General features: G+C 41.0%; 7 protein-coding genes across 18 annotated transcripts; 2 read left to right on the top strand and 5 right to left on the bottom strand.

The window, feature by feature from the left end:
• Positions 1-6298: 6298 nt before the first annotated feature.
• On the bottom strand, positions 6299-49127 carry ARFGAP3 (ARF GTPase activating protein 3). 4 transcript variants are annotated; one of them, XM_083366297.1, is made up of 17 exons: positions 48911-49127; positions 44212-44330; positions 39831-39903; positions 32182-32313; positions 30522-30605; positions 27661-27742; positions 27162-27221; positions 26046-26090; positions 23257-23303; positions 21885-22015; positions 17801-17926; positions 15439-15561; positions 13778-13918; positions 12073-12196; positions 11416-11506; positions 8201-8322; positions 6299-7695 (listed from the first exon to the last, which is right to left on the bottom strand). In XM_083366297.1, the coding sequence occupies exons 1-17, from the start codon at positions 48977-48979 to the stop codon at positions 7678-7680; spliced, it is 1587 nt and encodes a 528-aa protein (XP_083222423.1). In that variant the 5' UTR covers positions 48980-49127; the 3' UTR covers positions 6299-7677. The 4 variants fall into 4 exon arrangements, with proteins under 4 accessions (XP_083222423.1, XP_083222424.1, XP_083222425.1 ...); XM_083366298.1 differs by lacking the exon at positions 26046-26090; XM_083366299.1 differs by lacking the exon at positions 30522-30605.
• Positions 49128-59661: 10534 nt separating this feature from the next.
• PACSIN2 (protein kinase C and casein kinase substrate in neurons 2) lies at positions 59662-113444 on the bottom strand. 3 transcript variants are annotated; one of them, XM_083366309.1, is made up of 12 exons: positions 113107-113444; positions 92290-92360; positions 89794-89899; positions 83289-83445; positions 76401-76636; positions 75269-75424; positions 73006-73181; positions 70698-70818; positions 67835-67959; positions 64861-64977; positions 64122-64318; positions 59662-62040 (listed from the first exon to the last, which is right to left on the bottom strand). In XM_083366309.1, the coding sequence occupies exons 3-12, from the start codon at positions 89845-89847 to the stop codon at positions 61928-61930; spliced, it is 1452 nt and encodes a 483-aa protein (XP_083222435.1). In that variant the 5' UTR covers positions 89848-89899; positions 92290-92360; positions 113107-113444; the 3' UTR covers positions 59662-61927. The 3 variants fall into 3 exon arrangements, with proteins under 3 accessions (XP_083222435.1, XP_083222436.1, XP_083222437.1); XM_083366310.1 differs by lacking the exon at positions 64861-64977; XM_083366311.1 differs by lacking the exons at positions 89794-89899; positions 92290-92360; positions 113107-113444 and adding an exon at positions 80027-80193.
• Positions 113445-118645: 5201 nt separating this feature from the next.
• TTLL1 (TTL family tubulin polyglutamylase complex subunit L1) lies at positions 118646-145997 on the bottom strand. Of its 5 annotated transcripts, XM_083366640.1 has the most exons (12): positions 145916-145986; positions 138313-138415; positions 135924-136040; positions 133284-133492; positions 130575-130755; positions 127348-127482; positions 125331-125439; positions 124479-124622; positions 123346-123432; positions 121513-121676; positions 119439-119582; positions 118646-119239 (listed from the first exon to the last, which is right to left on the bottom strand). In XM_083366640.1, the coding sequence occupies exons 3-11, from the start codon at positions 136034-136036 to the stop codon at positions 119453-119455; spliced, it is 1272 nt and encodes a 423-aa protein (XP_083222766.1). In that variant the 5' UTR covers positions 136037-136040; positions 138313-138415; positions 145916-145986; the 3' UTR covers positions 118646-119239; positions 119439-119452. The 5 variants fall into 5 exon arrangements, with proteins under 5 accessions (XP_083222766.1, XP_083222763.1, XP_083222765.1 ...); XM_083366637.1 differs by having other exon boundaries at positions 118646-119582; XM_083366639.1 differs by lacking the exon at positions 138313-138415 and adding an exon at positions 137450-137565 and having other exon boundaries at positions 118646-119582; positions 145916-145933.
• Positions 145998-148749: 2752 nt separating this feature from the next.
• On the top strand, positions 148750-162492 carry LOC310642560 (uncharacterized protein). 2 transcript variants are annotated; one of them, XR_014492920.1, is made up of 5 exons: positions 148750-149069; positions 151447-151600; positions 154590-154691; positions 157129-157247; positions 161985-162492. XR_014492920.1 is itself a non-coding variant. In XM_083366373.1 (5 exons), exons 2-5 carry the CDS (start codon positions 151464-151466, stop codon positions 162078-162080), a joined length of 459 nt encoding a protein of 152 aa, XP_083222499.1. In that variant the 5' UTR covers positions 148754-149069; positions 151447-151463; the 3' UTR covers positions 162081-162492. The 2 variants fall into 2 exon arrangements, 1 of the variants encoding a protein (XP_083222499.1); XM_083366373.1 differs by having other exon boundaries at positions 148754-149069; positions 157124-157247.
• A 2294-nt stretch (positions 162493-164786) lies between these two features.
• Positions 164787-174769, bottom strand: MCAT (malonyl-CoA-acyl carrier protein transacylase). Its single transcript, XM_083366333.1, has 4 exons — positions 174096-174769; positions 172284-172371; positions 168752-168969; positions 164787-167145 (listed from the first exon to the last, which is right to left on the bottom strand). Exons 1-4 carry the CDS (start codon positions 174519-174521, stop codon positions 166723-166725), a joined length of 1155 nt encoding a protein of 384 aa, XP_083222459.1. The 5' UTR covers positions 174522-174769; the 3' UTR covers positions 164787-166722.
• Positions 173063-187379, top strand: TSPO (translocator protein). Of its 2 annotated transcripts, none has more exons than XM_083366371.1 (4): positions 173063-173238; positions 181839-182054; positions 184509-184647; positions 187076-187379. In XM_083366371.1, the coding sequence occupies exons 2-4, from the start codon at positions 181870-181872 to the stop codon at positions 187244-187246; spliced, it is 495 nt and encodes a 164-aa protein (XP_083222497.1). In that variant the 5' UTR covers positions 173063-173238; positions 181839-181869; the 3' UTR covers positions 187247-187379. The 2 variants fall into 2 exon arrangements, with proteins under 2 accessions (XP_083222497.1, XP_083222498.1); XM_083366372.1 differs by lacking the exon at positions 173063-173238 and adding an exon at positions 178999-179418.
• Positions 187380-191469: 4090 nt separating this feature from the next.
• On the bottom strand, positions 191470-214888 carry TTLL12 (tubulin tyrosine ligase like 12). The gene is made up of 14 exons (XM_083365554.1): positions 214428-214888; positions 209876-210048; positions 207581-207779; positions 205806-205965; positions 204818-204951; positions 202899-202975; positions 201523-201639; positions 201224-201418; positions 200292-200403; positions 198998-199149; positions 198816-198897; positions 197913-197981; positions 196662-196800; positions 191470-194044 (listed from the first exon to the last, which is right to left on the bottom strand). Exons 1-14 carry the CDS (start codon positions 214545-214547, stop codon positions 193893-193895), a joined length of 1881 nt encoding a protein of 626 aa, XP_083221680.1. The 5' UTR covers positions 214548-214888; the 3' UTR covers positions 191470-193892.
• Positions 214889-223389: the final 8501 nt, after the last annotated feature.

The raw sequence follows: 223389 nt of genomic DNA, 5'->3' as shown, positions 1-223389 counted from the left end.
AAGTTCTATATTAAGTTGGAAAAAGAAAAAAGAAAAAAGGAAAAAAAACTTCTTACATTGCATGTTATGTTATTGATGACATCTTGTGGCGAAACCTTGTACAGCAAGTAAATTTCTTTTTTCTGTTGTGAAAGCTCTCTGAATAACAGCTGTCCTTGAAGATAAGTGTGGGAACACCTGGCACTGAATATAACTCTTCAGGAGGTGGAAAATCTTTGACTTTTATTAAAACAGCCTCCATGGAAGATTTAACTGTAAACAACAACGAAATGGATGAATACATCCCTCCACTTGATTATAAACTGATACTGGACACGATGTTGGCAATGACAGAGCAAATTATAGCCAAGCTGCAAGAAAAATCTGACAATTCATAGCCACCAAATCAAACTCTGATCTTAAATGAGGAAAGATAACCCAAAACCAAATAGAAGAAGTGGAAATTAACACTAAAGCAGGAGATTTCAAAGAACAACAAAAGCAACCTACAAAAAACCTTAAAAGTCCAAACTTTAATAGCAACTACAAAACTTACAAGCCAAAAAGCAACAGCACCTGAAGAAAACAACACCAAGAAGACACTAAAGGCCTTCAAATACACTATACTGAGAATTCAATTAATCAAATGGCAAACACAATACCAGCTACTACTTTCTACCTAACCCAGATAGAACTGGAAGAACAAAAAGATTTGACTGATTTAATGACAATTATATCAACCACCAAAAACTGAATTACCAAAGCAAAAATACAATGGCTGCAAAGGGGACATCTTCCTTGTAAAACTGACATTTGGATACGCTCCCTGGATTCAAATAAAGGGTATAGGAAGAAAGGAAGATACATTTGAGAATTTAAAGATACCAAGAGCAAAGATGATTGGCACAAAAAGAAGGCAAGAGTTAGATTTAAAAGACTGAACCTATTTCTCTTTTGGGATTCCTAAAGAGAGACTATAAAAATATCGCTGGATTAAGGGGAATCTCTAAAAAAAAATACCACTGATGTTATATTTAGCTTTTAGATTTGTAAAGGAAATGTAACTCTGAACTATATTATAGAATTTGGAATGATATATTAAAAGATAATATTTTAATAATTGATGCATGGTTAAGATGCCTTATAGAATATTCAGTGGCTATTTTTGAACTATAGTATAGAATCTAGAATTTTATATATAAAAGATAGCATTTTAATAATTGTTGAATGGTTAAGGCAAAAAATATATTTCTAATAACTGGTGACTTGCTAAGATGAAAATTAGACTTTAATGGTAAAACATATGAATGTTTTGTAATGAACAATATAAGTTTTGTAGACGAATTATTCTCTATTGAAATAGGGAATTGTGGGTCACCCAAAACTAGACCTACTTAGCTCCCTCAACTGTTCATCATATGACTTAGCTTTCAGACCTTTTATCATCTTTGTTGCTCTTCTCTGCACACTTTCTAAGGTCTCAGTCTTTTTTGTATTTGGCACTTCTCGTATTATTGATGTTATCACTATTTATGTAGTGGTCCATTAGGATACCTAGATCTCTCCCGCAGTTAATACTTTTGAGCCAAGTTTTAATTTTTAATGTTCTACCAATCAACTTCATTGACTGTCTCTTTTCAGATACAAAAACATCTTTTGTTTCTGGGTAGTTCCAGTGATCAGCTATTCATTAAATGCTTCGATCTGCAAAGACGGGGAACCACAATTCAAGAAAAGATAATTCGGGCCAAATGCACTTGAAATCGAAACTTTATTAAATTGCTTTAAAATTATGCACATTTAGTTGGAAGTCTAGTAGTCCTCCGTTAGGTCATCCCTACAAGAACCACTCTTAAGCGGCTACTTTCAATTAATGGAGATGGTCCAGGAGAATACGATGGATGATAGTATCAAAACACATTGAAATGTCGAGGAACAATAGTGGCACACTCACTCTGCCTCCCTTTATTGAAGTTATCTACCAGTATGACTGATTTGTCTCCCAACAGGAGACAAAAGCAATTTCACTAATCTGACTTTGCTAATTTGCTACAGATTTTAAATCTCTTTGAGCCAATAATGGTTTTGTGGTGTTCAGGTCTAAAAGGATTATATTGAGTCACTGAATGTTAATGGTTAATATGACTAATTTACATGCTATAACTAACGAGCAGCACAGATATTGTTTGACTCCTTTGTTATTTTGATCCTCTTCTGTTCTTTCCACTGTAATAATTCCATATCCATTCTCAAAGATTTCCTCAAATTGAAAGTATGCCAAAGGATCCTCCTGACAAAGTGATTTTAAATATTCTGGCAAATTGAACTAGAGAATCTATCTACCACAGCCTCCCTGTAACCTGTATAAACAGATTTCACAAGTAGCATTCATGAGAATGTATCATGTAATAGCTTACATCAATCTTGCTGAATTTGGTGTCCTCCAGATATTTTGGAATTACAACTCGGGGTTGGGAGTGGGGGGCACTGTTTTATGGTGGTTCTCCTACCTCCTGGGCCGTTCGCAGTCGGTGTTGACGGGAGGGCAGAGGTCCACCCCGAGGCCTCTCGTTTGTGGAGTTCCTCAGGGTCGGTCCTCTCTCCCCTCCTGTTCAACATCTATATGAAGCTGCTGGGTGAGATCATTCATGGTTTCGGGGTGGGGTATCATCAGTACGCTGATGATACCCAACTTTTTCTTTCCACCCCGAACCAACTCAGTGATGCACTCGACGTGATGTCCCATTGCCTGGAGGTGGTTCGGGTTTGGACCGGGATGCCCTGCGTACAGACACTCATGCGCTCGTGACCTCCCGGTTAGACTACTGCAACGCTCTCTACATGGGACTGCTCTTGAGGACCACTTGGAGGCTTCAGCTGATGCAGAATGCAGCCGCGCGAGTAGTAATGGGAGTGTCCCGATACTCTCATGTAACACCTCTTCTCCGCGAGCTGCATTGGCTTCCAGTTGCCCTCCGGGTGAGATTCAAGGTGCTGGTGATGACCTATAAAGCCCTAAATGGCATGGGTCCGGATTACCTTAGGGAGCACCTGCTACCAGCATTAGCTTCCCATCGTCCTGTGCACGCCCACAGGGAGGGCCTCCTTAGGGTTCCACCGGTTAGAGATTGCCGGCGGGTGATTCCCAGGGGGAGGGCGTTCTCTGTGAGTGCACCCACCCTTTGGAACGAACTGCCGATGGAGCTTCGGACTGCCCCCGACCTTCGCTCGTTTCGCCGGGACTTAAAAACCTGGTTGTTCAAACTGTCTGGCCTGGACTGAAGGATTTTAAATTTTAAAGTATTTTAATTAAATTATACTAAATTATATAAATTATTTTTAAAATTTTAATTTTATTGTTATGAATTGTGGGCTTGTACTAATTTAATTCCATTTTATTCTTTTTTTGTACTGTTTTAACTGCCCTGTGAACCGCCCTGAGTCCTTCGGGAATAGGGCGGTATATAAATTCAACTAATAAATAAATAAATAAATAACTCCCAAGTTCATAACTGTAAAACAAACAAGTCCAGGTGTGGATCTCCTGCAACTACATTTAGTTGTTTCTGAGAAAAAGCAAAAAGCCCCTTGCCCTTTGCAAGAAAAGCAGTAACACACCTACCTCAGCAATATTCTACAAATAGAAATTAAAAGCTTTGAGAGAAGCTTGGCACAATGAAATGCTTGGCACAATCTCTGCCATGAAAAAGTAAGTATAAACTGCATCTGGAAAGCAGCTTAAATTTGCAAACTGGTTTGAAATCACATTTTCTGCTTTTTAAAAACAAGGCATCATAATAAATTGCCAGTGCCTCAGTCCTTCTCACTCAAGTGGTAGAAACTAGTAAGATAAATTTTAAAGGTGCTCAAAAGAAGTAAAGTTGTTAACAATCAGTGGAGCCTATATAAGGTATGGGTGCTTTATCACAGGTTTTCAAGAAGAGATTGGACAGCTATTTGTCCAAAATAATATAAGGTCCTCTACTCGAGCAAGGGATTGGACTAGAGGACCTCCAAGGTCCCTTCCAATCCTGTTGTTCTGTTTTAAAGACCTCTTCCTTTAATTGGAGTGAGTTAGTGAGTGCATGCGTGCACTGGTGTGAATACACAACCTCATTGGGAATTGTAGTCAAGGTCCTGGATTCCTGTTTTACAATGAATAAGATGATGAAGCATCAGTAAGTAATATTGCAGCACTAGTGGGATACATCAAATCAGTTCAGTGTGCGTTGTTTTTTTTGATGAACCACATCAAATTTATACTTTATTAACTTTTAGAAAACAAAACGAATGGCTTTCAAAAAAAATGGAAGTTGTGTCCCTCAATAGAAATCCCTCCCCAAAGATGCCTGATTACATTATAGTCTTATAAAATCAAGAATTTATTTTTTTCAGGCATATTAAGATCCATTATGGTTTAGGATGGTACTGTTTTGTTGCTGGTTTAGTGTCATGGGGCTGCCCTGGAGGACCACTTGGAGGCTTCAACTGGTGCAGAATGCAGCCGCGAGAGTTGTGTTGGGGGTCTCCCGATACTCCCATGTTACACCTCTGCTCCGTGAGCTGCATTGGCTTCCAGTTGCCTTCCGGGTGAGATTCAAGGTGCTGGTAATGACCTTTAAAGCCCTACATGGCATGGGTCCGGAGTACCTTATGGAGCACCTGCTGCCAGCATCAACTTCCCTCCGCCCAGTGCACTCCCACAGAGAGGGCCTCCTCAGGGTGCCACCGGTCAGAAAGTGCTGACTGGTGACTCCCAGGAGGAGGGCGTTCTCTGTGGGTGTGCCGGATCTGTGGAACCGTTTACCGGTTGAGCTCCAGATGGCCCCCGACCGTCGCTCCTTCCGACGTGATCTAAAGACCTATTTCTTTGAACAAGCCGGCCTGGTCTGATGGGTTTTGGGATTTTATCACTGTTTTTATGTAATTTATTTGTTTTATTGGGCATTATGGTTTAATCTTTTCTTAATTTTTGTATTTTCTGTATTTTAGTATTTATTGCCCTGTTCACCGCCCTGAGTCCTTCGGGAGAAGGGCGGTATACAAATTAAATTAAATAAAATAAATAAAATAAAATTTTATGCTTTTATTTATTGCCATTATTATTACTGGTTCTGATTTTTATTTCACATATTGAACTATTCCCTATGATTGCTCTTGGATTACATTCTTTATTTACTTTCTAGTCATACAGTAGATCCAGAATGTGCTATGTATTCGTTATATGTCTACATATTCCCCCTCCTGTATTTGTCCTGACCAGGAAATTGTAAAGATCAAGATGATTCCAACAGCAAAAGAAAATTGGGTATCCAATCAGAAGAACTTAAAAGGATTGGCAGACCCAAACACATGTATACATGTTTTCATCTGAAACATTTTAAGCAGATTGCCTCCGATTCCAGACACTGCAAATTGTAAGATGCCCAGAGATTTCTGTCCATCCACAGATTGCTCAAAGTCCTCTTTCTTTGCAAGGAGCTTTTTGTACATCCCTAACACAGAATATAAAGTATATGAACAGCTTTTTTTTTTTAGCAATTCTGTTGCAATTCAAGTAATTAATGATTAAATGGAGCTTCATATGCAACAACTTTGACCTTGAAAATCCTGTTTTAATTTATATTTTAATTACTTATAATTTATTAAATTATACTGTAAATCAAAAATGAGAGAATGAAAATTCATCTAGTCTCTGAAGATTTACTCAAGAAGGTCAGAGGGATAAATCTGGAAACTATAATTCTCAAAATATGTCAAATTATATCACATGATGACTGTGGCAGCATTTTTTTCCCTAAAGGCAAATGAGTGCATTGGGCAGAGGGCTAAAACATTATTACTTTCATAGGGAAGTTCAGTTTTCAATGTTGAAAAAGTGCAGATTGCCATAATTTCGATTTTTAAGCATACATGTGAGAACTATCAGTAGCTGGAAGGCTAGTTAAAAGTTTTGAATAATTTTGTGAGAAAGGATGAATAAAAAATGAAAAGAATAAAGTTCTCATCTAGGATATTAGTTGAATGGACTAAAGATCAAGATTATTAAAATAAAAGGAAAGAATATAAAGTTGGTTGAGGAATATAAATAGAAATATGTGGATTTCTAGTAATCTAATGGACTTTTGCTGATCAGGATTGAAACAATGTTTTAAAGATTTGTTTATAGATAAGAGATGAGCTGTGGATAGAGATCATTTGTTGTATTTTTTTAAAAAGTGATAAGTTATTAAAATTGTTTGTACTTGTGATGAAGATGTGCCAAATTCATGAAAATCTATATAATGTCAAATTTAAGAATTGATTAAAATCCAAGATACAAGTTGCAAAATCAAAATTTATTCTGATTATATTAAAATGCCTGCTGTTCAAAGAAAAAATAAAAATTTCTGACTTCATATTAAACATTTTAAATTCATTGTTTTAAATAACTGAGGTTTCTGGTTGTCTAAAACACAGCCACAGCCAGCCAGCTTTTTTATGCACAGATGCAAGGAAAGAACTGTTTGTTATTTAAACATTCTATCAGTCTATGTGGTTAGATTCAGAGAGCATCTCTCCTTATTACTTTATATATACCCACAATTTATTCTTTATTTCAGAAGCCATATTGATTGCAGATAAGCACTTAAGGAATCAAATTAAATGTGATGAATAAATAGGTCACACTTATGCTATTTTAAATAAAGAACACATGTGTCTCATCTTCATGAAACAAACTTAAATGGAAAATTAATGCAACAAAAACTATTACAATTTTCCATTGCACCTAATAATTTTCAGTTATGTTATGTGCACATCTATTACTGTTTATTCTTTACTGAACACAATCTGACACAAAATTATATACCTTAAATTTTTGCTGAACGGACCCCACCATTATCTCTCACATAAGAATTTGAACATTTTATAGGCGTTTGCATTTCTTTAACCTTCTTATTCTTATGTATTTTTATCTTTGAACAATTACCCGAATCCCCATAGAGTGAAAAGTCTTGGTAGGGTTAATGTCCTCCTCCCCCCCCAAAATAGGCACTTTTCAAAACAGAAAAGGCAAGGAATTAATTTCCACCCTCTTTTTCAGAGAGACAGTGAAAAGTATATTTACGAGCAGGTCCCAATCATAATTTTAAATAATCACTTATCCCTCAGATTTATAAAATTGAATTAATTCTTAGCCTAGCACAGGGGTAGGCAACGTTGGCTCTTTTATGACTCGTGGACTTCAACTCCCAGAATTCCTGAGCCAGCCATGCTGAGGGGAAAGGGAGAGGTTTCCAAGCTGAGCCATGGTGGCTCAGGAATTCTGGGAGTTGAAGTCTACGAGTCATAAAAGAGCCAAGGTTGCCTACCCCTGGCCTAGTACTATTCTGGGAAAGAGAATGGGATCCCATATTGCTTCATGCTGTGTGTTAGAAGCAGATTCAATGTAACCAATTAACTTTTAGTACAATAAGGCAGCAAAAAAGAAACAAAAAAAAACAAATGAACACCAGAATAAGAACAGAAATAATAAATGAATATTGTGAGGATCCAAAAAAGACTCCCATTAAAAATACACAAGTGCCAGAAATTAGGACTACATATTTTACAGTCTAAAGGGAACCTTCGTGTTAGTCTGCAATATAATTATTGGTAGACACAGAAATGCTTTTTTAAAAAAATCTTCTAGATATCCAGTCACCTGAAACATAATGGTTAAGAACCATAGCGGTCCTAGGGAAAGATAAAAAGAAATGAACAGGTTACATTTCTCATAAGCAAAATTGCCCTTATTTACATACAGCGTTTTCATTTTCACTTTGCCACAAAATACTGATGTTATTTTGTATCCATAAGTTCATAATAATTTGGCATTTACAAAACAATTCCTCCTTCCTTGGAAAATTAAGGTATATTTGTTACTGAAAACTCTGCAGGCAAAACTACTGGTTAACTAGCTGCGTTCATAGGCAACTTAATAAAGCAACCTGGAAAACGTGTAAGGACTTTTTGCGCTCTTTACTTCATTTATTTCACAACAGATATTGACTGCCCTAACAAAAAGGGGCTTTCCTTGTTTTAGCTACAAAACAATCCCTCTGTGGCTATGCATATATTCTCATTGGCAGGTTCACAGTTCTTCCACCTTTCATACCAAACGACAGGACTAAACTGTGAGGAAGATTGCATATGGGACCATTTCATTTTGGAAAGATTCCAAATTTGTAAGTTTATTAACCTGAATAGAAGTCATGACTCCATTTGCCAGGACAGAAAGCCTTCCAGCAACAGACTTCACTCCTTGTTTAAACTGAGTCATATCAGGAGCAGCAGGCAAGACATTTGAAATATTGTAATTGCCTAAAGACAGAAAGAGAGGGGAAAAAAGAAAGATTTTAGCACGTAGCTCCATAAAACCAAGAGCCTTGGTGGAGCAGTGGGCTAATGCCTCCTTAAGTAACAGCAGCTGCCTGCAATTAGTGCAGGTTCGCATCCCACCAGGCTCAAGGTTGACTCAGCCTTCCATCCTTCCAAGGTAGGTAAAATGAGGACCCAGATTGTTGGGGGCAATTAAGCTGACTTTGTAATAATGCCGCTCGGGTGTGTGTGAAAAGCCCTAATAAGCAGGCATATACATAGAATGGCTACTGCTAAGCTTGTAAGCCGCCCTGAGTCTTCGGAGAAGGGTGGGATATAAATGGAATTAAAATAAAAAAGAATAAAAAATAAAACCATTTGAAGGGAATAAACTCAACATAATAAATAAAGTTGATTTGTATTGAAAACATCGTTTGATCCTTGAACAAATAGTCAGCTTCTACGTAGATTTTTGTTCAGTACTCCTTCCACACAATAAAGTTTTTCCTTTTAAACAACCGAAGACAAGATTAAACCAGAGAAATAAAGATTGTAGTAACCCACACAAACTTAAAATGAAGAATGAAACATGGAGAGTAGGAGACCCTTCGCCTGCATCGTTCCCAGGGTACAGGATGCATTCCTTCAAAGTGTTCACTTTTCTCTATCTTTAGGAAACCTATAAAGCTACACCTTATTTGCTGGGCTTTTAATGGTTAAAGCTTTCATTATTTGTGTTCCAATTAATTTGTTATTGCTTTTTCTTTTTTTAAAATCTTGCTTATCTGTGCTTTAAATTGAAAGCCAACTTGAACATCCTTATTAAATGGAAAGGTTACGTGGAGCGAGCCAGGTAGTTTTCTTTGCAAAAATGGGGAACTGGTATGACATTGCTTTGTTCAAAGATACCGTAATGTTCTTGATTTCTCAGTGCAACTTGCAGTGGCCCTTGTGTTATGCCAACTCAGTCAGCAACTGTTCAAAACTACAATTGTGCTAAACAAAAGGGATTTAAGACCACTCCAGTTCATGACTGCGACTGTGCGATCCAGGCACTTGGGTGCTTGTGATTATGATGTAATGAACCATGGTCATGTGGTTACCATTTACAACATTTCCTGCTGGCCTCCACAAGCAAAGCCAACGAGGAATCCAGTACAATGTTAGAAATCAGCCCAGCGACTTTTTCGTCTGTCTATGCTCCATAGCACTAACTGACCTCCACACACTTACCTATGTTCTCTAGTGCCTGCCTACAGCAATCTCTTCCACATGCAGCATGCCTGCATTCCCTACTTGCACACTCATTCCTGCTTTCTTGTGCCTGCCTACGGCATCTAACCCTGCCTACGGCATCTAACCCTGCTCTATATAGCACCTGCCCATAGTACTCACACATTTACCTGCTTGCCTGGGACTTCCCTATCTTTCTGCTTTATGATCTGTGAGGTCCTGGGGTTACTACAGCCACCAAGACTGCCAGGATTGCCTTTGCTGAGCAGCGCAGTCACATGATATCACTCTTTAAGGACCACATCGCTTAGTGATCGTAATTCCAGTCCCAATTGCTGTTGTAACCCAGGGACTATCTGTACAGCCCTGAAATGCCCAGATGGTTTCCCCATTCAAGTATTAATCACAAAAGGAGGGACAAGCCACTTCTCTTTTGCAGAAAAGCAGGATATAAATAATATTAAATTATTAAAATTGTTACAAATAATAAATTATTAAAAGTGAATTATTACTATTAATAATAGCAATAGCGCTTAGACTTATATACCACTCCATAGTGCTTCACAGCACTCTCTGAGCAGTTTGCAAATATCAGCCTATTGGCCCCAACAATCTGGCTCCTCATTTTACCAACCTGGGGAAGATGGAAGGCTGAGTCAACCTTGAGACTGTGGACAGAGTTAGCCTGCAATGCTGCATTTTAGCCACTATGCCACCACAGCTCATAAGGTACACCCTTATGGTAAAAAGCTAATTATATACTGTGGCATAAACATTCAAACAAAAAACAGTAACTATATGGATATGCACACATACAATATATAAAATAAGTCTTGATGTGAAAGAATAGCTCATAGCCACTATGTTCAGAATCCTACTTTCCGAGCAGATGAAGCAATATATTGATTCCTTTTTCGCATAACAGCTGTCAGCAAGCAAGTTACAATGCAACATTGACGAGAGAGCTTTCTAAATTTAGTAGCCTATCAAGGTAAAACAAATTAGACTTCAAAACATTAATACAATGGTCTAAGAAACTGAGAATTGTCATTTCTTCACACACTTATTATCTCCCATTTATTTACATTGTAAAGGGCTAGCGTAAGATTTTGACATTCATTAGATGTAAAGGTAGTGCATGGCTTATAACAGGTTGCCAATTTACAACCTAGTTTCAAAGTTATGGCCACTGCAACACCTGAAATGGTGGTTTGGGAGAGAAAGAAATAGAATGCAACCTGATCATAGGCAAGAAAGAATGAGTGGGGTGGCAGCCCAAAGAGCCCGCAAATAAAGGGACAGCAAGGTAGCGTGAGCAAAGCAAAGAAAAATCTCCATTTTACACGTTACCTTGCCATCCCACCCCTTCTTTCCTAGCTGGCAGCCTAAAGAGCTTTTATCTGGCATTTTATTCAGTCAAATGGTAAACACTGGAGTCCCTCTTCCCACATTCCCCACATCTAGAATCTTGTGAGGTGGTTGGGATGGGTTTGGTTGAGAGTGTGTGAGCTTTGTGGTTGAGGTTGGACATGAACCTGAATCTTCTCAGCGCCAGTTCAACACCTTAATTGTAACCTCACGTTGGCTCTCATGTATATGACGCTACTAATTTATATTTTTTTTAAGAAAATGAAATAACTAGCGGTGGCAATGGTGGAATGATAGGGCCAATTGCCCTGTGCTCTACTTGTGGGTAGCCACAAAAGTCTTCAAAAGAATTAAGACTCTTGAACAAATTTATCCAGAGATGCACTGTGCCTTATTTATTTTCCAAAGTCTTAATTAGTATATTGTATTTAATAAGCATAGCAGGTTGTTTTATGAAACTGGCAATATCTGAAACTCAGCTTTTTCCTTCCATACCTGATGGCTGTTTCTTTTGCTCTTCAAACAAATCAGCTGAACTTATGGCAGCATTTCCGGAAAGCCTCTCTAATCGAACTCTGGCTTCATACTATAGAGAGTGAAGGAAATTTCAGTAAGAAAGAATGTGTCCATCTTTCCCATCTAGACAATGATTTTCAAAATGTCAAGCATGCAGACATAGCTAATTCTCCAAAGTTCATATAAAACTAGAAAAATACAGTCCATTATAATAGCCTATAAAATTAATCTATATATTGCAAAATTCAGATAACCTCAAAACAGATGTAAAATAGAATCCTACTCCTCTGAGCAGACTTTTTTTGTTCTATATCTAATGAAACAATATTTACATGGACTGTATTGAAATATTTATAGCAGTGAACTTTTTCCCTGAATAAATGAATCCTTCCAAATACAGTTTATATTCCATATTCTGACAAGTTGACACTGAAACCATTTTTCCCCCTGTATCCTTCCTCCTGATTTTTCTTACTGATTTTCCCCTTGAAAAAATTTAGATAGTAATTGAAAATAATATAAAACATATAAATGTTTTGGTAATTCCATGGTATTCAACATCTTTTCGTATTGTGATGGGATAATATTGTGAAACCATAACCAGTGAAAAATTTCAAAATGTTTGACTACACTTACTTCAGTATGGTCTTGCTTTCCAAAATACATATCTGATGAAATAGCTTTTGCATTGCCAAATTTCTTCTGTGCTTCATCTGTGTTTGCAGAGTTTTCATGCTCTAGTTTCCTACGAGACGATGGCCTAAGAAATGTTTTAACATGGTTATATCTCAAGAGGTCCCACTTCAACAATGAAATTTATATTTTACAAATATCCTTAATAGTCTTCAACTTACAATGAGTCATTTAGCAACTGTTTGAAGTTATGATGGACTCCCTAAAATGGACTATGATCTGCTTCTGAAATTCTGAGGGCCACCCCCTGCAGTCATGAGACTGCATTTTGGGTGCTTAGCAACTGGCCTGAATTTATGGCTGTCTGCAGTGTTCCTTAATCACATGACTCTGATTTATATTTTGGCTGAAAACTTCCGGTTTTTGGCAAAAACTACCCACAGCAAACAATGGAGTCACTTAATGAGCATGGCAAAAAAAAAAAGGTTATAAAGTTAGGTGAGTCACGTGGGCGACCTGTTTTACAACCGTCATGACTTAGGAGTTATGGTTGTTAAGTTGAGGATTACCTGCATTGTGAACACTATCTTAGTATGACAGATTTATAAAGACAACTACTTATAATCTGCTTTTTATGTTACTAATGATTATACACAACAGTTACAATTGTAAAAATTCTATTTTCAGTTTGTCGTCCTTATTATGGAATCATTTGTGACCAATACTGAAAACTACCTGGAAATCTTTTAAAAAGCATAAAAATAAGACTACAAGCACAGAAAATGTATTGTTTTTAAAAGAATAAGTGTGCAGTATTTATTATTTATGGGACGCGGTGGCTCAGTGGGTTAGGACGCTGAGCTTGTCGATCAGAAGATCGGCAGTTTGGCGGGTCGAATCCCGAGTGCCGCGTAGCAGAGTGAGCGCCTGTTACTCGTCCCAGCTTCTGCCAACCTAGCAGTTCGAAAGCACGTAAAAATGCAAGTAGAAAAATAGGGACCACTACGGTGGGAAGGTAACAATGTTCCGTGTGCCTTTGGTGTCTAGTCATGCCGGCCACATGACCATGGAGATGTCCTTGGACAAACGCTGGCTCTTCGGCTTTGAAACGGAGATGAGCACCGGCCCCTAGAGTTGGAAACGACTAGCACACATGTGCGGGGGAACCTTTACGTTATTTATTATTTATGACTTTAATCCAAAGGAATTTGGAGCTTTATACTCCCTTGATGTACCTCCTTTTTTCACAACCATGTATATAATCTGGCAAAACTGAAAAGTAAGGCATCCTGTCTATACAGTTCAATTCTACTTATAAAATCTACACTCTGGATTGTGCAGACATTCCACTGGCCACATCTTCATTAGAATGTTTTCCAGAATCCTAACTGTTTTGTCAAAGTATTTTCTCATATACTCATGCAATATGCCAAATCAACCAAAAAAGCAAAATAGTGTTTTTAGAGTCTTAACTCTAAATGCTTCGCACACACCCCACTCCAGTTTGCAGCGATGTTGTTAATATAACATTCAGATTTCAAATACGTAAATTTTTTTTGTTATGTAAATTTTCATTCCAGTACTGAAATTTGAATGTTCAAGTTTACCCTATTTTGCAAAGATGATTGAATATCGGCAGGTCAGCAAGCAAAGTAATTGACTTCGTGTTTATGTCTTATGAGTGTTGATATTTTGTAAAGAAAGTTACCTCTCTGAATAGCTCGTAGGCTTGGAAGACAAAATCATATCAATATCTCTGCTGCTGCTGCTTTCTTTCTTCCAGAATGAATCAGAATTGTCATCCCATTTAGAAAAAGCACCACTTCTCAAGTCGGATGAATCAAAATATCTGAACAATTAGGGAAAACATTTCATTGATATTTGAAGTCTAAGAGAATTAAAATATGTTAACTTTGGATCCATTCCTCTACAATGGCAAGGACTGCTGTTCTGCCAGAAAGCATTGTGCTCTTAATTAGCATGGGCAAGCTAGTTTTCTCCTATTTGCTTACCCCAATTAGCTAATTATTTCCTGTTTTTCCTTAAATACTTGCCCAATGGCTGGTAGATATTCAACAATGTAGCTAATTCTCATTTCATATGTAACTTTACTGTAAGCCGCTCAGTCACTGGTTGAGATGGCGGAAATGGAATAAATGGAATAAACGGAATGAATGAATGAATGAACGAACGAATGAATGAAAACTTTCCCTGTACAACTATTTCTTGACCTTAGATTCCCAAAGCAATCTAAGCACCCCAGAAGGGAGAGGTTGAAGGGCTATAAAACTTGGCTAACAACAGCAGTCTTCTTTGGGTGATTTGCCATGTTAAGTCCTTCTTACTGCTCTCCATACCCACTACAGTAGGTAAAGAAGGGAAATCTGCTATGTAAGGATCCAAAATTATTCAATATTTTTTTAAAATTACTTTTATTCCGGCTTTTATCATCCAGTACTCGACTGCAGCCACTTCAGCTGACAATACATACCCATTTGATGCAATGCATGCTTAAAATTTAATTCAATTTATACTTTGTTCACGGTTTAATAAAAAAAAATAAACATAACAAAAAAGACCAAAAAAAAATCTGCACATTTAGGACTTCATAGTGCTACTTGGTATAAATGGGCAACCCACATCCCATACCTAGCAGTCTTTTTGCTACCTACTGCAGCCACAAGTAGACGTATTCAAAATGTTATCCTTTCTGCAGGTATTTTTTGGGGAAAATTTAAGAGACAAAATGCTTAAAATAAAACAAAACGCTAATTTTCCTGCTTGGGCATATTTAAGTGGACATCTTAAAAGTTGCAGAACTTAAAACATCCCTTTTGCCCTTTAGCATTCACCCGGTGGCATGAGAAAAAATTGCCATCACTTACTTCAATGATATTGATGCCCAGAACTCCCCTAAATTCTCCAATCTGACATTAAGGGAAAACAAATCTACTCTAATGAACATGGACAGCAAAAAGAGCCAGGACCATTTCAGTGATTTTATACCCAGGTGCTGAGTAACAGATCAGCAAGTGTCAAATGCACTAAGCATTTCCAGAACACACGGAAAAAGGAAACACAACTTTGAGTCAAGCTTGAATCTGGGTGCTATCCTGTTGCTGTTTTTCCTAGAAGTGTTCATTTTCCCAATCTAAGCTAAAATCTGAAGATTTCCTGGTGGTCTTCCATCCCAGCTCTTAAACAGGTTTGATTTTTTTCTTAATATTAGAGTCCAGGCAGTATTGCTGTTACTTGCTGAAACTCTGTGTCATTAGAAAAGAAAAGCTTTATTTATCTACCTTAAAATGAGGTCATGGACGCCCATGTATGTTAACAATTATTTTCAAGTTTTTAAAAGTAAACAATTACCTTGAATTGGGGCAAGAAAAATACAAATCATCTTCATCGTTATACTTTTTTCTTGGCTTTGCGCTTGTTGGTGTTTCTTGTTGTATGATCTGCATATCTGAACTTATCGAATGGGAAATACCACTGGGGGGGAGGGAAATTGAAATTTAAAATGTTATCTTTAAAAAGAGGGGGAAAAACAAAATCATATTGAAGTCAGAGATGCTTGATGCACTGTTACTGCAGCCAACACAGTCCAGAATAACAAAGGAATTTTGTAGCCCAAAACTGTTTGATTGTTTATTTAACATATGGCAATGCCACATTAGCCAGGAGACTACAATGTTAATACAGAGTAGTAGTCTGGCTGTCTAAGACTACTAGCCTGTTTGGACCATACTCGCGAGCTAGCTCCACACCAGAGAGGAGCAGCTTTCCTGCAGCAGCATCTGAGCACTTCTCCCTCTGCCAAAAGAGCCTTGAAAACAGGTGTCACAACCAGGAAGGTCTAGCCCAGGGACCTTCAAACCCGGCCCTTTTATGACTCATGCACTTCAACTCCCAGAAATCCTGAAGCCAGGCAAACTGGCTGAGGAATTCTGGGAGGTGAAGTCCATGAGTCATTAAAGGGCCGAGTTTGAAGAGCCCAGGTCTAGCCCTAGCAGAATTCTAACCGTTGAAACAACCCCAAAGTCTTCCCAGTGAAGTGATACCCATTTATCTACTCGTATAGAACATGGTCTTCCCAGTTGCAACGTATGGCTGTGAAAGCTGGACCACAAGAAAGGCTGAGCACCAACGAATTGAGGGCTTTGAACTATGGTGCTGGAGAAGACTCCTGCGAGTCCCTTGGACTGCAAGGCGATCAAACCGGTCAGTCCTAGAGGAGATCAACCCTGACTGCTCTTTAGAAGGCCAGATCCTGAAGTTGAAACTCAAATACTTTGGCCACTTAATGAGAAGGAAGGATTCACTGGAGAAGAGCCTAATGCTGGGAAAGATTGAGGGCAAGAGAAGAAGGGGACGACAGAGAATGAGGTGGCTGGATGGAGTCACTGAAGCAGTAGGCGTGAGCCTAAATGGACTATAGAAGATGGTAGAGGACAGGAAGGCCTGGAGGAACATTGTCCATGGGGTTGCGATGGGTCGGACACGACTTCGCAGCTAACAACAACAACACAGAACATGCTTTTGAACTGTTAGGTGGGCAGAAACTGAGACAAGTGACAGGAGCTCACTGCTGGAGCAAACACCATCTCCAGTGTCATTAAGCCACTGAGCCACCATGCCTCTCTAGAGAAGTCCTGAAGAGGTTGGGAGGAATGAGACAAAGGATCTAGATTCCTAGGCTAATCACTTTCTCTGCCCAATGTGCCTCCAAGGATTGCTTTGGGAAAAAGAATCTAGAGTGAAAGGCAAGATATACATCTATTAGGTAAAGGTAAAGGTTCCCCCGCACATGCATGCTAGTCGTTTCCGACTCTAGGGGCTGGTGCTCATCTCCGTTTCAAAGCCGAAGACGTCTCCGTGGTCATGTGGCCGGCATGACTAGATGCCAAAGGCGCACAGAATGCTGTTACCTTCCCACCGTAGTGGTTCCTATTTTTCTACTTGCATTTTTTACGTGCTTTCGAACTGCTAGGTTGGCAGAAGCTGGGACAAGTAACAGGCGCTCACTCTGTTACGCGGCACTTGGGATTCGACCCGCCAAACTGCCGACCTTCTGATCAACAAGCTCAGCGTCCTAACCCACTGAGCCACCGCGTCCCTTCATACATCTATTAAGTTCAACTAAAATAAAACATATTTGAACAATTGAACTATTTGGCTAGCTGTCTCTGGATTCAAAACTTGTCATGCAGCAATTCTGAATATGCATAATAAAATGTCTGAATGATTGATATCAAGCAGCTTCTGTCAGGACAGAACCAACACAGGTAGTCATTGACTTACAACAGTTCATTTAGTGACTGAAGTTACAACGGCACTGGAAAAAAAATGACTTATGACTGTTTTTCAAACTTACAACCATTGCAGCATCCCCATGGCGACGTAATCAAAATTAAGACACTTGGAAACTGACTCACATTTATGACCGTTGCAGTGTCCTGCTGTCCCAGGGTCATGTGATCCCCTTTTGCAACCTTCTGACAAGCAAAGTCAATGGTGAAGCCAGATTCACTTAACAACCAGGTTACCAACTTATCAACTGCAGTGATTCACTTTAACAACTGTGGCCAGAAAGGTTGTAAAATGGGGCAAAATTCACTTAGCAAATGTCTCACTTAGCAACAAAAATTTTGGGCTCAATTGTGATAAGTTGAGGACTCCCTGTATTAGGAGATGTCGAATGAAAAGTGGATGCTCTGAATCAAATACATACCTTCTACTGTTGCTGAATCCCATGCCAAGTCTTTCTATCTCTGTTTTCTTTTTACCAGCCACATTTAATTTTTCATCCCTCATCTGAATGTCAAGATCTTTGTAGGCCAGTCGTAAAGAGGATACCCTAAAAAGAAAAGCCCACATATAACTGATATATCTTGAGCGAATGCCAGAAAATTTTCCTCAGAGTAGTATAAATGAAGTAATATTTTTCAGTGCATAAACCAGAAGTATATGACTTAACTGAGTAAAATACTTTTTCTTATATTGCTAAAATCAAAGAGTTCTACCTTTATAGGAGGATTCAAATTTATACAGACTTGGGCATTGTATATTATTTTGTTTCTAAATCAGGGGTGTCAAACTGCCAGCCCGCAAGCCGGACGCGTCACATGGAAGCCACGCACACCCCTTTGCTGGCAATGGCAAAACTGTCCTGATATGTTGCGCAACATCACGTGACGAGTTTGACATGTCTGTTCTAAAGGATTAGCGGTAAAGGAATAATGAGGAGCACAACAATGGAAAAACGTAATTGAAAAGTGCCACAGGATCAAGAAGAAACAAGAGTTACGGTGAAAAGCAGAATTTGAGATTTAAAGCTGCCATAAGAAAAAAGAGTTTCTGGACTGAAACTGCAGGAAATAGGACACATCTAGAATACAAAAGTCAATCAGGAAAGGTTGTGGCTATTGTTGTAATATTGCACAACAAAAGCAGTTTTACTTGAAGTGGTATTCCTGTTATGGCTGCCAATTCTCTTTTCTCAAATAGAAGAGACGTATTTAGGAAGCACTGTGGAATCCTTGGTGCTCTTTAAGCTTGGCGTTAGTTAACCCTTGCTTATCTGGGTGCTGGTTGCTGAGAAGGATGTATTTTTTTGTTTCCTTCTTGGTTTTTATTGTCTCTTTTGAATGGTGTGTACCTTTTATCTCAATAAACCTAGAAGACAAGCCACATTTTTATCTCTATAAACCTAAAAAAGATAAATCACATCTACACATTTAAATATATATAGGGAGATATATTTTTTATTTTTATTCATTTGTATCCTGCCTTTACTATATTTACACACAACTCAAGGCAATAAACATATCCAAGACACCTTCCTCCTCCTATTTTCCCCACAACAATCATGTAAGGTGGGTTGGACTGAGGGAGAGTGATTTGCACAGTCATCCAGCCGGCTTTCATGGTTAAGGCCGGACTTGAACTCACTTGTCTCCTTCTTTCTAGTCCAGTGCCTTAACCATCTGACCAAACTGTCTCTTACACAGAGATAAATGTGTGTATGTATCTATCTATGTATGTGTATGTATCTCTCTGTGTGTATGTTTGGGTGGATAGATAGATAGATAGATAGATAGATAGATAGATAGATAGATAGATAGATAGATAGAGATAGACAGACAGACAGACAGACAGACAGACAGACACAGAGATAGAGAAGTACAGAAATAGAGAGATATAAAGATACCAGACAAACAATAAAGCAGTAAACGACAGTTTAATCAAGGAAGTACCAAAGAGTGAACCATACCTCCTTCAACACTGGCAGAGCAAGCTTCTGTATATAAACCCCACCCTCACCAGCACTGATATTATCTAGTTGGGTAATGAAGCATATGCAAGCAAACAACCAAGCTCAGAGAGCATCGTCACCCACAAATCTCTTTTCTTTTTGGCAATGCTGGTCAGGGATAGTGAAAAGTGTATTTGAGAAAGACTGGCCCTACCAGATCATTTACAAATCGGACAGCTACTGCAAAAACAAACGGAGAGAAATGATTTACTCACAGACCTACAAATATGGATATAGGTGTTAACTGCAAGCAACATTCCTCTTAGAGAATAATGTTTATCTGGCTTTTCACCCTCCTGCAAAGCACACTGCAGGACCCAGTGACAGGACACCGATCTGCTGATGATCAAAATGCATGACACTATAATAGCGAAAGATGGGCATGACTTGCCACCCCCATGCACTGTTTATGATACAAGTCCTACCTTTTCCAGGAGGACTGTGAAGAAAAAACTGGAAACAACTGTTTCAGATGTCAGTCGTTAGAGTTTACTGTGCCTGCATCTAAGGTTAGTTGAAACAAGCTAAATTTTTATAAACTAGTTTTACACTTGCTTGCTTCTACTAATTATAGTTAAGAGTAATAGTTTACCCTAATTTAGATATGCTCTAAATTTGGATAGTCTAAAATGGAGACTAACTGCTTTTTCTTAACTGTTCAAGTAGAAGGAATATACATGGTGGACTTAAGGGTCATCTAGATTAATCTCTACTAACAACCCCTCCCCCCATATTATTGCCCCTCTCAATAAGTAAAATAAACTGTCAATTTAGAAGACACATTGGGTAAAAAAAATCCTGAATATTTCTTAGTATTGGAGCATCTTCAAACTGAGGATAGCTGCTGCAATTTATAAATGCTACACAAGTAGAACTCTACCATAATAGGATAGTGCAGTATATGAACACACATATTAGGAAATTAATATGAAGCAATTATTCTATTTGATTTTCATAACAAAATACTAGTTTTGCATTTACTCCTGGTATATTTAATGGATCCTTTGTAATGGTGTGGAATAGAAACGAAGATGTACAAAAATGGTCTAATAGGAAAGTATCTTAGTTTACCAGATACTTTATTAAACAGAGATTAAAGAGATAACAAGTAAATGGAAACTAATGGATTACAGTTAGACAAATGAACAGCTACCTGAAGAAATCAATTATGAAGTTCTGTGGTACTGATTCCCATCTTGAAAGCCATGCAAATATGCTGCAAAAGCTTTCAATAAATATCTTTGAGTTTTCATTTACAAGACAAAAATCACACTTACTGTTATTTCTGTCTGACAGCATTAACAAAATCAAAAATATCAGAACATAGTTCTTCAAAGAAAGATGCAATAATTTTTTTAACCTACTTTTAGAAGAATTTCAGTGAACTGCAACACAAGCATTTAATCAATGTAATAAAGAAGAAAAGTGAAGTCATTAAGAATAGTTTGGCATCCCATTTTGACAGCTTGGTAAATTTTTGTAGCCATTAAACCTGGATAAACATTTCCATAATTGATCAAGAAATGTGTGTGCTATTTAGAGTTATATTTCCAAATGGCAGCTCTATTTATTTAAATACAATGCCTATTATATCCATGAAAGTAGTGGAAAAGTATATCTAGGAGGATAATAGCATAACATTGAATTTATTGAAACAAGCAATACACAATGTAAACATTTTCTCCATTTTCTCCTTGAAATCTAAAATAGTTAAAGCATATTCATGTTTTTAATGGCATTTTACTATAATCCTCTTCAGTCTCAACTGATTATGAAGTGAATTCAGATTTATTCAGAAATACACACTTATGTGGCATGTGGTAAAAACAGCCTATTAAGTTCTAAGCCGTGTTGGATCAGTTTATGAAAATAATGACATACTATTATTTAGTCCCAGGAATTTTATTTTGGATTTTATTCCGCTAGTCGTTGCCGACTATAGAGGGCGACATTCATCTCTGCTTTGAGGCCACGAGCCAGCACTGTCCAAAGACATTTCCGTGGCCCTGTGGCCAGCATGATGTCGTGGAGCACCATTTCCTCCCCACCAAAGTAGTACCTATTTATCTACTCGCATTTGTATGCTTTCGAACTGCTAGGTGGGCAGGAGCTAGGTGGAAATGGGTGTTCACACACACACACACACACACGCACGACACTTGGGTCTTGAACCCGGGCTGCTGGCTTTCCAACCTAAAGTCCATCATCTTAAGCGCTGAGCTGCCTTAGTTCCAGGGCCTATACCAGGGGTAGGCAACCTCAGCTCTTTTATGACTCATAGACTTCAACTCCCAGAATTCTGGCTCAGGAATTCTGGCACTTGAAGTCCATGAGTCATAAAAGAGCCAAGGTTGCCTACCCCTGGCCTATACCAAAGTAAAATAGATATCATCCCTAAAGTTCCTCATATCAGAGGGCTTTCAAACATTTGCCACTTCAAATACCCAGATGTAAGTCTGTAAAGAGAGAATCGAACAGGTGCCAAACAAACTCTACTTACAGCGGTTCTTCCTTCTCTGTTGTTTTGCTAGCTTCCTTCATTTTATCTACGGCCAGTGCTTGTTGTTCTATCTCGTTAAAACTCTTGCTGCTCAGTTTCTGGGCCCCCAAACCACATTTCTTAGCTCCAATCTTTAATTTGGACGTGAAAGGAAAAAAAATATGAAAAAGCTATCACAATCTTAGAATGCAAGTTATTTTAGGTTTTCTTTCTTTAAGAACAAAATGCAAAGGAAACAGTAAAGGCAAGGGAAGCCAAACAAGCGGGGCCCTAGCTTCTGCATTCATGATGCTTTGCAGTTCCTAGGGCAGCCTTACAGCTTCTTATTTGTGAGCTGTAATTTGTGAGCAATTTGCCACTATTATATTTTGATTGCTGGATGAGTGAGGCAAATCTACGATTAGTAGTTACCACCAGTATAAAAAAAAGGTTCTGATTCTCCTTTGAAAGCAGTTAATGAACAATTCAGATGTCAAATTTGGTAAAACAATTTTATACAATGAATACAAAAATGCGTTCTAACTGCACTTTCTTATGTGACTAGATATACTGTACATCATGTGAAATATAGCTTACCGTACGTCTAAGTTATCGTATAGAAAAGCAGACTAGGCATGCATGGAATAAAGAAAATAGCTCATCAAATTACTACTATAGTATGGAAATAAGATTGGCAAATATATTTCTAAATGGATGCATAACCCAGTCCACTAGCATCTGCAGCAAGCCACAATGAGTCCAATGCAACAAAAGGTGCATGGTGCCCTCCCTCATTACTTGTTTAACAGCTGTTTCCTGATACCTGACTGATGTAAGTTGTTGCATTTGCGTTATGCCATCATCACTCACTTTTCATAATTTCTCTCCATACTGTTGTAATGGAGGCTCTACGGGCCAGTTTTAAGAGCTGTGGGTATGAATCCCACAAGGAAGATTCAATTGTCTTTCCTCCCTCCCCACCCACCCCAATCTCTTCAACCAATTAATAACTGGATGTCACTTTTTAGGAGAGGATGATCTGCATATAGAGCTGGCTACTGAAGACTAATTTGATTAATTCAGAGCTATACAACTTATACTAACTTTCACAATTACATAAAAAGGAGCATGAATCTTTTATTTTTTATTTTTTTATTTTATTAATATTTCTATACCGCCCTTCTCCCGAAGGACTCAGGGCGGTTCACAGGGCAAGAATAAAATACAAAGTTACAAATATTAAAAGGAGATTAAATAATTGCCCGATTTTAAAACAATTAATATGCTACATTTATAAAACCCCAAAGATACAACAATAAAAATACAAAAATAAAAACCCCACCCCACCAGCCCATTAAAAGCGAGACTTGAAAATATCAGTCTAAACACTTACTCCTTTTTTTACTTGATTTGGTTTCTTCTTCATCATATAACCGACTTCTGTAAGAACAATAGACAACTTATGAATTATATACATTGTAACATGATGAAATTAGCATTAACTGTAATATTGGCAAAAGTATAAAAAACCCGAATTGCCCATTTAACTTAAAAGAATTAGGAAAAGCAATACAATATACTATGAATTTGTTTTCAACATTTAGAAATAAAATACAGTCAAATGGAGAAAGGGAATCGTAGGCACCTGCTTATAATTCAATGCATTTACAAAGTTCTCTATTTTCCAAGAAAACAATTTAATCTAAAAAGGGATATATGTTTCTCAAGAACGTCTACATAACAGTTTTTCTTAGGGGAAAATAAGATGACATTTTAAGTTGAATAAAATAACTGAATATTTGTATAACAAGTAAATCAATTAAGTTCCTCAACAGTTTACCAACTGACGCATTAAATAAAAATGCAGTTTTTCAGAATTAGAAATCCGTCCCAACAGCCTTTCTTCCAGGATGGTAAATCTCACCAACAACCTATCTTGATAAGGCCAACATGGATTAATTATCATAAACCTTGGAGGTGAGTCTTATGATAATGGTGCTTCGAAAGATGGCAATGCCTAGCCCAGGGGTAGGCAACCTCGGCTCTTTTATGACTCATGGACTTCAACTCCCAGAATTCCTGAGCCAGCCAAGCTGGCTGGCTCAAGAATTCTGGGAATTGAAGTCCATGAGTCATAAAAGAGCCGAGGTTGCCTACTCCTGGCCTAGCCAGTCCTTAGTGATTTCAGAAGCCAAGAAGGAGTGGCCTGACACCAAGAAACCCCAGGAATATGGATGAGACTCAGAATCCCCCATTTCAAATGAACAAAAAAAGTCTGGAAGGAGGCAAGCTGAGTTGGTAGCCTTGCCAAGAAAATTAAATAGATGCCGTCGCCAGGCACTGAGCTTGATTAGGAAATGTCAGCCTTTATAAGTAATTCCTGTACCACATAGCAGTGAGGGCAGCAGGGTTATTAACTTTTAGGTAACTACGCTGGCTAAAATGGAAACCTCTTGTTTTTCAAAGGAAATTTTATGAACAATGGCGTTAAGAATAAAGGGTACATAATATATTAATTAATATTACAGCAAGCAAAATATGTATTTAGCAAATACTAGAATGAAGTATTACTACCAGATCACCATTTGTGGCTGATCATCATTTTATTGAGGATGATAAGTAGAAATGATAATAGAACAGTTGGGGGGAAGATGTGTGATAAAAAGAATGGATTGCTGAACTAGTAGAATGCAACTCTAGAGTAACCAGTTAATTTCATATGAGAAACTGGGGGGAGGGGGTAGCTGTTGATAAAAAGTAAAAGGAGTGGGAAGGAAAAGAAGAGCAGATAATTAATACATAGGTAAAGGTTCCCCCGCACATGCGTGCTAGTCGTTTCCGACTCTAGGGGCCGGTGCTCATCTCCGTTTCAAAGCTGAAGACCCAGCGCTTGTCCGAGGACGTCTCTGTGGTCATGTGGTCGGCATGACTAGACGCCAAAGGTGCACGGAACGCTGTTACCTTCCCACTGTAGTGGTCCCTATTTTTCTACTTGCATTTTTACATGCTTTCGAACTGCTAGGTTGGCAGAAGCTGGGATGAATAACAGGTGCTCACTCTGTTACGCGGCACTTGGGATTCGACCCGCCAAACTGCCGACCATCTGATCGACAAGCTCAGCGGCCTAACCCACTGAACAACTGTGTCCCTTAATTAATACATAGAAAAGATAAAAACCTTGTAGAAAACCAGGTCGTGATTCTATAAATAATCGTGAAGTGTTGTACCTCTAAAGAGGACCAACTTAGTATAATACAGTTTTAACTGTTTATGAACAGACCTCCAAATAAATGAAAGCAGAACATAATACTTCCCTATATCTAATACTGTACCCAACTCTTATCAGGGAAACATCTCACAAAAGAGAACTACGTGAATCTCAATAAGGGAACCTTGAATATTTTGAGGTAGCTGCCAAAAGCTTTAACAGTGTACACATCTATTGCCAAAATAAACTGAAATGAAATGAAATGCCATTTCTCACCAAATAAACCCACTCTTGCTAGAAGATTTAACTATTAATATTATCCACAACTACTACTGCTGACCGAGTAAATGGATCAGATTAAGGAGCAGATTCTGCATGCCACTCTTAAGCTGCTGAAAGCCAAAAAAAAATAAAAAAGCACTGAACATGCAGTGCTTTGTTCTATGTAAACAGAGTGAGAAAAAATTATGGCGTCGCTTCTAGCTCCTAGTAACTTCCTTCAGGGGCAGGAGACATATAACAGAATAGATTAGAATTCTTTCTTAAGGTCAAAGGCCAGCAACCTGAATGGCCTACAAGCAATAAATTGTTCAGGAAATGTAACAAACAGATATCAACACAATAAAACAGATAATAGAGCATTCCTTATCTGTTGCCAGTTCTCTTGTCTAATCACCTGCACGCAAACTGGTTTTTTGATCTCCATATGAAAACCACCTCAAAGGTGTAACATGTTAAACACGGGGCTACCAAATAAATTTCATTGCTTTTTAGTTACATCAAGCAAAACAGGAAAAATGTAGGTTCAGAAGCAAGAGAAAATAAAAATAAATAAAAAGAAGTTAGAAACATGCAGATATATTTGCTGGAACTGATGATACAAACTAAGGAAATTAATATAATATAATGCTCTATTCCACAGAAGTACGTGGAAATGGAAGCAGCAAAACAGGACAACTAAAATATCCAGTCACCTTTGTTAGGTGCCGTGCCTGAAGTATTAACCTTCTCCATGTTGGCTAAAATAAGAGATAAAAAATATGTATCACTAACTAAACAAACATATGCATTTATACAAGAATGCAGCTGCATTGATTCTAAGAGCCAATTATCATTTATTCTAAGAGCCAATTATCAACCCCCTCACCCACACTCCAAGAAATAGCATATGGTTCCAAATGTTTGGGAGTTGTACCATTTCAAAATGAAGGAAGAAACCATTTAAATTTCTCCATGTTGCCGAAACATGCCTATAACAAGTTAGCATATTTCTACTTCCAAAAGGAGGTTTTATTCTGTTTGTTCCTTTAAATTTTATATAGCTTAAGCATGGATGCAGCATGTCAGCTGAAAAACAAACATCAGGAATGAAGATCCAGAATACTCTTAAATGGAAAGATATTTCTGGCTGAACTGCAAAAATGCTAAGAGTATATCCAGAAATGTGGCTCTATTATATGGTGCTAATGATTACATCCTCAAATAAAAACAGCTACAAGTAAGCCAGATGATATTGGAAGAAACCTGTGCTCTAAAGCAGCGTTTCCCAACCTTAGGAACTTGAAGATGCGTGGACTTCAACTCCCCGAATTCCCCAGCCAGCTATGCTGGCTGGGGAATTCTGGGAGTTGAAGTCCACGCATCTTCAAGTTCCTAAGGTTGGGAAACGCTGCTCTAAAACATGTCTCAGTAATGTATGTGTAGTAATAATGTGCAAATCTGACTCATGATATCTTCCAAATTCTAGTCATAGTTAGCTGTTGAGGGCTAGGATAATTTTTATTATGAAATAGCTGACAAGTTAGCAAACACAATGTAAAATCTGTACTGTTTTGTTCATCCTACTATATAGTCAACTTATGACAGCTCATTATTTGTGTAAATTATTCAAATTGCTAATAAAGAATTTGGGAGGCTGAGATGATCATTCATCCTACTATATATATCAGGGGTGTCAAACTGCCGGCCCACAGGCCGGATGCATCATAGCAAAACCGTGCCCACCCCATTGCCGGTAATGGCAAAACAGATGCAATATGACACCCCTGTACTACATCTTTAGACATTCAGAGATCTTCTGTGTTGTTTACCTAAATTAGCTTGAGGTGATACACTAAGGTAATCAATGCTTGGTCCATCTTCTGGATCTTCTAGAAATATAAAAAAACAACAAACATATAAATGTCAAGGATTAGTACATTTCTAGATCCTCGATCCACACTCAGAAACAGGAACTTGTCTTCCTGTTTTTCCAGTCAATCAATTTAAGTTCTTACCTATTTGAATTAAAGGCAGTCACAGTATGCTGAAAATTTATCTGGATCTAAATTGATTACAATAGTCAAATTTAAAGTATATTTTTATCCGATTCAGTCGTATTTGTAGTTTGTGACAATAACCGGCATGGGTTATGAAGTAGCAAGTTTTGTGTAAGTAGTTGTGTATAGGTTTTTAAAAGCACTACAGTTGATAAAAGCTATTTATCAAACAATCTTATAAAAGCAAAGGACAGTCAACAGGAGTTAGGAATTTTCACATATTTGCTCCATTTTGTTGCACATTTTATAAATGAAGTTGATAAAACTATACCATCTTTGCTTTCTGAATTGTTTTCTGAAGAATTCTGCTGCGGATTAATTGTTTCCTGCTGTGATGATTCCCAATCAATAACCTATAAAGAAGAAAAAAAAACACACAAGATATTAGCAGTATTCCAAAGAATTAGAATGAAGCTCATCAGAATTCATTTAGGTAAGACTAATTTTCATGTACCGTATATAAAATATTATGATATTATATGTTAAGAAGTTTTTCTGACATCTCATTCAGGAATACAGCTGAAAAATAATATTGGATGTGAATAATGAGGAAGCTTTAGTTTCAAGTCCCAGGTAATGATAGGAGTGAAATATTTTACTGTCAGTTTGCTTGTACAAAAATACATCTTCTAGTCTGTAAGATTACTCCCAATCCAAATTAAATAGATTTGTATTTGATCCGAATTATTTTGGCTTTAGCGAGCACGTGAGGGGAGAGAGATCGAGCAGGGCTTGACAGGAATCCAAAGGAGGACAAGGAGAGAGGAGACAGCAGAATTGTTGGGAAGGTGGAAGGGCTGCTGACTGTTCCTGGAGTCATGCTCACTGCTCATTGTGTGACAGATATTTCTTGTTGCTGAACCAGTTTTAGGATAACTTCAGGAGACAAATAAAAGCCACCAACCTTCAGCGAGCAAGCTTACAAAGCGAACAAAAGGATCTTTTTTTTTGCAGTTCATCTAAAGAACTTGAGGACAAGCAGAATTTCTTTTATGACCTGCAGAGAAACGTGTCATGTTTGCTTGCCTTCCACAGACAGAATTTATACACGCTATCAGGGAAGGCTGATTGCTCTCCTGGAAGAGGACAAATGAGGCAACAATTCTGAGGCAAAGCTGTTGGTCTTCCATTTTATCAGGGAAAACGATGAACTCTTGGATCAGATACAGTAAGGCCTTGAAGAGGGAAAACGGCATCAAGGAACTTTCCAGAAGGTAGTCAAGATGAAAAGAGTGGAGAGGAGGAAGAAAGGGATTGATATATAGGGTGCTGTCTTCCTGGGCACTAATTCAGGAAGAGACAGAATGTGTCTGTGTAGATCTTTAAACCCATCGGGAAGTATCTCTATCTTCAATCTATTGAAACACGAAGGAACAAATAGCACAGCCAAGGTAGCACCATAAACATACTACAGGGGACTAAGATGCAATAAGACAGTGATGGCGAACCTTTTAGAGACCAAGTGCCCAAACGGCAACCCAAAACCCACTTGTGTATTGTCAGGTGCCAGGTGGGCGCGGCCCATTGGCCAATTGGATGGGTGTGGCCAATTGGGTAAGCGTGGCTGCGGTGGTAATCGCAGACTGGGTGGGACTAAAAAGTTCAATCAATCAATTCCAACTTTGCGAGATCTTTTTTTTTTCCCCGTGAGAAGTTGAAATTGATTGATTGATTGAACCTTTTTTTTTATTTTGCACATGGTGGCGGAGGCCTAAAGCGAAAAGGTTTTATAAAACCCAGCTGAAGGCCTAGGACTGGGGCAACGGTGCATGTGCCCACAGAGAGGGCTCTGCGTGCCACCTGTGGCACGCGTGCCATAGGTTCGCCACAACGGCAATAAGAGGTTGAAGATCTAGGAGCAAGTGATCCTTCTTGTGTGAACATATGGCCTAAGAAGAGAATAAATACTGAAGGTGGACAACTGGCTCTACAGATGTGGTCAATGAGAATAGTTTGGATTTTTGAATAACAGGACGTTTTTCGAATGAGAGACTACTGGTAAGAAATGGACTGTATCTTACAAGACCTGAAAAGAGTGTGCTTGGAAGGCAGCTTTGCACTGAATCCGATGTGGAAGGGAGGAGAGAAAGCCCAGAAAATGGTACATCAAGCACTGGGATTGGGAAAGGATCCGGGTGGTGGACAAACAGAATAATAAACACATAAATTCAGAAAAGAAATTATCAAATTAGAATATTAGGGTGTGAAAGGATCACAAAAATCATCTAGTCCAAACCTGTGTGTCAAGCCTATCCCAGCTTGGGCATTTAGGAAAGAGAGACCCTCGACTCCATTTGTAGTGAAAGATATTCTTTTACTAAAAGCCAAGTGGTTACAGCACAAGCAAAGTCAGATCTGAAGATTCCCATGTAAACCTCATAATTTCCCCTTCTCCCAGGCCTTCCTCCCTCCCGGTCATTCTGTTAGTATCCAACAAGGTTCAAATTAGGTGTTTTGGTAACAGTCCTAAGGGTTGGCGCCTCTTTGGTGGGCGTTCGCATTCTGTTCTCATGCCTATGTCCTTGGATATTTCAACCGTTGTTGAACACTTCTGGTTCCTGTCATCCCCCCTCCCTCTGTCCCCCCCATTCCCCCTCCCCATGCTTTATGGCAGGCTGCCATTAAAGCAGTGCTGAAGTGGTGTGATGGCAGATCTGCAGGATCCACTGAGTGGCAGGTGCACACATGAGCGGACAGCTCCACTTGCCCACCATTCATGCAAGTAGAGCTTCACATGCTTGCCCAGCACTCACGTGAGTGGAGCTTCGTGCACGCACGCGCTTGCTTATCACTCACACGGCCCGGTTTCAAACAAGCCGTGGCCCAATAGTAGCCTAGGGTTTGGGGACTCCTGCACTAGACCATCTCTGACAAGTGACCACTCAGCTTCTACCTGAAGATTCCTGGTGAAGATTTTTCATGGCTTTATTTGACAGCTTGAATTTTTATACAGCCAGAAAGTTGCCCCTGACATCTAGTTTGAACCTTCTACTTTGGAGTCTTAATTCACTAGTTCTAGTCTTGTATTAGAAAATCGGACAATAGAAAATAACTCCATGCTAGCTTACCTCCTATCATTCACATATAGGTAAAATCCCATGAAATTAAAAAAACGTTTTATTCATTTTATACCAGAGTAGAGCCATGAGATGCAAAGAAGTCTTCTTCTTTCTCTTGAGGTGATAAAGGAGGGGCTCCGCAGCCATCTATCCATAACTAAAATACCCAATAATATAAGCACAAGTGAGAGTTTGCCAAGATTCTTTGCTTCATGTTTGCTTAAAATGCTTACACTACATTTTCCATCTGTTTCCTAAATGTAGAAAAAACCAACAAACTGTACCACCAGTTTTCTGAAACCATTACACAATAGTGGACAAACTGGCTGTGAACAGGATGAAATTGGTCATGCTTGTAATTATAAAGCTTTAAGCTTTTTGGATCAAATTCAGAAAAGGTGTTCTGGAGAGCACCTGTTACAGGTAAATCCTTGACTTACCCCCATTCATTTTAGTGATTGTTCAAAGTTACAACAGCAGTAAAAAGAAAGAAAAGAAAAGACTTATGGCTATTTTTCACACTTATGACTATTGCAGCATCTCCATGTTCACACGGTCAAAATTTGGACTTTGCAACTGACATGTATTTATGACGGTCGGAGTGTCCAGCTTTACGTGATCACCTTTTGTGGCTTTCTGACAAGACAAGCACAGTCAGTGGGCTAGCCAGATGCACTTAACAACCGTTATACAGTGTTCCACTTTTAACAACTGTGGCAAGAAAGGCTGTAAAATGGGGCAAGACTCATTTAACTATCTTGCTTAGCCAAAGAAATTTTAGGCTTAATTGTGGTTGCACATCAAGGACTATCAGTTCTTTAAAGCAGCTGGACTTCTCCCCAGGATCTCAACCGCAGCAGTTAGGCTCAATCATTTCAGTCAAGTGCAACATTTTTTGCAAATTAATTGTAGGGATCCAGCCAGGTGTATGAACATGGACACACAACAAGAACAGCTCGGTACATTTTATCTACATACAGTATGAACTGCTTATATAAGCAGAAAAGCAAAGCTTGAAGAGAATAGTATTGATACTAAAAATGCAACATGCTCTCTTCAAAGTACCTGCAACATTTTTTGCAAATTAATTGTAGGGATCCAGCCAGGTGTATGAACATGGACATACAACAAGAACAGCTTGGTATATTTTATCTACATACAGTATGAACTGCTTATATAAGCAGAAAAGCAAAGCTTGAAGAGAATAGTATTGATACTAAAAATGCAACATGCTCTCTTCAAAGTACCTGCAACATTTTTTGCAAATTAATTGTAGGGATCCAGCCAGGTGTATGAACATGGACATACAACAAGAACAGCTTGGTATATTTTATCTACATACAGTATGAACTGCTTATATAAGCAGAAAAGCAAAGCTTGAAGAGAATAGTATTGATACTAAAAATGCAACATGCTCTCTTCAAATTACCTGCAACATTTTTGCAAATTAATTGTAGGGATCCAGCCAGGTGTATGAACATGGACATACAACAAGAACAGCTTGGTATATTTTATCTACATACAGTATGAACTGCTTATATAAGCAGAAAAGCAAAGCTTGAAGAGAATAGTATTGATACTAAAAATGCAACATGCTCTCTTCAAAGTACCTGCAACATTTTAACATATATGAATACTATGATGCCATTACCATATCACTTTAGCTTTACAAACATTAAGGTGACTGAACAACACAAAACCAGCAAGCACTGTAAAATATGTACATTACTCACATCTCTGCCATATTTCCGTGTTGCCTGAGCTGCAAGAGATCTAATCTTGTCTCGGTAGAGCTGCGCAGTACGACTGTTGTACTTGGCATTGGAGTCATTGGTGACACAACCATGCTGATGAAAGAACGCAGACTAAAAAGAAAATACCGAGAAAATGTGTTTTTTTAAAAAAAAATCCTCAATGTCATTGCTGACTAGTTCATTTTCAGAAGATTGAAGAATACAGAATAGCAGAGTTGGGAGGGACCTTGGAGGTCTTCTAGTCCAGCCCCCTGCTCCCTCTCACAGTTACTGCTGTTAAACCAGGTACCACCTATTCTATACCTGTGCATTTGGTTTTTTCTTGCCTAAGTGCAAAGTCTTACTTTTCCCAGCACAACTGCAGTTTGTTGGACAGAGCCCAGTGTTCAAGTCTGTCAAGATCCTTTTGGATCTTGAGCTCATCGTCTAAAGCAGGAGTCTTCAAACTTGGCCCTTTTATGACTTGTGGACTTCAACTCCCAGAATTCCTCAGCCAGCCTGCGTGCCTGAGGAATTCTGGGAGTTGAAGCCCAGAAGTCCTAAAAGGGCCAAGTTTGAAGAGCCCTGTTCTGAAGTGTTGGCTATTCCCCTCAGCTTGGTGTCAAAATTTGATGAGTTCCCATTTTATCCCTTCACCTCAGCCGATGATGAAAATGGGCCTAAGACAAAGCCCCACTGCATCCTTCCCTCCATGTCGATGTAGTTCCATTGAGGACTACATGTTGAATGGGACTGGTCAGCCAGTTACAAATCCAGCTGGTGGTGATGCTATCTATACCACGTTTTTCTATCTTACCAAGAAGAAGCCTGTGGTCAAATGCTTTACTGAAGTCCAAGTATACTATAAAGGTAAAAGGTAAGGTAAAGTTTCCCCCACACATGCGTGTTAGTCATTTCTGACTCTAGGGGCCGGTACTCATCTCCGTTTCAAAGCCGAAGAGCCAGCGCTTGTCCGTAGTCATGTGGCCGGCATGACTAGACGCCAAAGGCGCACGGAACGCTGTTCCCTTCCCACCAGAGTGGTCCCTATTTTTCTACTTGCATTTTTACGTGCTTTCGAACTGTTAGGTTGGCAGAAGCTGGGACAAGTAACAGGCGTTCACTCATCTACGCGGCACTCGGGATTTGACCCGCCAAATTGCCGACCATCTGATCGACAAGCTCAGCGTCCTAACCCAATGAGCCACCGCATTCCTAAGTATACTATATCCAACACATTTCCTTGGTTTGTTAATTTAGTCACTTTATTAAACAATAAAGTTTGTTTGGCATGACCTGCTTTTAACAACCTCTGCTGACTTCTCTTAATTGCCTTTTTCACGTCTAGGTGCTCACAAATCAGCTATCTTTCCCAGGATGTCCCCAGGTATTGAGATCAGGCTGATTGGCTTCTAGTTTCCTGGGTCCATTTTTCCCTTTATAGAAGACTGGAACCACATCAGCTCTTTTCCAGTCCTCTGATAATTCTCTGGTGATCTAGGATTTTTGAAATATGTGGTTAAATGGTTCCGAAATCATGTCTGCCAGTTCCTTTTAACATTTTAAGATTTTTTTGTTATCTTTTCCAGTTCCTTCTTTTCTGCTGCCATGGTCCACTTTCCAGACCTCTTTTGTTTTTCTTATAGACAGCAATGAAGTCTGGCGTGTTCTCTGGTTGGTGTCTTGTCTGTTTGAAGAGTAAAGTCCCAGAGCGCTTGAGCGCCTTCATTTTCTATTATTTTCTCTATTATTTTTTTTAATCCCATTTATATCCCGCCCTTCTCCGAAGACTCAGGGCGGCTTACAATCTAAGAAGCACAAATCAATGTGCTTAGCAATAGCCTTCATTCTATGTATATGCCTGCTTATTAGGGCTTTCGCCCCCCCCCCAGCGGCATTATTACAAAGTCAGCTTAATTGCCCCCAACAATCTGGGTCCTCATTTTACCTACCTCGGAAGGATGGAAGGCTGAGTCAACCTTGAGCCTGGTGGGACTCGAACCTGCACTAATTGCAGGCAGCTGGTGTTACTTAAGGAGGCATTAGCCCACTGCTCCACCAAGGCTCCACCAAGCTATGCTGACTCAGGAATTCTGGGAGTTGAAGTCCATGAGTCGTAAAAGAGCAGAGGTTGCCTCCCCCTGGGCGAGGGGAAGACAGACGGCGAAGGGGGGGGAGTTGTCGGTTTGTCTAAAAGAGGTGGCTTGGCTTATCTTGAGTGTTGGGACCGTGGTTAGGTCGATTGATGTTGGGGAAGAGTGGCAGAAACCCCCCCCCGGGGCGGTAGCTGACCTCGACAAGTTCAGGAAAGGGGGCTTTTTCCTGCTTATTAGGGCTTTCGGGGTCCCCCCCAAGCGGCATTATTACAAAGTCAGCTTAATTGCCCCCAACAATCTGGGTCCTCATTTTACCTACCTCGGAAGGATGGAAGGCTGAGTCAACCTTGAGCCTGGTGGGACGCGAACCTGCACTAATTGCAGGCAGCTGGTGTTACTTAAGGAGGCATTAGCCCACAGCTCCACCAAGGCTTTTTTATGATCCTACCAGTTTTTGCTTGCAGGCAAGTTGTGATTTCTGGCAGATCTTCCACTGCATCGCTGTTGCTATTTTATCGTACCATTTTTGCGGTCAGTCTGTGCAGTCTTCTTGCAACAGCTAAGTAGGTGGCCCATGGTTTCTTCGGCTTTTCTGCAGAGGCGGCAGTTGCTGTTGCTGCTGTTTTCTCTATTCTGGCTTTGTAGGCGTTTGTTCTTAAGGCTTGATCTTGTGCACGCCAGAATTAGGCTCTCTTTTACTTTCTTCAACTTTCCTGCTCTTGGCCGCTGCCAGGTCTTGTTATTATCTGCTTTGCCTGTTATTTACCTGTATTTCGCGCACTAGCCCTGTAACACTTTACCTTCCCACATCCTCTTCTGTTCTTCATTTGTTTGGTCCTTTTGGTCGCTCCAGTATTCGGCAAACCTTCCTGGTGTCCTAGTGCATCTTCTTCGCTGTCCTTCAGGCATTCTTCCAAGGCACTTTTTTTCAACCATCTGATTGATGGACTTGTAACGTTCCATGCTTACCCACTTTCTTTGGTGAGAGTTTGTTTACGTTGCTCTGAAGATGAAGGCCAAGATTCACTGTCTTTATTTTTCTAGTCTTCCTATGCATTTTTATTATGATGATGGGATAGCTATTTATTTCTATCAACCAGAAAATCTTGCCATGTCCCTTCCACGGAAGTTTGACTATGGGCTTATTTACTGGTAACAGAAATGCAGGTAGTATCCCATTATTTGGCTGAAGGAATGAAAGCCATATAAGCCTGAAACCCCAGTGTTGGAGCACCCACCCACGAGGAAAGTTCTTAAAATTCAGCATCTCAATCAAAATAGAGATGGAAGGGACTTTGGAGGTCTTCTAGTTCAATCCCCGATCGAAGCAAGAACTCTAGAATGGTAAGCTGAATCCAAGCTGACCTGTAAGCACATGCCAATAAATCTCAGTGGGTTAGGACGCTGAGCTTGTCGATCAGAAGGTCGGCAGTTTGGCGGGTCAAATCCCGAGTGCCGCGTAACAGAGTGAGCGCCTGTTACTCGTCCCAGCTTCTGCCAACCTAGCACTTCGAAAGCACGTAAAACTGCAAGTAGAAAAATAGGGACCACTCCGGTGGGAAGGGAACAGCGTTCCGTGCGCCTTTGGCGTCTAGTCATGCCGGCCACATGACCACGGAGACGTCCTTGGACAAGCGCTGGCTCTTTGGCTTTGAAACGGAGATGAGCACCGGCCCCTAGAGTCGGAAATGACTAGCACGCATGTGCGGGGGAACCTTTACCTTTACCTTATCTTCCTGCCTTTGAAAAAGTAACCATTTCCCTCTTATTATCCATTATGTACCATAGGAATAGGAATACAGAGGAACTCTTTGTCTTTTTTTAACAAATGTGTCTTACTTTCAGCACGACCATAGGGAAAACAGGAGAAAAATACAATAAATACATCAGCTCCAGTAACAATAATACTAATAGTCCTCTGTTAACAATGGTAATTGGGACCAAGAACTCCATCACTAAGCAATTTTTGTCAAGTGCAATAGCACTTGATCACACTGGAGTAACAGAATAACAGAGTTGGAAGGGACCTCAGAGGTCTTCTAGTCTAACCCCCTGCTCAAGCAGGAGATCCTATACCACTTCAGACAAATGATTTTCCAATCTCTTCTTAAAAGCCTCTAGTGCTAGAGCACCCACCCACAAGGAAAGTTCTTAAATTCAGCATCTCAATCAGGATAGAGCTGGAAGGGACCTTGGAGGTCTTCTAGTCCAACCCCCTGCTCACGCAGAAGACCCTATACAGTTTGAGAGAAGCGACTGTCCAATGTCTTTTTAAAAACCTCCAGTGATGAAGCACCCACAACTTCTGAAGGCAAGCTGTTCCACTGATTGTTTTCACTATTAGGAAATTTCTCCTTAATTCCAGGTTGCTTCTCTCCTTGATTAGTTCCCATCGTTTCTTGACTTGCATTCTGGTGCTTTGGAAAATACGTTGACCACCTCTTCTTTATGACAACCCTTCAAATACCGGAATGTTATCATGTCACCCCTAGTCCGTCTTTTCTCTAGACTAGTCATACCCAAATTCTGCAACTGTTCTTCATGTTTTAGTCTCCAGGTCTTTAATCATCCTGGTTGCTCTTCTCTGCACTTTTTCTAATGTCTGAACATGTTTTTTATATTATAGTGACCAAAAGTGGATGCAATATTCCAGGTGTCGCCTTACTAAGGATTTATAAAGCGTACTAATGCTTCGCGTGATTTTGATTCTATTTGTATAAATCCTGTTTATACAACCAAGGATTGCATTAGCTTTTTTGGCTGATGCAGCACACCCCTGACTCATGTTTAAGTGTTCGTCCCCTAGGACTCCAAGGTCCCTCTCACAGTTACTGTTTTGTCATGTAATCTGTACTTGGACCTTTGGTTTTTCCTGCCTAAATGTAAAATCTGGCTTTTCTTGCAACACTTGCTTTTCTTAGCTGACTTACAACAGTAGTTCTAATTGCAATTGTTAGGTAAGTGGTGCATGCTTATTAGACACATCATCATATGATTGCCATTTGTGATCTGCCAGTTTCTCTATTGACTTTGCTTATCAAAAGCCAGCAGTGAAGGTTGCAAATGGCAATTAGGTCACCAAAGAAGGATGACTGCAATTGAAAGCCTGATTGCCAAGTGCCCAACCTGCAATAATGTGACCACAGGGATGCTGTGATGGCTGCAGTGATAAGAGTCTCTTCATTCACCATCACCGTAATTTCAGTTGCTAAATGAATGGTGGTTCACCAAGGACCACTTGTCATCAAAGCTTATTCCTTGATAGAATTGTGTACATCAAGAGAATGGATTATGTGCCGTGAAGTTGATTATCGATTCTTAATGACCAAATAAATGGGCTTTTCCAGGACGATCTGCCCTCGACTGGTCTCTTTAGCTGTTCCAATGGTGCACAGTTTCCTGCTGAAATTGAGCCCATTCATTTTCCTGCTAGATGTAGGAAAGAAGGCGGCTGACCCTGAGGGCAGGGTCAAAGGCATCATAAGTTTGGAGTCACTATGCTCCCACGAGAGACCTAGGTCCACCCACTCCCCATGAATTATGTTGACTCTTATCCAGCACCAGTTTGCCCTTTCCATTAGTAGATCAGATTCTTGTATATAGGTAGCATTAAAATAACCTTGTACTCCTTCTGAACTCTGTCCCAGTTCCAAGTTTCTTGGGTCTGATGTGAGTTGTTCTCTTTTTTATTCCGTATTTCCCAACACGATAAACTTCTCAATAAAGCTGGGCATTTGCATAATGTATCCAAAGTATGATACAGGGAGTCCTCGACGCAGGACTACAATTGAGCCCCATATTTATGTTACTGAGATATTTATTGAGTGAGTTTTGCCCCATTTTACAACTTTTCTTGGCCCAGTTGTTCAGTGGATCACTGCAGTTCAAGTTAGTAATACAGATGTTAAGTAAATCTGGCTTTCCCATTGTCTTTGCTTGTCAGAAGGTCACAAAAGGTGACCGTATGGCCCCAGGACACTGCAATCGTCATAAATATGAGTCAGTTGCCCAGCATCTGAATTTTGATCACGACCGTGGAAATGCAACAATGGCCTTAAGTGTGAAAAATGGTCATAACTCACTTTCTTCCACTGCCGTTGCAACTTCAAATGATCACTAAACAAACTGTTGTAAGTCAAGGACTACCTGTAATTTTGAGCGTGGTCATTGGTGTCTCAAGCAAGAATCCTGGGTTGATTTATTCTGTAATCCAATTCTTTATTTTCTTGGCTATCCTTGGTAGCTCAGGAGTCTACCTCCTCAAGACCATTTCAAAGAATCAATACTCTTTTTTACTTTTTCTTCAGAATCCAACTTTTGCTCCCATGGAATGTCACAGGGAAAACTAATGCCTCGATGATTGTGAACTTTGTAGGTACAGATGCAACTCAGCGTCTGAGTATCTTTTCCAGGGCATTCATTGCTACCATTCTAAATGACGGCCTGCAGAAACACGCTGGCAATTACTTCCTTTAATGTTGATAGCTGATCCAAATGGCAGGAGTTATCCATTATTTCAGCATCTTCACTATCAATTCTGTTCCTAATCTGTTGTCTTTAATTTGATCTTCTTTATATTTCATTTTAGTTCTATTTTTTACTGTGCTCCTTTACGTTCAATACTGTGGCTTCCTGCCCAGTGTATAGGTTCCACTTGAGGAGAATGAGATCTCCATTTTATTAAGTCCATTCCACAGCTGGATATTATCAACACAAATAAAGGTCTTTCCATAATCAATGAAGTACATATTTGTTTCAGGATTTTATAGTTTCTCAATTATCCAGTGTGCTTCAGCAATAATGTCTGTTTTTCCTGTTTTTTTGCTAAAACCAGCATTAATATCTGGCATCTCCCTTTCCACACATGGTCTTAATCTACAGTGGACAATCCTATGCATTTGTTTGGCTAGCAGGTGAAATTGGAAATATTGTACAATAGTTTACACACCCTGTTAAGATTCTTTTTTGAATATTGATATGCAGACTGACTTTTTCCAGTGTTTGAGCCATTGTCTTTTTCTCCACTTTTTCTGGCGTAATTTGGTTCAAACCCTTATTAATTCTTCATTCATTGTTTGCCAGTAAACACTGTGTTTCAATAATATTGGGGGAAAAATCAGTAACTGAAAATATCTCAGGTTTCACTTGACTTAATGCTAAATTTCTAACCCAGAGATTTAATCATGATCAACTTAACTCCCATTGTTTTCTAAAATGTCTATTCATGCATACTAAGATTTTTATGAGTTACATTTTGTCTATTTTCTATCCTTTCATATATATGCAACAGATGCTTAGAGCAGCTAGTAACAGGGAACTGTGTAGCAATCTTAAAAGTCAAAGAAACAAATGAATAAGAAGCCAGAACTATTTTATTCATTTATTTCTTGGTTTTCAAGATTGTGAAGGCATATGTGGTAATTATATTAAAGGATAGCAAATACATGAAATGTAACTCATAATATGCACAGAACTCTGATAAATCAGTTAATAATTACTGGTTACTAGAAACCAAGGTGGGGAGGGGGGAACAAGCAAGTTTTATGTACTTACAGCATTTGCATTGCCTCCAACTTGCATGCACCTCAGTTGAAACCATGACCAGTTTGAGTCTAATTCTGTAGATCTAAAACCAAAAAATAGAAATAGTTTCTGAAGTACCTTTTTAATAGCAATAATACTTCGATTTATATACCACTTCACAGTGCTTTACAAACCTCTCTAAGCGGTTTAGAGTCAGCATGTGGCCCCCAACAATCTGGGTCCTCATTTTACCAACCTTGGAAGGATGGAAGGCTGAGTCAACCTTGAGCCTGGTGGGACTCAAACTGCCCAACTGCTGACAGTCAGCAGAATGAGCCTTCAATAGTGCACTCTAACCACTGCACCATCACGGCTCCTTTTTTAAAAAAACAACAACAAAGCAACATATCTTTTGAAATGCACCAAAAACAAGGGGACTTTGGAGGGGGGGGGGTATGTTAGAAATAAAACCAAAGCCAAAGAGGATGTATACCCACTGAAAACAGAAGGTAGTTGATTGTAATGAGCCATGGTGAGAAGACAGAACTTTTTAACTTTTCAATTTTCAACTGTCCTCGCACAGAAAGAAAATGGAGGGCTAGCTAATAGGGAGAAGGAGAAGGACCTAGGAAACTCTCAGCTTGAGATCTACACAGGACAAGTTCCTCACACAGATGATCAAATATTAGCGAGTACTTGGATAGGCATGCTACAATTAACCGGAATCAACAATTCATGCCAGACCAACTTCTCTTTCTTTGGTAGAATTACTACGGTAGTTCAGTAGATTAGGAGAATATCAAAGGCAATACATATGGAGTATAACAAAGTTTCCAAGATAATGCCTCATGATATTTTTCTTCATAAAATGGTAAAGCATGGGCCAAGTGCCCTACTTGGTATTAAACATACTCAAAACTAAGTGAATGATCACACCTACAGTAAGAATACTCTTCCATCTAAAAGGAATTCAGTGTTGAGTGTTTTAGGTCGACATTTTTTAGCAATGATTTGGGTGTGAAGGTTAAGGAGGATGGATGATAGAAAATTAGGAAGGGAAATTATATAGATGATTATAATGAAATATGGCTATGGTCTTCCTAGTTGCAATGTATGGCAGTGAAATTTGGACCATAAAAAAGGCTGAGCGCCAAAGAATTGAGGCCTTTGAACTGTGGTACTGGAGAAGACTCCTGCGAGTCCCTTGGACTGCAAGGCCATCAAACCGGTCAGTCCTAGAGGAGATCAACCCTGACTGTTTTTTAGAAGGCCAGATCCTGAAGCTAAAACTCAAATACTTTGGCCACCTAATGAGAAGGAAGGACTCACTGGAGAAGAGCCTAATGCTGGGAAAGATTGAGGGCAAGAGAAGAAGGGGACGACAGAGAATGAGGTGGCTGGATGGAGTCACTGAAGCAGTAGGCGTGAGCTGAAATGGACTCCAGAAGATGGTAGAGGACAGGAAGGCCTGGAGGAATGTTGTCCATAGGGTCGCGATGGGTCAGACACAACTTCGCAGCTAACAACAACAACAAATGAAATATGGTTTTTCTTTATTGAAACTGTTGTAGAGATGCAATATAGATGTTTGAAGAGAGCCCAGAGACACTTAAGTGAGATGGGAGGTATAATAAATAAATAAATAAACAAAGCAAATGAACATTATATAATCATATACACAAATAAATTTATATCGTGGTTATTTTGTTCTCTGTTTTTCTTTCTTTTTTATCATCTTTTTCCTCATTCCATTTTGTTAAATAAATAAAAGCCATCAAACAAGATCCAAAAAGATCTAGAGTGGCTTGAGATATGGAGTGAAATGAGTAGAATGGAATTTGACATAAAGAATTTAAAGTTCTGTATCTTTGATAGGAAAAATGTAAGGCTCTGGGTGTTTTATCAACACAAATTTAACATTAAATCAGAAGCGTGATGCTTTTGCTAAAAACAATTGCTCTCTTGGAATGTATTAATAGAAATATAACTCCACATCATAGGGGGGAAAAATGGTTCCACTCCATTTTGCTTTGGCCAGATTTTACCTGGAATATGGTGTCCAGTACTGAACATCATAGTTGAAAAAGGACAGTTACAGATTAGGACAAGTTCAGAAGTGGATTGCCCACATGGTGAACAGCCTGGAAATCAAGCTCTGCGTAGAATGGTCAAGGATTTGGGAAGGAAGCTATAATACTGGTAGACTTCGACTTATGATCACAGTTGAGCCCAAAATTTCTGTTGCTAAGTGAGCTAAGTGGTTAAGTGAATTTTGTCCCATTTAACGAACTGTTTCTTGCCACAGTTGTTAAGTGAATCACAGCAGTGAAATTAGTAAGACTGTTAAGTGAATCTGGCCTCCCCACTGACTTTTCTTATCAGAAGGCCATGAAAGCTGATCACATGACACTATGACTGTCATAAATATGACTCAGTCGCCAAGTGTCCGAATTTGGATACCATGACCATGGGGATGTAGCCACGGTCATAAGTGTGAAAAACTGTCACAAGTCACTTTTTCCAGTGCTGTTGTAACTTTGAATGGTTGTAAGTCGAGGTCTTTTTTTACTACCCCAGATGCAAGAGAAGAAGAGGATCTTTTCATCACAATTTAATTAATTAATTAAATGGAACTGAGCAGGAGAACAGGTTGGTTATACCTTTAATACTTAATACTGAAAAGGTTTAAAAGGAATCAAGCATCTCCTTCTGAATGCTGGCTGCATGATTTTTGAAAATACTTCTTGGGCCAGCACAAGAAGAGACAGGAAAGAGATAAGATATGCAGAAAGCATTATTGGCATGTTTTCTGGAAAGAAATGAAAGAAATGAAGTAATATTCATCCTGATGCAGAGCCAATAAATTACTGAAAATATAGAATTATAAATTACTGCTAAATAGAATTAATGCCCAATGAGTGAGTGAGCATTCAACTTTACAGGAATTGGATTGTCAAACAAAAATAGCCAATCTTGGGAAAGCTACTGCTACATTTGATACATAAACTTCACCCATTGTACTTGGAAACAATGAGTAAAGGATTGTTCTTTATCAGATCGGCAGAACAACACTAAAGTTGAAGATATTGTAATTTATGAAGAGAGCTGCAACTTACTACTCAAAGGAGCTAAGGCATAAAGCCCTAAGATAAAATTGAAGAGCTGCGATATTAGATACTAGTAGAGTTAACAAATCATGCAAGTATTTTAAGAACAAACAAAAACTATGGGAACAGGTATGTCAGGGTGACCAAAATCAGTTTAAATATTAACTAAACTTTAGCTTGAAAATCACATCATGAGAAAGGCAGGGCTAGATGAATCAAAAATTGGAATTAAGATTGCCGGAAGAAATATCAACAACCTAAGATATGCAGATGATACCACTCTAATGGCAGAAAGTGAAGAAGAACTAAAGAGCCTCTTGTTGCAGGTGAAGAAGGAGAGTGCAAAACCTGGGTTGAAACTTAACATTAAGAAAACCAAGATCATGGCATCCGACCCTCTCAATTCCTGGCAAATAGATGGGGAAGAAATGGAGGTAGTGACAGATTTTATTTTCCTGGGCTCCAAGATCACTGCAGATGGGGACTGTAGCCAAGAAATTAAAAGACGCTTGCTCCTAGGGAGGAAAGCCATAGCAAATCTAGACAGCACACTAAAAAGCAGATATATCACCCTGTCAACAAAAGTGCGTTATAGTCAAGGCTATGGTCTTCCCAGGTGCAATGTATGGCAGTGAAAGCTGGACCATAAAAAAGGCTGAGCGCCAAAGAATTGAGGCCTTTGAACTGTGGTGCTGGAGAAGACTCCTGCAAGTCCCTTGGACTGCAAGGCGATCAAACCGGTCAGTCCTAGAGGAGATCAACCCTGACTGCTCTTTAGAAGGCCAGATCCTGAAGCTAAAACTCAAATACTTTGGCCACCTAATGAGAAGGAAGGACTCACTGGAGAAGAGCCTAATGCTGGGAAAGGTTGAGGGCAAGAGAAGAAGGGGACGACAGAGAATGAGGTCGCTGGATGGAGTCACTGAAGCAACAGGCGTGAGCTTAAATGGACTCCAGAAGATGGTAGAGGACAGGAAGGCCTGGAGCAACGTTGTCCATAGGGTCGCGATGGGTCGGACACGACTTCGCAGCTAACAACAACAAGCTTGAAAATGAGACTGTCATATGATATTCTATATTTTGAAATTCATGTAAGGTGTACATTCATGAAAGATGTGCCAGATTATTTCTATTTGTTTAATATTGGTGCTCGATAAAGATAGTTAACAGGAACAAGAGACAGTTTCAAACCAATAAGCTTCTTTTCTACAAGATAAGGAAACATATATGTACATATAGATACAAAAACTCGGGAAAATATCCCCAAACAATGAACCACATACATTACTAAACAAATTGCTTACCGAACGAAACTCAAGTGAACTCCAAGTGAGCGATGAGTCCCAGAGCAGTCAATGCAGAGGAAAACGCCATATGTTATGCTTGCCCAGCTTGGATTTTTTGCTCCACAGTCAAAACATAACTAGAAAACAGCCACAATTTAACTGTTATTACCCAGCATACTTTTGTCTCCTAAATAAGTCTGATCTGGAAAATGCACATAGAATACAAATATCACTCATCAATTTGGTTGCTACTTAGGTACAACATTCATGAAATGTTACTTTTAAGAATTCAAATCAAATAAATGGAATTTAGGTCCAACTGAAAGTTATTTATTTATTTATTCATTCATTCATTCAATTTCTATAATGGTAATAGTAACTAAGCTCTAGTTAAGTCCAACTAAAATCAAGGATAAGAAAGTTTAACAAACTGGATGTAGACCACTGTAGGAAAGCCATGTTTGTTTATGGTGACATAAAATCAGGAGTCTGGGGACACCTTTTCCAACTAACAAGTTATTTTAAAATACTAGAAGCTTTTGAGTGTTGGGAAAGATGCTACAAGACTCTTGGTGCACCAAGATTTTTTAAACAACATTAAACACTTACTGTAGTAAGTGAACCAACTAATTAACCTACCTACAAGGTTGCTTCTGTGTACGACGAGGTAAGGGAAGTAACAAATAATAAAATCTGACATTTACAATATTGACAATATTTTTAACCCATACAGGTAGCCCTTGTGTAGTGATTGCCTTGTTTAGTGACCATTTGCAGCTATGATAGTGATGAAACAGTAACATTAAGACCAATCTTTAAATTTACAACTATCTGTAAAGGTCTGCAAAGGAAAGGAAAGCTGAAATCAGAAGTTAAAGCATAGTTGCGGTTTCGCTTAATGAAACAAGGGTTTTCTATAAAATCCAAGTGGCCTGTATTTCTGTTGTTGTACCTCTTGGACATTCCTAAGAGGTGCACAGAAAGATGAATGGATGGATACAGACACAGACATAAATGTTTGCAAAACCTAACATACCAGTATGTTGTCTGCAAGAGAAATAATTCTAAACTATTCAAACAATGATTTGAAACTGCAGGGATGGCAAGAAGTTAAGTAACCACCCTGATTAACTGCAAGATTTCTCCAATACAGTAAATTATGTATTTCTCTAAAATTAGGCTGCAGGTCAGAAAAATGAAAACTATGCCCAAAATGATTTGAGCAGCATTCAATTCCTGCTAACCTGTAATGGATATAATGACTATAGCAGTACTTTCCTAACAAACATACACAAAATAGGATTTATTTATTTATTTATTTATTAGATTTATATACTGCCCTTCTCCCGAGGGACTCAGGGCGGTGTACAGGGCAATTAAAATATAACATACAAAAGTTAAAAATAGACTAAATTAAATTTAGCCCCAAGCAAAATAAATTAAATTGTGAAATTTAAAACCCCAATCCCTCAGTCCAGGCCGGCAAGCTCGAATAACCAGGTTTTCAGATCACGGCGGAAAGAGCGAAGGTTAGGAGCCATCCGGAGCTCAACCGGTAATTGATTCCAAAGGGCTGGCGCGCCCACAGAGAATGCTCTCCTCCTGGGGGCCGCCAGCTGGCACTCCCTGACCGACGGCACCCTGAGGAGACCCTCTCTGTGGGAGCGCACGAGGCAATGGGAAGTTGATGCCGGCAGCAGGTGCTCCCGTAAATAATCTGGACCCATGCCATTTAGGTCTTTATAAGTCATCACCAGCAAAAACATATTGACTTAGATTTGTTTAATTTATTTATTTATTTATAAAATTTATTGGCCGCGCCGCCCTGAGTCTTCGGAGAAGGGCGGGATATAAATGGGATTAAAAAAAAAACTCTGGGCAGCTTGCATCTTAAAACATAAAATGTTAAAAACAAGCATTACAGCCAAGGACACATGGGAGAATGAAGGGAGGGGGGGAATCTGTTAGCACTCATTTCCATTGCACTGATCACCTACTGAGGTCCCGAGCTGACTGGCACAGCCACTCTTTAGAGCCATGTCAAACTCGTGATGTCACATGATGTTGCACAACGTATCGGGACAGTTTTGCCATTGCCGGCAATGGGGTGGGTGCGGCTTCCGGATGACGCATCCTGCCCGCAGGCCAGCAGTTTGACACCCCTGCGAGGCCAAACTTATATCAGGGGAGGCAAGATGTTGCAGAGGGCAGGAGCAACAGCAGAGAAGGCCCTCCTCCTGGACCCCACCAACTGGAATAATTGGGCTGAAGGGACTCGCAGCATGCCTCCTCTGCTGGCACAAGTGGTACAGGCCAATCCCAGTGGGATGAGAGGTCCCTCAAGTAGACGTCCCTCAAGATACACTGCTGCATCGTGCTAAGCTGTTCTTACTTTCCAGCAATTGCATATGAACATATGTTTCAACCAACATTAAAATGGCACAGAATAGGAAGACTTTACAGTCTTGGATTATTGCAAAAAGCAAAGCAGGGTAAGCCTGATTAGCCCTGGATGCAAGACCATCAGAGATCAAAAGGCTATAAGCTAGTGGGAAGTTAAAATAATTCTTGAAACAGTGCCAGATCATTTTTGTACTTGACCCAGATAACCACGTTATAGAATCACTAGGAACTGCATCTGATTTTAAGAAGACACTACTTATATATAATATACTATTTAAAGAACCTAATCAAAGTATCTCCCATAACAAGCATGTTTTCCAATTTCTCAGCTCTCCATAGGCAGCTGATTGATCACTGTGAACTTAGAAGACAAAGAATGTCAGAGACTTCTGGTTTGATCCTGCACACTTCACCAGTCTTCAAGACAACTTGCTGGCAGTTCTTTGAGAGCAACAATGCACATGTGAATCCCAAATATTCCCTATTATTGTACCCTATTAATATATCCACATTATGGACACAAAAATGGCATTACAATTCTCTTCAATGCTTAATTAAATTGTCTTAAAGACTTTATATTTTTGTAAACTTGATTTACTCTATATACAGCATTAAGCTCACTTAATTAGTGGAAAAAAATCTGAAACACGCTCAAAATGAGTTTCAAAGTTTCAAAGTTATTTTCATATAATACAAGGGGATGGAATACTTGTTACTTTAATAACCTAATAAAAATAATTTATATCTAAATATTGAGAAGCAAACAGAAATACCTTAAGATAAACTGGCATTGAAGCTTGCATTGCAAAAGCAGTTATTTCTTTTGACATGCATACACTGAAAAACCATTTTCAGGCAACTCATCAAATTCCTGCTTAAAATTAAAGAGTACATTCCACACAGTGATTTAAACATATGCTACTAGAATTGACTAAGAAAGGAACTTTGAACTTGGGTTCCAACATGGAGCAAGTGAAATTTAACATTAGTCAGAAATGATATGGCTAGTAAAGATTTAAATATGCTGTAAAGCATTCTCCCATAGTACCACCACAAACAAAAATCATTACAGTATTTTTGCCTTGAATTAATGTTATTATATCTTCAAGCCAGAGAAAGATGAGAAAAGCAGCATGTTCTCATGAGTATATTATTATATTAAGTAATTCCTTGCAAATGAATACTCAACAGAATGTGAGACAGTTAAATGATGGAAGCATCCCACAATACACACTGGGCCCAGGAATTAACAGGATAGAAGTTTAAGTACAACAGTCCTGAGTGAGAAAATAAAAGACATCTACGCCAGGAAGTCTCTGGTTTTTTTTAATTAAATAATGTTGGTGTGTAAATCTGGTCTGGAAGATTTAGTAATTGTGGGGAAACCACTGTGACCCAAAAGTCAAGTCTTCTAGAAGTAGAGATCTGGGTTCAAATCCACTCTCGTGCAGAAGCTGACTTAGGCCACTTTGCTACTGCGATTTTATTGAAATATTTTTTTCCATATAGCTGAATATTTTTTTTTCATATAGATGCAGCTGAAACAACAGGCACGATCCGAGTCTCAGTATTATTATACAATGCGCTTTTCTCTTGGAGGATATGAGTGGGGCTGGCACTAATGTCTTCATACAGCCACCTTGAAAGGTGCGGAGACGTGGACTGGCTTAAAGTCTTCTGGAAGACCTACCTGAACGGGGACTTGCCTCTCCCAAAGTCAACCTGTATCATTATTTGCAGAAAGTAATCTAAAGATACTGATGGCTTTGTGGATACATCCCTATCGTTCTCGTTATAGTGCTAGAGAAGTGGTTAGCCCAGGGGTAGGCAACCTCGGCTCTTTTATGACTCATGGACTTCAACTCCCAGAATTCCTGAGCCAGCCAAGCTGGCTCAGGAATTCTGGGAGTTGAAGTCCATGAGTCATAAAAGAGCCGAGGTTGCCTACCCCTGGGTTAGCCACTGTCTTCCCAGATGGCTTTCTTTTTTTTTCACGATTTCCAAGTCCAGAATTCCCTACAGCCCCATCCAAATAGTAACAACTCTTTATTTATAAACTTTTATCCCCCCCCAGTAAATTTGCCAGGAATCCGGTAAACTGATGAATCCACCCAGGCAATCGATCCTCTGGGAACAATCTGCCTCCTTCAAGGGACGCCTCTCTCAGCAACCTCCAACCTGCAGGTTTCCTGGAGGTCTCCCATCCTCCCTCCTCTCTCAGGGTGAAAACACGCTCGGCTTGCACTCGCACGAGCTCCGCCTCTCGCCGCCTTGCAACGTGTCACTCGGAAGCCTGCGCTGGCTTCCTACGTACCTTGTTCGTGGGAATGGCGCGGAGCCGCTTGAAAACAGTCACCAAATCTTGCTTGCTAGGGTCGCACATCCCTCCGCGCCCCTAGTTTTGGGTCTCCGCGGGGCTGGCTGCCCTTCCAAACGATACTCCTCCTCCCGCTGCCGCTGCTGCTGTTGCTTTCGCCGCCGCCGCCACTGCCAGACCGGCGGAAACAAGAGACGGCCACGCAAGCGCTCTTAGCACCAGGAACAAGACAAGATTTCGCCCCGCCCGCCCCGGGGAGGGGCGGAGGAGGGGGCGGAGCCCTGGCGCGTGGCGTCACGTCGCGGGGAATAACCAGCCAGCCAGGCGCGCGCTGACGCGCCCGGGCTCCTGCAGCTGATTTGTCCGCTACGGATTGGAGGGCGTCCCTCGGACTTACCCACCGCCGCCCCCCCTCCCCGCGCGCGCGTGTGATGCAAGAACCGTCCCGTTGCTAGGAGAGCCTGGAGGACGCAGGAGGAACGCTTGGAGGCGTGGCGGGTGACGTCAGCTGCGCTGCGCTGGCTTGAGAGCAATGATTTGTGGCGGGGGGGGAGGGGGGCCGCGAAGGGGCAGGGGTAGGCAACCTCGGCTCTTTTATGACTCATGGACTTCAACTCCCAGAATTCCTGAGTCAGCAGGGAGTTTTTTGTTTTTTTTTTAAATCCCATTTATATCCCGCCCTTCTCCGAAGCTTACAAGCTTAGCAGTAGCCTTCATTCTATGTATATGCCTGCTTATTAGGGCTTTCACACACACCCCAGCGGCGTTATTACAAAGTCAGCTTAATTGCCTCCAATAATCTGGGTCCTCATTTTACCTACCTCGGAAGGATGGAAGGCTGAGTCATCCTTGAGCCTGGTGGGATGCGAACCTGCACTAATTGCAGGCAGCTGGTGTTACTTAAGGAGGCATTAGCCCACTGCTCCACCAAGGCTCCACCAAGCTATGCTGACTCAGGAATTCTGGGAGTTGAAGTCCATGAGTCGTAAAAGAGCAGAGGTTGCCTCCCCCTGGGCGAGGGGAAGACAGACGGCAAAGGGGGGAGGGAGTTGTCGGTTTGTATAAAAGCGGTGGCTTGGCTTATCTTGAGTGTTGGCATCGTGGTTAGGTCGATTGATGTTGGGGAAGAGTGGCAGAAACCCCCCCCCCAAGGCGGTAGCTGACCTTGACAAGTTCAGGAAAGGGGGCAACAGCTGGTCGTTCTCAGGTGAAGGTCGAGCTCAGCTTGGGAGAACGAAATGGGACAACTCGCCACAGGACAACTCACTGCGGGACGATTCAATAATTAAATGAAATTATGTAAAATAGTTACATTACTTTAATTTTTGGTCATTCGCATTTCATTTTGTCATTCCTTCGGCATCCTTTCTTCCACGATGCGATTCCACTGCAGGTAGTCCTCGACTTATGACCACAATTGAACCCAAGATTTCTGTGGCTAAAGTGAGACGTTTGTTAAAAGTGAGGTTTGCCCTATTTTATACGACTTTTCTTGCCCCAGTTTGTTAAGTGAATCGGTGCGGTGGATAAAGCAGTAACACGGTTGTTCAAGTGAATCTTGGCTTTCCCCACCCATTTTGCTTCTCGAAAGGTTGCAAAAGGGGATCGCATGACCCCGGGATGCTACAACCGTCATAAATGGGAGTCGGTTGTGAAGCATCTGAATGTAAACCGTGTGACAGTGGGGAGGCTGCAACAGTCGTAAGGGTGAAAAATGGTCATAAGTGCCTTTTTGCACTGCCACTGAAACTTTAAATGAACTGTTGTAAGTCGAGGACTACCTGTATTTCTTCGATATTAGTGTAACTCTTGTCCCATGGTGAGTTGGCCTTGGCGAATTGTCACAGACCCTTGGGAGAGGGCTTCAGTGTGCCACTTTGCGTACTTTCCACCCCTCCTCTGACAAGAATGCCAGCAGACAAAAAAGTCAGATAGGTAGGCCTGAGGGCCTCTTGGCTAACCTTGAAATTCCTCTGCCCTGAAGGGAACCTGGGGCTGAACCTTTGCAGGATTAGAACTTAAGATAAGTCATTATTGTTTGTGATATTATCATAGGCTGGAAGACGACAGTACCGAACGACTTCTGGATTGTTGTCAAGAGAAGGTTCCTGAAATCACTGGGACTTAAACTAAGTACAGGTAGTCCACAACTTACTACAGTAGGTTTAGTGACCATTGAGAGTTACAACAGCACTGAAAAATGTGATTTATAACCGTTATTCTAAGTTATGGCCTTTGCAGCATTCCCATGATCATGTGATCGAAATTCAGATGCTTGGCAACTGGTTAATATTTTTGACCGTTGCTGTGTCCCAAGATCATGTGATTATCGTTTGCGACTTTCTGACGAGCAAAGTCAATGGGAAAGCCAGATTCACTTAACAACCAGGTTACTAACTTATCAACTGCATTGATTCACTTAACAACTATGGCAAGAAAGCTTGTAAAATGGGGCAAAATTCACTTAACAAATGTCTCACTTAACAGAAATTTTGGGCTCAATTGTGGTCGTACGTTGAGGACTACCTGTACTTTTGCACTGATGTCAGTTGGCTGTATTGAGCCAGGCGTGTTCCTGGACAGTTAGCATATTTGGGATGGCACAGAAGATACCTTGATTCAGTTCTTGTGGGCGAAAATTTAGCACCGCCTCTATTTAGCTTTTTGCTATTGAACCTCCTAACAAGATCTCTTACTTTTTTCAACTAGTCCACTTTCACTCCAATCTGTTAACAGTACAGTAGTTCCTTTCCTGCCAATTTTCTCCCAAGATTTCCCTTGCCATTCATCCCTGGTTTTCCAAATAGCCTAGTTCTGCGCTCTTACTATTTCCATTTGTATCACTTAAGATACGCTAATTGAATCGTAGGGGTGGGAGGGACCGTGGAAGGGACCTTAGAGGTCTTCTAGTCCAGCCCTTTGCCCAAGACAGGAGACCTTGAACAAATGGTTGTCCACTTTTTTCTTGAAAACCTCCAGCTATGCAGCACCCACAGCTGTGGGAACCAAAATGTTCCACTGTTTAATAGCTTCCACACACACACAAATATATATAGTTGAGGGAGGAGAAATTACAGGGCATTGGGGAAGAGCGATCATGTCATGGTTGAATTCATCATAATGCAACTACGGGTAACTGAACCAATCGGACTAGTGTTTTAAACTTTTAAGAGTGCTGATTTGAACAAATTCATGGATGGAAATCCTAAAAGGAAAAACAGTTCAAGTTGAGGACCGCTTGCATTGCTAACTAAAATGAAGGAACTTTCTAAACAGTGTTTTAATTACTGCTCTTCTGAACAGAATAGAAATCAAATCATGGAATGATAAAATAAACAACTATCATCTTTGGTTGCCAACAAACATCCATTATTTATTTATATTTAGAGACTGCTACTCTCCCTCATAGAACGACTTTATATCCCACCTTTATTATTTTCATGCACAGCTCAAGGCTTTACTCCTGCCAGTGAGTTGTAGAGGAATGAATATACTTTTTTTACTTGAAAGTAAGTAAACAGTTACAAGTTTCAGTTATTCTTTAGATCCCCAACTTTGCCTGTTTAATGAAATATTGTAACTTACACACAAGCAATATACAATAAAGCTTTTCCTAGGTTTTGTAACAAGGATTGTTTTCTTTAAAAACACCCCCTCCTTATCAGATAAGTGTAGAGACAAATATTTCTGTACTTTGATATTTCCTTCCAGAGCTGCCCAGAACAACCTATGACCTGTCTATATACTACTAGACCTTTCATGTCTGTAATCTTTAACTGGGCAAAACAGTGCATCATAGGATCACACTTTTTGAACCAAGATGCCTCAAATTGACTAACAGATGTGTCCAAAATCCAAACTTACGACTTCTGTGGGATTAAACTTGCCAAATTTCTATCACTTTAGTGTTGCTATGCTACCACCCAGAAGTTCAGTAGACCGATCCCATCCTAGCCTTCTGGAAGCCAGGTAGACCAATCTTACCATCTGTTGTGACTCAGGGCCAGCCTGTGGGTCCGACAGCCGGGTCCGATGTATCGGAGGACTCAGATGTGGGGGAGGAGGGAAACGAACCGGCTGATGATGATTTGGAGACTTTGCAGAGTCCTCAGCCGGGAACCTCTTCTCAGCTGTGTGAGCCCGAGAGTGCGGAGGATGATGACCCACAGCTGGCCCTGTTCAAGGACGCCCGACGCAGGAGGCAGACGAGCAGGGACAAACAAAGGAAGGCTATGGGACTCCTCGGGAGGAGGCACAGGGAGACCACGCCCTGAGCTCTCTATAAAAGAAGTGTTTGGGGAGGGGCTAGTTGCTGAAAGCAACTTTTTCGTTTGAGAAGTCAAGCTCTTGTATTTTTGTAACAGTGTAATTAAAACTTGGCAGAAGCCTTTTGATCTTGGACGCTTTCCAGACTCTTCCTTTGATTAGGGGTGCGAGAAGAGGGCTGGTTCAGAACAGTTTGCTTTCAGCCACCCACCCCTTAATACTACGATGGAGCAGCTTCTTGCCGAGAATGTCCAGCTCAACCAGCAACTCACCTTGCTGGCCACTCAGGTGGCACAACTGCAGGCTCAGGTACATGCTGCCCCCCCACCCAGGAGGAAATGTCAGATAGCTATGCCGGATAAATTCGCTGGTAATCCAGAACTGTTTCCTGCCTTCCTGGGACAATGCCAGCTTTATATCAGCGTGAGAGCAGCTGATTTCCCCACTGACCGAGATAAGGTGGGATTCGTGTTGAGCCTTCTGTCGGGAGATGCAGCTCGTTGGGGCACGCCTCTGTTGGCACAGCCTAGCCCTTTGTTGGATAACTTTGGGGGGTTTTGTGACCATATGCGCCTCATGTACGAGGACCCGATTAAGGCACAGACGGCCACCCGACGCCTGAAAGCTTTGAGGCAGGGTCAGCGCCCTCTACAGGCCTATATCAGCGATTTCCGGCTGCTTAGCCAGGATTCCGCCTGGAATGAGGCTGCGCTCGTGGATGCCTTTCAGGATGGCTTGTCAGAGGAGATGTTGGATGAGCTGGCCCGCGTGGACATTCCCTCAGACCTGAATGGGCTGATCCATCTTTGTCTGCGGATCGATGCCCGGCTGCAGCAGCGTAAGAGTCGCCGTGCCACCCCACAGACCCCTGCCGCCCCTGTTGTGCGTGAGCCCCCGGTCCAGAGGGAGGAGCCAATGGAGCTGGGTGCCGCCAGGTCCCGTCTATCGGTGACGGAAATGGACAGACGACGATCGGAGGGGTTGTGTTTTTACTGTGGGGACCCTGGACATTTGGCTGCTTCTTGCCCGAAGAAGCGTCAGCGGGCGTCAGTGACCAAGCCTGCCCCGAGAAAGTCCCCTGCTTTGTTATCGGGAAACGGCCCGAGCCCGATCTAGACGGTGTGAAAGATCGGGCGACCCACAACATCCACACCGAGCGACGCCGTTCCGACGGTGCCTGTGAACCTCCACGGCATTTGATTTTGGAGGCACGTCTGATCCTCCCTGGCAAGTCAGAGGGGATTCCAGTCCATGCCTTAATTGACTCTGGGGCTACCACTAACTTTATGGATTCGGCCTTTGTGGCCAAATGGGCTGTTCCCCAGTGTCCAGTGGATCCGCCCATGCTTGTGGAGACCATCGATGGTCGAGTGCTCCTGTCCGGGCCTATCACGGCCGCCACGCAACCCGTGTGTATGGCCATCAGTACCCATGTGGAGGCCATTCAGTTCTACGTCACTTCGGATCTGCACTTCCCCGTGGTCTTGGGACTGGCGTGGCTCCGGGCGCATGATCCACAGATCTATTGGTCTCAGAACTTGGTCACCTTCCCAAGTTTGCAGTGCGTGGACCACACCCGCCATATCTGTGCCGGCCAGGTGGAGGGTTCCTCAGGGGTTTCCTTGCCTCCCGAACTGTCCGACTTTGCTGACGTGTTCAGCGAGTCAGAGGCGGACCAATTACCCCCGCACAGGCCCTACGACTGCTCCATTGACCTAGTCCCTGATGCGCCTCTCCCAGTGGGGCGTTTGTACTCCATGTCGGAGCCCGAGTTGGCTGCATTGCGGGACTTCCTGACGAAGAACTTGGCTCGTGGTTTCATCCGGCCCTCGTCCTCGCCAGTGTCTGCGCCCGTGCTCTTCGTCAAAAAGAAGTCGGGCGAGTTACGGCTTTGCTGTGACTACCGGAAACTCAACGCTATCACGGTGCGTAACCGCTACCCGCTGCCCCTCATCCCCGAGCTCTTGGACCGACTCCGGGAGGCTAAGATCTTCACGAAACTGGACCTGCGTGGAGCTTACAACCTTGTCAGGGTTCGGCCGGGTGATGAGTGGAAGACGGCGTTTGGTACTCGCTATGGACATTTCGAGTACACGGTGATGCCGTTTGGCCTGACCAACGCCCCCGCTGTGTTTCAGCATTTTATGAATGACGTCTTTCGGGATCTGTTGGACCAGTTTGTTGTGATTTACCTGGACGACATCCTGATTTACTCCCCGTCGCGTGAAGCGCATCATCAGCATCTCCGTCAGGTCCTGCAGCGCCTCCGGAATCATCGGCTGTTTGCCAAGTTGGAGAAGTGCCAGTTCTACCAGGTGACCATTGATTTCTTGGGTCACCGCATTTCTCCTGAGGGCATCGCCATGGAACCGAGTAAAGTTGAGTCGTTGCAGAGTTGGCAACCCCCGCGTCGCGTGAAGGATATTCAGCGACTTCTTGGATTTGCCAACTACTATCGGACATTCATCCCTGGCTTTGCTGCCTTGACAGCCCCCCTCACCCGGCTCCTGCAGAAGAAGACTCGGTTCCAGTGGAACGCCCCCGAACAACAGGCGTTCCAAGCTCTGAAGGACGCCTTCATGAAGGAGCCCATCTTGAAGCATCCTGACCCGCAACGGCCGTTTGTCGTGGAGGCGGACGCCTCCGACATTGCCATTGGGGCCGTGTTACTTCAGGCAGCGACGCCCAACGGTACCCTTTTCCCTTGCGCGTATCACTCACGGAAATTGAATCCCTCGGAGCGCAACTATACCATCTGGGAGAAGGAGCTGCTGGCCATCAAGGCGGCGTTCGAGGCTTGGAGGCATCATCTGGAGGGGGCGCGGCATCAAATCGAGGTCCGGACGGACCACAAGAATCTGGAAAGCCTGCAGACCGCTCGGAATTTGAACCAACGCCAGATCCGGTGGTCCCTCTTCTTTGCGAGGTTTGACTTCCGGGTGCGGTACATACCAAGCGGGCACAACCAGAGAGCGGATGCTCTGTCCAGGAAGCCCGAGTACACCCGAGTGGAAGACAAGCTTCCGCCCAGGACCGTGATCCCCGTCGAGTCTTTTGCTGCGGTGCGGGAGCCGGTGGATATACGGGCTCGGATCCGGGAGGCGCAGCAGCAGGAGGCGTGGGTGGCTCAGCGGAAGGAAGAGGTGGGGCCAGATTCGCCTTGGTCGGTCACGGATGGACTCCTGTATTATCGTGACCGGCTCTATGTTCCAGGAGGGCCACTCAGGGGACTCGTCCTCAGCCAATGTCATGATAACCCGGCTGCGGGGCATTTTGGCCTGTTCAAGACTCTGAACCTGGTCTCCCGTACATTCTGGTGGCCCCGAGTCCGACACGATGTCCAGTCTTATGTCACCTCCTGCGTCCCATGCAGGCAGGCCAAGTCAGCGACAGGGGCCCCGCCTGGTTTACTGCAGCCTTTGCCAACGCCCAAGAGACCCTGGGGGGCTGTGTCCATGGACTTTCTGACGGATCTACCCCCATCCTCCGGCTTCACGACAGTGTTTGTGGTGGTGGACATGTTGACCAAGATGGCGCACTTCATCCCCTGTCGCGGCTTACCGTCAGCTCGCGCCACTAGTCGCATGTTCATCCAACAGGTGTTCCGGCTGCACGGCCTTCCCGATAGAGTCGTCTCCGATAGGGGGGCCCAGTTTACAGCCCGCTTCTGGCAGGAGTTGATGCGGGCGTTGGACATTAAGGTTTGCCTCTCGTCCGCGCATCATCCTCAGACCGACGGGGGTACCGAGAAGGTCATCGGCATTTTGGAGCAGTATCTGCGCTGCTACGTTAACCTGCAGCAGGACAATTGGGTGGACTATTTGGCCATAGCCGAGTTTGCCTTTAACAACTCGCAGCACACCTCCACGCAGATGACACCGTTCTTGGCCAATGTGGGTTATCACCCTCGGTTTTTCCCCCTTTCTCCCGTGGACTCACCGGAGCCGGCAGCGAACGAATTCATGGCGGAGTTACAGGCGATCCATCGGTTGGTGCGACGGCAGCTGGAGAAGGCCAAGGCCGACTACAAGAGGTTCGCCGATCGGTCGAGAAGGGATACGCCTCCATTATCGGTGGGGGATCGGGTCTGGCTGTCCACCAGGAACCTACCATCCACTCGGCCGGCGAGGAAGCTGGACCACCGTTACCTTGGACCGTTCCCAGTCGAGGCCGTCATCAACCCGGTCGCCTATCGTTTAACTCTGCCACGTTCCCTGCGCGTGCACCCCGTCTTCCATCGGTCCTTGTTGGTCCCCGAACAACCGGCTTGTCCACTTCGCCAAGCGGAACCTCCCCCATCAGGACCTCGTGATGGCGACAGCACCCCCGAGTACGAGGTCGCCAGCATCAGGGATTCCCGCTGGCTGAAAGGTCGCTTCCAGTACCTGATCGAGTGGAAAGGGTACGGGCCGGAGGACTTCACATGGGAAGACGCGACCGCCGTTCATGCCCCTGCGTTGGTGACTGCTTTTCACGAACAGTTCCCATCCCGACCGCATCCGGATCGGCAGACCCGGGGGAAGGGCCCTGCGGTGCGGGATAGTGTTGTGACTCAGGGCCAGCCTGTGGGTCCGACAGCCGGGTCCGATGTATCGGAGGACTCAGATGTGGGGGAGGAGGGAAACGAACCGGCTGATGATGATTTGGAGACTTTGCAGAGTCCTCAGCCGGGAACCTCTTCTCAGCTGTGTGAGCCCGAGAGTGCGGAGGATGATGACCCACAGCTGGCCCTGTTCAAGGACGCCCGACGCAGGAGGCAGACGAGCAGGGACAAACAAAGGAAGGCTATGGGACTCCTCGGGAGGAGGCACAGGGAGACCACGCCCTGAGCTCTCTATAAAAGAAGTGTTTGGGGAGGGGCTAGTTGCTGAAAGCAACTTTTTCGTTTGAGAAGTCAAGCTCTTGTATTTTTGTAACAGTGTAATTAAAACTTGGCAGAAGCCTTTTGATCTTGGACGCTTTCCAGACTCTTCCTTTGATTAGGGGTGCGAGAAGAGGGCTGGTTCAGAACACCATCAGTTGCTGGAGTGCAACTGCTCATGGTCAAGCCAACGGGAAGATGCTTCCATTCCCTTTGCTTTTTTGCCCTGGGTCATTCTGTTTAGATGAGGAAATATCTCCGAAATGACCCAACAGGTCATGGTTATCTAGTATACTAGGAAAACATGTCTGAATGAAATGGTGCATCATAGGGCAAAACATTTTCAATCAAGGTACCTGAAATGGGCTAATTTACAGAATGTGCCCAAAATCCAGGATCCATGATTTCTGTGGAGTTGAAATCTGGCAAATTGTATAGAACATGACAAAAATCATAAAGCATTTTATGACAATATAAAATGTAATAAAACATGTCCTGTGGTCAAATCCTGCTTTACTGTGCTATACAATTCAACATTAGCTACTTTCGACGCAGATGCATTTCTGAATATTACTCTGGATTTTAAAGAACTTTTCAAGTACACTAGAAACTCTTCCAATGTTGAATTAAACCTGATCAAAATTGGTAAGATCATGAAAGTGGGATTCGGCTGATGGAAGACTGAGCCTGAAACGTTATTTGGTCTAGACCAGGGGTTTGCAACCTTGACAACTATGCTGGCTGAGGAATTCTGGAAGCTGAAGTCCACAAAAGTTGTCAAGGTTGCAGATCCCTGGTCTAGATAGATGACTAGAGAGTGTAACTGGAACTGGGTGACTAATTTAAGAAGAGGAGGGGAAAAAAGTAAAAGAAATCTGGGTGGAAAAATGGACAGGAAAGATCATGGGGGGGGCAAGCTGTTACTAGATTCAGGCTTATTAGCTAGTTTGGGGGCTAGGAAGGAAGAGGGCTCATTGGGAAAATTGTGGGCCTGCAACTGCAGTACCAAGAGCAATGACCCTATTGTCTAGACTAGCCCCTTTAGTGCTGGACAAAGGTGACTCGGGAATTCTGGGAGTTGAAGTCCATGAGTCATAAAAGAGCCGAGTTTGCCTACCCCTGCTCTAGAAGAAAGCATGAGACACCTAGAAGAGAGGCATCATCAAGTCCAGCTATGCTGGACCTAATTCTTACTAATGGAGAAGAAGTGATAGAGGGGGTAGAAATTGCCAGAACCTTGGACAAGAATCACCATGTCACATTAGAATTCAGTATAATGCAAACACAAGGAACAGAACATAATCCAACCAGTGTTTTTAAACGTTTTTTTAAAAGCTGATTTTAACAAACCGAGAGCTTCAGAAGGATCCCATGGATGAAAGAATTGTCTTCTTCATTTAGAATAAAAGTATTTAGTTCATTCTTACCAAGTAGAAATATTAAGGATAGCCTTCAATCACCATATGTGATGGGCGCACCATATGTGAACAGAGGTCAATGCTTTTCCATTAGAGTGTGAATCACCCCAAATGGTGGCACTTGGAATGGTGGAAAAGATAGGCCAGTTTCACCGAGCTTTTAGCCTGTGATTTTAACTGGGAAGTTGCCTCAGATTGTCAGGAAAAGTGGAACGTTGTTAGATTTCATATGCTGCGTTGGTTCATTATTTTACTGGTTATATGGTAACCAGCAGTTTACAAAAATCAATAAATTGGCATAAAAATGCAAAAGTCTCATTTCAGGATATTTATATTTTAACATGCCACATTAGCAGTACCCCATATATATTCTATGGGGATTTGTATTTAAGTGAAGGCACCTTTTCTTTTACCTCATTAGTGTTTGATGCTTTACTCAGACTAGTCATTCTGCATCTAGTAGCTTGAAGAAACAGATTTAATCTCTCAAGATATAATCCAGAGTAAATAAAAATACAGTGCTTATGATTAAAAAAAATATAGACCTTATGTGGTACTAAAATTTTGTTCATTTTTTTATTTTTAAAATAGTGTACTGTCAAAAATATTCTGGACTAATTCTTGACCATTTATTCAAACTTTCCATTTCTGAACAATTATGCTGGAATACCAACATGACAGAGATCGAATACCCACTTAATATAATTAATCTTCAATATTAATAAATATGTAAATTTCCACAGACAAATGGAATAGTCAGGAAGCATTTACAGTATTTTCACTTTCAACTGTCATTTCAATTACAGTGTGATTCCCTAAAACATCATTTCTACTTATCTGATAAGTTCTAAATTTTCTATAGAGCAACCTTTTAAACAAGTTCACAATTTTGCTGCTTAAATTGTCTGACATTTCTACAGCTGATCCGCAAATCAAGATTTTACAGTGTTTTACTACAATAATCTACATTGAGTTAATGTTAACTTTGCATTTGGAATCACATTTTAATTAACAATTACAGATCTTGAGAATAAAACCCCAACATTATCATTTAAGGACTTAGATCACAGCATGCTTTTGTTTTACTTTAGTGTGCTTTGGATGAATTTTCTGTCAAAAAATTCCAAAGGTACACAATGAACTCTAATCCCTCTGGTCCCAGTGCCATTACAAAGAGGAGTCCTACTGTAACAAAGGGAGATCAAACTCACATTCCTGCAAGAGTGGATGTGAGAGAGTTCATGCAGATACTTGGGTCTGGGGACAAATGGAATGATAACTACAGTTGATTACAATATATAATGTGTAAAGGGAAACTGAGTTGTTATCCCTTAAGAGGAAGGCTACGTTCACAGTAGACAGGTTGGGACACAGCTACGTCTTCTATCTTATACCTAAATGTGTATGTATGAAACAACAAATTTAAATAGGCCTGCACTTTAAGTTGCTTTGCTTACTTGAAAAGCTGCTGTGAACTTTCCATTGAAGTTAATAAAACTCAACATTGATATTCTGGTGTCAGATTCAATCTGAAATCTAAGGCATATACAACAGATTTTCTAATTAACACATGCTCCTTAATTTTAATATCAAATTATATATACATATAGATAACTTAAAGAGCATATCAGTAAAAATGCAGTACATTTTAGTCTGGCATGAAAAAATAAACTTCACGTATAACTTTCCAAATCACATAAAATCATTAACTTGCAGGATGTAAATCTTATAATTTTATATAGTTTATACTGACATTCTTGAAATATAGGGAAATCTTTAAAATATACATGATGTTGTCCTTTAGGAAACATAGATTTCAAGTGTCAAAATAATATTCAGGAAAAACTAATTCTTAATATTTGCAGATAATTCTATTGGAATCTTTGCAATAGACACTGTAGTATATATGGCATTTTACACTATTAAGCCATGCTGACAGCATGAAAAAAATAGAGTACAGGATTGAGAGGGCAATACTTCTGAGTCATTATTTATGTAACAGCTAATGAAGTAGATCATGCATGAAAAATGAAGTGCTACATAACGAAGTTTTAAAAATCCATTTTTCACAGATTGCTAACAAATGCAATGTTGCAGTTAAAAAATTAAATTTCGAATTATGAAGATCAAGTCATTACTAATTGAACAAAAGTGGACATAAGCTAACATCCAAAATATAGGAAATGAGGCACTGATTTAGCAAATTTTTGGAACAAAATAAAGTCATCATAAAATATGATAAAAATGAATGCTGTCACTTTCTTGCTGACTTTGAGCTAACAAGATGCCAACCTTTTCCTAAGGTTTCAGCCTGAAGCATTGGAGATTGCTGAAGGAACATAGGAATCAATCATTTCATTGCATTAAAAGATATATAGATAGATCAATAGATATATTTCAGTTCCTCTTATAATGAACCACAGGCATCACGTTGACTGCTTGTTATTATATCATGTTCAGAATTATTTGTCACTGGATTGGTTCTACATAATTTGCAGGATAGAGCCCAACTTGTCCGTTGTCCAGACGACCCTTGCACCATCCTTGTTCATCTTCATCTTCTATTTTAGTTAGCTCTTCTCCTATGGGAGAGAAAAAAGTAAACTGACAAGTCATATATACCAGAATGTGAATAAATGCTGTCTTTCTATAGCAGTTACAGTATTCACTATTTCTACTAGTAAACTATAAGAAAATTACATTGATCCCCAAGCTCTATTCAAGAAGTAGATTAACAACTTGAACCAAACTTGGTCTAAATCACATAAGCATCTCAGTCTCGGTTTGCTAATGCCACAGCATTTGCCTCCAAAGGGCACTTCAGCCTAATCTCACTGTGTAGTATAAAAAAATCAATTACTGTTTTTAAATAATAGCAGTAGAGGAAAAGTATAGTTCTGTTTAGAAGCGATAAAAAAATATCCTGCTTCATTTGATGAGCATAAACCACTCGCAATGCATATTTGATAATAAGAGAGTATTATAAAAATAGTGTTAATGTTGGAAGGAGAGCCAGTTTTGGTATAATAGTTTAAATCACCAGACTAGAAACCAGGAGATTGTGAGTTCTAGTCCTGTCTTAGGCATGAAGCCAGCTGAGTGACTTTGGACTAGTCCCACTTTTCCTGTAAAAAAAGGCCAGGGCAAACCATTTCTGAAAATGTTATCAAGAAAACTGTAGAGATTTATTCAGACAATTGCCAGGGGTCAATAATGGCTTAAAGGCACAATCCCTTAATAGCATATTGGGTCAAAAGAGAGATATAACATCTTTATTATTCCACTTTGTTCCACCTGAAAAAAAAGTTGGTTGAGTGCCATCTTTTTCCAAAACAAAACTATGAAAATAACGAGCTATCACCATTTTATGTCTTATAGCACATTTCCAGAATGTGCAGAATCTGTCTGTTAACAATCATTCCTCATTTTAATTATTAAAGAGAAAAAATAAATAGGCTCATAGATTTTTGAAATATCCCTTATTTTCTCAAAAAAGAAATTGGGATTCCTTTTCTACTTCAGTTAGAAAGAGAAAAATGGACAGGTGCCTGACAAAGCAAATAGTAGTTATTTTACCTTCCCATGTAATAAACAAATGCCTGATTCTAAAGAGAATCAATCAGTAGGTAGTCTTAATTTTAAAGTAATGAGTTATTATTTTATTTTACTAAGACAACCAAAAGCTTTAAAAAAGATAAGGGCAAATTATTCCTTAAAATCTTGCCAAGAAAATGTCAGTGAGTAGTTCAGGCAGCCCCCAGGAGTCAAGGCTGGCTCAAAGCCAATAGTAATAGTAGTAGTAAAAAGTAATTATTCATATTCATTTTTACAAATGGTATTGCCATATTCATTTTTACAACCACAGCAATATATGACAAATGTATACACTGCTACTTCTTACAAATGAAGAAATTTTAATGGGAAGAGGGGTTAATTTCTCTCCCAATTTCTAAAAGAACCTCAAAAAATTCTAAAATGCAAACAGACAAGCATTTGCCACATAACACACCCCAGACTTAACAACTGTTGATAAGAAAAGACAAAAAAAGTCTGGATAGTGTATCTTGAAGTACCTGAAAGACAGCAGAATATGAGAGAAGGAACTCGAAAAAGATAGCAAAGTACAATGACCTGGAAATAGAAGTCGATTTACTGTGGCAAAAGAAAGCAAAGACAGTACCGAGTGACACCTTGGGTGCGATTTTAAAACTTCTGGAGATCCATTTGAAAGTCATCAGCATTGACAAAATCCCCATCAGTCGCTTACAAATGTCAGCTTTACTTGGATCAATTTACACCCTGCAACGATACCTTTAACACCATCAAACAACACTGCCTACTCCAGGTTGTTAGGAAGGACTCTATAAGTGAATAAAAATGCCAAATTCAGTCTAAATATTTGGCTTACTGTGCAACCAACCATCATGACAATACTGCCATATTTATTTTTACAGATACAGGAATTCTCATATGACGTGTGTATACATTAGCACTTTGTACACACAAACTTCCTACAAATTTGAGTGGGAAGGCTACTTTCTCTTTACCAGTTGATTTCTAAAAGCACCACAAATGTTCCAAAATGCCAACACATCATAGATCTCTTAATTTCTTGCCATTCCCTAGGGGAGAAAAATAATTAATATGAAGGAATAGGACGTACCAATCTTAAAGCTCAATTCATCATGCTCTTGGCCTTCATAATCATAGAGGGCTCGTACTCTCACTTCCATTGCAGGGGAAACCTCTTCATCGAATGGATTAGATTCTCCTTGGGCATCACTGGATGAAAACGGATTGTTTATTTCTTCATCAGACCACTCAGATGTCAAACTCTGGTTTTTCTCATAGCTGCTAACACTAAACACAAAAGAGTAAATTATTTTAGCTTGATTCAGCTGAAGTATTGGGCAAGAGGTGTAAATAGGCCACTATTGCAGCCAAAGAGGGCTCCTATTTAATCGTGATATGTTTTGTTATGTCAAACAACCAGAGCAAAGTCAGTATTAACAGCACACTGAGAAGCATAAAGAGTGTGTGTATAAGCTATTAACCAGCACTTCAACATCAACACTAGAAAGATAATTCATTTAAAGAAAAATGTTATGTGGCAAGAGAGATTCCTAAGGGAACATATCCAAATGAATAGAGCCAGTGGAAAAATTCCAGCAGTGGTTTCAAAGCACATTACCAGAGATCACGTCTGTGGAATCAGTGAAGAAAAACCAATCCGAAAATAAAACAGTAGGAGAGCACCGGTAGGTTAGTCAAGTCTGCAAAAGGTATGTAACCTCTGAGCGAGGACTTCATGCACACAATGGCTTTGAAGAAACCCAGAGTTGGAAACCCTGGATAGAGAAGTGTAAGCAAGAAAAACAAGTTGAGAGCAGTCTTTCACCAACTTTTTGATTTTATTCTCCTCCTTCTCACTGACAGTACTTCCAGAATCTTCTTCATCTTCAAAGGGATTGTAACTTGGCTGTACTGACTGCACTGTGTTACTCGGGACACTAACGTTGCTATTTGGGAGAAAAAAAGGATTAAGGTGACCCTATCATTTCAGGGAACCAACATATACAAACAGGTAGTAGCAGAAATGTTAAGTTTGTTTATTTCTTCTATTATATTATTTTTTAAAAAATCTTTCATTTAAAGATAAAGGCTAATGCTTCCAAGTCAGCACGTCTCTTCCTCAATCTTCCTTCTAAGATGGATGTTTTTAATTCAGTTCTCTTCAGAAACAGTTCTGTTCAGTTACAATAGTTCATTAAAAAGTAAATCCAATCCAATTTAGACATTGGTAAAGTAAATCTGGTAAGCAATAAAAATAGAGACCTGCTTCAGAGTTTTGTGGGTATAAGAACAATTACCAGCCACCAGAAAAGGCCCATTCCCCAGGCCTTATCATTTATAATGTAAATGGAGCCACCTACTTGGCTAATTTCATGCCAAGAAGGACAGTTACTAAATTTAGCATTGTTAAAATTTTGGATCTTTTGAAAAGAAGCATTTGAAAACATTTCAAAGTAGCATCTTAATGCGGTACTCATTTTGCAAAGTTCCTATTGATTTAACAAGTCTTAACTCCCTAGGACAGGGGTAGGCAACCTCGGCTCTTTTATGACTCATGGACATCAACTCCCAGAATTCCTGAGCCAGCTCAGGAATTCTGGGAGTTGAAGTCCATGAGTCATAAAAGAGCTGAGGTTGCCTACCCCTGCCTTAGGAAAACAGTGTATCTCCAAGGAAGTTAAGAGGGAAAAGCACTTGATATTCAACACCTATCATAATACAATTAGAATCAGAGGTCTTCTAGTCCACTCCTGCATTGCTATTCCATTGGTTCTCTCCCTGTCAGGAAATTTCACCTAAGTTACAGGAAGGATCTCTCTTTAACGAGCTTCCAACCGTTGCTTCTTGTCACAAGAGAATAAAATGAAACCGAAGAAACCAGATTTAAATGAGACTTTTATATTGAAGAAGCACTGCTTGTTAAATACATTGTTCACGTGTTAGAGGAGGGTTTTCAACATATGCTGAGGTACTAAAGACAGCACAAAATCCCAAGTCATTTAAGAGCACAAGCAAAGCTTTGAGGCCCTGTATTCTATAAGGCACCTATATCAGAAACACATTGTTATGAAAAGCTAAGCAAGCACCTCAACTTTAATGGGCCACACATTAATTGGAAACAACTTAGTCATCAGAGATATAGGTAAATTACGTTTCGCCAGCCCCCTAAACCCTGGGGAAAATTCTATATATTGGCAACATCTGGAATTAATGTCAGGTGTGACAGAAATTTAGGTGGTTGCCCCTACGACTGCAGGGCATCCCTTCATAGGTAAGTGATTTAAGTCACATGGTCCCATTCCTAAGTACAAGAGATGGCAATTGTTCCTTAATGTTAACCCAACACAGGCAGTCCTTGACTTACGGCCACAATTCAGCCCAAAATTTCTGTGGTTAAGTGAGACATTTCTTCAGTGAGTTCCGCCCCATTTTACGACATTTCTTGCCATAGTTATTAAGTGAATCCCTACAGTTGTTAAGTTAGTAACATGGTTGTTGAGTGAATCTGGCTTCCCCATTGACTTTGCTTGTCAGAAGGTCCCAGAAGGGGATCACGTGATCCCGGGACACCGCAACCGTCATAAATATGAACCAGCTGCCAAGCCTCTGAATTCTGATCATGAGACCGTGGGGATGCTGCAACGGTCATAAGTGTGAAAAACAGTCATAAGTCACTTTTTCCAGTGCCGCTGTAACTTTTGAACAGCCACTAAACGAACTGTTGTAAGTCGAGGACTACCTGTATTAAATCCTCACTTCTATTTATTATATACATAGGCATTGACTAATAGTCCTTTCTAATTCATGAAATAGGTAATTGAAAATGAAAACAGGTCCATACCTTGTTTATGTTAATAAAAGGAATCCAAAAACACCTTGAAAAAGAATCCCCCCCCCACAAAACTACAGTGCTGAGCAATATTTTTGGCCTAGAGGCTTACAGTTTGCATGTGCATTATTGCCCAGGGGCCACGGGCAGGTTAATGATAGAGCACCAGAAAACGGGGGGTTGGGGGTGTCATGATTTTGGGGGAAGGTGAAATTTTAAGATGTTATAATGTTTGCAACATTTGGGGAATTCATTTCACCTTTCAAAATCCCTTCTTCTACCAGGGTCATCAGAGTTATGTTACTTTGGTAACTTTGCTGCTACCTCCTCCTAACCACAATTGTAATTTTTTTAAAAAAATATTTAATTGGGAATTAAATTGGGAATTACCAAAAGTCCCAAACTGACTTTACAGTAAAGAGACTTACAGGCTCTTTGACCTTTTCTTTTTTTTTCTTTCTTTTTTTTTGGGGGGGGGGTGTTGGGCATACAGTGGTACATGAGAATGATGGCCCCTGAATTTCCCCTACACAAGTCTATCATTTTGCACAGATGGACATAACATTAGAAGATATAATAATTAATTAATTAAGGTAGAAAACTCATGCATTCCCCCAAAAATTGAATCTGGGGCTATAAAGCCTAGGTAAAAGCTATGTTTGGCAAGATGTAGTGTACCACTGTTCATCCACCACTAATCTGGCAGAGTATAGAAACAATTCTCCTTTGTCTACAGTTAGACCCCTATTACAGCAGTTGTCTCTTTCGTGCATTCTTGGCTACAAATCATACTTATAATATTGCCACAAAGTTTTAACACATGTCCATGTAATCTTAAGATTATTTCCCATTTTTCCTTGAGATAGTGGGACTTAAAATCCAAATTCTTCCAACTGATCTATTTCTAAAATATTCCAAATATTTGCACGCCCCGATTTGAAACTTGAGTAAATAAAATTATAAAAATAATCTACCTGCTACTTTTGTTATGCGGCAACTGCTGATCTCCTGTTTGGTTAATACTGGTCAAAGTCACACCATCTGTTGCCTTTTTTTTCTCCCTTCTGCTTAGAGTACGGTTCAGATCAGCTGACCAGTCCTATTTACAAAGAACCACAAAAATGTTTGAAGAAATTTGTTATCAGAGAACATCAGCCCACATTGGTTTGGAGATCTCCATTATATCTAAACACATGATAAGATCTACAAAGCTAGGACAAAATCCCTTCATAATTCCGGTCCTGTTTTTAACTAAAGATGAATGTCCTCTATTGTGAAAGCTCCTAAAGAGAAGTAACTTACTAACATTACAATGCAACAAAACGAGTTTGAAATATTTCGCTTGGCTCAAAATCACATCCACCCAGTAGGAAAGATCCTCTTGGTTAAGATTATCATAGACAAGAGAGGTAACATATTTTGCCTCTTTAAGCAGAAGTTCAATTTAAGTACTCAATCCTAATTGTGCCTAGTACAATGCAATCTTTGTTTCCAAATTTCTAGCCTACTGAAATTCATGGTTCTTCAATTGAGACACATTATACTAAGGATCCATGTCTATGGTTTGGAATAACAAATAAAAGCACTAGTTTGATCGTACCCCAATTCTTTTCTACATTTCTTTCATATTATCTTAAGCCCCATCTGGTATTTCAAATTTTCTCATATAAAACATATATACAGAACATGAAAGAATTCCCATAACATAATTGGTATGCACTGAACTATATAAGCAAAACCAAGGACTCAAGGTTCAAAATGATCTCTGGCATTTAGTATAATTTAAGATTAGGCATATAAAATCTTTATTTGTGCACCCTTTGACCTAACATGCCTGTCTCAAAAGAGCTTTTTCGAAGGATAGTGGCAGAAGAGTTAGTTCCTGTCTGTTTTTTTTAGGGGCAGATGGCTGATTTTGGTTCTTAATGTCTTAATCATAATCCAATCTTACGATTTGGGAAGCCTGCATCTAAACTTAAGTAGGTAAGTGTATATGAAATAAACAATAATAAAAGGAAATTGAAAAAGTATATCTAAAATGGAGTATGATGCAAAGAGATTTCATGGTGTTTTATGAAGTTTAAATAAGAAAATTAAAATATTGTTCTACGTAAAGTTAACACTTACTTCATCCTTGTTGCATGAAAAGCAAATAAAATGAAGTTAGGAAAAATGATATTTTATATTGTAACTCATTTTAAAACTTTTATCTGTTTTTACAAAAGCTTGCTGTTTACGACATTTGAAATAAATGGCAAAATGCAAACATTAAAAAGTACAACACATGGGATTAAAAGTTATCACACTTGTAGCAAATGCAATAGTATATTAATACTTCACAATTAGATGAAACACAAAACACATTTATTTATTTACAATGTATCATATGCCTACTAATTAGATGCTGGATTTTTGAACTTGCCGGCCTGGACTGAGGGACTGGGATTTTAGATTTTAGATTTTAAATTTTAGAACGAGTTTTATTGTTTAGGGCTACTTGGTTTAATTTATTTTAATTTTTGTATATTATGTGTTGTATATAGTATTTTAATTGCCCTGTACACCGCCCCGAGTCCTTCGGGAGAGGGGCGGTATATAAATCCAAATAATAATAATAATAATAATAATAATAATAATAATAATAATAATAATAATAATAATAATAACAACAACAACAACAACAACAACAACAATTAATATTATACCCAATTTATTTTGCATATCATTTTACTAATATTCTCTGCTCCAGTGTATCTCCTCAATCAAATTCTATATAATTTCACAGCAAATTTAAGACTGTGGCCTAATTTTGCTGATGTCACCAAGCAGACTGCACTAGGAAAAACACTGTCAAAATGCTCCAGGATTTAACACAATCTTCTCACCTCCAAAAGCAGCATCAGACAAACAAACCTTTAAATATATACAAATATCTTGCATACTGTCCAGCTTTTGTGATTCTTTCTTCCCCCCACAAATAAACATGTGCTTATAGTATATAAAATAGTAGTGTGACGTATCATTCCTATCAACCTTGAATCCCGGAAACTTCAAGGCTGTGTTTTGTTTTATGTATTTATGTATTTTAGATTTGTTGGGGCCACTCAATTCCAAAAAGAATCTGGGCAGCTTACTGTGCATTGTATCTAGTACAGGTATGTAGTCCTCTGCTTATGACAGCAAAAGGAACAGGAATTGCTGTCACTAAGCAACACTGTCACAAAGCGCAACAACACGTGACTGCATTGCTCATAGTGATGGGTCTTTTCCAGTTCTATGATTCTGCCTCCACTGCCGCCTGCTGTGATATTTTTTGAGTTCAAAAACCTATACCATGAAGTTTCATAAATGTCTCCCTTCCTAGAATTGACCAGGACCAATCCTGCTGATATTTTCAAGATCAATTTTTTATTTTTATTTTTTTTATTTTAATCCCATTTATATCCCGCCCTTTTCCGAAGACTCAGGGCGGCTTACAATTTAAGCACAAACCAATGTGCTTAGCAGTAGCCTTCATTCTATGAATATGCCTGCTTATTAGGGCTTTCGGGGGCCCCCAAGCGGCATTATTACAAAGTCAGCTTATTGCCCCCAACAATCTGGGTCCAATCAAATCAATCAAATTGCATTTACCAAAGCTTTAATTAAAAGCAGTCTCCCTATTTTGCTTCCTGTATTTATAGTACTGGGGAAGAAAGAATATGTATTCTTCCTTCAGTCAGGTACATCTATGCTAATCTTTCAAGAACCAAAAGAAGCTATTTTTTCTCTTACAAGCTTTACAAAAGAAGCGTCAATCAACTGCAAGGAGGACCACAAGCCAAGTGAAGCCTTTACCTCAAACTGGGGCCAGTTCATAGACATGCCAGGTCCATGATTAGCTCTGAACCACCTCAGATCTTCAACAACATCCGCTGCTTTAATGTTCTGCTCCATGTCACGATAAATATTTTTATAGCTGCAAGGAGAGTATTTTTTACAAATCATTACTGATACAGTTAGAATAGGGCAATCATTAGTTTGCTTAAGGATCATTTTAGAATATTCATATGAACACGTATATGCAAATACAAATACAAATAAAATTGTATTTATTTGGTATTCGAAAAAGTAGCGAGATTTTCTTATTCATAGATACTCATATGTATAAGGACATTCGCTACTTTTTCTAATGCCAAATAAATGCCAAATAAATACAATTTATATGAAAAAAAAATTGAACAAACATGCCAAGCCAAAAATAAAATACATCTAATTAAAATGTTGTGGGGAAGTCAGGCCCCCCCCCTCAGAGAAGGAAATATTAAAAGGGCAGAAAAATATATTTCCTCAAAGGATCTTAAAGAGGCAGAAAAGCATGCCCGATTTTTCTTAATAGCCCCAAGTCTCCCTTCCTAAGCAGAAACCAGCTCTGTAGAAATGCAGATGTGATAATCCATTCAGGAAGGTTGAAGCTAGGAGATTAAGAAGACAAAGACACCTAAAATGTACATACCCCACCCAAACTCCAATAGGATTAACCCACAGATGCCATAGGGGCACACTCAGACTCAGCTCAAAATACATGACATAGGAAATGCAAAGCCTCAAACAGGAAACAACCTCAAGAACCCCAGAGGGCATAAAAACCCACTCCCTACATGTGCTCTCTCTCTTTTCTTCCAGAGCCATATTTCTGTCTGGCTCTCCTCTTCAATAAAACTGCAACCTTCTTTCTAAAGCAGTCACCATGTTGTTTATTCCCGGCTCGGACCGAACCATGATGAAGACTTTTCCCTCAACAGTTGGAAGCATCAGAAAAAGTACATTATTGGTTCACTTTTATGTAGCAAATAGTGACTAAAGTACACAGATCATTCCTAGGTATCGACAATACGATTACGCAAATTTATACAGCCACTGGCAAGAGGGGTGTCCAAGTGAATCTGATTCAGCAGCCCTTTTTCAGTACCTGTCCTTCAGTTACTCTGCAACCTCAAATGATGTTGTTCACTTTTATATTCAATACAGAAAGCTAAACAGAACTTCTTTAAAGTAGACCTCGCAATGACATTCAAGGACATTAGATATATAGAATACACTACCCAGGACTCTCAAATCTCAATTGTCTATGTTGTGCTAAAGGATATCTGATATCGCTTACAATGCATGACCGTAAAGGCTTCCATTTTGTGACATTCTGGACTAATCCATGTTTGAAAGTTAGAGTAATGGACCATTTCCAGATTCTTGTTACTGAGACCTTTTCAGTTTTTTAATCTTTTACCTCTCTTCAGGAGAATGACTATAAGTCAGCAAACTTATGCAAACTTAGGCCTTTATTTCTTTAGAATAGGTGACAGTTCCAATTGTTATGCATTGGTAATTTTATAAATCACTTTTAATTGCAGTATTTAAAAAAAAATTAGAAAGCAAAAACAGTAGGGTTTGTTAAAGATTAGAACTGACTGCTAAGTCAGTCTTATAAGTATTTTCTTAGAAGGTTAATTACAGCAATGTAGGTTTTAAAATACATTTATGCTGACTTATGTTTATGAAGTAAAATGGTAAGCAGCACTATACAAATATTCTATTACTAATATACAGCAGCTCTAGAAGAGGGCACTTCTTTAAAATTCTCTTTTAAATTTTTAAGACCCATCAAAATAAAATCAGCAGACATTCTGGGTAGGTGACCATCACCTGGATTTTCTCAACGGGTGCACGAACAAAAGGCCCTTGGATCTTATTTTAGAAGCCCTACCATTTTATAGCGCACTGTTAAGTTATCTAGCAAAACTACAATTTAGGGCAGGGGTAGGCAACCTTGGCTCTTTTATGACTCGTGGACTTCAACTCCCAGAATTCCTGAGCCAGCCATGCTGAGGGGAAATGGAGAGGTTTCCAAGCTGAGCCATGCTGGCTCAGGAATTCTGGGAGTTGAAGTCCATGAGTCATAAAAGAGCCAAGGTTGCCTATCCCTGGTTTAGGGCTTTAAAAAGAAAGTGCTGCCGAGAAACACATCAGGCACAAAATATACAATGTATTCTTGACAAGCAAAGGTGCAGCTGCATTTTGGGGGACAAAAAAAAGCCCTGGTGCTTCAAAACCATTTTTAAAAGGTGTGCTACTTTTATCGTGCAGCACCTTCCACCTTAATTCTTACCTTGAAACAGTAGACAAGTCAAGATGTTTCTGGACTTCCAGCAACACTTCTCGGAAGAAATGGAGACGTTTTTCCTCAAACTGCTGACACTGTTCAAAAACCTGTTCCATGTTTTCCATATACTGAGGTGTAGCAGCGTCCAGCTCTTTAAGAGACTTTTCATACTTTTCTTTTGTCTTTAAAAGTAAGATTATCAAATGATCAATATGAGTATATCATTTGACGATGGTCAGGGTACTTGTATTTTTCATTATTCAAATCGTGTTACTCTCTGTTAGGAAACTTTCCTTTTAAGCGGGACCATTTCAACTCGTTTGGAAATAAAAAAAATGACTTTTGGCTCTTAGAAAATGAAATGACAAAAATGAATATTAAACTCAATTACAGGCAGTCCTCCACTGAGAACAGTTCACTTAGCGACCGTTTGTAGCTACAACAGCACTGGAAAAAGTGACTTACGGCTGTTTTTCACACTTACAACAGTTGTAGCATCCCCATGGTCACATGATCAAAATTCAGATGCTTAGGAACTGACTCACATTTAGGACCGTTGCTGCAGTGTCTCGGATTCATGTGATCGCCTTTCTGACAAGCCAAGTCAAATGGGAAAACCAGATCCACTTAACAACAACTGCATTACTAATTTAACAGCAGCAGTGATTCACTTAACAACTGTGGCCAGAAAGGTCATAAAATGGGGCAAAACTTTGGGCTCAACTGTGGTCGTAAGTCGAGGACTACCTGTATATAACACTTCACTGCCTCTTAAAGTTGTAACAGGTTTGCAATCTGTTTGCAACGATTAACTGTTTCATAATGTTCAGGTAAAAACATAAAAATGCAAGTAGAAAAATAGGGACCACTACAGTGGGAAGGTAACAGTGTTCCGTGTGCCTTTGGCGTCCTGTCATGCTGGCCACATGACCACGGAGACATCCTCAGACAAGCGCTGGCTCTTCGGCTTTGAAAAGGAGATGAGCACCGGCCCCTAGAGTCGGAAACGACTAGCACGCATGTGCGGGGGAACCTTTACCTTTGCTTTACCTTTTTAATGTTCAGGTTAAGTCATCTAGTGTTCTCTCTCTCTTTCTCCTCACATGTCTGTGTGCACACAGCCATCAAGAATATAATAACTGAACATGCAACAGCATTAAGGTAGATGAAATATGGTCCTTTTTCTTTCTCTAGGATCCCTTGGACTGCAAGGCGATAAAACCTTACAGAGCCTTGGTGGAGCAAGGAGGCTAATGCCTCCTTAAGTAACACCAGCTGCCTGCAATTAGTGCAGGTTCAAGTCCCACCAGGCTCAAGGTTGACTCAGCCTTCCATCCTTCCGAGGTAGGTAAAATGAGGACCCAGATTGATGGGGGCAATTAAGCTGACTTTGTAATAATGCCGCTTGGGGTGTGTGTGAAAGCCCTAATAAGCAGGCATATACATAGAATGAAGGCTACTGCTAAGCTTGTAAGCCGCCCTGAGTCTTCGGAGAAGGGCAGGATATAAATGGAATTTAAAAAAACAAAAACCAGTCAGTCCTAGAGATCATCAACCCTGACTGCTCTTTAGAAGGCCAGATCCTGAAGTTGAAACTCAAATACTTTGGCCACCTAATGAGAAGGAAGGACTCACTGGAGAAAAGCCTAATGCTGGGAAAGGTTGAGGGCAAGAGAAGAAAGGGACGACAGAGAATGAGGTGGCTGGATGGAGTCACTGAAGCAGTAGGCATGAGCCTAAATAGACTCCAGAAGATGGTAGAGGACAGGAAGGCCTGGAGGAACGTTGTCCATGGGGTCGCGATGGATCGGACATGACTTCACAACTAAAAACAAGAACAACAAGGATCCATTCATCTTTATTTATGAATCGAATAAACTAGTCGAGGAGAGAAGCAACCTAGAAGTAAGGAGAAACTTCCTGACAGAACAATTAACCAGTGGAACAACCTGCCTCCAGAAGCTGTGAATGCTCCAACACTGGAAGTTTCTAAGAAGAGACTGGACAGCCATTTATCTGAAATGGTATAGGGTTTCTTGCCTGGGCAGGGGGTTGTACTAGATGACTTCCAAGGTCCCTTCCAACTTTTTTATTATTATTGTTATTGTTATTATTATTACTATTATTACTATTACTACTACTACTACTATTATTATTATTATTATTAAGCACATTTCCTATAAAAGGCTTACAAGTTCAGCATGAGAGAAGTAATAGACAGTTTTCATTAGCAACAATTGAGATGTTTAGAAGAATGCATAGAGTTTACCTTAAGCACATCCTGTTTACTTTTATCGATTTTGTCTTGCAATTTCTTTAGTTGTTCTGGATTCAATGCTGGGTCAGCTTTGCTATTAGCCTCTCTGGATATGGCCGTTTTTTCTTCCTTGCATGCTGTATGATGTGCTTTTTTAGAAGCTTCCACCTAGGAGATGTGTTTTCACAAACGTAAAAATCACAGTTATCCCCCCCACCTCCCATAGCAAGTTTCAAGATTAAGACCATTACGATTAGAGGAAATCCATCTTGAAAACAATTACAGAGTTTCAGAACCTCTTGATCATAAAATGATAGCCTTGAGAAAATGACGTTTGTAAGGAAATTTAGAATTAACAGAACTTCTGTCTGACTCAGATCACTTCTTCTCACTCAGAAACGATGCTTTTCATGCAACCTGTGCAAGACTCTTCCCCCAAACCATGATTTGCTGCATTGGTTATCTTAAGACTCTGCAGAGGAATAATTTCTATAACATAACTTGATTGGTGTCACCGACTTTATATTAACGTACAAATTTGAACCTTCCGTGGTTTATTAATCCTGATTTTATTACCTTGTTTCCCCCAAAATAAGACCCAACCAGAAAATAAGCCCTAGCATGATTTTTTTCAAGACGCTCATAATACAAGCCCTACCCCTAAAATAAGCCCCAGTTAAGATCATCAGCCAGATGGATGCATTTAAGTGCCGTATTTCCCTGAATATGAGCCCTAACCAGAAAATAAGCCCTAATGCGTCTTTTGGAGCAAAAATTAATATAAGACCCCATCTTATTTTCAGGGGAAAATGGTAGTATATTGTATGGTGAGATGCCACATATCTTGTCTATGGAGATTTTCAGTCATCCAGGTCTCAAAAGGTGTTTTTTTTTCCTTCAAAAAGGCAACCGGACTATTTTTTTTTTTTTTTTGAGGAAGAAAACCAAGTTTTGCTATTTCTTTAATAAATAGGTTCTGTCCAGAAACAGACCAACGGCTTCTACATTGGAATCAGTTCAGCCCTGCTGGTTTGTGTAGAAAGCCAACAAACTGTACTTGGAGGCAACCCAGGCAGACGAAAAGCAGAAAAACAAGGACACCGTTGATTAAGGCGATTGGGAAATGCAGCTTTACATTACTTACCTCTTTTAGTTTTTTAGCCCATGGTTTCTGAGCTTTCCTAAACCCATCTTCCGCTTCCTTAGTTTCCTTAAATCCACCAATCATTTGCTTGTGAAAGGAGTCCTTCTGCCAGTTCTTTATCTTTTCAAAATCTTCATTCATGAGAGCACTTTTTACTTCTAGGTGTAATTCGCTGACTTTTTCCGCTTCAGACATAAAGGCGTGCCAAGCCCTTTCAACAGTCCCATACTGTGGCCCTGAATGCAATGGGGGAAAAAAAATGATACATCTGCAAAATGCACACGCATGTACACATTAGAAAAGCATGTTACTTTTCTTACTTTCCCCAAATTACTTTAAGCTGAACAGGAAGGGGAATGGCCAGGTTGATCCAGAAATGATTTAAGTGTTTTGTTCTTTTGACTGAGAGAGGGTGGGGAAGTAGTGGCCCAATGTACAAAATTCCCTTGAAAGTGGAGGATTGTTTAATGATTATGACCAACTGTAATTATCCTGCCCTCAAAGTGAGGCATTGCTGTGCAATTTTAGACATCTTAGATGAAACCGTATCTGAATCCATTTCCTTCTGGCTTCCACATGTAACTTGCTTTGTTTCCATTGAGCGGTGAACCCAAAAACAGTATGATTCAGAAGACTACAATCTTCTTAATGTGCTGAGTTGATGGCATATTGCAACAGTACTATGCTTATCATAAAATTCTGAGCTAGATCAGACAGCAAAATATGGAAGTCTCAGTTTGCTCAAGATGACTCTATCTCACAGAGAACTTACTGGACAGAAGGTGGCCAAACATCAAACAGTGGAAAAGTACACGCTAACTATGATTTGTTGAACAAGGCGCAGATAAATTAGAAGGAATGCACTGGAGAGTCAGCTGTACTACAGGGACAGCTATATTGGACTTGATACTTCCTAATAAGGATGAAGTAGTTGAGGAAATAGAAGTTGTAGAAACCTTGAGAGACAGTGACCATAATGCAGGTATGGGTAACTGAACAAAGTCAGATTACTATTCTAGATTTTAAGAAACCCAATTTCAACAAATTAATAGAAAGAAAAGGAAGGATTCCTTGGATAGAAATCTTAGAGAGGAAAACAATTTAGGAATGGTTAGAAAACTCTGAAAAATAAAGATAATAAAAACCCAAACAAAACAGCACTATACAGAACATTCTAGAACAGACATGTCAAACACAAGGCCCGGGGGGCCAGATCCGGCCCGCAAAGTGGTTTCATGCGGCCCACGAAGCCATCCTGGAAACAGTGAGGGAACGGCCCCCACTGCCTTGGCCCTGGCCCAGAGATCCTCCTTCTGCCAGAGACCCTCAGATCTGTCCCACTCCTGCCCAGGCCCCCATAGGCACCCTTGATGCTAACGGTGTAGAGCTGGCCACGCCCACCCAGTAGGCCATAAGCACTCTAGCCACGCCCACCCAGTAGGCCATGCCCACCCAGCCCCCTGAGGGCAACCGCAATGCTGACGCAGCCCTCAATGAAATTGAGTTTGACACCCCTGTTCTAGAACATAGAATCATAGGGCTAGAAGGTGGGGGTCTTCTAGTCTAAATCCCTACCCAAGGCAGGAGTCCTTATACCATCCTGTTCAAATGACTGTCCAGTCTATTTTAAAAACCTCCAGTGATGGAGAACCCACAATTCTGGGAGGCAAGCTATTCCATTAATTAATTGTTCTCACTGTCTGAAAAAAATCTTTTTACTTGCAGGTTGGAACTCTCTTTAACAAGCTTCTACTTATTACTTCTTGTCCTGCTCTCTGGTGCTTTGGAGAATAAGTCAATTCCTCTTCTCTATGGCAGCCCCTCAAGTAATGGAAGACAACTATCCTGTCCTCACAATCCTTCTCTTCAAAAGGCTAGACCAGGGGTAGGCAAGCTTGGCTCTTTTATGACTCATGGACTTCAACTCCCAGAATTCCTGAGCCAGCCATGCTGAGGGGAAAGGGAGAGGTTTCCAAGCTGAGCCATGCTGCCTCAGGAATTCTGGGAGTTGAAGTCCACGAGTCATAAAAGAGCCAAGGTTGCCTACCCCTGGGCTAGACATACCTAGCTCCTTCAACTGTTCATCATATAATTTAGCCTCCAGATCCTTGTATCATCTTTGTTGCTCTTCTCTGCACACTTCCTACATCTCAGCATCTTTTTTGTACTGTGGTGACCAGAATTGTACACAGTACTCCAAGTGTGGACTCACAAGGGTGATATAAAGTAGTATTATCACTTCTTGTGATCTTCACGGTATCCCTCTGTTGATGCAGCCCAGGACTGCATTGGCTGCACTGGCTTAAGTGGTGGTCGACTAGGACCCTAGAGCTCTCTCAGTTACTACTGTTGAATGGGGTGCTGCTTATTCTGTATCTGTGCATTTCTCCTGCCTAAGTGCAAGGCCTTACTTTTTTCCCCACTGAACTGCATCTTGTTGAATAGGCCCAGTGCTGAAGTCTGTCTTTCTGAATTTTGAGTCTATCTTCCAAAGTGTTAACAATTCCCCTCAGCTTGATGACATTGCCTGAGCAGGAAGTTGGACTAGAAGACCTCCAACGTCCCTTGCAACCCTGTTATTCCTATTCTATTCTATTCTATTCTATTCTATTCTATTCTATTCTATTCTATTCTATTCTATTCTATTCTATTCTACTCTACTGTTCTGTTCTGCTCTGCTCTGTTCTGCTCTGTTCTATTCTATTCTATTGCATTACATTACATTACATTCTTATTCTATTCTATTCTATTCTATTCTATTCTATTCTATTCTATTCTAATTTGTTTTGTTCTGTTCTGTTCTATTCCATCCCTCTATTCTATTCTATTCTATTCTATTCTATTCTATTCTATTCTATTCTATTCTATTCTATTCTACTCTACTGTTCTGTTCTGTTCTGTTCTGTTCTATTCTGCTCTGCTCTGTTCTGCTCTGTTCTATTCTATTCTATTCTATTCTATTCTATTCTATTCTGCTCTGTTCTGTTCTATTCTATTCTATTGCATTACATTACATTACATTCTTATTCTTACTCTTATTCTATTCTATTCTATTCTATTCTATTCTATTCTATTCTATTCTATTCATTCTATTCTATTCTATTCTAATTTGTTTTGTTCTGTTCTGTTCTATTCCATCCCTCTATTCTATTCTATTCTATTCTATTCTATTCTATTCTATTCTATTCTATTCTATTCTATTCTATTCTATTCTATTCTATTCTACTCTACTCTACCTTATTTTAAACCTGCAATTTTGATGAGTTCCTCTTCTATTCCCTCCTTAATCATTTAGGAATATGTTGAAGAGTACTGGGCCCAAGACAGAACCTTGAGGCACCTCATTTCAAACTTCCTTCCATGTTGATGTAAGTTCTATTGAGAACTACACGTTGGATGCAGTTGATCAGCCAATTGCAAACACATCTGGTGCTTGTGATTACCTATCCCTCATTTTTCTATCTTACCAAGAAATACTGTAGGTTATAGTCTACTTTCTCAAATGCATTACTGAAGTCCACAGCATTTCACCGGTCCACTAATTTAGTCACTTTATCAAAAATGACAACAAGGTTTGTCTGGCATCATCTGTTTTCGACAAACCCACGCTGACTTCTAGTAATCACCTTGTTCGTTTCTAGGTGCTCACAAATCCTTTGCTTGATTATCTTTTCCAGGATTTTCCCAAGGATTCATTGTCAAGCAGATTAGCCTATAATTTGCTGGATCCATTTCCCCCCCTTTCTGTAGATTGGAACCACATCAGCTGTTTTCCAGTCCTCTGGTAGTTCCCCTGAAAGAGTTTTGAAAAATTACATTCAATGGCTCCGAGATTACATCTGACAACTACTTCAGAACCCTGGGGTGAAAACATCTGGTCTAAGTGATTTGTACTTGTCCAGGGTAGATTGGCATTCTCTTACTAATTTTCCTTGCCTATTTTGACTTGCATGCCTGTTGTATCCCCCTTGGCGCTGCTTTTAATAGGCTGGGCTATTTCTTCCTTGGGCGTTGTCTTACCTGAACGCCTTTTCTCAGCATGATGATGAAGAATAAGCAGTTCCTTCTTTTTTTCCCTTGCTACCCACCACCTTCCTGCCATCTTTTCCCATTAGTGGACCTATAGCTTCCTTGACTTTCTTCTTGTTCCTTGCATATTTAAAGTGAGCCTTTTTTTTTAATTATTTTTGGCATTCATTGCCAGTCTTAGTTCATTCTGGGCCTTACTCTTCCTGTCTCTCTCCTTGCAGATTCAAGCTATTTGCTGGTATTCTGATTCAGTTAAGTGCGTCTTTTCCATTTTTTATATTTGACCTTTTTCTCCTTGGTGGAGCAGTGGGCTAATGCCTCCTTAAGTAACACCAGCTGCCTGCAATTAGTGCAGGTTCGCATCCCACCAGGCTCAAGGTTGACTCAGCCTTCCATCCTTCCGAGGTAGGTAAAATGAGGACCCAGATTGTTGGGGGCAATTAAGCTGACTTTGTAATAATGCCGCTTGTGGTGTGTGTGAAAGCCCTAATAAGCAGGCATATACATAGAATGAAGGCTACTGCTAAGCTTGTAAGCCGCCCTGAGTCTTCGGAGAAGGGCGGGATATAAATGGAATTTTAAAAAAAAAAATTGTCAGAGTGTGTTTTGTGCAACCATGCTGTCTCTCTGGTGCCTTTTGTTTTTCTTTCTCTGTAGTATTTTTTTTTGGGGGGGGGGGGCTTGGCCCTTCATTATCTCATTTTTTTCAGGGTTTCCCAAGCATCTTGAACTGTTTTTCCTTTTAGGATTTCCATCCATGAAATCCTTCCTAGTCTTGCTCTTCATTTGTTCAAATCAGCACTCTTAAAGTTTTAAACACTAGTCCGATTGGTTCAGTTACCCGTAGTTGCATTATGATGAATTCAACCATGACATGATCGTTCTTCCCCAATGCCCTGTAACTTCTACTCCCTCAACCATGTGTGTGTGTGTGTGTGTGTGTGTGTGTGTGTGTGTGTGTGTAAGCTATTAAGCAGTGGAACACTTTGGTTCCCACAGCATATACATAGAATGAAGGCTACTGCTAAGCTTGTTAGCCACCCTGAGTCTTCAGAGAAGGGCGGGATATAAATGGAATTAAAATAAAATAAATAAAATAAAAAGCTGTGGGTGCTGCATAGCTGGAGGTTTTCAAGAAAAAAAGTGGACAACCATTTGTTCAAGGTCTCCTGTCTTGGGCAAAGGGTTGGACTAGAAGACCTCTAAGGTCCCTTCCACGGTCCCTCACAGCCCTATGATTCAATTAGCGTATCTTAAGTGATACAAATGGAAATAATAAGAGCGCAGAACTAGGCTATTTGGAAAACCAGTGATGAATGGCAAGGGAAATCTTGGGAGAAAATTGGCAGGAAAGGAACTACTGTACTGTTAACAGATTGGAGTGAAAGTGGACTAGTTGAAAAAAGTAAGAGATCTTGTTAGGAGGTTCAATAGCAAAAAGCTAAATAGAGGCGGTGCTAAACTTTCGCCCACAAGAACTGAATCAAGGTATCTTCTGTGCCATCCCAAATATGCTAACTGTCCAGGAACACGCCTGGCTCAATACAGCCAACTGACATCAGTGCAAAAGTACAGGTAGTCCTCAACGTACGACCACAATTGAGCCGATTCCTGTTGCTAAGTGAGACATTTGTTAAGTGAATTTTGCCCTGTTTTACGACTTTTCCTAACACAGGTTGCCAAAGGTTGTTAAGTGAATCACTGCAGTTGTTAAGTTAGTAAGCTGGTTGTTAAGTGAATCTGGCTTTCCCACTGATTTTGCTTGTCAGAAAGGTCGCAAAAGGGGATCATGGGAGCCTGGGACACTGCAACAATCATAAATATGAGTCAGTTGCCAAGCGTCCAAATTCTGATCACGTGACCGTGGGGATGCTGCAAAGGTCATAAGTGTGAAAAATGGTCATGTCACTTTTTTTTAGTCCCATTGTAACTTCGGTCACTAAATGAAAGTCAAGGACTACCTGTAGATGCTCTCCAATATGTAAACTCTGTTATGAAACTATATTTCTTAACATAATTAAAAAGACAGATATTGGGCATAAATATGTATTCCAATGATGGTTTCTCCAAAGTATTAACAAGATGTAGTTTGCATTCCTTTGTCATTTATTACCTCCACAAATGCAGTAGAAGGATCTAAAAGGATTAAGGATTGAAATGATTAAGTAGCCATTTGCAAAACTTTACATTTTTATTGATTTTTTTTAATGCCTTCATACAAATCAGCTTCCAGGTCACTTAATAAAAATATGTCCTGAAGCTTGATTCTTGCAAATGTCACTGATGAAGATTTTTTTGGAAATGGAAATGAAAGTGGTTTGCCTGTACCTTCTTTTGGGATGGGTTTTCCAATTCTGAGTCTAATCTAAGTCCTGATATTTATTTTTTATATATCCGATCCTCCCACTTGAATGCTGTTGAACCTTATCTAGTCTGGCCCAGGTGTAAACCGCAAGTCTGAGAAGATTCCTGTGAAATACGAATGAGAAATAAAGTAGCTACTTGAACTGTTCCCATTTGGATCTGTTTGTTCACACCTGATACATACCAAAAACACATCTACATTCCTGTATTCCATGGAAATCTCCACTCCAGTATTAACCCTGCACTGGTCAGCTTCCAAGCCCAAAGCAGGTTGGTTAAATACTGTCACAAGAACTATGCAAAATGTTTGAATTTGAAGCTAGACATTGTGGTCTAAGAAGGAAGTGTTCGCGTGTGGTACTTTGGTAGTTCCAAAGTAAAAAACTAACTGGTTAAAATTTAAAATACTCCCAGTTTGATAAAACAGTGTTGGAACACCTATTTCTATAATCAAAATAGGCACCAAAATATATGTACAAGTATGATCACGTTTACCTTTTTCTATGAGTTGTTTCCATCGTTTTGCCCACTCGGTTAACTGTTGAGCGTAACCTTTCTCTATTCTTGCACGCTCGTGAATACAGTTCATAAGATCACCACAAAGCCTATATCCATCATCGATGCGTCTCACTGTCCGCTTGTAATTTCCAACCTATCCAAGAAGAAAACATTTACAAATACATCTTGCCATGTCAAAACTGGTTTCCAGTTTTGTGAAAACTGACTGAAGGCACTTAAGATGCGTTACTGAACTTCCAGTAACGCAACTAACCTTGTTAAGCTTGATTACCGATTTCTTGTTATCTGAATACCTGCTTCGACTGCAGTCAAGCCCGTTTCTGATCAAAAACGTTATCCAATGTTAGTCAGTTTGGTCTAGTGATTAAGCCATCAGGCTAGAAACCAGGAGGCTTGTGAGTTCAAATCCTGCCTTTAGGCACGAAAGCCGGCAGGGTAAAAACTGGCTGGGTGACTTTGGGCCAATCACTCTCAGCCCAACTCATCTTACAAAGTAGTAGTTGTGGGGAAAGCAGGAGGAGAGAGAAGTATTAGGTACAGTCTCCCTTATATTCTGCACTGTTGTAATAATCCGACTCATTTAAAAATTATTTTCATGGGATTTCTTGAGAGGTAGCGGGTTGGGTGAGAGGCCGGTCCTATCAGATCACTCTGCTTCATTCAACTGATGGACCTTGCTGAAACCTTCACTAGGTTCTAGAGGAAGCTTGGGGTTGTTCCTCAAGATCTGGAGCAGGGGTCCTCAATGGTGGCAACTTTAAGACTTGTGGACTTCAACTCCCAGAATTCCTCAGCCAGCTTTGCTGGCTGAGTAATTCTGGGAGTTGAAGTCCACAAGTCTTAAATTTGCCAAGGTTGAGGACCCCTGGTCTGGAGCATATCTAGCTGAAGCCTTGGCTGCTGCCTCAAATAAAAAGACAGTAGGGATTTGGATCAGACTGCACCCTTGTGTCCTGTTGCCTCTTATGGATCCCCGAAGAATGGAAATGAAATGAGTGAAGAGATACCAAAAGCACTGCTGGAGAGCAATGAGGAGTGAATCCAACTGGGCAGAAGCTAGAATCATCACAGAGGCCTATTTCATGGCAGAGTTTCTTTGCCCTTATTGTACCAATGGATAGCACTGGTCACAAACCGGTGCAATAAGCAGTAGGGTACCCCAAGGTTCCATTTTAGGCCCAATATTCTTCAACCGAATTCTTCAATAGCCTTTCCAAAAGAGCTCTTTTGTACATCTCCTTACATTACGTAAGAATTCCTGAATCATTACAGTTTTCATGCTTATTCTGGAGTTTCTCCTCAACCCATCTACTTACTGAGATGCATGGGAAAAAGCCCTAGATGGTTCTCACATATCTTCCAACATATTGTGGGTGTGGGCTCTGAAGGACAGACTATCACCCATGAAAGCCTAAGGCGAAGAAGAATGAACCTTTGATTTGTTCAAGCCTGTTATGGTTAAATGATGGAGACACAACCTACTTCTTGGAAAGGCTATCAAAATGTGGGATAGACAGCACCACAACCAGATAAGATTTGTAATTGGTTGACAAACCGTATTCAACATGTAGTCCTTAATGGAACTAAATCCACATGATGGGAGGTGGGCCGTGGGGTAACCCAAGGTTTCATTTTAGGATCAGTACTCTTCAATATTTTCATAAATGATTTACATGAGGGGATAGAAGGGGAACTCATCAACTTTGCAAAGAACACTAAACTGACACGAATAGCCAACACTCCAAAAGAAAGGCTCAAAATCCAGATGGACCTCAACGGACTTGAGCACTGGGCCCTATCTAGCAAAATGAAATTCAGTGTAGAGAGAAGTAAGGTTTTACACACACAAAAAAAACCCTACAGATTAGATGAAACCTCGCTTAAGAGCAGTAACTTTGAGAGGAATCTTGGAGTCCTACTGGACAATCTCTCAAATATGAGCTAGCAATGTGTGGCAACAGCCAAAAAAGCCAAACACAATCCTAGATTGCAGTAACAGATGGATAAAATCAAGATCACCTGAAGTATTAGTAGTGCTTTATAAATCCTTAAGTAAGACCACACTTAGAATATTGCATCCAGCTTTGGTCATCATATTATAAAAAATAAATAAATGTTGAGACACTGGAAAGAGTACAGAAAAGAGGAACAAAGATGATTAGGGGGCTGCAAGCTAAAACATGAAGAACGGGAGCAGGAATTCAGTGGGTTAGGACGCTGAACTTGTCGATCAGAAGGTCGGCAGTTTGGCGGGTCGAATCCCGAGTGCTGCGTAACAGAGTGAGCGCCTGTTACTCGTCCCAGCTTCTGCCCACCTAGCAGTTCGAAAGCACGTCAAAATGCAAGTAGAAAAATAGGGACCACTACAGTGGGAAGGTAACAGCGTTCCGTGCGCCTTTGGCGTCTAGTCATGCCGGCCACATGACCACGGAGACGTCCTCAGACAAGCGCTGGCTCTTCGGCTATGAAACGGAGATGAGCACCGGCCCCTAGAGTCGGAAACGACTAGCACGCATGTGCGGGGGAACCTTTACCTTTACCTTTAGTCAAAAGAAGGACTAAGGGTGACATGACAGCAGTGTTCCGATATTTGCGGAGCTGCCATAAAGAAGAGGGGATCAACCTTGTTAGGCATATGGCGATAGCCTACAAATTTGGGTTCAAAATATATAAACTATGATGTTGTGACTTTAAGATGTTAATTGGCCAATGGGTGTGTAAGTGTTCTCATGGCCATAAGAGGAAGCTAGGAACGTAGCTTCTCTCTCTCTCTGAGTTCACTGCTCTCTACTCTTACTGTTTTTGCTCGGTTTTGCTGTACTGTTGGTTTACTACTGTGATAAACCTGTACAACTATGTATTGACCTCTGGACCGGTAAGAAGACTTTGTATTTTGGATTACTCCTTGGACTGTTACTATTGTGTATGACCTGGACTGTTTATTTTTGACCGTGCATTTTTGTTCTTTACACCACCTCAAAAGTAAAGTAGTTTTTGCTTTCACAACTCAGTGTACTCTTGTGGTTACTGTGTGACTCTTACTGCTCTCAGTACCCTCTCAGTACTCCTTGTCTGTGCAACTCTTTGGTAGCACAAGGAGACCTCTGCACATCAATCCTTAACAAACCTATTTTCCAAAGCACCAGAAGGCAAGACAGGAAACAATGAATGGAAACTAATCGAGGAGAGAATCAATCTAGAACTAAGACAAAATATCCTGACAGCGAGAACAATTAACCAGTGGAACTGCTTGCCTTCAGAAGCTGTGGGTGCTCGCATCACTGGAGGCTTTTGAGACTGGATAGCCACTTGTCTGGAATGGTATAGAATCTCCTGCTTGAGCAGGTGGTTGGACTAGAACAGGGGTAGGCAACCTTGGCTCTTTTATTTATTTGTTTGTTTGTTTGTTTGTTTGTTTGTTTTATATCCCGCCCTTCTCCCGGAGGACTCAGGGCGGTGTACAGAGCAAAGTAAGTATATAATAAAACAATAATAAAACAAATAAAACCCCAAATCTATCAGGCCAGGCCGGCTTGCTGGAATAGATAGGTTTTTAAATCACGCCAGAAGGTGCGAAGGTCGGGGGCCATCTGGATTTCGGCTGGCAAGCAGTTCCAAAGGATTGGCGCACCCACCGAGAACGCTCTCCCCCTGGGGGTCACCAGCCGGCATTCTCTGACCGGTGGCACCCTGAGAAGGCCCTCTCTGTGGGAGCGCACAGGACGGAGGGGTGTTGACGCTGGCAGTAGGTGCTCCCGTAGGTAATCCGGACCCATGCCATGTAGGGCTTTGTATGTCATCACTAGTATCTTGAATTTCACCCGGAAGGCAACTGGAAGCCAGTGCAGCTCAGAGCCATGCTGAGGGGAAAGGGAAAGGTTTCCAAGCTGAGCCGTGTTGGCTCAGAAATTCTGGGTGTTGAAGTCCACGAGTCATAAAAGAGCCAAGGTTGCCTACCCCTGGCCTAGAAGACCTCTAAGGTCCCTTCCAACTCTTTTTCTTTCAGAAGGACCTAGCTTTAGTGATACATGCCCTAATCACCACCTGATTAGATTATGGCAGTGTGCTTTACCCAGGGATGCCCCTAAACCAAATCAGAAACTACTAGTCCAGAATGCCATGGCATGTATTTGCCAACTCCCAATAATGAGACCATATCACATCAATTCTCTGGACCCTGCACTAACGACTGGTAAGTTTCCATCTACAATTTAAGGTGTTAGTGCTATCTTATAATGTCTTGGTGTTTAATTTTCTACAAGAACTATCTTCTCCCAACTGCAATAGCTTGATTTAGATCTTATAGGGAACAACTACTCATGGTTCCATACTTCCAGAAGGTGAGAGTAGCTAAAGCTAAGGGAGCATTTTTTTCTATATAATGGTACTATTCCTTCTGGAACTTATTAAGCTTAAGTATAAATATGTAAGTACTGTATGTAAATAGGTAAGTAAGTATATACATATACATATACATATGTATGTATGTATGTAGGTAGGTAGGTAGGTCTAATTGCTATTGCTATTAAATATCATATTATTCCATGACTTTGCTGACTTGGTTTATTGTTTCATGTTATTATTTTATTATTTTGTTGTTATTTATGTTCATGTTTTACCTATATTATAATTTCATTGTATAATTTCATGGCAAATCTAGACAGCATACTAAAAAGCAACAAAAGTGCGTATAGTCAAGGCCCTCGTTTTCCCAGTTGCAATGTATGGCTGTGAAAGTTGGACCATAAGAAAAGCTGAGCGCCAAAGAATTGAGGATTTTGAACTATGGTGCTGGAGAAGACTCCTGCGAGTCCCTTGGACTGCAAGGCGTTCAAACCAGTCAGTCCTAGAGATCAACCCTGACTGCTCTTTAGAAGGCCAGATCCTGAAGTTGAAACTCAAAATACTTTGGCCACCTAATGAGAAGGAAGGACTCACTGGAGAAGAGCCTAATGCTGGGAAAGATTGAGGGCAAGAGAAGAAGGGGATGACAGAGAATGAGGTGGCTGGATGGAGTCACTGAAGCAGTAGGCATGAGCTTAAATGGACTCCAGAAGATGGTAGAGACAGGAAGGCCTGGAGGAACATTGTCCATGGGATTGTGATGGGTCCGACACGACTTTGCAACTAACAACAAATTTCATTGTGCTCAAAGTCGATTGGTTACAGTAGGTAATGAAATAGCCAGAGGCCAAGATCACCAGTAACGTGGACAGCAGAAGACAGAATTGAGGGCCACTGGGCCAGAAGAGGGGATTGAACTTCCTTGTCCTGGAACTGACCTACCCAGTGTCCCCCATCTCTTTTAGCCCATAATATTGAGGATCCAGCAGAGCTTCTTCAATGTATGGAAATCATCCCTCAGCAGACTTCTAGGCAAGGAAAAGCAGGAAACCAGATGTATCCAAAAGAGCAGAGATGATAACACAATGACAACCGACAGTCTGGCACTAAGCTTGGTCCGGTGGAACTCATCCAGATAAGGAAAGGATGAGAGTTTGCCCAGCTGCACTCTGAACAGCTGCTCCTCATGAGGAGACTGCAGGATACCTATCATCAAATGGATGTGAGGGCTGGAAAGAGAGGGCAGCCATTAAGTTCTCAATCATGGCGGAGTCTTAAGGACACCGGGGTCGACCATCTCACCAGAAATCTTTCTAACCTTCAAAAACAATGGCATTCACCAGCTTTACAGACTTCCTAGGACTGGAAAACTAGGGAACACCATTGCTCTGTAGGGTAGAATTATTTTTTAGCCTTCAAAACAATGGCGTATACTAGCTTTCCAATACTGCTCCATGTGTAGAAGAGAACGCTTCAGGCAGGCTTCGGAAACAGTGCTCGGATCTTCAGGATGCAAGCCCTATTTCTGCAACTCGGCAGAGGTGCTACGTTTCCCTCCATCTCTACACCCCCGATACATTTCTGGCGGGTTGCAGAAATGGAGCTTCAAATCCTGTTTTTGCAACCTGTTGGGAGGGGCTGAACTCGCTCCATTTGGGAGGCAGCTCCTTCAGCCAGACCCCAGAGATGAGAGGAAGTCATTTTTGGCAGATGGGATCACCTTGCAACCTTCCCCACCAGCTTCCCCAATGACTTTCCAACGTCTCATAGGTGCAAAGAAGTTGCCAAGCCTCCAAAATATGGTCCTGTCCACAGAGAGAGCACACGGTGTGACATTTAAAATGGCCGGAACTGCTTTATGAGCTGTGAAACACTCTTTCTGAGGTGGTTGTAACTTAAATACATCATTCAATGACTGGTCATAAGCCAGGGACTATCTATAGTAGCAGTTAATTTTCTGTCACATTTCTGGTAAGACCCCACCCCCCCACCCCCGCCATGGAATTTGTCTTATATTATACAACTGTGATCCTGTTTCAGGTTCAGAACAGTGAAATCATTTTGAGCTCATAATATTTTACACAACCCACCAATCAACATTCTGTTTCAAGACATTCTTACGCAAAATTATAATTACCTCCCAAAAGCTATCACTAAAAACCTCAACAGAATCCTCATAAGAGCCAGACATCTCAAGCCACCTTGCTTCAATCCAGTGTCCGTAAATCCTGGTTCTTCAAATTCTGCAAATTAAAAACAAAACATGGTTTAATAAGAAGCAAATTTTCTTTTTTTAAAAAAAAAACACCAAAACAAAACAAAATACGATTTGCTATCTCCTTTACCCTGCTAAACATGGCATGAATTCCTGGTGATTGCTAACACCAGGGGTAGGCAACCTTGGCTGTTTTATGACTCGTGGACTTCAACTCCCAGAATTCCTGAGCCAGCATGGCTCAGCTTGGAAACCTCTCCCTTTCCCCTCAGCATGGCTGGCTCAGGAATTCTGGGAGTTGAAGTCCACGAGTCCTAAAAGAACCAAGGTTGACTACCCCTGGCTAACACCAATAAAATATTAAAGGCAACCATATATTTAAATGTTAAAACTGAAAAACGTTATGTCAACGTTATGTTATATCAGAACAGTAGAGCACTTGAGGAGACCTTACAGTATAGCAGCTAAATTTGGCTAGTCAGAAAAACTAGAAATGACTTTTTTTTTCAGATACAGCCCCTCTGGTTTCTCTTAATGGCAGTAGCTATGGCAAAGCCTGTGCACAACTGGCCCTTTCCTGAATATTCTTCAGTGGACATTAATTGTGACACTCTGCCTCAACAATCCATTCCAACAGCTTCATTCTTGAGAAATGACGAGAGACTAATTGAAACAACAATTATGTCTGATAAACTGCAGAGGAATCAGAGCTGCAATATGTACGTGTTTCTTCCACTACATAAAATTGCACTCTGAAACATGCTGATACATACAAATGTCTACTTAGCTTCCAAATTACCATAAAGCTGACTAATCAGTCCAGAGCATCAGCAGGATATTTTTTTAAAAAAAAGCTTAATCTTGAAGTTTAACTTGCAAAATAAACAATCTGAGCACTTCTGAGTCACTTTTTCGACTCTTAGTACTTATTTCTGCCTTGAAATACAGCTTTTGTTGATCAAATATAAAAATCCCATCGCTAAGATTCATCAGGAATTTCTTGCCCATTCCAACCATCATACTATTAATTTATGTCCAATACTGAATATAGTCCTTAGTAATCTTGTTTTAAGATATATAGTAGTACCTATAGGTATGAATTGCATTTTTTTGTATCTCGATTACCTAAGCATATTTGTGGAATACCTGGCTAAAATAACTGGGATTGATTTGGGCTTCAAGATTATTGCATATTATCCTTCTCTAGCACTATATTTCTTCTACAATAGTGCCTATCCTACATTCCTTTTCTTGACCCACCTTTCATTTGCCTCAAAAGATCTATTGATTTTGTATATTGTGACATTCAAGAGGCCATGCCTCTCCTGAATCTATCCTGGAGGTACAAAGGCAAACCAAATACCCTCATTTTGTTCTAGGTAGAAATTAAGAATAGGGGAAAGAAAGTGGGGCTGCTGAGTTGGCAGAGATAGAGTCTAAACCTAATAGGGGAGGTGTGCTGGCGGGCAAACCTAAGATGGATTTAGGCAACACTAGTGGCTGAAAATTTGTGGTTTAAGACAGAGTCCCTAACCTTTCCAGCTTGACAGCCTGTCCCAGCATGGGTGTGTGACTGAGTGTCAGGCAAGCATACAAAACTCCATTGGGGGATGCTTACATTTGCGCTTGAAGCTCCACCTGAGTGGAGGGCGCTTGTGCTCATGCACAAAGCTCCACTTCCACCAGCAGAGGGAGCTCAAAGCTCCATTTCCTCAAATGGAGCTTCACGCTCAAGCGCCCTCCTCTCACGCAGGCTTCACGCTCAAGCACAAGCACCCTCCACTCAAGCACCCTCTGCTCGTGCACGTGGAGCCTCGCGTGCTAGCGCAAGTGCCCTCCACTGTGAGCAGAGCTTCATGAGTGCGCGCTTGCCTGCTGCTCACGCGACTGCAGCTTCACGCGTGCGCACTTGCCATCTCTCCCACGGCCTGGTTTCGAAAAGGCCAGGGCCTCTGGGTTGGAAACCCCTAGTCCAGGGGTCTTCAGACTTGGCAACTTTAAGACTTGTGACTTCAACTCCCAGAATTCCTGAGGAATTCTGGGAGTTGAAGTCCAGAAGTCTTAAAGTTGCCAAGTTTGAAGACCCCTGCCCTAGTTTAAGGGACCGGCAATTTTGCCTCCTGGGATGAAATGAATATTGTGATTGTTGCTTTGAGAGCAGCTTGGAAGGCTCTTGAGGAAGAGCAGCATTCACTAAGATGTTCATTGAATATTTTTTCTCTTCTTACAGAAAGCTTTGTCAAGAGCAGGGGTAGGCAACCTCGGCTCTTTTATGACACATGGACTTCAACTCCCAGAATTCCTGAACCAGCTTGGCTGGCTCAGGAAGTCTGGGAGTTGAAGTCCATGAGTCATAAGGCAGGCAATCCAGAGAATTGTTCTGAAAAAAGATGAGGCCAAGTGTGGAACAAAATCTACCTGGTAGAGGGTTCTGGGGGAATCAGAAGACCAAGACAGGAGATAAGAAGTTCAATCTGCCAGGGATTGGCCTGAAAGAGAAAATACTTGTTAGTATTTTTAGCCCTTTTTCTTAACCCTATTCAGGTTTATAGTTAGTTTCTTCAGAAACAAAGCAGTGTCTGTGCATGTTACATCAACTTTTGCATTATATAACTTCAATATAAGAAAAAGTTCCCTTTCTGGTACGTTATCAAGCTATGATTCAATTCCTTCCCACCATGTGGCAAAGGAGCTATCAAAATGTTTAAATATACTTTATTATGCTGCCTGTTTTATGGTAGCACAATCAGATTTGATAATCCCACATTTAAGCAAATTTCCCAGACAAGCTTTAATCAATTTTACTTACAATTTTTAAAGTTATGATGGTGATGAAAGGTCATGGTTATGGCTCCTCCTCGGAGTTCCAGATAGCACAGCACCCAGTGTCACATAATCACAATCTGGGCACTTGACAAACAGTTTGCATTTACTAGTGATTGCAATCCCTTAAGATTACATGATCATCACTTTTTGCAACCTTCCCTGATGGTTTCCCCAGAAAGTCAATGGGGAAGCCAGAAGGAAAGACTGCACATCAGTGGGTTAAGATTCCCCCCCACGCATACCCTCCTCCAGCCCTTCTGTGCTCTTCATCCTCATTGATTCAAATTGCACTGCTGTTCCATTTTCCTTGATCCATGCCCCTCACTCTCTCCTTGACCTGTGCCGCACCCACTCACACACCCATCACCATGTTTCCTAATTGATGACTTTTACACACAGAGATATAATCAAGGGCTTTTTTTCCTCATAGAACGCTCAGAACAGAGTTCCAGCACCTTTTTTGGATGGAACCTTGTAGGGTAGGCAAGGCGGGTTGTATGACATGTGTGAGTTCCGGCACCTTTTTCTTTTACAAAAAAGCACTGATATAATCTATAGATGATGTATCATCCATCCATCCATCCATCCATCTATCTATCTATCTATCTATCTATCTATCTATCTATCTATCTATCTATCTCTAAAATTCTTCTATCTTTAACCTCTAACTGAGCAAAACAATATATCACAGGTTAAAACTTTTTCAACCAAGATACTGGTAAGGAAATCTCACTGAAATGTTGACCCATGGGAATGGAGTTTGGGGTTGCCAAGAAAGCTCTGGGGACTTGTTCAGGCAGTCACCAGAAGTCAACACTGACCTGAAGGCGCTCATGTACACACACACACACACACACACACACACACACACACACACACACGATAAAACAGAAAATAAGTACTTGGAAGAGGTCGTACTGAAATTCTAATAACTCACAAAAAGTCTATACAGCTGGTATATCCTGTTCTGCAACACCAACAGAGAGAAAAGTAATCATGGTCTCTACTGTGGCAGAAAACAAAAGTTAGAAAAGCAGAAAAAGGCAGGCTAGGAGTAAGGAAAGAAGGGAAACATTTTCTGAAATTTTACCTTCCCATCCTAATTTATTAGTCTGGGAAAGGAGCAGGGTGGCGGCGGCGGAGGAGGAGGAGGGGGGGAAGAGACGGAGACAGTTCAACAATCTGATAAGAGCTGAGGTCAGCAAAAATGGTAGATATATATTGGATCTTTCCAAGACAAGGGCTATTCTTTAACAAATCGCACAAACATAGTGTGAGTACACATGTGGATTCTGTGAAAAAAGATTCCTATACAGAGTTAGAAGAAATTTCAGCTTGGGAAGGGGGAAAAAAAGCATATCGTGCATGGATTTGCAAAGTTTCAGAATAAATTTACCAAAGTTTGCCCACTAAAATCACTTTTTAGGTCACAGAGAGAAGGACACAATTCTAATGAGGCTGAAAGACAGATTTTTTTTATTTTTTTTTATTTTGGGGCCAGGAATAACTAAAGATACGTACAGTCATCTGGGTAAATCCTGCCCAGAAAGTCAATATGCGAAACTCAAAGGAAAACAGGAACAGTCTCCCATGGAAATAATTTCTTTGGACCACATTCTATTTTCCAGAATAGGCATGGACATAACTGGCCTCTTGCCAAAATTAGCAACAACAAAAAAAAGGAGCCAGTTTAACAGCCATCTTATTGTGATATTTTTTAAAAAAAATTTATATGATTTTTATAATTTCCCAATTTTAAAATTTTATATAATTTTTATCGATTTTTAATTTTTTAAAAAAGAGGAATATGAAAAGAAATATTTTAGAATTTTTAATTGCAGTTTTAAAAATACATGAAAAACAATCAATTTCATAACCTCTCCTTGGAAGAAGAAAGCAAGCAGTCATCTAGAGAAGGGACATCATCAAGTGTGCCAATTGTAGGGGGGGAAAAGATCAGACAATTTAAAGGGGGGGGAAGGTATGTGTTGGCGATAGGAGACTCGCTACTCGGAGGAAGTGAACCAGCAATTTGTACATCAGGCAATCTAACTAGTGAGGTTTGCTGTCTCTTATGAGCAAAGATTAATGAGGTAACTGAGAACCTTACTAAAATAATTAAACCCACAGATTGTCATAGCAATAGCAATAGCATTTATACTTATATACTACCCCGTAGCGCTTTATAGCTTCTCTGGGCGGTTTACAAGGTCAGCATTATTTGCATATTGCCCCCAACAATCTGTGTCCTCATTTTACCAACCTCAGATATATGGAAGGCTGAGTCAACCTTGAGCCCCATCAGGATCAAAATCCAGGCTGAAGGTGATATAAGACAAATGAAATCACTAGTGTGATATTAAGGCCAAGAATAAATCCCAGCAGGATTTTCAATCCATTATTTAAATAAGCTGGAAGTGGCAAAGGTCAGATGGAAAATTGCAAACAAAATGGTTAAAAACCGAAATAAATTGAAGAATCCAAAAGATTGTGAGAGTTTTAATTCTATATGTATTTAAACCATCATACAGTAAAAATATGTAAATTATATTTGTACAAATCATTTAAAGCTTTTCGGTTTACTTGTACAGTAACAATAAAAACATAGACACTTCAAACAGAGAAGTCAAAGCATTTCTATTAATAAAGCACTTTCTCATGGACTAAGATTAAATTAATGCCAAAACCTGTTCCCAGGACTAATGCTATGCAATGACAAAATAAAAATAAGCATATTTAGGAAAATATTATGAAGTCATGGCAACACTATTCCACAAGAATCTCTGCCTTATAAAGCAGATTTTAACAAGCAGATACTGAAGCATCAACATTAATGAGTAATGAGTCATTTTAGCGTCTTCAAACATGGTGACTGATTAAAAGAAAACCTGTATTTTAACCAGGAGTTCACTTCATGTTCCCCCCCCCCAGCAAAATACAATGTATTGCATTTGTGATACAATATAAAGGTAATATTAAAGAACACAATGTCAAGATTTTAAAAGTACCACTTCTACAAAATAAGATGCACAAAACTGAGATTCAGCTTTTAGCAAAACTATTTAATTAAAAATGTGCATCATTACAAATACAAGTCAGATTACTTTTGAGAATTATACATTTAGTAACTGCTCTGAATACTGAAGAATAGTTCTAAGGAAATGGATCAAGTAAAAATTAGAATAGATGGGTCCATTCATGTAGTTTTGGGAACTATATAGAAATAGTTTGCTATATAGTTTCTGAAAAGTTTTTGCAAACTTCAGAAATCATCTTATACTGCTGGGATCTTCTGATCTGCGAAAACGCAGCTCAGATTCCAAAGATCCAAGCTCCATTGCCGCAGTCCATCAAATAGCTCCTTTCCATGCATGGACGGGATGCAGAAATGGAACTCAGATCCCAAAGTTCTCCATTCCTGGACCCCATTGGAAGAATTCCTGTCCACAACACAATGGAGCTGAACTCTTCCATTGGGATGCAAAGGGCAGAATTCAGATCCCAAAGATCCAAGCTCCATTTCTGCAGCCTGCTGGAGCACATTCCTGCCATACAGATCTTTCCATAAATAGAAGGAAACTGAACTCTGTTTGCCTACAGAAGTTGTGGGTGGTCCATCACTGGAGGCTTTTAAGAAGAGACTGGACAGCCACTTGTCTGGAATAGTATAGAACAGGGGTCGGCAACCTTACAAACACTCAAAGAGCCACTTGGACCCATTTCCCAGAGGGGGGAAAAACATTGGGAGCCGCAAAACTCTTTCTCGCGCGTGCATGCGCGCACACACCCAAGGAGGGGAACTTGATTGAAGAGTTTAATTAAAAAGAAATAGAGGCTGCTGTGCATGAGTTCTCTCTCTCTCTCCCTCTTTCTCTCCCTCCCTCCCTCTCTCCCTCCTCTCTCTCCTTCTCTCCGATCTTCTGCTCAACAGGCAAGCTGGCTTCATGCTGTTCTCGGAGAAGCTGACACACATTCCTATTGGGCTGGTTCTCCTGCCCTGCTTTCTGCTGCTTCCTGCTTCCTGTGGAGACGCAGCAAAGGCAGGAGCCCCGCCTAGTAAGCTTGTCAGCTTCTCGGAGAACAGAGTGAGTCACACACACACACACACACACACACACACACACAGAGAGAGAGAGAGAGAGAGAGAGAGAGAGAGAGAGAGGGGAAGCGCAAGTGCCTCTCTCTGTCTCTGGCGGAGGACAACTGGGAGCCACAGGAGACGGCTGAAAGAGCCGCATGCGGCTCCAGAGCCGTGGGCTGCCGACCCGTTGTATAGAGCAAGGGTCCTCAAGCTTGACAACTTTAAGCTTTGTTGGCTGAGGAATTCTGGGAATTGAAGTTCACCAGTCTTAAGGTTGCCAAGGTTGAGGACCCCTTGGCATATAGAGCCTCCTGTTTGAGCAAGGGATTGGACTTTGAAGACCTCCAAGGTCCCTTCCAACTGTTATTCTGTCATTTCTACCAATGCCAGATACATCACCGTGATGTTTCTAATGAGTCTTATTTATTTATTTATTTATTTATAAATAAATTTAGCCATTCCTCAATGTTCCAACGGTGGTGAAGCCAACCCACATTCTTCCCCAACTCTCATCCAGTTGGGGTGGGGGTCAAAGGAAACAAGGCCATTTCCCCCATTCCACAGATGTATAAAACGTGAGCTTTTGAAAGAATTACAAATATTTTGGTTCCTCGAATAATCAGAAAGTATTTTAAGCTGATTAGTGGCCATATGAGCCTCAGAGTCCTGTTGGCCTGCTGACTCCTATGGCTAGCAACTTGCTTGATTTGTGGCCTGCATTTAATTTGTACGTAATGGCCCCCTCCTCCTATTTTTCCCCCACAATAACTCTGTGAGGTGGGGTGGTTCAAGGAGTGCATTCTATAAACGGCAGACATCACAAAGAAACCATTTTAAAGGCATAACAAATGATTAATACTCCCACTGGAAAGCAAGCATCCGCATCTTTTTTAATTGGAGGCATGAGAGGTTGTCCTTGACTTATGAACACAAACTGAGCCCAACCTTTCTGTTGCTAAGTGAGGTAGCTGTTAAGTGAGTTTTGGCCCATTTTACGTCTCTTTTTGCCACAGCAAAATCATGCACCCGTTAAGAAAATGGCTTCCCTCATTGACTTTGGTTGCCAGAAACTGGCTGGGAAGGTTACAAGCGGTGATCACATGACCCCAGGTGCCAACAAGTGCCTGAAGTTTGATCACGTGACCTGCTGCAACAGTTGTAAGGGAGAAGACTGGTTCTGTCAGTTTTTTCAGTGCTGCTGTAAATTTGAATGGTCACTAAACAAATGGCGGCAAATCAAGGGCTACCTGTATTTCACTTTTGTAAATGATTCGTAACTGAATTCTCTTTGCATATTTGGCCATTTCTTGCTGACTGCTTAAAATCCCCATGGCTCAAGATGAAGTCATTGTTTCTGCAGTACGCAATCATTTTTCCCCCTCCTCTGTTGTGATTCAGGGTCAGCCTGTGGGTTCGGCAGTTGGGTCGGACGACTCAGAGGAGGAGGGGGGTGTTGAAGACCTTGCGAGGGGGTTGAAGATCTTGCTGATGATAGCCCTCAGCCAGGCCCCTCCCACTTGGTCACCATGGAGACCCAGCTGTGTGAGCCTGACAGCGTGGATGAAGATGACCCACAGCTGGCCCTGTTCAAGGACGCCCGACGCAGGAGGCAGTCAATTAGGAGTAAACAGAGGAAGGCAATGGGGCTTCTCGGAAGGAGGCAGAGAGAAGCCACGCCCTGAACTCTATATAAGGGGGATGTCTGGGAGGGCTGGTTTGCTGAAGGCAACCGCTCGGATGGTTCATGTTTCTTAAAGCTCCTGTTTCTTGGTTCGTGTCTTGTTTGTTTTTGTAGCTATAAATTTGGCAGGCGTAATTCCAGCCTCTTGCCGGTTGTAAAGGGGTTGTCCCTGCCTTTTCTGCAGGGCTGGTTGCAGGCTGGTACAGAACATCCTCTTAGCTATTTTTAACGCTTATTTCAGGCCTTTCTATGGTATACCTGTGACTGCTACAATTCTCTTTTCCTTCCAAGATTTATAGTATGATAAATAAACTGAGAAGATCCTGAGATGGAGAAAGTTGCTTAAGGTACCTTAAGGGAAGGCCAGCCTCAAGAGCAGTCTAGCAATTATGCACCTGTGGCTGAAATAGCCAAGGAACATTCAAGATACTTGAAAGCAGCAGAAAATGAGGGGCTGGATCTAGGGCCTCTTCCCAGCCCTAGAGTGCTTGGTTCCCCCTGTTCTATTCTGTGATTTTTATTTCTACTGATTTCCTGCCCTGACAAGAGACTTTATAGCATGTTTGCAGAGTGTCTGGAAATCAAGACAGAGGCAGTCACAACAGTAATAGAACGTGGAGCTGTAACACTGATCAGAGAAGTTTTCAACACCTATACTAAGCCAGCCTGGTACCTAATGAACTTTTGTCATTTTTTCTAATTTCTATGTGTTGATAAAAAAGATTCCACTGTTTTCCTGTTCCCACTGTTCCCAGTTTGAGAGGAAAATAACCAAGATACAATGGACTTGCAAGTTTAACAATGACCCTTTTCCAAGAAAAATTAATGGGCTGCTTTTTGTATAAGGAGAACAATTAGATTATGAACAATTTAACAATCATAGACAATTTCTTATAGGCTTTTAAATTCTGAATGGCACTTATCCTCTTTATGTGAATGTATCTGCTTTTTTGTTGAAAGTTTCAGCTACAAAATCATCACTGGCCATTGAAATATCTTAGTGGTCTCCAACCTTTTTCATTATATAGGCCATTGAATGTTCAGCAAAGGGACGCGGTGGCTCAGTGGGTTAGGACGCTGAGCTTGTCGATCAGAAGGTCGGCAGTTTGGCGGGTCGAATCCCGAGTGCCACGTAACAGAGTGAGCGCCTGTTACTCATCCCAGCTTCTGCCAACCTAGCAGTTCGAAAGCACGTAAAAATGCAAGTAGAAAAATAGGGACCACTACGGTGGGAAGGTAACAGCGTTCCGTGCGCCTTTGGCATCTAGTCATGCCGGCCACATGACCACGGAGATGTCCTCGGACAAGCGCTGGCTCTTCGGCTTTGAAACGGAGATGAGCACCGGCCCCTAGAGTCGGAAACGACTAGCACACATGTGCGGGGGAACCTTTACCTTTACCTTTTACTTATATATCTTAATGTCTATGAAGCGTCTCAGTCATCCAGGTCATAGATATCCCAAAGGTGCTTTTTCACCAGGCAACTGGACTTTCTTGTTTTTTCTTTGAAGACTGCAAAGAATGCAAATGACCAGCTGTCTGTAAGGAGTATAAATCCTTCCATTTCCCCACCCTCCAGTCAGCGCTGAAGAAGCTTCTTGGATGAAAAGCAAAACGTCTTCAAATAAAAAAACAAGAAAATCCAGTTGCCTCCTGAAAAAGCACCTTTGGGATTATAGATCTTAACCTTCCTTTTCTAAATATTTTAGTGAAATATTTCTAGAAATAGACGCCTTAGCCTTTGATCAAAGATCAATCATTGCATTTGCTGCTTGTTACCTCTTTCTCCCAAAAAATAAAATACGCCCACTTTGGAAAGATGGCTCAAATCCCTGACCGCTGTTTTTCATAGAGACTTGATTTGTTTACTGAACATAAAAATGACATTCGCCTGGCTTATAGTCTATTGAGAACTGAAATTAGAGCAGATTGTGTCCACTCATTAACAACTGATAAGATTTAAAATTATGTGAGCAACTGGAGTAATTAGGTAATTAAAAATAGTATTTCACTAAAACAAATATCCTACAGCATTGCCCTGAGAAAACAAAGTAAGCACTATCTCAAGGTTATGCAAACATTGCAAAGATAACTTTGCAGCTCCACTGGCTCAAATCCATCAGAATTAAGAGAAATGACTCACCAATCAAATATATCTTAAAATATGCCAAAGGACATTTTTCCTCCTCAGGTATGAAATATTCATGACTGTGTGGTTACAAGCATCTCCACTGCTTGTCAGAAGCCAGTTCTGAAAAGTGCAAATGGAGATCATGCAACCACAGGATGCGGCAACAGACATAAACGCCCAATGATTGGAAGTGAGTCTCTGTCACATGACCACAGGAATTCTTCAGTTGTAAATGTGAGGACTGATCATACATTTACACATAAATATGCATAACTGACGCAACAGAAATATATAGAGAGGTAATCCTCAATTTACAATCATTCATTCAGCGACCACTCAAACTTATAACAGCACTTATGACCACTTATGACCACCCACAGCCACATGATAGAAATTTGGACACACAGTAAGGGGCATATATACATGATGAATGTAGCGTCCCAGGGTCATGTGATCATCATTTGAGACCTTCCCAGCTAACATCCAACAAGCAAAGTCACTTGAGCAAGCAGATTCGCTTAACAACTGCATAATTCACTTAACAAATGCAGATATTTGCTTAACAAGCATGGCAAAAAAAGGTTGTAGCATGAGATGTGACTCCCAACAACTATCTTGCTTAGCAATGGAAATTCTGGTCCAATTGTGGTCATAAGTTGAGAACTACCTATGTAGAAGTCTTGCCAACCAACGAACCTCACTTTCTCACATTCAGATTGACCTAGTATAATGAAATATTTACAGTCGAAAAACTTAACTTAGAGAACTTTATCCACACAACACAATTCCTACATTTCCTGCTCTAATCAAATACTTTGAAAACATTTCAGATATTTAAAAATATTTTAAATCAAATTCTGGAGCACATAAAAGCTTCAATAAAGTAGCAGAACATCTAGTGGCATTTACAATATTTAAAAAAACCCAACTACTGCTTGTCAAAAAAAAGAGTACTCTACCTTGAAGCTTTTTGGCAATTTTAAGATAATTTGCTTTTCCCTTTGTCTTAAAAAAACTACTAAAGCAGATGTCTAAGCAGTGACATGTAGACTAACAAAGCCTTCCTAAAGATTTTGACAAAGAAAATTCAGAATGCTTGTAAACACTTTAAGGAGAATCAGACGAGATCTGCAGAGCCAGCCAGAAATGTAATGTTGTAATTATATGCATCTCATTTAATCCACGTCAGAAATTTTGTTTAGTCAGTCTGAAGAAGTAAGCCAAACAGAAGGGACTAGAGATGAAATTATGGCTCCTCCTAACCAATTAAAAACAACAAAGTGCAGACAACATTTGAAGCCATTAAGAACACAGGCAACATCTAATGGAGGGGTCTTCAAGCTTGGCCCTTTTATGACTTGTGGACTGAAGTCCACAAGTCATAAAAGGGCCAAGTTTGAAGACCCCTGATCTAATGGACAGTACAGAATCATAGGGCTAGAAGGGACCTTGGAGGTCTTCTAGTTCAAACTCTTCCTCAAGGCAGGACCTTATACCATCTCAGGCAAATTGTTGTCCAGTCTATTTTTTAAAACCTCCAATGAAAGAGCACTTACAAATCCAGGAGGCAACCTATTTCATTGATTATTCTCACTATCAGAAAATTTCTCCTTAGTTTTAGGTTGGATTTCTATTTAACACGCTTCCACCATTACCTGTCCTGCCCTCTGGTGCTCTGGAGAACGTTAATCCCTTAATCCCCTTTTCTCTGTGACAGGCCTCAAATAATGGGAGACAGTCATCATGTCCCCCGTAATCCTTCTCTTCAATAGGCTAGCTAGACATACCTACTTCCCTCAACAGCTCATCAATTTATGATCTAGCCTCCAGATCCTTTATCATCTTTCTTGCTCCTCTCTGCACATTTCCCAGGGTCTCAACATTTTTTTTTGTATCATGGTGACCAGAACTGAGTCCAAGTATAATATGTCCACAGCATTTCACTGATCCACTAACTTAGTCACTTTATAAAAAAAAAAGGAAATAAAGTTTGTCTGGCATGATTTGTTTTTAACAAACCCACGCTGGTTTCTAGTATCACCTTGTTCATTTCTAGGTACTCACAAATCTTCTGCTTCATCATCTTGTCCAGGATTTTCTCAGGTGTTGATGTCAAACTTATTGACCTATACCCGTGGTGGCAAACCTATGGCACAGGTGCCACAGGTGGCACACAGAGCCCTCTCTGTGGGCACGCTTGCCGTCGCCCCAAGTCCTAGGCCTTCGGCTGGGTTTTATAAAACATTTTCGCTTTAGGCCTCTGCCGCCCGTGTACAAAAGAAAAAAGGTTCAATCAATCAATCAATTTCAACTTCTCACGGGGAAAAAAAAAAGTTCTCACAAGGTTGGAATTGATTGATTGAACTTTTTAGTCCCACCCAGTCTGCCTTTACCACTGCAGCCACGCCCACCCTTGGCCACACCCACCCAAAGGGTCACGCCCACCTGGCACCCAACGATACATAAGTGGGTTTTGGGTTGCAGTTTGGGCACTCGGTCTCTAAAAGGTTCGCCATCACTGACCTATACTCTCCTGGATCCCTTTTTGTAGACTGGAACCACATTAACTGTTTTCCAGTTCTCTGGTAGTTCCTGTGTGCTACATAAGCTGCAAAAGATTACATTCACTGGCTCCTTCAGAACCCTAGGAAGTAAACCATCTGGGCCAGATGACTTGTATTCAGCCAGGGTGGATAGGTATTCTCTTACTAATTCCTTGCCTAATTTGATTTGTATACCTTTTCTATCTCCCTCGGTGCTGCGTTTGATAGATTGGGCTGTTTTTTAATTTTTATTTTTCAATAAAAACAGATGCAAAGGACAAATTAAGCAGTTCTGCTTCTTCCCTGCTGCCTGCCACCTTCTTGCCATCTGCTCCCATTAGTGGACTGATCACTTCCTTGACTTATTGAAATAAGCTTTTATTAATTTTGGCACTTTTAGCTCATTCTGGGCATGACTCCCTCCGTGTAAATTCGGACTACTTGTTAGCATTCTGTTTTAGTTATGTGTGCCCCTCTTTGCATTTATATATAAATCATATTATATTGGAAGGAAGATAGATAGATAGATAGATAGATAGATAGATAGATAGATAGATAGATAGATAGATAGGTAGGTAGGTAAGGTAAAGGTTCCCCCACACATGCGTGCTAGTTGTTTCCGACTCTAAGGGCCGGTGCTCATCTCCGTTTCAAAGCCGAGGAGCCAGCGCTTGTCCGAGGACGTCTTCGCGGTCATGTGGCTGGCATGACTAGACGCCAAAGGTGCATGGAACGCTGTTACCTTCCCACCGTAGTGGTGCCTATTTTTCTACTTGCATTTTTACGTGCTTTCAAACTGCTAGGTTGGCAGAAGCTGGGATGAGTAACAGGCGCTCACTCTGTTACGTGGCACTTGGGATTCGACCTGCCAAACTGCCGACCTTCTGATCGACAAGCTCAGCGTCCTAACCCACTGAGCCACCACGTTCCTCTTGATAGATAGATAGAAAGATGGGTGAGTGGGTGGGTGGGTAGATAGATAGATTAGATAGATAGATATCCATGGAATCCTTCCTCGTCTCTCTCTTAGCTTGTTGAAGTCAGCTCTCTTAAAGACTAAAACACTACTCTGACTTGGTTTAGTTACCTGTGGTTGCATTATGATGAATCCAAGTATGACAAGTCACTCTCCCTCAGAGTTCCTATAACTTCTTCTCCCTCAACCATTTCTTCCCTATTAGGTAAAAGGTAAGGTAAAGGTTCCCCCGCACATTCGTGCTAGTCGTTTCCGACTCTAGGGGCCGGTGCTCATCTCCGTTTCAAAGCCGAAGAGCCAGCGCTTGTCCGAGGACGTCTCCGTGGTCATGTGGCCGGCATGACTAGACGCCAAAGGCGCACGGAACGCTGTTACCTTCCCACCGGAGTGGTCCCTATTTTTCTACTTGCATTTTTACGTGCTTTCGAACTGCTAGGTTGGCAGAAGCTGGGACGAGTAACAGGCGCTCACTCTGCTACGCGGCACTCGGGATTCGACCCGCCAAACTGCCGACCTTCCGATCGACAAGCTCCTATTAGTAGGATTTAATTCAGTGTAGCCGTCCTTCTTGTTCCCTCCTCTACCTTTTGTATGACAAAGTTGTCAGCTAAGCGTGTCAGGAACCTGTTTGGTTTCCCGCTCCTTGCAGTTTGTTTCCCAACTGATAACAGTAATTTACTGATTTAGTTACGTATATTCTCCGAAGTCTGAGCACTTAAAAATCAGCAGTTTTTACTAGTCTCAACATCCCATGAAGCAACCAATCAGCAAACACTCTCTCGGTGGTTTGATCCCTCAGTGTGGAGATGCAAATATCAAAGTATGCCAGTGCTGGATTTGGAGTACACAGCCTGACTACCATCTCAGAGATATAAACTCAAGTGATGCTTAGAAAAAACTTACTGAAATCCACAAGGGATCAGTCAAAACTAAGTTAGAAAATGTAAACGGAGCCATTCCACCTTGTTATGTTTTGTTGCAAGCTCCACTTATTTTTCCTATTTATATGTATATGTGCAATCTTGATTTACAACAGTCTTACAAACAATCTTTTTTCCCTTCTGCCTTCATTTTATTCATATTCTATGTCTGGAAGTTGGCTTAGGTTGAGTGATTTATAAATCCATATTGACTACCAGCTCATTTTATTTCCAGGAGGTCCAAGTAAATTAATTTCAATGCTACTCGTTACGTTAATGTAATGTAAGGCTATGAATTATTACTTAAGCCGCTCTTAATATTTAGATGACACATATTTTTATTTCACTATTTCAATTTCATATTACTGATACATTGTTAGGTTGCATAATTTTTCAGATTAAAAAAACATGCTATGCATTATTTCCATATGACATTTTAACTATTAGTGTTTTCACATAGACTATAGCAGAATTATTGCAGGATCTACGAGAACAGTTGGAAATAAGTTTTAACTCAATTCACCATTAAGGTCATAGGCTCTAAATCTCAAAGATACAGGAAATGCTAACCTGCAATTCCAGTTGGACTGCAAACTGTTCTTACACAAGATTGAGGTATTTTCCTAGACATTCTCTAGTTCATAGATTGGTATTAATGACAGTCTTTCTGAGGAACATAATAGATCTGCTTGCTTCTCTTCTGATAATGGTACAAACCTTTTTTTTAATAATACCTTGATCTTAAAACAAGATTTTATAAGTGCCAAAAGTAATTGCTTGTATTCAGAGTAAAGCACAATATCATGTAAATCACTTGGTAGATTAGTTACAACTCCTTAAAAATTCTACAGTCCGTCAAACCATTGAACTGTAATGTACCCCTGGACTTTCAACCTAATTATGAAATAGAGTTTCATCACACATTAAGATGCTACAGTTATGACCCAGGTCGCCTAGCCAGAGGCAAGCATCAACAGAGTCCTTTATACAGATAATCCTCAACTTACGACCACAATTGAACCTAGAACAGTGATGGCAAACCTTTTAGAGACCAAGTGCCCAAAGTGCAACCCCAAACCCACTTATGTATCGTCGGGTGCCGGGTGGGTGTGGCCCATTGGGTGGGCATGGCTGCGGTGGTAACGGCAGACTGGGTGTGACTAAAAAGTTCAAGCAATCAATTCCAACTTTACGAGATCTTTTTTCCCCCACAAAAAGTTGAAATTAATTGATTGATTGAACCTTTTTTTGTTTTTTGCACATGGCGGCGGAGGCCTATAGCGAAAAGGTTTTATAAAACCCAGCTGAAGGCCTAGGACTGGGGCGACACCGCGTGTGCCCAGAGAGAGGACTCTGCGTGCCACCTGTGGCATACGTGGCATAGGTTCGCCACCACGGGCCTAGAATTTATGTTGATAAGTGAGAAATTTGCTAAGTGAGTTTTGCCCCATTTTGCGACTTTTTGCCACGTTAGTTAAGCGAATCATGGCAGTTGTTAAGTTAGTAACATGTTGTTAAGTGAATCTGGTTTCTCCATTGACTTTTCTGGTCAGAAGGTTGCAAAAGGAGATCACATGATCTTGGGACATAGCAACGGCCATAAATATGAACCAGTTGCCAAGCCTCTCAATTCTGATCACAGGTTCATGGGGATGCTGCAAAGGTCGTAATTTGAAAAAACGGTCATGTCCATTTTTACGGTGCAGTTGTAACTCTGAACGGTCACTAAATGAACCGTTGTAAGTCGAGGACTACCTGCACTACACTGATTAAAGGCTACAACATAGGGTTCTACAATGGCCAGAAAGGCTGCACCCCACACTACCCTGAAGGCAGCCACCTCCGGTCCCCCAAACAACAGCCAGTAAACAATAAAGGAAGTCCAAAGAAAAGGTGCAAGTTCAAGGGGCAAGGTTCAGAGTCAAGGTCCAAAGGGCAAGGCAAGTCCACGAGGCCAAAGGCAAGGCAGAGGCATGAGTCAAAACCGGGGAATGTAAGCCAAAGCAAACAATCCTTCCTGAAAAAGACAGACAGACACACATACACACACACACACACACATGCTTCTCCTTAAGTCAACCCACACCAGGTGTTCCTTGTCAGGAGGGGCAGGGTGACCTTGCAGGCTTCCTTTGAGTTTGTCTCCACTCTACTCTCCGTGCCCTTGGATCGAGTGGGGGAGGCAGCTGTTCATCCTCAGAGGGGATCTGCTGCCTAACGGCACCGCTGCCCGTCTGCAGCCGAATCCTTCCCTGTGTGTCTGTGAGGGCAGGCAACTCTCTGTCCGGTCAACCACCTTCCCCAATGACTGAGGGGCCTGGGACAACATCGTCCTCAGCTCCTGGCTTCTCCGAACGTTCCCAGGGAGATGTGTCATCCCCGTTGGACAGTCCCGGTTCCAACTCTTCCTACTCTGAACCGGGCTCCGATGGGGCCATGACAACTGCAGTCTTTTTAGGGATGTTGTTACCAAAAGCTCTGTAGGTCATTTCTAAAGATTCTAACGTTAAGGATGTACGGAATTCAGTTAGAAAGTAAAATCCTCCATGACATCTTCCAGTCAGACCACACACTAACCTTGTCCAAGTCTGACACTTTGGATAGGAACTGATAGGAAGTCGGCAGAGATCAGTAGCTCCATAAGAACCATAGGAAATCACACACACACACACACACACACACACACACACACACACACACACACATGCCCCAAACATGGACCCATCACCCAAGGTCAACACAAAGGCACACAAAGGTGATAAAACTGGACAAGCGTGACTGCCATTCAGGTAAACATTTCTTTCAGAATATTAGAGATTACAATTAATAAATGAAAGATCCCTTCCTCTGACAGCCATCTCCAGCCTCAATTTTAATTAAACAGGAAGCCAGTTCATACGGTAAAACGCACAAGCTCAGCAAGGTGCTTGACCACTGAACACCTGTTTCTGGCCATCCAGTTAATTACAGTTTCCAGTAATTCCTAATTGGCAAGCTTGGAGGAAAGAAGAAAAGATATAAAGGTAAACACTTGAGAAATGTAACTCCAGTAGCCTAGCTTTCAATCCCTAGACTGCACATTACGCTGTTGAAATCAACTCTACTCCAAATAATCCATGGATGCTAGGTCGAGATTCGAACTCATGAATTTTCTTCTAATACTAACCTATGTTTCCAGTTCCTTATAAATGCACTGTTTGAAATCCTACCATTTTGTGCAAGGCCTTTAGAAAGAAAATGTTATGTGCAATAATAATAGATAACATGTCTGGTCTTTCTTCTGAGCACAGTTGCCCAATACATTCATGACTGAGATTTCCTGTAAAAAAATTCAGTGTTCCAATTACACAATAGGATAAGAAACTCAGTGCAAATATGGTGTGTATACACACACACACACACACACATACACACACATATTTCCAGTGCAAAATGAAAATGTAAAGGTAGCATCACTAAATTTAGACTATGCAATGTCATTCATTATAGCTCTCCATATCTGTCCCTGCAAATACTGTATATACCAATAAAAACTGCCACCTCTCTCATCAAATCGATCACGTCTTTTTATATCTTCAACCATCTTTAAGCATACTGCTTAATATATATGTAATTTACTGACTGATGCTCTTCATTTAATCAATCTACGAACCTCCTTTCTCCCCAAAATGAAAATTATCCAACGCCTGTGAAATTTTGCTAGTGTCACCTTGTTCATGAAATGCCTTTCCCAGAGATTGTTTAGACTGGATGTTTTTTTCTTTTTTTGGAAATTTTAAGACTGGATCAAGAGCTTATAATAATCAACATTGTTCTTAGACATTACTATTGTCCTTTAACTTTTACTGTACATTCATTCATAGATCATACAGTTTCCTTTTTTGGGCTAAACAATATTGTGAAAAGCACAGAAAAGGAGCAAAAATAACAAGCTAAAGAAAGTAAAGACATGAGATAAGAAATAGTAAAGGAAATACCACTAAATCTAAACCTTCCTTACAAAGTTTGCATGCAAAAAACAAACATAAGAAAAAAAATCAATAATACAATAAATACAATTTAAAAACTGCAAGAAAATCTTGACACAATTAATAATTAATACAATTTAAAAACTGCAAGAAAATCTTGACACAATTAATAATTAATACCATAAGGGAGGAACCAGATTACTTCTAGGAGCTATAGTTAGTGATACATTTTTTGTGACTTTCTTAGATGTTTCTGAAGTGGTCATCTAAAAAGAAGGGTAATGGTCTCCTGGTCACAATGGCCATTAAAGATGCTAACAATTACACCTCTTCATATATTGTAAACTGTTTCCCCCAAGTTGCTTCATATATCAACTTTTTTTTTTCTGTTAAACTCATCAATTCCATCTAATTGCTGTTTTTTTTTATTTCTCAACCTATTCACTCATTTAATCCCCATTCATTCTCTTTATTCATTTGACAGTTAATTGTGATTTGACAATGAAGATATCAAAGTGATGATTAGCTTCTGCCTTTTAGGCTGAACCATCAACAATAAGCGAAAAGGCAACCAAGAAACATGCACAAGCCAACACTGGATAGAATAGCCATAAAGTTATGCAAATGCTATGGTCATGTCTATACCAGAATCATGCATGCTGCGGAATTCTCAGTAATTATTGTGGAAGTGAAAGTTGGACTTTGGCCAGCCAAGGAAACAATCCGATGGATTATCGAACAAATCAAGCCAGAGTTTTCGCGCAAGGCACAAATCACCAGGGTCAAATTATCCTACCTTGGACACATCATGCAAAGCCCCAACTCTCTATAAAAGATCAAAGGGAAGAAGGGGATAACCAGCAGCAAGGCGGATGTATTCAGTTACAATGGCAATGAGTGTATCATGGGGAGGCCTGAAAGAACAGGTTAGGGATGCATCAACATGGAGAAGATCTATCTCTGCAGTTGCCAGGAGTCGAAAATGACTTAATGGCATATACAAAATCAATCAATATGAGGGGGAAAAAATCCACGGTTTTGTGTGTTGCCTGCATCTTGCAGATGGGGCTTTGCTTATTTGTGTGGCCCAGTAGGTGGCATGTCGTGACCCGGTACTGATCCACTGACTGGGTGTTGGGGACCCCTGCATTAGATTGCTTTACTTTATTAACTAGTTACCAGCTGATTTCTGGGACCAATTCAAGGTGCTACAGGTCATCTTATATATATATAGCCGTTCAGGACCCAGGCCTGTATATTTAGGGATTGCTTATCTCCAATTGTTTCTGTGCACCTTAGACGATCAAACAGGATTGGTGTGCTCTGTGTTCTATAAAGAAAATAGTGCCATTTTTATGAGAGCTCAGGGACGTGCCTTATCTATTGCTATACCTGTTCTCCGGTATTCTCCCTGGCCTGTTGCTCTCTGACCCTGCTGACCTTCAAGAAAACTGTATAAGCCTGCTTATTCCAAGAGGCCCAGGGCTATGATGATTTGTAATATGACTACGTTATTTTTCATTTCTGTATTCCTTGCTGTGATGCTATTATATTACAGTGCTTATTCCTGTACGGTTTTTTTTTACCTTGCTCCTGATTTTATGCAAAAGTCAAAATTTATTTCTCTAGCTGAGGGGATTCCATAGCAGAGCCTCACACATTGAAAAGGAGCAATATATTGGATATTCTGACCAAAAGTAATTTAGGAAAAAGCAAGTACAGCGAACTGTAGTCAAAACAGCACAGAAGCCCTTGCAAGGTTCTATGCATGAGAGATAGTAATTTGGCAAAAGCACTCATACTTCCAAACACTGCGAGGAAGCGTAAGAGTCACATGTTACATTTAACTATAATGTAATTTAATCCAATTTTGTTTTAGCAGAATGTGAGAAGAGAGTCAACTGTGATGTTTTTAAGAAACAGTAGTTAAACAAACAATGCCTTAAATCAGATCGTTGTGTGCAATTTCACCTTCCGAAATGTCTGCTGCTAGAAGCATCATCTCATCATCTGGGGGGGGGGAGGAGTGGGGAGAGACAGTGAATTTAAGAGAACCTTTCTATTTCCAATTTGATCCATTTGCTGTTCAGCAGGATCTTCAGCTAATCAGGATGAAGCCTCAGTTTATTCATACATATTTAGTCCTTCACTGAGTTCCTTTAACACTTCATAGTATACGTCTAGATATAAAAAGCATGAAAGACAACAGAACTTTTAGGATTTCAAATAGCTATTGAATATGAGTTTGAAAAAAACCTTCAATATCACTACCTATAGGTAACAGTGCAAGAAGCTGTCTCCACATCAGTCAAATCTCCCAGATGGATCCCATGGTTGATGGCACAAAATATAGAGGGTTCAATAGGAACTCACTCCCTTTACCTTTCTTAGTAACCCTAACAAGAATTTGAAGACAGATAGTTCCTGTGTTAATATAAAATGAACAATTATGGTCAGCAAAATCAAGATAGCTTACTGTTCTGTTTCTTCATAGGTCTGTGTTTTTTTTAACTTTTACCCTACATGCCATACCTTGAATAATATTATACTTTTTTTCTTTTCCATCATTTGGCTCTCATCAAAACAAGCATGTTTTTCCATCAAATATCTAAACATTACTTGGTAACCTGGACCTGTAGGATTTATTTTGGATCTAGGTGGTGTTTCTTCTAAGACTGCCAATGTGCCTCATCCCAGATATACAATTACTACAGTATTTATCTCCACATCTATAACTTTGACTGGCAAACTTTTTTTCTGTTCAATCATGCCCAGTTCTCAGACTGCCTGGGCAAGTTTCTGCATTTTCCTTGGCAAGGTTCTTCAGAAGTGGTTTGCCATTGCCTCCTTCCTGGGGTTGAGACAAAGTGACTGGCTCAAGAACACCCAGGTGGCTTTGTGCCTAAGCCAAGACTAGAACTTGTAGTCTCCTGTTCTAGCATAATGCTTTCATAATGAAAAGCCAAATCCAACACAAAGCAAGGTTTACAAGGAATAGGTGAGAGATATGTCAACTAAAGAACTTGTCATTTAACTGACTGCCAATCCACGTTGACAGCTTCAGTTTTAACACATTACTCCAATGTTCAAGCTATGTGGATTACATTCTAACCTACAAGCTGTATGCATGCAGCCTCTTTGCATGCAGCCTCTGGTTTGTTTAAATTTGGTCTGTCATGCAAACCCAGATTTTATAATTCAATGAACCATGGTTAAGGTAACCAGAGATGTGAGTAAAGAATGAGCAGTGAATAGTGCTTAAATTACAGGCCAACCACCTCACAACAGGGTAGGGCATTTGTCCAATGTATTCCAAGTAAGAAGGAAAATATTATGAAATTGATGAATAATAATTTGTAATCCTTTCTAATCAAGCCAGACTACTGCTATTGTTTATTATTATGCTCTCATTAGTTTTTACTGATAACCATTTTTAAAAGGAGACTTGACCAAAGTTAACATGCAGGATAGCATTTGTCTCTTAGATGCCAGAAGACTCCTGTGTTTATAACTTTATCATTTTCATCCTTCATTACTACCCATCACCTGAAAACCGAAGGGCTTGCCCTTCAATTTTAAGCAACTCTGTGAGAAATGAGTTTTGACTCAAAGTCATCCAGGCAATTTGCATGGCTTGAAGGTGCAGCCCTCTACATACATACATACATACATACATACATACATACATACATACATACACACACACACACACAGGGGCGGGCCAGCCGCCACTCCCGCTCCTCCAGACGGGAAGGTGGGCTTCGAAATCCCACCCACGAGGTAAAAGTTGGATCCTGGATCCTCCCTCACCAGCCTTGGGCGAGGCTGACTGGCCGATGACCTTGAACCAATCGCCGTCTTCTTCGACCTACCCAGAGTGACTGGGGCAGTCAGTCATTCGTTTACCGGAGAAAATGAGACCCAAAGGTGATCCCAGGAGGATGGAGGATGGGAAGAGTCCACTTCCATACCTTCCGCAGGACCAGCTGAGCAGTCTCCACACCCCAGATCCCCCGGGACCCCGAGCCCACTAGCTGCCACCCATCTTCCCCCAAGGGCTGAATGGAAAAAAACTCTCTCGGCAGGGAAACCGATCTCTTCTCGCTCACCTCGCTGTCTCCCGGGGTCTCTTCCGCAGCCCCGGCTCCAAGCGGCGAAGAGCAGGTCCGCCTCAGCCCCTCACCGGCGCCTCCCCCGGGGCAGCTCGAACGGCCAGGCAACTCCAACCCGAGCCCGTCGCCCGCTCCCTTCGGACGCAGAGGACTCCCTGCGCGGCCTCCGCCGTTCTCTTCCGGGCTCTCATTGGCCGCCGCCTCAGAAGCGCCCCCTCCCGATTGGATAGCCGCAAAACCTGCAGGATATCCGCATCCGCCTCATTTAGCTGCTTCCTCGGCTTCTATTTTATATATATATATATATTTTTAAACGAAGGGACCCATCCCGTTGCTTTTCCTCGCCGCTCGCCAATCAGCTTCAACTTCCTCTTTTTTACGGAGAAGAGAGAGAAAGAAGAGGACGCATGCGTGCAGCGAAACCGGGTGGGTCAGCTTTCCAGGCTGGCGCGTCGCGTTCAGCTTCTTGGGATGGATCCTTCAGATGGGGATCCTGGTGAGCTCTGAACTTGGCTTGGACTTGTTTTGTGACCCGGCTAGGTAACGAAACCAAAGGCAACGGGTAACGACACGCCTGCAAGCAAACTTCCAAACTAGACATCGCCAAGGGCTCCAGAGCAATTTGCTTCTATTGGATCCCTTTTCCAAGCTTGTAACGATCCGGCCTCCCATTTCCTGTTTCAGCCTAACCCAAGGCCATGCACAGGTTGTAGTCACAACAGTGACAGCTCATATTTGTCTAAATTTTTTTGGGGGGGGGATTGCTAACAAAGAGTTAAAGGGAGACTAATAAATTTGAAATGGCCATATCAGTCTCCCTTTAACTCTTTGTTAGCAATCAAAAAAATTTTTTTACACGCACACACACATATAGGATCTTTCTCTCTATATCTATATCTATATCTATCTATCTATCTATAGGTAAGGTAAAGGTTCCCCCGCACATGCGTGCTAGTCGTTTCCGACTCTAGGGGCCGGTGCTCATCACCGTTTCAAAGCCGAAGAGCCAGCGCTTGTCCGAGGACGTCTCCGTGGTCATGTGGCCGGCATGACTAGACGCCAAAGGCACACGGAACGCTGTTACCTTCCCACCGGAGTGGTCCCTATTTTTCTACTTGCATTTTTACATGCTTTCGAGCTGCTAGGTGGGCAGAAGCTGGGACGAGTAACAGGCGCTCACTCTGCTACGCAGCACTCGGGATTCGACCCGCCAAACTGCCGACCTTCCGATCGACAAGCTCAGCGTCCTAACCCACTGAGCCACCGCGTCCCTTATCTATCTATCTATCTATATATATGTGTGTGTGTAAAAAATTTTTTGGATTGCTAACAGCACACACACATATATATATATATTGAATCTCTCTCTCTCTCTCTCTCTCTCTCTATATATATATATATATATATATATATATATATGATATATATGTGTGTGTGTGTGTGTGTGTAAAAATTTATATATATGTGTGTGTGTGTGTTAAGTGTAGAATATCTTGCTAGGCCCCAAATGCGGGATAAATCTTGTATGTATGTATATGTATATGTGTATATGTATATGTACACACACACACATATATAAATCCACCCTTGCTTTCACTCAAATAAGAGTGGCGAAAAACAATCCCTCCTCTTCATTCGGGATGAAGCTCAGCCGTTGGGAGCACCAGACTTGACCAGGGCTTGGCAGCTAAGCATGGGCCACTCCTGATTTCGATGAGACGCTCAATCAAGCCCTTCCAGAAAGCTACAGAAAAGCTTTAATTTCAGGACAAAATGAAACATTCTACTCAGGCTTACATTTCAGGAGGCATCCCTACCCAGAAAGCAAGCCAAAGAAGTTGGCATGGTACAGATAATACCTAACCAATTGCACACTTTCTGAGATATTATTAACGAACACAGTCACACAAGATTTGGTTACCTCCTGAGTGGATTACTGGAATACACTTTATATGGGAACCCTTAAAGGACATCCAGAACCTGCAGTTAGTCCAGAAGCATCTTAAGCTTTTATCCAGTTGCGAGTCTCTTTAAGTCTGTCAGCATCCTATGTAGGAAATTATGTAGATAGGTTATTACAATATGTGTCGTCATTTTCCTTGCTGTTCTCAAAATACATTGCTTCTGAGTTTCCCAAAGGGATGTGAAGCTTGGCTGAACTATACTGTGGTGCTCTCTTATGTACCGAGAGGGCAGTAGTGACAGGGAATACTGTATTACAAGATTGTTTCTCCTTGAAATGGCAATCTCTTTGGTTGCCATTGTTATAGTGCCAGAACTCTGATTTTAGGAAAATTTGAATATATAAATTATTTGATATATGCTATATGTACGATACGTATATAATAGTACCACCACCAGATGAATTCACAATTGGTTGACCAACCGCACCCAGTGTGTAGTCCTCAGTGAAACTACATCCACAGGGAGGGAAGTATGAAGTGGGGTACCTTAAGGTTCTGTCTTGCGCCTAGTGCTCTTCAACATTTTCATAAATGTTCTAAATGAAGGAATAGGAGGGGAACTCATAAAATTTGCAGATGACACCAAGCTGGGGGGAAATGCTAACACACTGGAAGATAGATTCAAGATTCAGAAGGTTGTTGACAGACTTGAGCATTGGACCCTATCCAACAAGATGCAATTCAGTAGTGAAAAAAGTTTAAATCCTTCACTTAGGCTAGAAAAATGAAATGTAAAGGTACAGAATATGCGGTACTTGGCTCAACAGTAGTAACTATGAGAGAGATCTAGGTGTCCTGGTGGACTACCACTTGAATATGAGCCAGTGGTGTGTTGCAGCTAAAAAGCCAATGCAGTCCTAGGCTATATTAACAGAGGGATAGCATCAAGATCACGAGATGTGATAATTCCTATTTATTTGTTTATTTATTTAGCTGCCCATTTCATCATGGGGCTACTCTGGGCTGCTTACAATAGTAGAATGTAAAATTATTAAAAAAAATGTAAATGTAACAATAGTACAATAAAAATAATGAACATAGCGCAATATGAATTAAAAGATGGATGGGGAGAGAGCAAGATGCGCAGGGGGGAAGTGGGTCTGCCATTAGTCTAATAGTTTTTACATCACACTGGTGAGGCCACATTTCGAATATTGCATCTAGTTCTGGTTACCGCAATGCAAAAAACATGTTGAGACCCTGGAAAGCATGCAGAGAAGAGCTACAAAGATGATAAAAGATTTGAAGGCTAAATTGTATAAAAAAAGTTTGAGGGAGCTAGGAATGTCTAGCCTATCGAAGAAAAAGATGATGGGGCATGATAACTGTCTTCCAGTGCTTGAGGGTTGTCACAGAAAAGAGGGGATTGACTTATTCTCCAGAGCACCAGAGGGCAGGACAAGAAGAAATGGGTGGAAGCTTGTTAAAGAGAGATACAACTTAGAACTAAGGAGAAATTTCCTGATAATAAGAACAGTCAGTGTAGCTTGCCAACTTTAATTCTGGGTGCTCCTTTGCTGGAGGTTTTCAAAAATAGACTGGACATTTGTCTGGGATGGTGTAAGGACTCTTGTCTTGAGGGGGTTGAACTGGGAGACTTCCGAAGTCCTATGTTTCTATATGCCTACACAGGTGACTCTTAAGAGGATGGAATAATGAAAATACCTTGCCATCTAACATTATTATCAATGGAAATTTGGTATCTTCCTTAATTATTTATTTGTTTATTTATTTATTAATGGGATTTATATCCCGCCCTATCTCCCGAAGGACTCTGGGCGGCTAACAACCAAACATATAATAAGTACAGAAATTAAGATAAAAATAAAATTAAAATCATCTGCAATAAATTAAAATTAAAAACTAAAAATAAATTAAAAATTGTAAATATAATTAATTAAAATGCCTGTCAGTCCAGGTCAGCCTGGTGGAATAGGAGTGTTTTGAGGCCGTGGCGAAAGGATTGGAGATTTTGGGCCATCCGAAGCTCAGGGGGGAGCTGATTCCATAGGAATTAATGGGTTTCAGTCTTCTTTGGCATCTATCTTGTTTTACAACCGCTATCGCTGTTTTCGATAGGTTCGGCTGTGTTTTGTTTTTTTTCATTTTCAATAAAAACAGATAGGAAAGAATGAAGCTGTTCTGCTTCCTCCCTATGGCCGGTCACCTTTTTGCCGTCTGTTTCCATCAGTGGACTGATCATTTCCTGGACTTATTGAAAACTTTTATTAGTCTTGGCATTACAAGTAGTCTTCTTCTTACAACCACAACTGAGCCCCAAATGGCTAAATGAGAGATAAGTGAATTTTGTCTCATTTTACGAACTTTCTTGCTACAGTTGTTAAGTGAATCACTACAGTCGTTAAGTTAGTAACACAGTCATTAAGTGTTCCTTAATGCCTTCCCCATTGACTTTGCCTGTCAGAAGGTTGTATGTCCCCAGGACACTGCAACCATCATTAATACGAGCCAGTTGCCAAGCGTCTGAATTTTGATCACGTGGGGATGTTGCAGCGGTTGTGTGAAAAACAGTCATCAGTCACTTTTTCAGTGCCATTGTAAGTTCGAATGGTCACTAAACGAATTGTGGTAAGTCAAGGATTATCTTTAGTTGCTAGTTTTAGCTCATTCTGTGAGCTTACTCTTCCTGATTCCCTCCTTGCAGATTGGGGCTATTTGTTGGTATTCTCTCTTAGTTATGTACCCTCCTTTCCATTTTTTATATTTGACTTTTTTTTAATTGCTCAATTTGCCAGAGAGCTTTTTCTGCATCCATGCTGGTTTAGTGTGGTGTCTTTTGTTTTTCTTTTTCTGAGGTATTGTTCTTGCTTAGGCCTTCATTATCTCATTTTTCAGTGTTTCCCAAGTATCTTGAACCATTTTTCCTTTTCGGATTTCCATCCATGGAATCCTTCCTAATCCCTCTATTACCTTATGAAAATCAGCTCTCTTAAAGCCTAAAATACTAGTCTGACTAGTTACCTGTGGTTGCATTAAGGTGAATTCAAGTATAATATGGTCACTCTTCTCCAAAGTTCTTATAACTTTTTCTTCCTCAATCATATCATCCCTATTAGTAAGATTAAGTCCAGTATAGCGGTCCCTCTTGCTCCCTCATCTACTTTTTCTATGACAAAGCTGTCAGCTAGACATGTCAGGAACTTGCAGGACCCAGTCTGGGTCAGTTACCTCGACCAGAGGTTTATTCTTCTGAGCTTTTAGACTTGTGCTGGAGCCCATCCTCGGAGAACTTGAATTCAAGTCCAAAAGCTCAGATGACTAAAGCTCTGGTCCTGGTGACTGACCCAGACTGGATCCTGCAACATTATCCCGGGATATGTATTTTCCTTCATTCACGTTAGGAATTTGTTTGATCTCGCATAAACTGCAGAGTTAATGTCAGAGTATTTGAAGTCCCCCATTACTACAGTGGTGTTTTTCCTGCACATCTCAGCTAATTGATTAGCAAACAGCTCATCTATTTCCTCCGACTGGACTCCAGTGAGAGGACAGTTCCTAAAAGACAAAGACGATACGTACTTCTAAATAAAAATAATAGTGTGACTAAAATCCATGTTTTAAGAGGTACAATATTTATTTGTCAAATCTACTGCAACATTTCAGCATTTTAGTGTAACCTGCCAGGTTAGCCATTGAAGAATTAAACTTTAGTCTTTCACCAGTAGAAGTAATGCAACAAATTGTGGGAAAAGAGGTTTCTGTTTGAGGCAGAATTTGTCACAATTAACCTCTCGTAGCATTCCCAATTGAAAATTTAAGATACCTTTTCACCCAGACATATTTGTTATTTTTATTTTATTTATATTTAATTTTGAAGAGAACAACAGTATGCATTATAAAGAAATAGAATTTCTAATATCTTAACATTAGTTTGCAATAGGGAAATACGCTTTGAACAGTTTGCTTTAGAATTCTAGAACAATTCAGTGGGGGGGGGAAATAAATATACTAATCTTGGAATGCATATTTCTGTTGCAGTGCTTGAGATAGCAGTTATTACTTCAAAGAAAGTGGTGTGACTTGGAAATGAGTTCTTTTATTAAAATGCTACTTTGTTTGCATTAACTCATTACATTTTTCTGCTATAACGTGCAGCGTAATAATCTTGCATGATTATTTCCTTCGGGAAAGGGCGGTATATAAATCTAAATAAATAAAATAAATAAATAAAATAAGTATGCCGTTAAAACTGCAATAGATCTAATGATCCACTTGAAATATATGCACATGCCTCTATCCTCTCATCTTTGATCAATATTCTTTTCTCTGGACTAGTATTAAGCAAATAAAATACAATAAACGACATCCGCACAGAATTTATAAAAACAAAAACAAAAACCACACCTCCGTTTATTCTACTACTTCCAGGTAAGGAATCCTGCTTTTCCAGGATCTCTGGCTCGGTTTCCTTTACATCCAGCAGGCTGTCCAGTGCGACTTCGCAAATCTCGATCTGGCATTTCACTTTGGGCCACCTCTTCATCATACCTAAGGGAAGAGACAGAAACATCAATGGCTGATTTGGATCCAAAGGGTGAAAATTTTCTTGAGTTGAATTGCAACAGTTGCCGGTCGAAGAAATTGTAGACATGAGTGCTCTACCATTTAAAAGAAAACTCCTCAATACAGAACCCCGGATGAGGGAAACAGCTAGTTCTTTTCTTTTATTTGTATGTAAAGTATGCTGGCTGAGGAATTCTGGGAGTTGAAGTCCACAAGTCATAAAAGGGCCAAGTTTGAAGACCCCTGGTTCAAAGTGTATCCACTTGAGGATATTTTTTTAAAAACCAAATTACAGCATACAGGGCGGAGGTACAAAAACTATCCATATGGTGTAGTAACAACAACTTGCACCTGAACATCGGCAAGACGAAACAGATGGTGCTAGACTTCCAGAGAAAAAAGGAGGAACCTGCCCCACTTTACATTCGGGAGGACCGTGTGGAGAGAGTTTCCACCTTTAAATTTCTGGGAGTCTACCTCTGTGAAGATCTGAACTGGAAAGTTAACACAACCCAGGTGGCCAGAAAGGCCCAACAGATGCTTCATTTTCTCAGGGTCTTGCGGAAGAACAGGGTAGAACAACGGCTAATGACCCTCTTTTACTGGTCTACTATAGAGAGCGTCCTCTCGTATGGTATTGTGGTTTGGTATGCTGGTCTGACAGCCGCGGATAGAGAAGTATTACAGAGGGTAGTGAGCACAGCACAAGACATTGTGGGCTGTCCCGACACCACTGGATGACATCGCCAGGGCTCGTTGCCTTGGAAGAGTGAGGAAAATTCTCAGGGATGACACACCCTGGACGGTATCTCTTTACTCTCCTACCATCGGGTAGGAGATATAGGAGTATAGCCAGCTGCACCAACAGGCTGAAAAACAGCTTTTATCGATGGGTTGTCAGGTTCTTGAATGGGAAATAATTTTATAATTTTATGTATGATTGACCTGCGAGGCTGGTGCATTGTTCAATTAGCTCACATGGTGTAATAAGATGGAGGTTTATTGTCACTGTGAGTTGGGGGGTGGGAGCATGAAGGGAGGCTCAGCTAATCTCAATGTATACATGGTTGTACTTTGACCATAAAGGTTCATTCATACTGCTCTTTCCTGTCCATAATTAATCCATATGATATAATCAATAAACTTTAACTTTGGAGAAAACACTGGCCCGTTCACAAAGTTTAGTGATAAATCTATATGCATGCCTGTGACTCTTAGTATACAGCTAGATCTTGACTTACAACCATTTGTTTAGTGACCATTCCAAGTTAAAACAGCACTGAAAAATCATTGCAGCTTCCCCCATGGTCACGTAGTCAAAATCTGGGTGGTTGGAACTGGCCTATATTTACGACAGTTGCATTCGCCTGGGAACATGTGATCACCAGCCGGCTTCCAACAAGCAGAGCAATGACAGAAGCCAAATTCACTTAACAACTGCACAAATTCACTTAACAACTGAAGTGATTCCTTAATAACTGGGAAAAGGTTTTAAAATGAGACACAACTCGCTTAACAACCACCTTGCTTAGCAACAAAAAAATTGGTTGTTGTCATAAGTCGAGGACTACCTGTACACGCAAACACACAAACATCCAAGCAAAATTATTTCCTTCCTTAAAATAGTGCCTTGGCCCTGGTGAACAAAATACTGTTCTCTGAATCTATGCCCTTGCGATATCACTTCCGTCATTAAAAATGAAGAATCTGATGGTATTTCCCATAACTATTTTTCCTCCAATAAAATGGATTCAGTATGCATTCGAATAGCAAGGCAGTAATGGTTAATGCATCGTGACCTGATGCCTTGACTTAACAATTAATGTGGATTCATTGTGAAACCTTCATAGAGTAAGATCTTGGCCAAATAGAACTACCAGCAAATCCATTTGTATATCTGTTCTTAAACACTTACAAAATTTCATAATTCCCAAGAGCTTCTTTGGGGGGCGGCTTATTCCATTTACAATCAGGAATTTCTCCATTGGGCACAGCAATATTCAGCGTGTCATTGATGAGATTGTACTTGAGTATACGGTCATTTGCAGTGCTGGAAGTAAGAGATGGAGAAGCATTAACCTATGGAGAATGCAGGAAAGAGAAAACAGGTAATTCATGGTCATCATTTGCTCAATAAATAACAGCTAATGAAATTAGAGGAGAGGAGAGAGTAGAGTAGAAAACTTTATTGTCACTTTAAATGTACACTAAAATACAGACATTAAAATGAAATTTTACTGCAAACAAGCATGCATCAAAATTTCTATATCAGATAAAATAACGAGTAATCTGGTAGCACTTTTCTGATTTAACAGATCTGCAGCTTACCTAATCTACTACCTTCTAATAAAACCTTTTGTTGGAAAAAGTCCTGCCAGGAGTCTTCTGCACTCTCTTCCTACTAAGTATACAGTTCTAAAGTTTTGTTCCTTAAGGATATTATCTATTATGTTTCTTTAGACCGTTACATTTAAAGAGAAATTGTTGCAACAAGAAAGGAAATTGAGTTATTTATATATTTTATATAGTGATAAATTACATACATTATTATATATTGAAAATGTAAGACAAAGCTTCGTTCTATGGAAAGCGTCTCAGTTGCACAATTTACAATATCTTTTTTAACCTTTCTGTTCAATGTTCAACGTAACATGGGCCAGTGCAGGAAACCAGGATTAAATGATATGTGTGATAACTCATGTCACAAACTTCATCATTATGTATTTACAGATAATCCTCGATTTACAACCGATTGCTTAACGTTCACTTGAAATTATGACAAATCACCCAAGATTACTTGTGATCCAGATTCGAGATTCTGATGGTTGTTTCCCCCCCAAAAATAATCACATTATGGCATTTTGGGTGCTTAGCATATGGCCTGCATTTATGGCCAATTGCATAACCCACAGTTATGTGATGTTTACTTCTGGTTTCCAATAAAAAGTGCCCATTGAAGACAGTGGATTCACTTAATGACTGCCGCATTTGCTTTACAACTGGCACAATTGTTTGCTTAATGAATGACCCCAAAAGGTCAAAGTTGGGCATTATAGGAGAGACTGGCCAAGCCTACTTGTCCACCTGACAGGCATGGTCACATGGTGACCCACCTAATGACCGGCCTGACTCAAGACTATAATTCTGGGCTCAAATTACATTTGTAATTTGCGGACTATCTGTATGGTCCAACTTCTGATGCAAGAATGTGAATTGAGACTTAGTGTATGTATGATCATTCTTTTCAAGTGCCTGAAATCACAAGAATGCCACAACACATTATCTATTCTCCTACTTAAAGGAAAGCAATTATAGTAAGAGCACTTGGAGAAAGAACTCTATTACCTATTAATTTAGATTTCTACACTGAGCTTGGCATTTGGAATAAATAGCCTCTTCCTACCTTTGGAGTCTAAGTGTGCAGAGTTCTATCAGTGGTAATTCAGTGATTTAACATCTTCCTTACTGAATTAATAAGGGCAACTACATCATGCACTTAGAAAAGATTCTGAGTTAATTAAAAAAACATTAAAAAGCAAGAGTAGAAATTGCTTGGGAAATTATTTTTATGTTTTATGAGTGTTTTTCAAAGAAGTACAAAAATGTTGGACTTTACAGATTTTGTTTTTGGGGTTTTTTGATTGATTTTGCTTTCTATGCCTTTCTAAACTATCTTTCAACAATAGAAAAGTTCCTTTTTCTACAGTTCTGAAAAACAGCACTGCAAAGTCAACATAAGTTTAATTACCTCAATGAGCCATGGCTTAAGCTTGTCATCGATAATGATGTCATATCCATAGCATTCAAAGCAGTGTTTGTCATTGTTCATCACAGGCTATAGGAGATGAAAATAAACATGAGAAGAGGGATGTGTAATCAGATCATCTTCGTAGTGTATTGAAGAAGACTATGTAAATAATGTGCACAAGACATTTCAAATATAACCTGACTATTTACAAAGAAGTTGTGCAAGCTTACCAATAAGACTATAGATAAGAATATAAATCCTCAAATATAAAGAGGAAGAATATGAAGTCAAACAAAAGATTCACAATTTATTTGTCTGAAACTGTAAATAAAAAGGCGGCCTACAATTCCAGAAGGCAAACTGTTCTCTACTCCTTAATATTTTTACAGTCCCTCCTTTTTTTTCTCTCTCTCTCTTACTAGACTCTTGAGAGAATGTCTTATCTTTTCCTTATTTAAAAATTCTCAGGAAGGCTATCAAGTTTTTATGTAACATTTTTATTTTGAAGGCTAATATACTTGTCACTCTTAATAGAGTTAAGTATATTGGTAGCTTCTCCCATATCTAATAATAAGATGGCTTAGATTCAATAAATCATTCACTGAGCTATTTTTGTTAGAATTTGTATTTGTAGCTGTACATCCTTTTGTAAGGTTGCTAAATTTCTTACTTATCTTGATTTTACTTTTGTTTAAAGATCAGTAGAATGCATACCATAAAAATATTGTCCTATATGTATTTATCTGAATATATTTGTGCATGTATAAATGTACACAATATCTCCACCACCTAGTCTATGAATTTTCCATTCTTTTTTTTAAAGGCAGTGACGAGTACATACAAGGGAGGAGGAGGAAATAGTTTTTGTTCAATCTTTATTGGTTTTAAGTATTTATTGTGCTTTTATATTACACAGCTTCTCTTATGTTGACATTCCACATTCCAGAACAGCAGAATATGTAAAATAATGGATCACAAAATATAAGGAATAAAAAATATGTCAAACATTTACTATGATACTTGTTCACATTTCAGTAACAAATATACCTTGTATAAGTAACCATTGAAAATAATCTGAACAGTCTTTTGTATTTCTTAACATTCCTTTATCGTAAACTTGTTTTTCTACTCACTGCAACTGCTTTCAATGATTGTACAATTATCCAATGTATTTCATCAAATAGCTTGTTTGTGACATCTTTCCCTCGAGTGCTTTCCAGATACAAACGCAAATTACTGACCGTCCATTTGCCACCATGAATGTGGTTGTAATCATCCTACAAAGGTACATCAAATTATCATTTTTACTTTCAAAAGACTTTTCAGAACCAGACGTCTTCTTTAAATCTGATAATTTGGATTATCCACACAATCAACAAAAAAAGTATAGACTTTAAGTAGGCTTTAATACATTTTTATCCTGCCAGGACACATCCTATAGCCTTTTAATATTAATTTAAGGACAAGATAAATTCCAAACCTAATAAACAAAATAATTAAGAGAAGATTTCAGTCTAGGTGTGTTAAAATGTTTATGTTCTGGGAGACGAAAGGGCTATGTCAACTATTCATTGGCTACTTGTTTCAAATAATAGATTTAATCCTTTATGTTCTAGAATATTGTTTTATGGTTTTTGTATTCTTGTGAGTGGCCTAAAGTCCCAGGAGACAGCTGCATATAAATTATTACAAATAAATAAGTATAGAATAGCACAGTATTCTTTATTGACCAAATATGATTGGAGACACAAGGAATTTATTTCCAGGGCCTCAAATTTTTGCTGCCAATAGCAGCCTCGGTGAAATGATCTCTAGTAGTTTTGATGTTTCTTAATATTTTCTGTGACTCACTGCGAATTACATACACAATAGATGAGACTCTGAATAAATAAACATATTTAGAAGTATAACTTAGCAACTTTATTTTTGTTACACATTTTAATTAATTCCAAATAATTTAGATCTACATTATAAAAGCAACTTACCCCATGTTTCTGAATGGCAACATTTGTAAGATGGACAAACATGTTATCTAATTCACTTGTACTTGGAGTATATTTTACTGTGCAAAATCGGCAAAACCCAAGTTTATACCTTAAATATAAAGAAAATATATTATTTTATAATTTAAATGTTCTTAAAGAGACAGCTTCTTTGACAGTAGTTACTTTGATCTTTCTTTTTTTATTTATTACAATTTTGTAACATGTTTTATTTCATGTAACTGATTTTCTATGCAAAGGGTTGGTTACTTTTGTCCTGTCCAATCAACTTTCCTACTTTGATCTCTTTCTGAATACCTTGTTACTATTTTAATCCTTATTCTATTGTTTCCTATTCTGTTGTGTTTTAATTTATAAATTGCCTGACAGATTATTTATTATAATTTAAGAGCCCAATTCCAGTTCAATCAGTAAGTAGCGAGCCAAAGATGGTTCAATACGTAAAATGGAAACCTGGTGGGATCTGTTAGAATTTAAATAGAAAAACAACAAAGAAATGAACATTGGAAATTAAAAGCCTTTGACTTTCCCCACCACCATCACTCCCCTTTCAGCAACCACCATTCTGTGAATAAACATACAATCTTAACACTTCACTTAGCACTTCACTGGCTCCATCAAAAATCCTCAAGGTAAGGAAAGACACCAGATCCCCCTCATAATAATCCACACCTATGAAGGATCTTCTTTCCTGAATTTCACACATCCTCAGGTCTATATCGTATATACGTCTAAACATATACCTCACAATCAAAGGCTAGGAAACTTCAATCTTCATAGCCAAATATCAAAGCTCACTTGTCATAATATACACCTCTAGTACCAGTAGTACATCCCTAACATTGTAGGCTACCTTTAACCATTGTATGTGGTTGGATGAATAAACTACTCCTAACAGCTGCCACTTGTGCTTATTCGCAATCCAGCTCAGGAAATGGACCACAAAAATTCTTCTAACACATTCAACAAGGAAACAATAGAAAGAGAAGAATTGTACTGTTTTATGCATCCATTGCTGCCCCAAAATTCAGATGTTGATCTGGTAGACAGGATCTAGTTTAACTGGAGGAACAAGTAAACCAACCCTGCTATTTCCATCTAGTATTATATCAGCCAGGGAGAAGAGATGGGTGAACACACTTGACCTTTCAAAGAGGTATGAAATGCAACAGAGGATGGTATTGGACCCAAGGAGATACAGGAAAGAAGCAACAGTGGAGAGAAGCAGCAGAAAATGACTCCTTTGGCATCATTTTTCCCAGGAGACCAGATCCTGGAATGAAGGAATTGTTCTCCACCCTGCCTCTCTCTTCCCCATGATTCCTGCGCACATAAAACTTCTACTTCATTGCCAGGGCAGATTAGGCATTGGAAGTGTGATTCCCAAACTGAATAATGATATTGAGTACTGCCATGTGAAAGAATCCTGAACCAGCAGTTTCCTGTGGCTGCATTTTTTTAAAAATGTAATTTTAAACTATAGTTTCAAAATAAGCAATAATTTTACTTTATTGTGCATTGGTCAAACCCCGTCATCAATATCTTTGAGATCCTACATTGCTGGAAATGATTAGATTAGGAGACTATAAAAAGAAATCATAGTAGGTTTTAAAGGAAAGGGTTAAAAGGGGATGATAGCACTCTTCAAATAGCAGAAACAATGCTGCCCTGAAAGTCAAGATTATTCTCCATTGCTCCAGTATGATATGCAGTATCAAACATTGATAACAATATAGGAAGATTCAATGTTATAGTTGAATATTAGGAGGCAAAAATTTTCTAAACTGGAGCAGCGGATGATCGGTGTAACCTGAAAGGTGATGGATCTCTTTATTAACATGTTTAAGCATAATCTAAACAGATATCTATCCTGAATGGCCGGATTCTTCTAATTCTTCTAGTCTTGCTGGTCTACATGTCTATTTTCAATTCTACAATTCCCACCCACCCCCACCTCCCAGCAGCAAATAGAACAAAATAGAACAAAAACTGAACTTACATATAGCACCTCAAAGGACGGTAAGTCGATACTAATACATATAAGCGTAGATCAAATTTCTTCCCACCAATCAGAAGTGGATTACTGATATACAGGGAAATCACATACGCTTCTTTAGTGGACTGAGATACAAACCTAAAGATATTTACATTTCATTATTTAAATATATTAAATTAGTTTTCTTCTTTTAAAAAGTAATAAAGACAAAGCCATGTACATCAATATGAAAAGTTTTCTTCTTCTACCAGAGCCATAATATTTTTCAAACTCAGGCAAAATCGTACGTAAGCATCCACATGTAAATCTTACTGCTAAGCTTGCTGGCTTACTGCACTGTAAAACGCTTCCTTCTTTCTCAAGAGAGAATGGAAATGCAGCACGCGGGCAACATGGGGAATGAATGATCTTTTCATCCATCAATCAATCTCCCTTCCAATCAATCTCCCTTAAAAAAGAGAAGAAATGGGAGCCTCTTCCTTTTGGGAACGAAAAGGATGCCCATGTAACGGATTTCTTTCATTACTGAATCTTTACATTTTGGATATTTAAAGGTAGTTTTGTTACATTTTCTCTCTTTTCTTATCATAAAATTTAGATCTGTTTAATCTGTTTGTGAGTTTGGACTGTCTCCCATGGAAAGACTGAAATTCTCCAGCCATATTGCCAGGAGATTGCATTGCAGAAAGTATGACCTCCCTCTCTTCGTTTTCACCTTTTAATTAACAGAAAGGCAAGACACGCATGCCCTATTACCGTGGTGGCGAACATACGGCACGCATGCCATACAGGTGGTACGCAGAGCCCTCTCTGTGGGCAAGCGTGCCGTCGCCCCAGTCCTGGGCCTTCAAGCTGGGTTTTATAAAACCTTTTCGCTTTAGGCCTCCGCCGTCGTGTGCAAAAAAAAAAAAAAGTTCAATCAATCAATTTCAATTTCTCGCGGGGAAAAAAAATCTTGCAAAGTTGGAATTGATTGATTGAACTTTTTAGTCCCACCCAGTCGGCCGTTAACACCACAGCCACGCCCACCCAATGGCCACGCCCACCCAATGGGCCACGCCCACCCGGCACCCGACCATATATAGGTGGTTTTTGGGTTGCAGTTTGGGCACTCGGTCTCTAAAACGTTCGCCATCACTGCCCTATTTCTTTCATGTACTGGGATATGCGGTAGAAAGGCAGATAAGGTGTCCCTGGGACTAACAGGCTCCTATCCCAAAACAGGAGGCAGGGCCATGGTGGGCCTGGGAAACTAGATTTGAAACATCCAGTATTCTACACTAAGCCTTTCTGCTCTGGTTGCGCATTACAAATTTCAAACATATTTCTCCATCAGTGTATTTGTTGTGGCCTCGAAACTTCATAAATGTGTCCTAAAATAGCAAGCAGTTCCAAGTGCCATGAATACAGATAACTGCCCTTCAAGCCTCAGAGTATTTATCTGCATCTGGCAAAAGGAGATTCAGGAAATAATTTTTCCCATTCGTTTTAAGTTGATGTTTCCTATGCAAATTTCCTATTTCCTTTGCTGAAAGTCTTCCTTTTTTAAAAAAAATCATGTCCTTACTACAAACTAATTAAATTAAGACAAACTTGGTGCCACAACTTTAGTGTAAAGTGTAACTTAGGCTTAACGCATGAAAGTGTCTGCAAAATTTTACCATAAAACTTAAATCAGGTTTTTGAAGAAGTTATAAATCACTGTCTGATGAAGGCTAAATCTGGAATAGCACATATTTAATTTAAAATTTAATTTAACCATTGCAGCAGGCAGTGGTCCCATTGTTTTTAAGATTGCTGTTATTTTGCCAGTGCCAAAAAAAGTCTTCAATCACAGGTCTTAATGATTACCATCTGGTTCACTTACGTCCATCATTATGAAATGTTTTGAAAGGCTGATAAAGGACTTTATTGTATCTCTCCTGTGTTTGACTCATTTCGGTTTGCTTATCATCCAAATTGTTCCACAGAGGATGCTATTTCCTCCGTTCTCCATCTGAGCTTGGCGCGCTTAGAGGAAAGAAACACTCATGTGCGAATAATGTTTGTTGACTTTAGTTTGGCGTTTAATACGATCATTCCTTTAGTAGAAAAACTGGGCCTTTTAGGCTTCAATACTCCTTTGAGCAATTGGGTTCTTGATTTTCTCACTGATAGGCCCCAGTATGGGCAGGTTGAGACTAATATTTCTAACACCATGTTCTTGAGCACAGGTTCTCCTCAGGGCCGTGTCCTAAGGCCACCGTTGTTCATCCTGCTGACTCATGACTGTTGTTCAAGGTTTGTTGCCAACCGTATTGTGAAATATGCGGATGACAGAACATTGGGTAGGCCTTATTCAGGATGATAATGAGGGCGATAACCAGGAAGAGGTAGAGGGTTTTGATGAACTGATGTAATAAAAACAGCCTGGTTTTAAATGGGGGGCAGGGGGGGGGAAGAGATCGATTTCAGAAAAGGCAGTCACAACCATACACCTCTGAGTTTAACAACTGAACGGTGGATGTGGTTAGTGCTATCAAGTTTCTGAGGATGCAGCTGACGAGCAGGTTAACTTGGTCGCTCAATAGTGAGACACTGGTGAAGCAATCACAGCAGAGTCTGCATTTTCTGCGTCATAATGAAAAGAGCAAATCTTCCTTCTTACCACTTTCTATAGAGGGATGATAGAAAGCATCCTGCCGTATTGTATTATTGTTGGGTTTGGAAGTTACTACTGTTTCAGGCAGGAAGGCTATGCAGAGAGTGGTAAAGATGGCGGAAAGATTAGTTCACTTCCTTCTATCCAGGACATAGCATATAAGCGATGCTTGACCAGGGCCCGCAGTATTGTCAGGGACGCTACACATCCTCTCCATGACCGGTGTTCTTTGTTACCTTCTGGAAGGACGCTTCGCAGTTTCCAAAGCAGAACAACTAGAATCTGTAATAGCTTTGTACCATAGCGTATCAACCTTGTTAATGCATGTACGGGTACGGGTATATATAAAAAGTGACAATAAAGGTTATCTTATCTATCTTATCTAACAGTGTGAATTATACATTTATTTTAAGCTTCGCGTATAAAAGTGTCTGCAAAATTTGACCATAAAACTTAAAATCAGCTTTTTAAAGAAGTTATAATTCAGTTTCTGATGAAGACCAAGTCTGGAATAGCACATAAGTAATCAAATATGGCATACTGAGACGTAATATCAAAGAAAAAACATTTTTTTTCCTAAGAAACTTACGTAGATGTTTTGCTGTCCCGAGACCACTTTTTAATTTGGGAAAGCTTATTGATGAGAAAAATTCCTTTCCCTTGAGCTTTTCCACAAGGTTTCATAATCCATGTACTGGAAGGGTTTTTTCGGAATTCTTCAACAAATAAATTATAATCAGCTGGAAGCATAAAGGTGACAGGAACAAAGTCTAAAAGGGATACAAGAGAATTTAAATTAACATATTAAATCAAATAACAAATGATAGAGGATAAGCCCTCTCTTCAATTATTACAGATTTCATTATTTTTAATTTAAGATAGGATGAGAGTGAGCATTAGAGCTCTCTTTAACTTTCCATTTTAAAATAAAGATAAACAGAAGTGGAGATGACTCAGTTTAATTCCATTAACAGATAAAATGTATGAGAATCATTCTTTTTTTTAATCTTAAAGGTCTCACAAAAATGTATGAATCTAAGAATATGCATAAAATTTTCCATGTTTTGTCCTTCACTGATATAGCTATAATGAGGAATTGTAATGAACACTCATTACCTTTCTTTAAAGAATTCAAAGTATGAAAATATTATTCAGTCAGATTCTATGATTCCGTGCTAAAAAGGGAACAATCTTAGGAATAAAAAGGTAAAGGTAAAGGTTCCCCCGCACATGCGTGCTAGTCGTTTCCAACTCTAGGGGCCAGTGCTCATCTCCGTTTCAAAGCCGAAGAGCCAGCGCTTGTCCAAGGATGTCTCGGTGGTCATGTGGCCGGCATGACTAGATGCCAAAGGCGCACGGAGCACTGTTACCTTCCCACCGTAGTGGTCCCTATTTTTCTACTTGCATTTTTACGTGCTTTCGAACTGCTAGGTTGGCAGAAGCTGGGACGAGTAACAGGCGCTCACTCTGTTACCTGGCACTTGGGATTTGACCCGCCAAACTGCCGACCTTCTGATCGACAAGCTCGGCGTCCTAACCCACTGAGCCACCACGTCCCTATCTTAGGAATAGGTGGTACCAAATTAGTTGGTTGCCACTGAGTTGGGTGTGATTGAATGAATTTATATAGCCCCCCATCTCACTTGCATGTGACTCTTGGCGGCATTAAAATAAAAGCTAAAGAATCATCATAATTTATCTTGTCAAAACAATTTAAAAATTATGATAACAAAAAGAACAGGGAAGACCACAGCCAGCTTGTATCGACCATTTAATGAGATCCACGCTTCCATGAAGTCACATAACCTGATGGCAAAACCAAGTGCTTACCCTCTCAGATACTCCAAGGACATTCCAATATTTTTTTATTCTATCCTTCCTTCCTTCCTTCCTTCCTTCCTTCCTTCCTTCCTTCCTTCCTTCCTTCCTTCCTTTCTTCCTTCCTTCCTTCCTTCCTTCCCTCCCTCCCTCCCTCCCTCCCTCCCTCCCATCCATCCATCACATATGGAACTTTAAATTCCACTCAAATCAGGAGAGATTTATTGGGGCAATCTTAATGGAATTTAAAGAATTTTAAAATCCCAAGTAGACCTTGGGAACATTATGAGAAATTTGCTAAGGGAGAAAGGAAAAAGCTGCTAGGAGGGGTCTTGGAAAAGAGATTGCAAAGATGCAGATAGATGAGATGTTTTGAATACTGCCTGCATCCAGAGTTTGGAGCTTTCCTTGTTCGTGTGGCCTGCTTGCTGGCATGCTGTGGATCAGTGCCAGTCCACGCACCGAGGGTTGGGGACACCTGGTTTAGACAGTCATTAGTCTTGAGCAGAGGAAAATGAGTACTATAAACCACATCAAGCAGTGAAATCTGATTTTGAGGGTTCCTTCCAAATGATACTGACTTTCCTGCTCTATATCTTGGTTATACAGCCATGTCACCCTCCCCACTTTTTCTGTGGCCTTAAGCTGCCCATCAGTTTCTGCCAATTCCCAGCACCCCATACCCCTGCCACCAATGGAATTCAGCAGATGCAATGCCATCCCTGTCCTTTCTCCTACTAAACCTGTGCTAGTATTTTTCACACATTGCCTCCTTGGTTTTCTATTTCTCCTTTGCTCCTCCTCAGTTGCTTATAAGGTTTCGCTGTCCATGCTGTGCGCTCCTGTTGCTTCCCACTAATTGCAGCAGTACTTGTGACCCAAGGCCATTTTGTAATTAGGGAGTGGGTGCCATTGCAATTAAGAAAGGCATTCCAAAGACCCGAGTGGCTGCGCAAATAATATTAATCTGAAGGCATCCAACTATGTTTATTCTGTCTCCCAAATGCAGGGAGGTTAGAGTCTGATGGCAGATACTGTGATTTCCAAGAATGAGACAACTGATATGCAAGTTACAATAAAAGCAGGCTGAAACAGCCAGGAAAACAACCCGGATGTGTTCATGAAGTCATTACAAGTCAAACTTTTACATCCGCACCAGCAAATTGTGGCTAACGTTTGCCCTGAAAATAGGATTACAAATCAGGCTTTGATAATGACTTGCATCCTGATTTCCAGGAAAAGAAAAACTATATTGTGCCCAGAAGGGGCATCATCAGGAACCAAAGTCTTAGGCTGGACTATAAAGGCAGCAATGGAAAACCATTTCTCCTCTGTTGCCAAAAGGTTGCTCCATAAAAGTATATGCCTGAAGTTTAGTGAAACCTGAAGAAAACCCTTAAGAAGCTGTAGGGATGCAGCCTTGGCATACCTGGTAGTCAAAGTTATACACAAATAAATCTAATTACCTAAACCAACTCACCTAAATAAAGATATTTCCCATTTTCATCCTTCTCCGCAAGAGGGCTACCTTCTTTTTCCAGTTCTTTTCTGTACCTTTTAATGTTTTTCACCATTAAGTCCTTCCGGGTCAGCTCATAATGGTTAGGAAAATGATTGACAATCTGGTCATCGGACAGGCGATACCCAGTTTCCACACTGAAAACATTCCGAATAGTTTGTACGCTCATCCTGTAGAGACAAGTATTACTCAGGGTGCTTCCAAACACCGATTCAGATTAGTAACACCTTCTGTGTTTTTATTACCACTTATTTCATCCTTAAAAAAATTACAACCATAAAAGGAATCTAGTCACAGTGAAAAAATTAAACTGCTGTACAATATCCCTGGACCAATATGCAAGTACCGTAAGTCATGGAACCTCTTTGATCATTATGGCACGACTAAATCTGCAGTTGAAATAAAACGTCTTTTGCTCGTGGGTTCAACATGTTTAGCAAAAGAAACTGAACAACTAAAAATGCATAAAAGAAAACTGTTTCAACCCTTCCCTACAACCACATCTCCGATAATCTTTATCATTGATTTTGATTATAGCACAAATACAGGCATTATTAGCCATCGGGATGTAATTCCACCTCTGACAAATCAGGGATAGCAAGCACTTGGCACAATGTTATCTTTGAAGCACGGAGGGCATAGGAAACCAGAAGGGGTTTTTAGAAATTTAACCCGATTTTACAAGTATGGTCAACTCTAGGGAAAAATAGTGTTCATCAATAAAATGAGCAATTATAAAAAGGTAAAGGTAAAGGTTCCCCCGCACATGCGTGCTAGTCGTTTCCAACTCTAGGGGCCGGTGCTCATCTCCGTTTCAAAGCCGAAGAGCCAGCGCTTGTCCGAGGACGTCTCCGTGGTCATGTGGCCAGCATGACTGGACGCCAAAGGTGCACAGAACGCTCTTACCTTCCCACCGTAGTGGTCCCTATTTTTCTACTTGTATTTTTACGTGCTTTCGAACTGCTAGGTTGGCAGAAGCTGGGACGAGTAACAGGCACTCACTCTGCTACGCGGCACTTGGGATTCGACCCGCCAAACTGCCGACCTTCTGATCGACAAGCTCAGCGTCCTAACCCACTGAGCCACCACGTCCCTACAAGTACTGGGATAAGGGAGACTAATTGGATTTCCTTGGTGATGGTGTTCCATCCAGAGTATGGGAAGGGAAAGAGGATATATCTATTATGTGGCAATCAAACTAAGGGCTTCAAATAGGGATCATGTCCATGAGAAAATGAAGTCTCTGACTCAAACTTCATTCTTGCTGACTTAAATGGTCATATTTATGTAGTTTGTTTGATAACAGTATGAGAAGTTGTCTGCAACCATCTTTTTCTGAGCTGGTTTTTAATTCTCCCTCTTACTTTAAAGCTCTGGTCTCCCTTCCAGTGACTAACCTGGTCCAATCCAGCTCAGCTTCTATGGCCCTGCAAGGTAGGTCAGGTGCTCATGCCTGCTTGAGACTTCCTCCCATTGCCTACATGGAAATGTTGATTACTGAAGCACTTTACAGGTAATAATTCTTGGCAAAGATTCAGTGATGTGATGCATTTAGTGATGCCCCAAGCCTTCAGCAACTTAAAATGGAATGAGTGCCAGGATACATTATTCTGATTGTTGGCATAGACATCTATTTTGATTTGCCTTGTAGCTATTTCCACAATTTTTGTGCCAAATGCTGTATTTGTGCAACGTGCAGCGTTGGTTGCTTATGTCTGAGACATAACTGAGAACTCTCCTGACTGCACCCCCCACTGCCAGTTTCTTCCCAAAACACAGATTTAATGGTGGAAATGTGTCTATGCAAAATAAGAAAGAATAGGTGAAAAAAATGCTCATAAAATGTCATTTGCTGCTAAGAAGTAAATAATAAAGTCTTAAATGATTTTTTTTTAAAAGATGGATATGGAAATAAGTAAACCATATCAGATTTATTTGTTCAGTGTTTTCCAAATGATTATTATTTGGATAATTTGGATAATTTCCTTTCCGTTACAGATGGACTTCAATTTATGACTGTAACTGAGCCCGCAATAATTACAGTCTTAAGTCCTGCTGGTCATTGACCACAATCTAAACTGATTTTACCATCTTTTTTTTGCAGCAGCTATTAAATGAACACCATAGTCGCAAAGGTAATGCCATGATAGTTAAGTAAATCCATCGTCCATAATGGGCGTTTTTTGCCGGAAACCAGAAGTAAACATCGGTTTTTGGCAAAAAAATTTATAAATCACACTACAAATGTTTGCTGAGCACCCATAAAGTGACTACATGACCACATAGGAGCACCGGCCATTGGAACTTTGAATCAAAGTCATAAGTAGGCCTGGAGAAGAGGTCCATCATGACTTCAAACAGTTGCTAAACCACTAGTCATAAGTCAAGGATTATCTGCATTAACCAATCACCTTTAAGAATTGTGTACGTAATACTCCATAACAGGGGTGTCAAACTGCCAGCCCGCGGTCCGGATGCATCACATGGAAGCCACGCCCACCCAATTGCCGACAATGGAAAAACTGTCCCGATACGTTGCACGTCACGTGACGTCGCGAGTTTGACATGTCTGCTCCATAACATGTAAAAAATGTTGCTTACCAGTAGAAGTTCCAGTCTTCATTTTCAGACACTGGGATCCATCCTCGCTTTTCAAAATTGTTTATTAATACAGATTTCTCTATATCAGTCACCCACTTTACTTTCCCTGCCATTATCCTAAAAAAAAGCAATTTTTTTAAAAACTCATTTTTTTAAACGTATAATTTGTAATATTTATTCATTTGAATTTTTTTAGTTGACACAATTGAAAAGACTGTGAAGCAAATAGACATTTGATTATGGCATGTGATTATATGATCTTGCATAAGATCATATAAAATTAGTTACCGTATATGTATTTGTGTTTTTATTTTGCAACTTTATTAATATTGTATACTTATATAATATGCAATTATAAATTTTACACACAATAAACACACACATATATACTTAATTTCAGTAAATTAAGTATGACATATAATTATAAATTTTATACACACAATACACATTTATACCAATTTCAGTAATTTAAGTATGACTTATAGTATATACTGTATATAAACAGCCCTTGCTTACCAATCACTCATTCAACAATGTTCAAATTTACGATGCTGCTGAAAAAAGACATTTACAATTGCTTCTTAAAGTTGCAAGTGATGGAAGCATCCCTGCAGTTCTTTCATCAAGATTCAGGCACGTGGCAATCTGCGCACATTTATGACAGTATCCTGCAGTCTCATGATCATCATTTACAACCTTCACAACCAACTTCCAATGAGCAATGTCAATGGGAAAGCCAGCAAAAAGTTGCAGTCACATGACATTGTGTTTAACAACAGTGGGAGAACTTAATAACCGTGTGGGAACTGACAAACTGATATTGTAAGTCGGGTGCAATCACATGATGTTTACCATCACATCGCTTAGTGATGGAGTTGCCGGTTTCAATTGAGGTCAGGAAGATCTTATTAGAACTTTAGGCTTGATCAGTAACTGTAATTGATGCCAGGTGTGTAGTGACTACTATTAAACATCAGTTTGAATGTGACTGCTTAATTCTGAACAAAGCCACATCCCTACTTATAAGAGCATGTGCACATTTATGCAACCATGTTGTTGTTATTTTCCCCCGTAAAAGATTCGTTTGTTTTTCAGTTGAATTACACAGCTCATATCTTATATTAAAGGTAGCAAAAATGCTGAAGTGATTTATCTTGGTCTGATTTTTTTTACCTCTCAAAACCTGGGATTTTAATAGGGATGTGAGATTTTCTACATCCAGTGTATATGTAAATGTAGTTCTATATAAGCAAATATTTGCATAAAAATCTTTGTCCAAAGTATTTAGAAAGCTTTAAAACAATTAAGAGACACATGTTTTTAAGGGTCTTTGATATTATTACTATAATTACAGTATTATAAACTTTTTGAAAATCATAAAGATTCAGAGACATCCCATTTCCACAAGAAGCATTTAGCGAGAGAATAAAAACAGAGGCAACTACTAGAAAATTGGAAATCATGGTTGCCTATGGAGCCCTTTCACTCCCTTTCAAACCCCGCCCCCCATTGACTACAATGCTCACCTGGATAAAGCCCACTTGGAAAAAGAGAATGGGGCAAAAGACTTTCAAAGTGTTGCACAGCTCCTGGTGTATGGGGGAATTACACAGGACTGGAAAAGAGCTGATATGGTTCCATTCTTCAAAAAGGAAAAAAATGGATCAAGGAAACTGTCAGGGAAAATAAATTAATACTTCCCTATCAGAGGGCGATGAACCGTGGTTCATTTGACGCATGGTAAACATCAGGTAAAAAATAAAGAAACCCGAGGCATATTCTACTGTATATCAAACTTTAATTAGGAAGCAAAGAAAAAAAAACTCCTAACTGACTACATCCTCTCATCAGACAGAATACAAAGAGAAGAGAAAAAAAAGTAAAGTGAGAAAACTTTTGTAGACATGCGCACTGAATAGCAAAAAAACAGATTGAAACCATAACATGGCTGGACATGTGACAATCACCTTGGTTACATTGATAAGATTACTATGCAGCTGGCAGAAAAACAGTGAGAGACCTGCGGAGCTGACAAAACAGAAAAAAACACGCAGTGACAGAAACTATATACCAATCAGGCTAACATCAATACCTGGGAAAATCCTGGGCAAAAATAATCAAGCAACAGATCTGCAAACACTTAGAAATAAGTAAAGCTATTACTAGAAGCCAACATGAGTTTGTGAAAAACAGATCAGGCCAGACAAACCTTGTAGCCTTCTTTGACAAAGTGACTAAATGAGTGAATCAGGGAAACAATGTGGACACAGTTTACTTAAGACTTCAGCAAGGCATTTGATAAAGTAGACCACAGCATAGGTCTTGGTAAGACAAAACAATGTGGGGTAGACACTGATGGATCTGCAGTTGGCTGACCAGCCATACTTACTTTGTAGTCTTCAATGGAACTACATCTACATGAGGGGAAGTATGCAGTGAGGTACCTCAAGGTTGTCTTGGGCCCAGTATTCTTCAACATTTTCATAAATGATCTAGATGAGGAGATAAAAGGGGAACTCATCAGATTTGCAGATGATACCAAGCTGGGGAGGATTGCTAACACTTTGGAAGAGAGACTCAAGATTCAGAAGGATCTTGACAGATTTGAATACTGGGCCCTATCCAACAAAATGCAATTCAGTGGTGGGGAAAGTAACGTCCTGCACTTAGGTATAAAAACCAAATATAGATATAGAATAAGTGGTACCTGGCTTAATAGTAGTAATTGTGAGAGTGATCTAGGTGTCCTAGTAGATCACCACTTAAGTATGAGCCAGCCATGTGCTGAAGGTGCCAAAAAGTCAATGTAACCCTAGGTTGCCTCAACAGAAGGATAGCAGCAAGATCATGAGAAATGATAGTGCCCCTTTATACAGGTAGTCCTCAACTTAGGACCACAATTGAGCTCAAAATTTATGTTGCTAAGTGAGAAATTCATTAAGTAAGTTTTGCCCCATTTTACTACTTTTCTTCCCACATTTGTTAAGTGAATCACTACAGGTATTAAATTAGTAACCTGGTTGTTAAGTGAATCTGGTTTCCCCATTGACTTTGCTTTTCAGAAGGTTGCAAAAGGTGATTACATGACCCCGGGACACTGCAACTGTCATAAATGTGAGTCAGTTGTCAAGCATCCGAAAGTAAATCACATGATCATGAGGATGCTGCAAGTGTGAAAAATGCTCATATGTTACTTTTTCCCGGTGCTGTTGTAACTTTAAACGGTCACTAAGCGAAATGTTATAAGTTGAGGACTACCTGTAATGCATTAGTGAGACCACAATTGGAATACTGCATCACGTTCTGGTCACTATGATACAAAAAAGATGCTGAGAGCCTACAAGGAGTACAGAGAAGAGCAACAAAGATGATAAGGGGTTTGGAGGCTAAATCGTACGATAAACAGTTGAAGGAACTAAGTACGAAGGGGACTAAAACGGGTGATATGATGGCTGTCTTCCAGTACTTGAGGGGCTCCCAGAGGGAAGAGGAGATCGACTTATCCTCCAAAGCACCTGAGAGCAGGACAAGAAGTAACAGGTGGAAGATTGCTAAAGACAGATGCAACCTAGAATTAAGGAGAAATTTCCTGTCAACGTGAACAATTAATCAGTGGAACTGCTGTCCACCAGAAGCTGTGATACTCAAACACTAGATGTTTTTAAGAAGAGACTGGACAGCCATTGGTCTGGAATGGAATAGGAGCTCCTGTTTCAGCAAGGGATTGCACTAGGAGCCCTGCGAAGTCCTTTCCCTTCCCACCTTGTGCAGAGAAGAGCAACAAAGATGATCAGGGGATTGGAGCCTAAAACATATAAAGAACAGTTGCTGGAATTGGGTATGTGTAGTCTAGTGAAAAGAAGGACTAGGGATGACATGAGGGGCTGCCACAAAGAAGAGGGAGTCAAGCTATTCTCCAAAGCGCCTGAAGGCAGGACAAGAAGCAACGGATGGAAACTAATCAAGGAGAGAAGCAACCTAGAACTAAGGAGAAACTGTCAGAATCCATTCATATCACATTCATAAATGTATGTTCAAAACATTATCCCCCCCCCACCTGGATTCTGCCATCTCCCGAGGAAGGAGGAGCGAATATGGATTCAGCCGGCCTTAGGTTATTTCAAAGACCAAGGGAAACCTTTTGAACTGGGGGAACAAAGGGGAGGGTTAGGGAAGGAGGCATCTGGCCTGTGTCTCCATTTGAATCTGTAAAGGAAGAAGGCAATAACCGTAAAGATTTGAAGTTTCCTTTTTCCCACGAAAGCGATGACACGAAGTAATTGATAGGGGGCTGACCAAATGGGGTTGAGGGAAGTGGGGTTGAACCTGAAACTCCTTATAAAGTCTCAATCTGTAAAACAATACCAGGTCCCGTTTTGTATTTCCACAACCAAACATGTCCTAGTAAAAGTTCCTTTTCGACTAGAACTGACTCCAAGAGTTTTTGTTTCCCTAAGACACAGGTCGGCAACCTGCGGCTCCGGAGCCGCATGCGGCTCTTTGAGCCGTCTCTTGCGGCTCCCAGCCGCCCGGTGCGCGTGCACCTCTTCCAACGGGCAGTGGTGCGCGCGCACCTCTCCAAATGGAGAGTGGCACCGCCCGTTTGGAGAGGTGCACGCGCACCTCCCCGAATGGGCGGAGGTGCGCGCGCACCTCCCCAAACCTTTGGAGAGGTGCGCGCGTACCTCTGCGCGAATGGGCAGCGGTGCCGCTCTTTCAGGAAGCCCGCCGCGGCCCGTCTGTGAAGCTGCCGAAAGCGGCAGCTTAGCAGAAGGGCCGCGGCAGCTTCCGCAAAGAGCGGCGCCCCTGCCCATTCCGAGAGGTGCGCGCGCACCTCTCCGAACGACCGGAGGTGCGCGCGTACCTCCGCGCGAATGGGCAGCGGTGCCACTCTTTCAGGAAGCCCGCCGCGGCCCGTCTGTGAAGCTGCCGAAAGCGGCAGCTTAGCAGACGGGCCGCGGCAGCTTCCGCAAAGAGCGGCGCCCCTGCCCATTCCGAGAGGTGCGCGCGCACCTCTCCGAACGACCGGAGGTGCGCGCGTACCTCCGCGCGAATGGGCAGCGGTGCCGCTCTTTCAGGAAGCCCGCCGCGGCCCGTCTGTGAAGCTGCCGAAAGCGGCAGCTTAGCAGACGGGCCGCGGCAGCTTCCGCAAAGAGCGGCGCCCCTGCCCATTCCGAGAGGTTTGGGGAGGTGCGCGCGCACCTCCGGTCGTTCGGAGAGGTGCGCGCGCACCTCTCGGAATGGGCAGGGGCGCCGCTCTTTGCGGAAGCTGCCGCGGCCCGTCTGCTAAGCTGCCGCTTTCGGCAGCTTCACAGACGGGCCGCGGCGGGCTTCCTGAAAGAGCGGCACCGCTGCCCATTCGCGCGGAGGTACGCGCGCACCTCCGGTCGTTCGGAGAGGTGCGCGCGCACCTCTCGGAATGGGCAGGGGCGCCGCTCTTTGCGGAAGCTGCCGCGGCCCGTCTGCAAAGCTGCCGAAAGCGGCAGCTTTGCAGACGGGCCGTCGCCATCAGGCAACCGGGAACCGGTTCCATCTCATTTTTTAAAAAATGGCAGCCGCGTGCGTCCGCGCATGCGCAAAAAACCTTTTTGCGCATGCGCGTGCATGGACACACGCACGCGGCTCCCTCTTTTTTTAATTTGTGATGGAACCGGTTCCCAGTGGCTCTTTTTCTTTTTTAGGTTGCCGACCCCTGCCCTAAGACGTGGATTGGGGTGGGTCCTGACAGAAATTTCCTGACAGTTAGAACAATTAACCAGTGGAACAACCTGCCTCCAGAAGTCTGAATGCTCCAACACTGGAAGTTTTTAAGAAGAGATCGGACAACCAATTGTCTGAAATGATATAGGGCAGTGGCCTCCAACCTTTTGGCCACCAGGGACCAGTTCTGTGGAGAGAGATTTTTCCATGGAATGGAGGGGGCATGATTTCGTGTGCTGCCTGCATCCCACGGATGGGGATTCACTTGTTTGTGTGGATCGGTTTCTGGCATGCCAGGGACCGGTGCCAGATTGCAGACCGGGGGGTGGGGGTGGTTGGGGACCCCTGGTATAAGGCTTCCTGCCTGAGCAGGGGGTTGGACTAGAAGGCCTCCAAGGTCCCAACTCTGTCATTATTCTATATTGTTATTCTATGGACAAGACAGAGGAGAATTAACTGCTGGGACCTGTTCTAAATCCCCCTAGGGCAGGGGTAGGCAACCTCGGCTCTTTTATGACTCATGGACTTGAACTCCCAGAATTCCTGAGCCAGCCAAGCTGGCTCAGGAATTCTGGGAGTTGAAGTCCAAGAGTCATAAAAGAGCCGAGGTTGCCTACCCCTGCCCTAGGGCTTTCGGCAGACAGCAGAGCGGCCCTTCCTCAGTGGGATCCTGATCCCGACTAACTTTGAAGCAGCATTTATCAAGCTAGGCTGGCTGGGGAATTCTGGAAGTCGGTCCACTTCATCTGACAGCCGCTGAGCTTGAGAAACACTGCCTTCACGGGCGGAAGGCAAGAGCAAGGACAAACAATAAAAAGGAAAAAACCTAAAAAAATAAATAAATTATATTATATAATTATATTATATTATATTATATATATATTATATATTATAATATATATATATATTATATATATATATATATATATATATATATATATATATATATATATATAAAATATATTTTTTTTTATTGAAAAGTTTTACAATACAGTTTTCCTTTAAAGAACCCCCCCTTCCCCCCCCTCCTCCCCCCCCTACCTCCCCCCTACCTCCCCCCCTCCCCCCCTCCCTCCTCCCCCCTCCCTCCTCACCCCCCTACCTCTCCCCCTCCCCCCTCCCCCCCCCGACTTCCCAGAGCTAAATACAAGGTATATATATATAAAAAAGCAATCATAAGCAATCATATACTAGCAATTACAAATTCTAAAATCCATTACTCTCTAGCTTGTATAGGATAAAACAAGCCTTAGCAATATTAAATATATATAAGAAACTAAAATAGAAAAAAGAAAAAACAAAGCGAAGGAAGACTTATTCGAATGCTACATAAAACTTCTTAACCCTATACTTGTTCTGGATAAACTCAATCCATTTTCTCCATTCCATAATATAATGTTCTTGCGAATGATCTTTCAAATAGGCCGAAATCTTCGCCATCTCTGCCAGGTCGGAAACCTTTAAAATCCACTCTTGTATAGTCGGCAGTTCCTCTTTCTTCCAATATTGACCTATCAAAAGTCTTGCTGCCGTAACTAAGTTCAACATCAACTTGGAGTCCACAACTGTAGCGTCGACAATTATTCCCAACAAAAAAAATTGTGGGCAAAACTTTATCCTCCGTTTAAAAACCTTCTGCATATTCCACCAGACTTTTATCCAAAAAGCCTTAACCTTTTTACAAGTCCACCATATGTGAAAATATGTTGCATCTTCATCACCGCACCTCCAACATTTAGGCTGATAATTCGGATACATACTTGCAAGCTTTTTAGGATCTAAATGCCATCTATAAAACATTTTGTAAAAATTCTCTCTTAAATTTTGAGCTTGTGTAAATTTTACATTCCTCACCCAAATCTTTTCCCAGGTGTCCATTGTAATAACTTCCTGAATATTTTGGGCCCATTTTATCATGCAATCCTTAACCAGCTCTGTTTCTGAATCGATCTCTATCAATGCAAGATATATCCGTTTAATATGTGCTGGTCCCTGATTTCTAACTTGCTTTATCAAATTTTCATCAGTCATTACAAATCCATTTTTCTGGTCTTCTTTCCACCTGGCCCGTAACTGAATATATTGAAACCAAGTTTGAACAACCTTCTCTTCTCGCAAGAAATTATATGATTTCAGGCACCAAACATTCCTTTCCAAACTTAAAATTTCCTTGTAAGTAGTCTCATCGTGTTTGAAACCAGCATGTATATTTTCTATTGCGTGTTTTGGAATTGCCCACAATGGTATCTTGCTGCTTAACTTGTATCTGTACTTCTTCCAAACTCTCAGCAGTGCCTGTCTTAAAATATGCATCCTAAACACAGAATCTACCTTCTTATCATACAACAAATATGCATGCCAGCCAAACAACAAATCATGGCCCTCAAGATTTAATAACCTCGGTTGCGTCAAATTAATCCAATCGCTTATTCCTACTAATGCAGCAGCTTCATAATATAATTTAAGATTAGGCAATTTAAGGCCACCTCTCTCACGAGTATCCTGCATAATCTTAAGTTTAACTCGTGGCTTTTTCCCTGCCCACACAAATTTATTGATACCACGCTGCCATTCCTCCAAATTAGAATCTTTCTTAAGAATCGGTATCATTTGAAATAAGAATAAAAATTTGGGCAGGACATTCATTTTCACTGCTGCAATCCGTCCCAACAAAGACAATTTCAATTTTTCCCAACTCTCCAATTCTTTTTGAATTTTCCCCCATAGTTTTTCATAATTATTTTTATATAGCTTTGTATTAGAGGGCGACAAAGTCACCCCCAGATATTTAACCCTTTTAACAATCTCAAATCCAGTTAATCCTTCTAAGAGAGCCTTCTGTAAAACTGTCATATTTCTAGCCAAAATTTTAGTTTTCTGTATGTTTACTTTAAATCCAGAAACCTTCCCATATTGTGTTATTATCTCCATCAGGTCCACAACAGAATTCTCTGGCTGGGTCACTGTAACAACCAGATCATCTGCAAATGCTCTCAATCTATAGTCCTGATCTCCGACTTGTATCCCCTTAATTTTATCCGAATTCCGAATCTTAACCAATAATATCTCTAATGTTAACACAAATAACAAGGGCGATAGCGGACACCCTTGCCTTGTGCCCTTCTCAATATTACATGCTGTTGTCAGACTATTGTTAACTATAATTCGGGCAGTTTGTTTTTGATATAATGCCCTAATCGGTTGTAGAAATTTTTCCCCAAAATCCATTTTGTCTAAAACTTTCAACAAAAATTGCCAATTCAATTGATCAAAAGCCTTTTCAGCATCTAAAAAGATTAGCGCTGCAGAGATCTGGTTGTGCCTTTCCAAAAACTCTAACACATCAACTATATGTCTCACGTTATTTTTCATTTGTCTACCACTAATAAACCCCGTTTGATCCCCATGAACCACCTGTTGTAGAACCCTCATCAGTCTATTAGCCAAAACCTTAGCAAATATCTTATAATCTGTATTTAAAAGCGATATCGGTCTATAATTTTTAACTAAAGTAGCATCCTGGTCTTCCTTCGCAATCAAAGATATAAAAGCTGTTCTCCAAGACGGTGGCACCTCTCCCCCCTTCTGGATTGTCTGGAACAGTTCCTTTAACGGTTTTATCATCTCTAATTGTAATATATATAATATATATTATATTATATAATTGCATCCTGAGCTTAGGATGGCCCAAGATCTCCGGTCCTTTCGCCGCGGCCTCAAAACACTCCTTTTCCACCTGGCTGACTTGGACTGACAGGCATTTTAATTATGTTTACAATTTTTAATTTATTTTTAATTTTTAATTTTAATTTATTGCACAGATGACTTTAATTTTAATTTTATCTTAATTTCTGTTATATGCTATTGTTGTTAGCCGCCCTGAGTCCTTCGGGAGATAGGGCGGGATATAAGTCCCATTAATAAAATAAATAATAAATAAAATAATAAATATTTTTACGAAAGGATTTGGTTTTATTGGATAAACCAGGGCTAGGCAAGCTTGGCTCTCTTAGGACTCGTGGACTTCAACTCCCAGAATTCCTGAGCCAAGCACGGCTCAGCTTGGAAACCTCTCCCTTTCCCCTCGGCGTGGCTGGCTCAGGAATTCTGGGAGTTGAAGTCCACGAGTCATAAAAAAAAGAGCCAAGATTGCCTAGCCCTCCTATATATAAACGAAGCCCGGTGACATCACGACTTTCGTCGCGCTGAGGTAAAATAGGGAAATCCTCCCATCCGCGCTCCAAGCCGGCCTCCTCCCCTAAGACGACCTCGGGAAAGGAGCTCGTGCTCACCGTCCCCAACGGAGAAGCCACGCCGCCCTCCCGTCTCTTCGCGGTTTCGGCTCTTCCTGGGTTCGACAGCGCTTCCGGAACGTTACCGGACAACCGGGACGCCGTGCGCGCGCGCCTTCTGGCTTTGGGAGCGCCCCCTGCCGGACCGAGCGAGAACAGGCCAGGAAGCGGCCCTGTATTGGAGGCTCTGGGAGTCGCCCGTTTCTCGTTTGATGCAGGTGGTTAAGTACAGCGGTCTCTTTCCAAACTTTGTGACTTTTAAGACTTGGGGACTTCAACTCCCAGAATCCCTCAGTCAGAAAGCCAAGAAAGCCACACAGCTGTTGACTGGATCTCTCTCCTTCAGCACGAAAGATTTGACAAGACATTAGCAACGATTCTCCAAAGCAGCTTTAAAGCAGCGTTTCCCAACCTTAGGAACTTGAAGATGCGTGGACTTCAACTCCCAGAATTCCCCAGCCAGCTGGCTGGGGAATTCTGGGAGTTGAAGTCCACGCATCTTCAAGTTCCTAAGGTTGGAAAACGCTGCTTTAAAGGATGGGACAGTACTTAACCAGGGGGGGGTCTCCAAAACTTGGCAACTTTTTAAGACTTGTGGATTTCAGCTCCCAGAATTCCTCAGTCAGCCAGGCAGAATATATTGCTGAACTTTCTTGTCAAATTCAAGAGTAGAAGCAACTCACAAAGAACCAGACTCGAAGACTATACAGACAGTCCTTGATCTACAACCGTTCTTTTAGTGACCGGTCAAAGTTACAGCAGCACTGAAAAATGTGACTTATGACCTTTTTTCATAGTTATGATCTTTGCAGCATCCCCAATGATCAGGTGTTCAAAATTCAAATGCTTGGCAACTGGTTCATATTTATGACTGTTGCAGGGTCCCAAGGTCGCATGGTCCCCTTTTACAACCTTCTGACAAGCAAAGGCAATTGGGGAAACCAGATTCACTTTAACAACCAGGTTGCTTACTTATCAACTGCAGTAATTCACTTAACAACTGTGGCAAGAAAAGTCGCAAAATAGGACAAAACTCACTTAACAAGTGTCTCACTTAGCAACATAAATGTTGAGGGTCAATTGTGGTTGTAAGCCGAGAATATCTGTACATAAAAATTCCATTAAAAAAAGGAAAGAATTTGAAGCAGTGGATTGTCAGAAAACAATTGCTAATTTAGTCTACACTAAACATAAATTTTCAGATCATGGGAAGAAAACTCAAAATTAACGGCAAATAAAAAGGAAAACAATTAGAGATGCTAGCAGCATTAGAAATCTGTAATTCGGTTATTTTTTCTTCTACTTACTGCAGACTGCATGAATAACGAAATGTAGTAATTATTTGTGTAACTGTGACATTACTTCAACCAGAAAAGTTAAACTTAAATCACTGTAGCTGATGGTTTCACACCTTGTTTTACAAGAATTCCAAATTAGTGGCTATTTTGCAATTCTTAAGGGGGTGTTTATTTCGAAAATCATGGAGACACACTAAAATGATCTTGCTTCTTAACCAATTAAAGATAAAGAACTGATAGAATCTTATCATCTATAGCTTTGCTTAATCAAGATTTTTAATGTATATTTTTTTAAAAGGAAGTTAAAAACTAATAGAAGCTAATACAAAATAAAGAAGAAAAAGGAAAGCAACCAAAGAAAAAGCTACAAGCCAAGATTGCTTGTAAATTATGAATTATTGTATGGTAAACAACCTGCTGATCAGGCTAAGTCATTTTAGGGTGTTTTTTATGGTTAGTGTGTGTCACACTTTCCCTTGTAATCTGAACAGGAAATAGTTGATCCTAGGGACAAGCATCTTAGAGCTGTGATTAATAGCATTTATTAGAAAGCTAAGGTACAAGAACTCCAGTGAATGACTCAAATGGAAAAATAAATATACCGTTGGAAGTTCATTCCCAAAGTAGACTACAATAGATAGCAGTGACATTTGTGGAAGGATCAGGAACCTGTTTACTGCAGTAGAACCCAAATCAGCAGGCTGAGATGATGATGACCACTTTGGACCATTCCTCGCCATCTCTCTCATAGATTTCTAATTCAAACGTTTGAGCCAATCGTTAACCATGAGAATGTGAGACATTGACCAATTGCACCCATTACTCCCCTCACCTGTTTGTTTTATGAGCATACCTTAGTGCCGTTGCCCTCCCCTCTCACCTGTAGCTAACCACAATGGCTACAAAGGCAGCACTTGCACTAGACCAGAACGCCTATGTCTTAAATCTTTCTTTCACACAAGTTTTGTGACATGATCATTTACCCATGACAGAGCTAGCTCTTCCCAGCAAAATGGCCACACTGCTTGTTATAATCTTACCCAGGTCTTAGGCTATTTTTATATATTACCACCTTATTGTGTGCCAAGTTAATAATAGGATTTGTTTACAATAAACTATTGTGGCCAAACCTGCCAGCTTCCCTGTGTTTTTGGAAGAAGACAAGAGAGTTTGCACATATGTGTGTGTGTGTGAGAGAGAGAGAGAGAGAGACTGAAATGCTATTATTTATTTATTTATTTATTTTAATTCCATTTATATCCCGCCCTTCTCCGAAGACTCAGGGCGGCTTACAAGCTTAGCAGTAGCCTTCATTCTATGTATATGCCTGCTTAAATTAGGGCTTTCACACACACCCCCAAGCGGCATTATGTGCAGCATCTCTTCATTATTTTGGTAAGGTGTCACGCAAGTAGAAAAACGGAAGTTTTATATGCAAATTCTACAATAGGAAGAAATTAGACCTTTTGTCTTGCTGGTATTAAGAGAACCGTGGAGTTCTTGCTCTAGGAGGCATTTTCTTTTGTCCATTTGTAGACGACGTGCCAGGAAAACATGGAGTTAAATATATCCAGAAAGTGAAGAAGGGTCTGGGCGCAGGCGGGGGATACCTAGCCTGGCTTTGTTTTTTTGGGTCGTCGCTTTCCCGAGCGGAGCCCGGGCGGGGTAAGAAGGCAGGGCCAAGCGGGGCGAAGCGGGAGCTGCGTGAGGGAGGCCGGCTTCGCTCGGCCCTCCCTCTTTGGTTTCCAGTCACCGAAAATGTGATTTAAACGGTGTTGTCGCCTGCTTCCGTTGGCCTCTCCCAGTCTTCGTTTTCTCCTGCGCGGCTGCAGGACGGCCATCGCGAGGAGGCTGAGGTGAGACGCGGGGTTGGTTGCCGGTTGGATGGGGCAGGGGGCAGTCCCGGCGGGGCGCAGAAGGGGTCGGCGGGCCTGAAACCGGAGTATTGGAGCAGTTGCCCGACTCTTGAGGATGCTGTTCAAAGATTGCTTTCCTTCCTTGTCACATCTCAACAATTGCAACCCCTGGAAGTTCGTGCAGATGGCGGAAGAGCCTCCTCCACCTTAGCGACTCCGCGGTCGGAAAACGTCGCATGTATAAGAGGTTGACCTAGGGCAGGGGTCGGCAACCTCGGCTCTTTTATGACTCGTGGACTTCAACTCCCAGAATTCCTGAGCCAGCTATGCTGGCTCAGGAATTCTGGGAGTTGAAGTCCACGAGTCATAAAAGAGCCGAGGTTGCCTACCCCTGACCTAGGGGATTTGCAGCATCGACTTTGACTCTATTCCTTTGAGAGGAAAAAAAAACTTTTGGTTAAGGAAAGTTGACCCTTTTCAAAAATGGAAGACCTGTTTCCGTGCTATCGCTTTGCAAACCAAAGTGCCTCGGGGAGCTGTTGACAGGTGCCATCTTAAAAAAAGGGCATTTCCTCTTTTCCTCCAGCAAAGAAGGAAACGCTTTTGCTTTTTCTCTGCTGCGACAGGTGTGTGCTTGCATCACCTAAAAGCAGAGGAAAGAACTTCCCCCCCCCCCAAATAGAGATTTTCGTACAGTTAAATAGATTAATACAGAGACAGTTCTTCTGCTGAGGTTAATGCCAGTGAAATGGGAAAGGCAGAGACTGACTCCATTTTGGGATCGTTTATTTATTTATTTATTTTATTTATTATGGCACCTGGCTCATCAGGTGCCAAAACGTCTGATTTTTATGTGCATTGCGTATGCAAATGCAGGTGGAGTCTTGATCCCACTGTCATAGCTGGCATCTTGACTTTTTGTAACCACACCGTGCAGATGCCCTTGCAGGGGTCTAGGACAGGGGTAGGCAACCTTGGCTCTTTTATGACTCCTGGACTTCAACTCCCAGAATTCCTGAGCCAGCACAGCTGGCTCAGGAATTCTGGGAGTTGAAGTCCAGGAGTCATAAAAGAGCCAAGGTTGCTTACCCCTGGTCTAGGACAATTGGTCCACTTCACCCCAGCCCCTCCCATCACAGCTGACCCACATCATTTCTCCCTTGCTTCCTCATCCTGGCTTACATGGTGAGGGACACTTGCCCCTGGCCAATTTGCAGCACGGGGCAATTAGCTGCATGCCCCAGCAGCCAGGTGGGTCTTTGCCTTCCCACTGGATGTAGTCCTGTTGGGTCAGCTTCCTGCCAAGCAGAAGGAGAAGGAGAAGAAGCTTCCCAGGGCAGCTGGCGGTGGGGAGGTGCTGTGCAATCATGCCAGCCAGACCGGGTGTTTCTCAAACATGGCAAGTTTTAGAGTTCTGGAGTTCATCTCCTAGAGTGCATGGCTCGGGAATTCTATATCTCTTAAAGCTGCCAAGTTTGATTAGAACTATTTTAGAGAATGCAGCCCAGGGACAAGAATCAATCAATACAGTAGCGAGTAAACTCTGTTGTAAGAGAATATTAGGTTGAAAATTTCTGGAAACCTTGCTTGAAGACTTCAGGGCGAGTTTCTAATTCTTTTGCAATAGGCCATACCCAAATGTCTTTGTCTTCCCTAATCTAATCCTTTCTCTCGCCTCAACTGTTCAATCAACTTTTCTTATGGTTAAAGGCCAGCATAAGGCAGGTGGGATACAAAATGTTTTTAAATCTATAAAAACACAAGAAACAAATATAGAAAGCACACTGAAAGTTAAAAAAAACCTTCTTTTTTTAAAAAAAATTCTAAGAATATCTTTTAAAAAAATATCTAAAAATGGCTTTTAGAAAATTCTAAAAACGTCTTTTAAAGCAATCTAAAAACATCTTTTAAAAACAGTATAAAACTAGCTTTTAAAGAAACCTTTAAAACATCCTTTAAAAACTTTAAAAATACCTTTTTTAAATAATCTAAATAGTATCTTTTTAAAGAACCCTAAAAACTTATCTTTTAAAAAAATATAAAAATGTCTTTTAAAGAAATTTTAAAAATAAAAAAATCTTTTAAAAATATCTTTAAAATTAAAAAAAAAATTCTCCTTTCTGCCTCTCCCCAACCCTGGCTTGCAATTCCCTAGCCAGTAAATATTACCCACTGAGAACAACTTATTATCTCTCTTGTATAATTCAGTTCTGTAGCTAAGCAATGAAAATAAACCAGCCCTTGAGAATAAACCAATCCTACTACAGAGAGTTAACTCTGATTTCTGGGAGACCCGTTTTGCAGGTCCTTCAGCTACATATAGAAAACCTTAACCCAAATGAGCGTGCCTACTTTGATTTTCTTGTATTTTCTTCAGGCGGACGTAACGTAACTATGGCTCAGACAGGACAGATCTCCAGACACATTTTTCTCCCCACCTTTGAAGACATGAATGCAGTTCTGGAAGAGGAGCCGCCCCAAAGCTCTGTATTCGTAACAGACTTCGCCGATCAAGTGGAAATGAATATCAGGTATTGCATAGTTTGGGTGACTGGCGTCACAGTTTTGGAAGGTTAGACCTGGATTTTGGTGAGGCATCCTAGACACTGGACAAAACAGTTCAAAGCGGAAACGTCCTAGTAGTTTCTAGGTGCCGATGTCAGCTGGTTGATAGCAGCAGGGTGAGTAGCAGGAATTTATTGTCTTGGGCAGCCACAGCACAGAAACAGCTGTTTGCTGCTCACTATTCCTGTGTGAACATAGATCATGGAATCATAGAGCTGGAGGGACCTTGGAAGTCGTCTAGTCCAACCCCCTGCTTAAGGCAGGAGCCTAACACCATCCCAGTAAAATAGTTGCTTATTTGAAAATCTCCAGTGATGGAGCATCCACAACTCCATGAGGCGGGCTATTCCACTGATTAATTGTTCTCTCAGAAAATAACTCCTTACTTCTAGGTTGGATCCCTCTTTAACAAGCTTCCCCACATTATTTCTTGTCCTGTCCTCTGGCGTTCTGCAGAATAGGTCAACCTTTTCTTTGTGACAGCCTCCCAAGCACTGAAAGACATTATGGTGTCCTCCCTAATCATCTTCGATAGGCCAGACATACCTAGCTCCCTCAACCATTTATCATACGATTTAGCCTCCAGATCCTTAGTTTAATTCATTACATTTTTATGCTGTCCATCTCCTCTACAAGATGATTCTAGGTGGACATGGTGACTCTGGGGGGTGGTTCTCTTTGTTGCTTTTGTCTGCACACTTTTCAGGGTCTCAACGTCATTTTTGTACCACGATGAAAATAACTGGATGCAGTGGCCTCTCTAGGGCAGTATAAAGGGGTATTATTACTTCTTACGATCTTGATGATATCCTTCTGTTGATGCAGTCTAGGAGTGCATTGGCTTCTTGGCAGCTGCAGCACTTTTCTGGCCCATACTTAAGTGGTGGTTCACTAGGACATACAGTAGATCATTACGGTTAAGCCAGGATCCACCTATTTTATACCAATGCGTATGGTTTTTCCTAGGTAAATGGAAAATGCAAAAATACTTTTCTCATCACTGCCCTGCACCTTGTTGGATAGGGCCCACTGTTCCAATTTTTCAAGACTCTTCTGAATCTTGAGTCTATCTTCCACCCAGCTTGGTGTCATTTGCAAATTTGATGAGTTCCCCTTCTATCCCCTCAACTAGATCATTTATGAAAATATTGAAAAATGCCGGGCCCAAGATAAAACCTTGTGGTATCACTGCATGCTTCCCTCCATGTAGATGTAGTTCCATCGACGACTACACCCTGGGTACGGCTGGTCAGCCAGTTGTGAATCCAACTGGTGGTGGTACTGTCTATCTCACATTGTTCTATCTTATCGAGAAATAGGTTGTGGTCTACTTTGTCAAATGCCGTACTGAAGTCAAAGTAAACTATATACACAGCTTTTCACTGATCCATTAATTTAGTCACTCTATCAAAAATGGTAATGGTATGCCTGGCATGATCTGTTTTTAACAAACCCATTCTGGCTTCTAGTAATCAACTTGTTCATTTTTAGGTGCTCACGAATCCTCCGTATTCTCAAATCCTTTTCTAGGATTTTCCCAGGTGTTGATGCCAAGCTGATTGGTGTATAATTTCCTGGATCCATTTCCTCCCCCCCTCTTTTTCAGATTGAAACCATAGCAGCTCTTTTCTAGACCTCTGGTAATTCCTTGTGCTGTAAGAGCTTTGAAAGATGACATTCAGTCAGTGGTGGGATTCAAATATGTGAACAACCAGTTCTCTGTGTGGCTGCCGCTTCCGGAAGTCCATTCTGGGCCTGGGCAACAAAAAATTAGCTACTGGTTCTGCCAAAGTGGTGCGAACCAGCTGAATCCCACCACTGCCTTCAGTCGCTCCAAGATGAGGTCTACCAGGTCTTTCAGAACCCTGGGATTACTTGGTCCAGTGATTTGTACTCACTGGAGTACAGTGATTTGTACTCATTAGTAGGATATTCTCTTACTAATTCCTTGCATATATTGACTTGTATACCTGTTCTATCTCCCTCGGTGCTGTTTCTGATAGGTTGAGCTTTTTCTTCCTCTTGCGTAAAAAAGATGCAAAGAAGAAATTAAGCAGTTCTGTTTTCTCACTGCTTCTCATCTCCTTCTTGCCATCTGCTCCCATTAGTGGACCTAGCGGTGTTTTTTTTTTAACTTTCTTCTTACTCCTTACACCCTGAAACAGGACAGAATCTAGCAGGAAAGCCACAGGGAAGGCGCCTGGATTTGAAAATTAATTCAATTTATACGGAAGAAATTCAACACTGTTTATTTCCCTAATTAGGAAGGATAAATGGTAATTAGATGATGGAACCCATGATAAATGAAGTGCACATAACAGTAGTAATAAAGTACTCCCTCAGGTTTTCAATAATTTGGGTTTGGATAAGGAATTAAATGACACATCGAAGACACAGTTTCAATAGGAGCCAACCCATATTACCAAATTTCCCTGACCTTGGAGGCTTGAACCTGCAAAATATGCATATTTTCTTACTTTCTCCACTTCTCAGTAAATCTATATTAAGTCTCACCAATGCTCTCCCTTCTGCCATCTTGGAGGATGATATCTTTACAAATTCCTCTATTGTGGAAGCAATAACCTTGTGGATAAAGTGTTAGTGAATTTATCAAGTATGGGATTTATTTTTAGGATCTGATTATAAATGTTGTCTACTTCAATCATTTTTAAATAATTTCCCTAGTCACAATAAGAAATTCTATGGCCACTGGAATTTTGCTTATATACTGTACTACATAAAGATGGTTGAGTGTTATTAAATCATATAAGTTCCTTTGTTATGTTAGATCTTTAGTTGATGGTTGTAATACAATTTAAAATTACATCACTGCAACTTGACAGCTCTGCAGACTGACCCTTGGATCTTCTCAGCAGGAAATATCCTACCGTTGTCATACATTTGTTCAAGTTGGTTCTTGGGCATTTGACCTTTATATATATTCATTTTTTTTAGATCTATAATCCATGTTGGTCACCAGCTTGCAGTAATTGGAGATGAGTATAACAGGAGATACAGTAGAAAATTGGAGGATCCATTATTTCAACTTGCTAAAGGGTAATTTTCAATATTCAAATTATTATGTGTTTAGGTTTACAACTAGAATATGAACAGGAGATTGTTTTTGAATTATCTCTAACTTTTTTTAAAACAAAACTTGCAACAGACTTTGACACTTTAAAAAATATTTATCATATACACATAGTTGCCTATCTCAAATGAAGGTGATGTTTTTGGTAAGATAAAAGAAGAATAGTTTACTCACCTTAGATGCCCTAGAGCTCCACATAGCATTCTCTTTTAAAGTTGTGGCTAGTACTGCTGAATTTTGACACGTTTTGACCAGGATGCCACAAGTGCGTGTTTGTACTATTCTAGGATATCTAATTGAGAGACTACTTACATCCTATGACACATATGTAATGTGCTGACACACAGTAAAATTTTAATAAATGATAGAGCAACTAGGATAAATCATAATTAACAGCATCACAATAAACTAAGAGAGCTATTTTTTGCCTCATGTAGCATTCCTCTGAAGATTTAAACTTTGGTATTTTGTTTTTAATCATGAGTTTTGGGCTATAATATATCTCAGTATCAAAAACGTGAAATATTTGGCACAAATAAAAAAACAGTACAAGATTGAAAAAATGGGGCCTGTGTTTAGTTCCTTTTTTAAAATTTTCTATTTTTTTATTCAAAAGAAAATATATAGTTATAAAGTTATAAATATAGTTAAATATAAAACTCCAATTTTTTTTAAAAAAAACCCACAAAACTATCAAGACATGAAAAAAGTGCATTGAAATGAACAGAAAACCAACGCTTATACACATATTGTCCCCTCTAGTTGAATAGTGATCAAATACATTACTAAAATATTGGTTCCCATCCCTTGCAAAACAGCCCCCCTCCCAAAATTTTAAACTGGTAAATCTATTTGCCAATTATTGTCCTGTCTTCTAAATGCTATATTAATGACAAAATACTTAAAGGGAAGAACAATCATAATAAAAAGACAAGACTAAAGTTTCAAAACCCTTTATTAACAAACTTATTCTTATCAACTCATAGAAAATTTAACATGGCATCTTATCTATCCCAAATCATCCCAAGAGTTAAGAGTAATTTGTCCTTGATCAGATATCCACATTTTTTCTTAATGCCATCCCTTTATCAACTGGTATCTAATTAAATATAATAAATCCAGTCTCCATAGTCTGTCTTCCCGACAAAGTCATTCCTAAGTGCTCCCATACAAATCCAGGGAACCAGCTTTGGCAGCAAGATCAGCAGATCAAGCCTCTTACTGTTCGGCAGCCATCTTGGGGAGGAGTCGAAACTGTGCTTAGTTCCTGAGGCTTAAAAATATAGTTAGTCCTCAACTTACAAGCATAATTGAACCAAAATTTATGTTGCTAAGTGAGACATCTGTTAAGTGACTTTGCCTCATTTTACAACCTTTCTCGCCACAGTTGTTAAGTGAATCTGGCTTCCCTGTTGATTTGGTTTGTCAAGAAGTTGTAAATGGGGATCACATGACCCTGGGACACTGCAGCCATCATAAATATGAACCAATTGCCAAGTATCCAAATTTGATTACATGACCATGCGATATTGCAATAGTCGTTAAGTGTGAAAAAGGGCCAGAAATCACTTTTTTAGTGCAGTTGTAACTTTGGTCACTGAATGAATGGTTGTAAGTTGAGAACTACCTGTACCTACAGTATGAAATGGACATTGACTCCTGCTAAATGTATAGGGATAGCCATGTGGTTTTATCAGCAGTAGATGTATTTGCCATTACCTTCTTCCAGGACTGTTTATTTCCCAATCCAGCCTAGAACTTGGGATTTTTTGATGGTCTCTCCTCCAAATTCTAGCTTCTGTCCTGTTCTCCTAAATACATCAGTTAATGTAATAGAGGCATCTAAATTATACCGGATGTGCCAATTTCGTACCTTAATAAGGATGAAAAGGGTGCAGTGTCCTCCTTTGATGAAATATGCATGGTGCATTTGAAACAGTATTCTTCCCCCTGGTCTTGAAAGGACTCCACTAGCTGAGCGGGAATTTGGTGACTTCATGATAGCAGACAGCGCTACTCACAGTGATCGGTGTTTTATTGATTGAGAATGTCAGTTTTGGCTTCAAAATGTCTCTGAAAGCTTAATCTTGACTGGTGGGAAACTGGGGGGGTCTACTTCTGAAGTCAGTTGGAGAGTAGAAACCTGTCCCCTTTTTTATTATTGTCCAAAGGTGTTTGTGGAGGAGATGGGTGAGGTCAACTGCATCAACCTAGTAGGCACAATTGGAGTGATCAAGGACCTGCTCCATTTTACATGGGTGCAATGCATGCAAATTCTATTGTAAAGGACCTTGCTACCATGCCAGATATTTCTTTCAGTAAAACCTTTTTATTGCTTGCTTACTACTGATAAGAACCATTATATTTTAAAATTAATGTTTTGTTTCCTTTTAAATAGAATAGTAGTCTGGAAAAGCCGAGTCTGTCTTTTCCAGACTCGGTTTTGGGGCAAAAACGTCGTGAAATCTGTTGGGACTTCCTTGGACAATAGCTGGAGAAAGAAGATTATTGACTATATCTGGGTAAACTTCATTTTTTTACAGACATAATTTTACTGTTAAACAGTGAGACAAATAAATTAGCAAAAGAGTTTTTATTTCTTATAACGCAGTTCTGTTCCTATTAAGGCTGTACATGTTTTGAAAATGACTGAGAAGTAGATTTGGGGGTTTATTTGTTCTGCATATAATACTAATTGATTTCCTTAATATGTTATTAGTGAAGTTTTTAAAAACTTCATGTGTGCTATATGGTTCCCTGTTCTCTGGCATTCCTTTTGACTTTCATGGAATCCTGCCCAGTATTTATTATTTATTTATTAATTTAATTTATATACCGCCCTTCTCCCGGAGGACTCAGGGCGGTGAACAGGGCAATACATAAAAACTAGATACAAAAATTAAAAATTATTAAAACGTGATTAAATAATGCCCATAATAAATTAATACAGATTAAAACTGAAGTTCATTTATAAAAATCCCACCCCGTCCCATCAGGCCAGGCCAGCTTGTTTAAAGAGATGGGTTTTAAGATCGCGCCGGAAGGAGTGGAGATCGGGCGCCATCCGGAGCTCGACCGAAAGATGGTTCCATAAATCCGGTGCACCCACAGAGAATGCCCTCCCCCTGGGGGCCACCAGTCGGCATTCTTTGACCGGTGGCACCCTGAGGAGGCCCTCTCTGTGGGAGCGTACTGGGCGGAGGGAAGTTGACGCCGGCTGCAGGTGCTCCCCAAGGTATTCCGGACCCATGCCATGAAGGGCTTTGTAGGTCATTACTAACACCTTGAACCTCACCCGGAAGACAACTGGTAGCCAATGCAGCTCGCGGAGCAAAGGTGTGACATGGGAGTATCGGGAAACTCCCAATATAACTCTCGCGGCTGTATTCTGTACCAGTTGGAGCCTCCGAGTGGTCTTCAAGGGTAGCCCCATGTAGAGAGCGTTGCAGTAATCAAGACGAGAGGTCACGAGCGCATGAGTGACCGTACGTAAGGCATCCCGGTCTAGATAGGGCCGCAACTGGCGCACCAGGCGAACCTGGGCGAAGGCCCCCCTAGTCACAGCTACTATATGGTCTTCTAGGGAGAGCTGTGAATCTAGGAGGACTCCCAAGTTGCGAGCCCTATCTACAGGAGGTAATAACTCACCCCCCATAGTGAGGGGTGGGATATCCTGAATATCCCGAGATGCCGGTACGCACAGCCACTCAGTCTTGTCAGGGTTGAGTCGAAGCCTGTTCCTCCCCATCCAGACCCGGACCGCCTCCAGGCACGGGGACATCACGTCGAGGGCATCACTGGGGTGGTTTGGGGTCGAAATGAAAAGTTGGGTATCATCAGCATACTGATGATACCCAACTCCAAAACCACGAATGATCTCACCCAACGGTTTCATGTACATGTTGAACAGGAGAGGCGAGAGGACCGACCCCTGAGGGACTCCACAAACGAGAGGCCTCGCGGTCGACCTCTGCCCCCCTGCCAACACCGACTGCGAGCGTCCCAGGAGATAGGAGGAGAACCACTGAAGAACCATGCCTCCCACTCCCAATCCCCTGAGACGCCGCAGCAGGATACCATGGTCGATGGTATCGAAAGCCGCTGAGAGGAATATCCCCTGTCCCGAGCCCTCCAGAGATCATTCACCAGCGCGACCAATGCCGTCTCCGTGCTGTACCCGGGCATGAAGCCTGATTGGTACGGGTCTAGATAATCCGCTTCATCCAGGAACAGAGGGAGCTGATGTGTCACCACACTCTCAACAACCTTCGCAAGAAAGCGAAGGTTGGAGACCGGACGAAAGTTATTCAACACAGCCGGGTCCAAGGCAGGCTTCTTGAGGAGAGGTCTTACCACCGCCTCTTTCAAGGCGGCGGGAAAACTACCCTCACTCAAAGAGGCAGATATAACCGCCTGGAACCAGCCTCGTGTCCCCTCCTGGGCTGCATAAACCAGCCAGGAAGGGCACGGGTCCAATAAACATGTGGTGGAGCTCAGCCTCCCCATAATCCTGTCCACTTCCTCCGGAGTTACAGGATCGAACTCCTCCCAGGTAACATTGACAAGACCGCTCGTGTCCTGATCGTCCGATACTGCCCAGTCGGAGTCCAGACCGGTCCGAATCCGAGCGATTTTGTCCGACAGATGTTGACTAAATTCCTCGGCACGTCCCTGCAAGGGTTCCTCACTCACCTCCTGATTAAGGAGGGAGCGGGTCACCCTAAACAGGGCGGCCAGGCGATTATCTGCGGACAGTAGTTCTCTAAGCCAGGGCTTTTCAACCTTTTCACCCATTGTACCACTTTTAGGATATGACAACATCTGAGTACCACCGGTCCCCTAGCAAGGTGTCAAAAACTTGATGACCAAAAAAAAGGAAAAAAGTGATGAAGTACAGGTAGTCCTCAACTTACAACAGTTCGCTTAGTGACTGTTCAAAGTTACAATGGGACTGAAAAAAGTGCCCCCCAAGCCACAGCCGATCCTGGCGCTTCCGCTGAGCCCTGACAGCCCTGCAGCTCCAGCCGTCTCTCACTCAGGCTTGTGCGGTGCTGCCACTGGTTCAGCTCATTCCCCTCCCCTGCTACCACTTTTCTAGGATGGTCACGTACCACCTGCCAGGTGCCAATGTACCACAGGTGGTACCCGTACCACAGGTGGTACCCGTAACACTGGTTGAAAAGCCCTGCTCTAAGCCTGTTACCCTAGATGTCCTGAAATCAACTGGATATATCTGATTGTGGTGTGGTTTCTCCTCAGGTCCCCACTGCTTTTACATCTTAGTCCAGTTCTTGATTTTTGATTAGAATCAGTTGGTTAGAGTAGCCAATCCCTCATTCTTCAACCTTTTGCAAAACAAAGCAGTTGACCAGATTACTGATTGAATTAGTCTAGAGTACCCCATACAATGATATGTTTGTTAATTCCACTCAAAATGTTAGAATCACAATAGAACTGGAAGGGACCTTGGAGATATTCTAGTCCAACTGCCTGCTCAAGCAGGAGACCCTATGCCAGACATGTCAAACACAAGGACCGGTGGCCAGATCCGGCCCGTGAAGTGGTTTTATGCGGCCCGTGAAGCCATCCTGGAAACAGTGAGGGAACGGCCCCCACTGCCTTGGCCCTGGCCCAGAGACCCTCCTCCTGCCAGAGACCCTCAGATCTGTCCCACTCCTGCCCAGGCCCCCATAGGCACCCTGGATGCGAACGATGTAGAGCTGGCCATGCCCACCCAGTAGGCCATACGCACTTTAGCCATGCCCACCCAGTAGGCCACACCCACCCAGGCCACACCCACCCGGCCTCCTGAGGGCAACCACAATGCTGATGCGGCCCTCAATGAAATTGAGTTTGACACCCCTGCCCTATGCCATTTCAGACAAATGGCTGTCCAGTCTCTTCTTTAAAAACCTCTAGTGATGAAGCACACACAACTTCTGAACTTGTGAAGGCAAGCTGTTCCACTAGTTAATTGTTCTCCTTGATTAGTTTCTATCTATTTTTTTCTTGTCATGCCTTCTGGAGCTTTGAAAAATAAATTGATCCCCTCTTTGTGGCAGCCCCTCAAATACAGCTATCATGTCACCCCTAGTCCTTTTCTCTAGACTAGCCATACCCAATTCCTTCAACTGTTCTTCATACATTTTAGTTTCTAGGCCCTTAAATCATCTTAATGGCTCTTCTCCACAGTTTTTCCAAAGTCTAAATATCTTTTTTGTAATGCGGTGACTAAAACTGGATGCAGTATTCCAGGTGTGGTCTTATTAAGGTTTTATAAAACGATGCTAACACTTCACACGATTTTGATTCTATGCCTGTTTATGCAACCAAGGATCGCATTAGCTTTTTTAGACACTTCCACATACTGCTGGCTCATATTTAAGTGATTGTCCACTAGCACTCCAAGATCCCTCTCAGAATTACTGTTTTTGAGCCATGTTTTGCCCCAAGTTTGAGATTGATGTTGCTATTATAATTGGCCTCTCTTTCTTAATGGGCTTTTCTGAGAAGTTTAGGGTAACAGTAGATCTCATTGATTGGTGTGGAGAGAGATGGATAGCTGATGGTGAAGGTACAAAACCCTTCCATATTCTGGGTGATAACACGCTGCCTTCCAGTTGGTGGTAGATAAGAGGCAGATAATAAGTTGGATAATCAATATATTAATAAAATATTTGTAACTTTTAACTGGCTGTAACTTTTTAACTGGCTGAAATGAGTCCTGTGGAGACGAAATTTGGCAAATCCTATAAAATATTTATGACCTAAAATTATCATAAAGCATTTATGGCATAATATATCATGAAACATTTTCTGTGGTCAACTCCTGATGTTTGACTTTCAAGACAAGATACATCTTTTGAATATAGCCCTGAATTTTAAAGAACTTTTGAAATACATTAGAAACTCTGTCATTATTGAGTACATTGAGAAATCTAGTAAGAAAATATCTTTGAAAGAGTGACCCAAGGTGTCATGAGTTGTCTAGTAATAATAGTTGGCAGTATAAATCCCTAAAAGCAAAATTAAAGTTTTACACACCATCATTGTTTAAAAAGCTAGACTGATTTAGAAGGCTTTGTGACCTGAGGCAGGAACCTTCCTTCTTTTGTATGCTCATAAAAAATTAAATTTTTCTTCCCCTATGCCCTTCCACTAAAACTCATAAACAGAATGTGCTTTACTGATTATCATTCCCCTTTCATCTGTAACTTTTAATAATTCTTAATCAAATTCTTTATTCTCCCTACAAACAGCTTGTGTGGATTCCCCTGAACTGGGCGTTCGAGAAATGGGGGCCGGCCCTCCTGATGGCAGTTTTTACCTGGTGGCTGCATGAACTGCAGAAGTGACACTGAATTTCTACTAATGGTCATTGCTGGACTTTGACCAACCTGCATCTCACCCTGGCGGTGGCACTGACTTTGCATTTTTTTTAAAGTTTCCTACGAAAAGCTCTTTTTTCTATTTAAAGTGTAGGTAGGGTAGTGCTGGGTCACTGCTATTTTTCATACTTTTAAAAAGAAGAAATATTACTATGGGTTTGTTGCTGGGAAACTGCCTGAATTGCTTGTTTTAAAATATGCCTGCAGGGTCAATTCATAATCTGTCTTTTATACATTTATAAGATGTCTACTTCATGGAGAGATTTTCTGTATTAGAAAGATGATAGAAGGAATGCTGGGCGTCCTTTTAAATTATATTTGCAGTATAAAGTGTCTCTAATCTCAACAACTTAAAAATAAAACTAATGTTCCATTCATGGTTCTTAAAAGTATTAGCTGTTTTCTGTCTTGGTGGTCAATATTAGGCAATATTGCAGAAAGGGAACTTTCATCCTTGAGCTGTGTTTTCAACCAGGAATATGATTATTTTTGCTGTGCTGTGTCGCTTCAGGAAGAAATGTTTACTTCCACGACACTTGGATATAAATTCCGCAAATAGCTCCAAACTGTTATCCCAGAACAAGGCAAACACAGCACATAAAACCATGTTTAACTGTGCTTCGTTCAGAAAGTACAGGTGGTTGGCATACCATGTACGTAAACACTGATCAAATGTTTACTTAGTTGTGTGAAGAATAACACAATTATTTATTTGATCTGCTCTTTTGATATAAATCGAAAGCTTCCACTTTTAAGTTGCTTTCTCCCAGCTGCATTATCTTCAGCCTGACATAAAAGTACTTCAGTAATGTAGTCTGGATTAAAAGGTAAAGGTAAAGGTTCCCCTGCACATGCGTGCTAGTCGATTCCGACTCTAGGGGCCGGTGCTCATCTCCGTTTCAAAGCCGAAGAGCCAGCGCTTGTCCGAGGACATCTCCGTGGTCATGTGGCCGGCATGACTAGACGCCAAAGGCGCACGGAACGCTGTTACCTTCCCACCGTAGTGGTCCCTATTTTTCTACTTGCATTTTTACGTGCTTTCGAAGTGCTAGGTTGGCAGAAGCTGGGACAAGTAACAGGCGCTCCCTCTGTTATGCAGCACTCAGGATTCGACCCGCCAAACTGCCGACCTTTCCTACTGACTTTCCTACCGTTGCAAGGGTAACTGCATGCTTGTACCCCTGTTGTCACTAGAAGTCAAATAAGACTCAGAGGAGACTTCTTTTAACAAGGAAAGTAGGAAGTGAGGAAACATTCGGTCCTAATTGTAATTCATGGTTTGGCAAGCGAACAGAATGTAACATGGGCAATACACACAATCTATAATTCTAATAAACACAGGCTGCAATCAAGAATATTGTGAGGAAATCCAATTAAACTCTCCAATTTGAAATCAAAGTATGCATTTGATAAATGGCAGAAATACAAAGAGTTTAGCAATCAGTGGGGCTTTGACAAAGTAGACCAGCTTTTCCCAAAATGATACATACACTAAGCAGGAGTCAGATTTGAACATTTGTAGTAACGGAATAACAGAGTTTGAAGGGACCTTGTAGGTCGATCTAGTCCAATCCCCTGATCAAACAGGAGACCCTATGCCGTTCCAGACAAATGGTTGTCCAATGTCTTCTTTAAAATCTCCAATAATAGAGCACCCACAACTTCTGGAGGCAAACTGTTCTCTAAGAAAATCTCTCTTTAGTTCTAGGTTGAACCAGTCTTAGAATCGGCAATGAAGATATTGAAGTGATAGATGGCTTCCATCTTTTATGCTCAACCAACAACAGTAAAATAAACAATTGAGAAATATGTTACAAACTAGCACTTGGTACAGCAGCTACCAAGTCCTTGGAAAAGATATTCAGTGTGATTTGACTGTATCTACAAAGTTCAGAAACATGTAAGCCCTGGTATTTTCCGTGACACTCTTAGAAGTGAAAACTGGACCTCGAAGAAGAATTGACAATTTTGAATTTTGCTGTTAAAAGATTCCTGCGACTATCAAGCACAGCTAAAAACAGATGGATTATCGAACAAATCAACCTAGAGTTACCCCTTGAGGCACAAACAGCTGGGCTCAAATTATCCTACTTCACACACATTATGCAAAGACCTACTTTGTGAAGAAGGCCCTAATAATGCTGGAAAGGTGGGAAAAAAGATAACCAAGAGGCAAGTGATGGATTCAGTCACAGTGGCAATAGCTGCACTATTGGTTAGGACCAAGTTAGGATCTTGGAGAAAATCTATTTATGGTTACTAGGGAGTTGAAAATGATTTAATGACACATAATTGATGTATTATTTCCTAAATTAAAGACAGATAATGTTTCAGGAAGAAGCTTTAGATCTCTGCTTAGGAGGGTTTAGTAAGGACTTATCTTTGTACTTTTTGTGGTCAGAGTGCTGTGGACAGCATATTATTGAGAGATGTCTCATCAATCAAACAAATAAGAAAAATGGAAAATAATCCCTATGATAATTTACGGTGGGCAAACTGGCACAATTAAAAATGAAATTCTGTTGCCTGCTTTCAAAAGTGCGCATACATAACATACATATAATACCATGGTTTATGCCTAACACTAAGCTGTAACTGGATTAAGGTATCTGATTAAATCAGTACCAGACATCTCACACACTTAGCTCAAAAAATAACATATCCTGCATGAGATTATTCAATATTCATTTTATTCATTTAATAATGAGAAAGAGGTAAAAGTGGAGTATTCTGCGTTCAGGTTTTCACAGTTATTTTAATTCAGAATTAAGCCGTAGCACCTTATTGTGACTGACTGATCTGGAAAAAAAAAGCAAAACAAGATCAAGCCTGCTTAGCATTTTGATGTGAAGCTACCAGGATATCCTAGGGCAGAACCTTTCTCAGTTGGCGGACCAGAGGAAAATGCAGGGGGAAGCATTTTACATGCGCCACACACATAAACGGCCACAAACATACACGATGCACCACCCTGTTTTCGCCATGCAGCACCCCATTTGCATACGGGCGGCACTCCATTTGCATAGTGGCAGTGGCACTCGCACAAGTTGGGGTGTGTGTGTGCACTGGCCAGCCTGTTTTGCAGCCCAGTGGCCAGAAGGCCACAGCCCAGTAATAGGCCACAGCCCAGATTGGGGACCCATCCTAGGGCTTGACTGCGAAAAAAGCAATTCCATTTCCACTGTTGCCCCCCAAAAAGGACATGACTATATCCATATGGTCACTGGGAATCAAGTTTTTAAAATATTTGCTTTTGTCTTGGAAATAGTGTTACACTGAGAAACATATTTATTTCGATTATCCATATTTATACCTTGTTGCACCTAGAGAGAACTTAGAAAATGTGACTTTTTTCAACATGGTGTTCTGTCCCAGCCTACGTGAGTCCTTGTTATGCTCATAAGGAGAAACCCCTCTTCCAACAAGCAGGCAGAAAACCGCAAGAAAAACCAACCTCTATTATTATTCACAGACCTGAGTCAATGTCCAAGGCAAACACAGTTCACAGAAACTCGATCCTCAACACGAACGGTAGGCTTTGGCAACCAGCACCTCCCACACCTTCCCTTTTATAATTCAGCCAAGGCGTGGCTTCCTAATGCCTTCTCCTTTGCTTTTGGAGCTGCCCCATTACACTCCTCTGGTCTACTCTCTTTTCTTGCCGGCGTTTTCGTGCATCCTGGATATCTCCCAGCGAATTTCTAAGTTCAGTGTTCAGAGTAACTACTTAAATAAAAAAAAATTCTAGTTCAGGAGTGAACACAGTCCTATGAACACTGTTGAAGCAATGACTTTCTAAATCTCCGAATTCTGATCAATTCAAATTATTATACTACTGTAGCAAATTATCTAACTGCCTTTCAAACATTCAGTTTCAGAAAGCTATTGCCATAGCCAGTCAGATTGATCCAAGATTCGTGCTGCCGTCACCAAAACAATAATTTTCTTCCAAACACCTCAACACATATGAAAAGTGAACAAAACATTGTAAAAACATTTGTTTTTAATAAAATTGCTCTCAATAAGTAACTGTAAGTCTTTTCAGCCATTGTTTTGCATGTTTAACATAAGAGTTGAAGCCATTTTCTCCCTTTTCCTAGTGACAGAAGTGAAGTCTCCAGGCTTACAGTGTGACTGCATGCAATGGAGAGTCTAGTTCTACATACCAGTGTTGCCATATAAGCTTACACTGTACTCAGGAGGAAGAAAGGCTCCATTAGGTCAGACAGACTGCAAATGTAGTTTTTACTCTTCACTTGTGTCACCAGGACAACTAGGTGAGGGGAATTAGGCCTGTTAAATGCACGTACCAAATACATGTAAGCAGTGGTGGGATTCAAATATGTGAACAACCGGTTCTCTGTGTGGATGCCGCTTCCGGAAGTCCATTCTGGGCCTGGGCAACAAAAAAATTAGCTACCGGTTCTGCCGAAGTGGTGCGAACCAGCTGAATCCCACCACTGCATGTAAGGCACTCACAGGCAAATGTCTTAATTTGATGAAAGGTTCAAAAAGACAATGGACAATATTTTCGCTCTGGACATGGCAATAAACCTGTGCAAAGAAATTATGCAGGGAGCAAATGACCTTCCATTTCTTGCAAGGATCTCTACGTTTCTTCATTTGTTTCATCTTCGGAAACATCAATATTACTATAGTATTTTGAGGCCTTTAAATTGCAACTTCTTAGAATTGCACCTAACTGTTTTCCAGGTCCCACTTCATATGTATATGGAAACTTTTTTCCTTGATTCCTTTCATAGATTCTGTGCATTATTTGCTCCCATTTCACTGGTGAAACCAATTGTTCCACTAAATAATGCTGAATCTGTTCTGGTTGCATGTATTTCTTGCTATCCACATTTGAATAGACAGGGATGAGAGGCTGTTGGATGCTGATTGATTCAAGAGCTTCAGATAAAGGTTGCATTGCTGATTTCATTAGGCGGGTATGAAAAGCACCACTCACGGGCAGCATTTTTACACGTGCAAATGAAAATTTTCTTGAATTTTTCTGTAAAAATTCCAAAGCCTAAGATTACAAAAAAAGAAGAGTTATTTCACTCGTCTAGAATTGCTTTAATATACTTCACTTTTTAAAGAATTCTGAATAAACAGCTGGTGAAATGTGATCCAGGAAAAACAACAAAAAAGATGTTTCAGAAGCATGCAACTGGTCAATATTAGTATAAGCACTAAAATTAGGCCAGAAATAAGAAGCCTTAACATGCATTCACCATCAGAACAGAAAAACCATGTTGTGGGCTGCCTTTAAATGTAGTTTGGATACTATGTGATGCATGATATCATGAGACTGCATCTCCTATTGCAGGCAAACCTAACAGTCCTGATTGTGAATGAAACTTTAGGACCACACAGGTTGTTAACTGAGAACCTCACATAATCATATCATAGGAAGAGACAGCAGGCAAACAAGCCAGCAGATGAGTAGGTACCACTGGCAGATTGGTTGGCTGGTGCTGCAGGGAAATGGTGCATAGGTGGGTGCATGGATGCCACAGACAAAAAAGAGGTAGGAACGACTTGCAACTTCCTACCGGTTTTCCCACTGACTTTGCTTATGGGAAATTGGCAGGGAAGGTCACAAATAACCATCACATGACTGCAGCACGCTGGAACACTGTAAATGTGAGCCAGTTGCCAAGTCCCAAATAAGGATCATGTGATTGTGGGGACGCTGCAACACCCGTGACTTTGTGGACTGGTCCCAAGTCCCTCTCGCACAGTGCCACAGTAACTTTGAACAGTTGTTTGAATGAGTGGTTTTAATCCAAGAACTGCCCATAGTTCTTCATCTTTATAAAAGGGGCCATCAATCTTTCCAAGTACCAGGCACCGTGGAATGATGTCTGTGGCAAAAATAAACCCTTTAAAATAAATATTCCTGATTAAAGATTATATTTTACAGAAAATAAATATGGTTTCCCTATAAACGTCCTGCATAATATGAGAACTATGTCATGTTTAGCTACTGTCATTCTTTCTTTTTAAATCATTAGCATGCTAAACATATTGGGGAGGGGGAATATTTTGAATGTAAAGACAACTAATTCTGCCAAAATGAGAAAGTAGGAATCAAGAGTCAGCCCAGCTAGGCTTCCCCAATTTACAAATCCATCCAGCCTGCCAGCAGGAGAGTACATTACAGTCCAACTCATTTACAATACAATATTCTTTACTGGCCAAGTGTGATAGGACATACAAGGAATTTGTCTCCGATGCATAACCTTTCAGTGTGCATATAGACAACAAAGTGATGTGAGTAGAATGTAATAGGAAAGATGAGCAGGATAACAGTAATACAGCCCTAGTACATGCGTAAATATCCTTAGACATAAGTCAGTGCTGGGGGAATTAGGCATTCAGCAGAGTGATGACATGAGGAGGGAAAAACTTTTTGTATCTAGTTGTTTTGGCATGCAATTAGAGCTTTTAATTAACGCAATCAATTAATTATTTTAATTAGTATTTATATGTATATATTATATTAGTGTTTATATTACAGTAATTATTGCAATTAGTAATTAATTAATGCAATTAGAGCATCTCAGGTTGGGGAAGTTGACTTGTTCTCCGAATATCTTTCCACGGTCAGCTACAATTGTTTTTAATAATACCTGTAAATGTCCTGCAATGACTCTGCTGTCTGGAAACAAGTAGTTTGAAACTTCACATACAGGATCTTCTATGCCCACTGACTTGCAGTATTCACAAGCTTCCAAACAAGCAGCTTTATAATCTGAATCTCTTCGGCCAATAACAGAGAGCATCCCACTTGCTATGACTTCGGAGGCCTCTTGCATAGCTTCAGCACGTGTCTTGACAGCATACAGGGCTGCAGAAAAGAAAAAAAATCTGTATAAAGATGCTTATCCAAGCTCCATTTTGCTACGGAGCAAAAATGGCGGTAGCAGCAGAAAATGTAAAACTCATTTACACAGAATTCACAGATCAGTTATTCTGAAATCTTGGAAGTATTTGATGTAAATTGTTCCCAATTTGTTCTGCAAATTACTGTGGTTATTGGGAGAAAGAAAAGAGATGATATACTCTTACATATTTCTTCTATATTGTATTCAGAGTTATGTAATGGTTTCACAAAAATGTATGTAATATATTGTGAATTTAAACAATGATGCTTTTTACAGCATCAGTATGAAACAACGGTCTCTATATATTTGACAAATAGAGTATTTAAAAATGGGTAAGTAGTTTTCAAAATTGAAATTATTATATTTTTTTAAATTGCATCTTTATATGATAGTTAAAGACATACTAATAACAATGTAGTAGTTCTTATAAAGAAAAGGGCTGGAAACCACCAACTTTAAAATCTCTGGGGAATCCTTTTCATTTCACATTTGGCAATCACAGAATTCACATGCCGAAGATATGGGATTACAGTTGCCTTTACTCATATCTGTGTAGCTCTGTTAAGGATCAGTATACTTTACACAGACCCACATGAGGCAAAGATGTATTTGAAACAGACAAAACTTTTGGTGTATTGCTGATTCAAAGACATCCTTTGGAAAAATGCTTCAAAATGAAAAGGCATGCAAGCCAGTGTCTATATCATCCAGGTCAGGATTGTCCCAAAAGTGCTTGTTTCCAAAAGGCAACTGGACATTTTTGGGTTTGGGGGTTTTGTTTTATTTTTATTTTTTTAATATTTTGCTTCTCATCCAAGAAGTTTCTTCAGTTCAGAACAGAAGAGGTTTCTTGGAGAAAAAGCAAAACGTTTTCAAGGAAGAAAAACAAAGTGTAGTTGCTCTTTGGGAAAATATATTCTTGGGATATGCATGCCCAGCTTCATTAGTTGGAGGGCTCCAAGCCATGCTGGTTGGAAAATAGGACCACAATGAATGTTTGGGAAGAAAGATCCAAGGAAAATAAATATATCAACGTAAGTAAAAGGTCTCCCTTCCGCAAATCACAGTAAGTAAGGAATAAACAGAATCTTAAAGACTTATCTAAATCAATTCCCTAACGCAGAAAGTATGTTTTGTTCAGGTTTCTTTCAGTACCATATTTCCCCACACTTTCACTTTGGTTATCAATTGCTAAAGCTTGCAAAGCATTTCAGGGATATTTTGCAAAAACACGCTGGCACAACCAAAACACCTCTCTTCAAAGCACTAAGGAAGTTGTTCTGAGGCTTTCCCGGGCTATCTATATATGGTTATGCAAGGATACCTGGCCTAAATATTACCTGTGGAAGGAATAAAAGTATTATTCAGAAATTTCTAATGAGTCTAAAGGTTGAAGCAGAAGCCAACTGAAGATCAGAAATAATATCTAAGTATTAACAAGTACAAATACAAAAAGCAGAAGTTACAAATTGTAAGGAGCGGCCTGTAGAACACCAGATGGTGAAAGATAGGCTATGGACAAAGGGGCTTCCTGGAACATGGGAGGGACAGTGGGTTTAGGCGGTCTGGAAAGTTTGCCGGATGATTAGGGAAGGGGTGTTGAGTGCGATAGGGGAGGTGGAATCTGCGTCAGGGATAGGATATAAAAATGTGTTAAACAGCTCTGTAAGGGGTGGCTGAACTCCTGTGTGTGTTTCAGTCCACCAATCCTTTGCAAACGCTTCTTTTGAAATAAAAACTTTGTTGCTGGAATTCCAAGTGAGTTTGTTTTGTTTTGGATCTTGAGCCATGTTCCAAACAACTGGATACCCATATGCCTGCGCAGAGAACTTGAGAAAACCAAACCATGGTAAAGGAAGTTGAAATCATGATTTGGAATAATGTCTGCTTGCATAAGTGATAGCTTTTTACTTATTTATTTCGATTTTGAAAAATAAAAAAAACAGAAGTTAAAAGGAAGCTTTGCAGACATAACTTCTGACTAGGCAAAACAGACATTGAAACAAATGTCTTTTATCTTTACTTCAAAACACAGCTCTATTTTGGAGACAAATGAAACCAAGTGATGAGAAGACATGAAGCAAAAAAAGATGAACAGCTTTACATTTAAAAGCTTAAACCATGGATTCCCGTAGACGAGGGGTAGGCAACCTTGGCTCTGTTATGACTCGTGGACTTCAACTCCCAGAATTCCTCAGCCAGCATGGCTCAGCATAGAAACTTCTCCCTTTCCTCTCAGCATGGCTGGCTCAGGAATTCTGGGAGTTGAAGTCCACGAGTCATAAAAGAGCCAAGGTTGCCTACCCCTGCCATAGACCATAATTTAATAGAATGTCCAACATGAATTACTTTTTACAAGAAACCTGCACTAAATATTTCACGTCGTACTTTAAATTTAAAATTTTACAAGAACCGTTTTTCAAGATTAGTGTTTTAAATATATTGACATAATACATATTCAGTATTTTTTTTTTGCAAAACTTCACAAATGTACTGAAAATAAATGCTTATATAACGTATTTCACGTGTACCAAATGGATGCAAGATTTCACAGATGTTCTGTGTAAGGTCCATGAACTATATGATTCCTGTGCGTCACTTTTACATCAGCTTTTTTCATCAAGTGAACTCTGCAATAAGTTTCACATTTCAACAAAAGTAATCATAAGCAACTTTTCATATCTAACGTTAGTAAATATGAAATTCCATTTTGGAGTTCATGGAAAAAATAAAATCAGGATTATTGTATATGTTCGATTTGTAAAAGAAATATGTGAATCAACAAATATATCACAGATATATTAAACCATAGATGTGTAACCTGGTAGGAGATATGGTGGTTCCAGTATCCTCTTGATCAGAGGTCTTCAAACTCGGCCCTTTTATGACTCATGGACTTCAACTCCCAGAATTTCTCAGCCAGGCATGCTGGCTGAGGAATTCTGGGAGTTGAAGTCCATGAGTCATAAAAGGGCTGAGTTTGAAGACCCCTGCATACTGTTACCATCTCCCTCATTCTGCCACCTCTTATTTTTGCTAATCAAGAATTTTTTTACTCACCTATTTTGTATTTTATGAGAATTATAATCAAACGTTTTCTTCCTCATAATATGAAGAATTTTTATTCCTCATGTGCATTCCTTTAACGCACATATTTAATTCAGTGTCAAAATGTTGTTCAGGATGGTGTAGCTCCAAACTGAACAAAAATCGTGCATCCCAATGTTACAATAAAGGAAAAATAAAATATTTTTGTATACTGATACTTGCTTTATACCTTCTGCATAATCCATGGCTCCTGCGAAAACAAGGGCAGCATATTCTCCAATGCTGAATCCAGCAGCTGCAACACAGCTCTCAAGTACCTGTAAAAATTAAAAATTTCACTTTTGAAAACATGTTCAGAAGGGCACTGATGATGTCATACAGTTTAGTAAGGAAATGTGTGCAAGAAAACTACGAAGCTCAGATAGGATCTCACGTATTCAGAAAGCTTAAACTGTATAATTTCTAGAAATGTTCTAAACTGAAAGCAAACGAGTTTTTTGTATAATCTTAAGACACTAAGGAATGAATGCTTTACTCTAACAAGGAGAATGTCCAGTTATTTCTTTATGCTTTAGCATCTATGGGATAGCACTTAAATCTTTTCCTCCCCATTAGTCTCAGATAGGTGAAAATGATGATAAAATATCTTCTGTAACTGTCCAGTAGAGTTTTCCAATTTCTATTTTCAGCTCTGAACTCACTCAGATTGATTAATGTCTCAGTTAAGCACTGTCTAGTAAAATATGTGTTTGAGGCTAGTATTTTCCCCCCTCTAAAAATACAGATTTATACACTTTACAAAACAGCAGGCAAATAAACGAACCCTGATAAACCCAAATAATCACAGCTGTTTAGTAAGTGGGTGTAAATCTGTTTGTCATATACAGGTAGTCATCACTTAACAATTATAACTGGGAGTTGCAACTTTCACTGATCAACACTGTTGTAAAGTGTGAACACATCCCACACCCATGAGATTACCAATCTCTGCCAGCTTCCTCATTCCACAAACAGCAATCACGTGACTGTGGATACTGTTTTTCAAGTGGCTGAATTACAACCACACGATCCAGGAGACATTGTGAGAGTCACAACTACAAGGAACTACTACAGTATCATAAGTACCCCTCATTCAAGGCTGTGGAAACTGAACGGTCGCTGAACAAGTGGCGCAAGAACTACCTGTAAGTCATTCAGCTTTTATCTTGCAATTTTAAGAAATCGGGGGTTGCCACAGAGTTTTGAAAGTTTTTTAAAATTCCAATTTTTTTGCACCTGTTAAAGATAGGTTAAAGAATAAATATATTCCAGCAGCATGAGATAAGTTTCTCAGGCTGACTTTCTGTAATATGTTTAGCTGCCATTGTCTGTTTCCAGAGAGAACACACTTGCTTAGGTTTCTCCACCACTTCATCTGGCTTATTTTCCAGATACTACAGCTTCTCTCTGGATGGCAATAGTTTTGATCTTAGCCTTTTTAGCCCTTTTGATTGATATTCCCCAAGCAGCTTGGATCCAAGTTTGTCTCATCTGCTTCTTCAGAGTTTACCAGCAAGTTCCCCTGAGCGAGAAAAGTAACGCTTAAGCAGTTCCACACCTTTGCAGGGAGGATCCTGATTTTTGGCTGAGATAAATAAGGTGCCAAAGGCTTAATGGTTTCTCCTCCTCCTCCTACAGAAAAGATTATTTCGCGTCCTTCACTTTAAACCACTGTAGGAGTGGATTTTGGGGGGGGGAACACTCCCTTAAACCTACGTCATTAAAAAAACAGCTTGGGTGGATTCTGCCGCAGCAACAGCTCAAAATCCTAGAACTTGGAAGGGACCTTAGAGGTCTTCTAGTCCAGCCCCTTTGCTGAGACCATCCCTGGCAATGGAGCTGCTCGAAAGGCTCCGGGATGGTCTCTCTCTCTCTCTTTCTCTCTCTCTCTCTCTCTCTCTCTTTCTCTCTCTCTCCCCCAAGATTTCGGCTTCTTTTCGTTCCTCGCCTTCGGGGTCTGGGAGTCTCCCACACGGCCGCCCTCGCCAGGGACCCTCCTCACCCAGGGCCGCTGGTGGTGCAGCTTCTCCACGGCAGCCAAAGAGCAGACAAAGACGGCGGGCTGGCTGTGCACGGTCCGGTGCAGCTGGGCGCTGGGGCCGGCCTGGCAGAGGCGCCAGAGGTCGTAGCCGAGCAGGGCCTCGGCCACGCGGAAAAGCTCGCGGACGTTGGGGTAGCGCAGCAGCCCGCGGCCCATTCCCACGAACTGGCTGCCCTGGCCGGGAAAGAGCAACACGGAGGTGTTCTCGGGGGCGCGCTGCACCTTCCGCTTCTTCTTCTCCTCCTCCTCCTCCTCGACGGTCGCGTTTTGCAACAGTTGCTGCACGCCGGATCCCCCCTCGGCTCCGGGCGGCCGAATGAACGGCTCCCGGCTGAGCCAGCGCCGAGCAGCCGCCCGCACCGCCATGCTGGCCCCGCGCAAAGGCATCGGAAGTAGCCCCGGCCGCTTGCTCTGCCGCAGCTCTGGTTTCCTCGTTTCAAAACTTCCGCAAAAAAAAAAAAAAGCAAGAAAAGGCGCGACGGAGGTTCCGCGGCTCCCCAAAAGCGGGAGGTCCCTCCGGGCGCAAGCGCGGCCTCGGCGCGTCCTGGAGTGAGGCAATTCGGTGACAATTCCCCGCGGCTGACTGGCTGCAGGTCGAGGGTTACGCTAATGTTAAAGAAATAGTGCAGGGGTAGGCAAGCTCGGCTCTTTTATGACGCGTGGACTTCAACTCCCAGAATTCCTGAGTCAGCATAGCTGACTCAGGAATTCTGGGAGTTGAAGTCCACGCGTCATAAAAGAGCCGAGCTTGCCTACCCCTGAAATAGTGGAATAGAGCAGGAGTCTTCAAACTCGGCCCTTTTATGACTCATGGACTTCATCTCCCAGAATTCCTCAGCCAGCATGCCTGGCTGAGGAATTCTGGGAGTTGAAGTCCACGCGTCATAAAAGAGCCGAGCTTGCCTACCCCTGAAATAGTGGAATAGAGCAGGAGTCTTCAAACTCGGCCCTTTTATGACTCATGGACTTCATCTCCCAGAATTCCTCAGCCAGCATGCCTGGCTGAGGAATTCTGGGAGTTGAAGTCCACGAGTCATAAAAGAGCCGAGCTTGCCTACCCCTGAAATAGTGGAATAGAGCAGGAGTCTTCAAACTCGGCCCTTTTATGACTCATGGACTTCATCTCCCAGACTTCCTCAGCCAGCATGCCTGGCTGAGGAATTCTGGGAGTTGAAGTCCACAAGTCATAAAAGGGCCAAGTTTGAAAACCCCTGCGTTAAAGGAAGGGTGCCAAAGGAGCGGCAGCATTATTTATTTTTTTATTTTTTATTTTATTTTAATTCTATTTATATCCCGCCCTTCTCCGAAGACTCAGGGGGCAGCTTACAAGCTTAGCAGTAGCCTTCATCCTATGTATATGCCTGCTTATTAGGGCTTTCACACACACCCCAAGCGGCATTATTACAAAGTCAGCTTATTGCCCCCAACAATCTGGGTCCTCATTTTACCTACCTCGGAAGGATGGAAGGCTGAGTCAACCTTGAGCCTGGTGGGATGCGAACCTGCACTAATGGCAGGCAGCTGGTGTTACTTAAGGAGGCATTAGCCCACTGCTCCACCAAGGCATGAAATGGGAATGGCAGAAATTATTATTTATTTTTTCTTTAGTTTAAATAATGAAATAGAATTGTTAACTTGTCCCAAGGTGAGTTGGCCACAGTGATTTGGCTGGGGCAAGGTGTCCCATTTTGCCTTGGGGGGGGGAGCACCAGGAGGACTGAATGGGACAGCTCTCCACAGCCAATTAGCTACAGTCAATTCACCACAGCCAATTCGCTGCGGGTAAAATTCAACAATTCAATTTAATTATTAATTTTTTTTAAAAAAAAGTTTAATTTTTGCCATTCGCATTTGATTTTGTCCCTGCTTTGGCACCCATTCTTTCATGATTCTATGGGATTATTTCTCCGATATTAGTGTAACTCTTACCCCGTGGCAAGTTGGCCATGGTGAGTTGTCCTTCAGCAAGCCGGCTGTGGCAAGTCGACCATGGCCAGTTGTTATAGACCCCCCCCAAAAAAGAGGATGTGGGGAGAATAGGTTGCTCTGAGGCACTGAAGGACTTGAGAGATTATTCGTAGGGATGGGGCATCCTCTGTTGACTTTTCACCCTTTGCCCTTGGAGTTCTTTCTCTTGGACTTTGTTGTGTCACAAAGCCAACTCAAGACCGGGCAAATTTGACTTGCTGGTGTTTGAGCGATGAGATAATTCTGCCTTTCAGGAGTATTAATTATCCGTTCCTTCTTCTGTCTCCTTTTGTGCTTCAAACTTCTTCCATTGGCCTTGATAACATAAAAGATGGAATGTGTATGACCAGCTATTGAAGTAAACTAAGACAGATAGGAGCAAAGTGATGGTAGCAGGATTGGTGGGGGCCTCCAGATTACATTATTGTTACTATTGTTTTATCATATTTCAATTCAAGGTGGTGAACATACTAAACTGCTTCCTCTTTTTCCCCACAAAAACAACCTGTAAGGTAGACTGCGCTGATGGGGGGGTGGCTGGCTGTAAGCCACCCACCTGACTTTCATGACTAAAAGATTCCTCTCTTGAAGCAACAATCATCAAGTAGATACTTATACTTTGGACACACATGCAAGCAACTGATAAGAGTAGAAAAATGCCTACGATTGGAAAGTTGAGGAAAGTGGAAATCTGGATTTGTTGAACCAGAGAAATCAAATGTTCTTGGAAGAGCTGCAGACTGGAAAAGAATAAGCCAAGATAGTAACCATTCATCCGTTTAATCACCAAGATTGGGTGCGAGTTGATGGAATTGAACTTAAAAAAAAACACCCTATCAAGTGAGACTTGATTATTCATGTATGCAACCATGTTGTTTTCATGACAGCTGTTTGTAAGGATGTGGTTCAATTTACTAATCTAGCCTACAGCTCTGGGAGTTCCTGGTAACTTCATCATGTTCTATCTAGCCAGATTTCATGGGCATAGCTTTGCAAAAGACTCCCTTTGTTCAGATCAACTTTGTAAACATGTCTGTATATTCTTCCTGGTAGCAGTGCAGAAGATCTAAAGTCGTTCACGTGGTGTTCTCAGTTGCTTTATTTTTCCCATATTTGGTAAAATGTTTACTTTGTAAGTAGTTCAAATCACTGATAAAAAAAAAGAGTTTGTGGGAAACTAACGTTAAAAATTGGGGGAAAAGATGCTGATACTGAAAAATGAGATGAAAATGGATATATTGACATTTGATCAATCGATACACAACAAGGATGAATTTTTAACATATGGTGTGCTAAGTGACAATTATCTATCAGATGTAACCTAGTGGCAATATTTATAGCTACATTTGTTAATACTGTTTGGACCAGCAACATTTTCAGACCAGATACCTGGTATGCTAGGACTGGTTAAATCTTTTAAAACCTATCTTTAAAAACAAACAAACATACGTTTCTATAGATATAAAGCAATTCGATATGCAAGTGTTAAGAGGTAAGTGGAATAAGGAATTATTTATTTATTTATTTATTATTGGGATTTATATGCCGCCCTATCTCCTGAAGGACTCAGGGCGGCTAACAACAATAACATACAATAATACAGAAGTTAAAAGAAAATTAAATTAATGGCCCCTGTAGAATAAATTAAAATTAAATTAAATTAGATTAATTAATTAATTAAATTAGAGGCTTCTACACTGTATTGCCTAGAGTCAATGGGAGGGTGTCTTAACTTCTATACCTAGAGCATCAGTTGATCTTAATCTATGATTTAAACAGCAAACATTTAGTGACATGACTTTCATAGTAATATTTAGAATATATTGGACTTCATTATGTTTGATTAAAAAGGATGCAGTAATGGTAGCACCGCCCCAGCGTGCAAGGGTGTAGCTTCTGGCAACTGGCCCCCGTTCTAAGCCACACCTCAATTTTTCTGAAGTGCCTGTAAGAGACACGTTCTTCTCCTTCAGCCCAGACGTGGAGGAGTGTGGCAGCCATAGCAGGTAAACTGTTTTCCTCCTCAGGATCCTATCTCTGACTCTCACAGTGAAAGCTGTGAACTTAAGATCGTTTGGTGTGCCTGCCTGCATGTGTTTTAAATCTCTCAATCAAAAAATACTTCAAAAGTTTGGGCAACTAGAGGAAATGGGGAAAAGTCAGCTTTCAGTCTGCCGCAGATCTCAAGTCTGGAGTCCTGCAGTTGCTCATACAATTGTTTCCTTGGGGCTGTGTACCCACATTTGCTGTGTATTTTAGGAAGCGCTCACAGTCATCTGCAAATACTCCTTATACAGTACTCTGGCATGGTCTTCTGACTCACAAAGGGAACTCTCATCTGTATTCTCTTTGTTAGACTAAACATACTCAATTAGTTAAGGCTTGGTTTCCTTAATTGTTTATTATACAGTTTAGCCTTATCATCTTTGTTGCTCTTGTTTGCACTCTTTCTAAGGTCTCAGCATCTTTTTTGTATCATGGCAATTAGAACTAGACACTATTCCAAATGTCTTCTCACTAGTGCATTATAGAGTGGTACTATCACTTCTTGTGATCTTGATGCTATCCCTCTGTTGATGCTGCCTAGGACCGCACTGTTTTTTTTCGGCAGCTGCAGCACAACTGCTGGCTCATACTTAAGTGATGGTTGACTGAGACTCAGAAATCCCTCTCATAGTTACTACTATTGAGCCAGGTATTGTCTATTCTGTGCCTGGATGTTTGTTTTTTCCTGTCTAAGTGCAGGACCCTACTTTTCTCACCATTGAACTGCATTTTGTTGGATAGAACCCAATGCTCAAATATGTCAAGATCCTTTTAAATCTTGAGTCTATCTTCCAAAAGTGTTGGCAAGTCCCTGCAGCCTGGTGCCCTCTGCAAATTTGACAAGTTCCCTTTCTATCCCTTCATCTAGATCATATATGAAGATGTTGAAGAGCACTGGGACCATGCAGAACTTTGGGGTAGCCCAGTGTATGCTTCCCTCCAAGTAGATGTAGTTCCATTGAGGACTACACACTGCTTGCAATTGGTCAGCCACCTGCAAGTCCATTTAGTAGTGGTATTATCAATCCCACTTCTTTAGCTTGTCAAGAAGTAAGCCATGGTTGACTGCTTTACTGAAGTCTAAGTATACTGTGTCCACAGTGTTGAAAGAAAAATCAGGTCCAGTTCCAAGCCAGGAGTAAATAAAATAGAGGCTAAGATACTGGAAATAAAATGAAGGCTAGCTGCTTAGGAAAGAAGGTTTAATGATGAGCAGTACCGGAAACAGCGTGCAGTTCTGGGACAGCTGACAAAATGGAGTCGAGAGTGGGTGGGTATTTATACCTTCTTTGGGCTTTGTATTTGAGATTTATTTATTTATTTATTTAATTGATTTTTATATACCGCCCTATTCCCGAAGGACTCAGGGCGGTTTACAGGGCGAGTTAAAACAATACAAATAAGTACACTTTAAAATAGAATTAAATAAGACTAACCCACAATTAAACAAATTAAAATTAAATTAAAATTAAAATTAAAATTATTAAAATTAAAATTAAAACTAAATTTAAATTAAATTTAAATTAAATTTAAATAATTAAATTTAAATTAAATTTAAATTAAATTTAAATTAAATTAAAACCCCCTCAGTCCAGGCCAGCAAGATCAAACAACCAAGTTTTAAGGTCCCGGCGAAACGAGCGAAGGTCTGGGGCAGTCCGAAGTTCTACCGGCAGTTCATTCCATAGGGCAGGCGCGCCCACAGAGAATGTCCTCCCCCTTGGAACCATCCGCCGTCATTCCCTAACCGGCGGAACCCTAAGGAGGCCCTCCCTGTGGGAGCGCACAGGACGCTGGGAGGCTGATGCTGGCAGCAGGTGCTCCCTGAGATAATCTGGACCCATGCCATTTAGGGCTTTATAGGTCATCACCAGCACCTTGAATCAAACAGATGCCTGTTGGTTGTGAAATGTACTTTAACCTGTGCTTTAAGCACAGGTCAAAGAATACCCTTTGGTATTCTAATTATTGTTGCCTGACTCCTACTGTGGCTTGGAGGTCCTGTCCTGTCCTTGGAGCTGGGTGGGGAATGTAGAGTTTAGGAGTCTTTGTTTTTCTAATTCCATCAACTCCAGCCTTCTGTGGGAGCTGTAGCAGAAGGTGTTTTGCTTATGAATTTTCCAGAGTTGCATTCTTTTCCTACTGTTGCCCTTCCTATCCTCGTTTGCTTTTGAAAATGCTCTGCTGGCGGTATGGTGTGAGCAGGGTTCTCTCCCCCCCCCCCGGCGCTGTCTGCTTCCTCTAGGACAGGGGTAGGCAACCTCGGCTCTTTTATGACTCGTGGACTTCAACTCCCAGAATTCCTGAGTCAGCCACGCTGAGGGGAAAGGGAGAGGTTTCCAAGCTGAGCCATGCGGGCTCAGGAATTCTGGGAGTTGAAGTCCACGAGTCATAAAAGAGCCAAGGTTGCCTACCCCTGGCCTAGGCCTAGGCCACTTTATGACTTGTGGACTTCAACTCCCAGAATTCCTGAGCCAGCCACGCTGAGGGAAAAGGGAGAGGTTTCCAAGCTGAGCCATGCGGGCTCAGGAATTCTGGGAGTTGAAGTCCACGAGTCATAAAAGAGCCGAGGTTGCCTACCCCTGCTCTAGGAGAAGCCAAGAGGCACTGGAGTACCACAGCCAGAGCGTGGCTTGATTGGCTGGGTCAGACCACGTGGTGTGGTGGAAGCTGATGGTGGCAGTGGGAGACACATAAACATGGAGGCCCTCTTTCACGAGAGGGCGAGTGAGCCTTTTGCCTTCCCTTCCAGAAGGTGGAGTGTGAGGTTAAAAAGAGGCAAAGCGAGAGGAAAGAAAGGCGGCTGGTGTGGAAGTTTGCCCGACAGCGAAACTTTGCTGTTTTGGTTCCTTGGGTAGTTCAAAGGCTGGCATGTCTACGAAAATATCTTTTTCGTCTTTTATGCTTTATATCAGGGGTCTTCAAAGTTGGCCCTTTTATGACTTGTGGACTTCAACTCCCAGAATTCCTCAGCCAGCATGCCTGGTTGAGGAATTCTGGGAGTTGAAATCCACAAGTCATAAAAGGGCCAACTTTGAAGACTCCTGCTTTATATTCAAACTGCAGAGGGGAAGAATAAGAATAAAGTCAATGTCTTGTGATTTGGAGGTTTTATTATTAATAATATATATTAATTATGTATTGGTCAGATGTAAAGGTAGACCTACAATATGAGGCTTAATCAGATGTATTCATTAAATTGGGTTTAACGTAAAGGTAAATTAAAAGTAATCTGTTCACTGACAAAGTTTCAACTTTAATTTGTTTCAAGTCAATATCCATATTAAACTCCAGATGTAATTTTTCCCCACCTTGCTTGACAACTTCTTAAAAATAATTCAATCTTTTACAAGCAACCAAATTTGGTTTTACTGGGCCAATTTCACTCCACCTAGAAAGCTGACATTTCCACTCATTAAACTAAATGGGTATGCCAGTGGTAAATGTCCCAAAAGATTAATAAAATGCCTTCTTGTAATTTAAAGCCACGCAGTGCATGGTAACATTAATAGTATTAACTTACCTTGAATAAAATCCTAGTCTTTTAGATACACTAAAAATTGAAGGGTTTTTTTTTTCAACTACAAAGGTAAATCTTGTAGGGTAGGCAAAGGGGGGTTGTATGACGTGTGTGAGTTCCGGCACCTTTTTTATATAAAAAAAGCACTGGCATAATCTATTCTTATTCAGTTTTCCAGGTGCCTTCATTTCAGGAGCCATAATGGAAAGCGTTTCATCGTGGATCCCAGCTGTTGGCTTCACACTCTTGCCTAATATAGGCGGTTTTTTGACAGCCCCAGTGGTCAAGAGGGAAATGAACTGGTATAGATCCCTGAAACTGCCACCTTGGCGTCCACCAAACTGGGTGTTTGGACCTGTGTGGGGAATGTTATATACATCAATGGGGTAAGCAATTTTTTTTGTTTGGTTAATTACGGGGCAATTTCTAAAATTTCTGTGCACGTGGTTAATTGATATCAAGCCCGGCAATAACAGTAGCCTGCTTTCTTGGCTTTTAACTTGAGATTGAGGTCAGTTCAAGATTTATTTATTTATTTATTTATTTGTTTTTATAAACCGCCCTTCTCCCGAGGGACTCGGGGCGGTGTACAGAATAAGGTAGGTATACAGATTGAACAATAGTGAAAAACAATAGTAAAAACAAACTGGGACCCCAATTAGAGCTATCACTGATGCTGCTATTCATTTAATTAATTAAACAAATTAGTAGGTCAACATAGTCAACCTAGGATACTCGCCCAGGGGTAAAGTATCACTCAAGGAAAAAACAAGTAATTACAAGTGACAATACTAAATTGACACATTGGGGAAATGCAGTATCCTGAATAGTTTGGAGCAGGGGTAGGCAACCTTGGCTCTTTTATGACTCGTGGACTTCAGCTCCCAGAATTCCTGAGCCAGCATGGCTCAGCTTAGAAACCTCTCCCTTTCCCCTCAGCATGGCTGGCTCAGGAATTCTGGGAATTGAAGTCCACGAGTCATAAAGCGGCCTAGGCCAGGGGTAGGCAACCTTGGCTCTTTTATGACTCGTGGACTTCAACTCCCAGAATTCCTGAGCCAGCATGGCTCAGCTTGGAAACCTCTCCCTCTTCCCTCAGCATGGCTGGCTCAGGAATTCTGGGAGTTGAAGTCCACGAGTCATAAAAGAGCCAAGGTTGCCTACCCCTGCACTACACGTTGATGATATAGTACCTATAGTACCTGGTTTGGAGTCATATCATTGCCAATTACTTTTCCTTCCATGTTTTTTTGCCCAAAGGTTCAGATGAAGAGACCCAAATGACAGGTTACTTGAGTCACAGGATGTCTTATCTCAGGCAGGACTCATTTTGAACTTCTTTTCAGTGCCAGGAATTTTGGTTTTAGTTCTCCTTAAGTTCTTTGCATAATTATTGCCTTCTGTTGTGTCTTTATTCTGATTTTAATTCTGAAATTTTAAGGGTTGTTACTATATTTTCTTTCACTTTTTTCACTTCATTTTTTGGGTAAGCCTCTGTTACAGCTCCTTTCTTTAACCCAGATGCAAATTGTTTTCTTACTGTGTAAAAAGTCAAGTCCCCTTTGAGGTAAACTCAACTGTTGCTAATTTAGTGAATATATCCAAGTTGCTTCCTTGGGTGTTTTGTGGCAGTCTAAACTAGAGTCCTGGGATTTCCTGGAATAGTAGTCTCCCATTAAAAGTATTAACCAACAATCGCTGAATGCTAGGAGTTTCAAGAAGAAAACCATTCTTGAAACGCCTATCATTCAGGGGTTGGTGGTTAATGCTTCAGTGGGAGATTATCTTGGGTCTGAAAATGAAACGGAGGAAAAATTCTTCATTTCCCAAAGTGGTTGCTTCTGTCTTAGAATGCATCTTTCAGCACCATCTGAATGGGGGGGGGGGGAGAATGAAACAGTGTCATCTAAAAGAGAATTACTTTCACTGTTTTTTAGGTAGGATATCTCCTCCTACAGTACTTGTAGAATAATAATTTCATGTTAACATCTGAATAAGCAGTGCTTTTTTTGTAAAAGAAAAAGGTGCCGGAACTCACACATGTCATACAACCCGCCTTGCCTACCCTACAAGGTTCCATCCAAAAAAGGATGGAACCTGGAACTCCGTTCTGAGCGTTCTATGACAAAAAAGCCCTGTGAATAAGGATTAAATATGTGCATCAAGGCCACATTTTAGGGGAGATCCCAGTTCAAAATGCTCCATTTTCCAGCTTCTTTATTTAGCTGAAATCCTAGATAATGCACTACCCAAGGAAAAGCCTGGCTCGCCTGATAGCATGTAGCTGATTTAGGCTGATCTCAAAAATCTTAAACTGAGCTGGTCCTATTTAATATCGGAGGGACAATTACTAAGCTAGACTGGGAGGTTGTGAGAAATGAGTTCTATACCACTGCCCGCACAGGTTTATGCAAGCAGCAGTTGAGTTTGGTTTGAGGGTGCCTTTGATCTTGGCTGATCTTGAAAAAATGGCGTCGAGCTTAATTAGTGCTCAACTGGAAAATCAAAGAAATCCCAGAGCTTAGACACCATAGATTTAAAAAGTGAGCCTCGGGAAAATGCCATGGTCATGATTAACTTGGTTATTATGCAAATTGCAGGAGTACTTTATGTGCAGGAACAGAATTGAGCTTGGAGATTAGGATTGTGGAGAGAGACATATGATACCAGTATTTTTCTAATGAATTGTAGACAAAAAAAATGAAAATATCTCTTTGACGTATATTCCAAATGATTTCAGCACTGTAAACGCACGGATTTAAACTACAAGTTTGTTGTTAGTCTTAAAAAAAATCCCCATCTCTAGTTTATTTTCTGACTATCTCTTCCATCCTAAATAGATATGGATCTTACCTGGTATGGAGGGACTTGGGAGGTTTCAATGAAAAGTCCTTTGCTCCGCTTGGGCTGTATGCGGGACAGTTAGCCTTAAACTGGTCATGGACATCTATCTTTTTTGGACAACACAAAATAGGATTGGTAAGTTCCGTAAATATATGCACACTGTGCATGTCATTGGCTCAGGAGCCTTGAGTTGTGCAGGGGGGCGGCGGGGGGGTTCAGGATAATACAACACAACATACAACAATTTATGTGCCACAATAATTGCTATTTATTTCAGAGCTTGGGCCAACTGAGTTTCCTTTTTAAATAAATAAACCTTCTGGCCCATCGTTCAAGTTACACTTTTCAAATGCTACTGATTAGGCATTTGTTGTAAATTATAATGGTTGTTGATCACTAAGAATTGTGTGAGGTATAATTACATAAAATATATACATGCATGAGTATTTGCATATTAAACTATTTTTGCCCTCACTGAGTTTGCACTTGGCTCCCTTTTCCCGTGCCCTGACTTGTCCCTGCCCTTCCAGGCATGATGAAATCTTTGGCTTGAGATTAAAGGAGAGGGCAAGGCTTTCGTCCATTGAAAGCTCCTCCATGGAAGCCCCAGTTTCTTAAGAAGTTTCTGCTTATTGCTTCAGCAGGCAGGGGAAAGCCGCTCTGAAGGAGTTGATGGGCTTAATGAGATTCCCATTAATGCTTGGCAGACGAACACAACTCTGTTATTACTGTAAAATCCAAACTGTGACACATTGTCCTCAGTTTTGTAAGGTAAAGGTAAAGGTTCCCTGCACATGAGTGCTAGTCGTTTCCGACTCTAGGGGCCGGTGCTCATCTCCGTTTCAAAGCCGAAGAGCCAGCGCTTGTCCGAGGACGTCTCTGTGGTCATGTGGCCGGCATGACTAAACGCCAAAGGCGCATGGATCACTGTTACCTTCCCACCGTAGTGGTCCCTATTTTTCTACTTGCATTTTTACGTGCTTTCGAACTGCTAGGTTGGCAGAAGCTGGGACGAGTAACAGGCGCTCACTCTGTTACGCGGCACTCGGGATTCGACCCACCAAACTGCCGACCTTCTGATCGACAAGCTCAGCCTCCTAACCCACTGAGCCACCGCGTCCCTCCTCAGTTTTGTACCACTGCTTTAATTGTCCAACATTCTTAGAGATGCCACTGCTGCCTTTCCTGAACTTGTGGAGGCCCAGGCTGTTGGGGATGAGTCTGTGTCTGCACCTGCCTTCAACAGTGAAGGCACACAGGGATGAAAAAAAAACATCCTGCAGCCAAGAAGGCTCCACACACATTACCTGAGGACACAGCTAAACCTCCAGGTGGCCTCAATGACTCTCTAAAAGAATACAAATGGCCAGCTATCTGCGAGGAGTATAAATCCTTCCATTCCTCACCATCTAGTCACAGCTGAAGAAGCTTCTTGGATGAGAAGGGAAACGTCTTCAAAGAAAAACAAGAGAGTCCATTTGCCTCCTGAAAAAGCACCATATGAACAATGGTTGCCAGAACTGGGTATGTCTAGTTTAGTGACAGAAGGATCAGGGGAGACATGATAGCAGTGATCCAATATTTGAGGGGCAACCAGAAAGATGAGGGGATCAACCTATTTTCCGAAGCACCAGAAGGCACGACAAGAAATAATGGATGGAAATTAACCAAGGAGAGAAGCAACCTAGAACCAAGGAGAAATTTCCTGACAGTGAGAACAATTAACCGGTGAAATGCCTTGCCTTCGGAAGTCACGGGTGCCCCATTCTGGAGGCTTTTAAGAAGAGACTGGACAGCCAGTTGTCTGAAATGGCATAGGATCTCCTGCTTGAGCAGGGGATTGGACTAGAAGACCTCCAAGATCCCTTCCAACCCTGTTATTCCATGTTCTGTGTTCTAAAGGACATGGCAGTTTTAATGTATCTCCTAAAGCACCTTTTCTATATAAACAGATTGATTTAAGAGAAGCAGGGAAATGTACACCTGAAATTTACTAAGGCTTGTGAGGTTGTACAAGTCATTTCTGGAGGAGTGGGAATGAGGGGCCACCTGTTTGTAATCCAGCAGATGATGAATTGTTTTGCTACAAGCAGTGGTCTGCATTCGCCGACCCTATGCCCCTTGAGACTTTCCATCCAGTGCAAAAGGCAGCCCCTATTCAATTCTTTGGTTGCTTCCAGCTGGCTTTCAATTTTACACCCTCTTGCCTCATTGACAGATTTTTTTTTTGGTGGATCTCCAGGAACTCAAAGCAGCGCTGCCTCTTCCATTCTTTCCCACAACCATTCTGGGATTGAGTTGAGAGAGAATAAGTGAGTCCCCAAACAGCCTCTCTGGGACCAGCCCAAATTTCTCACTGTCACCTCCTACTGGTCTTTACTTAAATTGGCTGCTGTCTTGGCTTCCCTTGTCCCAGCTGTGTCCATCCGTTGCAGGGGGGGGGAGCCAGTAATGACCAGGTTAATGCTATCTGCTAGGAGAGGATGGTGACAAAACAAAACGTAATGCTGTTCTTTGTTACTTTTAGTTCAAGAGTAAATACATCTCTATTTTTCTGTTTCAGGGGCTGGTCACTATATTACTCATGACAGGAGCAGCAACGGCTACAACAGTGGCTTGGTATCATGTGAACAAAAGTGCAGCATGTTTGATGTATCCATACATAGCTTGGTTGGCGTTTGCCTCTCTGCTCAATTACCGCATCTGGAAGGATAATGGTGATAAAAAAAACTAGGGATAGTTTTTTTTTAAAAAAAGAGTACAAATAAAGTTCAACCATCATTAATTGCAGTTATAATTCCACTTTACCATTGTTGTCTTAGTAGATCATGTTAATAGAGATTTGTGAAATAAAAAAGGCAAACTGAGTCTGTGTCTGTACTCAAGCTGATATTGTAAGGTAAAGGTAAAAGTTCCCCCACACGTGCGTGCTAGTCGTTTCCGACTCTAGGGGCCGGTGCTCATCTCCGTTTCAAAATCAAAGAGCCAGCGCTTGTCCGAGGACGTCTCCGTGGTCATGTGGCCAGCATGACTGGACGCCAAAGGTGCATGGAACGCTGTTACCTTCCCACCGTAGTGGTCCCTATTTTTCTACTTGCATTTTTACGTGCTTTCGAACTGCTAGGTTGGCAGAAGCTGGGACGAGTAACAGGTGCTCACTCTGTTACACGGCACTCGGGATTCGACCCGCCAAACTGCCGACCTTCTGATCAACAAGCTCAGCGTCCTAACCCACTGAGCCACCGCAATATTGTACACAGAGGCTTTTATATGAGCAGGAAGTGATATGGCACTTTGGAGGTGTTCACTGGCTTACAGTATTTATTGTAAGATGGTTCATAACTAGATTTAGGGGTCCTGTGAAATGGAAGAAGATGAAGTTAACTGAGAGATGCAGGCCCAGGAATAAGGGGAGGTCATGGGTGTGTGGGGATTCTTGGACATATTACAGACTATGCTGAATTTGATGGACGCTTGAGCCGTTGGTGCTGCAGCAACATGAAACCTGCCTATGAAAACCACTTCTTCTGTTGGTGAGATCACACACTGGCTAAACATGTCACCTCAACATTTTTTAAGTGTTTGTCATAACAGCCTAGCGGGGATTGGCAGGGGCATCAGAAAAAACAAGATAGCCATAGTTAGGCAATCAAAGCCCCATCCACGCATGTCAGCACATCAAAAAAGGCAGAACGTTGATCTCATGGATGTAATCAGCCTCTTGATGCCTTCCCTGTGGACTCCTCACAGTACCATAAAAACATTGGTGTTTTTCTTCACGTTATAGTGACCTCAAGTTCTGTGCTGAAAATGCCATCCCAAAGCTTCCTCCTTCAAAAAGGCTGGGAGTTAGGAAGGTTGTGGCAATGTTACAGGTAGAGGATGGCTGTGGAGGCCTAGAGCAGAATCTATCATAAACTACACACATGTACTTTGACAATGAGATTCTTAACGAATGAAGGCAAATACACATGTCCCAGAATAATGTTGCAGGATCCAACACTAGAAGATCTCTCTTCCATCAGTTCCACAGCACTTTGAGCCACATGGCTGAAGATGTTTCTCCTCGGTCTTGAGGAGTCTTGAGTTTCTCTACCGCGGGAACCACCATTCTATGATCAACATACATAGTAAACCTAAAATACCACTGATTGTAGGCTTTGGGTCCCCTGCTGCTCTTGGAACCCTGTCCTCATATAACCTCTCTCTTGGGATAAAAGGGCAGAGAGACAATGTTCCCTCCCCCTTTTTTTTATTCCACTTGAATGGATGTCTGGCTGGTAATATTTGTGTCAAAAGGCCAAGGTAGAAGGGGAATTATTCTCCAAGACACATTGGCAACTTTCTCTTTCAGTACTCTACAGCAGATATTCCCACAAGCTCCTGCAGAGGTCTCACTGAAGTCCCAACACGCTGGGAAAAACTACAATTTTATTAATGAAGGTAATTTCATTAGAATATTAAGGGAGTGTTTACATGAAAGGAATGGAGGCAAAATCTACTTTGTATATCAAATGGGATACATGTTTTCCAGCTATGTACTCAACAGATTAAAACGCTTGTCTTTCCATTTTTTTGACAGGTAGAGGGTTTTCTACCATCTCCCAACTTCCCTCCTTTTTTAATCTTTTTATCATCTTTTCTTTTCCATGCAAATGGCCTGGCAGAGATGAGCTGTGACCTGTCTCTTCCCACCCACCCCAGTTTAACAAGCCAAATTGGGGAATCTAGGTCAAAGTGAAGGAAAGAGACTCAGAGCATCTACTTGCCTCTTTGTTAAGGGGGCTGTTGGTTTTTCACTCACGCCTTGAGCAATGTGGTGGACATTTGGAGAAAATGGCAAGGTTTTCCTCTAGGATTCGTTTTCTGAAGGACGCAGATGTAGACGTAGGATGTTAAATTCCCAACAGATTTCAGAAAATATAGGAACAAACATAACACATCACCTGCTGTGTGCCTCTGGAAAAACAGGGCAGCTGCATCTGGTTGAAAGCCCCTGTGATCCTACATTCTGTTTCCTCAGTGGTCCACAAGATGGATGCTTTTTGAAAGTCCAAATCCCAAACACGGGGAAAAGAGATTCCTCTATTTACAGATCACTTTTTTCAGAAAAACCCCCAGAGTATTATATGCTTTGATCCTGTAGTTCTAAGAGAGGTTCTTCTTAACCAAAGTCCTTCCACAAATGAGGAAGCAGAGGAAAGTACCTACAGGTAGTTCTCGATGACAACCATTTATTCAGCAACAGTTCAAAATTATGATGGCGCTGAACAGAGGCGCTTACAACTTGTACACAAAGTTACAGCTGTATAGCATCCCTCCAGTCACGTGTACGAAATTCTCAGATTGCTTTTGAGAAAGAGAAGCAGCCAATCTGCCCCACAGCCTTCCTGTGTGGAGGGTCACATGGTGCTGTCCTGGAAGTGACTACCATTTTGGGAGTGGTCATAATTTATCATGGCTGAAGAATTGTAGCTACTTCCTTATAGCGATAGGAAGGCTGTGAGCAGCCTCTGCTTCCTGAAGGTGATCTTCGGAAAAGGTAAATGGACTGAAGCGTGAGGAAATGTCCATGGCAATCAGGTGGATGCCTTGCTTAACAACTGCCACAATGATAACAGGCAGTCTCCATTACAGTTATAAGTTGAGGGCTATAGCTAATCATTTTCTATTCTTGGGAAACAAAGGATCTACCTCTGCGAAGATCTGACCTGGAAAGTTAATACAACCCAGGTGGCCAGAAAGGCCCAACAGAGGCTTCACTTTCTCAGGGTCTTGCGGAAGAACAGGGTAGAACAATGGCTAATGACCCTCTTTTACCGGTCTACTATAGAGAGCGTCCTCTTGTATGGTATTGTGGTTTGGTATGCTGGTCTGACAGCCGCGGATAGGAAAGTATTACAGAGGGTAGTGAGCACAGCACAAGACATTGTGGGCTGTTCCCTGACACCACTGGATGACATCGCCAGGGCTCGTTGCCTTGGAAGAGTGAGGAAAATTCTCAGGGATGACTCACACCCTGGACGGTATCTCTTTACTCTCCTACCATCGGGTAGGAGATAAAGGAGTATAGCCAGCCACACCAACAGGCTGAAGAACAGCTTTTATCCGTGGGCTGTTAGGCTTTTGAATGGGAAATAATTTTTATAAACTTCATGCATAATTGAATTGCGAGGCCGGTGTGTTGTGCAATGGTGTAATAAGATGGACAGTTTGTATCACTGTAAGCTGGGGGGTGGGGGCACAATGGGAGGCTCAGCCAATCTCAATGTATACATGGTTGTACTTTGACAATAAAGATTCATTCATTCACCTCTCTTCTTTGTTTCTCAAGTTCTTTTGACTTGACTGGATTCTACCTCTGTTCTCTGTGTGTGTGTGCAAGTGCACAATACTTGTGAAATCTACACACAGGGCAAAACAAAAAACAAAAAAACACAGGATCCCAGCACATAGAAATAAGATTAAATAATAAATTTAGTCACCTTGAAAGTCCAGGGTTGTTACTCATGTAGACATTTGCTTCCTCAGTTGATCTTCAATGGTTTTGGTTACAAATTATATAACTATGCCAAAAGCCTGAGAGTACTGATATTTATATGACCGATACTTGATAATTTACTTTAAATATAGGATTCGGATTACAAAACCTCATTTGGTAGCATTTTGTAATTAAATATATGTGATGTGTTTGAATTGTAACTACTATCTTGCTATAAAAGAAACAACTGAGGAAGATGATTATAGTCACATTTGATGGGGTCTTTATGTTATGTTGTAATCGCAGTTGAATCATGAAATCCCACAACTAATCTAGTGATACTAAATAGTGTGTTATGAAAGCTTTGGGATTTCTGACACATGGAAGAAGTCACATTGATAAGGGACACTGAAATTTGAATACAGTCTATTATATTAGAAGGACTGAGATGGTAAGATTCTCAAAGTTTCAACCAAGTTCAACAGCACCAAATCCAAGATGCCACCTCACCATTCAGTAAGAATGTGGATCATTCATGTGAACAGTAATATTCAGCCTCATATTCATTGGGAAGGGTTTATTTTGTAGTAATAACAGCAACTCAACCCACCTTAATAGCATGTGTATTTAATAATGTGGATTTTTCATATGCCAGTCTATTATTAAAAGCCTCGCTTAATAAGAACAGTTCTAAACTGCAAATTGTGCCTTGGCCTTCTGCTACACTCATCCTGCCCTTTGTTTTTTTATAATCCTGCAGGCAGTACTTGCTGTAATTCAGAGCATGATATAAAAAAACTGATGAAGCATTTAATAGTAAGGCATTAAGTATTTTACGGCCAGTAAATACATGTGCTTTTGCTTTCCTTGCAAAAAGCTTAATTCTATGTTTAAATGTATTAAGTATTGTTTGCTACGATACAGGTCTGATTTTCATATTGTATTTGATTACATGTTTTAGTGCATGTATTACCTACAAAGCAGTAAAGTAACTTTACTAAACATTGTGCTATGTTATTGCAATAATTGTAATAATACAGGATTTTCAGGTTAACGGTTTGGAATTCTGCAGGACCAATTCCTGTCCCAAGAGTATTCAAATAAATGCAACAGATTAGCAAACTGGAAAAAGAAAGATAAGAAAGTGGGCAGCAATATTAGATAATACATTTCAATTATTATTATTATTGTTAGTTGCATAGTCAACCAGATGTTTAGATTGGATTTGACATTTTCATCCAACTATTGAATCCCTACATATCCTGGGATAAGTAGATGTTGTTATTTGACGATGTTAAATATGTCATAGGCTGTAAGCTCTTCCAGGTAAAGCTGCCTTTTGCAATTGACTGATGATTTTGTCAATGCTGATCTGTTCAAGTGGCACTCCAGATGTTTGGGATTGCACCCAGGGCACTTAGACATAGTCCTCAACTAATGGCCAGAATTGAGTCTGGAATTACAATTGTAAGTCATGCCAATCGTTAACGCATGACCATGCTTGATTTTTTATTTTTTTGCAGCACTTGTTTAGTGACATGGTGGTTGTTAAATGAACGCTGCACTCTCTAAGCAGACGTCATCATGAGAGCTCATGAGAGCACTGACTATTTCTACAAGGAATTCTCCTTATGGGGAACTGTATGCAAAAAAAGTCATGAGTTTTCTAAGGAGGAGTAAACAATTCATCTTGTTTTTCAAGACCACAAAATACAGAAGATTCCATTTTGAGGATCTGAGCTTTATGCTATATGATTCAAGTGGTAACATCCAATCCAGGTTGTTTCGAGCACCTAGGAAAGTTAAATAGCAAGTGTAAAGGAACCCAATACAAGCCAGCTGTCATGAACTGTTTGAAGCCAAGATGTTGGCACAGCTCCTATACGATAAATTAAACAGGATCTAAATCACCTTCTTAGGAAAGTTATTCTGAGTGGTAAAATGTGTGTCCTGGACAGAAGACAGAATTCTACATTCAGGTTCTTTTGGCAAAAAAAAAAGATCCTAAAATAATTCAGAGTTTAAAGAATTTGTGCTTTACCAATTGTAAAACAGACCAAGCACGATCACGGGCCTTTTTTTTTAACTTCCCCAGAATGGTCCTGAAACAACTGTAAAAAGAACATGAAAAGAACTGGTTCTCAATGGCATTAATTAAAGGGTGATGGGTAGACATGAATATATTTAATATTTCAAAATGAAAAGAAGAATTAGTTTTGGTAGCTGAGCCATGATTTGAATCCTTCATGCTAATGGAAACATCTCAAAGAAACATCTATGGTGCAAAGAACCATCTCTGACTTTTGCTGCCGCATCTTTATCTTGAGATTCAAATGCTGGGTGTTACTTCAAAGTCAAATTATTAATAATTTGCTGATAATTGTTTATTAAAAATAATGAAATATCATTGATCATATGAGGCAGCTGAACCTTTTGAAATGATAAGTTTCATATCATTATTTAAGCAAAGCATCTTAAAGGAAGTAGGTGGGAACATAATTCTGTTGGATAAAATAATGGCTTCAATTACTTCAAATGCAGTATATCAAGAAAGTAAAGCAAGCTGAAAAATGCTGTACAGGTATACTTCCACAGAAAAAATTAAAAACACGCTAATTATAGCCAAAAATGAAACTGACTTGCAAGTAAACCTCAGTGATCTTCAATATATATGTAAAAGCATACTTTGTTAAAGCAAGCTGTGACAAATTGAGCAGACCGATGGGAATATTTTCAAAAGCAAATGACTTCTTGCGTGTACATTATGCATATATTCTATATGACGTAAGGGACATTTTGTTCTGACAGACACTACAGGAAAAAAAATTGCACTAAGCAGCTCACAGAACTGAAATATACCATTCTGAAATACACATTAGCCAAATTATGTTATGTGGGCCTAAACAATAGAAGTTACATGGCAGTTGTTGGGCTCATCCAAAAACAGGGTACCGAAAACATCGTTGAAGAATGATGGATGATATTTGCATGCTCTGTCACAATCAGGGTTGAAATTCACCTCTAGAATCTGGGGTTGCATATGCTGCTTCCCTAGAAGACAGATAAGTACAAAAATAGCAGGTGAACTATTAAAAAAAACGCAAAAGGAAGCAGAAAGTGGACCTAATTGGAAGTGGCCTAATCGCCAGAAGATGAATTGCCAGTGAATTGAGGGAGAAGACCCCCAATAAATTTTCCTCCGGGCCCGCCTCTTGTCTCAGCGCTGCAGAAGGAAGACTTTCTCCTCCATTTCACCTCTCCTGGAACAGGAAATGCCTCTCTCTCAATTGCATTAGCCCTAATATTTAACACCCACACGGGCTACTTCTCTGATTCGTGTTACAGGTAGTCCTCGACTTACAACAGTTCACTTAGTGACTCTTCAAAGTTACAATGTGACGTATGACCGTTTTTCACACCTAATGGCATTTGCGGCATCCCCATGATCACGTTACCAAAATTCTAACGCTTGGCAACGGCTTCATATTTATGACGGTTGCTGTGTCCCAAGGTCACGTGACCACCTTTTGTGACTTTCTAACGAGCAAAGTCAATGGAGAAGCCAGATTCACTTAACAACTGGGTTAATAACTTATCAACCGGAGTGATGTACTGAACAAGTGTGGCAAGAAAGGTCGTAAAATGGGATAAAACTCACTTAACAAATGTCTCACTTAGCAGCAGAAATTTTGGGCTCTATGTTGGTCGTAAGTCGAGGACTTACCTGTATAGGAACGATGAGATAGCTAAGAAGTAGGAATTTTTCCTGACATCTTAGAACAGTGGTGGTGAACCTATGGAATGCGTGCCAGAGGTGGCACTCAGAGCCCTCTCTGTGGGCACACTTGCCATGCCCCGAAGATGGCAACCGTCCCTCTTCAAGCAGTGCCCACTAACTCGCCGAGGTCCCACGTGGCCGGATGCATCCCAGCATGGCTGGTTTCCCTCCCTCCTCCCCGATCCGGTCTTTCCTGGCCTCGCATGCTCTCCTTTTCCTGGGCACAACCCACTGCATCACCTCCTCAACTGCCAGCTGGCCATCCAACTCAGAGGCGGCTTCTTTGAACTGCGGGTGACGGGCTGCAGAGCCCCAGAGTGCGCCAGTCGAGGGGCCGGCAGGCTGTGGCTGCTGATGGACACCGTCGGCCCTCATGCGCTTGCTGGCCTGTGTGTGTGGGAACCGATGGTGTCAGGCAGCAGCCACCCTGGCCCTTGCCTTGCCCCATGGCAATGGCACCCCCACCCTGCCTCGCCTCACCCCGCATGATGAGCCTCCTGCCTACCGCCCCACCTGCCAGAGACCCCCTGGATCTCCTCCATCCCTGCCCACCCTCCACAGGCATCCCTCCCCATGAGCAACATTGAGGTGACCATGTCCACCTTGGCCACACCCACCCAATCTGCCATGACCACCACAGTCATACCCACCCAGTGGGCCATGCCCACCTGGCACCCGGCGATAAATACCGTAAGTGGATTTTGGGTTGCAGTTTGGGCACTCGTTCTCTAAAAGATTCACCATCACTATCTTAGAAAATAGCTGCTAGAAGTGCTTGAAGCTTGAAGCAACCCAGGCTCAGATCGGAAGCACTTCGCCATCCACACTGCCAGTCAACTGGGGTGCTGACTTTTTATGCCCAAGAGAAAAGATGGGGTGCCAGGAAATTCCTGCAGTTCCTTTCCAAGCTGTTCATTGCAGATCCTCCCAAAGGTCAAGGGAAACACTTATTTCCACATAACAATCTTTTACACATATATTAAACCTTTAGCTCACTTTAAAGAAATTCTATTCCAAAATATCATATTTTATGAACAAAAATTAGTATCGTGGCTGGGGTTCACCAAGATCTAAGCAATTTCGTTTGCAATACGATACCATTCCCAAAAAACCCCTTAAAAGCAGCTTTTTTGGCAGAGGGCAAAAAAAACCGCACAAGACAAGGCCACCAAATCCCATAAAAAAAGAATCACAAAGGATTTTGTCTCCCCCACTCTTCGGCTGCAACAATACAGGTAGTCCTTGACTTAAGACCACAACTGAGCCCAAAATTTCTGTTGTTAAGTGAGACATCTGTTAAGTGAGTTTTGCCCCATTTTATGACCTTCCTTGCCACAGTTAAGTGAATCACTGCAGTTGATAAGTTAGTCACCTGGTTGTTAAGTGAATCTGGCTTCCTGACTGACTTTGCTTGTCAGAAGGTCGCAAAAGGGGATCGCCTGACCTTGGGACACAGCAACCGTCATAAATATGAACCAGTTGCCAAACATCTGAATTTTGATCACCTGATCATGGGGATGGGGACATGATAGCAGTATTCCAGTATTTAGGAGGCTGCCACAACGAGGAGGGGGTCAATTTATTTTCCAAAGCACCAGGAGGCAAGACAAGAAACAACGGATGGAAACTAATCAAGGAGAGAAGCAACCTGGAATTAAGGAGAAACTTCCTAACAGTGAGGACAATGAACCAGTGGAACAGAAGTTGCCTTCAGAAGTTGTAGGTGCTTCATCACTTGAGGTTTTTAAGAAGAGTCAGGGCAACCACTTATCTGAAATGATACAGGAACTCCTGCTTGAACAGGGGGCTGGACTAGAAGACCTCCAAGGTCTCTTCCAGCTCTGTTTTGATTGATTGATTGATTGAAATGAAACAGGCACTAAGACTCACCGTTACCAGATGATTCCCATTTCAGCATCAGGTCAATAGCATAGACAGCTCGAGAAGATGGATAATCACAGATGCCAAGCGGTGCCGGTTTGGCACAAGCTGCTCGGAATAACTCAGCGAATGCCTTAAAGATGTCTTCCTAAGGACAAGATATGCAGAGGTTGATGCACCTGAGCACTCATTTTTAAAAACTGAGAATGGTTAAAACATGGCTTGAGATAGGATGGGTGTCTCTCGACTGCATTATCCCTTAAACCAGTGGTTTACTTCTAAAATCCTCCATTGCAGAATGAAAACACCACCTGTGCTCCTAACTCTTTGGTTTTTGTGCTGCTTATAGTCTCTTGATAATGTTTTCAGGCTCTTTGTCATATCATTCAACTCCACGTGAAAGATGAGAAAGGGATAATAATCTGTGGGCTTGATTATTTTGGTAAGCTTTTCAGTCACAGCTTTGATCTTTGCTCCTGTGCGTAACGACATATCTCCCTTGATTGTCTGGTTTACAAATTGCTGTTTCCATTCCTCTGAGAAGTGAGTCTCCCATCACACAGACACACCATGTTTTTTTGGGGGGGGGAAACTGGGCTATTTTTCTTCCTGTCACAGGAACACTTGATGACGTCCCTTTTCCAGATGTCTGCTTTCTTCCAGGGGAGGATATGAAATCAACTGCTTAGCTCCAGTGGGGCTGGACTGGACTAGACAGCAGTCATTCTTCTTGATATATATTTTTTTTTCTATGAGTGACATGTCATCTATCTAACTAACTAAAGGATTTTTTTGGCAGTTTTTTTCCTTGCTGTGTTCAGTTTGGATACAGTCATACATACTTCTTCCTTTAGTTGGGAGTTTATCATTTTCTTGGTTGAATCTTGTGGCAAGACTTGGCTAGACAAAAAAAAAACCTCTATTTTTTCCCCCAAGACTATGTTTTTTTTCTTGCAGTTTCAAGGTATGGTATTATTTTTAGCCCTTTTTCTAACTTTGTAGCCTTGGGATCCTTCTTTCTTTAAAGATACCTTGTATGCAGGAGTTTTTTTTAATGATCTTTTCAATATTGTATCATTTGGGTCCCTCCTTTTAAAATTGGTCTTTTGCTCCCTCTTGTGGTTAACGTTGAAATAGTTAAAAGTTAATTTTTGCTTATTGTTTACTACTTTTTAAAATTTTTAGTTTTTTAAAAAATATTTTTATTCAAATTAGATTTTAAGTGATTTATAACAGCAAATAGAAGCAAGAGCGACTTACTTCAACAGCTTTCCAAGAATATTCTGAGTACTGCTTCTCAAAAAGAGGAATAAATTCATCATAATGGATCTGCAAATTAAAAAAAATGATTATATATTTTCTCCTTTGTTTTTATTTTAACCTTCTGCAGTAGAATTTCTTCTTTCCCCACTCGTTGTTCTATAAAAATCTGAGAGGGATTTGAATAATAGCCAACATTTCAAGCAATGAGTTTCATGGCTGATTTTAAAATGGTTACCCAATATATTATTAATTTTGTCAGTTTGTCCAAAGATTAAGGAAAAGAAACTCAGCTTGGTCAATCAACCTACTTTTCATCATAACATTTGACTGGCTGATTACAGACTAGCTGTACTGTGCTTCAAACAAGTTTTTCTTGGAACATATATTAAAACTTGTTTACTATACTGATTACCTATTCCAGCAGTCCGGCCTGGCCTGATAGCTCTAATTGGGGTCCCAGTTTGTTTTGATTATTGTTTTTCAGTACTGTTTCATTATGTTTGCCTACCTTACTCTGTACACCGCCCTGAGTCCCTCGGGAGAAGGGCGGTTTATAAAAACAAACAAACAAATAAATAAATAAATACTGATTAACTCAACATCAATCCATATTGTTGTTATGAGAAACAATACAAACTATAATTCCTGGAATGATATTTTTTAAAGCTTTGGTAGGTATTTTACATGTTTGTATCTTCAAAAAATAAAGGCAGCTCTATGGATACTTCTAGACAATCATTTAAATTTAGAGGTGTTTATCTTCAAAAGGGCTGCCCATAAGCAATCCTGACTGATCCAGTCCTACGGCCTCACCTTCAGCCTAACATGGATCCTGCCAGCTATACCAATGTCATCACAGTTTGAAAGTAACATCTCATTTTTCTGTTATCATTTACTCACTTGCTTTAAAGTTATCCCAGGAGCATAATTCATTACAGTAAAATGCTTCTCATAATCGTCTAAATCATCAAGTGAAAATGGCCTTAAAAGGGGGGGGGGGGAAATCAGACAGGGACACAAAGTTAGTTTATGAAATTCAGAAATTCCACAAGCTTAATACCCCTGTAGAAGATGATGATTACCTATTTGAGAATCGGAGCCAAAACACATTGTAAACGTACAGTTTGAGTGGGTTAACTGATCTCAGCAGCACGATATATCGGACATCAAATTTAACCAGTCCCACATCTTCAAGATGAAACAAAACCGGATTTTCAATATATTTAGACACTACCTAAAAGAGCAGAAATTATTTTAAAAAGATAGAAATCAATTTTGCTTAGAACACAGCCAATATTGGGCACGCAAGGTAGCTAGTAATTCTGAACCAACTCTTCAAAACAAAATAGCTACTACAGATGCTAAAGAAATTTAAGAAATTTAAAATCTGTAAGATGTGCCATTTTGAAAGATGAGAAACTCTCTAAATAGGTAAACTGTGTCAACTTCTCAGATAGGTCCTTACTTATAGGGTCCCTCAAGACTTGGTTATCTTCCCCCTATTTACCATCTCTATGAAAGTGCTGGGGAAAGTCATTCATAGATCTGGGGTGAGGCACTGATAATAATTGTATATCTCCATTCTGAGTAACCAGAACTGCTATAGAAGGCCTGAATCCTGTTATGGCGTTCAGGATGAACCTGAACTCAAGCAAGATGGTGTAGTTGTTTGCAGCTTCTAGCTACAATCCCCAGTGGCGTTTCTCTCAGTTTTTTGTGGGAAATAGGTCTAAGAAATGAACTTATTTTGCAGGGAGAATTTTAAATCTATAAACATGCACCTACAGTACATGTGCCGTTTTACAATCTGTTTTTGCCACAGTTGTTAAGCAAATCTGGGTTCCCCCACTGACTTTGCTTGTTGGAAGGTGGCTGGGAAAGTTACAAATTGTAATCACGTGACCCTGAGATGCTGCAACCGTCATAAACACATGCCAGCTGCCAAGTGACCGACTTTTAATCACATGACCATGGAGATGTTGCAACTGTTGTTAAGTGTGAAAACCGATCATAAGTTAACTTTTTTTCAGTGCCATTGTAACTTCAAGTGGTCACTAAAGGAATGGCTGCAAGTTGAGGACTTCAGTAATTTATGCTTAGTGATGTATTTTGGAACAAAAGTGCACTGAAAATTCTTTAAGAGGAAGAACGTAAGGAATGAAAAACTGCCAAGACCAAAATTCCCTTATTGTCCTGACATCAGAAAGATGTGGCTTGTACTATGAAGAAAGCACAACGCTTCAAACACTGTGAGGTTGCAGCAAGTTCAAGCAGCTCCAAAAGAAAGGAGTGAAGGAAAGAGAAAACTTGATCTGCTTCAGGCTTTTCCAGTAAAATAGCAACCGTTTTTTTTGAAAGGCGTCTTTTCGCTCTGACCTTAGGGATGCTCTCTCTCTGTCTGATGATGTTGTTAAGACTTTTGGTGATGTGAGTGTCCAGACCTCTGGCCAAATTCCATGGCTTGCAGATCCAATGATTGTCTTTTCCTCTAGATTAGGATCCACAGAAGAAAGGGCATTGTGTTTAATGTCTGAAGGTAAGCGTCTTTTCCTCAGATCAACTTTTATCATGGTGTCACATGTTTGTTTTATTTAATTCCAATCCTTTTGATTATTATTCCTGTAGAGCTAGGTGCAGAAAATCAGCATGGCACATTGATTTACGTGTTGGGCCATGACTGGAGAGACAGGATCAAATCCATCCTCAGCCATGGGATCTCACAAGGTGACTTTGAATTAGTCACTCTCTAGGCCCAATCTACTATATGGGAAATTTGAGGGGGGAAAGCTCTCTTGAAAGACAAAGTATAAATCTAAATACATAAATACATACAAACATACCTACAAACACATACCAACAAATGCATTCTTTCAGTTTCTAACAAGTAATTACAAGTTCCCATTATGAGAACAGAATGAAGGTTGACAATAAGCAAAGCTATTCTTAACCGCTTACTTAGTACAGCATAATGTAATTTTATATAGTGATTTTCAGCATAAAGACTTCTAAGTAGAGTTGGGAATGATGGTTCACATACATACATACACATACATACACACATATGTGGGTGTATGTGTGTAAAATATATCTACATCTAATTTTCTGTCCCTTTCTCCATGTTATAAAACTGGAGAACTTCAGAGCTTTCACACAGAATGAGGCTTTTATCCCACCTCCCATCTCTAGGAAAAATGAGTATTCCTGGAGGTGCCATAAGGATTCCCTTTTATCTCTCTCCATCTGACATCTACAAAATAAGAATGGATGCTAATATTAGGGAAGATGACAATGCATTAGTTGCCCTATACCTGTTCTCACGTTGCTGAAAGAAACTGATGAACTGTGGCAATTCGGTGCAAAGATTGAAAGTGTGAGGTAGCCATTTTGGCCCCTCTGAATTTCCAACTCTTCTTGAAATGGAGGCCAGGCAGTCCTTCACAGTCAAGAGATTCTCACACGGAAACTGATTCACCATCACGTGAGGTTTTTCTTCACTTAGTTTTCTGAAAGAGCAGGAAGGCATTTAGCACAGGGGACCCCTTAGTCAAATATACAGATGCTGAATAGGTAAAAATAATTGTTACTTGCAGGGAAATAGCTGTGTAACCTGTAATCTTTGAAGTGGGAGAAGATGTAGAGGATATCAGCTTCTTGTTCCAAGTCCGTAAACTCAAAACGGGGGTGACTCAGGTTCTGACGCACCTGCTGGAGATCGGTGTAAACTCTAGCAGAAAGATCGTGAAAATGAAGAGAGATTATGCATTTCGGAAGTTGTAACACACCTGACATTCCTGAGAAATATTTCTATTCTACTGTGGAGAATAATTTGTATACGTCAACCCTTCTGAGTTGTTGTTTGGACCATGTAATATTAGCAGTTGGGCAGATACATATATGGGGGGTGGGGGGAGAATCAATAATTTATTTCAGGCGATTTAAGTTAATATCAGCACTTCACAATAGGCTTGAAAACAGATTGGAAGACAGTACAAATCACCAAAGATTCATGCAACAGTATTGTTTGTTTGTTTACTTTTCACATTTTTGAACTACTCATAACCCTCAAACAAGGATTCCGGGAAATACGTAATAAGATGTTAAAATATAAAACAGTATATATAAAAGTTAAACATTGTAAGGAGGCGAGGGTGATTAAAATGAGTTAAAGGACAAAGGAAGAGCTTTCAGGACTAACCAGAGTTCTTTAGACTTTTAACTGACAGGGTCTGCAATATCCCTTCCCTGTTTGATAAGCTGGGATGGGCTAATGCAGGGGTAGGCAACCTCAGCTCTTTTATGACTCATGGACTTCAACTCCCAGAATTCCTGAGCCAGCCAAGCTGGCTCAGGAATTCTGGGAGTTGAAGTCCATGAGTCATAAAAGAGCCGAGGTTGCCTACCCCTGGGCTAATGCAATGGGTTGAAGATGGTTCTACAGGTAGCCTGACCCCATGCCACATAGGGCTCTATAGGTGACAACCAACACCTTGATTGGGATCCAGAAGGAAATTGGCACCCAGTGCAGGTTGCAGAGCAGTTACCTGCGTCATTCTTTGGGTGTCTAAAATTGCACATGCAGTCACATTTTGCACCAGCTGAAACTTTCAGATACTTTTCAAGGGTAGCCCCATGTACAGCTTGTTGCAACAGTCCAAATAGGAATTAACCGAAACATGAGTGACTGAGTAGAGAAACTTCCTGTCTGGGAAAAGGCATAACTGGCACACAACACAAAGCTGAACAAAGGCCCTAGCTGCCGCCTGTTTTTCAAGCAGGAACTGTGAGACCAGGAAAACGCCCAGGTTGCGCACCTGGTCCTTCTGAGTTACTGCAATCCCATCCAAGACAAAAGATGATAAATTCCTGGTTACAGAGGGGTTTCCATTCTTTGAAAAGCTGCTTTTTTTAAAAAAAAACCAAAAAAACCAAAAACAAAGCAGTTAGATGCTTATCTAGCAGGCAAAAACATTCGGAAATACGTACTTGAAGATTTTATTCTTCTCGTAAATGGGAAGCTTTATTGAAGCAGGCAGTTTTTCTTTGTTTTCAGTTAATATCGCCTGAAATGCACACACATAGAACCTCATCAGTTTAAATTTCACCTTATCCTTTGCAAGCAAACACTTCCGAACTTCAGCATGAACCATCTGTTCACTTTGTAGCCTATTGGGCAAAAAAGGTGATGTGGGCAGAAAAGCAGCTGACTGCAATTAAGCTACCCAACAAATAACCAGGCTTTGAATCAAAGAATGTCATCCATGTCTGCACTACCATTACCGCGCTTGTTAAGAACGATTTTCAGTCTCCAGCCCCGTATCATCCAGAATTGCACAGGACCTATGCCCAGGGAAGTAAGTCTATCTCCTCATCTAGGTCATTTATGAAGACTAGAACACCCAATACAAGGTAGTTCTCAACTTATGACCACAATTGAGCCCAAAATGTATGCTGCTGTTAAGTGAGTTTTGTCCCATTTTACTACATTTCTTGCCACAGTTGTTAACTGAATCATTACAGCTATTAAGGTTTGAACTCTGAGATACCCTATACTGCATTCTTCCCTCCATGTAGATGCAGTTCCATTAAGGAGTATATGCTGAGTGTGGTTAGTCAGCCAACTGTGAATCCATCTAATGGTGGTACCGTCTATGCCAGGGGTCCTCAACCTTGGCAACTTTAAGACATGTGGACTTCAACTCCCAGAATTCTGAAAAATGAAGTCCACAAGTCTTAAAGTTGCCAAGGTTGAGGTCCCCTGGTCTATCCCACATAGTTCTATTTTATCAAGAAGTAGTGGTAGTGGTTTATTATATCACAAGTCTAAGTATAGTATGTTCACAGTATCTTCCTAATGCATAAATTTAGTCATTTTTATCAAAGAAAGAAATAAGGTTTGTTTGGCATATGTTTTTAACAAACCCCTTGCTGTCTTCTAGTAATTGCCTTGTTCATTTCTAGGTGTTCACAGATTAGCAACTGTATCACTGTCTCTGGGAAAGGATTTATTCTATAAATTCATAATTATTGCACTCCTGTAGAGAGTTTACTTTGATCTCCCTGCCCTTCCTTGCCCCAGCTTGATTGCTGTTGCTATGAGGAGAAAATTCACAAATTTCTCTTGGTGGCTGTAAGGGAGAATTACAAGGACTCCCTGACTCTCCATCATCTTTCTTTCTTTTTCTTTCTGTCTTTCTGTCTTTCTGTCTTTCTGTCTTTCTTTCTTTCTTTCTTTCTTTCTTTCTTTCTTTCTTTCTTTCTCTTTCTTTTCCTTCCTTCCTTCCGCCCCCCCCCGTCCCTCTTATCTCTACTGCTCCTGTATTGACAGGTTCCCTCTGTTCTTCATTGTCCAAAGGACATTTCATAATTTCCTCAGAACAATGTTGTTTGGTTTGGGAGTTACAGTAATCAAACAAGCTCTAGTAAGCCAGCTCATTAAAGCAGCTGCATCTTTTCCCTCCTAGATTTTTGTGGAAGTCTGAAAAAAGATATGGTTCCTTTGATGCAATGCTGGTATCAAATTTACAATTCCTTCCTGAATCATTTTTTAAATCATCCACAATCCTATTTGATACGTGTATGAATATGTATGTTTGTGTATGTGTGTATGCACGCGCACATGCACACACACACACACAAAATATTATTGTGCCTTCAAGTCACTGTTGATTCATGACAGCTGCCTGGGCTAGTTTCTGTAGTTTTCACTAGATTTGCAGAAATAGTTTGCTACTACCTTTTTTCTTTGTTAATTAAAAGAACAGAACGTGTGAAACCACAAAAACAAAGTCTGTATCTTAACCTCCAGATGAAAAGTCACCAAGAGCTTCCTAGAATGAAGCTATGGTAGGTCTACAGCTAAATTAGATTGATTTTTAACTATCTTTTTTTTTAAAAAAATGTACCTGATAGTGATCATCTGAGGGTTCATTAATGAAACAGCTGATATTGAGCAGCTCACTGGATCTCCATGGCAGCAGCCGACATTTTCTAATTAAACAATCCATTTCCCCATAGGCGTAATCCCGGGTTACTTCTTCTGCAAAGAAAAGAATTGAAAGAATTCAAAACTCTGCAGTGAACGATAGAAACAGACAAAAGAGCAGACTTCTGGGATTCTTCCCCCAAATCTGGCTGAGGCAATAGGCATCTATTTGAGGTGTATGAATGTAAAAATTAGTTGAGTACCAGAACTGCACTGAACTCATAATCCTTTGTTGCCAAAATGCGTTCCTGGTGATGCATTCTGCATTTCAACAATACCATTGTTGGGATTCAAGTGAAGGAGAAGTTGATATGTTGCTATTGCCCCTTTTTGAACGATGACTTAAAATCACTCTAGATCTACCAGCAGAGTAAAATCTGATCACCTGTATCTTGGTTTAGTGGGGGATTTCCATGCAGTTAAAAGAGTTGGAATTAAATGTTGCAGCCGCTAGGATAAGCAACTGGGGGTTCCCCACTTTGGGGAGATATGGGAAACAGAAACATTGTTTTTTTGTAGCCTCACCAGCCCTCTGGAGTGGCCTCCCATTATGACAGCTTGGCTTAGCTTGACTTTACCCACCTTCTGGACGCAGTTGAATGTGAGCTGTTCTAGAATATGTATTGGATTTAATGCCAGGGTTTTGTGGTTGGGTTTTTTTTGAGTCTGGTATGTTTTTAAGAACAATATGTGGTGCTGGATTGAGACTATAAACACTTACATACCGATACAATTTCCATTTTCCTTCCCGCACAGATTTCAATGACAAAAGCAGTGCTTTGAAAGAAGGCCATAAAATGCACCCCCTTGTCCAGTTTTCAAAGAATCAATGTTGAATTTACAAGCAGTTGATATGATTGAACGTTTATCCTACTCCAAAAGCAGAATGGGAACACAGACATACTTACCACCGTTCTCAAGGTCTCTTAAGGGCCAGAGAATAGTATAAGCAATTTGTTGTGGCATGTAAAACAAAGGTGCTGTTGCAAAAGTGGGCTCATCTGAATGCTGGATTCGGGATCCAAATTCATCCATAATGTACCAAACTGGGACTTTCTCCTCAGCTGTCTGTGCATATATACATATATAAAAAGCAAAAATGCATCAATAAGAAGCTATCTTAATATATCATGGCAACACAATGTGCTTCTATTACATTGATTTTTTTTTGCATGCTTCCCTTCCTATTAACCTCAACAATTTTTAAAATTACAGTCAAGTCTCAAGATAAATGTGATTTCTGATGAATTTATGAACATGTACTTTTCTTGGCAAGCATATGAAAAAAAAATGTTACTGCCTTTTTTTAAGATGTTTTGGCTTTCCGATATAGCTTTGAGATCCCTTGAAGGTTTCCCATTCATACTTGACCTTGTTTAGTTTTCAAGTTCAGACAGGTTGCCCATGTCTACCTGCTGAGATTACTCTTCGTATCCTTGTAAATAGAACTTCCAGATGAGCAAATGAAGGCACTGTGTTGCTAAAGTTCTCTTCCTACCTGGATGGTTGATTTCAGAAGGAAATTCTGTGTGACCCTTTGGCATTTAGTGCTATGAAATTCCAATTTTCTGAATTACTTTTCATGTCATTTGGCATTACACAAATATATCACAGATAATTAGAATCATAGGACTGGAAGGGACCTTCTAGAATCTAGAATCTAGTGTCAAACTGCCGGCCCATCGGCCGGATGCGTCACGTGGAAGCCGCGCCCACCCCAGTGCCGATATGTTGCGCAACATCATGTGACATCACGAGTTTGACATGTCTGATCTAGCCCAATCCCCTGCCAAAGGCAGGAGTCCTTACACTATCCTAAACAAATAAGTGTCAAGTCTTTTCTTGATTGCCTCCAGCAAAGCAAGCTGTCCCATTGATTAACTGCTCTCACTGTCAAGAAATTTCTCCTAAATTCCAAGTAGGATCTTAAATGAGTTTCCACCCATTGCTTCTTGTCCTACCAACAGATGCTTGGGAAAATAAGTCAATTCTGTTATCTCTGGGATTGCCACTCAAGTCCAGGAAAAGAGCTATCATGTCATCCCTAATTCTTCTCTTCCTTGTGCTAGATATACCTACTTCTCTTAATCAGTCATCTTACGGTTTAGCCTCCAGACCCCTTTATCATCTTTGTTGCTCTTCTCTCCGCGCTTTTTAAGGTCTCAGCATCTTTTTTGTATTGTGGTGACGGAATAGAACACAGTATTCCAAGTGTGGCCTCAGTGGTATAGTTCAGAACTGTACTATCACTTCTTGTGCTCTTGATGCTATCCTACTATTGATGCATTCTGGGATTACATTGCCTTTTTTTTTGCAACTGAAGCACACTGCTGGCTCATGTTTAAGTACAAATAGGCACCCAACACACTTTCTCCTAAATTTTGAGAAATATTTAATACCTAGCTCTAAATAAAGCTGTAATGCTTTGTTAGGTTTGTATTCTTTATATTGGGTTGGAAAGCTACAATATTCAGTACCAGTTATGCTGTAGAATCCAATTATACTGTAGGACAGTAGGTTGGGAAAGGCGGACTTAAAATCCTGAAGCTGAAAGTTATATTTTGCAGATACCTCTTCATACGAGATGAAATATCCCTGTTCAGGATGCTTCCATAAGATAGTTGACTTACAACATCAAAGCTAGGGATCTTTAACAACTTCAGTCATTGTCTTATGAGCATACCCCACATGACAGCTGATAGGTCTGGTTGTATCTCCACATTTCTTCTAAGACTTGATTGACCACTGCCTCATCTGGAACCTCTCCATGGAAGTCTATTCCCATTAAGTTGGCCATTCTGTGAAGCAGGCCAGGAACCTGCACAAGCTGTTGGCGGGCATGTTCCACACGGTACGTCCAGGCGTGATCAATAAGAAAAATGCTTGGAAGACAAAGACATGTTAAGCATAAAGCTCATAGAACATAAACTTCTGCTGTGATGTAAATCCAAAAGCAAAGCAAAAGGTTAGGAAATTTATTTTTATTTCTTTTCCACTTCAGAGTACAGGTAGTCCTCGATTTATGACCACAATTTCTGTTGCTTAGTGAGACAGTTGTTAAGTGAGTTTTGCCCCATTTTACAATCTTTCTTGCCACAGTTGTTATGTGAATCAATGCAGTTGTTCAACTAGTAAGATGACTGTTAAGAGAAAACCGGCTTCCCCATTGACTTTGCTTGTCAGAAGGTCGCAAAAGGTGATCACATGAACCCAGGACACTGCAACCGTCATATGAACCAGGTGCCAAGTATCTGAATTTTGATTACGTGACCATGGGGATGCTGCAATGGTTGTAAGTCTGAAAAACAGTCGTAAGTCACCGTTTTCAGTGCTGATGTAACTTTGACCACTCCATGAACTGTTGTAAGCCGAGGACTACATGTATCCCCATATTCCTTATATATAACTTAAATAATAATAATAATAATAATAATAATAATAATAATAATAATAATAATAATAATAAAAATAAAAAGAAGTTGGAAGGGACCTTGGAGGTCATCTAGTCCAACCCCCTGCTCATAATATGTGGTAAAATACAAATGAAACAAAGATATTAGGGCAATGGGGGAGGGAAAAGACGGGGAGAAAGAACTGTGGGGTAAGAGAAAAAAGAAGAAAAAAAGCATTAACTTGCAACTTTCTTCAGTGCAGCAGAATAAAAACCTCAACTTTTTACCTTTCACACATTTAATGTATACTAGCCATTTTTATAATAACAAACATAACTAATCCATAAATCCCCAAATCAGAATTTCAATTTATTCCTATTTTGAGTAGAAAAGCAGTTTCCAGTAGAAGCAGTTTCAAGAAGAAAAATATTTCCTATAATTGACTCACTGCAAGAACATGCTCCTGTTTCCACTGGAAAATTTACCACAGCTGATGTAAACTTTCCAAATCCTCGGTTTCTTTGTCCTCCTTATCTTCTTCATTTATTTATTTTTTCATTTTTATTTTAATTCCATTTATATCCCGCCCTTCTCCGAAGACTCAGGGCGGCTTACAAGCTTACATTGCAGATATTACAAGCTTACATTGCAGATATTATGAATATTATGATCTGTTGCTTCCATTCATTTGGCTTTCAACCACTAGTCAAAAGAACTCCCGCCACGCAGAATTCAGCTCTTGAGATGCCACCTTCTTTCAAATTCCTTCTCTGAAAACTTTGATATAACTATTTTGTTACTAAACCTATGTACCATAAGTGAAATAACTCTGTTCCTGCTGACCTGAATCCTTTTTTCTTTCATTATGAACAATCCCTCTTAGGTTGCCTTTTTATGTATTTATTTAAATGACATTTAAAATAATTACTAACTGGCCTACAGTTCAGAGCACCTTGTTGCAAGTTACAGTAAAACAAATCAAATAAAGCCAAGTAAATAAATTACAAAATGCAGTAAAATAAATATATTAGCACCAATCTGATCTCTCCCAAGAAAAGAGCATGGGGATCATTAGGTACAATGACAGAGAAGATCCTCTCCCACATGACACATCCTGGATCTCCCACAACTGTGGAAAGTCAGGCACCTGCCTAATTCCCCAATCTTAACACAGTGGGAGAAAAGCTCTCTTAACCAATAACTGGTTAAAAGCCTTGAGCATCAATGTTAAAATACTGAAGTTTAACTACAAGCAAAATATTCTGCTGCAAGATAACATTCAAAAACATATATGCAAAATGATGTGACATCTGAATGCACTCCGCTTGCATGTAACTTTCCCAGCATTCATGTTGCTAAAGGTTTGCAGCAAAATGGCAAAATGTGTGTGACATTCAAGGGGTGGGAGATGTTTTTTTTCACTGTGGTCACAAAGACACACATACTGAGGTGATGTTAAGAATTAGAACTGTCTTGTCCCTGGGTCCTTTCCTTCCCCCATTACGCTGGGAAACTAACTAGAATCATGATCCTGCAAATACTTTGTAAAGATCACAAAATTTAAGTGTTTTCAAGCAAAAACTCACCTGTCACAATCTGACGCCTGAAGACCATTTTCTTTTGTGACTATCACTTTGTAGCAAAGTTCATTGTCAAGATTGGATTTCCTTTTCAGCTCCTCCCCTGTTTCTTCGTTATTTCTTTCTTCGTTTGCTTCTTCCACCTGCATTATCCCAAAATATTCACCTGCATCGAAGACCTAGAATCATAACCAAAAATATTGACAATTGAAGAGCAATATCTGATCTAGCTAGTACTTCAGGGGAAGCACCAGGGTGCGAAATACAAGTGGATATCAAAATATCTTCTTAGAAGAAGACAATGGCAAACCACATCTGCCTTACTGTTAAGGAGTTAGGTGGCATATATTTTTAAAACAGTAACAATAACAAGAAACTACTTGTGGTAACCAGAATATGGGAACCACTGCTTGTAGCCAAAGATCACAATCTCCCATCACCCATTTTGAAGCAACTCAACTTTCATAGCAAGGTTAACCAAGAACACAAATATAGTAAGAAAGAGTTGGGTACCATCACTCTTTTTGGCATCTGATTTCAACACCCACTTCTGAGCACAGTCAGCAAACAACCAGACAGGAAGTGAGGAAGAGCGAGCAGAAGAAGACAGAAGATGGGAGAAGGAAAAAGGAGAAGAAAAAAACAAGAGGACCAGTAGCGGGTGCTACGAGCATGCAACTAGTGAATGAGCGGGTGAGTGAGCAGGCAAAATCTGGTGGCAGCAGGTGAGTGCAGAGAAGTGGTGGGCGCAATGGCAACAAGCAGCAGGGCAATATTTTATTTTTCTGGAAATGATAGCATCAGACAAAAAGGAGTTGCATTCTGCATAAGCAAATAAGCAGCTAAATGTGTTGAGCAGGGGTCTTCAAATTTGGCCCTTTTATACTTGTGGACTTCAATTCCCAGAATTCCTCAGCCAGCCTGGCTGAGGAATTCTGGGAGTTGAAGTCCACAAGTATAAAAGGGCCAGGTTTGAAGACCCCTGGTGTTGAGAATCACAGAGTATACAGCCATCGCATAATATCTATCCAAATTCAAAGCAAGTCATTCAACACCGTCATACTACAAATCTACGCCCCCAACTTTAGACTCAAATGATTATGAAATTGAACTTTTTTACAGTGAGCTTCAATGTGCTCTCAAGCAAATATCAAAACAGGATCTTTTGTATATTGTGGGCAATTTCAGTGCAAAAGTGGGCCAAGGAGACATTGCAAGAATAGTAGGCAATGACGGAATGAAGTTAGCCGTCATCTATGCAAGTTTGCCAGGAAAATCATCTCAGCATAATGAACACGTGGCTTATGCAACACAAACAACTTTTATACACATGGGCAGCACCAAACGGACAGCACTGAAATTAAGATAGACTTCATTTTATGCCAACAATGCTGAAAAGGTTCAGTTGCATCTGTTAAGACACCTCCTGGGGCTGATTGTAGCTCAGACCATCATTTATTAGTGGCTAAACTTAACCTTAAACTGTGCAAGGTGAAAAAAAGGTAATATTCCCCCCAAAATTCAGTGTGAACAATATCTAACCTATGTGTGCCATAGAAATTAAGAATAGGTCTGAACTACTGAATTTAGAAGGGAAAGACCCAAATGAACAGTGGTGAAAGATCCAAGGCAATTTTATTGAAATTGTTGGAAAGTATGTGTCATGCCAAAAACCAAACAGAACAAACAAGTGGCTATCTGACGACACCATTGAAATAGCTGATCAGTGAAAGGCAGCCAAAGGTAATAAGGATAAACTTAAAAAGCTGAATGCAATTTTCCAACGAGAAGCCATGAAAGACAAAAATAGGCAGTGGGAGGAGCAGTGTCAACCTCTGGAAGAAACTAATAGGAAGAAGGGACATACTAAGGCAGGGGTGTCAAACTGCCGGCCCATGGGCCGGACACGTCATCCGGAAACTGCGCCCACCCCATTGCCGGCAATGGCAAAACTGTCCCGATACGTTGTGCAACATTACGTGATGTCACGAGTTTGACATGTCTGTACTAAGGACATGTTTCCTGTAGTGAAAATGATGAGATCCAGCTTTTCAGCTCGGCAAGGAAATGTTAGAGACCACAAGAGGAATGCATTAAGTGATCAGCAGAAGATCAAGAACAGGTGGAAAGAATACTGTATAGAAAAGGACTCTATAGTAGTTTGACTTACCATCAAGATGGTAAAGATGAGAGCCCAATTAACAAAGAACCAAATATCTTGAAAGAAGGAATAGAATGGGCCATGTATTAATGGAATATATATGGAATTACTAAGACCAGCGCCAGTTAACATTATCACTGCCCTATGTCAAGAGGTATGCACTACATGCTAATGGCCTCAGGACTCAAAAAGATCTGTTTTCATCCCATGAGTAAAGAAAGGCAATGACAAAGACTGCTCCAATTATTGCACGATGCATTGATTTTTCTTGCAAGAAAGATTCTGTTAAAAATCATTAAACAGTCATTGATCAAGAGTTAGCCGATGTACAAACTGGCTTTAGAAAGGGGCGCGACACTCGAGATCAATTGCCAATGTTAGATGGATTATGGAAAAGTCTTGTCACTATGAAAAAGATCTTTATGGGTGCTTTATTGATTACAGAAAAGCTTTTGACTGTGAGGAAGACAATAAGCTATGGGTAGCTTTGCATGATCCTGGTGTCCCAATTTACCTGATCAGACTCATCCAGTCACTGTACATTGATCAGGAAGCAAAAGTGACACAGACTGGGTCAGAATCATTAAAGGAGTTGGACAGGGATGTATTTGATCAGCTTTTTTTGTTCAATCTGTAAGCTGAAGTGGTCATGCGGAAATTAGATCTGGAACTGCCTGGTGTTGGAGTGAAGATTGGGGGAAGAAGCATAAATAATTTGAAGTATGCAGATGATACTATTGTAGATGATACCACTGGCTGAAAATAAGAAAGACCTTGAAAAAATGATCTGGAAAATCGAGGAAGAAGGTGGAAAAGTAGGATTGAGCCTTAACATCAGGAAAAAAGATAATGATAACAGCTGCAAATGGACATGAGACAGTTAAAATCAACAAGGAGGAAATTGAATTAGTTCCAGAATTTATGTTCCTTGGATCCAAAATAGTTCACGATGGCAGTTCTCCTTCTGAAATCAAATGTAGGATAACCTTAGGTTGCTCTGCAATGGTTATCATAAATGAGATCTGGAAAAGTAGGGATATTGATTGAAATATAAAAAGCAGGCTAGTTAGAGCAATAGTTTTCCCTATGATGTTGTATGGGTGTGAGAGTTGGACACTACAAATGGCTGATCTAAGAACTGATGCCTTTGAACTGAGGTGTTGGCATAAATTACTGTGTATGCCATGGACAGCCACAATAACTAACAGAGATGTGTTAAAATTGTATAAAACCAGACACATCACTAGATGCTAAAAACACAAGACTTTCTGATTTTACTTTGCCCAGGTCACATGTGCAAATTCATTGGAGAAGGCAACGATGCTAGGAATGAAGAAGGGGCAAGCAAAGAACACACACCTTTTTGTATCAAACCTAATACAGAGTTGAACATAAAAGAATAGGAAAAAAAAACTCGGCTTGATAGGGTAGTCTGGAGAGCACTTGCTCATAAAGTCACCAAGACAAGATCAAATGATTAAAACAACAATTTTTTTAAAGGGGAGTTAAAGCACATTATGAATTTGGTTAATTTTATAATGGATAATTTTAGTTAGAATATGATTATTATATTTATGACCCTGTATTCAGCTCTGGGAAGTGGGGGGGAAGGGGTTTTTTGGGGTGGGTGGGTTTTGGGGATGTTTTGTAAAAAATTATTTTGTAAAACTCTTTAATAAAACAACAACAAATTCTTGAACTAATTCAATTGGTTCAGTCCTTTTTTTAAAATCTCCGAGTCACTATTTTTCCTTGAGCCACCTTTTGCCCAAGAAACTATCCACCTGAGGTAAGCAACCTCAGCCAGCAGGGCAGCATTTCTCATCCACTGCGCCCCAAAGGTTGGAGACTTTGTAGAGGGCAAGGCCAGCGCAAACACCCGGGTTTCTTTTTATGAGAATTACTAAAACCTCCACATTACTTTTAAGTCCCCTGAGAAGAGAAGAAAGAGCGGGAAGCGGAGCCAACGTTATTAAGAGGCGAAAGCTTCCCCAACTGTACAGGGGCTAGGCAACCTTGGCTTTTATGACTCGTGGACTTCAACTCCCAGAATTCCTGAGCCGGCACGGCTCAGCTTGGAATCCTCTCCGTTTTCCCTCAGCACGGCTGGCTCAGGAATTCTGGGAGTTGAAGTCCACGAGTCATAAAAGAGCCAAGGTTGCCTAGCCCCTGGACTAGTGGAAGCTTCCCGGGCACAGCAGCTTTTTTTCCTCCGCCCTCAACTTCCAAAGCGACGGCAGCGCAAGGCCTGGGCGCCGTACTCCTCTCCTGGTCCCCCGCCGGATACGCGGACTCAGCGCGCCTTTTGCGCGCCTTTCGCTTTCCTCGGCGGAACTCGGCGGGCCTCCCGAGATTTCAGCCCCGCCGGTTCTTCGCCTCCCTGACCCGGCAACCCACCTCATTTTCCAGCTTTCGCCACAGGCTGGGCCAGTAGTGCGGCGGCACCGCGGAGGCGCTGAGCGCGGGCCCGTGCAAAGCCGCGAAGGCCAGATACGCGTCGTTCTCGCCCGCCGCCATGTTGCTGCTGCTGCCGCCGCCGCCGCCGCTCGGCCTCCTCGCCAGCCTTTCTCCTCCGTCTCTGGCGGCGGCCCAGCGGGACGGGTGGAGCCTTAAAGGGGAAGCCCGGGCTTGCCCGGGAGGCGGTGTGCTTGCGGATGCGTCGCGGCCTATCGTTTTGGAGCCTCTCCCAGCAGCCCTTTTCGGGGACCTGCGGCGCTTCCCGACTCCTTGCGGGGTGGGGGCCCTCTGTCTCTCCAAGGCGCCCTTTTGCAGGCCGAGGCGGCTCGCTTCTGCGGGCCAGGACGCCAAGCCCCCTCACGCTGTGGATTTTCCGCTTTCGCCTTCTGCGGGCCCTGCGGCAGCTTCTTTGGCGGCGCCGGATCCCGAAAGGGGATTTGGCCGAATCTCTTCCGAGCAGCTGAGGGGGGGGGGATTCGGGGACGAAGCTGCTTTAAGGGATTGTGGTGCAGAGCGGGGATGGTCGCAGAGCGGGGCCCAAGAGCTCCAAGTGGTGTGTGGCCCTGATGGAGCGCTTGGAAGTCCCACATTTTTTTTTAAAAAAAATCCCATTTATATCCCTGCCCTTCTCCGAACTTACTTCTAAACTTACCATTTAAAGCACAAACCAATGTGCTTAGCAATAGCTTTCATTCTATGTATATGCCTGCTTATTAGGGCTTTCGTCCCTCCCCCCCCCAAGCGGCATTATTACAAAGTCAGCTCATTGCCCCCTACCTCAGAAGGATGGAAGGCTGAGTCAACCTTGAGCCTGGTGGGACTCGATCCTGCTTATTGCAGGCAGCCCCCTACCTCGGAAGGATGGAAGGCTGAGTCAACCTTGAGCCTGGTGGGACTCGAACCTGCTTATTGCAGGCAGCCCCCTACCTCGGAAGGACGGAAGGCTGAGTCAACCTTGAGCCTGGTGGGACTCGATCCTGCTTATTGCAGGCAGCCCCCTACCTCGGAAGGATGGAAGGCTGAGTCAACCTTGAGCCTGGTGGGACTCGAACCTGCTTATTGCAGGCAGCCCCCTACCTCGGAAGGACGGAAGGCTGAGTCAACCTTGAGCCTGGTGGGACTCGATCCTGCTTATTGCAGGCAGCCCCCTACCTCGGAAGGATGGAAGGCTGAGTCAACCTTGAGCCTGGTGGGACTCGATCCTGCTTATTGCAGGCAGCCCCCTACCTCGGAAGGACGGAAGGCTGAGTCAACCTTGAGCCTGGTGGGACTCGAACCTGCTTATTGCAGGCAGCCCCCTACCTCGGAAGGACGGAAGGCTGAGTCAACCTTGAGCCTGGTGGGACTTGAACCTGCTTATTGCAGGAAACCCTCTACCTCGGAAGGATGGAAGGCTGAGTCAACCTTGAGCCTGGTGGGACTCGAACCTGCTTATTGCAGGCAGCCTCCTACCTCGGAAGGATGGAAGGCTGAGTCAACCTTGAGCCTGGTGGGACTCGAACTTGCTTATTGAAGGCAGCCCCCTACCTCGGAAGGATGAAAGGCTGAGTCAACCTTGAGCCTGGTGGGACTCGAACCTGCTTATTGCAGGCAGCCCCCTACCTCGAAAGGACGCAAGGCTGAGTCAACCTTGAGCCTGGTGGGACTCGAACCTGGTTATTGCAGGCAGCCCCCTACCTTGGAAGGATGGAAGGCTGAGTCAACCTTGAGCCTGGTGGGACTCGAACTTGCTTATTGCAGGCAGCCCCCTACCTCGGAAGGATGGAAGGCTGAGTCAACCTTGAGCCTGGTGGGACTCGAACCTGCTTATTGCAGGCAGCCCCCTATCTCGGAAGGATGGAAGGCTGAGTCAACCTTGAGCCTGGTGGGACTCGAACCTGCTTATTGCAGGCAGCCCCCTACCTCGGAAGGATGGAAGGCTGAGTCAACCTTGAGCCTGGTGGGACTCGAACCTGCTTATTGCAGGCAGCTGGTGTTACTTAAGGAGGCATTAGCCCACTGCTCCACCAAGGCTCGCTTAAAGTTTTAAGTGTGTGGTGCATAAAAACAGGCCAAAGCTGCTGCTGTCTTAACTTTGTTGACACCCAAGTGTTGAAATTGAACCCGAAGGGCTCCATGCCTTAGGTCAGGGTTTAACTTAACGAATGTGGGTAGTGGTGTGTGTTGTGATTCAGTGAAGGTTTCAAACCGGAAAATTAAGTAATGCAAGTTGCACGTTTTGCATTTGTTTTTTTTTGCAAGTTCGGCGTCCGAATAAATCTAGGTGAGCAACCTTAGAAGTCTTACAAAGGTATCCTTTTCGGACCTTCTGTGTCACTCCCGTTGAAAGAAAGTTCCAAAGGCAGCATTGTGGCCTCCTGCCAGGCTTGGGGTTCATTAAGGCCTAGCTCAGCTTATTTAATGAAGAAAAGGATGAGGGGTGACATGATAGCAATCGTCCAATATCTCAGGGGCTGCCACAAAGAAGAGGGAGTCAACCTAGTCTCCAAAGCACCTGAGGGCAGGACAAAAAGTAATGGATGGAAACCAATCGAGGAGAGAAGCGACCTAGAACTTAGAAGAAATTTCCTGACAGAACAGTTAACCAGTGGAACAACCTGCCTCCAGAAACACTGGAAGTTTTTAAGAAGAGATTGGGCAACCATTTGTCTGAAATGAGCAGGGACTAGAAGACCTCCAACCAGCCTGTGACTATTGGGAGCCATGGAAAAGCCCCGCTTCTTAGGTCCCATGAGATGATACATTTAAGGCAGTCTAACTGGCAGTAGAAGGGACGCGGTGGCTCAGTGGGTTATGACACTCAGCTTGTCGATCAGAAGATTGGCGGTTTGGCAGGTTGAATCCCGAGTGCCGCGTAGCAGAGTGAGCGCCTGTTACTTGTCCCAGCTTCTGCCAACCTAGCAGTTCAAAAGCACATAAAAATGCAAGTAGAAAAATAGGGACCACTATGGTGGGAAGGTAACAGGATTCCGTGCGCCTTTGGCGTCTAGTCATGCCAGCCACATGACCACGGAGATGTCCTCGGACAAGCGCTGGCTCTTCGGATCTGAAATGGAGATGAGCACCGGCCCCTAGATTTGGAAATGACTAGCACGCATGTGCGGGGGAAACTTTACCTTAACTGGCAGTAATGGACAAATACCCTCAGGAAAAAGAAGTCCTGCAAATGTTATATTAAAATGTTACCATCCATGCCACATGCAGAGTTGGATGAAATCTTATGATTGATCTTTTTGGATTTATTGTGAAAGTGTTTCAACAAAAATTACATGCTTTTGAGCTTTGCCACAGAAAACAAAGCTGCTGATACACAGCGCTGTGGAGGGATACAGGGTTAGGAATATACATTTGCAATAATCTAACAATTGGCTTGGATATATTGTTAGGATGTTGGTAAAACTCAAGATGATTTTTATTTTATTTTTTTGCTATTTACTAATGTTACGGTATATTTTTCATGGAAAGCGGTAATTTGTACATAATTTACATTGGAAATAAAGCTTAAAATCTATAAACATTTTTGTTTTAATTTTTATTCATATCCACTTTAGAAAAAAAACCTAGAAATCTAGAATTATTAAATATCCAGCTTGAGGCATCACAGTAAATATTTTGAGCAAATAATGGATATATCCCAGATGCTCCCTGTTGAGATGATATGTTGCTGATCTGGCAAAAACAGTGATTGGAAAACAGGATTAGACATTCCTGATTCTGCAGTCACTATACAGAGTTGGTACTGAATATTTCTAAAAGACTGTATGTAAACTTCTCCATTCTTCTTGTCTCTTGATTTCCCCCAGAGGTATCCATAGTGTGGAGGGTCATAAAAGTGAAGATGACAGGCATAGCTACACAAATGGTTGTGGCTGCCATTTTTTGGGAGGGGGTATTTTGAACCCCAAATTTCATCCACTCCATTCTATTCTGAATGTCTTCAGACAATACAGTGAATGGCTGGTTAGCAATGTTCAGTTAACAGCCTTCTCAGTCAGCAAGGAAGAGGGATGGTACCAAACTGCCTACAATAAATTCTTCACTCTGCCCTGTTGTGGAAAAGATGTTCTGTACTGTTCGAGGACATCAAGTCACATTAGCCTGCAATCAGTTTTTAATACCTGCTTTTTTTTTAATTTGCTTAATATGAAAATGTCCCCAAGTGGTATGAACATGCTTTCATTTTAGATGATTTGGAACTAATAGTTTTGTCACCTCACCCAGGTTGATTTCCATAAAAGGCAGGGGGAAATCTCAGTTATTTTGCAAATGTGTTCACATTTCCACCAGGCTATGAATATTGCTTGTGCAGAAAGATTAAAAGGGTTGACTTTTTTGTAATTACTAAATTGAATCCCAAAGGATTTAAATAAATTCATACAAAAGAAAAAATGTATAATTGCTTTTTCTTCCACAACTTTTTAGCTGAAGGAAGTCTCTCCATCAGAAGGTAAATCATAATTATCCATTTACAAACAATGACCATAATATTGGGTATAAGGATTAAAGTTTGTCACTTTTTCAGCATGTAGATTTAAGAACTGAATCAGGAGCAAATTTATTCAGCTTAATTTTTAATAAAACAAGTGCAATAGTTTTCTTACCAATCATATTATTTACCTTGCTCCTTATAATTTTTGTGTGTCTACCCGCGAAATTGGATTTCTTCTTTCAAATCTGTGGCTAATTCATGGCAACTTCTCCTAGTGAAGACTTCCTGAACCCAGAGTTGACTTTCTTAAAGCACTTTTATATCAGAGATTCAGAATCAAAAGACACTCCACTGAGAGAAAAGCACAGTGTGTAAGGCAGCTGTGACCTCTTCCATTTTCTTCAAATATGCCAGTAAAAGCTTTAAATAAGAGATTATTTAAATTAAAATTATTCCAACAGCACACTTTGTATGTGATTGGAGTAGGTCCATGTTTAAACAAACCAATCTGCTACAGTCCTGCATTTGATCCTGGATCTAGGATGTAGCTTAGCATCTCTCTGTGCACTGGAGTGGCAGCCATCAGATTATTTTGATAGGGGGAGGACTTAAATCCTTTTTAGAGGTATATGTATTAAATGTGAATTATTAAAAACCTTTTCTACCCCTTCATGTGTCAGGAAGAGGAAGCAAGTTGCATGCTCAGACTTTAGTAGCAATCTAGCTTTTCCCCATTCCCTAATCAATATTCAAGAGAGTAATATTTAAGGTATGAATATTTCTACAACGTAGGTCCCCAACCTTTTTGGGCACCAGGGACTGGTTCTGTGGAGAGAGATTTTTCTGCGGACCAGAGGGGGCATGGTATTCTGTGCTGCCTGCATCCCACGGATGGTGCTTTGTTTGTGTGGACCGGTTGCTGGCATGCTGCAGCCTGGTACTGGTCCACAGACCAGGGATTGGGGATCCCTGTTCTACAGTACACTCACCCTTAAAATGTACTGAGCATGTAAACGACAATGCATAGAAAACTATTGGCAAACCTGTAGAAGGCAGGGAAGTTAACACAATTTTTTAAAAATAAGGATGTTTCATTAAGCAAGCCGCAATGGATAATGGCATCTTAATTAACATATCCAGTTGTGGTTTTTGTAATCCAAACATATCCAATTACAGTTTAGGCTAGAGTTCTCTAAGCTGGAATCATGGGCCCACGATTCCCATCATTCCCAAGCAACAAAATTAGGGGAGTTTTAGGTCAACACACCTGAAGGACAAACTGGTGGACTGCTGTTCTAATCAAGATAAAGCTAATGACTGACTCACAAAGCAAGGGGTGCTGATAGTGCTCAAAAGTTATGAAGCACAACACAAACCAGTCTACCAACCAATCAAAATAAAGCAACAAATTCACTGGGAAGTGTTGGTACATTAAATTATCATATGAAACATTTCCATTTCTGCATCTTCTTTCTGACATCTAAAAAGAAGTCCAGCAGGTTTAGATACTGGTCAGTCATGATTTATTGTGGACCAAAAGAACTGTGGTTATGAGTAGCTATGATTAACTCAATCAAATCAAATGTACTGTTCAACTGATTATATAAGAACACCCTCATTACGGGAGTACTTATTTACTTGTTTGTTAGATTTATATCTCATCTTTCCTTCAGGAGCTCAGAGTGACATGTATAGTGCTTTCTTCTCTTTTCTCCACAATAACAATCCAATGAGGAAGGTTGGGCTGGGAGAGGGAGACTGGCCCACTTTCAGTTGGCTAAGTCTCCCCCTGGATGACCTAACCCAGGGGTCTCAAACTCGCCACGTCACGTGACGTGTCGTGACGTATCACGACTTTTTCCCCATTGCCGGAGCCGGGGTGGGCACGGTTTCGGCATGACGCAGCCAGCCCATAGGTTGGCAATTTGACACCCCTGACCTAACCCCTTCACCTGTACACTAGGTTGACTCTTAAGAGGTCCAGGCATCAATAAGAATCATCTATCCAGATGGTCCATAGGGCCAAGTCATAACGCAACACACATACCCCTCTCATAAGCTGAAGGGAAGATGGGCTGTATATACCATGTGGTTATCTAATCTGTAAGGGTCCATGGGTACAAGGTTCTACAAGGTTCAAACCCTAGTAGAGTATTTGAATCATGTAGAAGATCTGGACAAAATATACCAATAATAAAGGAAAATTGGTCCGCTGGTAGGCAGAAGCATTGTGAAGAATAGGTAAGGTGTAGGTCATCTTTGCCCTTTTGTCTTTCGGTTTGTAATTGAACATGTGCACCATTTTGCCATTCTCCCTTCACTAGTTCTTTGGTGAGTGCAGCCATAAACAAGCTCTACATATTCTATGTGCCTTCTTGTCCACAAAGGTTGAACTTCTGAGCTACACAGAAAAACTAGGGTTTAGAATATCGTGCGTTCAATTTGTTCTTTATAGTTTCTATTTTATTGTATCTATATATACAGTACTTCAAAATTTCAAGCCACAGACTGAAGTGAAAAGATACACAGTAATAATTAGATAAAAGGTAAACCTATGCCTGGTATGTGTAATTACAGGTAGTCCTCGACTTACAACAGTTCATTTTGTGACTGTTCAAAGTTACAAAGGCACAGAAAAAACTTGACTTTTGACTGTTTTTCACTTACAACCATTGCAGCATTCCCATGGTCACATGATCAAAACTCAGATGGTTGGCAACTGATTCATATTTATGACGGTTGCAGTGTCCTGAGGTCATGTGATCACCTTTTGCAACCTCCTGACAAGCAAAGTCATTTTGGAATCCAGATTCACTTAAGAACCCTGTTACTAACTTAACAAAGGCAATAATTCACTTAACAACTAAAGCAAGAAAAGCCCCAGCTTCTGAAGGCAAGCTGGTCCACTGCTTAATTGTTCTGTTAGGAAGTTTCTCTGTAATTCCAGGTTGCTTCTCTCCTTGATTAATTTCCATCCATTGTTTCTTGTCTTCTGATGCTTTGGAAAATATGTTGTTCCCCTCTTCTTTGGTAGACCTCAAATACTGGAATACTGCTATCCATATCACCCTTAGTTTTTCTTTTTAGACTTGTGCAACCATTCCTCGTATGTTTTAGTCTCCAGGCCTTTAATCATCTTAGTTGCTCTTCTCTGCACTTTTTCCAAAGTCTCAACATCTTTTTTGTAGTCTGGTGACCAAACCTGGATGCAGCATTTCAAGTGTGGTCCACCTAACCAGTGGTAGGATTCAGCCAGTTTGCACCGGTTCGGTAGAACCGATACCTCACTTTTTGTTGAGTTCGGCAAACCAGTTATGATAAATCTGTGTTTTCCAGAGCACTTGTGGCTTTCATTCAACTTCCTTCCAGGTGGGGGAAAAAATCCCTCCCCAAAAGTCCAAGAGTGACGGAAATCAAATGGAGATGCGGCGCCTTCGATCACGTCAATCAGGTGGAAAATTAGGTGGTACTTCTCAGAGGTAATTTTAGGAATAGACGTTTCATCTCTCTAGTTTCCTGATTGGTGCATACGGGAAAGGGGCGTTGGTGCATACAAGAAAAAGTATCAATATTTCTAAATACTGATACTTTTGTAACATTCTAGTTTTGTACACCTCTCTTATTGTTCTTACAGACTTTTAGCCATGCACTTTGGGATGTATACCCTTCAAATGGTCTGGGAGTAGGAACAGATTTCCAGAAAAAAATTGCAGGCTACAGGAACCATTTGCACTACTCAGGTGACCCTGAGGACACAGATAAACCTCCCAGTGCCTCAACAACTCTCTGAGAGGATGCAAATGACCAGCTGTCTGCAAAGGAATATAAATCTTTCCATTCCCCAGCATCTAGTCAGAGCTGAAGAAGCTTCTCGGATAAGAAGCAAAATGTCTTTAAAGAAAAAACAAGGAAGTCCAGTTGCCTCCTGAAAAAGCACTTTTGGGGTCTGCTGGAGTAAAATATTAATCTGTTCCTATCCAGAAACAACTGCCTCTCTTAAGAATGATTCATCACCTCCCGAACTAATTCACTATCATCAACCAAGAAGCAAAGAGATCCAAGACTAAAAGTGGGTGGCTGATGCTGTGAAGGATCCATTTCCTCAGGACTTATCCTAGATAACCTCATAGGATAGAGCCTCAGCCATCCTACCTGGACCTGCCCAGTTACCATCAAGCTCCAAATAAACCTGAATGAGGGGTCCTTGGTGCTCTCTGAGCTTGCTTGTTTTCTCGCAGATGTTTCATTACCCAAACGAGGTAACATCATCAGTGCTACTTGAGAAAACAAGCAAGCTCCGAGAGCACCAAGGACCCCTCACGTCAAGCCTGAGCTACAAATATTCCCCTTTATTAAATCTGCATAGCTTTGTCTTCCATATATCCAGACAATTCCTCACACGTTATCCCTGACCTCCTCTACCCAGTAGAATCTGGGTCTCTTTAAAAGTATCAATCCTTCATATAGGTTGGG

The sequence above is a fragment of the Vipera ursinii genome (genome assembly GCF_947247035.1).
Source record: "Vipera ursinii genome assembly, chromosome: 6".
NCBI classification, from domain to species: Eukaryota; Metazoa; Chordata; class Lepidosauria; order Squamata; family Viperidae; genus Vipera; species Vipera ursinii.
Note: the sequence above shows the minus strand (reverse complement) of the source record. Positions and strands in the feature narration are given on the sequence as shown.

Excerpts from the sequence above, each read along its gene's own strand:
- ARFGAP3 (XM_083366297.1), bottom strand. The coding sequence starts at position 48,979 with ATGTGCGACCCTAGCAAGCAAGATTTGGTGACTGTTTTCAAGCGGCTC. Across the intron at positions 27,222-27,660 it reads CAATTCAGAAAGCAAAGATG|AAGATCCAGAAGATGGACCA; the intron begins GTATAGTTTTAT and ends TTATATTTCTAG. Across the intron at positions 13,919-15,438 it reads TTTTCTTGCCCCAATTCAAG|ATATTTTGATTCATCCGACT; the intron begins GTAATTGTTTAC and ends CTAATTGTTCAG.
- PACSIN2 (XM_083366309.1), bottom strand. The coding sequence starts at position 89,847 with ATGTCTGGCTCTTATGAGGATTCTGTTGAGGTTTTTAGTGATAGCTTT. Across the intron at positions 76,637-83,288 it reads GAAACAACTCATAGAAAAAG|GGCCACAGTATGGGACTGTT; the intron begins GTAAACGTGATC and ends CATTGCATTCAG. Across the intron at positions 67,960-70,697 it reads TGAACTGGCCCCAGTTTGAG|GACTGGTCAGCTGATCTGAA; the intron begins GTAAAGGCTTCA and ends CTTTGTAAATAG.
- TTLL1 (XM_083366638.1), bottom strand. The coding sequence starts at position 136,036 with ATGGCAGGGAAAGTAAAGTGGGTGACTGATATAGAGAAATCTGTATTA. Across the intron at positions 130,756-133,283 it reads TGGGAAATATCTTTATTTAG|ACTTTGTTCCTGTCACCTTT; the intron begins GTGAGTTGGTTT and ends TATCCCTTTTAG. Across the intron at positions 124,623-125,330 it reads TTGCCATTCAGAAACATGGG|GATGATTACAACCACATTCA; the intron begins GTAAGTTGCTTT and ends GTACCTTTGTAG.
- LOC310642560 (XM_083366373.1), top strand. The coding sequence starts at position 151,464 with ATGGCTCAGACAGGACAGATCTCCAGACACATTTTTCTCCCCACCTTT. Across the intron at positions 151,601-154,589 it reads CAAGTGGAAATGAATATCAG|ATCTATAATCCATGTTGGTC; the intron begins GTATTGCATAGT and ends CATTTTTTTTAG. Across the intron at positions 154,692-157,123 it reads TTATTTCAACTTGCTAAAGG|AATAGTAGTCTGGAAAAGCC; the intron begins GTAATTTTCAAT and ends CCTTTTAAATAG.
- MCAT (XM_083366333.1), bottom strand. The coding sequence starts at position 174,521 with ATGCCTTTGCGCGGGGCCAGCATGGCGGTGCGGGCGGCTGCTCGGCGC. Across the intron at positions 172,372-174,095 it reads TGCACCACCAGCGGCCCTGG|GTACTTGAGAGCTGTGTTGC; the intron begins GTGAGGAGGGTC and ends TAATTTTTACAG. Across the intron at positions 168,970-172,283 it reads AGCCATGGATTATGCAGAAG|CCCTGTATGCTGTCAAGACA; the intron begins GTATAAAGCAAG and ends TCTTTTCTGCAG.
- TSPO (XM_083366371.1), top strand. The coding sequence starts at position 181,870 with ATGGAAAGCGTTTCATCGTGGATCCCAGCTGTTGGCTTCACACTCTTG. Across the intron at positions 182,055-184,508 it reads ATGTTATATACATCAATGGG|ATATGGATCTTACCTGGTAT; the intron begins GTAAGCAATTTT and ends CATCCTAAATAG. Across the intron at positions 184,648-187,075 it reads GACAACACAAAATAGGATTG|GGGCTGGTCACTATATTACT; the intron begins GTAAGTTCCGTA and ends TTTCTGTTTCAG.
- TTLL12 (XM_083365554.1), bottom strand. The coding sequence starts at position 214,547 with ATGGCGGCGGGCGAGAACGACGCGTATCTGGCCTTCGCGGCTTTGCAC. Across the intron at positions 200,404-201,223 it reads TTTCAGCAACGTGAGAACAG|AGGAAAAGACAATCATTGGA; the intron begins GTATAGGGCAAC and ends ATCCTAATCTAG. Across the intron at positions 196,801-197,912 it reads ATTCTTGGAAAGCTGTTGAA|GAAGACATCTTTAAGGCATT; the intron begins GTAAGTCGCTCT and ends TCTTGTCCTTAG.